Source organism: Squalius cephalus, assembly GCF_949319135.1.
Source record: "Squalius cephalus genome assembly, chromosome: 8".
Classification (NCBI taxonomy): domain Eukaryota; kingdom Metazoa; phylum Chordata; class Actinopteri; order Cypriniformes; family Leuciscidae; genus Squalius; species Squalius cephalus.
This window is the reverse complement of record NC_137129.1, coordinates 34,560,196-34,848,553: the sequence shown is the minus strand read 5'-3', so window position 1 is coordinate 34,848,553 and position 288,358 is coordinate 34,560,196. Positions and strand designations below refer to the sequence as shown.

The 288,358-nt window shown below is 38.9% G+C and overlaps 11 protein-coding genes and 1 long non-coding RNA gene across 32 annotated transcripts in view; 10 read left to right on the top strand and 2 right to left on the bottom strand.

The window, feature by feature from the left end:
* Nucleotides 1–10,613, top strand: part of tuft1b (tuftelin 1b) — a 16,863-nt gene extending 6,250 nt beyond the window's left edge. Inside the window, exons 2-11 of one of the 2 annotated variants that reach the window (XM_079879605.1) lie at nt 1,027–1,103; nt 2,384–2,504; nt 2,581–2,646; nt 2,861–2,950; nt 6,108–6,218; nt 6,318–6,538; nt 6,890–6,995; nt 8,460–8,543; nt 8,632–8,723; nt 9,807–10,613. In XM_079879605.1, the coding sequence (XP_079735731.1) occupies nt 2,472–2,504; nt 2,581–2,646; nt 2,861–2,950; nt 6,108–6,218; nt 6,318–6,538; nt 6,890–6,995; nt 8,460–8,543; nt 8,632–8,723; nt 9,807–9,879 (876 nt within the window). In that variant the 5' untranslated portion in view covers nt 1,027–1,103; nt 2,384–2,471 and the 3' untranslated portion in view covers nt 9,880–10,613. The remainder of the gene's footprint in view (nt 1–1,026; nt 1,104–2,383; nt 2,505–2,580; nt 2,647–2,860; nt 2,951–6,107; nt 6,219–6,317; nt 6,539–6,889; nt 6,996–8,459; nt 8,544–8,631; nt 8,724–9,806) is intronic. The other variant, XM_079879606.1, reaches the window with a different exon arrangement.
* Nucleotides 10,614–11,746: 1,133 nt separating this feature from the next.
* Nucleotides 11,747–39,084, top strand: ubap2l (ubiquitin associated protein 2-like). Of its 10 annotated transcripts, XM_079879584.1 has the most exons (31): nt 11,820–11,992; nt 12,384–12,524; nt 13,546–13,683; nt 15,801–15,878; nt 18,067–18,177; nt 18,556–18,730; nt 19,487–19,582; nt 21,254–21,299; nt 25,702–25,746; nt 26,086–26,192; nt 26,344–26,403; nt 26,491–26,543; nt 26,624–26,709; nt 27,450–27,630; nt 27,916–28,117; nt 28,210–28,532; nt 28,722–28,900; nt 29,002–29,122; nt 29,211–29,250; nt 30,169–30,361; nt 30,441–30,504; nt 30,810–31,128; nt 31,471–31,559; nt 31,674–31,727; nt 31,833–31,914; nt 32,043–32,263; nt 32,696–32,801; nt 33,974–34,120; nt 36,860–36,927; nt 37,032–37,226; nt 37,930–39,084. In XM_079879584.1, exons 3-31 carry the CDS (start codon nt 13,588–13,590, stop codon nt 38,023–38,025), a joined length of 3,633 nt encoding a protein of 1,210 aa, XP_079735710.1. In that variant the 5' UTR covers nt 11,820–11,992; nt 12,384–12,524; nt 13,546–13,587; the 3' UTR covers nt 38,026–39,084. The 10 variants fall into 10 exon arrangements, with proteins under 10 accessions (XP_079735713.1, XP_079735715.1, XP_079735717.1 ...); XM_079879587.1 differs by lacking the exons at nt 11,820–11,992; nt 12,384–12,524 and adding an exon at nt 11,747–11,810; XM_079879593.1 differs by lacking the exons at nt 11,820–11,992; nt 33,974–34,120 and adding an exon at nt 11,781–11,810.
* Nucleotides 39,085–40,467: 1,383 nt separating this feature from the next.
* Nucleotides 40,468–46,047, top strand: hax1 (HCLS1 associated protein X-1). Its single transcript, XM_079879554.1, has 7 exons — nt 40,468–40,644; nt 41,540–41,799; nt 43,420–43,622; nt 44,181–44,244; nt 44,958–45,079; nt 45,244–45,364; nt 45,552–46,047. The coding sequence occupies exons 1-7, from the start codon at nt 40,574–40,576 to the stop codon at nt 45,614–45,616; spliced, it is 906 nt and encodes a 301-aa protein (XP_079735680.1). The 5' UTR covers nt 40,468–40,573; the 3' UTR covers nt 45,617–46,047.
* Nucleotides 46,048–49,010: 2,963 nt separating this feature from the next.
* Nucleotides 49,011–54,421, top strand: aqp10b (aquaporin 10b; the record flags this gene model as incomplete). The annotated part of the gene is made up of 6 exons (XM_079879359.1): nt 49,011–49,097; nt 50,804–50,930; nt 51,004–51,141; nt 51,243–51,361; nt 52,983–53,200; nt 54,178–54,421. 6 exons carry the CDS (start codon nt 49,011–49,013, stop codon nt 54,419–54,421), a joined length of 933 nt encoding a protein of 310 aa, XP_079735485.1.
* Nucleotides 54,422–55,076: 655 nt separating this feature from the next.
* Nucleotides 55,077–64,817, bottom strand: znf687b (zinc finger protein 687b). Of its 2 annotated transcripts, XM_079878057.1 has the most exons (11): nt 64,746–64,817; nt 63,390–63,425; nt 60,988–63,292; nt 60,595–60,896; nt 59,723–59,907; nt 59,412–59,588; nt 59,119–59,281; nt 58,432–58,776; nt 57,090–57,202; nt 56,894–56,996; nt 55,077–56,822 (listed from the first exon to the last, which is right to left on the bottom strand). In XM_079878057.1, exons 3-11 carry the CDS (start codon nt 63,269–63,271, stop codon nt 56,235–56,237), a joined length of 4,260 nt encoding a protein of 1,419 aa, XP_079734183.1. In that variant the 5' UTR covers nt 63,272–63,292; nt 63,390–63,425; nt 64,746–64,817; the 3' UTR covers nt 55,077–56,234. The 2 variants fall into 2 exon arrangements, with proteins under 2 accessions (XP_079734183.1, XP_079734184.1); XM_079878058.1 differs by lacking the exon at nt 63,390–63,425.
* Nucleotides 64,818–66,700: 1,883 nt separating this feature from the next.
* On the top strand, nt 66,701–69,298 carry cks1b (CDC28 protein kinase regulatory subunit 1B). The gene is made up of 3 exons (XM_079879065.1): nt 66,701–66,765; nt 67,064–67,191; nt 67,278–69,298. Exons 1-3 carry the CDS (start codon nt 66,707–66,709, stop codon nt 67,328–67,330), a joined length of 240 nt encoding a protein of 79 aa, XP_079735191.1. The 5' UTR covers nt 66,701–66,706; the 3' UTR covers nt 67,331–69,298.
* Nucleotides 69,299–70,794: 1,496 nt separating this feature from the next.
* LOC307163157 lies at nt 70,795–73,354 on the bottom strand. Its single transcript, XR_013822030.1, has 3 exons — nt 73,101–73,354; nt 72,041–72,075; nt 70,795–71,738 (listed from the first exon to the last, which is right to left on the bottom strand). It is a non-coding gene; the product is annotated as an uncharacterized lncRNA (long non-coding RNA).
* Nucleotides 73,355–76,110: 2,756 nt separating this feature from the next.
* Nucleotides 76,111–101,191, top strand: LOC307163826 (nuclear GTPase SLIP-GC-like). 2 transcript variants are annotated; one of them, XM_079880059.1, is made up of 19 exons: nt 76,111–76,145; nt 89,398–89,431; nt 89,523–89,609; nt 89,708–89,834; nt 89,942–90,164; nt 90,303–90,515; nt 90,677–90,871; nt 91,023–91,201; nt 91,331–91,370; nt 93,756–93,845; nt 93,934–94,024; nt 95,445–95,581; nt 95,675–95,845; nt 95,967–96,127; nt 97,150–97,273; nt 97,588–97,696; nt 98,982–99,115; nt 99,322–99,406; nt 100,211–101,191. In XM_079880059.1, the coding sequence occupies exons 2-19, from the start codon at nt 89,419–89,421 to the stop codon at nt 100,312–100,314; spliced, it is 2,283 nt and encodes a 760-aa protein (XP_079736185.1). In that variant the 5' UTR covers nt 76,111–76,145; nt 89,398–89,418; the 3' UTR covers nt 100,315–101,191. The 2 variants fall into 2 exon arrangements, with proteins under 2 accessions (XP_079736185.1, XP_079736186.1); XM_079880060.1 differs by having other exon boundaries at nt 76,124–76,145; nt 89,726–89,834.
* A 35,768-nt stretch (nt 101,192–136,959) lies between these two features.
* LOC307162793 (nuclear GTPase SLIP-GC-like) lies at nt 136,960–182,487 on the top strand. 2 transcript variants are annotated; one of them, XM_079878419.1, is made up of 19 exons: nt 136,960–137,068; nt 167,587–167,619; nt 167,707–167,766; nt 171,395–171,503; nt 171,575–171,797; nt 171,925–172,116; nt 172,251–172,448; nt 172,626–172,804; nt 172,995–173,028; nt 173,278–173,361; nt 173,443–173,524; nt 173,625–173,743; nt 173,842–174,006; nt 174,101–174,264; nt 174,533–174,644; nt 178,011–178,119; nt 178,215–178,348; nt 178,504–178,588; nt 181,127–182,487. In XM_079878419.1, the coding sequence occupies exons 2-19, from the start codon at nt 167,607–167,609 to the stop codon at nt 181,186–181,188; spliced, it is 2,124 nt and encodes a 707-aa protein (XP_079734545.1). In that variant the 5' UTR covers nt 136,960–137,068; nt 167,587–167,606; the 3' UTR covers nt 181,189–182,487. The 2 variants fall into 2 exon arrangements, with proteins under 2 accessions (XP_079734545.1, XP_079734546.1); XM_079878420.1 differs by lacking the exons at nt 136,960–137,068; nt 167,587–167,619; nt 167,707–167,766 and adding an exon at nt 170,741–170,809.
* A 13,081-nt stretch (nt 182,488–195,568) lies between these two features.
* LOC307162795 (uncharacterized protein) lies at nt 195,569–206,647 on the top strand. The gene is made up of 2 exons (XM_079878422.1): nt 195,569–195,647; nt 204,916–206,647. The coding sequence occupies exon 2, from the start codon at nt 205,369–205,371 to the stop codon at nt 206,560–206,562; it is 1,194 nt and encodes a 397-aa protein (XP_079734548.1). The 5' UTR covers nt 195,569–195,647; nt 204,916–205,368; the 3' UTR covers nt 206,563–206,647.
* A 7,165-nt stretch (nt 206,648–213,812) lies between these two features.
* Nucleotides 213,813–226,514, top strand: LOC307162792 (nuclear GTPase SLIP-GC-like). Of its 6 annotated transcripts, XR_013821976.1 has the most exons (20): nt 213,813–214,035; nt 214,901–215,021; nt 215,415–215,447; nt 215,543–215,602; nt 215,741–216,051; nt 216,168–216,383; nt 217,192–217,386; nt 217,758–217,936; nt 218,524–218,554; nt 218,872–218,955; nt 219,057–219,153; nt 219,267–219,403; nt 219,500–219,673; nt 219,753–219,910; nt 220,805–220,928; nt 221,117–221,225; nt 223,853–223,986; nt 224,078–224,162; nt 224,283–225,164; nt 226,069–226,514. XR_013821976.1 is itself a non-coding variant. In XM_079878414.1 (19 exons), the coding sequence occupies exons 3-19, from the start codon at nt 215,435–215,437 to the stop codon at nt 224,414–224,416; spliced, it is 2,241 nt and encodes a 746-aa protein (XP_079734540.1). In that variant the 5' UTR covers nt 213,813–214,035; nt 214,901–215,021; nt 215,415–215,434; the 3' UTR covers nt 224,417–225,494. The 6 variants fall into 6 exon arrangements, 5 of the variants coding, with proteins under 5 accessions (XP_079734540.1, XP_079734542.1, XP_079734543.1 ...); XM_079878414.1 differs by lacking the exon at nt 226,069–226,514 and having other exon boundaries at nt 224,283–225,494; XM_079878416.1 differs by lacking the exons at nt 224,078–224,162; nt 224,283–225,164 and having other exon boundaries at nt 223,853–223,914.
* Nucleotides 226,515–231,396: 4,882 nt separating this feature from the next.
* Nucleotides 231,397–260,023, top strand: LOC307162791 (nuclear GTPase SLIP-GC-like). Of its 3 annotated transcripts, none has more exons than XM_079878411.1 (20): nt 231,397–231,486; nt 235,397–237,172; nt 237,733–237,845; nt 237,980–238,012; nt 238,087–238,149; nt 243,588–243,853; nt 243,984–244,202; nt 244,306–244,500; nt 244,618–244,796; nt 244,896–244,935; nt 245,210–245,293; nt 245,382–245,475; nt 245,661–245,797; nt 245,898–246,059; nt 246,139–246,296; nt 247,262–247,382; nt 252,953–253,061; nt 258,805–258,938; nt 259,041–259,125; nt 259,230–260,023. In XM_079878411.1, exons 2-20 carry the CDS (start codon nt 235,446–235,448, stop codon nt 259,283–259,285), a joined length of 3,975 nt encoding a protein of 1,324 aa, XP_079734537.1. In that variant the 5' UTR covers nt 231,397–231,486; nt 235,397–235,445; the 3' UTR covers nt 259,286–260,023. The 3 variants fall into 3 exon arrangements, with proteins under 3 accessions (XP_079734537.1, XP_079734539.1, XP_079734538.1); XM_079878412.1 differs by having other exon boundaries at nt 231,417–231,486; nt 235,410–237,172; XM_079878413.1 differs by lacking the exon at nt 235,397–237,172 and having other exon boundaries at nt 231,416–231,486.
* The last annotated feature ends 28,335 nt before the right edge of the window (nt 260,024–288,358 follow it).

The following is a 288,358-nucleotide window of genomic DNA, read 5'->3' as shown; positions in this document are numbered from 1 at the left end:
GAGGATCAAAACCTTTTCTCCTCCTGTTCTCCTGCATAGACATGTTGACATCTCAGTTAGGTGTAATCACTTCCTCTGCTGTATGAAGCGGATGTTACTCTGTTGTCTGCAGGAACAAGTTGATTTATTGTAAACCACAGGTTGAATACGTTAGTAGAACTTTGTTTGCGATTGTAAATGCTTTGTCATGATTTATAATGGTTTTTTTCATTTTGAAAGGAAAACCGGTTTGTCATGTCAGCTTTATTTATTTAGTGCTTCATTACAATACAGATTGCGTCAAAGCAGATTCACAGTGATAAACAAGAAAATAACGATCAGTGATGCAAACTTCATCTAATATTCAGTTTAGAATCAGCTGTGTTTTGTTCTCATCCGATAGTGTCAGTGCAGTCAAATCAATAATATTACTGAATATTAAGTGCCTTATAAACCCCAACTAACCAAGCCAACCCAAGCAATTGTGCATAGAATTGCACAAATGACTATTTTCAAACACTGACTGTTTGGTTGAGCCATTGCCGATGTGTCGGGCTGGTTTGGATGATCCGATTAAATTCATCAACATTTTAATAGCAACACAGAGTCATTGTGTTTACACTTTTTCAGGGAAATCCACCCACTTATAGCGTACTTATACTTGTCTCTACATATTAAGCTAGGATATCATAAAGCGATTTATCACGGAAAACATTACATCATCTTTAAATCTCTAGATTAACTCCTGAATTATGTAGTGTAATGATGTTTTTTTTTCTTTTTTTTTTTGGAGCTTTCACTTCTCCGTCTTTCATTCACATAGCCTTAAAGGATTTTGATTTGTCATAGAAATAAAGGTATACATATGTTCCCATTATGCTCATTAAATTGTACTGTTTTCTGTGGAAATGACATACTTATAATTGGGATTTTATTGTGTCTAATTGCCAGTTTGTTCCAGTGTCTATTGGAAACTTGTCTCGTTTTCTCTAATTATCTATCCTGCACACCTTATGTAATTCTTGTCTCTTTTTTGTTTCCACTTAGAAAGATTGCAAGCGTCACTGGCACTGCAAAACTACATCCAGAATTTGATCACCAAGACTTCGTAGAAAATCTTACAGGTACACTAATTTCCTCTCATATTTAGATAAATATATGTAAACAATGTAATTGTGTGTTGCTTTAACTATAGGGCACTTTATATCCCTATTAAAGAGAATAAAGGGATAGTTCACCCTCATTTTGTTCCAATCCTGCATGAATTTATTTCTTCTGCTGAACACAAAAGAAGATATTGTGTTCAGCAGAAGAAAGAAATGATGACAAAATAAAAAATTTTGGGTGAACTATCCCTTTGATTATTATAGATTTTATTGTTTTACCCTTGTCTCCAGACACAGACCTTCAAACTTAAACTATGTAAATTCACCATAAAAATATTACATTTTTGAAACTAAGATTGAAATAATCTTAAAACATTTCAATAGTCTATAGTACTTTTCTTTTTTTATGAAATTGATCATTTTATTCATCAAGGTTGCATTAAATTGATGAATAAATGCTGTTCTTTTGAACTTTCATCAAAAAAAATCCTGAAGAAAATATAGCACTTTTTCCACAAGAATATTAAGCAGCACAATTGCTTTCAATGTTGATAATAATAAAAAATGTTTCTTATTTCTAGAACACATTAGAATGATCTCTGAAGGAGTAATGATGCTGAAAATTCAGTTTTGCATCATAGGAATAAATTACATTTTAAAATACATTAAAATAGAAAATGGTTATTTCAAATTGTAATAATATTTCACAATATTACTCTTTATGTACTATATTTTTTATCAAATAAATGCAGCTTTGGTGAGCATAAGAGACTTATTTCAAAAGCATAAATCTTACAAACCCCACATTTTTGAACAGCACTATGTATGTGTTGTATGTGCAGCACTGGTTGTATAAAGACAACAATGACAAATCAAGGTAAATATCATCAGTAAACAAAATACTTTTATTGTGCATCATTTTCAATAAATTAGTAATTTTTTTTTAAATTATGTACAAATGTATAATATTATAATACAACATAATTGTTGTTACATACTAAATATGATATTATCCTTAGCAAGACAAAAGTTTCGGCTGTTTTATTCCAAAAAATTCCATCATCATTTCCATCAAAGAATGCATAATGTGAGTACAAAAATTACATTTGATAGTTCAGAAGCAACAAATAAAGGTCCACAGGGTCAAAAGTGCACATTCAAAAAGAAACACCCAATTATACACCTACTCAAAAACATCCTTCAGAACCCTGCCAGACTCCCTGGGTTTAGAAAGCAAGTCTCTGCACAAAGTGACAACTTCAAAACGAATGTGCTGATGTCTGTGTTTGCTGTTCCAGCTATTGTAATTGAAGTGTCAAATAATTCACACCGGACACAATACGCAGCAGAGGATCAGCTGTTGGCAGGAAGCAGAAACGTGTCAAGATGTTGACCGATGAGGTTCCACAGGTGCAAGAGGTCAGTGTTGTCACCGCCCACTCATTAACCATGAAAAACGAGTATGTGTTCATAATCTCTGTGTGTTTGTCTTCAGGTGAGATACTGCTTGAAGACTCTGAGGGAGCAAATGGCAGCCAGACAAAACAATAACAACAATAAGGTACAAAATTGACATTTTTACCTGTTCTGAAGGATCTCACAAAATCAGTATACATGCACAATATTAGATATTTCAAGTAGGTATCCATTATTTCCTTAGTTGCTACACTGTATTGCTGGTGTTTTTTCCCATCGGCTTTGAAATGCTTTGCAGATTTCTTCAAATTACTTGGCTTAGTGGTCTCATTTGTAAAATAATCTGTTTTGTGCCCTAGATTCCATCTAATGGCTTTAAAGTTGACGTGCTTGTTAGCAAAGCCAATGGCTCCAATGGGTTTTTGAACGGATCTCACTCTAAAAGTCAGGTATACAAAGATTATTCATTTGCACCATTATAAATACACACCTATACCGCAAAAATGTATAGGCTCCTTACAAAAGCAAACAGAGACACTCCCATAGACAGAATTGAATGCTGTATTATAGGTAAAAAAATACCCTTTCCTCCATTTAAGGGTATTTATCCTTCAGTCTCGAGTACCTAAAAACTTTCGAACTAAATTGAATAACCTCCCTGTTTGAAATTGGATGGAAAATGGGAGTCCTGTTCTCCTGTACGGACTCCCAAATAATAAAGTTAATGTACACGAAGGAACAGAGACAGTTCAGCCCTTTTAATGAGGATACGATGACGTACATGGATAAATAATTGTTTTCATGTAGATGTGCTGTGAAGTTCTGAGATTTGGGAGCGTACACACTAACTTTTTGCTTCTGCCTGTGAAAAGTCACACCCTTGACATGATGCCTTTGGGAGCAGCAATTGCCAAACTTGTGGCTGCTCAGTAAACAACCTGTCATTCTGCCTTTTACACACCTACAGCGCCTCCCATGCACAGACTAGATTTTTTCCTTATTTTATTTAATGATAATATTTATGATAATAATAATATTATTATCATAAAATATATAATTATGAAACTAATTAGTACTTGTGTTTTCTACAAGGTAGAGAAAGAATTAAAAGAATATATTAAGTATAAAGAACATTCTAAAAGAATATCCCATGTAAGTTATAATATCCACACACCATGCGCACAGAGGATATTTTTACTTATTTTATTTAAAGAGGACCTATTATGCTTTTTTAAAATTCCATCTTTCTTTAGTGTGTTATGTTGCTGTTTGAGCATTAAAAAATGTCTGCAAAGTTACAAAGCACAAAGTATACATCAGTAAGCACTGTCTCTAAACTCCCTGAACCGCCTCGATTGCAGTCTTGAGTTTTCTTCCGGGAACGTACACTTCATAATATTCCCCATTTGCAACCCCATTTCACAGCAAAGTTGGCACATTTTGTAAAATGCAATAAAATCAAGAATCTGTTATTCATTAATTGTCTTTAACCTAGAAGTAAAGATTTCCAATGTTTTCACTAAACAACTTAATTATATTTTGTAAATATAAACAATTTTTTATTTTAATGGCTGCAACACACTCCAAAAAAGTTAGGACAGAGGCATGTTTACACGTGTTACATCCCGCGAAGCAGGATGACCTTTCCTTTTAATTACACTATTAATCATTTGGGAATTGAGCAATTTTTCAAGTGGAATTTTTGCCCAATCTCGCCTGATACAAATACAAGACAGCTGCTCAACAGACCTTGATCATCGTCGTCTGATTGAGTTGTGTTAGTTGAGTGTTGAAACTTCTCAAAGCAGTTGACCAATCACAACACACCAGTCCAGCTGACCAATCAGAGTACATTGCGCTTTTTGTAGTGTTGGGTCAGAGTCCACCTTGTCTAGTCCAAGTCCTTAAAGGGATACTCCACTTTTTTTGGAAATAGGCTCATTTTACAACTCCCCCAGAGTTAAACAGTTGAGTTTTACCGTTTTCGAATCCATTCAGCCGATCTCCGGGTCTGGGGGTCCCACTTTTAGCATAGCTTAGCATAATGAATTGAACCGGACAAGACCATTAGCATCTCTCTCAAAAAAATGAACAAAGAGTTTCGATATTTTTTCTATTTAAAACTTGACTCTTCTGTAGTTACATCGTGTACTAAGACCGACGGAAAATGAAAAGTTGAGATTTTCTAGGCTGATATGGCTAGGAACTATACTCTCATTCCTGCGTAATAATCAAGAAACTTTGCTGCAGTACCATGGGTGAAGCAGGCGTAATGATATGACGCAGCACCTGATAATAGTTCCCAGCTCAGTAGCCTATTATCAGGCAGCATGTGCTGCGTCATATCATTGCGCCTGCTTCACCCATGGTACTGCAGCAAAGTTTCTTGATTATTACGCAGGAATGAGAGTATAGTTCCTAGCCATATCAGCCTAGAAAATCTCAACTTTTCATTTTCCGTCGGTCTTAGTACACGATGTAACTACAGAAGAGTCAAGTTTTAAATAGGAAAAATATCGAAACTCTTTGTTCATTTTTTTGAGAGAGATGCTAATGGTCTTGTCCGGTTCAATTCATTATGCTAAGCTATGCTAAAAGTGGGACCCCCAGACCCGGAGATCGGCTGAATGGATTCGAAAACGTTAAAACTCAACTGTTTAACACTGGGGGAGTTGTAAAATGAGCCTATTTCCAAAAAAAGTGGAGTATCCCTTTAACCAATTGAGTTTGACTGGGAGATGTTTATTAATGTCTTATCTTAATTTTATGTTGTTTCTTATTATCCGAGTCTGTGTCAAGTACGAGTAGTCCACCCAAGTGTGTCTGAGTTTGGTTCGTCCCAATTTGTGTACTTGTGCACTATTCTATGATGTTTTGTAGTATAAATAGTGCGAGTAGTGCGTTCACACTGAAAATTCCAAATGGAAAAAGTGCACTTTAAATACTCGGATGATGTATTAACCGCAAAAACTAAGTGTGGAATGTTGGACACTTCATGCACTCAACTGTCGTAGATTTAATTACGTAGCGGAGGGGGAGGGGCATCAGACTCCGATGTTGAATGACAAAATAACCGTATAAAATTCATACACTACATGGATGAGTACAAAGTGTATAAGTGAATAGTGCGCCATTTGGGATGCAACTAGTGCGTTACTGACAGACTGGGAAGAGAGGTGCTGCAATAATGTAAAATATTTGAAAAATAATGTTTTTTGAACATTCAAGCATGAAAACCTATTCTAGTAGACGCCAGAAAACAAAATCAAGACTTTGTTAAAGGGCATATTTTGCCTTATTTATTATTACTATAATCTAAATAGTATATTAAGCATATAAATAATATACTAAAAGAATATACAAAATATGAAACTGCAAATGATGCTACACTTTTTATCTATTGTATTTGATCACCATATTTATATATTATGGTATTTAATTTTTTTTTTAAGGTAATACAAAGTATTCATTGAATTAAAATTACGATAAAGGTTCCCCTGGTATATTTTACTGTAATAGCATGGTCCTTTTTTGTAAGGTTGACAGTGCAAAATGAATATATTAAATATAGGTGCAATTTTAACTTGATTTCTTATGTTTGCACAGGGTCAGGAGGATGATAAAAACTGTATAGCCTTAAAAGAAGTCACCAAACATATGTACACTCGTCTGCAAGAGATGGAGAAGAGACACCAGGAGGAGAAAGCGAAACTACAGGTCAGAAATATAATCAAATGCCAGGCAAATTAATATAACTGTGATATATTGGTTTGCCTTTCCTAAAGTAAGCACCTTATATTTTGAAATCTACATTAGGCAGAAAACATTGAATTTCAGCGGCAGTTTCTAGAGGATCATAACTCTCACATGCAGAAGGCAGAAACCAAGGCAGAGGAACAGAGCAAAAATGTGGAAGAGATGCAGAAGCGTATGGGTGGTTTGGAGCTGGAAAATGCCACACTACGAGAAAAATTGGCTGCTAGTGAGGCTGAACTCGAGAAACTGCGAGGACTGAAGAAAATGGATAGTGAGGACGGGTGAGCCCTATTTTTTTGGCGACCCAAATGGCTGCTGTTCTTCTATACATAATGCATTGTTCTCATATGTTTAACTGTTTCCTTGGCTACGTTAAATATTCTCCACCTGCAATTTAGTAAGCAATAAATTGGCCTAATTAAAACTATTAGTTGCATTGTGCTGCCATAGAAACCATCCTTCAATGTCACGCCTCTCACATGAAATTCGACTTGCTGTGACTCATTCTTGTGCGTTGAAAGTAGACTCACCCTGTGTTGCAAATGCAGTTATTTCTTTGTTACACACATGTGTTACTAAAAGTGTCATTGTGAGTGTGTACACATGAAACATACAGGTTTTCTGCACTGCAGGTCTGAACAACTGAAGAAGGAGCTGGCAACTCTGAAAAATAAAAACCATAACTTGGATGACATGCTCAAAAGTCAACAAAGGAAAATCAGAAACATGATTGAACAGGTAATAATTTCTGTGCATAGGATATTTGGAGAAACACCCAATCAGAGACAAATCATTAAATGGCATTTGCAAACCATTTTATTTATGTAATCTGATGTATTTTGAAGTGAAACAGATTTTGGGGGAGGACTGGATTTTAAATCAGGGTTTCTGCGGGTCTTAAAAAATCGTATTCACCCTTACACAAATTAAGGCCTTAAAAATCAGAGCAGAAAGTCTTCATTTCATAAAGTCATGGCATGAAATGTTGCATGCACTGCAAAAAAAATAAAAAAATCTTTGTCCTTTTTTCCAGTACAAATATCTAAACATCTTTGATACATTTACTTGAGATGCAAATGTAAATATAGTCTTGAAAAATTTAACAAAATTAAGTGAGTTTGATTAAAACAAGAACAAATATCTGTCAAAATTCCCTTTGATTTCTGAGCCCATTGGCAGATATTTGTACTTGAGATTCAAATGTAAATATAGTCTAGAAAAAGATTTATGATTAAAACAAGTACAAATATTTGGCAATGGGCTCAGAAAAAGCGACTTAATTCAAAGGGAATTTTTCATAACTCATTGACAAATATTTGTTCTTGTTTTAATCATAAACGCACTTCATTTTGTAAAATTTTTAAAGACTATATTTACATTTGCATCTCAAGTAAATGTATCTTGATTTAAGAATCTTTAGACGACTGCACTGGAAAACAAGACAAATTCTGAGAAAGAACCACTTTTTTTGCATTATGATCAAATAACAGTAAGAGTTATTTCAATATTCTATTGGCTGGAAGCGATTCAAGGTGCTTTTTATCTGTGAAATTAATTAAAAAGTAATGGATATATGTTGAAAGTTGTATTTTCAAACTCTGAAGTGTTGCTAATACAACTCATTGTTTCTCCCTATAGACGTTTATGTTTAGACATTACGTTTATGTTTTATCTTTAATTTGTCTTAATGTCTTAACATCTTAAATTCACCTTCATAAAACCTGCAGAAACTCTGTGTGTGTATACTATATACTGTATATATATGTATATATATATTGACTTTTAAAGAAATAAGCTCATAAATATCAAAAAAGGAAGAAGATAAGATGAGATGAAAAAAAAAATAGGAAGATCCTTTTTTGGTGATAAACAGGTTGTGTTTTATATTGTTTGCTCAGAGATGAGAAGTGAAAATCAACCTCAGTCATAAATAAAAGATGCCGTCATTTCCCTGCTGATCAGCCTCGGTGCACTTTAGATCTCATGTTACGCATAATAGCTTCGCCCATGAACAATGAAATAAAAGCAAGAAAAGCATTATGCTTCATAAATCCAGCTCCATTTAATGTCTGTAGATTATACACATTTTATTTCAATAATGACTCCTGATTAACTATATCCTTGAATACATTTAAAATCAGTTTGACTGTGATTAGTGCTTGCATTCATTTATTTATATGTCCATACTGTACATGTTAACAGGTGCAAAATTCACGAACCGTAATGGAGCAAAGAGACCGATTGATCGCCGACCTTAAAGAGAGGGTGTCTTTCCTTGAAGCTGAGGTCAGTGTCTGTGTTCTTTCAGAGAACCTCTTGATTTTTCCCCTGCCTTCTTTCGCTGTGTGACTGTAACATCAAATGTGATCTACAGAACAGAGAGATGCATGACCGGATGGAGTTTTATATGGGCAGTCAAGAGCCTAAACCATATAACTCAGACATGGGGTCCAAGGTTGTCTACAGGTATTTCTTTCTTATAATGTACACATGTAATGAAAAAAAAAAGTGTGTGTAAAGTGGATTAAAATCTAAGATTGAATCAAAGTAAAGCAATTGGAAATGGGAGGGAAATCTCATTATGAAATAAATGTTTACTATAATACTCATTGGCCACAAATAATGGTACCCTTTTATTCAATACTTTTTGCAACCTCATTTCCCAAGATAACAGCTCTTGAGTCTTCTCCTCTAATGCCTGATGAGTTTGGAGAACACCTGACGAGATCAGAGATCATTCCTCCATACAGAATCTCTCCAGATCCTTCAGATTCCCAGATCCATGTTGGTGCTTCTCCTCTTCAGCTTTCTAGGTTCAGGTCAGGGGAATGGGATGGTCATGGCAGAACCTTACTTTCATGCTCAGTGACCCATTTTTGGGTGGATTTTGATGTTTGGTTTGGATCATTGTCCTGATATAAGACCCAAACATGGCCCATTAAACGATTTTTATCAGATGCTGTCAAGAGGATTTTTCTTGAAACCCTTCCAAACAACTTGTGGTGCTGTTTGATATGTTTTAGGCTTTCTGACCCCAAGACTCAACTCATTTCTGATCCTTGGAGAGTCTTTGGCCACTCAAACTATCCTTCTCGCCATGCATTAAGACAATATAGACACACGTCCTCTTCCAGGCAGATTCGTAACATTTCCTGATGATTGGAACTTCTCAATTATCGCCCTGAAACAGGAAGTCATGTCTGGGTAATTTCATTTTTCTAGTCACCTTGGTGTGGTTAAAAACTGTAAATGAATATACCTTAAATATATTTTACTCATAAGAATTTCTAGGGGTACCAACAATTGTGGCCAATGTGTAATAGAGAAAAAACAACAACGTATATTTCAAAATGTGACACACACACTCACATATTTCTTAGTTTTACTTACAATGAAGGGTTAGATTTTGTTTTTTTTAAATGAAAGATTAAAAGGATAAACAATGCAGATTTATTTTCACAGCCTTTTTTATCATATTTACCAAGGATGCCAATCATTTTGACTATGACTGTATATATTCAAAAAAGTATTTACCATTTTGTATTATAGCAAACCTCTGACGCCAACAAGCCCAGGAAACAGGTCACTGCCATTCATCAAAGTGGTCGAGATCAAGTCTTAAACAACATGAGAAAAAGATGAAGATTACTGATGGATGAGAGGGAGACTGTGAGTGAGAGACGCATTGTGGAAATAGCAACAAGCATTCCTTCTCTCCCAACATTTATGCAACATCCATCAGTTTAGTACATATCTAGCAATGATTTTGTAAATAAGTAATACAATACTTTGTATATAGGACTGTTCTGTCTCGCTTTAATTGTAATGTCACATGTTGGATTTGTAGATCATACACTACATTTTCATGCCTCAAGCAACTTTATTAATTGCATTAGATCTTATAAGTGGTGAAATTCATATTTCCTAATGATCTGCCACTGTGTCTGTTTCATCATGTTACAATCTGATAATGCAGCCATTGTATAATATTGTTACTGCCAGCCAATTTGAGTAATCTGATGAAGCCAAAATTTCTCCCATATATAATAAAACACAAACAATATTTCTGTGCTACTTATCTAACTGTGTATGTACATACTATATACTGATATACAGTTCTGAATTAAACTACCTTGCATAGTCTTTTCCCATTGGGAACTGTAATTGTATTGTGTTCTGAAGAACTATTTTGTTTGACTCTCTTCCATCCATCTCTCATTAAATGTGAAAAATTGTGTAAATTTAGATGGAATTGTTCTACTATGAACATTTCTCTGGTATTGTATTTAGCTGGTACATGTATTTATCTTAAGGGCTAATAAATAAAACGTATTTAAGACTGCTTGCAATATGTGTAAGCCTATGTGTGTTACTTTTTACTTTTATAAAAGTAAAATGGAGCGACTCCATTTTGTTTAGTCGGCTTCTTGAAGAAATTTTGTGTATTGTAAATGGAAATTAATTTTTAAAACATACAGTGACATTCTTCGGTAGCAATTACTAATTGTATTAATATTTTTGTTGGCTGAAATTACTGAAGCAGCCCGTTAATAAGAGGTGGGTGTCTGTGGACTTCCTTTTCTGGAGCTCGTGAACATTCAGCGCGGACCAATAGCGACATCTACTGATGGGACTGTGAACTACGGTTACACTGAAACAAATGTCACTGTCTTTCCAATGAAATAAGAAATGAAGCTAAAAATAAACAAAGCTCGTTAACCCTGTAAAGCCACTATGAATACACAATTTTAACATCAAATCTCTGTAGTTTTATTTGAGAGGGTCAATAATGCAATACAATACAATGATGATTAAGAGATGTACAACTAAACATTTTAGACGTACAACAAACACTTTCATGTATACAAAGACTTTATTGCATGGGTAAATAGTATTAGGGCACATTTTAATACAGTAGGCTACCGTTTGATGTCCCATTTTAAAAAGCATTAGTTAGTAAACCATGTATCTAAATGTAACCTAGTGTTACAATTAGCTTGGTTTAAACACATTATGGCCTGGTTTCACAGACAGGGCATAGATTAAGCCTTAGTTAAATTAAGACATTTAAGTAGCTTTTATAAAAAACAATGGCACTGACATATAAACTGCTTCAGGTTAAAACAGTTGGGACTATGCTTAAGCCTTGACTGTAAAACTGGGGGAAATGTTTGTAAGTAAATGGTGACACACTAGTTAACCTACTGACCTACAGTTAAATTTGCAACCATGTACCATTTTAATTTTAAACAAGTGTCTATTAATGTATTTAATGTTTATTTAATAAATAAGGTTCAATGTCTATTGTAGGCTATAACTTATTCATGGAATTTGTATGCCATAGGCCTACATGTATTTGTGGTATAGACTCAAAGACACATAATAACATAACCGACATCAACTAAAGGGTAACAAATTACATAATTGTGTTTAAGTTGTTATATATGCACTCTTACGTAGGCGTCACGTGGTTGTGCTCTGCGAGTGAAGCCGCAGTGGCTGTGATAAACCACGTGACGCGGTGATCCGGGTGTCAGTGTGGAAAAGAAACAGGTAAATTTTGAGTCTTTCGCTTATTGTCTGCGCGAGTCGGTTCGGCCTTGTTGTCGGCATTGGGGAATCGATTTAGGACGCGAAAGAGTTCGTGTTTTGTTTCCTCCTGATTAGGAGGTCGATATTAAAGCCTCCTTCGGTCGGCGTTATCTTCAGATTTCTGACATCCAGCCTGGTCTTTGGTTAGTACCTCGCCTGTTAATTTTTTCATCATTTGGGGCCTGTAGGCCTCGGTGAAGCCTCGGTGTCGAGTGCACATGTGAACTGACGAGAGTGCGCCTCACCCCGGGGGGCGTGTGCCTTCCAGTTAAAACAAACGCAAATTACTATCGTGTCGATTAATCTAACGGACGATTTGCCCAGTCTTTCATTTACGTTGATAAACTAAATAGTTGATTAACCACCGGCAAAGTTTATTTTTGGGCAGCATAATGATGCCCGATAACCGGCCATGAGGTTATTATACGCGGTCAGAGCGGAAGCCACCCATTATGCAGAGCATGTATGTATTATTTGACGTATAAATAACCCTTTAAGACTATTAAAACCGTTTGTATGTGTGTGTTCATATAGGATCGTTGGATCTGCTTGTTTGAGTTTATACCGAGTTGCTATTCCAAGGCCCATCGCCTGGACCAATCATAGCCCTTCATCTCTGAAGATTTTTTTTATTAACTAAGTTTAATAGATTACAATTTGCTTACTCCTTGACCGGTAAGTCAATATAGGATTCCCAGGATGTCGATTTAAGCACCACGGGTAATGTAGGTTAACTTACCTGTTGGATGCCTATTGTACAGCTTGCTTGGCTACTTTTTTTAAATGCACAAGGCGATTTTATGCGCCTTTGAATGGAAACAAATGGCTTTAAGTGCCTTTATTCTTAAGCAATTTCCATGTTATATCTAGCAAATTATGTATTTGATTTTTTTTTATGTACTATATGGTGTATTGTGGAAAAAAAAGAACATCTTTGATGTTGACAATGTGCCTACACCTTTACCCATGGGCTGTGTGATTGTTTTCACGTCTCCAACATACTCTCAGTGTGACAGATATATCCTCGCCCTGTTCAAAGGCCGTTAAGTTTGTTTTTCTTGAGCTTTGTCCGTTCACGCACGTCGTCCGCCTGTTTTCCCGCGGCTGGTCCCGCGTGTTTCTGTCACGCTGGTTGATTCTGTGCGCGTTATAAAGTGCGCAGTTTCTTTCGGCCACCACATGCCCTGCATTTCCTCATGCGCAGAGCTGCTGTGCTGTTTGTTATAACCATACATGTAATATTGCATAACTTGCACCAGGTGGATTGATTTTGGTGTTATTTTGTCGAAATATCTGGCGTGTGGAGTCACCCCCCCCCCCCCTTCGTGGTTTTAAAATATCGATAAAATGAGGATGTTGAGCACCGGAAGCGCGTTCATAATTGACCTGTTGCTGCTTGACTTGTAAACACCGTTTTGTTTTCACGTGTAATAATTGCGCAATATGAAATTCCCGGAATTGAATTTGTGTCGGTGTTTTGGTAAAGTTGTGCCGTCGTTTTATGGGTAGAGCGTCAGGTCAGACATGTGACGTTGTTTACTTCCAGTTTTGGCTAATCAAAATGGCCACACAAGGTGTATCGTGTTTGTTTGCATCCATGTTTTATGTTAAGTTAGACCATGTGATGGTTTTAGGAATGTTGTTTTAATTTTTAGCGAGCTGTTAATAACATCTTCAATCTGTTTCTCTTTTAAAGGCGTTATTCCATTGTAAATACTGTTATTTGTATATACTGTAAATGATGACTTCAGTGGGCGGAAGCCGGGCCCGGGGCAACTGGGAGCAGACGCAGGGTCAGACACAGAGCCAGTCACAGCACAAGCAGAGGCCCCAGGTAAGATTACTTTCTATTGACATTTTCACATTTCTGGGGTTCTCAGAAGCGGAAGTCGTCATTGTTGGGTAAACTTCTTTAGCGATGAACGGGAGACGACCGCAAATATAATTTTTGTGTTTCCATTTGCTCCAATAGCAAAAGAAAAACAAATCTGATCGTGACTTTGATCTTTGATGACTTTTGAAATAGGAAAAATTATCGAGACTGAGATTGATTACAGCATTCAGAAAAGGGAAGGATTTAAAATTTGCCATCACTCCCATAGCTGTTGTATGAGAAACACTCTGGCATCAGCATTAATTCATTTATCTTTCTTGTCATTTACTGCCAAGGTAATATAACACAAAGTATAGCATATATGTGTATTCAATTTTGATCTTAAGGTACTAAAGTAGTTAACACTTGAAGTGGATCAAAAAAGTTCAAAGTTGTCCTAAGACAAGAATGGGTGTTGTTCTAAATTCGTGTATAACTTTAAGGGCTTGGTTGTATATCGAGTTTGTACAGTATATCTATATATTTTTTTTTAAACGATATGGAATGAGGCAATACCATTTATATTGATACAGTAGTTTGATACAAGCACATCTGAAAAATAACTGAGGACGCAGTGTGAGCTGCTGCAGTGAAAGTATATAGTATAATTTGTCCTAAACATGACACAAGCTTATATTAAGGGCTTCAAAATAACTGGTATAGATATAGTTAACAAGTTTTAAGCAGCGTGCCCAATCAGATGCTCTGACAGATATTGTTGCTGACTGACAGATACATACTAGCGCTGTTTAATGTGTTTAAGATGTTGCTTTCCTCAGTGCTTAACATACATTTGACAGGTATATTCTCCATTTGTAAATGTTAGAAAGTCAAACAAATGTCCATTTCACTGTCAGGAGAAGACAAGCCTTCTGCAAGTGAATCTCCACTAAAATTCAAGCTTCCGTGAATGAGCGCCGCTGCAACAGTAGAATAGTAGAACAATAGTAGATAGTAAAATAGTATAATAATAGTATCTATAATAATAGTAGAACAGCACAATAGAATAGTAGTGCAATAATTCTGACTAAAATATACATATTGCTAAAATATTTGTTGTTGGAGAATTTTAAACCTACAAGTATATTTTTATGAAAGCGACCATTATAATGGGGTAATCAAATGCAGGCTAATATAATTATTTTGTGCTTTTGTTTTTATTTTCATTTTCAGTTTAGCCTTTAGTCAATTTAAAAACAAAAGCATTATTTTTGTTTTTACATAGTAATGTGATTTTAACCACCTTTTTGCACATAATATATTGCATAGCCTACATTACATTCACTATATTTGTTTCCATATCCTTCAATATCAACATTGTTTGTAGGATATCATTGGGCAGGATGTGAAATAAATGTTTTTTTGTTATTTTATTTTTTTAAATAAATACAGATTTTCTTTATTCAAATAGAAAAACGTAGAAAGTACCGAGATATTTATTTTGTATCGCCATTTAGTCAAAAAATACCGAGATATGATGTATTTTTTGGCCATATCGCCCAGCCCTAATAACCTAGAAAGGTTTTGATCCACTTCAAATGCTGACTACTGTAAGGGCTCTTGGAATAAATCACAAATCTATGCCCAAGCAAATGCTATGCCTGACCTATTTCTCCTTAGCTGTATTCTATCTCACTTCAAGCATTGGATTGTTAAACAGTTTGACTGTTATGATGTGATTGTAAAAGATTGCCAAATCAATATCCAAAGTATAAAAATTCACCTGCCCAAGAACAGAAGCTGTATTTTCTTTAAAAAACGTCTTTGTTGGCAATATGACACTGAAGCCTAAAGTAACACAGTTTTATGATTGATCATTTTGGAATATATACAAGAAACCAGCTGATTTTAAAGAGATCATATTTGATCTGTAAATGAGTGCAAAAAATACAAGCTAACCAATAACCATTATACACTAATTTTGATGGTATGACATTTTTTTAAAAGTGTTGAGATGAAAGGGAATTATGTATTATTGACAGTTTTAAGTTTGAACTTATAATTATTAATGAATGTTTTGCAATTAGTCATTAAATCATCCATCAGACTAAACTATTTTCTCCTTTTTGTTTCTTCAGGCCACTGCTGAGCAGATCCGACTCGCGCAGATGATCTCGGACCATAATGATGCAGACTTTGAGGAGAAGGTCAAACAGGTGAGTAGGGATTTCAACAGTTTAGCTCACAGGAAAATATTGGCAGGTTCTGCTTTACCCCCATCCCAGTTTCAAATGGTCCCTACAATACACAAAAAGGCCATACATAAGCCTGTCACGATAACAAATTTTGCTGGACGATAAATTGTCCAAGAAATTATCGCGATAAACGATAATATTGTCGTTCTGAGACCATTTTCATTTAATATAATTATAATGGCATAATAATGCAGGTACACCTTTTCAACGATCTATAAACTTTTATTTCTAAAGAATATTAAACATTGAAAACGGAAAACATTTTAAATATCCAAAAAAATGAACAAAACAACCAAAAACAATAAAAGCAATGGACTCTTAGTGTCTGTTAACAAAATAAATGTCTGTTAATAAATAAAATGGATGCAAACAAAATTGCACTTCAAAAAATATTAAACATTAGGCTATAGACATTAGGCATAAATAGTGATACATTCCATAACAGGCAAAACTGCTGGTTAGGACCTTTGTAAACAAATAAAAAAAAGCCTCAACAAGCCATATCACACCATTCTGCACTGTCCTCCTGTTACTTTGTCAAGTGATTGTGTACTGTCGGGAAGACGGAGACGCACTTTATTGCGTGTATGCTACGCACTGAAAATACTTGGTTAGGATTAGGGGTGAGGAGTGCGTGCGTATTACACGCCATAAAGAGCGTATCATATGCACGCAAAAACAATTTTTGGCGTATAAATGGCACGAGAAATAACATTCGTGGTATAGATACGCATTTTCATGTGATCGGGCTCGCTGTCGCAACTCACAACTAGCATCTTCTCTCTCTCCCGGCAGTAGCCGCAAACAGTCCCGCCGGCGCTTTCCCATACGTGACTGACAAGCGCCGCGCGCCGCCTCCCCACACAAAGACCATGCAACTGACAAGAGACGAAGAGAGTTCACTCCTCCTATACGCTAAAGAACCGAGAGTGGTCATCCAGTCTCTTTGGTAGAGAGAGAGAGACAAGGAAAACAAACAAGCATGCAAATGGAATTATTGCGGCCGGAAAAATTATCGAGCTCTTTTTTTTTTTTTATCGTGTGATTAATTGACTTATCGACTATCGCGACAGGCCTAGATACAATATTTTTTTTGGAGGATATGGCTTGACCGTAGCTTCTAATTAGTTTTTCCTTGGGCTATTTCTGATGCGCTTGTACCTGCAGTTGTGTTTTCAGGCACGTGCACTCAAAAGTTCCCTCACTGCTTTCATTATAGCTCTGACGGGGACCATATAGTAAAAGTGCAAAAGTAAAGTTTGAGCTGCTACCGGATACTCTCTCTCAGTCTCACTCTGAGTTGGAGAGCAACATAAGGCTCAGACACTTCATAGTTCACTCAATGTTTCCATCAGTCCTCTCAGACACTTCCTTTTCTTTTTGCCTTCAAAATATATGGGCTAAGTCATACACCCATGTGGAGTTTATTAGGGGTGGGAATCCCCAGAGGCCCCACGCCATGATATATCACCATTCTTAAGCCACAATGCATATTGCGATTTTTAAACGTTTTGCGATATGCTGAGTATTGTAATAACACATTGTGATTTATTAACTTTTTTTAACTGCAAATATCCCCTAAAGGAAAACTTACCAAAAAAGCTTTAACCACATGTTTTCATCTAAGATAAAGTTCTGGCTATTTCACATCTTTATGTTTGTCTGATGGATAATGAACAAGGACAGTCTATATAAAGGCGATGTGTCATTATATAGACAGATTCTAATCATCACAGCATGCAACAACTGGCTGGAAGTGCATATACAGTGTGATGGTATTTGCATGTCGAGTTAACATTTTACTTGGCATTATCCGAGCAGTCCGTGTTCAGAAATATACGAGAAGGTGCTTCGTTTGTACTCGCTGCACGTGTCTAAAAGAGAAAGCACAGATTTACTTGTGCTGTTTGTGAAATTACAGTCTGAATGAAAGATTTCCAAATTATTTCCTGCATTGTAAGTGCAGATCTTTGGGTAAAATGATGCACTATACTCGCAATTCCAAGCCGAAATTCAGTCCTTAAAGTCCTTTTTACTTGGTGTCCATGTATCTATAAAATATCCCCACACTAAATATTGTGATGCTTTTATCTTTTTGCCCATCACTAGAGTTTACATGCTGCTTATTGCTCCTTTTCTTTTTTTCCAGCTGGTTGACATCACAGGAAAGGATCAGGATGAGTCCATGATAGCGCTTCACGACTGCAATGGAGACGTCAACAGAGCCATCAACATCCTGTTGGAGGGCAGCCCTGACACGGTGAGTTTAGGCTTGAGTTTAGAGATTGGAAAGGTTTGTTTGGTTTAAAAAAAAAAGAGACAAAGAAAAAAAATCATCATCTTTGACTAATAAAGTCGTCATCAGCTAAAACGCATGTGCTTTCACATTCACCTGAATCGCGCCACAGTTCCAGTGCTTCTGAACTCAGACCACCTCCTACAGGTTGTCTCTGGTTGGGTTACCCCGGTGTGCTCCTGGGTCTGCATGACAACTTTCACATTAAGCGAGTGTGAAAGGACCCCTTAAACTGTCCATCAAAATGTATTATTTAGACTGGATTCAAAGTGTCACATTTCTCAAATCTCTCTTTTTCATTTCCTCAAGTTTCCCATGTTAAATTTGCCTTTTGCTTTGCAGGACTCTTGGGAGATGGTTGGGAAGAAAAAAGGAGTTTCAGGTCAGAAGGAAAGCACACAGACAGAGGGAGGAGACGAAGGAAAGGAGAATAGAGATAGAGGAGGAGAAAGAGATGTGGCACGTCGCAGAGGAGGGGCCCCGCGGAGGGGCCGTGGAGCCAGTCGCGGACGGGAGTGTGAGTGGAGAGAACGCTTATGCTGCTACTTGGTGACACTCCCTTTTTATTTTTATAAAGTCTGAAAGACTTCATGACACTATTTTCCTATTAAACAAGGCGTTTTGTTAAATGATGCAACATTTACTTTCATTTATTAGTCTGTAGTCAGCCTTTTCTCTGTCTCAGGACAGACAGCAGCACACCACAAACCCATCACTGCTCTCTATAGTGCTGAAGGGATAGTGTGTGCCACAGTAAAGTTTGAGCTGCTACCGGATACTCTCTCTCAGCCTCAGTCTGAGATTAAGAGCAACATAAGGCTCATATACTTGATTGACTCAAGTCTTTTAAAGGCATTTTACAAAACTTGAAAAAAAAAAAAAAAAAATGTAAATCAGACATTTGGGCTGCCCAGTCTCAGCGAGGTAATGATAAAGTAGAATAGATGCTTTTATTCCTAAACACCAGAACTAATCATAAAATGTGTGAAAGTTTGCTAACACTTTGTTGCTCTTAGCTCTGTGCAACAGCAATTTGTCAAACTTGCATGCCAATTAATGCAAGTATTTAAGTGCAATAAAAAAAAAATCAAGGATAAAGTCCAAGCAAAATGGATTTATATGCATTAAGACATTTGGAAAGCTCAAACTTGCAAGTTGTCTTTTTAGGAGTGTGTTTTAAAAACTAATGGAGACTGTAAAGGGACTGTATTTACATTTATTCTCTCTCTTGTATATTTCTGAACTCATTTCAACCTTTGTTCCCTCTCTTTAGTCCGTGGACAGGAAAATGGGTTAGATGGGGCCAAGGCAGGTGGAGTTGCTGGCAGAGGAATGGAGCGAGGCCGTCGGGGAAGGGGCAGAGGAAGAGGCAAGTACTACTATTGGTTGTGATTGGGGCTAAAACGTTAATTATTGCGATACAAATTTTATACAAAACCATATAGCTACATTTTAGCATGGTATTGAGGTGCTATGTGTGGTTTTAACTGGAAGTGGTTTTACTATGGAAGTAGCATCATTTTAATAACTAATTCATTTTACCATATAAAAATGAGGTTGTTACAATTTTTACAGATGTTACTGTTTTTTGTTTTTTTTAACGAAAATAAATTTACTACATCTTAACTCAAGCTACTGTCAAAAGTGCATTTCTAAGAGGCAAAATATGTAATATTATTAATATTGCAGCCTGCCCTGCAAAGATATGTCATCAAAGTCAAGCAACACAAACCTGTTTCATGACTTGAAACAATAGCAACCATTAGCACATCCAGAAATGAAGAAATTTAATTATATTTATTTTAAGGGAAAATGACTGGAAAAGTAAAGAATTCAAAAACGTGAAACGTTTGTCATGTTCTGACTATAAAGAGTAGTTTAAAACAACAATTAATGGTCTGGGGCCGTATTCACAAAGCATTTTATCTTACCACTAGGAGTACTCCTAAATCGCACTAAAAGATTTAGCTAGGAGTTTTCTCTTAAAAGTTATTCACAACGCCTTTCAGACCTACTCTTAGTAAAGAAAAATGACAACTCCTAAACTAAGAGTGAGTCTTCGTTGCTATGGATGACGTCATTACTCATGCACGAGCTTGACTGAAGTGACCACCTTGATTGGCTGATGATTGTAAGGCGGGAATGATTCCAAACCCCTCCCCTACGATGATGAGTGACAGGTGACAGGTCTGAGAATGTGTGCGCTACACAAGTAGTGCGAAGGACGGAAGATGATGAATAACTGAATAAACAGCCTAAATGAATAAAGAGTAAGGCAAAACAAATAGCCTATAGCCTAATGAAACATATGGATTGATGCAATATCTTTGCAAAATTATTGAATTAATCTGTCACTATATGCCTCTGCCTACGTTTGCAAAGAGAAGAGCATTTTAATTTGATTCACAATGAAACGTTACAATTAGTTTACATGCAATGAGTAGCCTAGTTTTGGTTGTTGGTGGCGTTATTGCATTATGCCTACAATGCAAAATTGTTCCCTCGCGATTGGAAGCTCCTGTAGCCGCCGCATACGCATTTCGAACATCGCAATGTGAAATGCCACAAAAAGCGGTTTGTGAATAGGTCTTAGTGAGTTAGGAGTCCTCTCGACTTCTTTTAAGCTGTCCCAGGCTTAGGTGCTACTTTTAGGGCTAAAATGCTTCGTGAATTACTCTTAGTCAAAAAAATTAGGAGTCCTAAAGTTATGAGTGACACGCCCATTATTTTTAGGAGTTGCTCCTAAATTCGCCAGTTAGGAGCTACTTTTAGCTTCAAAAATTCTTTGTGAATACGGCCCCAGGTCTCTACAACTTTCACTTTGGAGCAAAAATCTGCCTTTAAACTTGAAAGAAATGAAGATTTGACTTTTTTATTTTTTTATCTTTTTTTATTTTTATTTATTTTTTTATAATTCTCGTTTTTGACTTATATGAAATTTTTTATTGTGATTATTTTTGGCCATATCGCCCAGCCCTAGTAGTGATTAACAAATAAATAGGGTGATGTGTTTTGGTTTGACTATCTTCCTTTCCTGTAGGTGGAGCTGGAAGACGAGGAGGGAGGTTTTCAGCTCAGGGCATGGGGTAAGTTTGTGTGCCTCCATCCAGGTCATTCCTTTTTTTGCATGAACACTAATGATCCCCCAGAATGACAAGTTCTGGGAAACGCTGATGGTATTCAGCTAGCTAGTAAAATTGATAAACTTTTGCTTCAACTGTTAAAGGTATGGCACAAGTTTTCATCATAAAGTGCTGTTCTGGGTTCAGCATAAAGCCTGCTGGTGTGCTTATCTTGAGACTGTATGTGCATTCATAGTCTGTAAACCTTAAAGTTTTTAATGTGTTTTCCATGCAGAAGTTTAACCAGGTAAGTAAGGCTACGTTCACACTGTCAGTCCAAATCCGATTATATGTGTATTTGATTGGAATCTGATCTAAAATTATTTATTGTCCACGTTTCGGATCCGATGCCACTTTTTAGTTTTATGGAATATCTGCATTGGTTTCTATGGCAATGAGATTGTGTTAGTAGGTATATGCCAAAAACAACAGCTGTAACATAGAGGGATTTGCAATACCGTTGTTGTCTTATTTACATCATGATGATGTGTAGCCGCCGCACTGGACTACTGCGTCTCATGAGGCAGTGGCAGAAACGTTCATTTCTTAAATGCTGTTGTCGCCGCCGGTCTCAAAATGTCTCCATTATATTGTCACTTTCTGCTCGTCCTGCACTTTGCAGTGCAAGTCACGTAAACCATGCAAAATCCAATCAGAGCATTCAGACTGAAGTGGATTTCCAGAATTTTCCAAAAACCACATGAATGTACCTCGAAACCGACTTGTAAAAATCTCATTTCATGTGATTATTCGCCGTTCACACTTGCTAGGTATTTCAATCGGATATGCACAAACTGATTTGGACTGACAGTCTGAATGAGGCTCAAGAGCTATTGTGGGTTTATTTGCTGCTTTTTGGTGCTATGCCCTTTTAGGCTTGTTGATTCACAGCGTTCATTATATGGTTTCATGGCAACTAGGGTGGGCGGTAGAAAGGTCAACCTTTGAAAAATTTTTTATTATCACGTTTATGCAAAACGCCACCTCTGGGTATGGAATGTCTATGGTTTGGAGAGAAAATGGACAAGGTTGTTACATGTGGAAGTGAAGCTCTGCTAAGCCCTCACATTTTCTTATTTTCTCCATCACTTCCATTAAACGTAGCGAAAACCAATTATATTGAGGGAATTACCTTAGGAGTATTACAATTACCGTTCAAAAGTTTGGGGTCAGTAAGATATCATAAAGAAATTAAGACTTTTATTTAGCAAAGGATGCATTAATTTAATTAAGACATTTGTGATGTTAATTTTTTTTTCTTTCTATCCATCAAGGAATCCTGAAAAAATTTAGTTTCCACAAAAATATTGAACACAACTGTTTTCAATATTAAGAAATGTTTCTTGAGCAGCAATTCAGCATCTTAGAATGATTTCTGAATTATCATGTGACGCTGAAGACTGGAGTAATGATGCTGAAAATCAGCTTTGCATCACTAATAAAATTGAAATGCAATTTATTGCAAAGTTAATTTAAAATTTTAATATTTCATAACATTATTGTTTTTACTTAATTTAATCAAATGAATGCAGTCTTGATGAGCATGAGACTTCAAGCTGAAACTAAGGCTACGTTCACACTGCAGGGCTTAATGCTCAATTCCGATTTTTTGAAAAAATTCGATTTTTTTGCAAGGCCGTTCACATTTCCAATTAAATGCGACCTTTTGTGATCTCCTGTGTGAACGTGAAATGACCCAGAAGTGACCCGCATGCGCAGAAGAGTACTCAACGGTCAACGACGTCACTTGTTGTTTGCGGAAGTAGCTAAACTTTAACCAGAGCCCGTCTCTGCTTTAACTAACTGTGATTCTCTCACTCACACACACACACGCACACACACGAGCGCACGCAGCGACCGTTACACAAGAGCCAGACTGCAGCCGCTGACCTATCTAATATCAGATTCATCACAAATAAGTTAACATAACGTATATATAATGGCCGTGGGCTTTTTTTTTTTTTTTTTTTTTTAATTAACGGGCTCGTCGAGGTCGACCCGTTCGGCAGATTTACCTCAGCTCGACGAATATGCAGTCCGTTTTCAAACCGACGACTACTTCAATGCAGAATTATGACGTTTTTCGCGTATCAATGACGTGCGGGTCGGATACATGCGACCTGGCCGTTCAGACTGAAGTCGCATTTCAAAAGATCGGATATGTATCGGATTTGGGACCACATACCCAAGTGGCCTGGGTCGCATTTGAAAAGATCGGATCTGTGTCGTTCAGACTGGCATGAAAAGATCAGATACAGGTCGCATAGGGGCAAAAAAATCGGAATTGGGTCGTTTCAGCCTGCAGTGTGAACGTAGCCAAAATGACAGACCCTATAACAAACTCGTACTTCTTTGGGTAAAAGTTTACTATAAATCTGAAAGTCTTTATGGGAGGGATCTACATACCAACTTATTACAACTAGTTGAGGTCAAGAAAACAATAGACAAGAACTGATTTTCTTAAGAGATATATTATGGAAATAAAAAACAACAACGAAATGCGCAATAATAAACCCAAAGCAAAGTCACATATTGTAAATGTACAAATGACCTAAATCTATCTATCTATAAATACAAATATAAAATTAATGGTTATGATATGAGCCTGAAATGTTGCATGCAATGAATGTTGTGATGCTTATGGACACTGTCCATAGGTGAAAGAAGAAACCTTGTAGACGATGTAGATGTAAATTAGTTCAACACTGGTAAGTGTCCAAACCAGATTCAATAATCCATACAGCAATTCCAGAAACAAGCAGAAAAAAGGCAATAAGATACAATGATTGGCACAGAGTCCATTCTATTTCCACCAAATACCATGCGGTAGCAAATGTTACAACTTTTACCTACAGTAAAAGGAGTCCTTCTACAAACAAAATATTAACAAACATTAGTATAAACTTCAAAAAGAATGAAATACGATTTCTATAGCCACTCTGTGAATATACAAAAAAAGGGACCTTACTTTGAGCACAATACGGTACGTTTCCCAATCAGGACATCAGTAACTGTGCGTTTACGCCGCCAACGATGCCGTTGAAAGATTCGGGGACGCTCTGACGTAGATCGAATGCTTGGTCTTTTTTTAAACTTCATTTAAAGGGGCCGCAAACAAGCATGTTGATCAGTATATGTTAAACTCATGGAATCTTTTAAATGTGAAAGTAAGAAATTGATCGATGGAAAGAACTTAACAATTATAGTGACATGTTTGCAAACGAAATAAACCAATTAAAAGCCATTTATGTGGTGTGTATTTTGTTCGCATTGAAAATGAATGACTTCCGGCCACTTTGACGTTCTCGCCGTTGTGAACGCACAGTAAGGGTACCAGAGGGAAGCCATGCTTTCCTCTTACCAAACAGCTTTTATGTTCTACTACCTACTGTATTTAAACTTAACAAAAAGTAACAATAGTAACTATAGAACAGTAACATTTAACTTTTACAACCCTAAATTTTTGAACGGTAATGTATCTGCATTAGCGACGCATTTGTCAGTTATAGTCACTAAATGGCCACCACACAGTTTTCCCGAATAAAACCCTCATGCTCCATTAAGAAGAGAGGCCTCATTGAACAAATGGTTGAGCAGATATGGTTGATTAATTATAAATAGTTTTAGTATTGATGGTAGTTTTATTGCAATATGTTTAAATAATACATTTACAATTAAGTTATTTTTGTCAGTAGTTTTTCAGTTTTTCTCTATATATGTGAAGTTGCAGGTTTTTTTTTATTTTTTTATGTGTGCCCAGCCCTAAAAGCAAACAAGATGCATTTTAATATCTTAAGTGGCACCGAGTATTGAATGTGTTCAATGTGTCTTTCATGCTTTTTAAAAATCTCTGAATTTCAGTGTCAACTTTAACATCTTAGTTTGGCTATATAATTTTTTTTTTTTTTTTTTTTTACATAGTGAAACTGCAATATCCTGTAGTCTAGAAGTGCTGATATCCCATCTATGCCATGTCATGCCCTGGACTGATTTTCTGATTCTGTCAAGGCCATTTGTGGTCACTCTTTGATGGTTTCCTTCAGGCTTCTTAACTGGCGCCTTTCGCTTGTTTGGTTTGAAGTGTGCGTTTGGAGTTTGCATGTTTGGTTTTCAATTCTGGACCTCCAAGTACAAGTTTAGCCTTGTATGAGTTTGTAAGTCACACCCCACTAGCTTAGGTGTTTCATTCTAAAGCTTTTACGCCTATAGAGCAGGTGTGGTGGTTTGACCGGTAATGGACGCAAGCATGACGGTTGCCATCGCGCTCTCTCGTGCACACACACAAGCACACTGTTCACACCATGCACCCTCGTCTTTCTGCCTGTGTTGAGATGCTTGTAATTCTCCTTGTTGTTTCTCCCTAAAGCCAGATTGATAAGGGCCCCAGATATGATTTGTCAGGAGATGAGAGGTGAGTTAAATAAATTTATTAGCGTGTTGGTTTTTGTTTGTGTAGGATCAAAGGGTTTATTAGCGATTAGTTGGTTACTGAAGAATGCATCTGAATTTGAGCTTCATATGTTTAGCTTCCACCGGGTTGGTTTCAGAGTTTGAGAATGATTGGAAAGCCCATTTGTTTCTTTGGTATAATTACAATCAGCACATTACGACAAAGCAGTGGTTTTTTTTAGGTCATAGTGGAATTGTTGGAGTGATTTTTCACTTTGTTTACTGATGGGCACTGAGTGAATGAGGGAAGCAAGAAATTACTTCAGTGTTTGCTCAAAAACTATTTTAACTTGTTTTTTAGTACGTTCAACCCAGCGGACTACACTGAGCCAGCTCAAACAGAGGAGAGCTACACAAGTGGAAGCACTTGGAGTAACACAGGCAACCTGGAACCTGAGGATGGAAACCGTGAGTAATGCTTTAAGTGTCTCTTGTAAACCCCTCATCCAGTTTCCATCAGTGTTGGCATGCATTCAGGCTGAAGTACACTGAACATTCTATTACAAATGCTTTTTTTAATGGACTGAGTTGCTATTCTGACACAACTTTGTTTCCGCAGGGCTTGAGTTTACAGGTGGAGAGGGAACAAACTATCCTCGCAAGTTTGACTCCGCCCCTGGTGAGTCTTAATGGCTTGCACAGACTATTTTGTAAAGGATTTGTTCACCTGTTGTCATTGTAAGTGAGCTGAGTGTCTGTGTAACAGGTGCTTGGAGAACTGCCACGGAAGAGTGGGGCACGGAGGACTGGAATGAGGATGTGAGTATTTCAACAGAGACCAAAAACCTTCTTTCCATTTTAAGACTGAGTAAATCTAATTCTTTGTCTCTTCTGTCTAGCTGTCAGAGACCAAGATATTCACTGCCTCCAGTGTGGCGTCCATGCCCATTCCACAGGAGAATGTCACCATTACAGCTGGACAGAGGTATGCTGGTGGCTTTAAGGAAACATTAAGGATTTAATTGATCTATCAACGGCATCTGTGAACTTTTCAGTTACCTTATTAAATAATTTTGGCCTGTTATTTATCTGCCTACACTGCTGTTCAAGTTAAGGGACAGTATATTTTTTTAAGTCACTTTTTCTCACAGAGGCTACATTTTTTTATCAAAATACAGTAAAAACAGCAATATTGTGAAATAATTACAATTTAAAATTGAAATATTTTTAAATGTATTTAATTCATGTGACTGGAGTAATGGCTGCTAAAAATACAGCTCAGTCTTCAGTGTCACATGATCTTTCAGAAATCATTTTAAAGTGCTGATTTGGTGCTCAAGAAAAATTTGTTAAATTGTTGTGCTGCTTAATGTTTTTGTGGAAACCGTACAATTTTCAGTTTCTTTGAATAGAAAGTTCAAAAGAACAGCATTTATTTTATCTTTTGTAACAACAATGTAAATGTCTGTTCTGTCACTTCTTGATCAATTAATGGATCCTTGCATTCTAGTCCAAGTATTCATTTCTTTAAACAAAAATACATTAGTGTTCAAAAGTTTGGGGTCCGTAATTTGTCACCATTTGAAAGAGTAAATTTCAGCTTTAAGGAATTCAACACTCAAAACCACACTGATATGCTTTCACAGATGTGTACATTTTCCTGATGATCTGCTGCAGTCATAGCATTATGATAACCTTATTGATGTAAGCATGTTTGACGTTCAGGATTGATTTGGCGGTGTTGCTGGGGAAGACGCCTCCCTCCTCTTCCTCAGAGGCAGAGCCTGCTTCGCTTGAAGGCCCACAGCCGCCATCTCTGTCGCAGTCTCTGGTGTTTAGCAACTCAAAGCAGACAGCATCACTGTCCCAGTCCTCCTCCAGTGCTCCTTACAGCCAGCACAGCATGGTAAGCCAGATGATAAATGCTCTGTCCTGTCTTAGCTGTTAATAAAATGTGCATTTTGCGGCAATTGGTGTCAGTTGTTTTTCCTTTTTTATTAAGGGTCAATTTTCTGATTATTTTTTGGGGGGCATATTTTAAGCTTTTTTTTTTTTTTGGTCAATTTCTGTATTGACCAGTCAGCGTCCAGAATTGGAATTTAGTTTTTTTAATAAACTATATCCTACCTAAAGTAGCTAGAGGCATCCAGAACTTTAGACGCTTTTTAATTGCTCTTTGTCCTTTCCTCAGGTGAGCATGCTTGGTAAGGGTTTCGGTGATGTTGGTGATACAAAAGGCACCACTGGAGGCTCCACGACTGGTTCTCAATTCCTGGAGCAGTTTAAGACGGCCCAGGCTTTGGCCCAGCTTGCGGCCCAGCACTCACAAAGTGGACCGCCCAATGCTGTTCCTTCTACCTGGGATACCAGCCCCACTACACTGGGGCAATACGGTAAGAGTGCCAACATGGTTTGAATTGCTTCTATGATTGTTTAGCCCTCTCTGTGAAGTCTTATTTTTTTTTGTTTTTCTCTGTGCTGTCAGATATAAAACCTCAAACAGAGCCTGTGCACAATCCCTTCACCAAACGGCAGCCCTACCAGCCCACCTCCACTTCCTCCTCCATGATGGATGCCTTCTTGCAGAACAAAGCCACGCCCACTTCTACCACCTCAGCTCTGCTCCCTCAGTCCACCCAGTCATCTTCACTGCCCCAGGCCATCACCACCCCTGTCTCCAAGCCCTCGGGACCTGCCCCAGGTCAGCAGAACTCTTCCAGCCCAGCCGACCTGCAGGCGTCCAGCCCCCTCCCCCTGCAGCAGCACAAACTCAAACAGCAGAAGAAGAGGGCTTCCATCACCACCAAGGTCATGATTCTGCAGTTCTTTCTGGTCTCAGCTAGGACTGTCATGATTATGAAATTTGGCTGTCGATTTATTAAGAAATATATTTGTTTTTGTTTTAATTGCCTTATTCAGTTGGAATAATGACATTGATCAGATTCGCCTTATAGCGTTCATTAGTCCTTTTTACTCAAATGTTGTTGTGATTTACAGATTCCAGCCCAAGCGGTGGAGATGCCAGGATCTGCAGATATATCTGGGCTCAACCTGCAGTTTGGAGCATTACAGTTCGGCTCTGAACCGGTGCTTCCTGAGTATGATACCTCGGCAGCTGTCGCCACGACGACACCAGGCAACCAAGGCCAGAACAGCCTATACACAAGTGCTAGCAAGTGGGTATCTCACATCACTATATCCAACGACTGAGACTCTTGAGTGATGCAGTAACACAATCACAGCCTGACTATTGATTGGTTTTCCGGTTTGTCCACAGTGAGCAAGCAACAGCCCTGTCCAACCCTAATCAGATGGAGCTATATGAGCCAAGAGCCAGCCAGACACGGCGCTACCCTCCTTCTGTGTCCTCCTCACCACAGAAAGACATGCAGGCAAAGGTGAGACAGAGTTGCCTATCAATGTACCACCATAAGTCTTGTGAAAATGATGCTTCATCTAAGCAAACCTTTTTTTTTCTGCCCACAGAATGGGTTCAGTTCGATACAGACGTCACAATCTCTGGAAGGTATGACAAGCTTTAACAAATGGTTTCAAAGTAAAGGGCCATTAACATCAAGGAAGATAATATGCATCGCAAACCCGTAGTTAACATTGTTTTCTACGATAATATTGTAATTGTGGTTTTAACGATCTGACATTATCAAGTATGTCCCTCACTTTACAAAAACATACTTGGAGTGCATACACTGCATGAAGTAGCCTTTTGGTTTACGCTAGACCATCACGTATGCCTATTTAGGCATGCCTGCAGGGCATTATAAAAAAAAAATAAAAAAATAAAAAAAAAAGTATATAGTATATCTGTGGGCATACGTATATATACATATACACGTATGCCCAACAGGCATACTATGCCAACGTATGCCCGTTCACACGAAAATGCGTTTTTCCATTCCATTGCGCTACTCAATAAAAATTCCACTTATTGTAAAAACGTAGATGAAAGTTAAAAAATCAGTTTAAACTTATTGGAGCTTTGGGAGTCAGTTGTCCACGGCAGTCCTAAACCTGCCAAAGTACCAGCACAATAACACACTCAGCAAAATTGTCTGATCATCGTTTATCGACAAAATGGACAAAAAATGACTACTGATATTTTCTGGTATCGTGCACACCCCTAATGTTAACTGTAAAAAAGCGTTACCCTTTATGATTAGTGTCTTAGTTTCACGTTACATGTAATTACTGTAGATTGTGTATAATTTCATGCAACTAACCAAAACCACACCCTAACCCTATAGTAAGTACATGTAGTTAATTACTCGGTACTTCATTATATAATTATAAAAAAAAAAAAACTTTGACAGCCAATCAGAATCCATCCCACCTTAGAGAGCTCCATTTGAAGCAGCTGAAAGCGTAACTGTGAACATTATCATCCATTGGTGTGGATGCTGATAGTTACTGTTATTATCCCTGCCAGCTGCAGCAGGCTCTGCAGTGTCCATGAAACCGGTGTCCGAATCAGTCGTCCCACCATCAGTTTCCAACATAACCTCATTGGCTGACCCCTCATCAGGTCCTCCTTCCCTGCTGACTACATCCAATCAGACGCCTCTCAGTGCTCTCGGGCACGAAGATGCCTCTTCCAGCTCACTGGCCCCTCAACACAATAAGTAAGCCATTTTGTTGTTGTTGATTCAATTTAGTATGTATGGATCAGAGATGCTAATAATACTGCATGTTTCCCATCAGCTCCCACCCTACACAGCAAAACAGTTTGGCACCTTCAGTTCGCACTTCAAACTCAAGTCTGCTGGTGAGTTTGCAACTAAATGCACTTTTTTTTATATACAAGTATAGAGCAAAGTCAATGCGAAGTCCGTATTGTCCCTACAAATTTCCATTTATTTAAATTTCCTTGGGCTTGTTTTTCATGACTCACCTGTGTACTATATCATTTATTTTCCCCTGAAATGAGTGTCATTTAAAATGGAGTTCTGTTGATTTATTCTTTATATTATTTGTTGATTTATTTAACAAATGGCTGTTTGTGAGTCTTTTATTTATTTGTATTAAATTATCTCTTTTGCTCACTGTGATCTTCCTCCAACTTCATCTCAGCACCCAAATGTGGATGCTGATTCCAGCTTGCACTCATCCTTCTCCTCGGTATCTGTGGCCCCATCTTCAGTTCCCCCACCCTCTTCAGCTACTTCAGCAGCCCCCATCTCCCACAGCGTCCCTGTTGCCCCCTCTTCATCTGTCAGTTCGGTCTCGGCGCAGTCCGCCCTGGGCCCCGTCAGCAGTCTGACCATGGGATTGAACAGTGTTGCCGGTGTGGCTTCAATGGTCCCCCCTTTGGCTGCTGCATCTTCATCTGCTGCCTCTGCCACTTTGGCACCTTCATCTGCCTCGTTGTCTCGCAGTACGGCTGCCTCAGGTAAGAATTGCTGTTATTAGTGTTTTGGATCAAAAATGACAAATTGTATAGGCCTATACCATTGCATAAAAGTCCTCTTCCTATGATAATGTTAAGTAAGGATCCTTCAGAAAGACTTATTAGAATTATTTCTCTTTTCTTTTTTTTTTTTCATTCACTTTTGTTTGGATGGAAAAAACATCTTTGATTTCTAGGAATAAATTGATACATGATCATTCATGTCATTTTCGACTTGTACAACATCCCTTTCATTATCTCAGAGATATGTAAATTTGTGAAATGCTTGATGTAACTGGATAAAACATTTCTACATCTTTTAATTGTATGCTGCTGCTTCAACAGGGAAAGCACCTCCAAACCTGCCTCCTGGAGTGCCGCCACTGCTGCCCAACCCTTACATTATGGCTCCTGGCCTGCTTCACCCATACCCAGTGAGTGTTTGGCCTGGTTTTTTGTTTGTTTGTTTGTTTGTTTGTTTTTTGCTGCTGCATGCTTTGACATATGTGGTATCTTGTTTTCGCTCACAAACCTCTTATGTCTTGCAGCCTCAAGTTTATGGCTACGATGACTTGCAGATGTTGCAGACCAGGATACCACTGGTGAGGGCTTGTTCCTGTTTGATAAGCTGAAGTATTTGACATGAAATCAACAGAAATGGGTTTATTTGTGACGCATGAAGTTGTCATTATTTTTGCCTTATGTAGGACTACTACAGCATCCCATTTGCCACTCCAACCACAGCATTGACTGGCAGGGAAGGCGGTTTGACGAGCAACCCTTATTCTGGTAAGATGCAGATTTATTTTCTTTTTAAATTTGGTTTGTGCATTTTGTTCAGCATCTGGACAGGGAACCCAGAGGTTGTGAGCCCAAAGCTTCATTATCTGAAACAGTGTCTGAAATCTTTCTCTTAGCTGGCGACCTGTCAAAGTTCGGCCGTGGTGACGCCTCATCTCCTGCCCCTGCCACAACGCTGGCCCAGCCTCAGCAGACCCAGACACAAACACACCACACTGCCCAACAGCCCTTCCTCAACCCAGCCCTTCCACCAGGATACAGCTACACCAGCCTGCCCTATTACACTGGTGTGCCCGGTCTGCCCAACACCTTCCAGTACGGCCCTGCCATGTTTCCGGTAAAAGCTCTTAAGGCATCTTTACACAGCCAAGTTAAAGCTGCTCTGTGCCTGCTCAAAATTCAGTGTAAAAACACAATGTGTCATATGCCTGCTCTGATCCATCTCAGTCCCTAGTATTAAAGTATATCTTTGTTTTTGGCATAAACACATTTACATTGAAATGTAAATGTTTATGCCACCTCTGATTTATTTGTTTCACTACTATAACTGGATCTTCCAGTGAAAACGACAAATTTCTGTTTATATGCAGGATTTAATTTTACCAATCATTTAGTCTGCTTAAACCCTTGCCCCTCCACAGTTGACTGCAAGCATTTATTTTTGAGTGCACATCTCAATCCAGTCAACAACTTCTGAACTGGTAGAGAAGAGATCTATCTCTTTAGTTTAATTGTGACTTTTAAGGACCGTTCTGAATGTTCCTCCCAGGTGGCTCCTACCTCCTCCAAACAGCATGGTGTGAATGTCGGTGTCAATGCGTCAGCTACAGCCTTCCAGCAGGCTAGCGGTTATGGATCACATGGATATAGCACTGGTAATGCATTTTCTTACTTTCATGCAACATTTAAAATGCAGAAAAACATTCAGATGGAATGATGTTCTTACAACAGTATCTGCAGAGAATTAAGTTTACCAGTTTGCGAAAAACTCTACTGACTAGTAGGTCTCAATACCATCTTGTTCCTCATGGCTGAGTTAAAGCCATGTTTAATTAAACTTTCTCAGTCACTTCTAAACCCTACCTTGGCCAAGTTTGATTCCTGTCTTGTCTGTGAAGTTCAAGCATGAGACAATTTATCTTATTAAAGGTACAATCCATAGTACTGCTTCTTGTTTGGTTTTGCAAAACCAGATGACCTTTGCAATCACAAGTGTTCTGCATGGAGTTTTGTTTTGTGTCGCTAAGCTTTAAACATTGATCCTACTTGTGGGGTAGTTTTAACAATTGAGCATCATACAACTTGACTTGGAGTGTCGTGGACTGAAATCAATCTGCAGCTTCAAGAATATGGCCATTTTTGAACATTTTAAGAGCAATCATCTACTTGAGAATCTGTACAACTAGTGAGTCCCAACTGTGGCATTTAAACTATTCAGGGTTTGCCCACAAATAGTCTTAAGCACTTCAAAGTGCCGCCAGTGGGTGGGTTTCTGTGGAACCAGTGATGTAAGGAGAATGAGGTGGGAGGGAGGTCGCTTGATTTAGGGTGTTGGGTTCACACATGCTTTCCACACGCTGCTTGCTTTTGACCATCCACCACTTTTGAGCACTGTTTTGTTGTACCCTCCCATTCCTTTGCTCTTACGCTCTCCCTCAATCTAACACATCCATCTTTTAAAATAATTTCTCATTGTTTCTTCATTCTTTTCAAGTTCTTCATAATGTCTTTCCTTACATCTTTTCTTGAAATTAACTTTTTCCTTAATGAATATATCTTCCAGCTTCATCTTAGTCATTCCTAATGTTCTCTTTTTTTGCCCCATTCTTATTTCTCCATTTCCATTCCTTTGGTTGTAAATTGTCCATCGCTTTCATATCTCCTCTTAAATGTTCTTAACACCACCAGTACTCCTTTCCGATTAGGCCCCTCCCCCAGCTTGCTGCATCCCTGTGCCCCGTCCCCTTCTCTCCTCCTTCCCTCTGGCCCTGCCTGGTGTGTGTCTAATGCTGTGGGGCTGTGGCTGTGTGTGTCTGACCGTTTGCAGGCTATGAGGATTTGGGCCAGGCTTCGGCAGGGAGCGGGGATTTCTGTAAGGGCGGCTACGGCACTGCCGTTGCCGCAGCCGCTGCTGCCGCCGCCGCTGCTTCTGCGCAAAACAAGCCCGCCAGCTCTGTCACCGGGCCCGGAGTGGGTGAGTGCAGCCTCACGCTAAACCCCCCAATTTCCTTGTTCCTCCTCCCTTTTCTTTCTTAAGCTCTCTCTCTCTCCCCTCATTTGCTCCTAACTTACTCCTGGTCGAGTTTGATGAAGCCGTCACATGCCTCCTCGTCTCCGATGGAAGGAGATCAGGAAACTCTGTTGAACCTAGGAAGTTCTGTACAGGGTGGAGGACACTGAATTCACACTTCCTTTAGGTTGAACATCAGGGTTGTTGCACTCGTGACTTTTAAGACAGTGACAGTCTTTTCTTTAACACTATCAAAAAGGGTTTCGACGCAAGAAGCCAACTGCCCAAAAATGCATTAGATCAGATTAGTGGATTTGTTTGAGCTGCCTTTTTCAGTATTAGAAGATTTATTAAATATCAGCAAGTTGTTTCTCTGAAATGGACTACTGTTTCTTGTTAAACAAGGTAAAATATCAGTTCTAATGAGAGCAGAGGTGGTCTCTATTTATTTTATTTATTTTATTTATTTATCACAGAAAATGCCTTATGCATTATATTTTGTTAATAGGTTTTTTTAATCTTGTGAACATTTTGTCAGCTTGATTGACCTACATTTGTGTTTACACTGGTTGGCAGTGTTCTTTTTCAGGTTGTTTTTTATGAAAGCTGTGTGTGTGCAAGGTTTTTTTTTTTTTTTTTTTTTTAATTGCTTAATGGTCAACAACATGCTTTGGTTAAATTAAACTAGGATAAGTCATTTTGAAACTATTAATGGGAATATTTGTGAATAAAAAAAAATATATATAAAGATGTAACTTTTTTTGTTTTGTTGGTTTTGTTCAAGTACTTTACTACAGAATTGCTCTAAACCATGAGACCAAAGATGAGCTTTACTGTCAAACATTGTTTTCAAATGTACCAAAAATACTGATGTTATTTTATGCTCAAGGGAATTGTTCTCACCGTCCTTAAATGTTTTAGTTAGTCACTGAATTACTGAAGAGTCATTTTATTTTAGTTTGTGTGAAAGCCCCTATTATTTGTCCATTAAAATTAACCCTAATTAACTAGCCACCAGGGTGATCCCCCTAGAACTAAATATTCCCCTAGAACATTTTTTTCTGGTTGTATTCGTTCCACCAGTAGGAACTCTGACAGACTTGTGTCCTGCCGCTCTGGTTGTTGTGCGGGACATTCATTTTGTTGATGGGCAGGCATTTATTTTGACATCGCTGAGCCTGAGCCTGTTTAACAGTCCTAACTTATACGCTATTAGATAGAACTGGTAAACTGTATTCGAAAAAGTATTATTGTGTTGGCTGTGGGGTTGATGCCCAATATCGCTAGCTGAGCAGAAATACATCATGTTTTGCTTGGTCCCTTCAAAGTTGTGCTGGATTTCCACTTGGACTTTGACGCCGGTCCATCTATCGCTGTTTTCCATGTTTGTGAATATAGGTTATAAACTGGTGGGTGCCTGTTTTTTTGCAATCAACGTTCACTTGCGTCACTGGTGGTTCCTGTTGTGCTGGCTTAGACCCTCATCTGAAGTAGGAGATAATTTAGTTCCCCCAAAAGGCAGTTCTCAGTTTCTGCATTGCAAACAAGCCAAAAAGCAGATACTTCCACCATTAGTTATAGGAACTATGAAAAGATTCCTCTGGTGCGAAAGCCCCTAATGTTAGAACCCCTTACAAATTGTAACTTTCAAATCCGTTGCTTCTGCCAGTGTATTTTTCAATGTTTCTTTCTTTTTTGTTCAGAATGTACCAAGATTTGTATGATTGGCGAGTACATGACTTCATCTTCCAAACTGTTTGTCTTAACTGAATACCTACGATATGCCTATTATTGTTTATATTGGGACTATTTTAGACCTGCTGGGATTACAACCACTGTGGAGTAGCCCAGTACCTGTGTGACTTGTCATACACACAGGGTTCGTACAAGGTGCTTGAAGTACTTTTAATTTGACTTTTGAATTTGAATTTTGTGTGATCATGTAAGTCCTGGAAAACAGCCATATTTATGAAAAGGCACTTGAAAAGTGCTTGAAATGTATAAATATATAAATTGTAGTTTTTTTTTTTTTTTTTTTTTTTTTTTTACAGATAAAACACAAATACAATCTTTTAACTCACTATTAAAACTGCAGCCTGATACTGCTCAAACATGTCCACGTATATGATACAGCTTTCATTCTTCAGGTCAATCATTCATGGAAAAAAAATCTGTTGAATGAGAAGTAGTTCCGGCTACAATGTTCTTCCGCAAGATGCATGCGGTTTTGGTTAACCACTAGAGTACCAAAAGTAACAGTGATACCCTTTTAAGTTATTAGTATTTTGATGGTTATGTTGTACCATTTTGTGCCTCATGCACATTACATGACACGTATGTGTGGATTTTCATTTATTTGCAGTTTTGCGACCTCAATCTGTTAGCCTTGAACTGGTACCGATCTATGACAGAATGTGGTTCCACAGATAATGAGCAGTTTTTACACAGCTGTCCACCTATAAGCAGTTAAGAGATATGTTCCTTTTAAATGTCACATTTTAGCATTCCTCACTTGCTGAATTTCTCCAGTCATATGCAAGTCAGAATTATAGTGACTTAGTTAACTATCTCAGGTACAATTCACATTTATTTGTGTAGCGCTTTTCACAATACACATGCATTTTCTATAAAGCTGCTCTGAAACGATGAGTCCTGATGTTCTGCTAGTTTCAGTGATCACCATTTCATGTGTTTTGACTTCAGGAGTTTCGGTGACATCAAGCAACACGGGAGTCCCTGATATTTCAGGGTCTGTTTACACAAAGACACAGGTGAGCACCCTCGTCAGATTTTTTATTTGATTAACTTTTAAACTAAATTGAGGCGCCAAGCATGTGGTTTCACAAATGCTAAAGTGTCTTATTCTGTCCTCCAGTCTTTTGAGAAGCAGGGTTTCCACACAGGAACCCCCAGCGCTTCCTTCAGTTTGCCCTCAGCACTTGGGAGTGGCGGCCCCATCAACCCTCCGGCTGCAGCGGGGTACGCTCCGGCCCCTTACATGCACATCCTGACCCCCCATCAGCAGCCACACTCTCAGATGCTCCACCACCACCTGCAGCAGGACGGACAGGTGAGCTTGAGCCACGCTGCCGTGTGTTTACCCATCAGGCTCAGGAAATAAAAATCCTTTAATGCTTTTTGTTGTTGATTTTATGGTTTTATTTTCCCCTTCCAAATCAAAGCTTTTCATGTTGTTTGAGTTTGAATACTTTTTAAAAATGTTTTATTTTTTATTACTATTATTAGTAGTATTTTTAGATTTATTATACCTATTATTTTCTCCTTCCAAATCAAAGCTTGTCGTGTTTGACTTGGGAGTACTTTTGTTTTTAAAAATGTATTCTTATTTATATTTATATATATATATATTTTTTTTCCCTTGTCTTAGTCTAATTGTATTTATAACTAAAACATTTAAATAAAATGTGTTCCGTATCATAAACACTATTTGATTTAAAAGGGGGAAAATAATAGCTATAATAATAATTTATTATTATTATTAAATATAATACCTTTTATTTAAATGCAATTTATTATTAAATCAATTTAAATAACAAAAGGTATTATATTAAAATTCTATTGTTGTTATAATATATAATATTAGTTGTTATATTTCCCCCACCCCCCAATTCAAACCTTTTTATAATGTTTATGGCTGTTTTTAAATCCTTATGGGTACGAAGTCTATTAAAAGAATGTGTTTTTAAATATAAATGTCTAATTTTTACTATTTGAAATTAATTTGATTTCAATTTGATTGTTTCTTCTTTCAGGGTGGCTCTGGACAGCGCAGTCAGAACGCCTCCATTCAGCAGAAATCGCAGATCAACAAGTCGGCATACAACAGCTACAACTGGGGAGGCAATTAACCCCCCCTGTCCTGTCCCGTCTGGTGTTCCAAAGGCTGGATTAGTGGAACCTTTTTTTTCTCCCCAGATACCTCCCCCTTTTCTTTGTCCTCCACGGCGCTCCCTCTCCTCTCTCCGCACGGTCACCCTGCAGTACCAACCCCATTCCACTGGTGGCACTGTCCCGAGAGAGAGATAGCACTGTAAGGCGCCGCTTGAGGAGGGGGCACGGGGGAGAAGTCTTAACGGGGAGCGTGATATCGCCAATATATGGATAGTTACTTAGGCCTTCATGATCGGAGTATTGAGTATTTGGAGTTTGTATTGTTCAAAATGCATAAAAGCCCAGAATCCCCCCCCTCCCCCCCCCCCCCTCCTTTTTTCTGGAATATGTAACATAGATCTGTTTTCTAAAAGGACAAATGTTTAGTTCTTTTTCCCCTTTCTTTTTCCTTTTACTGATGGATATAATAAAAAGAGAGGGGTTTGATAGAGGGAGAGAAGGCAGGATTGTTTTGTTTTCCTCACATCGTTTGTTATTTCTTTCCTTTTCTGCTGCTTGCTTGATCAGCACCTGCAATCCAGATGTACTTGCACCTCCTCGGTTTCTCCCCCTTCAATGAGTTTTTACCAAATTTTATTTTGGGAAAAAAAGGAAGATATCACTCTAAATCGGCTAGTGCAGTTGTGAAGTTTATTTTTTACCAAATATAAATAGATATATGAAAAAAAAAAATGTATAGGTGAGTTCACAGGCTTTGGTTCTGTACTGCGTGTGTATGTGCATGTGTGTGAGTTTGGCTTTATTTTGTGTGTGTGAATGAATGAATGAATTGCATCATCAGGGTGGCCAGTATATGAATGTTCTACTTATAGAATAGGCTTCAATGTGTATTCCTTTTATTGGAGCCTTATTGTACTCTCCAGATGTGAGAAGTGCACTGGTCACCTTAACTTAAGACTTATTTTCTGCAAACTTGTTTTTTTTTTTGGGTCCTCTTTACCACCCTTCATGTTGCAGGGAGATTGGATTACGTTAAGGCTTGATTTTTGACCTCAGCGTTTTGCCATAAGCGTGAAGTTTCTCATTTATTTTGGGATTGAGGTCTTTTTTTTTTTTTTTTTTTTTGGCCACCCTGTGTCTTTCCACAGCCTTTGTCCTTCTGTCATACCTGCAGTCATTCTCCTCCTGAAATGCCCCACCTTATGTCCCCAAATAAATTCTTTTAGTAATATGATTATTAGGAAAGTGCTGATGGACAGAATTGTACTATGGGTTTTTTTTGTTTGTTTTTTTTGTCAGTGACTTTCTTTTTGTACTGTGCGTTTTAAAAAGATTTAAATGGATAAACTTGTCTTGTACATATATATACATATATATATAAACACAAGTACTGTAGTCTGTTTGATGGCTTCTTTTCTCCCCTCTCGAATCCTTACACAGACTTGTTAGCATTTTTGTTTTGTTTCATAATGTTTTTTATTTTGTAAAAAAATATATAAATATTAAGTAAATAAACAAGAAAAAGACATTTTCATCATTTTTGGATGTGAATGTCTTTTTTAAGAAAACTATGTTTGTGTGCCTTTTAACTGCAGTCTGCTTCTGTGTTCTAGTGTTAAAGTTTAATCAATTGTTGCTTTACAAACAAGATATGTTGGAAAGTAGCCAACAAATGATCTTTTAAACTCAATATGAGGTGTACAGTTGATGCAGCCCATTTTAAAATGTCAAGTTTATAGGTTCTTCAGTTCATTCTTTGCATAGAAAAAGGTTTAGAGAATTTCTAACTTGCATCTTGTGATATTAAAGCCAAATTGTTGCCATACATGAAACCTGTGTCTTGCAAGAGGTATGATTAAAATGCTAGTTGGGGGTTTGATTTTGTGATTTGATTGTAGCAGCTGTTGAGAACTAATTTGTTTAATTCCAAATATTCATAGAGAAATTTGAGGTTGTAGGGTCTCATCTGAAATAAGCAGCTTTTTTTTGCCCTTCAAAAAAAACATGGGTTTATCAGTGGATTACCCATAAAGATTATTGCCACACATTGTAGTCAAGTTAATAAATTTGCTTCACATTTCATGTTTACACACATCAAATTATGTATACATAAACGTCCATGCTAGTGAAGTGGAGGTATTCTTTTATATGCTAGTGAACTTTAATAAAGTTCAGAGTTTTATTTATTAAAGTAACTAGTGGTAAAGATTTATAAAACATTATGAACATGTTTCCCCTCATGAATGTTTAAACTGATGTAAACGATAAAAAGCTGACATGAACTTTGCTCAAGTCATATTTCTCAACACGTTATAATGCTACTGGATATTTATTCTTTATTAAGTGTTATTTTTAGTTAATTTAAAGTTTGAAAAGGTATTACATAGCTTGTTTTATTAGTCGATAATGACGTAGAAGGCATGCGTTAATGCAATGTACGGACTTTTATTTTGAAATCTGTTTTCCGGTGGAAAGATCTCGTAGGATTTCCTCGGTGTCCTGGATCTCTGATGCAACTTTGTTATGGTCCCATTTGTGAAGGATCACTGGATACTTCGCCCTTAAATGAGCGTATTTGATCTGTTTCGTGGGTTTTTCGGGGTTCCCGGTGGTCATTATCGTGGTGATGGCCGCAGGTGAGTCTGCCTAACAGTTCAATGTGGAAATGTACCTGACAGTTGGTTTTTAACAGCTTATGTCGTATATTATTATAACAAACTAATACTAATAAGATATAATCAATAACATTGTGTAGTGTTATAAAGTAACATGCTTCACAATATTTCTTAACTCATATTGCTTTAATGTATGGCTGTTTCTGTAGGGTAACGTTAGGCTAATTGGTGTCAACAGAAATAAACGCTTGGTGAATGTTTTATACAAATAAACTTTATAGAGCATTGTGCTATTTTAAAGTATTTTTCGTTTGTCCGCACAGATATAAATTATTTTATAATACATTTTTGTGCTGTTTTGTCCGTCCGTGACAAATTGCTAAAATACGTGAAGCCATATGGAACATAATACACACACTCTCTTTCAGTTTTACTTTGACACATCAGGACATAAATAACAGTGGGCTGGTGCTAAAACTTAGTAATACACATATGAATACATTTCTTAATTGTATCATAGATTTTTTATTATTATAAAATGTGAAAAATAGTAATAATGAATAATGAGAAATCCAGCCTCAATGACACATTAACAGATTATTTTAATATCCTATTATAAAAATATAAATAAACTGTATCTGGTATCTAATGCACTTTTTTATATATATATAAAATAAGTTTCCTGTCACTTTGAGTTTACACATCTTTCTTTCTTTATTAATTTAATAAACGTTTAATGTTTTATGAAAAATTTAAAGATTTTTTTTTCATATGTATATGAAGTATTAGTTCTAAATGCAAATATAGACCTTGTTGGCCTGGTGTATTTATTTTTCCTGCACTGTTCCTGATTAATACATTACACTGACATTGTTTAGTTCAGATTGGTTTGCTAATTTGAATGTGTTTTAATCAGGGACCCCTTCTTTGATGGGATGATTCATGAAGATGATGATGAAGATGAAGATGAAGACAATGACATTGGATTTCACTACGATGACTTTAATAGGCCACGTAGGGACCCGTTAGATGATGCCTTCAGATTTGGTTTCAGCGTTGGGCCCGGCGGGATGCGCTTCGAGGAACCTCAGCTGTTCGGCCAAATCTTCAGGGACATGGAGGAGATCTTTGCTGGTCTAGGTCGATTTGATGAGCGCCATGGCTTTGGACATAGAGGTACGTTTGCTCTGTTCCTCAAGTTTATGTTTATTTGCAGTGATTTTTTTTCCAGCAAAGTATTTTTCTAGGCATCTGTACATCTTGCATGATTTAATTTAGATTTTATAAGCTGATTAGATGATGGTTGAATACATTTCAAGTAGTCATCTCAGTAAAATCAAATAAGAAAGTAAATAGATATACCTATATACTGTATAAATCACAAAATTAATAAACTCTACACATGTAATACACACAGATAAAACAATGTGTTAGGCAAACATAGTTATACACTCTAAGAGTAGGTTTACACAACAACGATGTACTTAAAACGGAAACGGCTTTCCTTTGCGTTTTTTGCATACGGACAACAACATTCCTCGTTCACAAGGATCTGTGAAAACGACTAAAAATGCTGTATTATGCTTCCAGGCCAGTAGGTGGCGATGTCACTTTGTAAAGAAACACTACACACCTATAGACTGAAGACATAATATGCATGCGTTTGACGTCAACGTTTTCACAAATTCATGTTTTTGTAGTTTACATGGAGACGATAATGGTATCGTTTTCAAATCTCATTTACAAAAGTTTTCGTTTTCAGGCCCCCAAAACGCCATTGTCGTGTAAATGAACGGCTAAAATGCACAAGATTTCCGTTTTTAGTTGTTGGTAAGGATGACGCCAAGATATAATAGTCTACTTAAAGGTGCAGTGTGTGATTTTTAGCGGCATCTAGTGGTGAGGTTACGCATTGCAACCAACAAAAGTTACGGTGGCCAATAGGAAAAGATGTCGTCGCCTGAGACAGCAGAGAGCCAGTTAAGCAATGAGGTTTCTTTATAAAGATAAGTTAAGAAATTATGTTTACTTTATTATTAGGTAAAACGATATGTTATTGCAAATATTATTGTTACTTGTTCATCATTGTGTCAGTGTTTTATTCGCTTGCTTCTTTGCACGAAGAACAACATAGTGACGAAACGAGTTTGTCCGTTTAGGGCCACTGTAGAAACATGTCGGCGCAAAATGGCTATTTCAATGTAATGGGACCCGCGGTGTATGTAGATAGAAATGGCTCATTCTAATGTAATAAAAACATAACAGTTCATTATGTAAGGTATTTATACACCACTGAAAACATAGTTAAGCCTATGATATTGCATTTCTGTCTACAGATCCTCCTAAATATTACACAATGCACCTTTAAAGTGAGGGTTATTATAGTTAACTAAAAGTAAAACCATAAAACAAACATTTTCATTACTTGAAATAAAATGAACATTAACTGAAATCAATAAAATATACCAAATTTATACTTATTTTATTTCAGCTTGTTGCAGAGGGAACATTCCTTTTTTCATTTAGTTTAATTGATGTACTAAAATAACAAAAAATATATATATATTTATAAAATGTAATAGTATTTAAATGATACTAAATAACAATGCTTAAAATATTAAAAGGGCTCCAAATTATAGAGAAGAGCTCAGGCTTCTGTCCCACTGTAACTCGAATCTTTTCCATTTTAAAAGCTTGTAAAAAAAAAAAAAAAAATTCAAAAACCTAATAGTGATAGCAATGCATTTTAAGTATATGTAATTAACTCCTGCTGCTCTCTGTTCCCCTGCCCAACAGATGTCCCATCAATAGAAGCTCCGCCTCCTCAGGAAGGTGTCGAGAAAAGCAGGAGTGGGACAGGAAGTGGTAACCCGTTCAGAGATTTCATGTTGAAGTCTCCTGAGAGCTCACCCTACAATCCACCCCTCCCTCCCCCCTCTGTGGCACCAAAGGACAAGGATTCCTCATCTCCACAAGGTCCCAGCAGCCCCTTCTCAAAGGTGAATCAAAGTGATCCGGTGGACTTTTAGAGCAAGGGTGTCCAATCCAGCTCTGTCCTGCAGAGTTTAGCTTCAACCCCAATTAAACACACCTGAACCAGCCAATCATAGGTTGCGTCCGAAATCGCATAGTCTCTTGAGTAGGTACTCATTTTGTATTAGTAATCACTTCACGACCACTAAAAAGTACATTCTATGTAAATGTGTAGGATGAATGTTATCCGGGCGTACTGCATTTATTGTCATGATGTGACCTCATGGGATAGTAAAGTGTCCATCATATGCACACTTAAGATTATCGCACTTAAGTAGTAGGTCAGCTGGGGACTTTTTGCCTGCTTTTTTTTTTACTTCTTTTGTCACATACTGTTTTTCACCTACTATATAGTAGGGATGTATGCGATTTCGGATGCAGCCAAAGTCTTACTAGGCATACTAGAAACTTCCAGGCCAGTGTCCTGAAGGATAGTGGCCATTCAGGAGCAGGTTTGGACACCGTCACTGTTTCAGAGTCTTCTATACTGTATTCTCATCTGATTGTCTTCATTTAATTATTAGTTTCATGATCTTTGGAAAGATAGTCTATTAAGACCGAAGGAGAACGAGAAAAAAGAGGATGGAGGTAATGATCTTTTTTTAATGATTTTTAAATGCAAGTACAGACAGTAATGTTCTGAAATAAAAAGAATCATCCCCAATTATTCAAGTGAAATAAAAAAAAATTAATTCATGAAGAAGTTTAAATACTTTAATCTGTTGTTCGACATGCAAAACTTCAAATAAAAGAATATTATATGAATATGAAGGAGTTGGAAAACAAGAAAATGCAAAGGGGTTTAAAAGACACTTCATATTCAATAATATTGTTGATTTGACTGCACTGACACTGTCGGATGAATACATAACTGAATTGAGCTGGATGATGACACTAGAGCTGCTTTATTGCTGAATCAACTTAATTTCATAATTGACGAATTGTGCAAATTTGACACTGTTATTGAACTGAATGAATCAACATTAAACTGACTCGAGCTGAATAATGACTAGGCTATTGTTTTCTGTAGAGCAGCTTATAGCCGAATAGAACTCATTTCATAACTGATGAACTTTACACAGTTATTGAACTGAAGCTGAATTACTGTGAAGTGCTAAATAAAAGAAGCTGACTTGACAAAGAAATGTTATTTTCATGTTATACTTTGTTACCCTACTGACATTTCAACCTTTGAATGAATAGGCCTTGATTCCCTAATTTCTTGGCTGATATCATTGATGCAACTCCTATAAATTGTCTTTGGTTTACAATAACCTTTTGTTTTCTGGTTCCACCCTCAGATCTGGACTCGCAGGTGTCTTCAGGCGGGCTTGATCAGATCTTGACTCCAGCACCTTCACAGCCAAAGACGAGGTCATTCTTTAAGTCTATCAGCGTCACCAAGGTGGTCAGACAAGATGGAGTGAGTGTTCCTGTATAATTTGATCCTCAAAAGTATTTCTGATTACAAATATCGTAATAATGTACAGAAAGGCTCAAAATATGCCACACATGTCCAGATGGTGTCTAACAAGTAATAATAGAGATTGTGTGTGTGTGTGTGTGTGTGTGTGTGTGTGTGTGTAGACAGTAGAAGAAAGGCGAACAGTCAGAGACGGTGAAGGTAATGAAGAGACTACAGTGACCATCTCAGGGGGTTCCGGTGTCCAAGATGGGCCGCAAGATCAGTCTGGTCCTCTCATGTCAGGTTAGCCATTTCTAGCTAACACTTTTCCCCATGTGTGGTCACAAAGGTAAAATATAAAAATTGTATTTAATATAAACATTGTAGAATTTAAAACACATTCTGGTTAATATAGTATATTAACAGTGTTAAATTCCTCAAGCTTTTCAATTCTTGAATCACCCAGTAATGCATTTTCTGCATCTTTCAGGCGGTTCTGACATGCAGGATGATTTCTCAGTGTTTTCGAAGTTCTTCAGAGGCTTTCGAGGCTGAAAGGGATCTGGACACAAACCAAAGGACAATCTCTTTCTCAGCAAACCTATCAACTGCAAGCTACAATGATAATTATTCTTATGTCTGATTGAATTCTTCAGTGTATATGTGGAGATCCAGTCTTGATGATATGAGTAAACAACAATTATTTTCTGCCACAAAACGACCCTGATAACTTTGCCTACGTCTCTCTTTTGAATATAATTTCCATTAAGGATGTATAAATAATTATATCAATATCCTGAACTTTGGGGCAGTTGTTGAAGCCACAGTGCTCTGAAAAGGACCGACACACATTTTTTGTTTGTTGGTAAAGAAGATCCATTGTATTTTGTGAGACTGCAGATAATGGGCCACAGTATAATATTTATATATAAATTTTTATTTTTAATGGAGTTATCACTCAGAGTGAAATAAAGGGAAAAAAGTGATGTGCCTTGTTTTTCTTCTTTTGTGTGGAAGGTGGGATGCTTCGCTGTCTCAAGTTGGTCATTTCCTTTAAAATAACACCAATTTAAGAGAACAGGTCAATATTGATAATAATAATCTCTCTAGGCTAACAATAGTTACACTGATGCAAAAGGGTTAAAAAGTAGTGAACAGTTCGTTCAGCTGTATTTTTGCCGCTTGTTAAAATCCTTCAAATGTAATGGTTTCTTGTAGAATGTGAACCTGGATGTAACCTATTCAGAGACTTTACATTTTACTGCAGAACTCAATGTTCTTGTGGTGAAAATCCAGCTTTTAATGTTGTTTATATATCTATGTGGAGTTTTTAATATGCTTTAAGAACAACCATGTGCAAATTCATGTCAACACCATTGCTGAGTATTTTCTCCTTAAAACTGCAGTGATCTAAAGACAGTCTCAAAAACGCGGTTTCAAATCGCTGGTGTTTCTCAACGTCACAAACTACCTGTAACCAATTATGTCAACGAGTGGATCTCTGAGCTGGTGTGAGTGAGTGAGTGGAGGCGGGGCTAATTAGTATATTCTTAGAACAGCATATACTAAATGAGGCAAGGGTGTTGAGTTACATTCAAGCTATTTTAAGAGTTTTAAATATGTCAATTTGGTGATCAGATCTGTGTTTAGCAACACAAGGTGTTTCATTTAGAATCTGGCAGTCTTGTTTCACAACAGGCTCACCCAGTTCTGCCACAGACTTACCAGTCTAGAGATTTAGTAAACTGCCAGTCTGTGGCATTTAGAGCAATGCTGACAGCGTGAGCTAATAAGAAAAGTAAACAATAGTTCACTGAACATTGTTCATTTTTAACAGGTATTTAAAGTGTTTTTTTAACAATGAAGAGAAAAAGTGAAAATCTCACAGATGAACACCAAGCCTGGTACACTACTGGTTAGGGTGCGTATCGCAACCATAATTGTGAGCATTGGTTAGCCTTGCACCCAATTTGATCTTTATCTAGTGACAGATGAAACACGAGTGACATCAGCTTTATGGAGATTGACTTTATACTCAGTTATCTAATGATTATCTCCTCTTAACTAAGCTAAGACAGATATAAGTTTACCTCAAAACTGAGTTTACCTCAAAAAAGCGATTGTTTCAAATCAGCAGAGTAACCAGTCGTGTAGAAAGTGTCCGAATTATGTTTGTAGGCCACTTTTTTTCTTGTCAGAAATGACTTTTTTTTTTTGTCCATTGTCAAGACCACATAGTAGGCTACATATATAATGGGAACACTGAGAACAGCTGCACGGACACATTAACTATTCTGGAGGCGATCATGGACATCAGGGTCAAACATTTACACGTCAGATGTGTAGCTTTGCTTAAAGCTGTAGTCTACGATGTTGAAAATCGGTCGAGAAAGCCTGAGACAGTTGTGAAGTTTTAAAAAACTCATCCCGCCCCTCCACACACACCCCCCTCCCTTCTGTGCTACCTGATCCCTCCCACCGGGAAACGACCTAAACAACGTCACTCAGTCAAGCTGTGATCACCGGTAGTAAACATTGGCGCATCTTGTTCAAATTCCGATCGGCTCGAACAGAAACTGAATATATACTGAAATATATTCAAGCACTTCAAGAAATATAATCACTTTGACCCGTGATAGGCGATGCTAAACGGCTAACATTCCAATGCCGACCGGCAGCATAAGCATGTTGTCAGACTGATAAAAAGCTATTATGTAACACCTCACACCATAAAAGTAAAAAATAAATGCTTACCTGCTCAACAAAAAGTCAGCCGTGTCAGCGTCGTTTTTTTTGGTTTGTTTTTTCTCCATTGCTCAGCTGATGCTACTTTGCTAGCTACCATAGACTGTCAGCTGCTTGCCCGCGAAATTTCATGACGCAGGAGGGGGGCGGGGTGGGGTGCGGTGGGGTGGAGACGCGAGCGTCAAGAGGAGCGGGGGATTGGATGAGAGCAGTTGACCAATGTAAGCTGTCCGGCCGGACAGCTTACATTGGTCAACTTCTCTGCAGCTGTACACCCAATAGAGTGAATGGATTTTTTTCATTCTTTTTTCTCTTCATATTGTTAGGACTGTACTGTAGAACCATAACCAGCATCTAAACGAGGTTATTAATAATGAACAATCTTTGAAATCGTAGACCATAGCTTTAATTGACTAGAAAACATTAAGAAAAACACGGAGGAAATGGGGCCTGAGAACAAATTTACCAAGAGATAAAAAAAAAAAATGTATGTGCTTATGTTATGAGACAACATAAAAAATGGTTAGATATTGGTTAACGGATAAATGCAGGGTTATCCAAACCTGATCCTGGAGGACCAACGTCCTGCAGATTTGAGCCCCAACCCTTATTAAACACCTGAAACCAGCGAATCAAGGTCTTCAGACTCACCAGAAACTTCAAGGCAATGGTGTTGGAGCTAAAATCTATAGGACGACGCTGGTCCTCCAGGAGCAGAATTGGAAACCCCTGCATAAATGCTTCAGCTGAGAACAAGGCATCTTCTGTATTGCCCTATTGCACTCTGACTATAGAAAGGGAGAGGTATTTTGCATGAATTGGCGAACAATAGAACCTTTAATTTTCTTTCAAAATAAACAGAGTAGATGATTTATGCATATATCTGAGTCTTGTATAAGCCAGCAGTGCATCACAGATAAAAGTTAACAATAAACTACTCGTCGTTTTATTACAAAAGGGCAATGTACTACATGTAATTGTCATTCCTTCCCCTGACGCGCACATAAAACACACTAACCACAACAGATAGTCTGAGTTTACCTATGTGGTGTGATAATTATCCAAACAGAAGACCATGCGTTCTCTAAGGCGCTGACTGGGACCTTCTCAATGGAGCCCTGAGAATCATCTGTCTGGAATCCCCAATCTCCCGGCCTGCATTTACTCTTCTTGAAAACGAACAGAAAGTACAGAGGGCAACATAATGGATCGTCTTCTGAGGAGATGCCGAATCAAGAGCAACTTGATCAGAGAATGTCTGGCTGAATTTTTCGGAGTCTATGTTTTGATAGTAAGTCTGTAATCTTCTGTATTTTTAATATGGAAATATGTGCCATTAACCCTGTAAAGATTATTGGAGTACATTTTACAAGAAAATACTATTTCAGTCTTTCAATGGTGTAGAAATGAAGAGATTGCTAGTCAATTTTCACAAATAATTACAGTGAAATTTGATTTTCTTTGGTAATACTTTACAATAAGGTTCCATTAACTAACATTCACTAACAATGACAATTACATTTGCTACATTATTTATTAATCTCTGTTAGTTCTTTTAATTGCTTTGGTGCAATTTTCACAAGCAACTGGTAAATTTTCAAAACTCCTAGTGCTAATATCACAACAGTTCATCAAAAGTGCACCTTTTTCAAACATTTTATTTTCATTTGTGTTAGTACAATCCACAAAATCCCAAAGTATCATTTTCTCACAAAATAAGTTTCATATAAATGTTTCATTCACAGTAACTGCATTTCATAAAGATTTTACTATCAAACTTTTGATTTGCATCTCTTCTCGTTCAGTTTAATACAATAGTCTATTATTTAATCCAACTGAATTTAATGGTTAATCAATGAATCATTTGGTACACCTACAGATATCTGCAATTTCTGATATGGGTAACCAAATGTAATTAATTGTTTTTACATAAGTGATTTTTCTTAGATGATAACCACTGTGTTCGAAGTGTGTGCACGCACATTTATAGATACTATTACAAACATTATGGATTCAATTACATAATGTAATTACATAATGTTATAATGTAAGTGTATTTTCTAATCTGTAGCCGTATTCAGCAATAAGGGTGATTTAAACATGTATCTTGCATTGTTTGTTGCTGAATGGAGTTAAAAGTACTAAATTGAAAGAAGATCATACTGTTGTGTTTCAGTGATTAAACCAAATGTTCTCATTATATATTTGTGTTTTGAAACAATAATTATGTAGAATGAAAATAAGTAAAACTAGAATGAAAGCAAGAGATCAGGTTTTGAAAGAATGACTGTTACAAGTGTGATCAGTTTGGAGTTTTGTACTAAGCGTTTTTACATCTTGTGAAAATAGTACCAAATCGATTATCGAATTAAAAAAACTGTAACATGAACTAACAATGAATAGTTGTATTTTTGTTAACTATTGTTAGCTCAGGCCCAGACAGTAATATAGTGTCGGCCCAGATCCGGCCCACATTGGGCCGTGTGGAATCCACGTATACCAGATGCGGGCCGGATCTGGGCCGACACATGTTACTGTCTGGTCCATTAAATAATATTACCAGATACAACTTTTGATTTTAATAATGTATTAGTACATTGAAATTCATATTAACTGAGATTAATAAATTCAAGGAAAGTGTTTTTCCTTGCTAATTCATGTTAACAGTTTACCAATGAAAGAAATCTTACTGTAAAGTGTTATGTATGGTAAAGCACTTATAAAAAAGGTGCTTATTAATATCCTATTATCTACTGAAATGTCTATACTGCCTTGTGTCCATTACATCTCTTCAGTGGCACATGTGCAAAGAATTTCAGCAATATTCTAGAGGTCAAACTTTGAAGACTTTGAATAATCTTTTGCCTCTTCTCAGGAACTGCAGTCATGGCCAACAATCTCATTGTGCCATAAAGCTTTAAATTATAGACATCATGTCTGAGTACACGTTCACACCAGATAAAAAAATGTCTTGATGTTACTGTCTCTACACTCCAGCTTTTTGGGTGTGGCTCAGTTGCCCAGGTGACGACCTCTCAAAACACTAAGGGCGACTACCTGTCAATCAACCTCGGATTTGCTCTGGGCACCACATTTGGAATCTACATTGCAAAAGGGGTCTCAGGTATAAACTCTCCAGTACAGCTGTGTATATTCATTATGTCCTTGTAAAATAAAATATTTCTCATCCGTTTAAGGAGCTCACCTGAATCCAGCTGTTTCCCTCAGCCTGTGTGTCCTGGGCAGATTCTCCTGGACTCGTTTTCCTTTCTATGTGTGGTCACAGCTTTTAGGAGCATTTCTGGCTGCAGCAACTGTTGCTCTTCAGTACTATGGTGAGTGCATGTTGGCCTATATGTCATCTCTATATAAAAATACTGTACAGTAAGTACATCCAAATGAAGGCACTTATTCATACGGTATGTATTTTGTTTAGATGCCATAATGGATTTCACTGGAGGGCATCTGACAGTTAGTGGTGCCACTGCCACAGCTGGTATCTTCTCCACTTACCCAGCAGACTACCTGAGTCTGTGGGGGGGAGTGGTAGACCAGGTCAGTAACATATAAAACGGAAATCTACAGTTTGAAACGCTAAGACTAAGACAAGACTTTCATAAGATCACCATAACCAAATATTAAAAACTAACTATGAGACACATTAAAGTGCCCCTATTATGCTTTATCGAAGATTACCTTTCATGTGTGTATAGCTGTTTGGGAATCACAACCGACTGGGTCATCTGACCAATCAGAGCAGAGTAGGTTCACGTAAAGGAGGGGTTTAAAGAGACTGAATCCTTGATCGAGCTGTTTCAGACACTGTGAGAAAAGACGGACTGTTTGCACTTTATTTTAGAGCATGTGCACTTTCAATGTGCTTACAGTGTACATTTTTATATTTACAATTTAAGGTTTAAGGGTAGGTTCAGGAAAGGCTGTGTCATTACTACAATAAGTACATATTATGTTCATGCAAAACAGGACTGTAAAATAAAGTGCTACCGACAAACTGCATAAAAAAAGCAAATGTTCCCTCAAACATGATAAAGAATATCAACTTCATGATATTCAAATTTCACTTGTGTAATAAATTTGAAAGGAGACTGAGTAGAGGTCCACAATATTTCACTATGGTCCATTGGAGATTTCTGGCCTTGTAAATGTTCAAAACGCAAGACAAGAATTCATAGGTTTGTAGCTATTCACAACTATATGTAAGCGTTTCGTAATTAGCTACTCCTTTATTCACGCACAATTATATGCCCATGATGCTGACACGGCTAATTATTACTGATATCCTGAGATTTCAGTCCATGGGAGTTTAACATAAATATAGAGGTAATAAGTTCCAATGCCAGTAAATATTAGCAGAACACTAAGTAATGCATTTCTGTACACCTTTTAAAAGGATGATTGTTTTTTTGAAGTAGTTTGAGTAAATAAATGACCTCAGGAGTCACGACACCAGGATCACACTGACCTCCGTTTGACTGAATCAAGAAAAAACTGTTAAGTTCAGTTCATGGAATTCCATTTCTGTTTAAAGCTATTGTGTTGGTGACGGTATTCCAACATGCTTTGTAATTTAATGAGTTCGAACAGGTTTGGGTCCAAAAACTCTGAAGTGGAACGGGTTTGCAAGTGTGTTCCTTGTTACTTGAAAGTACAGAATGTTATCAATGTTATAAAGCTTGTCGTGTATGTGTGTTACCATTGTTGATATTTCTAGTCCCAGGAGTGTAGTGCACTCTTCAACTTAAAGGCTCTATATTGCCATCGATGGTTCCATGTAGAACATTTAGCACTCATGGAACTTTCCATCGCACAAAATGGAACATTCAGATTCTTAAAAGGTTCTTTAACCTGAATGAAAAAAAAAGGTTCTTCTAAGAACTGCTCACTGAAAGGTTCTTTGGGGAACCCAAGATGGTTCTTCTATGGCATTACTGCGAAAACCCACTTTTGCAACCTTTATTTTTAAGAGTGTGGTGACTTGTTGAAAGTAGGGTTTTTATGACATTTTATGCATTTTGTATGTCAATGACAAAATAACACCCACTCTGCTTGAGAAGCTGGTGCATAGTTTCCTTTACAAAATAAAAATATAAGAACATATTAAGTAATTCACAATGCTTTAAAAAGATTTCTTAAAAAACGTGTGCTTGTCCTGCAGATAATTGGCACCGCCGCTCTTCTAGCATGTGTTCTTGCATTGGGAGACCCTCATAACACACCAGCACCTCCTGGTCTGGAGCCTGTCCTGATGGGAGCAGTTGTCCTGGTGATCGGCATTTCAATGGGATCTAACAGTGGTTATGCCATCAACCCGGCACGAGACATCGGACCAAGACTCTTCTCTTACATAGCAGGCTGGGGAGACGAGGTGTTCAGGTCAGTGTAACATACACACAATGTCAAAGGCTTCTGATCAATTAATTATGTACTCAGATAATTCTTGGTTTGTTATTTATACTGTATTTTACACCACTGTTCAAAAATGTGGTGTCGGTAACTTTTGTTAATGTTTTTGAAAGTCTCTTATGCTCACATAGGCTGCATTTATTTGATCAAAAATTCTGTAAAAACAGTAATATTGTGAAATAACTGTTATCTTTTTTAATATGATTTAACATGTAAATAATTCCTGTGATGGCAAATAAAAATTTTCCGCAGCAATTATTCCAGTTTTCAGTCTCACATGATCCTTCAGAAATTATTCCAATATGCTTATTTGGTGCTCAAGAAACATTTCTTATTATTATCAATGTTGAAAACAGTCGTGCAGCTTAATATTTTTGTGGAAACCGTGATACATTATTTTCAGGATTCTTTGATAAATAGAAAGTTCAAAAGAACAGCACTATGATAAGGTATTGACTTGCTAATACATACAAGACATGTTGCTGCTGTACATTATAGCATACATTAATTACCAGTGGCAGATCTATACAGGTGGAGCTGGGGAAGGTGGAGGGTTTCTGAAAGCACGCTGCACTGCTACAGAAAACACCGAATAAGTATTTGAAAGTTGGCTGCCATACAGAAGGAACCAATCAGCCGTTCTCTATAGAGAACGATGTGATTGCAAGCCGACTGAGTTAAGGACCTATCAGTCTGTGCCATCTAGAGTTTCGTGACAGGACTTTGAAAATAGTATTTTATAATATTATAAATGTCTTTACTGTCACTTTTGATCAATTTAATGCATTTTTTTTTGGATAAAAGTAATATTATATAGCTCCTTTTATAAAAAAAATATATATATATTATAGTCCCCAAACTTTTGAACAGTGGTGTATATATATATATTTACAGATAAAAATACAAAAAAACCTTTTGGATACTAACATGAGACTATTTGTTGTCAGGGCCGGGCATGGATGGTGGTGGGTACCGTTGGTCGTACCATGTGTTGGTGCTCTTCTGGGTTCATTACTTTATGAGCTGCTGATTGGAGTACATCATCCAGACTCAGAGCCAATGGATCCCGAAGGCCTGACAGCGAAGGACCAGCAAACTCTGGAGTTAGAGGGTGTGCAGTCCAAGTTTGACACCATTAAAGAAAACAGCAAGGAAAGGATCTTTTCCATAACCTCAGCGGATATAAGATAAAGTGAAAAGAATCTGTCAAACTGTGGAATCTGATTTTTTACTATTTATATGTTAAATGTATTAAATTATAAAAAAAAATTGGAAGCACAATAATTGTCAGGCAAAGTTTTATGAACTACATGACCTTATAGTGGTCTTAAGCATCTTGTCTAGTAATTTTGGATTTTTTTTTGTAGGTTTATAATCAAATATATCAACAATAGCGTTGTAAAAACCTGAAGGCTCGCTGATGTCTTAAAAACTTTACTTTTTAAAACAGTGCAGCACAATATCTATTCAATGCTGAATTGTGGTTCAGTAAAGACTACTTTATATTTTCTTTCGTTAGCAAAAATCGAAATATACTCAATTCCAGTTCTAATAAAAGTTCTAAAGCAGTAAAGCTTTACAATAAAAAAAATGTTTGTTAATGTTAAGATTAATCATTTTAACAATAATCTAACATTAATGCACTGTGAACTAACATGAACAATGATTAATGCATTCAAAATCGAGACCTAGTAAAGTGCTATCTATTAATTTTCTACCTACAAAAATTATTTATTTTTGCATTGCATTCAAAGATTTTGCTAATGTTGATATTAAACTCTGTGCATTTTACTATTATTAGTGTTTCCCAGCATGCACAGGGACATAAATCATTAAGGACACCATCATCTGTACCGTACCAATTTACTGTTTTATTTAGAAATAGAACTGACACAGATGTACGGCAGTGAAACAGGCAGGTCATCACAGAATAAGATGGCTGTCTATAGACTGTCTATGTATGGGATGTATACATCTATTACTGGAGAAAGTCACACTCACACAGATGATTCACACGATCACAATATTATTTTTAAGAAATGTGGTTTTGGACAAGCACAGAACGTTCTGATAGAAAAGACTCTTATCAAAGAAAAAAAAAAATACACAAACAACATTCATATTTGTACATAATTTGCCATAAAACACACAAGCAATCCTTCAAACTCAGTGTCGATTTTTTTCAATCAGATGAAGTTGTAAAAATTACATCAGGTCCCGAACACAAAATTTCACTAGTAGCATTTCAATATCACCTTTCAGCTAAAAAAAGAAAAAAAAGAAAAATACAGACTGAACTTATTCACATTTTCAAATGTAACAACCATATCAAACTGATGTACTGCATTTATACACATGTAAAATGTGCTCAAGTGTATCTGTGGCTGAAATGTTTGCATGTTTACTTATATTGACCTTTTTTGACTATTTAAACTTTACAATTCATCTTTGACCTCATATACGTGTTCTTCTTGCACAAATGAAACTTTTTCCACTCACTTATTTTAAGTTCTCAATGATTATCAAAAGACTGATGAATGCTTCAATATAAATAAATATCGGTACTACAATGTCTGTACAATATCATTACATTTTAAAGTCAGTGTTTTCCTTTATTTGTTAAAAAAAAACCTTCACTAGCACCCTTTTTGCTTTAATGCTTTTGTGGATTGACGCTCGGCTCAGCAAAACCTAGCAGACGCCGAGTTGCTGGAAATGTAAAGTAGTTTTCGAGCAATACAAAGCCTGTCTGAGATGCAATTTGACCTTGTGTGAATTTATTCAAAAGGTTGAGGATGTTACAAACAGGGAGCGATTGGAGGAAAGGGGGAAATAACTTTATATCTTTGTATTTCGGAAGACAGATCACATTACAATCATAACAACAGGTTAAATTTTCCAAATTATATGCATTATTTTTTAAACTCGTCTTATTGGCTGGTTCAAAACCGTGTCCTGTTTTGCAATGGCTTTTCCTTTCTTTTCTTTTTCCGTTTGACTAATTCTACAAGGGCTTGTCGGTCCTGTGTGCCGTGATGAAGGCCATGCCATGCGTGCGGAAGTGTGTGTTAAGGTCCGAGGTTTTGTCGAAGCGCCGGCCGCACACCCTGCAGCTCACCCCTCCCTCCCCCTCCTCGCCCGCTTTAGGCGAGGACGGCGAACCGTCCTGCGGAGACGCGCCAGGCGATGTGTTTCCACCACGACTGTCCTGCTGACCTTGGCGCAAGCGGTGTGTGATGAATTTGTGTCGGCTGAGAGAGCCGGCCGAGGCGAAACAGGCTCCGCATTGCAGGCACTGCTGAGACGCGTTCTCCGCATCACAGTGGACGGGAATGTGGCGCTGGAACTCTTCCCAATCCTGGGTGGTGAAGCCGCAGGGCGTGCAACGGAATGTGCCGTCGTCTTCCTCCTGCTCGACCGGTCGGTTTTCAGACGCTCGAGTTCTCTTCGCTGGACCCGAGGCGTCCTCTCCCGCGACGTCATCCGTATCGGTGCCGCCCCCTCCAGCTGGAGCTCCGCCCTCATTGTCAAGCTCAGATGAACTGCCCGCCCCGTCACCTGGAAGTGAACGCTTTCTGGTGTTTGGAGCGCTCTGAGAGAGGAAATTAAAATGAATGTGTGGATAATTAAATATAATAAACTCTAAAGAGTGTCCAAACTGACCTGTCTGTCTGTTGTCTGTCGCGCTCTAATGCCATGTCTGACCCGAATGTGCTTCTCCAAAATCAGACGACTACTGAATGTACGCTTGCCCTCTGAGCAGTGCCTGAAGAGAACAACATAATAATCAAAAAAGAATCCTTTTAGGAAGGAAAAGAAAGATTCAAATAAATTGGTGGTTGATAAATATTTGACTCACGGGCAATGGAAGACTCTCTTGACGCCCTCATGTATTATTCTGACATGACGACGAAGGCTGTTGGCTGAACTGAACGAACGCTCACACAATCTGCAGGGGAACTTCTTCATTAACTAGAGGAAGAAATTAAAACATAAGGCAGGCATAAAACAAATCTGAAGAATTGTCTTTTTTATTTAAAGTAAACATTGTATATATATATATATATATATATATTAGGGCTGTCAAAAGATTAATCGCGATTAATCGCATCCAAAATAAAAGTTTGTTTTTAATAATATATGTGTGTGTACTGTGTATAATTAAATTTGTGTATATAAATACACACACATGCATGTATATATTTAAGAAAAATGTGTTATTTATATATAAAAAAAAATATATTTATATATAATATAAACTATATAAATATATATACAGTATATGTATGCAAATATTTCTTAAATATATACATGCATGTGTGTGTATTTATATATACAAAATAATTATACACAGTACACACACATATATTATGTAAACACAAACTTTTATTTTGGATGCGATTAATCGCGATTAATCTTTTGACAGCCCTAATATATATATATATATATATATATATACACATATATTTATAGGTCAAAGATGGATTGTAAAGTTTAAATAGTCAATATTGAAAATATGTTTGGGGTCAGCAAGATTTTTTCAAATAAATGTATACTTTTATTCAGCAAGGACGCATTAAATTGATCAAAATGGACAGTAAATTTCAAATAAATGCTGTTTTATATGCCTTCAAATAAATTCTTATGAACTTTCTATTCAAAAAAGAATCCTCCACAGTTAGCATATTAGAAAGATTTCTGTAGGATCATGTGACACTGAAGACTAGAGTAATGATGCTGAAAATTCAGCTGTGCATCACAGGAAAAAATAACAATTAAAAAAATATTGAAATACAAAACAATTATATTTAATTGTACAAATATGTAAACATATTGATGTTTTTACTATATTTGCAGCCTTGGTGAGCACAAGAGACTTCAAAAACATAAAAAAAATCTTACTGACCCAAACTTTTACACTGACATTTTTGTAGAAAAGTAAATTCAAAACTACTGGGGAAAATAATGACATTTAGAATTTTCTTTGTAAATTGAAATTAAATTGATCAAAATAAATAAACTATTTTAAATGCCATCAATTATATTTTTGCATCAATTACAAATGCATGCACAGAAATATATATTAGAATCACTCATTTATTATAGAATATATCTCTTAGCTAAAATATATAATAACTTCTGTGCTTGCGTTTTCTTGTGATTACTTCTTGCTGTGATTGTATGTTTTCAAGAGCACCAACCGTGTCGTGGTCGTTCTTCATGTGGTCGATGTAATCCTCTCTCTCAGCAAAGCGTTTCTTGCACTCCCTGCACCTCCACTCCATATTCCCGCTCTCTGGAGAACTCGGCTGATCTTCCTCCTCATTCTCCTCCTCTTCTTCCTCTTCTCTCTCCTCCCCTTCCTGCTCTCCCTCCTCTTCTTCCCCCTCCTCTTCCTCCTCTCCCTCTCCCTGTCCCTGGCTCAACTCATCTGAATTGTTTTCAGCTGGTTTGGGTTTAGTGGTGGAGTTGTTGGCAGGAGCCGAGACAGGAGATGAGGTGGTGGGCGGAGTCTCTGCTTTGACAGACAGGCCTCTATGAGCCGTCTAAGGGGAAATAATGAAAGGCAGCTCGGGTCAAAAGCATGAGTGAAACAGACAGGAAAATAAGACAATTTACATTGAGGTGGCTTTTGTACTTGGTATGAGCTTTAGACAAGGTGATAGACGGAAATCACTCAGTAAAAGCCAAACCAAGAGTTTTACTGTATGCCTTTGCTGACACCACATACTTTAGGGGAAGTGAAAAGAATGGGTAACACAAAAGGCAAAATGACAATTCATTAATTTAAAACTAAATCAATTAATATACTTAAATGGCTTGTTTAATAATAAACTATATCATAAGCTTATTATTAATATTTGAATTATTATTGTTAAGATAACTACCTTGATGTGTTCCATCATGGAGCCTTTCTGGGCATAAAGTTTAGTGCAGTCTGGGCATTTGAACACATGCACCTTCTGTTTGGCCAGGTGAGTGTCAAAATGCATGTAGAGCAAAGGTTTCTGGGTGAACACAGTGTCACACATGACACACTTGTAGATCATCCTGTAGAATGAGTATATAAGAATATAATGAGGATCAGAGTTCATATCTTTAAGGAATTTATTTTTAATATCAAAATATTGCACATCCATGGCACTATTCATGAAAAGCTGTGGGTGATGGTTCAACCTACTTGGCCTGTGCAGCTGTGAGGGCGGGATGCTGGGAAGTGATGTGCCCCTGGGCGCTCTGCGCAGATTTGAAGGCCATCGGGCAATTGGGGCACTTATGAAACACCTCACAGTGAGCTGTCTGAATGTGGGACTTGATAGAATTCAAACCTCCGAACACAACTTGACAACTGGAGCACCTGGAATAAAGGAAGCAGATTTGAGCATGTGGAAGTGTAAGTAGGTAACTTCTTTTTATTTCTTTGCAGGAAATCTCACAAGGAAACTGCCTGCAATCTAACAAAACACTGATAGGGAACTGAAAGCCAGGAACCTGTAGCCGATGCGCCTGGCAAAGTGCAGGCAGGACTCTTCCAGATGGGTTTGAAACGTGGCCTGGCGGGCAGTGCCACCACACTCTGGGCACACATGGGGTGCGCGGTGCTTATGGATCCGCTGATGGGCCGACACACTGCACCAGTTAGGCAGCATCATGGGGGGAGAGCAAAGCATACAAGTCTGAAATAAAAAAAGAGACAGCAGGGGAAATATAAAGGAGTTAGTAAATAAAGTAATTTTATCTAGTTTATACAACTTACATTCTTATGTAATTCACATTTCATCAAAAATAAACAAAAAATGTATGCAAAAATTTACAGTCAGACTAAATGCAAAAATATGTCAATGATCCTTATTATCATATTACTCTAAATATATTATTCTTTCTTGGTCCTGGTCTTTTATCGAAAGCCATTTGTTTTCTGAAAAAAATGACACCTTGCACTTGCACATTGTTTCACAATTTTACAGTAAAAAAAACTAAATGTGTGAAAACAACCTATTTTAGCTTCAGGTTCTAAAGGGTTAAACACATATTTTAAATTAACTGTCTTGTTGTTTCTATATTATTTTGCAGATTCAATATGAAAGTATTACAGCATAACATATATTAAAAAAACTTTAATGTTAGGTGAGATTACAGAAAAAAAATGCTTTTTTTAATTGATTGACAGCACTAATTTATATATATATATATATATATATATATATATATATATATATTTCTAACAGATACCAAAATATGTTGCAAAATCTTGTGGTGAAGTAGAAATGCTGGTAGAGCATGTAAAAAACACACAGATTTTTTCATACCCATCAGAAAGGAGATCATTGTGTTTACAACATGTTTACAATTTTGCAACTTACCGAGTTAGGAGTAGCTCTGATTTGCTGGAAATGGGTCACTAATTCAGCTTTGCTTGAAAACTGGGCTTGGCATTCAGGACACTTGAAGTTGTGATATTGCAAGGCCTCGCCTTTCTTGCAGGGCAGCGGCATCAGGGCTTGGGGACTCTGGGGTCCGCGACGGGCAGGGCTGGGCTGGGTTGAAGCCGTGCCTGGAGAGGGGGAATCCTTCAATGGACTGGAAGTGGACGGTAGAGGGGTCGCACCTGTTGGGGTGGCGGAGGATGACAGAGGTGGAGAGGACAGCGATGGAGAGAGCATACCTAAAGGAACGAGAACATTTATTGTTCAAAATTAAGCTGAACAAGTCCTATTCAAATCTTGACACAAATTACAGTATTTTTCATAACTTACCAATGGGAGTAGTGTCTTGCTGGCCAATCATCTGCTCCACTGTAACTGGTCTCATGACCAAATGTGAGCACTGCATGACCAGGCCTCGTTCCTTGTGCTCCCGAGCATGTAGCAGCAGACTGCACTTATTGAAGAAAGCCAGCCGCTTCGCGCAGTGATTACATGTCACTTCTATTCTCAAAGAGCGCCGGTCGTAGTGTCGTGCCAGGCTGCGCTCCAAAGCGAAAGAATCTCCGCACTCCAAGCATCGGTAGCCAGCAGCAGGCAAAGGAAGACCCCATTCAGGGGGTGGGGGGGTCGAGAGGTCCGGGCGGTAGCTGGGCAGCAGGTTCTTGCTATTCAGGATCTTGTTGAAAGCCTCAACCAGGCTGGACTGGCTACGGGAAATAACAGCACCGGTGCTGTTGACGATAGATGCTGGTTTACATGGCACGGTACCTCCATTGGCGGTTTTAGCGACTGTAGGGCGCACGCTTATTCCACCGACCGCTGGAGCGACTGGTAAAGTGGTGGCTTTCGTGATGCTCACTGCTGTGGCAGAAACTTTCATTTTATCGGATTGCACTGTCATTTTGTTTTGGACCTTGCTGGCAGCTGCTAACATGGCACTACTGGCTTCTAGAGTGGATACTGGTAAGGTTGAGCTTTTTACCACTTGACCAGCAGTGGTGTCATTTTTTCTGGCGCCTTTCGCAGTGCTGGCTCGATTTCCCGTTTGGGATTTACTTCCATCTTTGCCTGCATTGGCAGCACCTCCCTTACCGGCTACTCGGGTAACTGTGCGGGTGATGCCTCCTGTAGATGTCTTAATGGTCTTGATGCGGACTTTAAGTGGTCTGGAGGGAACATTGCTGCCAGCTACAGCTTTGCCACCGGTGCTTGGTGATGAGCCAGTGTCCGCTGGGAGTGACTGCGCATTATCTACCTCCAATTTCTCTCCATCCCTTTTCCCACTGTCCTTACCATCCACATTAGCCACATCTTTTCCATTCTCTGTAGACCCTTTGTCTACTTCCATCTCCTCTTCTTCTTCCTTGGGTTCTCGAAGGGCAGCAGATGGTGATGAAGATGCCACCGCTGGGCTGCATGATCTTTTGGTAACTGCAGACGTTGGCATGGAGGACTTGGGCATCTCAGGCTCAGGGCTCTCTGGTGAGTCTCGTTCTTCAATCACATGCTCTGGGTTTCGCTCCTCTTGGGGTAAACTCTTTCCAGTTCCTGTTTGGACTGGTGTGGAAAGCCAGTTCTGTTGAGCTCGAGGTGAAGCAGGTGAAGCCAAGGGGATGTCACCTGGTTTGGGGTAAGCGCTAGGTGATATGGACGTCGAGGGAGGGAGAGAAGGAGACTGTGAATTTTCTGGAGGTGACCTCAGCCTGCGTGACAGTTTCGGAGGGGTGGGCGAGTCCGGACTCTCGTGGATGACTAGAGATCCTCCAGAATCAGGATCTGAGTCCTCTTCATCCGAATCTACGCGTCTGAATGCAGACGAACTAAGACGTGGTGTTCCGTTAAACGGCTCTGTTAGAGATGTAGCGAGGGGAGACGATGCCACAGCCCCAGAAACTCTGGAACCAACTGAGGGAGAGGATGATGATGGTGAGGAGGATGAAGCTGTGGAGGGAGTGGAAAGAAGTGGTTTAGGTGGGGGAAAGAAAGGAGATGCTGCTCCACTTGCTCCACTAGGAATTGCAGGGGCTTTTGCCTTGTCTGCACCTTCTATGTTCATCTCCTGCTGCATATGCTGCTGTTGCAGAAGCTGCATTTTCCGGGCCCTTCCAACAGAGTCTCCAGCACCTTGTGCCATTAAGGGCTTCAACTTATTAAAGATGTTGCTGCCCTGTTTGGAACTGCCGGAAGATCCAAGGACAGATCCTGCGGCCTCTGGAATCGTCTTTGAGCTGCATATGGGCCACTGCTCCCCATTCGACTGGCAACGGGTTTGCGACATTTGTACTGACCCACCGGATGACACAAAACCATTATGGTTGAGTGGGTCTGGTACAGAATTGTCACCACCATCAAAGGGCTCAGGGCGAACACGGTTCTTCACAATCACGCTAACAATAGAAGGGTCACTCTGAGAATCTGATGATGGGCTGGGTGATCTTATGGCTGAACTTCCACCTACTGAAGCATCCCCAGACTTTATGAGTGATCCTCCGCCTGCTCCTTGATGCCCCTCCACCTCATCCGGTGCTGACTGGATAGCCTCTTTGGCATCAATGTCAGGAATGTCAAATGCTGCCAATAGGTCATCGAAATCGGGGGTTTTCATGTCCCCCATGCCGGGTCAGTGGACTCAATCCTAGAACACAAATAAAATGTCTGAAAAAAGTGTGTAATAAGAATTGCATTAAAGAGATAGTTAATCAAAAATTACAATTCTGTCATCATTTACTCACCCTCATGTTGTTCCAAACTGTATGACTTTCTGTCTTCTGTGGAACATATAAATAATGGAAGTCAATGGTCACCAAAACAGTTTGGTTGCCAACATTCTGCAAAATATCTACTTTTGTGCTTCACTGAAGAAGGTCATACATGTTTGGAACGACATGAGGGTAAATTATGACATAATATTCATTTTGGGGTGAACTATCCCATTAAGTCTGTGTTGACATTATTGTCTATTTAAAAAGGAAATAAAGACCCTGTATTATTTAATATTGTTCAAATCACAGTGTGATTCAATGGGGTCTTTCATACAGGCAAAGTGTAATGTGTAATATTTTAAACAATATCTCATTGCAAGTCATCTGTTTTCATAAGGTGATTTTCGTATAAAAAGGCTGTTCTGCTCAAACATAGTTTATTAAAACATTTCAAGTATTCCAGCTATTTATAATCCTAATAGAAACGGCTTCGTGTTGAGGCACAACTAAGGTAAAATTGATAATGATTTTAGCCACATGCATTCTTCGGTTATACTAATAGTCCATTATTTACTTATTTACAACAACAACAAATAAATACATCGCGCTACAGCAAAATGACATCGAACGGCTTTTGTTAGCTTTGGCTAACAGCCACATAATGGTTCTGTAGAAACTAAGCATTGATGTCTGAACTGGAAGACATATTCACTTATGTAATATAATATATATATTTTTCTTTGTCTTTTTTTTAATATCATATGATCCAACACTGATTTGTTCTTTGCTTAACAATGGATCATGTTCAGGTAACAGAGCTGTTTAGCACGCTACAGCTGCTATGGTATCAACAAGAGAATCCAAACAAGCCCTCTTATATTAAATAAAAACATTGCATAAATACATACTTGGTCAGTAAAGAAAGACAATGATCCAGTAACCATTAAGCACGTTACAGCGATCAATTTGGTATAAACAAAACAAACACAATTGCCTGAGAACGGCTAAACCCTGCATCTGACCTGGCTAACTACAAATGGGGACCGAAATTGAATCGCTAATGGTACGATTAAAGGGCTTTTGTCACATTTTGTCCCTTAGTTGTGGTTTTGCTGTTGATATATTGATAAATAAAGAGCTCGTGGGATGATAAACAGATATACGAGGTGTATTTTGGGGTTTGTTCTGTCATGACGGCGGGGTCCGTGCTGCCCCGTCGCGAGGGTCATTTAAGCGCAGGCCACTGCATGTGCACTGCAACATTTACCTGTTTATAAATAACCTCACATGGATGCCACAATATATCTTTAGGATCATGCATTTTTATGTACGTGTGTATTATTTTTGTATTGTGTATTTTCATGCACGGACAGTGATTTTGTTTACCTGTTTTTTTGAGATTCCCGACTATCCTCGCTCCAGATGAAGCGCCTTAACTTCCCGTCATCGATCGAGTACGGCCAGGTCTTGGCAGATAACAGTGATAATAATGGACAGGAAAATTATTTTCGGTCTTCTTTGGTTATATTGTTATGTTTGCATGAATAGGACTGGTGAGATTTAGCTTTTTATATTAAACTCAAGGAAAATCATGAGCATTATAATCGCATTTTATTGATGTATAGACGATGTGTATTTACATCCTTCCAGGATCTCATGTTTCACTGTCTTTAGGTTGATTTGGTTTAGGCCTTTATTAGAAGGATTGCGTTTTTTCATCCCCCAAAGCGCAGAGGCTTCATGTTTATCATAGTATCGTATAGTATATTATTGTTGAATAGAAAACAGCCCAGTTTCTTTTCCTAGATGCTTTAGAAATGTTGTTGCCATTTCATACATTATCCATAAATATTATTGCATTTACAGACATCTCAGATAATAATCAACTATTTAATCAATTGATTGGCAACCAATATGAAAGACAGTCAAACTGTTATTGTAATCGTTATTATGAATATGTTTGACTCCTGCGTAAATAGACAGATACAAATTCATGGGTACATTATACATAATAACATAAATCTTTAATTTGTAAATCGCCAGTCCTGTTATTTGGTGAAAAATCTTAAAATCGTATTATTCCCAATCTTGGGACCAAGTGTATTGAAAAGCATAAATATACACAGCAAAAGCAATTACTCGAAAAGCAGCAATAAACAGAGCAACATTTATCTCGTCTGATGTTTTCATAGACTAGGTTTTACTGCCATCTAGAGATCATTGACGGCACGTACAATCACTGGCTAGCTCTTCCAGCATTCTTTAATTCGGAATTTTTTTTGGTTGTCGTTATAACAACAGTATAAAGAAATAGCAAATATGTACGATAAAAAATGGTAATAAATAAATTAAGAGATCAGAATCAGGTCAGAACCATGTGATGAGCCGTGCAGAAAACTGAACGTTTTTTTTAAGGGTTATTATTATTATTTTTATTTGTAGTGAAGAAATATCAAAACAAACAATATTGTATTGTATACACATATAATATATTTCAAATGCTAGGGAGAGGTATAAACAGTATTATATGAATACTTAAGTTTAAAGAGTGTACATACTTGTAAAATTCTAATAGCTTTTTGTTTTTTCGAGGGCAGTATTGACTAAATATAATGCTTCACTTCATTTTTTAAATGAACCCATTGCATTTCATGAATGTGAAATTAAACCATCAAAATTAAAAATATTAAAATAAAATAAGTGCGGGGTTTGTTTATCTTTGGATTTTACAATAATACCTAGTAGAACATCTTTCCACAGTAATTTACCATTTTCATCAACATTTCCAACAATGAAATCAAGTATATTTAGCCAGAAAACTGAAAGTGACCATAGAGACTTTTATTTGCGAAACGTAATCACTGACCGACGTCTTAGTGACGTCTTTACATCTTGACCAATAAGAAATGACTTGTAAAACATTCGAACGCTTATGGGCGGGATTCGAATTCACTGAGAGGGAAGTTCAAGCGCCAGTGAGTGAAACGTAAGTTTGGAAAAAAAATAGCTTTCACGCTCAAACGAAAGTATTATTTGATGAAGTAAACGCCAAAACTATTACATTTTCAAGAAAGAAGAAACAGTAAGTGTTATGAATATAATAGTTCATGATAAATGTTGGATTTGCTGTTGCGTTCATTAGCTAACATGAGCAGCTAGCAGCGGTGCAGCACTGTAGGAAAAATCTGATTCCTGTATGAATAAAATCTCTACATTTATTGAGAAATAAAACTGGTATCTACTTTTGTCCTTTAAATTTAAAAAGTATTAGTTGACTGCACATACACGATGTATAGTTTACGACATGTCAGCTATTCCATCTGTTTATTATCCAGAAACATCACGCCATGTCCCACAAGCAGATTTATTACTCTGACAAATATGACGACGAGAAATTCGAGTACAGGTAGGCAAATATTCAGTCCATCTGTACCGTTTACAATGATTGTTTTCCGCTGTTATGTTTCCAGTGTTCCAGAGACCACAGTGATGTAGGCTACATGTACAAATAATAATAACAATAGTGTTCCAGTGCTTAGCCAAAAATGAGAAGAAATTAAACGTTAAACAGTTGAAATGTAGTTTTCATATGCTTAGTAAAAGTATAAACATGATATGCAAGTACTACTTTTCTGAGCTATTAAAATGACATCTACAGACATAATGAGAGTAAAGTGTAATATGTTGTTTTCCATTCATTTTAGGCATGTCATGCTTCCTAAGGATATTGCTAAAAGAGTTCCCAAGACCCATCTCATGTCGGAGACAGAATGGAGGAACCTGGGTGTTCAGCAGAGTCAAGGATGGGTGCATTACATGATCCATCAGCCTGGTATGTGTGTGTAGTAGGTGTCAAGAACATGCTCGGATATTACTGTTTCACTGTGTGTTCATGATTTTGACTTCTTTTCTTTATAGAACCACATATCTTGCTCTTCAGACGTCCTCTAACCACTGTCCAATCCCACTGACCCCAAAACCACCGGAATTCTGTAGCATGGACACAGTCTGAAGGTCTCTGAGAGATGCACCCCAGATCAGATGGTGTCGATATCATTTGTGCTGCTTCTGCATTCATTGTAGACTATTCTGTGGGTCAGACTATTACTGTGCTTAATCTCTGCTTTAAAGGGTTAGTTCAACAAAAAAAAAAAAAAAAATTCTGTCATCATTTACTCACCTTTGTGTCGTTCCAAACCCGTAAGGTTGTTTTTCATCTTCGGAACTGAAATGAAGATCTTTTTGGTGAAATCTGAGAGCTTTCTGTCCCTCCATTGACAGTCCACACAACTACCACTTCAAAAAGTTTGTAAAGAGGTCATAAAACTAATCCAGATGAATTGAGCAGTTTAGTCCACATTTTCTGAAGAGACACAATCACTTTATATGATGAACAGATTTAATTTAGGCTTTTATTCTCATATAAACTTTCATCAACTCACACATCAGTTATGGTAAACAGAGGCTCAAGCATTTTTTTCGCTTGAAGTGCGAGAATCAATGACACATTTGAGCTTCCACAAGAACCAATGAGGTTTGTTCTCGCACATCAAGCAAGTATGGTTGAGCTTCTGTATATGTTCGCTGATCAGCGTTTAAATGTGAATAAAAGCCTAAATATAATCTATTATTTAAAGCGATCGTCTCTATAGAAAATTTGGACTAAACCACTCAATTCATATGGATTAGTTTTACGATGTCTTTATGAACTTTTTGAAGTGTCAAAGTGGTAGTTATGTAGATGCAAAATGGAGGAACAGAGATCTCTTGGATTTCATTTTAAAATATCTTCATTTGCGTTCCGAAGATGAACGAAAGTCTTATAAGGTTGAGTAAATTACAGAGTTTTCATTTTTGGGTGAATTATTCCTTTAATTGAGAGTTGTGCACAATTTCTTACTGCACATATTTATTCTTACTACTTATCAAGCCTATGTTGTCATGATTCTGCTTTACTTTATGAATTTATTGGTGGCCCTGAAAGGCCAATCAATAGTGAAAAGGTTACTGCTTAGCTAAAATAAATTTCCCTTAAAAATAACTACTGTTTCTGCAAATATCTGTTTCAACATCACTAGGAAGCAGCTGAACCGTTTTTTTTATTTATTCAAAAAACTCCCACAATATGTATAACATTTGGCTGATAATATATTAAAAACAGAAAATTACATGCCCCTCACCTTTAAGATTGTTTCTGTTTAATGACAAGCATTACCTGCTGCAGTTGTAATTTGCATGACTGTGTGTGTGACCACAATGGCCACAAAAGCAAACCTACTTTTCCATTATGCTTGGATATACATTGAGCTGCATAATCCCATTGTAATGTTTAGGGGTGTAACGATACACAAAACTGACGGTTCGGTACGTCCCACGGTTTTGACGTCTCGGTTCGGTTCGGTTCGGTTCATTTAGGTGGGGTGGAGTTTTTTTTTTTAAACAGTGCTTTAATTAACAAATTGTGTCCTTGTCTTTAAATTAATTCAATTACAAGTAAACGTCTCACAAGGATAAAAAAAAATGATCTGCTAATGCTGTAAACATGAGCCCTTACTTTCACATTACTATAACATTAAAGACATTAGAGCCTAGACTTTTAGCCTAAATTCAGTTGCTATTTATTTTTAGATATAATAATAATCAACACTCAAGTAACAAATTGTATGAAAACATGTAAACTGTACATAAGGCAGTTTTTACATTACCATATGTTTTTACTCTAATTTATTATTGAAATATAATCATTTACACAGTTGCTGTCATTTTCATGACAGATATTTTAAAAATACATTAAATAATCAAGATGTCATTAACAGGTTAAGTAAACTATAATATATAGGCTAATACAGTGCATTTATTTAGTGAAAGGGTTCATTTCCTTAGCAAACCAACAAGCTGTGGACACTGAATGACTTGCCTGAGGTAAATAAAGCTATATGAAAAACTAAGTGTTTTATTGACGTATTTCCGCTGTTGAAACACTGACTTAGCGATTACACGAGTTATGATGCCTTTCAGTAAGTATACTGTATCTTTCAACATACCTTCAGGTGTCCATTCATGTTTATTCTGTAACTGAGGAAGAGATGATCGCGTTTACTCGCGCTCCGCGCTGCCGCTTTAAATGAGGAGCCTGTCACGCAAGATCAAAGAGCGCCAAAACGACATTTCATGTTTGAATTTCGTGATCAAATAGACAGAATCTGAAAGATTACACCTTGCTTATTATCGAAACTCGAAAGTAACAAAACACTGAGCTTTTTGCGATTAAATGTGGTTAATGGTGGTTAATGGTGGTTAGGCAACAACGCTGTATTCGTTGTGTACACATAAGACATGAGGTCCAATGGGGGCGGGGCGGGCGTGTTCGGTACGCCATGAGAGTATCGCGATTCGTATCGTTGGTGGTGTATCGCGGTTTTTCGGTTCGGTTCGAATATCGTTACACCCCTAGTAATGTTGGATCCAGACTTGAGTAATTCTTATTATAACTGTAGTTTTTAAATGTGTTTCAGTTGGGACAATTTATTGTTTGTCATTAAAAAATTTAGAGACAAGGGATGTGATTTTCCCGCATTTATAGGGATTTCCGTATTTCCCGACGTAAAATTATGACCCACGTGAATCACGTAAATTTGGGAAATAAAAAACATTTATTTCATTCACGGATTGCTTGAGAGGGCTGCACGAGCTCACGGCGCAATCTGCGGGACAGTTAGCCTGGGTTCAAAGCGCCAAATGCGAGGAAAAATTGGCGCCGAAACGGTGTTACTCGCCTGTAACTTTTTATGAATTGACAATGCATGTTTTTTGAGAATGTTATGGCTTAGTGCGATCATCAAATCCCAATAGTTGTGATGCAATTATATAAATGTATAGTCTGACGAGCTGCATGTTTCGAGTAAAACAGCTTTCGGTTTCGATTCGCAGTAAATAGTTCTCTGCAAGTAGGCTACCCAGATAGCCACTGGACGCTGTAACGGAACAGGGCCGCAATCGCAAAACGATAGAGCCGGGTCTGTCCCGCATCCGCCTCACGGACTCGTTCCTGAGTCCAAACGCACATCGGGCCAAAGCCGTTTCTGATCTGTTTTTAGGGGTTGTTACGGATATGTGCCAGCGCCGATCCAGCACCGCCTGATCATCCCGTTACAGATGCGTAACGGGTGCGTGAAACGATTCCGCCTACCGGAGCTGTGCCGGATGTGTTACGATTCCGCTTAAATCACTACTGGATTGTCCTTTTGCCTTATTTTCGGCATTTTTGTCAGTTAGGGTATCATAGTAACCTATGCTACCTAGGCATACATAAAGTTCTTTTATAATAATGCTCTGTCTATCTACAGTAATTATCTTTTAACACATAGTTTTTCTGTGTAAAATAAGAAGTTATGTATAAAAATGCAATAAGTACATAAATTCAAATACAAAGTTTGTATATTTACAGTTTTAATTTTTGCAGATCGTTTCACAACTTCGACCAATCTCTATTTAAGTACTTAATAATAGCAAATGTACAGTCAATTTCTGTTAAATTAACTAAACGTACAAGTACGGAATACCTGCACATTTACAGTATTACTCATTAAACAACACTGAACATCAAGATACGTGAATGATAGGAAATACAAGCTAAGTATATAATTTAGAACATGTAAAAATATCCACATTAAAAGACAATTGCTGTATACCTTTATACTCTAATATAACTTATTTTAAACATTTACAATTACATTTTATCTAAAGTGACTTAAAATTAAGAGAACAATAGAAGCAACAAGTGCAGTGACAAGTCCCAGTTAGTGTAGCACAGTGCACAATTTTTCTTTTTTTTGTTAAAACAAAGATTTAGTATTATTGTGTGAAGTGTTTATGAAAAGATGGATCTTTAGCAGTTTCTTGAAAATGTGTTGAGTTGGGCAGGTCATCCCACCAGCAGGGAACAGTCCAGGGAAAGGTCAGTGAAAGTGATTTTGTGTCTCTTTGGGATGATGGCACCGCAAGGCGCCGTTCACTTGCAGAACACAAGCTTCTGGAGACACATAGATCTGAAGCAGTGAGTTTAGGTCTTGCTGCAGCATCTGGATCAGTTGCAGAGGTTTGACTGATGCTGGAAGGCCCGCCAGGAGAGCATTACAATAGTTCAGTCTGGATAGAACAAGAGCTTAGACAAGGAGTTGTGTAGCTCCGATAGGAAGGGCCGAATCTTTCTGATGTTGTATAAGGCAAATCAGCAGGATCACACAGCAAGGATGGTTTGGCTGAAACCATAAGCAGTTCTGTCTTGGCAAGGTTGAGTTGAAGGTGAAGGTCATTCATCCAGCAAGAATTTTCCATCAGGTAGGCTGAGATGCGAGCAGCAACCGTCAGATCCTCTGGCTGGAATGAAAGGTAGAGATATGTGTCATTAAGTGATAGGAAAAGTCATGTTTCTAAATGACAGAGCCTAGTTACACTACAAAAAAACAAAATTAAATAGATGGGTGGAATCTAACACAATTGTGGTTTTACTGTAGTAAAACCAAGCCTTGTGCAGCTACAGTGGCCTCACAAGGATCAAATGAATATTCACATGGGAAAATACAGTATAAAACAAATGACATTTTCTGCCACTTTTAGTGCAATCATATGGAATCAGAAGACTCGGCCATTACAATATTTTAAATTACTTCTTCCCATACCTTGTTTGCCATGATCATTCTGCTTTCCACTTGACCTGAAATCATAATAAAAAAAAAAGAAAAAAAAAAGAACCACTCAGTATTACATTTACACATGTAAGAATATGTTCCACTGAGACAATGCAAAACCTGACTATGATCTGGAAGCTGAGCAGGAAAGGCTAACAGTGAAGTTTTGAGCTGAGACGAGACACCTAACGTTAGGGGTGTAAGTTAACTGTCTGTTCATCTGGATCAATGCAATTTTCATAACCAATGATCAAAAGTATCCTATGAAAAAGGCTACTATGATGACCCCAGGCCATCCAAAATGTAGATACGTTAAATTCTTCATCAGAACACAAACATTCTATCAACTTTTATTTTATAAGCCTAATATATGCATTATATAGCTACGTGTTGGCAAGCAGATGCACCCAGAATATGCCATTTATCATGTTGTGTTCATATTCTAGTCTCATGTGCTTTCCTGTATCATCAAGTACAGTATTTACTGAATTCGTTTTCTTACCAGTCTTGAGATAGCCATGTTAACCCTAACGAAAATTAACTATGGTTTAACCACAAAGAAAACAAAACAAAAAACATGATAGGCCTATTTGTATTTGTAGTATAACTGTAGTTATTAAAAATGGTAATAAAAATACGCCAAAAACGTGGTTACTATAATTAAAACCGAGGATATTTTTTAAGAGAAGAGGTTTGAGCTTCCAGACGGTGTTTCAAAATGTCCCGCCATTTAAGAGATTGATTTACTGACAGATACTATCGCGTATTAACAAAGATTTTATTATACACAATTAAACGGACTTTGATATGTATAACAAGTCTACGAAAGCTTGTTTTAGGTCTTTTGAGGTGTGGGTTCAGCTGATCTTTCTTAAAACAGATGGAAAATGTAAAGACGCATGCTACATTTTCAGTGTTTTGCCCTCCAGCTCTCGCCAGTTATGACTGAACATAATTTAAGAATGCTAACGTTAGCTTGAAAACTGTAAACGTAACACAAATGTAATATAAAATATCGTTCACATGTTACTTAGTATAATGAGACTCTTACCTCAGCCGGTGATCGGTTGGCATGATGTCCGCCGTGACGAACAAGGCTCACTGAAAAGGGCGTTATTTCCGAAGAATCCAACAGACTGACTCACAACAGCTCCTGCTCACGGCTGCTCGCCTCTTGACGAATACGATTGCTTTGAACCACTGTTGATCTCACAATCCACTTCACGAGAGTAGACTGAATTCAAATCTCCCGCTTGCCCAAACTCGACTGATCAGCTACAGGCTACAGCTAACGTTAACCGTTGTGGGCGGGAGTAAACAGCGGAAAAGTAATGGCGGCGAATTTGAATCTGCGTCATCGCGCGCTCGCACTCACACACACAAAGCCCTGAATGTGCAGCAACGGAGATTTGGAAAAAATATTCATAAAATATACATGAAATTATGGGAGAATAAGACAATGAAATAATGATCAAAATGAGTATAAAATAAAATGTGAAATAAAAAATAATTCAATACAGGCCTACTGTAGCCTATGTAGGGTACTGTGTGCACAAATACTATTATTTAACCTAAAAAAAAAACTCACTTTAACCCCCACATGCTTAATAATCTGTAAGGAAAACATATTGAATAGATGCTGATTTCCGCAGTTATACCTTTACTTTGTTTTCTAATTTCACAGAAAAAAAATCTGTAAAATATTATAATAATTCCTGTAAAATTACACATAACTCTGTAAAAATACAGACAAGTTCATTTTAAAAAAACGTAAAATTGATGTAAAACCAAAATACAAGCAATTACCTGCAAATTTAACAGTGGACCTTTAAATCACAGCCTTTTATTTTACAGATATTTGCTGTAATAATGACAAAACGGTATAGAAAAAAAAAAATGCAGACAGGTAACCATGTTGTTTTGAAAATGTTTATTCCACGGAGTTCTTCACACAGTTTGAGAAAAGTATTTCGGATGTGGTCCACATCAGGTAGTCTCTGTCAAAACAGTGTTGGCTCAAATCCGTTTTGCAGATATGGGCCAGAGCAGTTTTTAGCCCTTTTTTTAATGCAGTCGGCTCAGATATGTATCACAGATTCGGGCCACACCAGTGTAGCCTATGTGAAAACAGTATCGGCTCAGATTCATATTGCAGATCTGGACCAAATCAGTGTCAGACACAGCTAATGTCTTTCGGTTACCTATGGGAAAAGTGATCTGGGCCAGATCTGTAAAATGATATAAATACTGATCTGATGGCAGTTAGAATGTTTAAGCTGAAACCTCTATCTGGCACGGATCTGGTTCACAATCAGAAAACGTCTCTAAGATAGAAACGGAGGCAAGGGGCTTAAAACGGATCCGGGCCAGATGTAATTGCTATCTGGGTACTGAGTGTTTGAGTCACTTATAATTTGCCTTTGGGAACGCCAACGGTCTTCCCAATTTTGTAAGGAGAAACGTTTGTATGTCTGTTGTTGTCAACAAAGAGAAACGTTAAGGTCTTCTGTGCTTTTATGCCAACATAGACATCCATGAATAGAAGGCTATAGGCTAATATTGTAATTTTGCTGTTTTTCTATTAAACAAAAAAGACTATTATTGTACTATCTCATTTAACTTGTATTGTAACAAATGCATATTGTATAATGATGTATAGGCTAGGCGATTATTAATAGCACAAATACACAATTTTTTTTTTCCGATTAAAAAAACTCAACTAAAAAAACATCCCTTAAGAGAATCTCCATCTAGTAAAGAAGGATTCTGCATCATTCGACTTGTCTTTATATTTATTTATTTATTTATGAACATTTATTAGAGGATCAACCCCATGAGATGAAACATCTCGTTTTCATGGGGGTCCTCAGGATCATGTCCAAACAACATAAAACAGCAGAACAATATGTTAAAGGTTTTTGTGCTATAGTTTAGCATAAAATTAATGCTTAAGCCTACAATAAGTACGGTGTATGTCCTTTATAGGCTGACGTAAACAAGGGCATAAGAAGACAAAGAATGTGCAAAGACTTGTGTTTCCTGATTAACACACTTGCATTACAATAAGTGAAATTAAGTGTTCTCTTCTAAAAACTATAAATAAAGGTCTAAATCATAAAATACAAATTAATTAGGAGAAACTGATGGCCACAATTCACAGATTGTGTAGCACACACACATTCAAGCTGACATACCATGCTGATTCAGGGTGAAAAAGACATTGCTGTCTGTGTGTGTGTGTGTGTGTGTGTGTGTGAGAAACTGCCCAATTAAATTGTAGAGAGTTAATAATGAGATGCATAGAAAGATAGTCAGACATCCGATAAAATGTAGGCCTACAATTAAAAAAAGGAATAATGTATTACCATTGAATTACCTTCGCAAACAGCAAGGGCATTAATAAAAAAAAACTCAGATATGTGCGTAAGATTAGGGCAAGTGCATGTTGGTATCTCACTTACACTGACTGACTGCATGAAGGGAAGCATTCTGTAGCTCTTTGGGTCACTTACTTTAATCCGAGAGAAGAGCACCCAGATCTCAATAAGTAGCAGGAAGCAGCACTTCAGATCCAAGCCTACTTGACGCCTCCACACATACATAGACGAAGATAGAGGGTTGGCGTTATCTGTGATAGTACATTCTGATCCACAGAATTCCCAGATGACATGGCATGAGTGGTGTATTTAGCTTTTTCCTCTACAATAAATAATAAATTGAGAAAGCTGCATGACACTGTCCTGTTCTGTTCAAGGGTATGCCAACTAGTTATGAGAGAAACTTTTCAAAGCTTCGAATCAATTGAACCAATTGCTTCGCAAAATTATGTATTGTTTCGAAGCGTATGCAACCAAAACTCATGGACAACACCTTTTACAAACCCATCGTAAATGTTTTATTGAAAGTAAAATCTATGAAATGAAATTAACTCATCTAATGATTAGTCCTGATTCGAAACAAAAAATTGTAAAGGTTTTGAGACTTCATAAACAGTTTTTGGAACTCGCCCATCACTGTCTCCTCCTCTTTTCATGTTAGGCTCTATAAATGCATGTGTCAGCAGGCAGCAGCATTGAGCCTCTGATTTCTTTGCACAGTAAGTAGCTAAGGTTGCTTATGATGAACTGTTTTGTTTAATTTTGCTTTATGGTTTAGCCTGTATTTATGATCTTGCGAGTATTCGTATGTATTTTTAAGTAAAGTGTGTTTTCCAATCGCGTTTATTAAGCGGTTTAGGCCTATAGGCTACTATTAATATGAAAAGATTTCAATCTGTTCTGTGTATGCGGCCAACTCTTTGAAAGGATTAGCTAGGCTACATAATGTTAAACAATTCTTTGAAATTTTTAAATTAAAACTTTTTTGCAATTGTGTAACCATTAGGCTAGCTACATATCATGTAGCCTAATAGGCATTTTCTCACTATAGGCCTGTGTCTGACAAAAGAACCATAAAATAGGCCTACACCAAAAACGCAACCTAAAATCACAAGTAATCAGTTTTATTTGTGCACTGCAACAATTGTTGCAACAACAGCTGGAGCGCAGGAAGTAGGTGGTTTGACAGGATTGTAAATGCAACGCAAATCTTTGTTCATTTACATTTATTAATTTTTGATAATTTATTTGTAATAAGCACTTTAAGTCGGCTATTAAAAAGTGATATATGTTAAATTATGTTTTTAAAAACATACTCGCAGAGTGTGACGCCATATTGTGTGCGTAGAAAGAATTTTTCCAGAGCGAACTCCAGTCCACAGTCAGTGTTGTGTAAGGTAGCAATAGGCAGGCTTTTTGTGTTCATTTCTATTTCCTGACGCATTGCAGGATCTTTTCTTGTAGGCGTAGCCACAGGTGTGCCAGGGTGTGCCGGTGTTATTATGGCAAGCCCTTTTAACATTTAAAAGCTAATTTCGACTATCCTGAATTAACATTGTAGATATCAACAATGTCTTTCTGACTAGTCGTAATTACATTTTGGATAGGTGGAATTGTCATTCAAGATATCTGTAACGTAATTGTGTCTAGTCGAAACGACAGATAGAGATATCTGTAATTCATATTTGACTAGGCAAAACTGAATTACAGATATCTGCATTGACCATAATTGAAAACGACATTCAATTCGTCACACATCTTAAATGACAATTGCAGATATCTGTAATTCAGTTTTGACTAGGCAGAATGAAAGTTAAAGATATCTCAAATGTCATTATGACTAGTGCAAATTATTGTGCATGACCTTGCTCTGTTTTAGATATCCATTTCCCCTCCCCGCCATAATCAAAGAAGAAGTGGGTTCATTTCCTTATTTCTATGAATGGAAGAAGAAAGAAGCAGTCGTGGCTTTGGCTGTAATCGAAAAAACACCAGAAAATGTTTTTTTATATAAAAAAAAAAAAAAAAGTTGCAATGCTATGTTTATGATCATGCTTAAAATGTTATTGTTGCCGTAAGATTTATGCGTGAAAGAGATTCACACTAATTCACTTTAATAAAGATGCTGACATGCATGCTATTCTTGCCATGGAAGTGCAATAACATTAACTTCCTTAGATGAGAAAAAAAGTTCTTAGTTCAGATTAGTTCTTATTTTTTATTTAATTTTTTCAGTTTGAAACAGTATCTAAGCATTAAAAAGACGATTAAAAACTCTGGTTGCTCCGACATGGTGCTAATCAGTGCAAATTACAAGTTAACAGTTAACAGGTGCTTTGTGATTTGATGATTTGAACAACATGCTCTGCTCCCGCCTAAAGTGTGACTGTGCGTTCACACCGGACGCGAATAGCGCATCAAATTCGCGCCTGCCGCGTCTATTTATACGCTTGACCACTTTGTGTGCATTCGCGCGTCAAGAGTGAAAAATGAATTTAGTGCTATTTGTGCATTCACGCATTTGACGCGAATTCGCGGCTGCCGCCCGAGTTGAAAAATCTGAACTTCTGCGTCAATTCGCGTCGCGTTAACCAATCAGGAGCCTGCTTGCATGCTGCTGTCACGTGGTGAAGTGACAGTTTATAATGTTATTTTATGTTTGGCCTCAATAAATTATTTTGTAATATGACTAAAATGCACAATAAAGCAAATAAAAACATAAAACTCGATTTCAAAATATGAGAGATACTCATTTTGTATTGAATCCTATTTATTCCATATCTATTCTATGAAACATTAATCTAATGTAAAGACAACAAACAAAATTTAGTGTATAAAAAAATCACAGGACAGGTTTCACTTTTGAAGGCTGCAGCTCCATTTATTATCAAAACAAAAATAAATCACAGATTAGGTGCGGGCGAGGGTGAACCTCGCGCCGGGCTGTACAGCGCGGGCTCGTCAGGCAGCGACCACTTGAGGCCGAGGCTTATGCGGCCTGCGCTGTCCTCGTCAGCGTCCTCACCTCCTGGAGCAAATTGTGAAACTCCTGAAACCCTCCGGAGGGTTTGGTGGACCCGAGTACAGCGACGATGTCCCCTACGCAGCTGTTTCTGCTCTCCAGAGCATATACGAGCGGTGATTCTCTCGATTAATGCTAATGCTAATGCTAATGCTCGATAAACATCTAAAAAAAGATGGCCGCCAACAGGTTTCGAAACTTTCGCCTCTGCGCGCGTAAATTTCGCTTCAAACCTTTGATTTTACGCGCGTCAATTTCGCTCTTGACGCGCGAATGCACACAAAGTGGTCAAGCGTATAAATAGACGCGGCAGGCGCGAATTTGACGCGCTATTCGCGTCCGGTGTGAACGCACAGTCACGGTGCGTGTCCACTACAGCGGCAAAAGTCCGCTCAATGCCGCTGGCAACACTATAACGCCTCCGCTTTGGGGTGTGTCTGTTGCGAGTGTGTTTAATCTAAGTTTTTTACAACACACACACAGTATAATCATTAGAGATTCACGCGGTTACATTTAGAAATAGACCTGCTTTGTTTCCAAATGCACCAAGCAAAGATATCCTTTCAATTTTATAAACTTTTATTAACCCAGCCAATATAATCACAATGAACACATCCAAAATAAAATCTTTAACATATATAACAACTGCAAAGCGTCTAATTTGTAAACAAAATGATTTACGCACTAAATCCAGCATAAACTCCAGCACAATTTGCATATTTTTAAACTCTCAAAACAGACGTCACATTTCGAACCTCACAGCAATTGGCTGCCGACCGCGTTTTTCGCTTGATATTTGCATAAAGTCGAGAACTGCCCAACCTTTTGACGCTCTCGGTTGCTCTCAACGCTTCTCCGGTCCGCTGTCACGGTGCGTGTCCACTGGCGCGGAGCGAGCGTTTTCAATTCATTCCTATGGAAGTTGAGCTTCACGCTCGCGCAGTGCATTTTGGGATTGACAGCGGACCGGAGAAAGTGTTGAGAGCGACCGAGAGCGTCAAAAGTTTGGGCAGTTCTCGACTTTATGCAAATATCAAGCGAAAAACGCGGTCGGCAGCCAATTGCTGTGAGGTTCGGGATGTGACCTCTGTCTTGAGATTTAAAAAATATTCAAATTCAAATTGTGACGGAGTATATGCTGCATTTAGTGCGTAAATCATTTTGTTTACAAATTAGACGCTTTGCAGTTGTTATATATGTTAAATATTTCATTTTGGATATGTTAATTGTAATTATATTGGCTGGTTTTATAAAAGTTTATACAATTGAAATATATCTTTGCTTGGTGCATTTGGAAACAAAGCTGGTCTATTTCTAAATGTAACCGCGTGAATCTCTAATGATTATGCTGTGTGTGTGTTGTAAAAAGCTTAGATTAAACACACTCGCAACAGACACACCCCAAAGCGGAGGCGTTATAGCGTTGCCAGCGGCACTGAGCGGAGTTTTGCCGCTGTAGTGGACACGCACGTCAATCCCAAAATGCAATGCGCGAGCGTGAAGCTCGACTTCCATAGGAATGAATTGAAAACGCTCGCTCCGCTCCGCTCGCACCGCGCCAGTGGACACGCACCGTCATTCGCGCCGCAGGAATTTTTTACGCGCGTAAAGCCTTGTTTATACTCGACGCAGCCGCAAGAGCGCGAGTCACCGCAGATCGCGCGCGCACCTTTCCAGACGGACGAGGCGTTTATACTTGACGCGCTCGCCGTTGTACTATTCTTTGAAACGACAGGGGGCGACTATTGGGTAATTGTCCTCTAAACCATCAGGAGTCAGCGGTGAGAAGAAGAAAGCTATACACACGTGACAGTTTATTTTAGTACACCACCACCAATACCACACTACAAAAAGAATTGTGTAAAACCCAGTAAACCCTGAGATTATTACTCGTGACAATAAAAACAAATATATGGAAATGAGAATGTGTAAACAATATAACTAAATTAACAATCTCTTACATATTTTCTAATTTCACTAAACATTTCATTAAGTTTTGTGAACATTTTTATTAAACATGGACCTTTATGTTCATTAAAAATACTTATTATGCTATTGTATGCTCATTTTTTAAATGTAAGGAACTCATTTAGATGTGCAAACTGGGTGCCCGTGTGGTGAGAAGTTCGAGCTCGGCCAGATTCGGCTCGAAGTCGTTCATCTTCGGATGCGGCGCCGCGCGCGTTGTTACAAAAAGTGCCGTGCACACCGCCAGGCGAAATTGGGTCTTGCGAACCCAACGCGCGAGACCGCCCACTCCGCAATGACGTCATTTTTGCCGCGCGCGCCTCGCGATCTTGCGGCTGCGTCGAGTATAAACAAGGCTTAACGCGTCTTTGCATTGACTTACGGTGCGTTTCCACTACAGCGGCAAAAGTCCGCTCAGTGCCGCTGGCAACGCTATAACGCCTCCGCTTTGGGGTGTGTCATTGCGAGTGTGTTTAATCGAAGTTTTTTTCAACACACGGACAGTCACCAGCAATGCACGCGATTACATTTAGAAATAGATAAGCCTTGTTTCCAAATGCACCAAGCAAAGATATCCTTTCAATTTTATAAACTTTTATAAATCCAGTCAATATAATCACAATGAACACATCAAAAATAAAATCTTTAACATATATAACAACTGCAAAGCGTCTAATTTGTAAACAAAATGATTTACGCACTAAATCCAGCATAAACTCCCGCACAATTTGCATATTTTTAAACTCAAAACAGACGTCACATTTCGAACCTCACAGCAATTGGCTGCCGACCGCGTTTTTCGCTTGATATTTGCATAAAGTCGAGAACTGCCCAACCTTTTGACGCTCTCGGTCGCTCTCAATGCTTTCTCCGGTCCGCTGTCAATCCCAAAATGCACTTGCGCGAGCGTGAAGCTCAACTTCCATAGGAATGAATTGAAAACGCTCGCTCAGCTCCGTTCGCTCTGCGCCAGTGTATGGCAAGCCAAAGTGTTCATAAACGCCTGGTCGGGCGTCTGATTGCACACTGACGGTGCGTTTCCACTACAGCGGCAAAAGTCCGCTCAGTGCCGCTGGTAACGCTATAACGCCTCCGCTTTGGGGTGTGTCATTGCGAGTGTGTTTAATCGAAGTTTTTTTCAACACACGGACAGTATAATCACCAGAAATGCACGCGATTACATTTACAAATAGACAAGCTTTGTTTCCAAATGCATCAAGCAAAGATCCTTTCAATTTTATAAACTTTTATAAACCCAGCCAATATAATCACAATGAACACATCCAAAATAAAATCTTTAACATATATATAACAACTGCAAAGCGTCTAATTTGTAAACAAAATGATTTACGCACTAAATCCAGCATAAACTCCAGCAAAATTTGCATAATTTTAAACTCTCAAAACAGATGTCACATCACGAACCTCACAGCAATTGGCTGCCGACCGCGTTTTTCGCTTGATATTTGCATAAAGTCAAAAACTGCCCAACCTTTTTGACGCTCTCGGTCGCTCTCAACGCTTTCTCCGGTCCGCTGGCAATCCCAAAATGCACTGCGCGAGCGTGAAGCTCAACTTCCATAGGAATGAATTGAAAACGCTCGCTTCGCTCCGCTCGCAACGCGCCAGTGGAAACGCACCGTGACACGTCAAAAGCGTGCGTTTCGACCGCCAAACACGCGTCCCTGACGCGCAATTTGCCATAAAAGCGCACGTTCTTAACGCGCGCTTTGTGGTCACGGAAAACGCGCGTCACAAACGCGCGGTTTTTGCATCAAAACGCGCGTCCTCGACGTGCGATCTGCCATTTAAAACGCACGTTTGCAACGTGCGCTTTGGGGTCACCGAAAACGCGCGTTTTTGACGCGCGTTTATAATAACAAAAATGGGCGTTGAAAACGTGTGTTTTAACTAGGACAAAACGCACGCTTTTGACGTGTAAACAGTTAACCCAAACAGGCAGTACAAACGTGTGTGAAGTTTCCAACCAGGCGAAAAGGACACGTGAAATACCAGTTAAAATAATTTTGAAGGGGTCAGTGTCATTGGCTGCTGAAGGCTTGGGTCTAACCATTTTTGTGGGCTTAGGGGGGTTTAGCTACTCTTCATAGACTAGGCTACCACCATTTATGCCATAGATCAGGTTATTCAGCCTATCTATTTTGTCCTTTTTTGTAGAACTTATAGAAATAATATATTTAAATTGCAGTTTTATCAAAATTTAGATAAAAATAAAATTGCCTTGTTTTTCTTCGCTCATGCCTTTGTCCCTATGTGGTTTAGGTCTCTTGTATTATCATTAATCCCAAGCAAAACAGCATGGAATTATCGATGGCAAATTTTACAGAGGGGATTATAATTGGTGAGTTATTATAATCCAATAGTTATCATTTAAGTAAAAAAAAAGAAAGAGAAAAAACACCGTTTTTTTATTTTCCAATTGTAATTTTGGTAACATTTTACAAAAAGGTTTCATACATTATTTAAGTACATTAGTTCACATGAATTAATAATGAACTGCACTTCTACATGTTAATTTCAAATTTCATTTCAACCTTTACTAATATTTATTAAAATCAAAAGTTGTTATTAACATTACTTAATGCACTGCGAACTAACAGGTTACTAAAAGGGTACACTTCTCAGATTAGTAAAGTAAAACAAAGTTGTTAAAGTAGTTTAAGTTTATGAACATTTTAAATGTATACAATACATAATGTTGTATATATATATATATATATATATATATATATATATATATATATATATATAAACCGTTCTGGGCCAGATTTTAGGTTGATGTCTCAATAAATGAGCTTTAGGAAAGATTGTATTGTGCGCAGTACCAAAATTTTCCACTAGATGACATCCAGACTCCACCTATGAGATCTTCGACTTCCATGTATGGTTTTTAGTGATCTGGGGTCTCATTTATAAAACTGTGCGTAGGAACCTTACTAAAAGTGTACGTGCGCCCGAAAGCCAAAAATGGCGTACGCAAAAAAATATTCAGATTTATAAAAGCGTGCGTACGCCAGAACCTGCGCAGAATTCACTTTATAAGTCCCAGTCAGCGGAAGATTGTGCGCACATGCGTCTCCTCCCCGAAATAACCATATATGGAGCTTACAACGCCTAGTTTTACTATGCAGATCCTCATCTGCATATCATTTGCATATGATTATTCATCCACGTGATAACGTTTAACGGTACAAGACACATTAGGCTACATTGATAAAAATCAAGTAGTTGTCTATCCTTGCCTTGTTTTTGAATACATAAATCAAATAGTGTAAAATACATTCCAGAGAAAGTTTTTCTCAATCTTTTCCACTGGCCGAATTGTATTTTTAATTGATTTATATTTTTAATGGAAACAGATAGGCCTTGGGCATTATTTGCACGAAACTATTTTCTCAGACAATCTGGTATTATCATGATAAGCAATTATCTCTGTGGTTAAAACATTAAAGCACGCCACAGGAAAAGTGTTCAAAAACACCGAATCCACAACAAATATTTCTATTGACTGAATTTGAATATAAAAATGTTGTAACTTCTCAGTAATGATTTCATGTTTAAGTGCTTAACTCCATTATTTTGAATGGCATATTTAATCTAAATGTTTATATCAGAAGTAAAACATAGTTTAAATCATTATTTGATTTATTTAAACTGTTATTTGCGTCAGTTTCACCAAACGGCCAACGCGCTCGGTGGCGCGGCCATTTAAGAAGGGATGGAAATTTGCTTCAAGTGACAGGCTTGGTGAGTGAAATTATATTTGTATTATCTTTCTGTATATGTTTAATTTCTTTAGATTTTCTGTCTAAAAGTGACCAAAAAGACACTTAACTCCAGCTCACCATCGGTGTCGCCAATTCCCTTTGTCTCCAGAATGTGCGTACGCACGGCTCAAAGTTTGCTTAAAGGTGCGCACATTCTCCCGTCAAGTTTGTTTTTTATAGATCACAACCTTTGCGTGGGAACTGGCGTACGTACGTTTCCAGCCCCGTTTTGTGCGTACGCACGCTTTATAAATGAGACCCCAGAACCTTATATTTCCATACTATTCCAAACATGTATGAAGTAGACATCCTATTCAGAAATAGTTAGGGCAGTAATGTTAATATTTGATTTGAATTCAATCTCTAAAACACATATAAAAATGTACGGAAAGAATCAAAGCCCGAGTTATAGTTTGCTTCCACATCACAAATGAAGAATCTATTGGTATTTATCTACTGCTGTCATTTCTTTTGATAATTACTTGTTTGGGGTGCTCCATTTTTAATTTAATTTAATTTTAATTCTGTAATGGTAATGTATGTACAGTATTTCAATGTACAGTATGTCATATTACACCTCTTTAGATGCTATCTTCAGTCTAAAAATGTATTTAATCAAGTAAGAATATTCAAATATACAGAAATACAATCCAGATATACATCAAAATAACTTGAAGCTTGCAAAAAGTAATGCAAGAATGATTTAATGTAATTTCAGAACCGTTCTGAGATAGTATTTTTCATGTCGTGTATGTTGACATTTAGTAGGCTACACTATGATTGCCCAAAGAATTCACATTTAACTTTTTAATGTTAACAAATGTATAGGTAATGCAGAGGAGTACTGTGTGCTTTGCAGCATGCTGCAGACGAACCCAACGAATTGAAATGGTATACAACTTACAATACACACACCCAAAAATCATTAGTTTAACTTTATGTGCCATGTTTTTAGGGCCCAAGCCCTGAAAGGGTCGAAGGCCCTATTGTTTTCGGATTGATTATTTTTAGGGCCCAAGCCCTGAAAGGGCGAAGGCCCTATTGTTTTCCTTAGGATTATTTTTTATTATTATTATTATTATTATTATTATTCTTACGACTATTCAGGCACTTTTGGGGCCCTTAACATGCTCAAAAACTCTTGAAACTTTGCACACGGGTCAGAACCCGCGGCCATCAGGGCCGGGCTGAAGCTGGTACCCGGGCGTGGCAGGGGGGCTTGACAGCGCCCCCTGGAACAGGGTCCGAAAACTTGGTCCATAAATCAAACATGCTTGCATGTAATCATCAGTTTGAAAGCGTCACAAATGAGACAAATGAGCTAATTTTCTGTAAAAAAACAAGACATAATAACAGAGCCAGTGTTACTTAATGGTCAAGTAGTTGAAACAGTGGGAATATGTAAGTACTTAGGTACGGTTCTTGATAATCACCTGAGTTTTATAGAAAATACAGATTTTATTTACAAGAAATGCACACAACGTCTAAGTCTGCTCAGAAAATTGAACTGTTTGGCTGTCAGTACTAAGATTATTGAGCTTGTGTATATCACACACATTGAAAGTGTTTTAACTTTTCATCTTTCTGCTTGGTTTGGCCATTTAAACTGTAAGCTTAAGAAAAAGCTTAACAGGATAGTGTTAATGGCTAGTAAGATAGTAGGAAAACCACAAAAACAATTGACTCAAATATACATTGACAGAATGAGTAAAAAAGCAAGAAAGATCACAATAGATACTCACCCCCTCTCTAGTGAGTTTGAACTTTTGAAGTCCGGGAGGCGCTTCAGAGTGCCTCTTGCTAAAAGTACTTTTAAAAAATCCTTTATTCTGAATGCCATTAGTATCCTTAATCAAATTAAGTGACAACAACAAAGGAGTTAACTTTATGTATTTAAGTATATTTATCTTCATCATGATTTTTTATATTGTATCTTTTATTTTTTAGAAATATTCTCTCTTGTACGAGTTGTTGTTTTCATGTCTCCTGTATTTGTCTTTTCAGTCTGGTGAGCCAAAGAAAAATTTCCACTTCGGTGGACAATAAAGATTTATTCTATTCTATTCTATTCTATTCTATTCTATTCTATTCTATCATATGAAACTCGGTACACATACAGATCTCATCGGGCCGAACAACTTACGCACTCTATGTTATTAGCTCCGCCCAACAGGAAGTCGGCTATTTAGGGTTGTTTGGAAAACACATACAGTGGAATGTGAAAGACTCCTCCTAGGGAATTTATCCGATTGCCACCAAACTCGGTGTGAATGAAGTCAAGACATTGAGGATTAATTATTGACAGCAGATTTTTGATATCTTGAACGGGTTGGCCGTGGCGAGGAAACGAATTTATGGCGAATAATGGGACACAGGAAGTGTGTTATAACTTCTGCACACATTAACTTATCTTGATGAAACTTCACCTTCACCAAAGGCACCAGGGTGGCTGTGCTCCCGGCTTGGGCCCACAATCGCTGCCTGCAGCTATATTTAAGATATATATAAAAAATATACACAAAATATACACAAAATATACACAATCTATACACAAAAATATATACACAAAAATATAGCTGCAAGCTACCCTAATCCATTTGTAGAAAATAAAATGGATAAAAAATATAATTGATTGATCCCAGGATGTAAATTAGTTCTGTTACCATTGCTCACATTTAAGAAAAGAAATAAAAAGCATATGTTAAATCTAAAAAATTAGGATGACTTGTGCATGTTTGAAATAACAGGGTGAATAAATGTAGACAGAATGTTTTGAATTTTGAGTGAACTATCGGATGTTTCTGTAATTTGGTCCCTGTAAAGCATCTTGGTGGCACCCTGCTCGCAATAGTGATACATTTTATAGTCATTTTATATATATATATATATATATATATATATATATATATATATATATATATAAAAGGTTATGGTGCTTAACAAATTTTCATTACAACTGCATCGATCAAGAACCACATCTGTACACTTTTCCCCAATCAAATGTTAACTTTTAAAGTTTGAAAACTTGAGGTATAGATATACAGCTAGAATGGTATTAATGTGCAAAAGAAGGCAATCTTATCTTGGTAAAAAAAAATGTTTTCATAAAATTGCAATCTAGATATTTTCTTTGGCCTACACAAGAAAAAGAAAATGGAAAAAATATAGGGACAAATTAAGTTCTTATATATGTCCTGCCCTGAGCACAAGCTCTCATTCTAATCCTGTAAGTCTTAAATACTTCTATAAAGTATAAAATACCCTATTTAAACACTAAGTCTTAAAAAAAATTTAATGGATAATATCACCTCTGTACTTAATTACTGTTTGTCTGTGTTGAGCGCACAATATTTGAACAAAAAGGTTTCAATAAGCACCACCTGCTTGTGATACCTTCAAATGTAAGCACAACAAAAGTCCACATTGTTCTCTAAAGACAGATATTGATTAACCTGCATTAATTGCTTACCTCCACCGTAACTGATTTTCCCACACAAATGTTAATGATTTAATGTTAGAGCTAGAATGACCACTAATGTGTTTATTTACAAAAAGGCATGAGCGAAGAAAAACAAGGGAATTTTATTTTTATCTAAATTTTTATAAAACTGCAATTTAAATATATTATTTCTATAAGTTCTACAAAAAAGGACAAAATAGATAGGCTGAATAACCTGATCTATGGCATGTTAAATGGTGGTAGCCTAGTCTATGAACAGTAGCTAAACCCCCCTAAGCCCACAGAAATGGTTAGACCCAAGCCTTCAGCAGCCAATGACACTGACCCGTTCAAACTGATTTTAACTGGTATTTCACGCGTCCTTTTCGCCTGGTTGGAAACTTCACACACGTTTGTACTGCCTGTTTGGGTTAACTGTTTACACGTCAAAAGCGTGCGTTTTGTCCTAGTCAAAACACATGTTTTCAACGCCCATTTTTGTTATTATAAACGCGCGTCAAAAACGCGCGTTTTCGGTGACCCCAAAGCGCACGTTGCAAACGTGCGTTTTAAATGGCAGATCACACGTCGAGGACGCGCGTTTTGATGCAAAAACCGCGCGTTTGTGACGCGCGTTTTCCGTGACCACAAAGCGCGCGTTAAGAACGTGCGCTTTTATGGCAAATCGCGCGTCAGGGACGCGCGTTTGGTGGTCGAAACGCACGCTTTTGACGTGTCAGTGTGCAATCAGACGCCCGACCAGGCGTTTGTGAACACTTTGGCTTGCCATACCAGTGGACACGCACCGTTAACATTGAAATCACTCGCGCCTGACGCGCTATTCGCGTCCGGTGTGAACGCACCATGATGCATACAGGGCCGAATTAACAATTTCCTGTGCCCTGGGCAACCAGACTCAAGAAAATTTGGATTTCTCTGATCTACATATTTGCAATTTAGGACTTTGAAGGCCAAAAAATTATAAGAAATAGGCTATCTTTAAAACCTTGTCATTAGATTATTTGTCAATACCTGCTCTCTCCTCATCTTCATATTTCTTTTTCTCTCAGTCTTCTTATCCTGGCCTATTTCTTCCCCAAAGAACTTAGTCTTTTCATTTTCGTCTGTGTCAGTGACAAAAGTAACAGCTCAGTTAATTTACTCAAGGCTACCAGGAAAGCTGTAGCCTATAAGTCAGTATTGCCATTAGGAACCTTCTGCAAGCTTTGGAATTTGAAAACGTCTGTTTTTTAATGTTAAAAGTAATTTTAAATAATACAAATTATAGACTATATGTTTACCGCAGTTGGTGGATTTGGCAGACATTCCCTTAAGCATTGTGGGCTGTGGAAACGCGTTGCACATGAATGTCATTAAAAATAATAATATTTAACCTTTTTTTTTATTTTTTTTTTATTTTTTAACGAAGATAGGCTTTAAGAGTTCATCAAATGGAGACCAGGGACAGTTGTAACACTTTTTGCCATTTTTAGCAATACATCAAAAAACATTTATACTGGAATAACCAATTTGTTATATTATAAACTTCAATCTGTCAACTGCTGAAACAATGTATTTAAGTGGTTTTATGAAATATAGTACAGGTTGCAAAATTTATTTTAACAGCCTACAGTCTCTCCACTGTTACTTGTAACATGTCTAAAATATACATAATTAATCAATCATATACTCAAAATGGAAAATATTATTTATCAGTCATGTTATTGTGACTATTTGTTCTTTCTTTCTTCAAGGTTATAACTATTAATTCCACAATGGATAGCCCTGGTATGTAATCTCTTCTATTCAAAACTTCATTGATGTGTCACAGCTTTACATGTTGTTATTCAGTAAGTATTTGTTTTAAATTCTCTAATAGATCCCAAAAGAAGATGTGTTAGACATGCTGAATTATCTCTTTCAAATAACATTGCCTCTGCAAACTCACCACTGACAACAGGTACAGGTAAGTCAATAATAATTCAAAAAGATGTGAAATATAGAACAAACCATTTTTTTATCAAATTTATCATGCAGTTTATTTTAAATATCATCCCTAATTAGCTATTGCATTGGACACAGATATGGACATCATGGTGAAAACAAAGCAGATAATGGAAAATGTAAAAATTAAAATTCAAGCCATAAAGAACAAAGACCATCCCATGACTGAATTAAAATCCTACATAGTGTAAGTGCTTATTAAGACACAGTCTTATGATATGATTATCTATATAACTTGATTATTTTGAGAAGCATGAATCCTCATATCCTCTGTTTTATCTGTACAATACACAGAGATGCAATTTCAGAAATGGATGAAGACAAAAAAAAGGCAACCATAGGGATTTTTGGAAAATCAGGAAATGGAAAGAGCTCCTTATTAAATGCAGTCCTGGGAAAAGAGGATCTACTGCCACTTGGAAGTTCAGGTGCCTGTACAGCGGTTATTACGCAGGTGGAAGCCAATCTGGATGACTCCAACTACAAAGCAGAGATTGAACTCTTATTCTCTAAAGAGGTTTTAGTATTCAGTATTATCTAGTACTTCAGTATTATAATCTAACCATGATTTTATTTTAAGAATTAAACATTCAAAATGATTGGAATTAAGAACATAATGTTTTATTTAATTTTATTGGATGCTTTGTGTTTGCAGGAGTGGGAGAAAGAGCTCCAAGATCTTTTCAGAGTTTTGTCAGATAAAAGTGAGGACAGGGACGATGAAATGTTTCGAGCTGCTAAAGAAAAGATTACTGCACTGTATGGAGATGATGCAGACAAGAAAACATTAGAAACACTTAAAAGTGATGAGAAATTTGCTGAAATCAGCGACTTTTTGTCCAACCCTCACAAAATCTCAAATAGTGAAGTAAGTTTTAATGTTTTAGGCTGAATATTTTTAATACCTCACCTCACATTTGAATATTTTGAAATATTTACTTGTTAATGCGAAATAACTGTAAACATGACATTTAGAATTTTCATTTAATTAAAGCATATTTAACTCAACATTACTTATTCTTTTAACAGAGTTCTGAATTTGCCAATGAAGTTGCTTGTTACATAGAATGTAGTGTGACAAGTCCTGGCGGCTGGTACTGGCCACTTGTGAAGCGTGTAACAATCAAGGTTCCTAATTGTCGTGAACTTTTGGAGCACATTGCCCTTACTGATCTTCCTGGGACTGGGGACATCAATACAAATAGAAATGACATTTGGAAATCTGTAAATAATACACTCTTATTCAACAATTGCATATCCTAATAGTACAATATGTGTGCTTCTTGAAATGTATAGAAACACATAATTTATTATGCTACTTGCAAGTATAAGAGCTATCCTTGTGTAGTGAAATTTTATATTTCTAATCCCATAGGAACTAAGTAAGTGCTTTTCTGTGTGGATTGTAAGTGCTATAAATCGAGCAAGCACTGATAAAGACCCCTGGGGGATTTTAAAGCACTGCATTAAGGACCTGGGACCAGGAGGAGAATGCGAAAGCATCAACTTCATCTGTACAAAGACTGATGATATCAATCCACCAGCCTATATGAGGTTAGAACTATAAATTATTAAACAAAAACAAAACAACAACACATGGTCATACATCCTGTTATTTAATGATAAGTTATTTCAATTTTATGCATCAATTATCTTCATTTAATGTATCTATTTATTTTTTAGATCCTCACGGCTGACTAAAGAACAAATTTCAGGAAGCAAGGTTTGGTCAATTTAAAATAAACTATACTTTTTAGCTAAACTTGTTTAGTTCACAATTTTTTGTTGTTGTTGATGTTCTTGTTTTTTGTCAGTTATTACCATGAATAAACAGCTATATAGGCATGATACCAAGATGTCATGTAACATGTTGTGGCAAAGCCTCTGCATACCATTATGATTCTTGTACACTTTAAATAAATATTTGTTATTATTAGGGGCCAAGCACCGAATGTGCGTAGGCACCTATTGTATCTGTTCCCATTCTTATTATTATTCTTCATTTTTCCGACTGGGAGTCTATGGCAGCCCATAGAACCGATTGCGGGAAAGTTGTTTTGGTTTGACATTCTGATAGAGGACAGTCCCAACATTAAATACACCAATTTTGGTGTTTCTAAGTCATTCCCTCTAGCGCCACCACCTGTCCAAAGTTTCACTTTTATTTTGCTAATAACTTTTGAACCGTAAGGCCAATCAACAAAATTCTTTTTTCCCTCTGATTCCTGAGCTCATTCCGATTCGATTGCACCCTATGACGTCATTTTCCGTCATATAAATATGGCCACCATTTTGAATTTTCCGAAAAAGCTACTTTTTCGAACTCTTCGTAGACGGTTTGTCCGATTTGCACGAAAATTGAACCAGATCATCTTCAGGTAGTGCTGACAAAAAGTTATGGAATTCAAATTGATTTGTCAAACCGTTTTCAATAAACGCACGAATAAATTTTAGCAAAAACTAGCAAAAACAGTTGTAAGGCTGTATCTCCGCAACAGTTTATCGTATTCAGACCAAACTTGGTACATGTACTCACAAGCATGACCTGAGGCTACATGCTGTGTTTCGGCACAGCGCCACCTACTGGTCTGAAGATATGACAAATGGATATTTTTGCTTATAACTTCTGAACAGTTTGTCCAAAAATCATAAAATTGGTCTCGTTAGATTCAGGGCAACATGCCGATTTGACTGATATCCAATTTGACCATATCGGCCATTTTGACTGTCGGCCATTTTGAATTTTGTCCTAAAATGCTGTATTTTAAGAATGCAAGAACGAATTGTTACGAAACTTGGGTCATCAGCACAATGTCCTGAAGGAGCGTGAGAAGTTTCGAAACAGCGCCACCTAGTGGTGAATTTTTTTTCTCAAATGCTTATAACTTTGGGTGTGGTCAACTTATTTTCACGCGACTCATCTCATTAGACTCCTGAATCGTTGCCGAGTCCAACGATACCAAACATGCTAGGTTTCGCCTTACAGTTTGTGTAGCGTTGTGATTTAGCGCTTAAAAAACATTAGGCTATATCTTCGAAACCGTTTGTCCGATCGAGACGAAACCACCGTCAGAAGTTTGGAAACATAGGACGATAGATAAATGCCAATGCTCAAATGCAAAAATATTGATGTTTAGGGGTAGTAATATTCAATCAAAGTCATGTGTCAGTCATTTTTTACGTGTTTTTTCATATAAATATCTGTAACTCCGAAGCGAATTGAGATATTTTCACCAAAATTGACGCACATATGTATGGGCTCACTCTGAGGACACATAAAAAAATTGGTGGGACTGAGCCTCTTGGTGTCGCTATAATAGAACAAAACATGAAATTCCCATTGACTTCAATAGTTTTTTTAAATAAAATGCTATACTAAAGAAATGCATTGGTGCAATTTAATGAAACTCACAACGTGCCATCAACACCATCCCCTGAAACTACCCAACATATTTCGATAACAAAATGTCTAAAAATGCTAATAACTTTTGAATACATCTGCCTATTGAAATGCCACTGGTCTTAATAGATTCCTTGGGTCAAGCCGAGAACATGGATACCAAGTTTTCCTTATTTGGCCGAACTTCCTGTCCACCATCTTAATTTTCATTCAAAACCTACTTTTTCGACCTCCTCCTAAACCGTTTGTCCGATTTTCACCAAAATTGAATCGTATCATCTCCAGACCATGCCGACTAAAAGTTATGGATTTCGTGTCGATTGACAAAACCGTTTTCATATAGCGCAGCAGCAAATTTGAGGCATGATGCTAAAAGAACTATTCAGGCTTTATCTTTGCAATGCCTTGACATATTGACACCAAACTTTGTATGTGTCATTGTCTCTTCACTCTGACCACATCACATCAGTTTTGTAACTGCGCCACCTATTGGTCAAAAGTGATAATCCATTAAATCATATTTTTATTTACTGTTTCTATGATTTTTCAGGCATTTTGCCTAAAATCCTCTTTAATGTCTTTAATTGCTCATTGTCGCAGTTTGTCTGACACTTTAAGCAGTCTTGGCATGTCTTGTCATCTGATTGTGCTTGGCCCCGGTAATTGCTGCTTGCAGCTATATTTATTATTATTATTATTATTTCTCAGGATCCAACAGCAGAGTGCATACTTCACAGAAACGACTCCACTAAGAAAATAATAAAAACAAAGTTGGAAAGTTTGAATCCTGGAACCAAAGTAATACCTTTGATACTGTTATTTGTTGTAATTTATGTTTATTGTGATCCTCACAATTTTCATTATTATTATTACTATTATTTTAAAGAAACTGATGGAGAAATTCAGCACTGATGTTTTTACTGTAAGCTCCAAGGCATTTTTCACACCAAATACAAATTTGGATCATACTGAAACAGGTAATGTATAACCAAAGGAAAGTGAGAAGTGTGGTTGCTTTGCCATTAATGTATTTCAACCCTATTCCTGGAACCCCCCCAACACTGCACATTTTGCATGGGTGCTTCTCAAATGGAAGGTTGCATTTCTTAGCTGCCACATCTTCAAGCACAATCAAAGGCCATTTAAATATGAAGGATCCTTGGAAAGCAGCCTTTGTATTATGTCCTTCATTGAGAGTATTTTGAAGAATGCATCAATATATCCTCCACGTCCTCCAGTCACCCTCAATTATTTGCACACATACCAATTTACAAACGTGCGTGTCCAATTTAATTATGTAAAGCAATACACAAAATGACTTAGGAGATGTTTTCTTTTGTTTTATTGTAAATTAATAACATAATGGTTAACTGTCCATGTAAACCACTGAGAGACATTTACTATTATGCATTAATAGAAAGTCAGATTTTTTTATAAAGCATTTTTCCATAATTTTTTAAAGTCATTTATAATAATATGTTGTGCTATTTTGGTGGCAGAAACCCTTATGGCATAGCTGTGCAGAATTACCTGACTGTCTCATAATATCGTTAAATGCTGAAAAGCACTCTAGTCAAGAAGGACTGGCCTAGGAAGGATGCAACCTTCCATTTAAGAAGCACTGGGTGCTTCTCAATTCTTATTTGTGCATCCTCGTTTCCTTTCCTCGCTTCCTTTCCTCACGTTTCAGCTCCTCCCCCTGTAGGATGCGAGGAAAGGCTGCAAGGAAAAGACGCGAGGACGGAGGAGTCGAATGAAAGCTTTTTTTATACATTGGAATACTTGATCACTAGACCATCACTTCACCGCGTCATCAGCAGTGCTCAGAGGATCTGCCCTTACGTTGTTGAAATTTGTTTATTTAAGAAATTCATAATAAATATTAATAAAGCAAGATACCCTGTTGAAATATGTGAGATGTGTGGTTTATATAAACTGCAAAGGTAAAGTATAAATCAAAATTATTGTGACCAATGTAAAGGGGGAGGAGAATTTATACGTGTGTCACGTTTTAGTCGATAAAACCCTTCCGCATAGGATACACCTTGCTCATGACTCCTCAGGAAGCCTCCTCACTCCTCGATCCTCGCCTCCTCACGGTGCAATTAGAGAATTGAGATGTCCTTCAAGATGGCTGAGCTCGATCGGTTTCCGGGTCATAGGATGGAGGACGGAGGAGAGAGGAGACGAGGAGGGATATTGAGAAGCACCCAGTGTATGTATCCCTGATTAAACACACCTGAATCAGGTCACCAGTTTATTAGTAGAGACTCCAAGACCTGAAAAAGTGTGTCTTCTGAAAAGGAAACATTCAAAATGTGCAGAGTTCAAGATACTTTGAGTTTTCAATATTCTTTATTCTTTGAAAATAAAATACATTTTGGAAATTGTCTATAGAAATACCAAGGCTGCAGGAAGTTCTGAAGAGTATTAACAAGAGCAAAAACCGAGAACTGACCAGAAATTATGTCAATGCTGCAAAGGGAGTGCTGCACTTGATCCAGTTTTTCTCACCGAAAACAAACCAAGAAACGGTACGACTAAGAATTGCTTATATACTTAAAATGCACATGTTCACAGAAAGTAGTCAGCAAGTATTGTCTCATTTTTTATGGATGTATTTTAAGGTTGACACAAAAGTCCTTGAAGATCTGAAGAACAATCTAACAGAGGCACTAAAAGAGATTGATTGTCTGTTTGACAAATTTCATGAGAGTCTGGACAAGTGTCTTTCAGAGGGAGTAGAAAAGTCAGTGAGATTATCTGTTGCTACTGCACAGACAGAACTGATAAAACCTGTAAGCATGATTAAGTTTTTGTCAAAATATTGCATTTATATTTTAATCACATTTGACATTCCTTTTCAATTTCTATCTTTGACGTCATTGCTGCAGTTACTGTTTTTGTGTTTTAACTCAGGATGCAAGAGATAACAATGGATTTCATCAAACGCTCAAAGCTTTATGCAAGAATAGAGGATGCTATAAGTCAAAAAAATGGGGCATCCTAGATCTCAATGAGTGTTTGGCCACACACATGCAGGAAAGCCTGAATGAGGAATTTAATGATATTTTTCCTCCGTAAGTCTTGCTGAAGCTATCTGAGAGTGTGCTTAATATTATTTCCTTTGTACTATATTTCTTATAGATATATATATATTGGAAACATTTTTAATGTTTTTGAAAGAAGTTTCTTTTGCTCATCAAGCCTGGATTTATTTGATCAAAAACACAGAAAAAAAATGAATACTGTGATATATTATTACAATTTAAAATAATTGGTTTTCAATTTATTATACTTTAAATTATCATTTATTTCTGTGATGCAAAGCTGAATTTTCAGGATCATTACTCCAGTCTATCACATGATGCTTTAGAAATCATTCTAATATAGTGATTCATTATCAAAGTTGGAAACAGTTCTGCTGCTTAATATTTTTTTCATAACCTGTGATACTTTTTTAGGATACTTTGATGAATAAAAAGTAAAAAAAAAAAAAAGAAGCAAATTTTTTAAAAATAGAAATCCTTTGTAACAACAATATACACTACTGGTCAGTAATTTTTTTTCTTTCTTTTTTGAAATAAATCAATACTTTTATTCAGCAAGGATGTGTTAAATTGATAAAAAGTGATAGTAAAGAAGATTTATATTATTAGAAAATATTTATTTATTTTGAATAAATGCAGTTCTTTTTAACCTTTTATTCATCAAATATATTAGGCAGCAGAACTGTTTCCAACACTCATAATAAATCTGAATATTAGAATGATTTCTAAAGGATCATGTGATAGACTGGATGTCACATGTGACACTGAAGACTGGAATACTGAAAATTCAGCTTTGCATCACAGGAATAAATTATTTTTTAAAGTATATTCAAATAGAAAACTATTATTTTAAGTTGTAATAATATTTCACAATATTACTGTTTTTTTCAGTATTTTTGATCAAATAAATGCAGCCTTGATAAACTATATATATATATATATATATATAAAATATTATTATTATTATTATTATATTTGTCTAATTCTGGGAATGATCCATGGAAGATGAACATTTACCATTATTTACTCTCTACTTTTTTCTGTTGGTCCAGTGTCAATGCCAAAACAGAGAAATCATTACAAGCACACCTTGATGGAGTCAGTATCATCCAAAGGGACAATACGTCCTGCAGATCTACTGTGTTACATCACATTCAGAACTTCATCATAACACGGGTACGTACCTTCAGTTATTCTGCAAATCGCTTTCAGATTTAATGAATTTAAAACAATCGAAATTGTTGTCTACACATATATATATATATATATATAAGGTGTAAGAATTGGCAAATTAAACAATTTTAAACACAAATATGAGATAATAGTGCAAAAAATACAAAAAGCTGTTTTAATAGAAAAGTTGTAAACCATGTAAAGAGATATTAATGGAAAAGTTACCTCTCAATTGAGCATAACGCATTATATTAACATATCTCCAGCTGTCACAAATTATTTAATGTTCTTTTTTTTATTCTGACCCTCTAAAAAAGGAGAACAAACTGAAAGCCTCACTAAGTAGAAAGGTGGTGGATAAGAAGAAGGAAATGTATTCATCAATCGCAACAATGATTCAGAAAAAAATGTCTGCTGGCTATGAAAGTAAGTCAGCATTTCATTCCAGTCAGAAGGCAATATATGTTGTATGAAATGGAGACCATTATTATTATTATTGTCATTATTATTATTATTGTAATCAACACAAACTGAATGATTATTTCAAAAAAGAAAGAAAATGCTTCAATCTGGGCTTACTGGAAAAAAATATTCACGCTGCAATAGAGTTGTGTAAAGATTTGTTTCATATTTAATAATCTAATTTAATAAAAACATGAATTGTCTTGGCACTGAGAGACATTGTAACTATTCACATATTATTTGCAACAGTATACTGTAAAAAATAGATCAGTTGCTGCATTACATTTTTAAGTATAATCAAATTGGCTGTATATAATTTCAACTTAAATTATATTAAACCGACTTAATCAAGTTTAAATTAACGTTAAATTATTTTGATGAGCTTAAATAATGGAAAAACATGTTACCATGCTTATTAATCATGTCACAACCTGCATACCAAAGAGATTTTTTTATTGTAGCGTTTGCATGTCTCCATGTTAAAGATGAATACTACAGTTTTTCTCAATTGCCAAAACCACTAAACCCTATTCTCTGAACCAAATGCTCAGTTGCCTGAACCCGCTGATAGAATCAAACACTCTTTTGGCAAAACCATAAGCACTTTTCACCTGTTTAGACACAACTTGCCAACACATTTTCATTGTGATGCACCCGTGCTGCATAATGGTGAGCACAGGTGACAAAAGTCAAACACAATTAAAGCACAGGTGTCACCTCTTGAACACAACAACTCAAAATTGATCACACTTGTGGCTAATGATGTGAGGGAACATATACAGTAACTTTATGCTACTGTACACAAGTGGCAAACGCATAAGATTTCTGTTTGTTTTTACAAGTGCAACGTGTAAATGCACAAGATTTCTGTTTTGTCTTTTTGTACAAGTGCTAAATGCACAGGTTTTTTTGTTTTGCAACATGCATTTAGCCTACAGTGAACAACAAACATTTATTTCTCCAGCTTCATGTCCTGAGCATTGTGTTTTCTATTTTCCTACGTAGTGTTTAGTGACTGTTCAGTAGTGTTTATAATTTTGATTAACTCGGGGCACGATTTGACAACATAGTTCAGATTTGAGCACAGATTGAACTGTTTTGAGGTGAAAGTTTGGTTTTGCAAGAATAGTCTGAGGTTTTGTGAATCTAGCTTGAAAATTGGGTTTTGTGTTCACAGTTTAGAGAAAAGGAGAGCAGCTTTCAAGAAATGTGTCTTAGCAATCGAGAAAAACTGTAATACTTATTTCAGAAGCCACAAGAGTAAAAGGAAAAGGAGCCTTGGAGAAAATGCAGAACATTCTGACACGCACAATTGAATCTTTAAAAGATGAAATGTTCAACGATGCCAAAACCGAGTTCCTTGACTTATTCAAGACTTTAAAGGTATTCATTATGCAATTATGTTGCTGCAGATGCTTTCTGAACCAACCAACATTATGCACAAATTACATCAATTACAATTAAAACATCTAAAATATTGAGCACTTTTTGCTCAATTTCCAGTATGAAAACAAAAACATAAAAATATAAAATAAGTAATAAGTTTCTTGCCATATCTTACCCCAAACTTCTCATGTTTCTTTGTAAAGCTATATATAAAGGATGCCTTTGACAATGAGCTGAAAAGATCAATGGAACCCTTTCATTACAAAACTGGCAAAACCACTCTGTTAGGTAAGTAAGCTTTTTTATGAAATCACATTACAAAATATTCAATCAATGATTTAGTAATGTACCAAGCTCATTTTGAATTACATAGGCTATCACACTGAAGCTAAGCAGGATCAAGCCTGGTTACATAAATAAGAGACCTCCTTCACTAAAGCATTGTCTGGTCTGCACATTTTTTATGTCTAACATACTCAGTTCAGTTCATGGAGCTTTCTGTTAATGAGCTGATGATCTGAATCAGGTGGTTTAAATATGGGAGACATACAAAATGTGACCATGCAGGGATGGGTGATCAGGACAATAAGGAACACTGAATATCTCTGTATCACATGTGTCATATTGGTAAATCCTCTGCAACAAACTTCAAAAAAATTGTGACAGAGGCATGTTTACTTCTGTCACATCACCTTTCCTTTAAATATATATATTTTTAAATAGTTTGGGAATTGGCAGCTAATGTCAAAAACAGCAATATCAAATTGATGGGAAGAGAGAATGTCATCCTATTTTACCACAGAAACAAGAGTTTAAACAATCCTATGTGATGTGAAGTCTTGACTAATTAATCTCAACTACCACTCCCTAAACCAGGCGTTCTCAACCCTGGTCCTCGAGGGCCACTTTCCTGCAGAGTTTAGCTCCAACCTTGATCAAACTCACCTGTCTGTAGTTATCTCATAATCCTGAAGAGCTTAATTAGTTGGTTCAGGTGTGTTTGATTAGGGTTGGAGCTAAACTCTGCAGGAAAGTGGCCCTCCAGGACCAGGGTTGAGAACGCCTGCCCTAAACTGTAACATGTGTCTTTAGATGTCTCAAGAGAGATCGAACAGCTGGAGAGATTTGCAGAGCAACTGTCAAAAACTGAGGTCACTGAGCAACAAGGAGCAGAATTAACAGAAGAACATATGTAACACATTTCAGTAAATGTTTTCATTAGTTTTACATTAGATCTTATTGCTTTACTTATATTAATGTGTTGGTATTAGTTTTTTAAATGGTTTACTTTTATCATAATTGTATTTTAGGGTGAAAACTGCACAATACACAAACCATGTATTGAGTTATTGATTTTTTTATTGTGACAGTTTACAGCAAGAAATGGAAATGCCATTTAAAAGCTTGGTGTAGCTGTCCAATTTTCTAGAAAATGTATGGGTGATTTGTTTAGATGGGAATGAAACAAGGGTCTTTTTGTTTTTTTGCAATAGTACAAAACAGATCTGTTTTTTATAGGCCTATTGTTAGTGTAAAGAATTTAGTTTTATTCTTATCTCATGTACATCTTTGAAATTTCTTCATCTTATTTAGCATGAAAGTAAATTAATTTCATTTTTAATACTAAATCTGTTTGCATTTGTGATGAACAACTGTAAGCCATTTCACCTTCCACTGACCTGAGCATGAGAAGAAATGCTGAAACGGCATTCAAAGACAGAGCTCGCCTCATTCTCAGCACTCAATTAAAACAAAAAGAGCTGTGGTGACCAGGTAACAACAGAAAAAGAAACATCCTCTGGAGTTATTTCATTTGAATAAATAAATGTGGCCTTTTTTTTTTTTTTTTGTATTTGTAAAATTGCAAATGTGTTGTTAAATATATAAACAAGGGATGCAAAGAGTGCTGTGTTAAGTAAAATTTACTGATGCTTTTTAGGTTAGGAATGTTCAGTCAGTGTAATCTTTAAGTGCTTTGGACTATAATCTTCTTGTATTAAATCATTAAAAAACATCTAATTGAAATTTCTATTTTGATTTAATTATCAATAAATAATAAAAACATATACTGTTTATTTATAATGATTGCTTACAAATATAAATGTGAAATGTCTTTAATGTTGTTCTCAGAAAGCACAAAATGTACTTAAATATAATATTGATATTTGATCCATCCACCCATAACATTCAAGCAAAAGCTTTGCCATTAATGATATATAAATATCATTGGTCCTCATAACTGTCACTGATCTCTTTAAACATTCATTGTCAAATGGTTAAACTGTTAAAGGGATACTCCACTTTAAAATGAAAATTCTGTCATCATGTACTCACCCTCATGTTGTTTCAAACCTGTATGAATTTCTTTCTTCTGCTGAACAGAAAGGAAGATATTTAGAAGAATATCAGTAACAAGACAGTTTCTGGTCTCATTGACTTCCATAGTAGAAAAAAATATATACTATGGAAGTCAATGAGACCGTCTCGGTTACGGATGTAACCCTCGTTCCCTGAGTGGGAACGGAGACGTTACGTCGGATGACGACGATTGGGGTTTCGCTTAGAAAGCCTATCACCTTCGAGTATATAAAACGAGCCAATGGCAATGAAATGCCATGGGTCTGCAGAATTTGCATAGCGTATCTCCGCCCACCGCAGGGGGTATAAAGGAAGTACGCTGGCATAATGCAGATATGTCTTCGCTGAGGAGCCGAGACTGAACTCAGGCGTTTTTCAGCGGTACAGCGGAAGTGGCAGGAAGACGTAACGTCTCCGTTCCCACTCAGGGAACGAGGGTTACATCCGTAACCGAGACGTTCCCTTTCGTGGTCACTCCGAGTTACGTCGGATGACGACGATTGGGGTTCCAGTCTAATCACGCCACCTCGGCTGTCTTCCAGTGCCCTGCGTAAGTCTGAGCTCCCTGTTGTGAGACTAGCACGAACGAAGGAGTCCTACTTAACACAGGGATACCAAGGTACACTGGGAAGCATATCTCCAGAGAGAAATATGCAATTATGCCCAGCCATTGATGGGGGGGACTTAGAATACACATATGACCCAGAGGGATGCATATGGAATATCACTGGGGTGTCCAGCCGCAGGTGGAATTTTTAAACCCCAGGGGTGGCAAGGTGGCTTGCCAAGGGAAAGACACACGCTCACAAGGAGACTTACAGTGGAATACACATGTGGGGGTCGCCCAGAAGGGGAACCATGCACATGGAGGCACCTAGTCAAGCGCAAAAGCTGCGTTATGGCAGATTGGCATAACTCAGGCGTTGACGTCACCAGTGCTGGAGGAAACTCAGAGCTTATCAGACTCACCTGAGAAGAATATCGCACGTATCCCGTCCGTGGAGAGGAATGGCGAGCAAGCGAAGACACCTGAGCAGAATCTAGCACCGGCTGGTTGAAGCGAGTCCATGAGAAGAAACTGTCTCTACTCGGAGATTATAGAATCTCGCGAATGTGTTGGGTGTCGCCCAGCCTGCAGCTCTACAAATGTCTGTTAGCGAGGCGCCATGCGCTAGAGCCCAAGAGGAAGCCACACTATGAGTGGAGTGGGCTTTCACACCAAGGGGGCACGGACGACCTTGCTGCTGGTATGCCAAAGCAATGGTATCCACTATCCAGTGAGATAGCCTTTGCTTTGAGAGAGCCTTTCCCTTCAGCTTCCCACCATGACAGACAAAGAGCTGGTCTGAGGTCCTGAAACACTGCGTTCTGTCTACGTAAGCACGAAGGGCGCGTACTGGACAGAGCAGTGCCAAGGCTGGGTCTGCCTCCTCCAAGGGCAGCGCTTGCAGGTTCACTACCTGGTCTCGAAAGGGTGTGGTAGGAACCTTGGGCACGTATCCAAGCCGGGGTCTCAGGATCACGTGAGAGTTGGCCGGCCCGAATTCCAGGCACGCTTCGTCAACCGAAAATGCCTGCAGGTCCCCCACCCTCTTGATGGAGGCCAATGCAACCAGGAGCGCTGTCTTCATAAACAGGAACTTAAGCTCCACTGATTGCAAAGGCTCAAATGGAGCACTCTGCAGGGCAGTTAGAACCACTGAGAGGTCCCAAGAGGGTACGAGGGGAGGACGAGAAGGATTTAATCTCCTCGCTCCCCTCAGGAACCTGACGATCAGGTCGTGCTTCCCCAAAGACTTACCATCAACTGCTTCGTGATGTGCGGCAATGGCGGCATGTAAGAACAATGGGTCGTACATTAATATTAATATTAGCTCAAATGATCTATAGGGAATTTTAATAATTAATCATGAATATGATTAATATTTTGTATGTTACCGTTACATTAATTTATCGCAGCTGAACTAGATTGATATATGAACGATTACCGTAACGGGTTATGGTTCGTCATTAATACATCAATTGTTCTTATTTCAGCTCGAAGTTATGGGATAACTTTAATGGAATTAATTTAGTTATCAAACAATCTGTTTGTCCAGCGAACAGATTGTACGTAAGATTAAATTAACTCTCAAGGAAAATTATCCTTCTTACAAACACGAGAAAGAGTATCTTTTCCAGGCCTTGAAAAGACACTCTCGGTGTTTGTAGACTAAAATTAGGTTACTTAAATCGTAGCCTACCAAGATAAAGCATATAGCTAAGATCGAACATTTCAGGGACTAAGTAACATGGGCAATTAAATCAGAGTCAGTCAAGGGCATATGGAATTTAATAATTGGACCAATACATCGAACTAAGGAATATATCAAACTACACAATACACACGGATTATATGTCTATGTACATAAAATACAGTTAAACAATACAAGATAACGAATAACAGTGAGAGAGAATAAAATGATCAGAGTTAGAAAAAGATAGAATGCCAGAAAAGGATTAAGAGAGAGTGGATGAGAGAGAGAGAAGGATGCGGGACGAGATCGGAAGTGAAAGCAAAAATCTGCGATCAGAGATCGCAGTTGGCTATGGCAAAATCACAGACAGTAACCCTTAAGACACAACAAAGAAATCTCATCATAAGTTCAATTCAATAATCGATACTTGCATGGCATATGGTTCTCTTTGTATGAGGTGTGTAGGACCGCAGGGTTCTGCGTGTCTTTAAAAGCAGCGCGAGTCGTCTGAGGGGAGGCGTGCGCGTGCTGTCTTCCGGCGCGCGTGCGAGCGCGGGAGCTTCAAAGATTATCTTTCTTTGTGGTGAAGTTGCAGGGAATGGTTCAGGGCAGGCTAAGTTCATTCAGCTCGTGAATGAACAGAGGCGAAGAGGAAAACGAAACTAGACTATAGAAAAACATAAAAGAAATAAATAAAAAGAAAAGAGAAGCAGGCCGAAGCCGGTCCGGACTTGGGTTTTGGAGGAGGAAGGAGAGAGCGTAGGCATGAGAGATAGATAGATAGAGAGAGATCGGAAGATGCGAGAGATGGAGAGGATGAGCGAGCGAAAGTGAAAGCAACCTGTGCGATCAGAGAAAGCACAGTTTTAGGCAGACTCACAGACAGCAACCTTTTGACAGACAACAAGGAATCAGATCACCTTGAAAAAGGGAAGATACAACCTTAAACAGCATTTAGATTTCGAGACTTGCATGTGGTCTGTTGTGGTGCTGAGGCAGGCGCGCGCGCATGGGCCTTTGTTCTCTCATGCGTCTTCAGGTGAGCGCGGCCGCGGGATTTTCAAAAGAGTCTTTTCTTTGAGTTGAAGTTGCTTGCTGCGTTTGCTTCGCTGAGTCCGAATACGAAAGAATGCTCCCTAAAAGGGAGCCATGGGTCTTCTGAAGAAGAGGGTTCGTAAAAGCAGGAGAGAGAGTGAGAGGATTTTCTGAGTCGGTCTTTTATGGACAATATGGGTTGACGCCTCTGTTCGCGCGAACAACCAATGAACGTCCAAAGGTCTGAAGCGGGAAAAATGTCTTTGTCTCTGGGGCCACGCCCACTCGGATGAGTCATGAGGAGATGAGCTTTGAGCTGTTCGGCTCCCGAAATATGAAAAAGTGTAAAATAATGCACATTACTTCATTCTGCTATCGAAATTCGACTCTGTTAGATTGAGAGAATTTCAACGATATCACACACGTCATATGAAGATTAAGAAAATCAAGTTACATAAGATATGCATATTTACAAGCATTTTAAAGTTCGTTACATGTCTAGAAATAAGATTTACCCAAAATGTGTTGTACCCTATAGGGTACAAATGGATATGAAGCTTGAGGAACTAAACACGGTACACACCTGATTTGTCTAACCTTATTACCAAAGTTTACCAGAATACACAAACTACACCACGTAAAAGAAAAATTATGAGATGGGAAATTACATCCATGTTTACATTTCTTCGGTGGTTATGCATATAGAAAATTTAGGATTTAAGTAGAAAATGTAGGATTTAAGTAGGAGTAAAGATTACCACGTTAATTCTGCTCCACTCCTAAAAACCCAGTTGACATTCCATTAGGCAATAAAACAGCAAAGTGGGGGGAAGGCAATTGCCAGAGAATATTGTTGAACATTCTCTAACTAAAACACTATTGATTAAAGAATACATTTCAAAACCACACCTTTATTATAAAGCCAAACTAAATCACACATGCCTAATGTAATTGTACATAAATTAAAGTATATTCTATCCTAATTTAAACACAAAGGGATGTTTGTGTGTGTGTGTGTGTGTGTGTGTGTAGAAAGTTTCAAGTTTCGTTATCTCTCTGTGGTCCAGAGAGGGAAAGGGGGGGGTTTGGAGTCCAGAACTTATCCTCCAAGGTGCAATTTAGGTCGTAAAAGTCAATTTGTTCCAGTCTTTATGGAGCCTGGCGTATGATTTGTAATTTCGAAGTCAGGAGGTTACAAGCTCTGATAAGCTTAGCAAAGAACGTTTTGGGCAGGAATGTGCTTAGAAAACACAGAGAGTCCGAATTTGTTAATTCAGAATCAAACGAGCGAATGATTCAAATAGCCAATGTTGTTACATATTCCCCCTTTTCGTCTGATGAAGTCCCTGCATGGACATCATCGGACGACAATCATCACAATGGTCACATGGTAGGTGAATCATGACAGTCGTGTAGCAGGTGGATCATGACGGTAGGAAGGCAGGTGGTTCTTGGAGCTGAGGATTCAACTCGATGAGGTTCGGCGTGGTCTCTGACTTGACACCCCCTTTTCCGGGGATTCCGTCTGAAACCTTTGGACACAGCTTTCGTGAGCTTGGCTGTATCGCATCTCGTTGAGTCTTCTGTACAGGATGGAGGCCAACCTAGTGTTAGGGTGTGGCTGATTACCTGCAGAGGTGCACAGCCCAATGTCGGCGGCGGTCCCGGCTTGGACCGCAGATGAAGTGTTCAGAACAGGTCGTCGAGACAGTGCTCGGAGGGCTGTATTGACAGGAGCAATGTCCATGAGTTGGGACCCCCTTTTCTCACTACGGAGTTCCAGTCCTGGATTCAAGGTGACGTTGAAGTTTTTGGAGGATGGTAGTTTCAGTGCTGTCTGGTACTCTTTGCTGGGAAGCTGGTACCATGTCAGGCCATCAAGGTGTAGGATGACACCTTTCAGTACTTGAAGTCCCATTTTCTGGTTGAGCATGTTGACACGGCTGGTTGTGTCATGCTGGTCGTGAGTGACAGTGGCGGTGTGCACAGGTGCGTTAGCACGCCACCTTTCACCTGCTATCTCTGCTTGTGTGTGGGTGACTTTGCTGACCAGGGGGTGCAACCCGCAGATTTCTTCAGCGTTGTCTCTGAGTAAGGGTTTGCTAAGGCAGAGATAACAAATGTCTTTGGTCATAGTACACAGGTGTAGGTTTGGAGCTGAGTACCGTTGTGTGTCGCCATCGTGGTAGGCCACCACGTCTGGAGGGCTTATCTTGAGGTGGGTGTTGTTTTCCCAAAACCTGACCTTGCAAATGTCTGTAAGTCTGTAGACTTGGCTTGACTCGATGATAGGCGGATTTAGGGGAAGGCCCACTTCTCTCTGCTCGGGATCGAAGCAGAGTGAGATGGCGCTACCCAGAGAGTAGGCCAGGTGTTTTTGTAGAAAGTCAGCTGGCATGTTGATGGCGGAAGCCAGCACAGTTAGCATCAGGCTTAGTATCAGGTATGGTGGGATTACACCTGTGGCTATGCTGTCATTGGAGGAGCTAACCTCCCACAGCATGTCTGTCGTTGGCACTGTAACCAGCTGAGTCTGGACAAAGTCACTCTGTAAGACAGTAAACTGCGGCTTCATGGAGTTTGCGGTCTGGTTCGCTGCATTTACACTGGACACACCAATGTTAAACAGAGTTCTGGCGGCAGCTCCGGTTCCGAGCAACGCTCCCAGGAACTGGCTGGAGTGGTGGTTGGTGCTTAGGAGTCCCGATTGTGCAACAGTCACTTTCTCAAGTTGGTTGAACATGTGTTCGACCTTGGCCTCGGCGTGAGAGAGGGAGTCCTCTGTCCGTCGGACACTTGTCCAGATGTATTGGGCTACGGAGCTGGGGTGGTGTGCTCTGTAGACCGGGCGGGGCTGGATGAGTCGAACATGCACTTGCTGGGGGTAGGTCCTGCCGTCCGTGATCTGGGGTCTCGGTCGTTCTCTCGGTGGCAGCTGTCCTCTGGTTGGCTGACAGTACAGCATGGCGAACCACAGCAGCAACCTGGTACAGACAACAGGGAGAGAGAGAGAGAAAGGGGAGGAAGAAACCAGCGAGGGTTGTCTTTGGTTAGACAGGGCAGTCTTTTTACTTCGTGGGCGGCGACTGGGTTTAGTTCGCCTTGGCCCATGTTTTGCCACATCTTGCTGTTGGCTTGTCGCTTGCTCCAGTGTCTCGTCAGTGTCTCTGGTGTTGCGTTGTGCAGCACATGATGCGTTATAGACGAACATTAGCAGTTTATCCCCCTTTGTGCGCCGTGGCAGTACAAGCCTTGGCATTGTGATGTCAATCGGTGCACAACTCATAATGTTGTTCTGTACGCGCAGCATGTGCGTTGTGTTATGCAGTGGTCTGAGGCACTGGTTGTCAGTGAGGTCAGACGGCATGCGAGGGTGGTTGGAGGGTTTTGAGAGGTGGGCATTTAAAGTCTTGATGTGGATGTCAGAAGCCCGCATGTCAGTTATGGTTGTCTTTTCAAATAGCGGAGCCAGCGTAAGCGGCTCTGAAGTAGGCAGTTGAGCTTGTAAAGTTCTTATGGTGTGTGTAAGCTTTTCAACCTCTAGGGTGGGTGGGTGGGTTGAAAGTGACCACAGCTTGTTGTTTAATGCACCAGGCTTGGCAATGGCTTGAATGAGGTCATGTCGCTGCAGGTCAGTCATGACATTGAGGCAGCAAGTGTCAAAGTCTTTGGTGGGCTGTAAGGTGCAGGGTAGCGGATTCAAACCTTCAGTTGGTGCTGAGTCTGTGTCTTTTTGGCTGGCTGTGGGAGTTCCCATGAACTCTGTGACCGTTGTGACCTGACTGTCTGGCTGTGACTGGAGGGGGCAAAGTTCTCGTACTTGAGCCCAGACTTTGAGCTGTTTCAAGTCCAGTAACGGTTCAAAACGATCTAGAAGGTCTCTGCCGATGAGGAACGGAAAAGTGTCCATTTTTGAGATGAACACGGGATGGACTAGACTCAAAGGACCAATCGTCAGGTGAATGTGGGCTACCTGTTCGAGCCGGATGTCATGTTGACTGTATGACTGTACGTTCAGTTCACAAGTTTGAGGTGTAAGAGTTTGATCTCGTCTCTTAGCTTCAAATTGGAGTCTCTTGAAAAGTTGATTTGAGATCACCGTAATGTCTGATCCTGTGTCGATCAGGGCTTCCATGCTCACTTCCTTTTCCAACGTGATGTTCAGGTAGAGTTTTTGGGCCACCCCCTTTTTGATTAGGTTGCCCAGGAATGTTGGCATGGCAGGTGTGACGGTCGTTGGGTGGTTAGGACCGGTCTCGTGTAGCTTGCTGTGGAGGCAGTTAGACAGAACAGCGTTTTCTGGTACCTTGGTATTTTGGTACCTGGTGTGAGGAGGTGTGCTGTTTCGTTCATGGTGTGCAGCTGTCAGCTGTGAAGCTTGTGTGATGCTGTCACGTTGTGATGTGACAGTTAGCTCTGTGGTCTGTGGATGATGAGCAGTGTTCGAGGTGCGTGGCTCAGTCAGATGGCGGACAGACGGTTTGGTTTCAGTTCTTATGCTTAGGCATAAGATGTCTGGCTCGTCCTTCTTGTCTTTCTTGCAACGTTTCTGGTGAAGAAGCTCTTTCAGCACCTTTAGGATCTCTGCTGTCTCAGACGTGGATGCACTGTGGTTATCTGATGTGAGCTCAGGCTTGAGCTTACCAGTGTCGTGTCGAGAGTGGTTCCACTCTCTGTCGGGGCTTGTTGTCCTGGACGGTGGAGATCGGCTCTTCTTGGGTCGCCGGCCGGTTTCCCGGAATCTTTTAGAGCGCTCGCTCTGGTGCTTTGGACGAGCACCACCGCGATTGTGTTGCCCTCTGCTGGTTTGGAACGGTCGTGACTCTCTGTAAAAATGTCTGTGACTGTGGTGTTGTGGGACACCCTCTAAAGTCAGTTTTGAACAGTGTTCAGAGACAGAATAGATTGTGGGGTTTTTCACAGTCTTTTCAGAAATAGTCTTTTGCTTGTTGTAGGCTTTATGGGCTAGTTCTCGCAGCTGTTGTGTAGACATGCTACGTGGGCACACGGCCACGCCCAAATGGTAACTTAAAGTGGGATGTAGGTTTCTGAGGAACAGAGTCTTAAAGTTGATGTCCTGTTCCATCCCGGGCTCATTCCGTGCTCCGAAGAAGACTTGTCGGAGTCGGTTGTAGTAGGTCTGGGGGTGTTCACGCCGACCTTGCTTGAGGTCTACAGCAGCGAAGAAACCTTGATCGGAGTCTGGATCAGAGAATTCACGGATCAAAGCTTGCCGTAATTGTTGGACGTCCGTTTTGACAGTCTGAGGTTGACGGTCTAGGAAGCTACGAACATCACTGCTAGCCGTTATTCTTAACAGATACAAATTGTCCCAAGCTGTCATGTTGGCGACAGTTTGCAAGTGAAAGTCGATGTCTTTTAAATAAGCATGAACGTCATGACCTTCTGCAGAATCTGGATCGAACATAGGAATGTTTCGAGCTAGCTTGTCAAGTTCTCGGGGGGTCGTGCCGTGGTTAGTGGCATGGGTTGTCTGAAGGGGTCCTCCCCCTTTTGCTGCTGACAGGTGTTCTGGAAAGCTGGCTGGTGATGTCTTGAGCCGTGGGCTTACATCTACCTTTTCAGCTCTGGGTTCTTGGCTGAAAGAATTGGAGTGGCGGGCCGGGAGAAACTCTGTGATGTGTGTTTCTCCGTTCCAGCTACTCTGCAGTCTGTAAGAATGTTTCAGCTCTCTGTGAACAATGTCGAGTTCGTCTTTGAGATCGTGTTTCTGCAGAGTAAGCTCATGGATCTCAGCTCGGGCCGCTTGCAAGTGTTTCTCGCAGGCCCTGGCTTTAGCGTCTCTGTCTTTTATTTCAGTCTCTGCTCTTGCAAGGAGAGCTTCACCTTGTTGGAGTTTTTCGTCGAGTTCTCTTCTGGTTTCTTTCGCCGACTGTTCTCTTTGGTCTGTGTCAAGGCGAAGATCTTGCAGGGTATATTGAAGTCTTTCTACTTCTTTCTGTAGCTCGGGATCTGTGGCGTCCTCTTTCTCGCGCTGGTACTGGGTCTCGAGGAGGAGCTGATCTAGACGGCTCTGGGTTCTGGCCTGGTCCTTCCGGGCCTCGTCCGCTTGAAGCTTTAGCGCTGCGGCTTCCTGCTCCAGGTCGATGTTGCTCCTTTCGTTGAGCTGTGCTTGGGCAACGAGATTGTGGGCGACGCTTCCGACGATCCTGGCCCAGTCTTTGTAGTTGTAGCTCTGTGTCGGATCCTGGGTTATCAGCTTCTCTAGCTCGGCGTCCAGTTGCTCTTGGCTCCGGTGCTGCAGGTCCTCGGTACCCTCGGGCAGGAAGGGGGTTGTCATTGCTCTCAGCCATGTCGAGAGGTTGTTCCAGCGAACTACAGGGCTGGATGAGCGGGACATACTGGCTTACTGTAGGCGAGAGAAACACAGCACACACACAGAGACCAATGCAAGTTCGTTCTAAGGCTAACGAGCTATGCTAATACGGCTATGCCGTCTATTAGAATTTGGGCTAACTGATGCAGACAGTTAGACTGTGCCAATTAACTCGGGTCGACAAAGGACCTGAAATGGAGATTTTGGCAGGCAGTAGCCTGGCGTGTCACGTGTTGTGACGCCGGCTCTGGTTGTCGCTCTACTTATTCAGTTTTCTTTGGTGGCTCTCACAGGTTACTGTCTTTAGGTGAACTGAAAGAAACAAATCACAACAAAACAAAGGATAGAAAAGATCAAAGTGAAACAAAACACTAGTGATGACTAGGTCTGGAATTAAATGAAACAGAACAGTAACACGGTACGTGTTAGAGAGGGTAACGAGACCTAAGCTATTACCACTGCTAGGGTTTAGGATAGGGCCAACAGGTGAGTGGGGCTATCGGGGCAGGAAGCCTAGGAAGAGGGTGTGGCTTGGAGAGGAAAGGTGGGTCAAAACACTTAAAATATATCCGGGGGAATATCTAATATTCTGGGGCTTATACTAAGAGAATGGGTTTTATCACATTTAGTTTACCTGATGTGAATTGAGGCCACTCAGGTGGAAACCAGTGGCTCGGTCAACCTCTCCGACAGTTCTCCAACACTTGACCGCAGTGCTCCCGGGCAACCTCGTCTCTCGGTACCACGGTGTGCCCACTCAAACCACTTGCGACTTTAAACACAAAGTGGCAACGCCAAGGTGTCAATCATCAGACGGCACGGAAAGATTGAGTTTTCCTCGGAACTCTCCTTTCGGAGTGGTCCTTTCAGCAGACCCCAGTTCGAGTGATTGTCTCAAAATTGCCTTGTGTGTCGCTGACGTTGACTTAACCTTTTGGCGGGCCAAATTGCTGATGTCGGGGTGGCGTGCCACAACCGGAGGTACGAGATTCGGAAGAGTCCGAGACACACGGCCAGTGTCAGGTAGCGTCGGACAGGTGAGCTCGCTTGCCGGAGACCAAGCAGAGATGGCTGTCAGATCACAAAGGGAGTACTACAATAAATACACAGAAGGATGAACAAGGGAAACTTAAAGTGAATTAAGGCTTGCTTGTTTAAAACCAATTGAGTAGTTATGTATGTAGAAAGGAGAGTCAAAGGTTTTACTAAATAATGATAAAACAATAGGAAGTTATGATAATGTTAATTATCAAAATGACCTAACCCGAAAGAGAGAAGGAAAAGAATAACAGTAGAAATAAAATGATAGAAAATTTTTTTTTTTTAAATAAAATCAAATGAAATGACAGGATGAACCCAGGAGAAGAGGCAGGCCGCAGTAGTGGGTTTTCACCACAAGGGGGCGTGCTCCCTCTCTGTGCTCAACCTGGCAAACAGAAAACTTAATTCAAATCAAAAATTCAAAACTTGTTTAAATTAAAATTTAAAATAAGCATGTAAGGAAATGTAAAAGTCAGAATATCTTATAATAATCCAGATACACTAAAGTATCAGTCTTATTTATAAAAATAATCAGGAGAGAAAGCCGATATAAAAGAGTGAAAGGAGGGAAATAGTAATGCCGACTTAGTATCCACAAGGCCACACGATGGTGCTGTTTCCTCCAAGTGGATATCAGTGGGTGAATACACAACTCAATTTAAATTTAAAATTCAAACTAGTTTAAATCAAATTTGAATGAGCATGTAAAGAACATGTAAAAGGAAAACTCAGAATAATATCCCATAATAATTAATGGTAACAGTGAAGTCTCATCAATAATTATTAAGATAATCAAAAGAGAAAAGTGGAAGTAAACAATTCCCGACAGGATTTGTAAAGAGAGAAAAGAGAGCTGAGTGGACCGACCTAGCGGGAGGCGGCCACTAGGTGCTCGTTGTTTCCTCTAGGGAATGGCTGAGATTTAATCTGAGTTTTAATCCAAATCTTGTTTGAACCAAACTCAGAGTAAATGTATCAGTCCAAAAGCAGGAAAATTGTCTAACACAAAATAATAAACGCACGAGCAAAGCTATAAATGCGAATAGTTATTTAGAGTTTAACATTAATTCACAGGGAAATGAATTCAGCCGTGAAGAGAGCGTTATCTGATAACTGGCCACGCGATGGCGTTGTTGCGCTCATGCAGGCGGAAATCAGGGGGCAAAAGGGGTAATTTGAGGCTGCTAAACACTTACGCCCTCTGGCGTTTAGTAAATGGAATTACACAACTTCAATGTGATTCAAACGCTAAGAGCTTTTCAGCTCGCGTCACGCGCTGATTTCTGCAACACTCACAAATAGGACAGAGGTCTCGGCGGACCTTTTGGTGCTATTAATACTGCACAGGAGAGTATGGCGGGGTTTCTTTGCCGCAAATACTCAAATGTGGGCAACAGGAATTTTCCGTCTGTTGCTAGACTCCCATATTACACATTTATCAAAATAGCACTTTATGATTTGTGCATTTAGGTTTTCGATTGATTAGCTAGGTCAATGTTAACCAGGAGTTTACCGTTTTGTTGAATATCACTGGACTAACCACGAATTCAATAACGATATGGCATGCATGCAAGGCCTATGTTTAATAAGGAATCTCGCTTAGAAAACATATTTATTAATACCGGTAGTACGCACGTGAGAATTCTTCGTTCACAGCGATTTAAAACAAATATTAGAAATGTATCAACTGCAGAGATATTTCTTCATCTCTTAACAGGACATTTGTAATATTAAATACTGCAGTGTACGTAGCATTTAACAGTGCTAAAATCGTCTAGGCATATTTTAGCAACTTGTTAAAGTGTACGTTAGGCCTACTGACTTCGGCTTTTTGCATTGGACAGTTAGGAGTGAGTTCGCGTTAGCGACTTAACTCACAAATTCATAATTTCATAATGCGCAAAAATTATTAATAACCATATAAACAGACTGAAACTGAATATTGCCCATAAACAAAGTTTGAAATGCCCCGCGTTCTCCACCAAAACTGTAAGAACAATGGATCGTACATTAATATTAATATTAGCTCAAATGATCTATAGGGAATTTTAATAATTAATCATGAATATGATTAATATTTTGTATGTTACCGTTACATTAATTTATCGCAGCTGAACTAGATTGATATATGAACGATTACCGTAACGGGTTATGGTTCGTCATTAATACATCAATTGTTCTTATTTCAGCTCGAAGTTATGGGATAACTTTAATGGAATTAATTTAGTTATCAAACAATCTGTTTGTCCAGCGAACAGATTGTACGTAAGATTAAATTAACTCTCAAGGAAAATTATCCTTCTTACAAACACGAGAAAGAGTATCTTTTCCAGGCCTTGAAAAGACACTCTCGGTGTTTGTAGACTAAAATTAGGTTACTTAAATCGTAGCCTACCAAGATAAAGCATATAGCTAAGATCGAACATTTCAGGGACTAAGTAACATGGGCAATTAAATCAGAGTCAGTCAAGGGCATATGGAATTTAATAATTGGACCAATACATCGAACTAAGGAATATATCAAACTACACAATACACACGGATTATATGTCTATGTACATAAAATACAGTTAAACAATACAAGATAACGAATAACAGTGAGAGAGAATAAAATGATCAGAGTTAGAAAAAGATAGAATGCCAGAAAAGGATTAAGAGAGAGTGGATGAGAGAGAGAGAAGGATGCGGGACGAGATCGGAAGTGAAAGCAAAAATCTGCGATCAGAGATCGCAGTTGGCTATGGCAAAATCACAGACAGTAACCCTTAACAGAGTATGTGTTGAGTTTTTTGGTCCAATAATTCAAATCTGTTTTTTTTTTTTTTTTTTAAATAAAGTGATAGGAAATAACTAGTCATCCAGTTTTAATATCAACTGTTTCATCTGGCCTTGAAGAGGTATATCTGAGTATCGTCCGTATAGTTTTGTTGTTGACTCACAGGATGCAAATATTTTAATCAGGAATATAAGATTGGAATATTGTTTGCATTTCTCTTTTGCATATTATCTTTAAAAGCTTTGCGTTTGTCTTTTGCATATTTAAAAGCTTTGCATTTGTCTTTTGTTTGCATATATATCACAATAATTAAATGCACTTTAATCTTAATGTTTTTCTAATATTATAAACCAAGCAGAAATTAAAATCTAAAAATATAATTCGACTGTAAAAGAGAGTATTTTAAAGTCAATTAAATATATAATTTATGCAGAAAATGACATTAGTCATGTCAATTATAAATTGTGTAATATGTTCACAAAAGCTCAATGAATAAAAGATAACAATAAAACTACAATTTAGACATCAATGTTGTATATAGGGTCATATTGATTACTTTTATTAATCCATTAGTTTTGTTTTTTGTCTCATGGTAATATTTTAACATTTTATTTAAAACCCCACCCCAACAGTGTCCAGGTGTGCGGTATTTTTCTAGTGCATTTGTTATCAGGGCAGGGTCCCTTATGTTATTGTGTATTTATAAAAGAGATGGTTATGGTCCTTGATTATGATTTGCCTGGGACGTTGTAAAATACACTTGTGTAAAAACACACCTGTGACCTAATTGCATTGCAGCACAAATTGTGCTGCTTTGTCTGTGTGTTTCTGTATCTGTGTGAGACTTGACATTGACAACCATTCTGCTAAACTACTTTGTTTGGCGGAAGGATTATTATTTGTTGTTAATAAAGTACATTTTTTGTTGCTGTGTGTTTATTTTGCCAGCTATATGTGTCAAAGTCACCAGCTCAGAACCCATGAGCACTACATTTCCCAGCATCCCTCTTGGTCCCAACCTGCACTTAGTCAGCCATCACCACACCTGCTGCAGATCATCAGTAGAATCCTGATTCCCTGCGCCTGCACTCCCTCATCAACACACCATATATGTATACCCGCTTCACCCTCACGTCAGGGTCTGTTCTCGTCAGTTCCCCATAGAGACTACCTACCTGAGATTGTTACGTCAGTATTCCAGATCCAGTTTACCTGCACAGAACCAAACATCAGCTAAGCCACCATTTGCATTTCCCTATTGACATCCACTTGCTGTTGCCTGGTTCCTGCTGTCACCTCCACCCTCTGCTCTCAATAAAGAACCTATTGCACTTACTCATCAATCTGTTTCCTTCTGTTGTGTGACAATATGTAGTAACAATTTTATAAAAGCTGTGGTTTGCAGTGATTTTAGAACGGCTAACCTTAGCTGTTCTAAAATCACTGTAAACCTCAGCTTTTGGGGCTTATTGCTTTAAAATGTTATAGTGTTCTGTCAGGCACTTAATTTATATAAACTTTTAGGGGTTCATTATATGGATTTTGTTTTAATTTTTTTATTTTTAATATTAATTACCTTTTATGTATTAAACAGCTCAAACATTTTATCAATAGAAAAAAAAATGAAAACCTGCTAAAAATTAACATTCAATCAAGACAATTCTCCTTATACTATAGAAGCTTTTGCCATAAAGGGTTCTTTAACCCTAAGGTTTTACATTGAACCTCATTTAACTTTTTCTTTTTTCCTCAGAATGTAGCTCATTGTAGATGTGATTTAAAGGGATACTCCACTTTAAAATGAAAATTCTGTCATCATGTACTCATGTTGTTTCAAACCTGTATGAATTTCTTTCTTCTGCTGAACAGAAAGGAAGATATTTAGAAGAATATCAGTAACTAGACAGTTTCTGTTCCCTTTCGTGGTCACTCCGAGTTACGTCGGATGACGACGATTGGGGTTTCGCTTAGAAAGCCTATCACCTTCAAGTATATAAAACGAGCCAATGGCAATGAAATGCCATGGGTCTGCGGAATTTGCATAGCGTATCTCCGCCCACCGCAGGGGGTATAAAGGAAGTACGCTGGCATAATGCAGATATGTTTTCGCTTCGGAACCAAGAGTTTTCTTCACTCCTGCTACAAGCCATTCTGTATCATCTTCACTCTACGAGACGAGCGGCTCTTCAGTGTGTTTGTGTGATGGCGTATTCCAGCGAGATCGCATTGCCTGCTGCTGATCTGTGCAGTGATCTGCCGACAGTGAGTGTGTTTCTCCCTGGGCGCTTCAGCACACTGCTGAGCTTTTCCTCTCTCTAAAAGAGCTGCACGCGGCACGTCTTTTTCAAGACGGTTCGCCCGTGTATTACTGGATGTGGGCGCGTGACTCATCTGTTTAACGGTCGCGAGCGCTGTTTTGCGTGTTGGGCTTAATCACGCTCGGCAGCGCTCGTGGATGAGTTATGTTTTCATTACGGGAACATGACCATCGCGATGTTTATAGATCTTTGTGTGAGAGTCCCCTCTGCCACACCCCAATCTATCTCTTCCTAAAATGTGAAGGATACTTTGGCTGGTGGCCAGGGTGATCTGAGGGTTATGATGTGGCATAATTCCGACGAGCTTTCCTCGGGCCACGCCCCCCTCCACATCGCAAACTGTGGAGCTTCTGTGTGTGCCTGGTTCCTCTCAGGGACCCAGTGTTTTCCTTCGGGACTCCAGCAGATGGTGTCATGTCACTCACAGCATCATAAGGCGGGCTTGATTCCTCTGGAAATGAGGATTCGACTGCGCTGCCTCCCTCGGGAGTGTCAGCGTTAGTCGAGTCAGATCCAGAACTGATGGCCATGCTTTCCCGGGCAGCTGAAAGCATCGGTTGGAGTGGCATCCTCCCCCCGAGCGCTGTAGGCTTCCCGGATGTGCATCAGGACGCTTCCGGCCTGCGGGAGTCCATGTGACTTTTGCGGCCCGCGGGCGTCCTCCGCCTTCGCTGCCCTTGATCGTGAGGCGATCCTGGTCTGTATGTTCTCTGTCACTATATTGACACAGGCATGCAGTCCTGTGTGTCGCCTTCGCCTTCGAGGCAGTGCTGACTCTGGAGTTCTGTCAGAACCGGCCGCAGTGGAACGCTGGTCCTTCCCTGGCCAACACTGACAGAATGCGGAAACTCGACCACGCCCCCTTGCTGGGACGCTATGCCTCCCATGCCTGGCCTGGTCGTTCCGCCACGCACACTACTGACCTCGCTCTCGGGCGACATCGGTACCTGCGTGTTCCTGGGTCAGGTGGTGTCCACAAGAGTGGTCCAGTTATGGGCTTAGCCAGGTTAATGTGAGGGGGTCTGGGAATTCACTTTCTCAGCTCCCCCATGTCCCAGGCTGGGCTCTTCGGCGGGGTGGCTTCGGCCACCAGAAGCAGACTGAGGCGAGCACATTCTGCCCCGACGCTCCGCTGCTCAGCCGTCGGCACAGAATCCTCAGCCTGCTCGCCGCCGAGGGCGCCCTCCCGCGGCCGCCCCTCCCGCACGGCCCCAGCAGCAACCTTCACCCGGGCCGCGTCGTGGAGGAAGCCGCAGGCAGGCGCCACAGCCCTCTCCAGCCCCGCCGCCCGCTAAACGCCAGGCCAAGCGGCGCTCCTGAGACGGGCTGCTCAGGGTTGGCTTCAATTCTGTCCCAGGAGCTGGTAGCAGGGCCACTCCTTCCCCCGGTGGAGGGCCGGGGGAGAATCTTTTGTTCTCCACTCTCCGCTGCTCGTCCAACGACGAGCAGTACTCTGATGTGGTTGAAGACAGAATTGAATTCCCCAATCCTGAGCCGACAGAGTCCGAGGGCCGCAGTGCGCGCCACCCTCGGGTCCCGCCACTGCCGCCCTCCTCTGTCCCAGAGGTGCGGGATGACAGCACGCGCCGCCCACGGGCCACGCTCCTCTCATCCCCCTCTGTCGCCAGACCCCTGCCAGAGCACGCCCCCGTGGGACGCGCGCCCTCCCCTGGCCTCCTCCGGCAGGACGCGGTTAATGACCGTGCCCCCGCACAGGGCCGCTATGCCACCCTCGCCGGTGCCGGTCATTCCGCCTCGCTGCCCCACCGACGGTACGTCTGTGGTTCGTATGACCCCGCTGGTGCACTTTCTGGAGGCCTGGCTAGAGCTTCCCAGACTGTCCCGCTGGGTCGCGAGAACTATCAGGCTCGGCTACGCGATTCAGTTCGCGAGATCTCCTCCCCGCTTCAGGGGAGTCCGCTTCACTATGGTCGGTGGCAATGCCCCTGTCATGAGAGCGGAGGTCGCCACCCTACTGGCGAAGGGTGCGATCGAGATTGTCCCTCCAGCCGAGATGAAATTGTACCCAAGAAGTCCGGTGGGTTACGGCCAATCCTCGACCTGCGCGTCTTGAACCGCTCCCTTCACAGGCTGCCGTTCAAGATGCTAACGCCCAAACACATCCTCCAGTGTGTGCGGCCGCAGGATTGGTTTGCAGCGATCGACCTGAAGGACGCCTACTTCCATGTCTCCATTTTACCTCGACACAGACCGTTTCTACGGTTTGCTTTCGAGGGGCAGGCATACCAGTACGCGGTTCTCCCTTTCGGGCTAGCCCTGTCTCCTCGCGTCTTTACGAAGGTCGTCGAGGCAGCCCTTGTTCCCCTCCGGGAACACGGGGTTCGCATCCTGAACTATCTCGACAACTGGCTGATCCTAGCTCACTCTCGAGACCAGGTTTGCGAACACAGGAACCTAGTGCTCCGGCACCTAGCTCGTCTGGGCCTTCGGGTCAACTGGGAGAAGAGCAAACTCTGCCCCGTGCAGAGGATCTCTTTTCTCGGTATGGAGATCGACTCGGTCGCCATGTGCGCGCAGCTTACGAGCGAGCGCGCGCAGTCACTGCTGACTTGTCTTCGTCAGTTCGAGGGCAAGAGTGCGGTTCCACTGAAACTTTTTCAGAGGCTCCTGGGGCATATGGCATCCGCAGCCGCAGTAACGCCGCTGGGATTGCTTCATATGAGACCGCTTCAGCTTTGGCTTCGCGATCGAGTCCCGAGGTGGGCATGGCAACACGGCACGCTCCGAGTCCCAGTGACTCCAGCCTGCCGTCAGACCTTCACCCCGTGGACGAACCTCAATTTTCTACGGGCCGGAGTGCCCTTAGAACGAGTTTCCCGGCATGCTGTTGTATCAACAGATGCCTCCACCACGGGCTGGGGCGCCATGTGCAATGGTCATGCTGCCGCGGGCTCCTGGACAGGACCCCAGCGCCTTTGGCATGTCAATTGCCTCGAGTTGCTGGCTGTACGTCTCGCCCTGCACCGCTTCCATGCGCTGCTCAAGGGTCAGCACGTACTAGTCCGATCAGACAATACCGCAACAGTAGCGTACATCAACCATCAGGGTGATCTACGCTCCCGCCGTATGTCGCAACTCGCTCGCCACCTCCTCATATGGAGTCAGAAGCATCTGAGGTCGCTTCGAGCCATTTATATCCCTGGACACCTGAACCAGGCGGCCGACGAGCTGTCTCGAGTTCGGCCTCGCGCTGGAGAATGGCGACTCCGTCCCCAGACGGTCCAGCTGATTTGGGATCAGTTCGGCGACGCACAGGTAGACCTGTTTGCCTCCCACGACTCGTCCCATTGCGACCTGTTTTATTCCCTGACCGAGGGCACGCTCGGCACGGATGCACTGGCGCACAGCTGGCCGCGGGGCCTACGCAAGTATGCGTTTCCCCCAGTGAGCCTCCTTGCGCAGACCTTGCGCAAGATCAGGGAGGACGAGGAGCAGGTCATTTTGGTTGCCCCGTATTGGCCCAACCGGACCTGGTTCTCCGAACTAGTACTCCTCGCGACAGCACCTCCCTGGCCAATTCCTCTGAGGAAGGACCTCCTTTCTCAGGGACGGGGCACCTTATGGCACCCTCGTCCCGATCTTTGGAACCTCCACGTGTGGCCCCTGGACGGGACGAGGCAGGTTTGAGTACCCTACCACCTGCGGTGGTGGCTACCATCACTTCCGCTAGAGCATCGTCCACGTGACATGCCTATGCGTTGAAGTGGAACCTCTTCGTCAACTGGTGTTCTTCTAAACATCAAGAACCCACGAAATGCCCGATCAGTGTCGTGCTTTCCTTCCTGCAAGAAGGGTTGGAGCGAAGGCTGTCTCCCTCCACCCTGAAAGTGTATGTTGCCTGTAACAACATTGGCTATTTGAATCATTCGCTCGTTTGATTCTGAATTAACAAATTCGGACTCTCTGTGTTTTCTAAGCACATTCCTGCCCAAAACGTTCTTTGCTAAGCTTATCAGAGCTTGTAACCTCCTGACTTCGAAATTACAAATCATACGCCAGGCTCCATAAAGACTGGAACAAATTGACTTTTACGACCTAAATTGCACCTTGGAGGATAAGTTCTGGACTCCAAACCCCCCCCTTTCCCTCTCTGGACCACAGAGAGATAACGAAACTTGAAACTTTCTACACACACACACACACACACACACACAAACATCCCTTTGTGTTTAAATTAGGATAGAATATACTTTAATTTATGTACAATTACATTAGGCATGTGTGATTTAGTTTGGCTTTATAATAAAGGTGTGGTTTTGAAATGTATTCTTTAATCAATAGTGTTTTAGTTAGAGAATGTTCAACAATATTCTCTGGCAATTGCCTTCCCCCCACTTTGCTGTTTTATTGCCTAATGGAATGTCAACTGGGTTTTTAGGAGTGGAGCAGAATTAACGTGGTAATCTTTACTCCTACTTAAATCCTACATTTTCTACTTAAATCCTAAATTTTCTATATGCATAACCACCGAAGAAATGTAAACATGGATGTAATTTCCCATCTCATAATTTTTCTTTTACGTGGTGTAGTTTGTGTATTCTGGTAAACTTTGGTAATAAGGTTAGACAAATCAGGTGTGTACCGTGTTTAGTTCCTCAAGCTTCATATCCATTTGTACCCTATAGGGTACAACACATTTTGGGTAAATCTTATTTCTAGACATGTAACGAACTTTAAAATGCTTGTAAATATGCATATCTTATGTAACTTGATTTTCTTAATCTTCATATGACGTGTGTGATATCGTTGAAATTCTCTCAATCTAACAGAGTCGAATTTCGATAGCAGAATGAAGTAATGTGCATTATTTTACACTTTTTCATATTTCGGGAGCCGAACAGCTCAAAGCTCATCTCCTCATGACTCATCCGAGTGGGCGTGGCCCCAGAGACAAAGACATTTTTCCCGCTTCAGACCTTTGGACGTTCATTGGTTGTTCGCGCGAACAGAGGCGTCAACCCATATTGTCCATAAAAGACCGACTCAGAAAATCCTCTCACTCTCTCTCCTGCTTTTACGAACCCTCTTCTTCAGAAGACCCATGGCTCCCTTTTAGGGAGCATTCTTTCGTATTCGGACTCAGCGAAGCAAACGCAGCAAGCAACTTCAACTCAAAGAAAAGACTCTTTTGAAAATCCCGCGGCCGCGCTCACCTGAAGACGCATGAGAGAACAAAGGCCCATGCGCGCGCGCCTGCCTCAGCACCACAACAGACCACATGCAAGTCTCGAAATCTAAATGCTGTTTAAGGTTGTATCTTCCCTTTTTCAAGGTGATCTGATTCCTTGTTGTCTGTCAAAAGGTTGCTGTCTGTGAGTCTGCCTAAAACTGTGCTTTCTCTGATCGCACAGGTTGCTTTCACTTTCGCTCGCTCATCCTCTCCATCTCTCGCATCTTCCGATCTCTCTCTATCTATCTATCTCTCATGCCTACGCTCTCTCCTTCCTCCTCCAAAACCCAAGTCCGGACCGGCTTCGGCCTGCTTCTCTTTTCTTTTTATTTATTTCTTTTATGTTTTTCTATAGTCTAGTTTCGTTTTCCTCTTCGCCTCTGTTCATTCACGAGCTGAATGAACTTAGCCTGCCCTGAACCATTCCCTGCAACTTCACCACAAAGAAAGATAATCTTTGAAGCTCCCGCGCTCGCACGCGCGCCGGAAGACAGCACGCGCACGCCTCCCCTCAGACGACTCGCGCTGCTTTTAAAGACACGCAGAACCCTGCGGTCCTACACACCTCATACAAAGAGAACCATATGCCATGCAAGTATCGATTATTGAATTGAACTTATGATGAGATTTCTTTGTTGTGTCTTAACCTGGGTGTGCTATTTGATAATCTGTCACTGAAAGCCACATTCCCAGCATTTGTAAAACCCATGTTAAACAATGTTTTTCCATCTTAAATTATCTCTAAAACACATGATCAAACAATTTTCCTATTTTGCACCCAAACTCTGAAACAGTCTTCAGCCTTGTTCGGAAGGCAGACACACTGTTAATTTAAATCCAGATTAAAGACCCATCTCTTAACCTAGCATAACACGCTGTCACATTTTTATAATTCAAATCCCTTAAGAGATTGTTAGACTGTATTGATTAGGTCAACTGGAATTCAGGAACACTTACCATAACATCCATCGCGTGTTGCATTAAAAGAGGAATGGCATCTACTTCTATTAGTTTATCTGTCTCATCCTTATCCTGAGGTTACCGTAGTCAGCCAGATCCTGTCCATATCCAGATGGTGGACCCAGAAACCACCACAACACAGCCCTTAAATGTCAGTTAAAACCATGACAATTAGATGAGCCCTATGGACAGATCTGCAGCGAAGACCTCGACAACCAAACAAGTGCTCTACAGACCCCTAAGGCCAGCTATGAATGTGCCATGCCATCCATTATAGTTTCATCATGCTTACAGTCATTGAAAAGCCACTCATCTACTACTGGCTAAACGACAGTTCCACCTTCATGTTTCAAACTACTGAACAGACTACAACTCTTCCATTCCCACCTAATGTTCGCGTTACATCCTGATCATCGTGCAGAAGGAGCAGAATGCAACATTTTTGAAAATCAGTCAAAATTTGAAATATGTTGCTGCCTGGAATCATAAATCACACCATATTCATTAATTTGGCCAAAAGAGAACTGGCCTCCCGATTGAGCCTGGTTTCTCGCCAAGTTTTTTTTATCTCCTTTTCTGTCACATGATGGAAACTGGGTTCCTTGGCACTGTCGCTTTTTGCTTGCTTAGCTGGGGTTAAAAAGACACTTGATATTCAGTAATATACTGCATTATCGATTTGACTGCACTTGACACTATTGGATGAGTAATCCATAAGTAGTCCATATGATATGACTCATGTCATGATTTGCATTCAAGTTCAAACACAGAGCTTCAAAAGAGATGCAAAAGAGAGATGCAAATAATAGGCAAATTCATGTGTTTCTTTGTTAACACGTGTTAGGTGCATCTTAAACTTCTTGACATGTGCTTTCACTTTTTCCCTATACATATTTTTTTTGGCAGACTAAAGCTCAGGATTTAGTAATTAAAGAGATAATAATTCAGTAAAACAAAATTCACTAAAGACAAATTTTCTCTGAGTGTTTAATTTGATATCGTAATGTTTTAAGTCCGTTTAATCGTAAGTCCGAACTCAAAAGCTAAGTCTGTACAGACGGACATTCCCAATTTAAATCTAGATCTAAAATGCAGCATTCGCATAATGCACCTCATAACCTTGTACTCCAGTTATATCAGATCAAATGCACATGATTATCTTTGCTTAATGTTATGAAAAGAAGATATGCTAAATACTAACCAGGTAGTAGAATAAAAGGCCTTACATATACATACATTTTACACTACACACACCAACTTGCGAAGGAAACAGGAGGACTTTTGGACACTTTATTTTTTTGGTTTCTTGGACCTGTCATGCACAACCTGGGGTGCTTCTCAATATCCCTCCTCGTCTCCTCTCTCCTCCGTCCTCCATCCTATGACCCGGAAACTGATCGAGCTCAGACATCTTGAAGGACATCTCAATTCTCTAATTGCACCGCGAGGAGGCGAGGACCGAGGAGTGAGGAGGCTTTCTGAGGAGTTATGATATAGAGGATACACAGGTGTATCCTATGCGGACGAGTTTTATCGACTAAATATGACGCACGTATTCTTCTCCGATCACAATCATTTTAATTTATACTTTACCTTTGCAGTTTATATAAACCACACATCTCACATATTACAACAGGGTATCTTGTGTTATTATTATTTATTATGAATTTCTTAAATTAACAAACTTCAACAACATAAGGGCAGATGCTTTGAGCGCTGCTGATGATGCTATGAAGTGATGCTCGAGTGATCAAGTTTTCCAATGTATAAAAAGCTTTCATTCGATTCCTCCGTCCTCATTTTCTTTCCTTGCAGCCTTCCCTCGTATCTTACAGGAGGTGGAGCTGAGACGCAAAGAAAAGTAACGAGGATGCACAAATAAGAAATGAGAAACACCGTTGACTACATATTGATATTCTCCATTTCAGTTAGTGTTGTGTTGGGACAAGACATTATAGGGTTATGATTTACTCACCCTCAAGTCATCCTAGGTTTATATGACAATCTTCTTTCAGACAAATACAATCTGAGTTATATTAAAAAATGTCCTGGCTCTTCCAAGCTTTCTGTTTTTAAGTCCATAAAAGTGCATCTATCCATCATAAAAGTGCTCCACACAGTTTTTTGGCTTTGATACTTAAGATGCACCAGCTTTGACATTTATTATCAAACATCCCCATGTGTGTCATGATTTCTTCAGTTCAAACATTCATTGTTAAGTGTTGAATGCATCAACAAACATTTTTGCTGTACATTTGCTAAACAACCAAACTCACTAGAGTGCTCACTATTAGGAATCTGTGTTGCAGATTTGGCACATTTTTCAGAAGTGCATGTAATGCATGACAAATGTAACAATGAAAAAATGTGCAAATAAAACGATTTAATTAATTAAATATTTAAATACTTCAGTCATTTATTTTTGTTGAATCCTCTGTTGACCTGTTATGATTAAATGTACAATACAATGAACTTTATTTGAGTTCTACTTTTGTTGAGTATAAAAATAGTATAGAAAAAAAGATTACAGAATGTGCTTTGAGTTGCAAAATAATAATAATTCATAATCAAAAAATAAGTTTTAATTATGACCTATACATTGTCAATAATTTAACCACACTTTGAAAATCAGATATTGTTTTTATTCAATTCAATTTTATTTCTATAGCACTTTTCACAGTTTTGCATGGTTGCAAAGCATAGTTTTATATACATATAAAGTAGTTACAAAAGTAAAGATATGCCATTATGACAAATAAAAAAAGCAAAATATAGTCAGTTTGAAATGGTGAAAGAAATTCACGTACCTGATCAGAAGTTTAATTACTTAAGTGTTTTCCAAACACACTCCAATGCAACTACTGTACAAATCAAATCAATGGTACTTTAATGGCCTGTTGCACTTTGAAATGTGGACTGCAGCCCCTTGGGCTGTAAAAATATTAAGAATTATTTAATGCATTTTTAAAATGATCCGACTAGTCCTCAAAAATTACACAAAAGTTAAAATGTCAAATAAATTCAAAAACTTTAAAGGTGCTGTATGTAACTTTTCTACTAAAATGAATCCTTTTTTATTGCCTGTGTGTGAAGGGGTTGTAATCTCACATTAAAATGATCCACTTTGCGGATTTTGCTATTACCTCGGAAAGCAAGTATTCTTATTTTTATGTGAAGGTGCCGGGTCGGATTTACCGCGAAATCCAGTGACGTGACCTGCACTGCACGTGCGCTCCCGAGCCTCTCCTCGTCTAGCCTACTGACTTTGCAACTTATGACATGGACTTATGACATGTCTGATAACACTAAGAAACGACCTGCTCCCAGCACAACACAGACTCCACACAAACTCCACATATTGATAAAAAAAAAAAAAGAAAATTTTTTTTCTGCTGAAGCTCGTATAAGGCCAGACGTGAATCGGAGGAACTTCGGGTGAAAAAACACGGCTCAACATCAGCAGGGCATTTGAATCATGGAGAAACCTTATCTACAAACCTAGAATGTACATTTCCTGAAGAAAATGTGAAGTGGTGCTTGCAGTGGCAAAATTCGGCATGGTTGATAGGGTTACATACTTATCATGGTACGAGCATGGAGCATTAGTTCAACGTCAAGCTGATAAAAGTAGCCTATTATTGTACATGTTGTGTGATGCTTTCTCCTGTGTGTTGCGTCTCAGTCTGGAAGGTACCCACAGTGCCGTTTATATACTGTCTATGCACTGTGCTCGCTCATAAATTCGAGCACGCGCAAGAGCACGCTCTTGTAAACTTATTGGTTGCAATCTGAAACATCACCGCTAGAGGTTGCTGAAAACTACATACAGCACCTTTAACTGCATGAAAAGTAACAACGTAAAATATATTAAAATAATTGAAATTCATGCATCACATTTAAATCCGCAACATACTGAAATCCCAAATAATTTCATTGTGTTTTACATCAGGAGCAGTTGTGCAGTACATTGAGAGCAGAGAATCGGAAGAGAAATGTTACGGATGGTTTTATTCCATTCGCACGCACTGAAACACAAGCAGTTCCCCTTCGTCAGCTCACTATTACATGAGTCAGAAGTGATTCTGATGAATGGGGATCGCTTGTGAGAGCCTATCTACTTAGCTTGAAACTAAATGAGCCAATGAATATTGGCATGCGATAATTGCACCAGCTGCCATGCATCGCGGCGCGAGCATATAGCGAGCAACAGGTGCGTTTGCATCCTTGTCTTTCGCTTCAGAGCCAGACGGTGTTTGCTGTTCTTATCTCCTGCAAGATTTACTGAGTGTCTTCGAGTCTCTGCCAAGAAGAAAATGTGATTCGTGGTGTTGGTGTGACGGCTATGACAGCAAGGGTCGCGATCTCTCTGCGTCTCTCTCAGCATTAACAGCTGTTTTCACAGCTTTGTCGGTTTGGTGGGCGTGACGTTTGAGAGTGAGTGCTCACACTGGGTTGCATTCCTACTGTGTAGCCACGGCTATCTCCCTGTGCGTTTCAGCACCTCAAAGCACTTCTAAAAGTGCTAACACGATCTGTCTGTGTCTTTTTCAAGATGTCATTCAGATTGTGTGTTTCTGGATGCGGACAATGTTTGACTCTGGCTGACGGGCATGATCGCTGTATCATGTGCTTGGGCTATAGGCACACTGAAATGGCGCTCATTGATGACTCATGTTCTCATTGGGGGAACATGACCATCGCCACTTTACGGTCGAGACTCTGTTACCTCGAAAGAGGTGGAGCCCCTTCACTTATTCCTCGATCTAGCCTTGCCACTTCTTTCCCCCTCTTCCATTGCCAGTGGGCAACAGTGTGCGGCTCGGGGACGCCACCAAGCCTCCCCACGCACCCTCTGCCCCACCCTGGAACCAGGTAAGAGTGGCACAAAACACTGAGACTCCGCTTCGTGCCGCCTCAGTCCCTCCCGAGCCGAGTCCCTGTGTTCCACCTGGCTGCCCTACCCCGGGTACGTCTGTGGTCCCGTTGGTCGCACTTGCATGGTGTCTGGGAGCCTGGCTAGTGCTTCCCAGCCCGTCTCGCTGGCTCATCCGTACCATCAGACTCAGCTATGCGAATCAGTTTGCCCGGCACCCTCCCAAGTTCAGGGGCATCCACTTCACCTCTGTGCGGAGTTGCAGAGATCGATGTCCTACCAGCGAAGGACGCGATTGAGCCAATTCCTCCAGCCGATATGAAGACAGGGTTCTACAGCCCCTACTTCATTGTATCCAAGAAAGGCGCTGGGTTACGGCCAATCTTGGACCTGCGTATCTTGAATCGGGCCCTGCACAAGCTCTCGTTCAAGATACTCACGCAGAAACGCATTTTTGAATGCATTCGTCCCAGAGATTGGTTCACAGTGATCGACCAGAAGGACACATACTTTCATGTCTCGATTCTTCCTCGACATAGACCGTTCCTGCGGTTTGCGTTCGAGGGTTGGGCATATCAGTACAAAGTCCTGCCCTTCCCAAAGGCTGTCCCTGTCGCCCTGTGGGACAGATGAAATCAATGACGCTGTTACACTGCACAACAAAGCTCTTACTGTACTTACCTCATGTTTTGCATTGGTGAAATCATTAGTGAGAGTGCAGAAACTGCGTTGCAATGATAAGATCTTCATTCACGCGATCAACAGGCTGTCATCTGCTCAGTGCTCATCACTGCAACCTTTTATGTGATGGGAATAGATCTAAATACTTAAAAAACTTCTCACGATTCGTTAGTCCCGACAGCTGTAATAGTAAAAACGTATAATAGCTGTAATAGTAAAAGTTTTCAAGAGAGTTCCACATGTAATGCTAGATATTTCATATGCAAGCATGTCAGCCAATCACAGCAGTGGGCATTTAACTGAAGTCTCACAGCTGACACGCCCCTTCAAACAGAGCGTTCAAATCAGAGGCTAAAATCAGGCTAGGAAATATGCCTTTCATTTCTAAATTATAACAACTTTTGATCTAAAAAAACATACTAACATTATAAGGGCACCCCAGGAAACATTCTAAAATAATAAAATAATCCATGCAATGGGACCTTTAATGAAAGATCATGTCCCGTAAAGGGGAAGCAAAACATTCTGCAGATGATGTTTAATGTTGTGTCTGCTGGCTTTATTTAATCAACAACTTCAAGTTTAATGCACTTTCATGTTCTATACCCGTTTTGCATTTATATTTAACCACTGCTTACTGTATCTATATTGAGACTTTTCATGGCGATTCACAGTCTTTAAATCCATATAATATGTGCTGTCATTGATTGAACAATCTGTTAGCTTATAGTAGTAGGCTACTTGTAACAGTAAAGAAAGAACACAAAGTAAGTTAACCCCAGTTTACTTTACCTGATGCCAATCTGCGTGGTGGTGCAACTGGTAAAGCGAGTGCGCTTGTGTCGCAGTGACCTGGGTTCAAATCCAATCCATAGTGGTTCCAACATTCAATGAACATGTAGACTTATCTGTCCCCAATGTCTCACTGATGGTCTCTGGATAAGTTATTTACTGGTATACTGGGATGTCAGTAATTGTAAAATTCTTAAGCTGTGCCATTATTTATAAAGATTACTTTTTTGTATTTGAAGCATGCAATAATGATACCATTAGCACACTTCAAGTTTACTTGGAATGCCATTGCAATGTGTTTTAAAATCACAAAAGTAAAGGATAGAATGACCAGTTTGTTATCAGTATACTGTATATTAATGTATGTTCAACATTCCTACAGTGTAATTGAATTGCAATTGTAATGTCACCAAAATACATTTGAAGTTTATGCTAAGTGAATTCTGCATTTCAAAACTTAAATACAAAAGTAGATATTTAAAGTCTACTTAAGAATACTTAGAATAGTTCCACTTTAGCGAGTTTATTTAAAGTATAAAGTATACAAAAAGTATATTTAATACAACTTTAGTTGAACTTCATCACTGCTTTTAGACAACTAAAATGCATTTAGTACAAAATCAGTTGTTCCAATTTAACAGACCAAATTAATTTGTCTTTTTTTGTAAAATGTAAACTTTAAGGCTACAGACGGGTGAGGTTTTTTTTTTCATGGATGGGGCTAATTTACAACTTCGTTTTATTAACCTTTATATTAATATTTATATTAATCTTTGCAAATCGCTAGCACGCTTCACGATGAATGCAGTTTACAGGGTACATTATGGCATGTTTTCTATGTACGACGTTCTCAATATAATTCATAATCCCATATTTATAATGAACAACACGTTATGGATATAGGGGTTATGCGGAGCGCCCAGCATTCGAAAAACAGATCTAAGCATTTCCGCTTTTCACTTCCGTACACATCTGCAGCGGTAGGTGATCTCTGAGGTAACTGTTAATTTTCGCTTATTATAATAAAATTCTTATTTCTGATCAAACTTCAGTGTATTTGTTTTAATTAAAATGTCATGAATGTTGAAATATCAGAAAAGGGAACATCCGAACAGCAAATTTTGTTGTGTGCTGATCTGCTCTGTGTCGGGGAAAATTAAGAGAGTCATAGTTAACGTTACTCCTGCCGTTTATCTGCGCTTCATTGAATTTCTTCACTTTGACATTAAGAGCACTGGGCAGAAATCACATTGCGTCAAAACCCGCCGCGTGCCTTCGCGATGCTTTGTTTTACTTAAACAGTCGGATTCTCCTGGTCCCCGGAGAGCCCGCCTCGGTGCCGGCGAGTCCGGGGACCCGGCCCCCCGGCCCCCCCGAGGGAGCCCACCGGACGGCGGGGGAGAGGGACCGAGCAAACCCCGCCACACAGAGACCTCAGATGGGAATGGGAAGGGGTGCCGCGGGTCAATAATACATAATTGAAGGTTTGACCAGCATAAACACACAGGGCATCATAGTAATTATACTGTTGGTACTATAACCTGTTACGTTATAACTAAAGAAAACTGTGTGAGGACTCAAATGCGTAAAGAATAAAGATTTATTTAATAAAAGAAACATAAAGTAAAACAAAAACCCACAAGGGGGAAAAACATAATATAAAACAAAACAACAACTTCAAAAACAAACATACCGGAGGATTACGGGAAAACAGGAGACGTATACAAGACAACGATCCGACAAAGACTGCAAACACAAAGGAGCTTATAAAGGGACAAACCAGGCAGATAATGGGGGAACAACAGGTGGGACAAATGAAACCAATAATGAGATAACAAGGAGGGTGGGGTCAAGACAGAGACAGGAACACAAACACCACATGTGCTACATGAGACAGGACAGGCATGTGACATAACCCCATTGCTAAAATGCATTCTTCATTTGATTGTTTGTTTTAAAATTAAATAGATTGTTTTAAAAAATAAAAGCCTAAACTACTAAACTAAGTCTAAACTAAACTAAGTCTAAACTAACTAACTGTTTACTGATAGTTACCTAAAGCTATATCAGGTCCCATTAGCAAAAGCTACATATACTATATAGCCTACCTTCAAAATTATAAATAAATGATGAGGCGTAAAACTTAAATCCAATGTCTAGCAGAGTACTCGGGGCTCTGGACATCCGTTTGACAATTTAAATTAGGGGCAGCTCCTGTAAACACCGGCTATAGAAGGTCGCCATTACTATGCTGTGTTTACCTCAGTAGCTGATGGCCGGAAGTAGTTATGCCCGTTTTGAAGAACCCGGAAGAATGTTGCGCATAACCCCTATTGTGTAATTATTTCAAACGGTGTACGCACAGAACAGCGGGGCGGGGTGAGCAAAGCTCATTATCATTTAAAGACACATGCACTTAAACGGTGTGCTGAAAACAGAGCTGTTTTTGACCAGGTAAAATGAGCGTTTTCTTACAATACTAATGAGAATTTTTAATGAAAGTATTACAAACTTTTAATTTAGAGCCTAAAGAATCATATTAGCTTGTACAAAAATTACATTATATGACCCCTTTAAAGTCCCATCTATAGGCCAATAATCTTAAATGGTCTTTAAACAAATATTAATTATCAATAGTTAAATTGTAATGATCACCAGTGAGAGTGCCCAGGATTACCATTAGAGGGCACTCCAATCCGGACAATCATACATCCACATACTTCATTCCCATACTTTACCCAGATTAATCAGCCATGATAACATTCACCTGTGTCTCACTCTTGTTTAGTGTTTGTACTGCAATTCTGAGCATTCTCGCTGTTTATCCCGTGTTCTCAGCAGTTTGTAACAGAAGACTTCGCCTCTATGGATCCAGCAGTATGTCTCATCCACCTTTGTCAAGGAACTTGTTCGCTTGAGGACCACATTCAGGACTTTTTAGGTATTGCCAATTTCACTAACCTCCCTGACTATGCTCTCATTGACTTCTTTTATTATGGACTCAACAACACTTTACAATCCACACTAATCTGTGATGGTCCTCGAGGATCACTGAGCGAGTTCCTAGGTTATGCCCTTCATTTGAATGGTTCCTCCTCCACTGTTGAGACGTTTTTTGGGGGAGGGGCACCCCACGCTGAGATCCAGTGGCCATGGAGCTTGGCCCACCACAGTCACCAGCATATCCTATCGGGATCCCTAACGCCTGCAGAGACTGCAGTATGTTCAGAATAGTGCTGTAAGGATCCTGATGATAGTGCGAAAATACGACCACATCACACCCATTCTCCATTCACTTCACTGGTTTCCTGTTTCTGCCAGGATTGAATATAAGGTCTCCCTTTTTACCCACCAGTGCATCTATGCAATTGGTAAACTCTCCAAGTCCTGCCAAGCCTGAGCTTCTTCACGTCATGCCTGCCGAGCCTGAGCTTTTTCTGGTCAAGGTCGCCCTTCCAGAGCCTCAGCCCGTCATGGCTGCCCTTCCAGAGTCCTCAAACAAGATGATGAGACACAGGTGAATGTGATCTTGGCTGATTAGTCTGGGTAAAGGATTATGGGGAATGAAGTATGTGGATGTGTGGTGATTGTCCGGGTTGGAGTGATGGTAATCCCGGTGATGGTAATCCCTCTGATGGTAATCCCGGGCACTGTCACGTCGGAGAGTGATTTTGAAGAAATTAAATTTTTTAATAAAGTCAAATAAAGTTTTTTTTTTTACAAAAAGCTATTAAATGGCCTTTGAAGACTTACAAATCATAATGTGAGTTGTGGACTCATATGATACTTTTTTGGATTGTAATCAAAACAATCAACCTTAATCAAAATGACCTAGACATCAAAAAACCTTCCCCCTCTCCCCTGTTGTCATCAACCCTAAAACCAGTTATCTTCAAAGGCTGTTATCACTTCAGCCCCACTGAACGATCTCAGCAAGAGACTGTGTCTACAAGCCTCAAAGACAGCACAGGAGACACTGGCCATTTGGTCAAAGACTATAGAGACAAACTCCAATGCACAAAGGACATTTACTCCATTCTTATCCACAAACTTTTCCCAAATGTTTATAGTATTTCTCCTGTGTTTTATGCATGTCGCTATGTTTTATTAGCATTATCATGTTAGATTAACTTCCGATGTTGATATCCAAAGATGATGTACTGCTCTTTGAGACAACCTTCTCCTGTCTTCTTCCGGCAACTTCATCAAGTCAACTTGTTCTTTTAAAATTCTTAAAAAAGAACAAACAAATCCTGTAAATTGCAGGATTAAATCTAAAATAGAATTTGAACAATGTCTTTAAAAATGGACAATGAGCATAAATAAACAGCATACACAATTATTTTATTATTTTTTGAACATTTTGAGTATCACTCTGATTAGGAATTTGTCTTGGGCTCAAAATATAACCACTGTATCACATAAATCATAACAACACATATAAATCATAACAACAAACAACATTTAAAACAATACATATCCAAACACAATAAAAAGCAAGCAACTGTAAACACATTTAATAGACCACTTACTATTTACTATACTGCAATTTCTGAACTTAATTGATCACGCCACTAATTTACATCTGCCTAGATAATTTTGTTATCATTATGAAGGGGAAAATCATTATGAATGTTGAATCCATATCTCTTCTCAACATCTAGCCGGCAGCCATATCACCCTGTAGCCCAAGACTGGTTGCCCACTGAAGCTAAGCAGGACTGAGCCTGGTTAGTATCTGGATGGGAGACCTCCAGGGAAAAACCAGGTTGCTGCTGGAAGAGGTGTTAGAAAGGCCAGCAGGGGGTGCTCACCCTGTGGTCTGTGTGGGTCCTAGCGCCCCAGTATAGCGATGGGAACACTATACTTTCAAAGAGCACTGTCCTTCAGATGAGACGTAAAACCGAGGTCCTGACTCTCTGTGGTCATTAAAAATCCCATGGCATTTTTCGTAAAGAGTAGGGGTGTAACCCCGGTGTCCTGGCCACATTCCACCCATTGGCCCTTACCAATCATGACCTCCTAATAATCCCCTTACATTGAATTGGCTCTATCACTCTCTCTCCTCTCTCCACCTATAGCTGGTGTGTGGTGAGCGTACTGGCGCCGTTGTACTGTGGCTGCCGTCGTATCATCCAAGTGGATGCTGCACACTGGTGGTGGTTGAGTAGAGATCCCCTGATATGATTGTAAAGCGCTTTGGATGTACAGTAGTACATATGAAAGCGCTATATAAATGCCTCATTCTATTTTATTCTATTCTATTCTATTCTATTCTATTCTATTCTATCTAACAGTCTATCTAACAGTCTGTCCAGCTGTTCATAACATGTTAAATATGAATATTTTTCTTACACAAATGCATCACTTTGCATCAGAAGGCCTTTATTAACCTCCGGGAGCCGTGTGGAGCACTTTATGATGGATAGATGCACTTTTATGGACTTCAAAACAGAAACGGCCCTCACTGCCATTATAAAGCTTGGAAGAGCCATCTTAGACATTTTTTACTCCAATTGTATTCGTCTAAAAGAAGAATGTCCTATAAAACCTTGGATGACTTGAGGGTGAGTAAATCCTGGGGTAATTTTAATTTTTGGGTGAACTATCCCTTTAACTCACAATAAAATACACAGATATGCTGGCTGTTGGATTATTGATACATGCACATAGAAGGACTGAGTCACATATGCTGCTATCCCAATGTGCAATATGCACTATATCCACTGTGTAGGCTATAGTAATTATATAATTTTTGTATATTTTCAGTATTTAGTTTTGATTGTCTTATATGTTGATTTATTTGGTCTATCTTTAGTGTATGTTATATACACCTGTTGTTGTCCTAATTGTACTACCCTTATTATCTTTTCTTATTTATGCTTGTACTTTGCCCATTTGAGCTTGGAGAAACACAATTTCGTTCTGCTGTACACTATTGTTGTATGGTTGTAATGACAATAAAGCACTTTGAACTTAAACTATTCAACTTACTGCCAAAAAAAGATCCAGAATATTACACAAACCTCAAATAATTAAATTTATTAAATAAAACAAATATTTTTATGCTTAATCTCAATTTATTTACCAATGTACTTGCTGCTGACAATCGATGATTTAAATAAACCATAAGGAAAAATTACTTTAGATTTTTTGTTTTTATTGGTGAAGTAGCCTAAGATTAAAACTCTGGCTGCATCCAAAATCGCTATATAGTAGTCTTTATGGGCAAATATTAATCCAAACATAGACCATATGCACTAAATTAATAATAAATTATAAATGTGTTCAGCATTCTGCAACAAATATTTTTCAGATTTTGTAGACTATTTTAAGTTGTAACATGAGCAGGATATATTAACAGCAGTTCATTGAAAGATAACAGACCTGAAGCCTTTACATGCATGATGATGTTTGATTGTTTGATCATCTCCACTTCGTACAGGGCAAAATTTGCTTTCACTTCATGTGCTTTCACCTTAATTTCCCCCTAAACCTGTTCCTATTCTTTTCTGTTAGGAAATGAATGTGAAAATTATAGGAATAATGTGTATGCTACGGATTTTTAAATTATTCTGTGCAATATGAATTCAAATAAAATTTACAAAGGAGAAAATGTCTCTTTCCATTTGCTTAACACACCAATAAGTCTACACCTGTAACTTGTGGCTGTTGTATAACAGAGCGCATAACAAAGGAGACGGGGAAGGCGGGAGCTCCAGAGGAGGATGTGGAACAGGTTATATGTGGTGTATATATATGAGGCCTGGTAGATACTATTACAGGGAACAGGAACAAAATATAATCCTGACAACACCCAAAGGTGAATCAGATACCTAAATATAAAAGGTAACATGCAAAGGAGAAATGTTAACGATATGCAAACTCTCGTATTTCCTTATCAATATTTCCATAATATGCAAGTCAATAACATGTTTCATCACACAGAGCCGAGAGGTTTGGTGAATTAACAATCCTCAACTCCACGTGTGGCTGTTGTATAAAGAGCGCATAACAAAGGAGACAGGTAAGGCTGGGGCTCTGGAGGAGGGTATAGAACAGGAGTGGGATGAAAACAGTCCATGGGGGAGTGGAGAGAGGGAGGAGACAAGAGCAGAAGGAGCCAGGCAGGGACCCAGGACACAGCCAGCGAGATGTTGCATGGCAGAGTTGCAGGAGGGAGGAGCCATGGTGGAGGACTGGTAGATACTATCACAGGGAACAGAAACAAAACATAATCCTGACAACACCCAAAGGTGAATCAGATACAAGGTCATAAATCTTACTCTGCTAAACTTGACAGCTGAATCGACGACAGACTACTGTCCTACACATTATCCTGAGATAAAAGGTAAAATTTATAATATATATATAATAAATGATAATTATTATGATGCTTAAAGTTAATTAAAAGTTTTATTTGTGCGCTGTATTCCAAATCTTTAGAATCCACGCATGCTCAAATGTTCATTACTTCATCACCTATTGCACCATACGGTGATTTAGGTAATGTTATGTATGCATTTGAATAAGATATCCCTCACGCATTGAGCGTGAGACTCACGCAATTGACACTTTTCACACGCTCTCACGCCACATTTTCTTACGCACAGAAAAATTGCCGAGCAAAGAGGTACTTTTAATATTAAACTAATTCCCAGCTCTTAGATTCCGTCAATTTTATTACGAAATTCAGACAAAAATACGTTTGGCGCTTGTAAATGAGACATGACAGATCTCTGAGCGCCTCAGTTCAAGTGCACGTGAACCGATCATCTGTTACTTTTTTATTTAAAGATGCAGTACAACTTACCGAAAGTATACATAACATCGACCAATTAGTGTTTTTCAACCACGGAAAGAGGTCAATATAACAGCAGGAGAACAATTATGTCACATAACGTTACCTTTACCTCAGGAAAGCCATTTAATGACCATAGCATGTTAATTGAATAGAAAAAATAGAGGAGATTTTGCTGAGCACTATATTACATATTTATTATATTTTTACTTATGTCATTAAATAATTGTTATTATAACAAAAACTGCATTATATTTAATTTAATTTGTTATTTTTAACCTTTAATAATACCAGCAGATTGGGCCCTCTATGTTTACAGCATTAGGTGAGATTATTTTTTTAAATAAAATTTAAAATAAACATGTATCCAAATTAGTCAATATTGAATCAAAATCGGAATCAAATCACAAGAATGGAATTGAAATCTTGAAATTTTTGTCAAGCAATAAAAACTCTATCCTCACTGTAAAAAAGGATTTGAGGCTTTTGCTACCTCAACTCATTTTCATAAGTCAGTTCAACTAAAATGTTGAGTGTACTTAAGATATCAAGTTTCCCTGTGCCCAACTACTCCGTTTAATCAGAGTAGTTCAGGCAACATATATTTCTTAGTTGTATGAGCGGCCCCTGCATAAATATGTGGGAAACCCCACAGAGCGCCCCCCTACAACGCGTGCGACGGCGACCTACGAGAAACTTCCATTTTGGATGGATCAAGAGTTCCTGAGGTAAGCTTGAACTTCTATCTTACTTGTGTTAATAAAAATACTTGTTAAATTAAGTGTAAACTAGATACATGTTACACAGGGTTGTCAGTGGCCACGATAAAAATATTTTTGTCCGCATTCCATGTGCGGGTGTTCATAAAACACTGCTGCTGCACCTGCACATGACATGCGGTCAAAAATATATTTATCGTGGCCACTGACAACAACCCTGTGTAATATGTATATTGTAATGTCATTTATCGTGGCCACAAATTTGTTCCTTGTTTTACGAATTCGTTCCCTCTTTATAGTTAAGTCTTGACGACGAATTATAAGGATTCATTAACTTCGCGCGCGGCGCACTGGGTTTTTGCTCTGGCACTTTTTAAACTGCGTCTGACGAAGGAATTCATATTTCTGAAGCGAGTCTTACACTTCACAACGAATAAATAGCTTTTATAAAAATGTATAAAACAAAGTATTTAAGTTACTTGAACTCTGGAAAGAGGCTAAAACCTTTTTTTTATTATTATGTAGGCTATAATGCTGGTGGCTGACCGTTGAGTTGCCATGGTAACGTTAACCGGGAACATATTCAAGCTGCTGAAGAGGACGTCGTAACGTTATTTTACAATAAATCATGGATATTTTGAGAATTATGTATGGTATAATTATTCTTAATAGACATTTGGATAACAATTTAGATAATTTAATATTGAACTATACAGTAAATAAGTTAGACAGCACAAATCCCTAATTAGAACTCATCCTGCCCTATTGTAAGTGGGAACAAAAACATTTAATTAATAAAACCATCACAAAGTTTTGTGATTGTAACGTTAAGTGACATATCAGCAGCCCCAGTGTTATCAGAAATAAGTATTATAAGCATGCTTGGTCCTACAGTTGTCACAGTTTCTCAAAAGTTCCTGTTTTTTTGTGTGTGTTGAGACTTCAAACCAGAAGAGAAGAGCAGCTGCTTTGCTCGGACTTCCATATTACCTAAAGGAGCAGGATCCAAACAGTTCCATCCGTGTCTGTGAGGTGAGTTGATTTCAATATGTCATGGGTAACTGTTGTCACAGTAAAAAACATTTATTAAAGGTATAGTTCATCCAAAAATAAAAATTTGCTGTTAATTTACTCACCCTCAGGCCATCCAATATGTAGTTTTTTTTTTAACAGTGGTCAATATATTATTTGTTGTAAATATACTGACAAATATATGAAATAATATATTGCGTTAACATATTGTAAGTACACTCAACTAATTACATTTTACAGTGTAGCCTAAATATATTGTAAATACAATTTTCAATATATGAAAAGCGGCAATTCCTTATGTACATTGTAATATATAACACAATATATTAATGCAATATATTATTTCATATATTTTTCAGTGCATTTACACCATATATTGGTCATAAATATATGGAAATATATATATGGAAATATATTTCGTTCCGTAAGGGTTATCACGCCCCCGTCGCCACACTGTTCTACTGAAGGATAAGTCACCTACATCTTAGATGGCCTGAGGGTGTGTAAAATAACAGCAAATTTTAATTTTGGGGTGAACTATCCCTTTAATGTAAGACAAAGCTAAATGACTGTCTTTGTTTTAAACATGTTTTTTGTATGTCAGTGTAAGTGCACTATAAATACTGCCCACTAAATTCACATAGTCACTGCAATAATTTATGGCCATAATTACAGTTTTATCCTTTATAGCTTAGTACAAAACCAGGCACGTTTTTCATTGCATATTCTGGTTTTGGGAAAATGGATACATTCTAGTGCTAGACAAACTAAAAACTACATTGAAATATCTATTGTGTAATTACTATGTAGGTTTTTTTTTTTTTTTTTTTTTTACATAGGGTAGTACATTAAAGGGTTAGTTCACCCATAAATGAAAATTCTTTCATTAATTACTCACCTTAATGTCGTTCCTAACCCGTAAGACCGTTATTCATCTTTGGAACACAAATGAAGATATTTTTTATGAAATCTGAGAGCTTTCTGACCCCTCCATAGACAGCAACGTTATTACCACTTTTCAAGGCCCAGAATGGCAGTAAAAGACATCGTTAAAATAATCCATGTGACTCATGTGGTTCAACCTTAATGTTATGAAGCCACGAGAATACTTTTGTGTAAAAAAAAATAAAAATAACGAACTTATTCAACAATGTCTTCTCAGCGTCGGAGAGTGACACGGAAGAGAATAAATTGTTGAATAAAATCGTTATTTTGGGGTTTTTTTTGTGCATAAAGTATTCTCATGATGCTTCATAACATTAAGGTTGAACCACATGAGTCACATGGACTATTTTAACAATGTCTTTACTGCCTTTCTGGGCCTTGAAAAGTGGTAATAACGTTGCTGTCTATGGAGGGGTCAGAAAGCTCTCGGATTTCATCAAAAATATCTTCATTTGTGTTCCAAAGATGAACGAAGGTCTTACGGGTTTGTAACGAAACGAGTGAGAAATTAATGACTGAATTTTCATTTTTGGGTGAACTAACCCTTTCAAGTTTGGTATTGTAACAGTACATGCTTAATTACTAAATACTTCATTATGTTCTTTAGACTACCAGTTCCAAACAAGAGGCTACAAAAGAAGTTGACGTTGGCCTTGGCTTCTCATTGTAATACTGAAGACGGCGGAAGGAGCCAAGCACTTCTAGCTAAGGAGATAGTCGTTATTGCAGTTGTGCTGGAAGAGAACATCATCATACGTGAGCTAGGAGATGTTGGAAATGCCTTTTCCTCACTCATGGGTCTTCTTTACTGTCTTGACATAGACTATCCCAAGTGACTGAACTTGTACACATTCGCGATGATACAAAAAGTTTTCATGGACATCGGCAGTGGTATCGGCATCGATTTTATTTCTATATTTACAGTTTTATGTACCAGAGTTTACATTTTTTTAGATAAATGTTTATGTTTACAGAAACATTAATATGAAATGTCAATGTTTAGCTATGTGTTTTAATGGTAAGGTGTTTTAACATTAAGTACATTAAAAGATGTTGTCTGTTTTGAAATCAAATAAAATAGCATTCTGTATGTTCTTCTTTGCAAATGAATCATTTTTATGTAGTACTATTAGAAAACAGAAACTTAAGTTGTGTGGGCAAATTACGCAGTTCAGTTTGTTGAATGAACTTAACATTCCAACTAAAATGAACTATTCTTGAAAAAGTAACCTGGCTGCCTTAAAAAAATAAGTTAATTCAACAAAATTAATAGTTGAGACAATTTTTATTTTGTTTGCACAACTAATAATTATAAATTGACTCAACAAGATGCTTAGTGTAAACAACTCAAGATAGCAGAAAAGTTTGTTGGTGTCACTCATTTTATGTTGTCTCAACTGGGATTCAGGTTTACACAACTTTTAATGTCTTGTTGGTGTAACTAAAAAACTAGTTCATTAAACTTAAATTAAAGTTGATCAGACTATTTTGTTGCCTTTACCTTTGTTACCCCAACGATTAATTCTAGGTTTAAGGAACTCCAATATATGTACAAACAACTGAATTTTCTTAGCTTACTTAACACAACATTTTAAGGCAGCCAGGTTACAAATTATTTTAAGTTGAATGAACTTGTTCGTTTTTACAGTACAATGTAAACATTGTAACATGTTGTCACTAAACTTCATAAAATTCTATTTAGTTACCAAATGTTTTGACAATCACAAATACACTTATTGTGATGCAATATTTGTTTTTACATAAGGTTTGAACATAAATATTCACATTTTTAGTGCATGTCTGTGTAAGGTAAAAGGACACAAGCTGTTGTAGCTGCTCATTTGCATTTAAAGGAACAGACACAAAAACGATGCTTTTTTGCTCACCCTCAAAAAGTGACAAATTTAACATGCTATATAAAAATATCTGTGGGATATTTTGAGCTAAGACTTCACATACACACTCTGGGGACATCAAAGACTTATTTTACACCTTGTGAAAAGGGCATTATACCACCCCTTTAAATATCCCTGGCTGTTACTAGTAGTAATTTAGTTTTGACTAGTCAAAATTCAAATTCCAGATAACTTAATTCCAAATTTGACTCGCTGAATTGGAATTAAGATATCTACAATGTGACAATGACTAGTCATAATATACATTCGAGATATCTACAATGCTATTTTGACTAGTCATATTCTTTCATTTGAAAATATTTCTGGATATCTTCAAATGCAGACATCCCAAGTCTCCCGGAAGTTCCGGGAGTCTCCCGCATGTCGATAGCGGCTCCCTGATGCCCGCAAATCAGTTAAAATCTCCCGGAACCTAGAGCGAGCAAGAGCGCGCGCACGGCAGAGAAAGGGAGCGAGATACCTTGCGTGTGTGTGCTAGTGTGCCCCACGAAGCGCATGTAAGGACCCAACCAATCAATTGTCAGTGCGGGGGGCGCTTTTATCTATACTACCGAATCGAATTAATCCAATCGACCCCCCCCCCCCCCCCCCCCCTGGAGATTTCTTGACTCCCTTCAAATCAAGTATATTTGTATAGCGCTTTTCACAATACAGATTGTATCAAAGCAGCTTCACAGTATTAAAATAAAAAAGTTTGTTTCTAGTGGAATTTATTGATTGATAGAATAAAATTAAATATCCCCAAAATATCCCCAACTGAGCAAGCCAAAGGCAACAGTGGCAAGGAACCGAAAAACTCCATCAAGTGACCTAATGGTGTCCTAAAACTCCATCAGGTGACCTAATGGAGAAAAAAAAACCTTGGGAGAACCCAGGCTCAGTCGGGGCCAGTTCTCCTCTGGCATTTATGAACTAGAGGCCGGATTGTAGTTTGAAACTGTGAAATTAACACTATTATATGAATGCCTGGCTGAAAAGATGCGTCTTTAATCTAGTTTTAAACTGGGAGAGTGAGTCCGAGTACTTATTCATTAGATACTAGTTCTTATTTATTAGATATACCTCTTAAAAAGACACTTAGTACTTAATCATTAGATTATAGTGCCTATTAAATTGGTATTAGTACTTATTCATTAGATACTACTTACTCATTAGATACAATGGCAAGCTGTTTTAACATTTCATCCTTAAAAACTACTAGTATCTATTTTCATGCTACTAGTACTCATTTTTTTAGATAGTATCTTTTCCATTAAGTACTAGTACTTATTCATTAGCTACTAGTGCTTATTCTTTGGGTACTAGTGCCTATTTGTTAGATACTAGTGCTTATTCTTTGGGTACTAGTACCTTTTTAAAGATACTAGTACTTATTCATTAGATACTAGTTCTTTTTTATTAGATAATAGTACCTCTTAAAAAGACACTAGTACTTATTCATTAGATTCTAGTTCCTATTAAATTGGTACTAGTACTTATTCATTAGTTACTAGTATTTATTATTAGATACTAGCACTTATTAATTAGATACTATTACCTATTATAGATACTATAGTACTTATTCATTAGATACTAGTACTTATTTCAAAAGTGACTAGTAACTATTCTTTTGTTAGTAACAAATAATTTTTTTTTGGCCATTGACTTCTATGAGGATCTGTCATTCAGATATCAACTATTCAGTTCTGACTAGTATGTATTCCATTTGTGACTAGTACATATTTATTAGATACTAGTAGTTATTTATTAGGTAGGCAACTAGTACTTATTTTTTAGATACTAGTACCTATTACTAGATACTATACACTGTAAAAAGTCATCATTCTGTGGGTTTGTAGATTTCATGAAATTTAATATGTAAACTTTATTTAACACAATTAATTTCTTGTTTTTTTCAACAGTTTTTTGCGTTAAATTTATTTAAAAATTACTGTAATACAATCTACTAAGTTTTGTTGTTTAGGATTTAGCTATTCTTTTTGAATAATTCCAAATAGAGAGAATATTGAATTAATCCAACGTGATGCAAATAAGCTGTTTTCAATTTACAAGCATTTCCTGTTCAAACGCGCGCTTGAAGCAGCTCAACACGAGCACACACATGCGCACGGAGTTTCCTCGCTGCAGACAAGTGATATTTTGCACACTTTTTTAATATTTGCTTAGTTCTATCTTTGTAATATCAATAAAGGACACCGATTAACGTTAAAAAGGCAGCTGTAAAACTATTCACCTCTGAAGTTGATGCTCACTAGGCCTGTCCTGGGCCGGGTTTCCCGATAACGATGTATCTTAGCTCTTAAGAGCGCTTTCACGTGCAAGGTTACGAATGCTCGCAGCAATTCCACGAGCGTTTCCCAAAAATGCACTTAACATGAACGCGCGAGAACGCGCTCTACGTGCTACTTAAGAGTCGCTGTCCATTCGTGAAGTGCTGAAATAACCTTATATGGAATCGTATTCTGAACGTTTAACCTAATAATTGTCATCTGTTGTGGATTAGCAATCAAGACAAGTCTATATAAAGCACCTACAGGCGGAGGCACTGATAAAATGGCTGAACAAAGATAAAAAAAAATAAAAAAACGAAAAGATACCTTTCAAAGAGATGAAAATAATGTCCTTTTAGAGGAGATCGAGTGATTTAAAGGATTTTTTAAATTTATTTTTATGTTCATTACATTAATTTTGATTAAAATTATTAGATTAAATTATTTATATTTTTTTGTTTTGTTTTCTGACCTTTTTAATTATTTAATTTATACATTAATTTAACCAAAAAAAAAAAAAAAAAGAGTAATAAAGTGTACAATAAAGTACAATCAAAACCTTATATTATAATCACATTGCATTTGAATAAAGTTAAAGGTGTTATCTGCCGGTTGTCCTGCAGGTGTCCTCATAAATCTGTCTTCTTACGATGCACTTGGGGATGTACGATTACTCCAGAGCACTCGTAGATCTACGAAGATTTTAAAGTGCTACGTAAGCTACGATGCTTTTGAGAAACAGACCTGGGCCCGGTTTCCCAAAGCGTTCTTATCTCTAAGTAGTTCTTAACCTCTTCCTTAACCTCTCTCTTAACCTTATGGGACGGTTCCCGAAACGTTCGTACGCTAAGTATATCTTTTGTAAGTCACACTTTCGTAAGGTTGGTCTGGACCACTCTTAGCTTTACCTTATCACTGTTGCAGGTCTAAATGAATATAATTCTGAAGTTTTAATACACCCAGACAGTATTAAATTAGGCTAATTCAAGTGTTTTCATGCAAAGAATAAAATTGTCATTACACTGATTGTTGTTAGATTTTTAATTATATTATTATACAATATTATTAATTGAATTAAAACGCTCTTTTAAAGGCCAGTGAAAGCATAGGCTACTGTCAGTTAAGTCCTATTCGGACGCTAATATTGTTTCTCATGGGCTCGTCCGGTATTTTAAACATTTACAGGGGTAAGTCGGTGATTTTAGTGCCGTCCGAATCCATAATATCAGTGTTTTTCTCACCCAATCCGCGTAAAAATCCCTGGCCAAATTAGTACCTTCTGTTTTTTGACAAAAAGGCATGTGGTAATTTAATTGCCGTCTGAATCCACATCTCCGAGTTTACAAGAGATTCAAAATTCAAGGTTTAAATCCTTTTTTGATCACTGCCGAGCACCGTACGCAAGAAGTAAACTTTTATTACTGAAATGCTGGAAAGTATTTACACAAGAACAATATTTCATCGCAGCTCCACCTCAGCGAACAAAAATGGGAAAGAAAAGGCAGCACGTAAATTTTTGAAAAGGTTATTGTGGCAGCAATAGGCTATATGTTACAATTTTAAAATATGTAGGCTAGGCTATTATAGGCTATTATAGTTTGGATTATTTTTTTTATAATATCCAATAATCATAATAAATTGCAATTTCAACTATTTCTTAAGTGCTTCATTTATAAAGATGACCGCTTTTTCAAATAAACAGCCCCTGCACGAGAGAATAATTGATTCTCGAGCCATCGATTTCAAACAATTCAGCACCATCGCCACGGACAGCGCCGGGTCACGTCGCACGTAAGAAGGTATATCTTAAGCAGCTTTCTAAGGTAGGGGAGCGCGGGGCACAACCTAACGCGGGGTTAGTTGTAACACGCTTGTTTTAAATACTTCCGCACATGCTTGGATGACGGAACTTTGTTTATTTACTAGTTGCCATATCAACACTATATAGAAAAAAAAAAATCCGCCAAAATTATTTTCTTTTTGGAAGATATCCATAGACATTTATTAAACCATAGCAAAAGTAAATTTCTTACTTAAGTTAATTTTTCATCTCTATTTTTTGTGTTTATTTAAAATAAGACAAATCTGATATTATTTTACTCTCCAAGATGTTATTTAACAGTTGAGATAGTTCTTTAATGCTTCGCTAGCTAGCAGAAGACACTAGCAGGGTTTAAATCCCAGTTGTGCAGGCGGGGGCATGTTGTAACACTGCGTTACAATGTGCCCCTATTAGAAATATGCTATTATATTCTATACTTTTATTAATTTTATTGAGAAAACGTGAGAAAAAGGTGAATAAAGACTGAGAGTCAATGTCCAGAAATTACTAATTATTTATTTGTTTTGAACTATGTTGTATAGCTGTGTTTTCATGTGTCCGTAGTCAAAACTCAAAAATGAGTTTATATTTAATTATTAAAAATTGCCATTATTTTATATGACAAAGTTTTTTAATTGTATTTTATTTAGAAAATATTTTAGTTTGTTTTGTATATTTTTTTTTATTAGATCAGATAACATTTTAAGCTGCCATATGTCATGTTACAATGTGCCCCACACATGTTACAATGTACCCCACCTATGGGGCATGTTGTCACATTTCACTTCCATTCTTTCGGGGTATATCAAGAAAAAAGTATATACTGTATTAATAAAACAAAAACACATAATTGTACTAGACATGTGGGAAATTAATGTGGGGAAAAAATAAATACTCTGAACCATAAGTAGATTTGCACAAACTGAGAAAGTCAAAAAGCGTTAGGTTGTGCCCCGCTCTCCCCTATAGTTTGGGGAACACACTTAGGAAAATAAACAAATTTGGTAAGATATATCTTTCGAGTCTTCTTAGCAGGCTAAGAGTGAGCGTTATCGGGAAACCGGGCCCATAATATTAAGATCAGTCGTACGATCAGTTTTTACGATCAACTTAGGCTTATGATGCTTTTGGGAAACGCAGCCCTGGAGTTTCCCGATGACAATCTGGAGGCAAAGCTTGGCACTCTTTTTAAAAATAATTCCTGTTCACAAAGTCAAACAGTAAATTTTTTACAGGTTCTTCTCAGGGCTTGCTTCGTCCTCTTTGGTTTGATCTACCATATGCACTGAATTCAGAGTGAACAGTCTCCAGTCGCACAGAGTTTACACTGCTGTTTTAATACGAGATTATTAGATGCACTGTGTTTAAAGTGAGATTGTTATTAGTTTAACAGAGTTCAGTTATTAAAATCTACACTCTTTTAAAATAAAATTGTTATTAGTGTAATCTGTTAAAACATCGGTTTCTTTTGTTTTCAGAAAATGTGGAAACCTTGTTTTTTATATCTATTGTATTTTAAACAATGCAGCTCTGTTGTGTATTTTGAACAATTTGTGACTTCACAAGCTGTTTTAAAACTGTTTTCAACCTGTATGAATTAATATGCCTTAAAAGGTAATTGGAAAAAAGATGCATTTAGTTCTGTTGATAAAGAGTAGTGAATATTCACTCGGAGTACTAACAGATGCCATTTCTGTGACTGTTGTTGGCAATAATAAAAGAGTTTGTAATTCATCTTCATCAATTCGTCTGTTATTCATACTTGAAATTTTAACCCGATTTAATTAAATTATTTGAATTAATACATTCATTAAAAATAATAAAACCAACTTATTTGTGTTGAATGAAAACAAATCTATTAAGTAGTATTTATAAGCATAGTGGGGTTTTTTGTCCAAAGGAAACCAATATTTTTGTTTAAATTTTACTTAAATTTGTTTTGTGCTAATTGCAGTTACTCATTTTGAATGGTTAATTTGTAAGAATCTCATATGATTAATTTTAACTCAATTCTTAAGTCTTGTTGAATTTAATTAATAGTATTGCTTGTAATCTGTTGCCACAATTTTATTGAGTAGATATAGTGTATTATTTTTTACAGTGTAGGCCTACTTATTCATTAGCTACTAGTACTTATTCAATAGATACTAGTACTTATTCATTAGATACTAGTACTTATTCATTAGATACTAGTACTTATTCATTATATACTAGTACCTATTAATTAGATACTAGTACTTATTAATTAGCTACCAGTACTTATTCAATAGATATTACCTATTTATTAGATAATCGTTTACTTGATTGTTTGAGTTAAACATACCCAAATAATTGACTAAAAATCCACCAGTTAATTTTATCTAAAATTTACAGTTATATTTACAGTAAGTTTTTTTCACTAAAAGAATTTAGTATTTGACTAACCAATTATTTATTTATAATATACTTAATATATTTGTGAAATCAAAATATTTGAGAATGGAGAATTAAACTGATCTGTTTCATGAAACAAAAATATTACTTAATTCAAATCAATATTATTAATATATTTAACACACTCTTAAAATTGAGTAAGTTTACTCAATTAAAACATTGCACCCTCCCCCACCCTCTGACGTGAGGACAACTCAGCGGTTAAGTGAGCGCGGGCTGTTTGAATTCTCTCCAGTCCAGAACAGTTCTTCTCTTCTCGTTGTTGCAGAATTGTTGCATTTCTGTGAAATTCAGGTTCCCTTTCGTCAGCAGGGAACTCCGACGCCTCGTCGGGGGAGTTCCCCTGACGAATTGGGATCACGCCAGGGATCCAACCACCTTCGAGAGAGTTAACAACGAGCCAATGAAAGAGAAACTGAATTGGCATGCAAAATTTGCATTCCGCATCCCGCCTACCAGCGCGGGTATAAAAGGCGGAAGTAAACATTGCATCATTGCTTATCGCCTCGGAGCCGAACAGATTGCTTTGTGCTGCTGTTTTCCGCCTGAGAAGTGAAGTTTTTTCAACGAGTCTCTTCGGGAAGAGTCCTCTCTGGTGCCGGTGTGACAGCCTCGTCAGTGATCGCCGCTTCTGCCAGCTGTGAAAAAAAAAAAAAAAGCCGTTTTCACGGCTGGTATTTGAGTGCCCACACGGGCTTGCAGTTTCCCCGTGTGTGGCCGCGGTGGGTCCCTGAGTGCTTCGGCACTGAAAGAGAGGTTCTCTCTCTTTCCTAAAAGAGTTTTGGGCGACCTGCTTCTTTGTCTACGTGACAAAGATGTCATCTCGCCCGTGTGTTTCTGGATGCGGTAGACTTCTGTCTCAGGGTGATGGTCACAGACACTGCGTCTCGTGCTTGGGCTTAGCGCACGCAGAGGCAGCGTTTGTGAACGAGTCATGTTCTCATTGTGGGAACATGACTCTGGCGACGCTCCGCTCGAGACTTCGAATCCTTCAGCAGAAAATTGCTGAGGGTGTCCCTTCAGTCTACACCCGATCTAGTTCGTCGGCTGGTTCAGTTCAGCAGGCGACTACTTCGGCTGTGGCTGTTGGTGAGCGTATGAGGGTTACAGTGCGGACTACCTCGCCAGGTGAAAGATCCTCACGAGGCTCCCACTCCTCTGTAGCGCCGTTGCCATCGGTGCCCCCGTTGGAGCCACTGGTGCCGCCCCGTGCGGTTCCGGTTGTTTCCTTCGGGGCGCCACCTGAAGATGCGATGTCTATCGCTGCATCGGAGGGAGAGCGGTCATCCTCAGGTGACGACTCGGCGGGTCTACCCCCTTCGGGTGTGGTGGCTGCGGCCGAGCCGGATCCTGAGCTGGCCGCTATGCTTGCCCGGGCGGCCGCGAATGTCGGGCTCGTGTGGAACCCCCCACCGTGTCCCGAGCCTTCGCGGCTTGATGATTGGTGTATCGGGGCGGGTCGCGCTGGTTCTCAGCGTCCCGCTCCGGTCCCTTTCTTCCCGGAGGTGCATGAAGAGGTGACGAGGTCATGGATGGCACCCCTGACTGCCAGACATAGATCAACTCACCCCTCCTCCCTCACCACTTTGGATGGTGGAGCGGTTAAGGGATACGAGGGAATCCCCCCGGTGGAGCGGTCAGTAGCGATGCAGCTGTGTCCGAAAGCCGCTTCCACTTGGCGGGGTGCCCCTTCACTCCCCTCCCGCGCCTGTAGGTTCTCCTCTGGTCTAACCGAGAAGGCCTACACGGCGTGTGGAGAAGCCGCTTCCGCCCTGCATGCCATGGCGTTGCTTCAGGTCCACCAGGCCAAGGCGCTTCATGACATGCAGCAAGGTGGTCCCGACCCAGGGGTGCTGCAGGAGCTGCGTGTGGCGACGGACTTCGCCCTCCGGGCGACGAAAGTCACCGCACGTTCTCTGGGACGGGCGATGTCCACTTTGGTGGTCCAGGAGCGCCACCTCTGGCTTACCCTCGCGGATATGCGGGATTCAGAGAAATCCAGATTTCTGAATGCTCCCATATCCCGAGGGGGCCTTTTCGGCGACTCGGTGGGGGACTTCGCCCAAGAGTTCTCCGCCGCCCAAAAGCAGTCTGAGGCGCTTCGGCATGTCCTGCCCAGGAAACGGACTGCTGCTGGTCCGTCTCCTGTGGCCGAAGAACCTCGGGCTGCTCGTCGCCGAGGGCGCCCTCCTGCGGCCGCCTCTGCTCCTCCTTCTGGACAGCAGTCCAACTCCAGGAGGCGGGGCGCCGGTCGTAGGGGGGCTCCCCCGCCCGCTCAGCCGCCTCCACCCCCCAAGAAGGCGAAAGGAAAGAGGCGTTCCTGAGACGGGCGACCCAGAGGACCGAGGAACTGCTCTACGGGAGGGGGCCTCTGCTCCCCTCCTTCCCCCGGAGGAGGGCCGGGTGGAAAATCTTTTGTTTGTGTCTGTTTCTGTTCCGCCACCGACCACCCGGTCGGTGGTACCCACAATTTCAATAAAAGAGCAGTTTCTTCCTCCTCTGGGTCATTCACGGATGAGGCTGCTGAACAAGCAGTCTCGTCCGTTAGAGAGTGGGACGACAGTGTGCGCCACCCTCGGGTCTCGCCACTCTCAGTCCCCTCTCCCCAGCTCTCAGATAGCAGTGGCGCCACCTCGGTCACGCCACTCCTCTCTGTCGCTGGGCGGGAAGGCTCGGAGACCAGCAGCCGCCCGTGGGCCTCGCTCCTCGTCTCCTCCCCTTCCCTCGCCAGGCGACAGCCCGCAGCAGAACACTCTCGGGTCTTCTCTGCCGTCTGTCCCCCGGTGGAGGCAGGTAGGTGTTGTCCAATTACACACCCAGACCCCGCTCTCGGCCGCTACGATGCCACCAGAGCCGTGTCCCTGCCCTCCACCTCGCTGCCCCTCCGCGGGTACGCCGGTCGTGCGGGTGGGCTCGTTGCGGCGGTTTCTCGGAGCCTGGTTAGAGCTCCCGAGTCCGTCGCGCTGGCTCATCCGCACCATCCGGCTCGGCTATGCAATTCAGTTTGCACGCCGGCCTCCCAAGTTCAGGGGCATCCACTTCACCCGTGTGCGTCTAGTGGATGCTCCGGTCTTGCGGAAAGAGATCGACGTCCTGCTGGCGAAGGACGCGATCGAGCCGGTCCCTCCAGCCGATATGAGGTCAGGGTTTTACAGCCCTTACTTCATTGTACCCAAGAAAGGCGGTGGGTTACGGCCAATCCTGGATCTGCGAGTATTGAATCGGGCCCTGCACAAGCTCCCGTTCAAGATGCTCACACAGAAACGCATTTTCGAGTGCATCCGTCCCCAGGATTGGTTTGCAGCGATCGACCTGAAGGACGCGTACTTTCATGTCTCGATTCTTCCTCGACACAGACCATTTCTTCGGTTTGCTTTCGAGGGTCGAGCATATCAGTACAAGGTCCTACCCTTCGGGCTGGCCCTGTCGCCCCGTGTCTTCACGAAAGTCGCGGAGGCGGCCATTGTTCCCATGAGAGAACAAGGCGTTCGCATTCTCAACTATCTCGACGACTGGCTCATTCTGGCTCACTCGCGAGATGTGTTGTGCGATCACAGGGACATGGTGCTCCGTCACCTCAGTCAGTTGGGGCTTCAGGTCAACTGGGAGAAGAGCAAACTCTGCCCCGTGCAGAGGATCTCTTATCTCGGTATGGAACTGGACTCAGTCGCTCAGACTGCGCGCCTCACAGAGGAGCGCGTCCAGTCAGTGCTCACCTGTCTCAAGTCCTTTCGAGGCAGGACAGCGGTCCCACTGAAACAGTTTCAGAGGCTCCTGGGGCATATGGCAGCCGCAGCCGCAGTAACGCCGCTCGGCTTGTTGCATATGAGACCGCTCCAGCACTGGCTTCACGACCGAGTCCCGAGGTGGGCGTGGCAGAGCGGCACGTTCCGGGTCAAAGTCACCCCGCACTGTCGCCAAACCTTCTCCCCTTGGTCGGATCCTGCATTTCTACGGGCCGGAGTGCCCCTAGTCCAGGTTTCCAGGCATGCTGTGGTGTTCACAGATGCTTCTGCCAAGGGTTGGGGGGCCACGTACAAAGGGCATGCAGTCTCGGGTCTGTGGACGGGGCCCCAGCTGCATTGGCACATCAATTGCCTAGAGTTGCAAGCAGTACGCTTGGCCTTGTGTCGCCTCAAGGGGTTTCTCAGACACAAGCATGTACTGGTCCGTACGGACAGCACTGCGACCGTTGCGTACATCAACCGACAAGGTGGTCTGCGCTCCCGTCGTATGTCGCGACTCGCCTCCCACCTCCTCCTATGGAGTCAGAAGCATCTGAGGTCGCTTCGTGCCATTCATGTCCCAGGGGAGTTCAATTATGTGGCCGACGAGCTTTCACGTCAGCCTCCCCTTCCGGGAGAGTGGCGACTCCATCCCCAGGCGGTCCAGCTGATTTGGCGAATCTTCGGAGCCGCACAGGTAGACCTGTTTGCCTCTCCGGACACGACCCATTGCCAGTGGTATTACTCCCTGACCGAGGGAACTCTCGGCACGGATGCCCTGGCACACAGCTGGCCCCGGGACTTACGCAAATATGCGTTCCCCCCAGTGAGCCTTCTTGCACAGACACTGTGCAAGGTCAGGGAGGACGAGGAGCAGGTCCTTTTGGTAGCCCCGTATTGGCCAACCCGGACTTGGTTCCCAGAACTCATGCTCCTCGCGACAGCCCCTCCTTGGCCGATTCCTCTGAGGAACGACCTTCTTTCTCAGAGACGGGGCACTCTATGGCACCCGCGTCCAGACCTCTGGAAACTCCATGTCTGGTCCCTGGACGGGACGCGGAGGTTCTAGATGGCCTGCCACAGGCAGTGGTAGATACCATCTCTTCAGCTAGAGCCCCCTCTACGAGGCGCCTCTATGCTCTGAAGTGGAACCTGTTCGTCGGCTGGTGTTCTTCCCACGGGGAGAACCCACGAACTTGCCCGATCAGAGTCGTGCTCTCCTTCCTACAACAAGGGTTGGAGCGAAGGCTGTCTCCCTCCACCCTTAAAGTGTATGCTGCCGCAATAGCCGCATATCACGATGTAGTTGAAGGTAAGTCCGTGGGGAAGCACGACCTGGTCATCAGATTCCTCAAGGGTGCTAGGAGGCTAAATCCACCTCGCAACTTGCACCCTGTACCCTCTTGGGACTTAACTCTGGTGCTTAAGGCACTTCAAAGTCCTCCTTTTGAGCCTTTGCTGTCAGTCGAGCTTAATATCCTGTCCATTAAGACAGCGCTCCTGTTAGCATTGGCTTCCTTCAAGAGGGTAGGGGATCTGCAGGCATTTTCGGTCGACGAATCGTGCCTAGAGTTCGGGCCTGGCCTTTCTCAGGTCATATTGAGACCCAGGCTCGGATATGTGCCCAAGGTTCCTACCACTCCCTTCGCGGACCAGGTAGTGAACCTGCAAGCGCTGCCCCAGGAGGAGGCAGACCCAGCCCTAGCTTTTCTCTGTCCCGTCCGGGCCCTCCGGGTTTATATAGACAGAACGCAAAGCTTTAGGACCTCAGATCAGCTCTTTGTTTGTTACGGAGGCCAGCAGAAGGGGAAGGCTGTCTCCAAGCAGAGGTTAGCCCACTGGCTAGTGGATGCTATCACCAGGGCTTATGAGTCCCAGGGTGAGCCCTGCCCACCTAGGTTGCGGGCTCACTCCACTAGGAGTGTTGCCGCTTCCTGGGCTCTGGCACAAGGCGCCTCGCTAACAGACATTTGTAGAGCTGCGGGCTGGGCGACACCGAACACGTTCGCTAGGTTTTATAGCCTACGTGTGGAACCGGTTTCCTCCCGAGTACTCGCTACGGCCAGTAACTAGAGGGAATAGGTGTGTCGGCTTGCGACGCCATTCCGTGAGCGGATACGTGCGTCTTTGTGCTCCGTTGGTTACCCAACAAACGGCTAACCTCGTGAGTTCCTCCATCACCCCTCCGGTGCCAGGCGTTGCGGACCGCCCGGCACCAGGTCTGCTACCTTCAGTAAGGAGTTGCTAGTAGACTGGGTGTTCTTTCCAGTGGTCCCTGCGGCGACCCATGATTGCCACGTGCAGTTCAGCCGTGTCTTCCCCTTGACAGACTCATTCTGTCGTCCCTGTTGAGTACGCTCCTCACTCCTCTGGACTGGGACTACCTTCAAGGACTGCCATATGTTTCACTACCCTACGTGGTTAGTACATGTGTGTATATGAGGGCCTTCCTCTAGGCTGCCTCAGCTTCCGCAGCGTTCCTTCCCCCCTATTATATCCTTGGGGTCGGGCACGCTTTCCCAGTGTTATCCAATATCCACTGATTGGGTCTTGCGGAACAGCAGTGTGATTCCCTAGCTAGCTCCCGCAAAATTTTCTGGAAACTGCTGCAGGGTAGCTTAGCTGGGCGCTGGAAGGGGCCAGCACTATGGCGTTTTGGTAGGGATCCCAATTCGTCAGGGGAACTCCCCCGACGAGGCGTCGGAGTTCCCTGCTGACGAAAGGGAACGTCTCGGTTACGTATGGTAACCCTCGTTCCCTGAGTCCAGGGAACGGAGACGCCTCGTCCCGTCGCCATACTGCTGTACCTTCGCGGAGGACTGGACACTGTTCGGCTCCTCAGCGAGAAGCAATGATGCAATGTTTACTTCCGCCTTTTATACCCGCGCTGGTAGGCGGGATGCGGAATGCAAATTTTGCATGCCAATTCAGTTTCTCTTTCATTGGCTCGTTGTTAACTCTCTCGAAGGTGGTTGGATCCCTGGCGTGATCCCAATTCGTCAGGGGAACTCCCCCGACGAGGCGTCTCCGTTCCCTGGACTCAGGGAACGAGGGTTACCATACGTAACCGAGACGTTTGTGTATGTTTTGTTTTATCTATAAATCATTACTGTGCTTTAAATCATTTTATTTAATACAAAACAACATACAGAGGCATAATGTGACACGTAAATGAGAGTCGGGTATGTTTTTTCGCGTGATTGAAACGCCTTGCATAAAACACAAGACTTTATTCCTAATGATGATGAATATAATTAATTTGGATGATAAAATGTCCTCAGAATTGTCACTGTTTGTTTATTGGAAGGTTATGGACTGGAGTCAGTCGCTCGCATTATCTTTCAGCTATGAGTGAAGTTCTCAGTTTTGAAGTTCGAAGTTCACCCGTAGAGCGCGAGTCCGTCTCCGGCACAAGAACCAGCACTGATCCGGTGGAAACTGGAAAACAGACTGGTTGATTACACTTGAATTAGGCTACCTGAATGTTTAAATGTTTCATTTGTACTTCTAAAATGTTTGTTAATTGAGTTTAAATGTAGGCAATATTGTATACATGTTAAAACAGTGTAAAATATACTGTATTGCTGTACTCGACAATAAAGGCCAATGTCATGTATACTGGTGGTTGTATGGAATACTATTTTACAAAGGTTTAGAGGAAATAAAAAAAGTTTATATTACTCATAAATAAAACAGTTATTATTAATAATACAGCGGGGGAAATAAGTATTGAACACGTCATCATTTTTCTCAGTAAATATATTTCCAAAGGTGCTATTGACATGAAATTTTCACCAGATGTTAGTAACAACCCAAGTAAGCCATACATACAAAAAAAAAAAAAAAAAAAAAAAAAAATTTCAGAAATTAAGTTATTGTCACATGTCTGTCTTGTCTTGTTCTGCACTTGGGTGTTTGTTATGTTGTGCCTTGTGCTTGTGTCATTGTTAGCCCCGCCCTACTTGTTATCTGATTATTGTTTGAGTTCTCCCACCTGTTCCCCCTGATTAGTTTCCCTTTATTAGTTCCCTCTTGTTTGCAGTCTGTGTGGATCGTTGTCTCTGTTTCCCCCTGTGTTATGTTTTGAGTATTTGCCTGCCTTGTTTTTTCCCCCACGAGGGAGTTTTGGTTTTTGGTCTGTTTTGTTGTTTATTCATTAAAATTCCTTTCTGCACTTGAATCCTCGCCTCACCTTTTGACTTCCCGTGACAGAACGATCCACCAACTATGAGGATTCAGCAAAAGGATTCCTGCCCTCACCTGGAGCGAATCCTGAAACTTAACGGGTTGGTCTCCCTCCGACAGCAGGGGACCAGGGTGAAGGATTTCGCCCGGAAATTCAGCTCGGCTGCAGAGGGACTCGGGCTTGGGGATATAGTCCTCAAAGAGGTATTTAATCTTTGTTTGGATGTTCCCTTGCCTCAGTGGGAGATGAAGGGGTTGGAAATTTTAGACTTCCCGGGTTTCGCTATGTATCTCCACCATCGTGCTCGGTGGGATACATCGGACCCGCCTGCATCCCCGCTGCCCAGCCCAGAGAATGCATCGCCGCTGCCCAGCCCAGAGAATGCATCGCCGCTGCCCAGCCCAGAGAATGCATCGCCGCTGCCCAGCCCAGAGAATGCATCGCCGCTGCCCAGCCCAGAGAATGCATCGCCGCTGCCCAGCCCAGAGAATGCATCGCCGCTGCCCAGCCCAGAGAATGCATCGCCGCTGCCCAGCCCAGAGAATGCATCGCCGCTGCCCAGCCCAGAGAACGCATCGCTGCTGCCCAGCCCAGAGTTCCATCCACCATTAACTCCGTCCAGACCTGAACCTGCACCTCACCATCGAAGACGGCGGAGGAGGAGGAAGACCTCCGGCCTCCCCAATGTCCCGGAGGATTCCGTTGCGGAGGAGCCAGAGACTGTTCACGTCACGTCTGCCCAGCCAGAGACTGTTCACGTCACGTCTGCCCAGCCAGAGACTGTTCGCGTCACGTCTGCCCAGCCAGAGACTGTTCACGTCACGTCTGCCCAGCCAGAGACGGTTCACGTCACGTCTGCCCAGCCAGAGACGGTTCACGTCACGTCTGCCCAGCCGGAGACTGTTCACGTCACGTCTGCCCAGTCGGAGACTGTTCACGTCACGTCTGCCCAGTCAGAGACTGTTCCAGTCACGTCTGCCCAGTCAGAGACTATTCATGTCAAGTCTGCCGAGCCGGTGTCTTCGGACAGGATGGCCGCCGCCGAGGGTGTTCCCGTCACATCTGCTGAGCCTATGTCTTCGGACAAGATGGCCACCGCTGAACCTGTTCACGTTGCGCCTGTCGAGCCTGTGTCTTCGGACAAGATGGCCGCCGCCGAGAGTGTTCCCGTCACGTCTGCCAAGCCTATGTCTTCGGACAAGATGGCCACCACTGAACCTGTTCACGTTACGCCTGTCGAGCCTGTGTCTTCGGACAAGAAGGTCACTACCAAGACTGGGTCTTCGGACAAGATGGCCGCCGTCGAGCCTGTGTCTGAGCCGGTGGTGTCTGTTCCTGAGCCGGTGATGTCTGTTCCTGTTCCTGAGTCGGAGCCAGTGTCTGTTCCTGAGCCAGAGCCAGTGTATGTCCCGGAGCCCGTGTCTGTCCCTGAGTCGGAGCCCGTGTCTGTTCCTGAGCCTGAGCCCTCAGTGACCGCGACACTGGCCATTATGGCCACAGCCATGTGGTGTGTGTGGGCTACACACACACTTGAGCCGGTGGTGTCTGTTCCTGAGCCGGTGGTGTCTGTTCCTGAGCCGGTGATGTCTGTTCCTGTTCCTGAGTCGGAGCCAGTGTCTGTTCCTGAGCCAGAGCCAGTGTATGTCCCGGAGCCCGTGTCAGTCCCTGAGTCGGAGCCCGTGTCTGTTCCTGAGCCAGAGCCAGTGTCTGTCCCTGAGCCGGAGCCCGTGTCTGTCCCTGAGCCGGAGCCCGTGTCTGTCCCTGAGCCGGAGCCCGTGTCTGTCCCTGAGCCGGAGCCCGTGTCTGTCCCTGAGCCGGAGCCCGTGTCTGTCCCTGAGCCGGAGCCCGTGTCTGTCCCTGAGCCGGAGCCCGTGTCTGTCCCTGAGCCGGAGCCCGTGTCGGTCCCTGAACCGGAGCCCGTGTCGGTCCCCGAGCCGGAGCCCGTGTCGGTCCCTGAGCCGGGGCCAGTGTCTGTTCCTGAACAGGAGCCAGTGTCTGTTCCAGTGTCTGTTCCAGTGTCTGTTCCAGTGTCTGTTCCAGTGTCTGTTCCAGTGTCTGTTCCAGTGTTTGTTCCAGTGTTTGTTCCAGTGTTTGTTCCAGTGTCTGTTCCAGTGTCTGTTCCAGTGTCTGTTCCAGTGTCTGTTCCAGTGTCTGTTCCAGTGTCTGTTCCTGAGTCGGTGGGGCCTATTCCAGTGTCTGAGCCGGTGGTGCCTATTCCAGTGCCTGAGCCGGTGGTGCCAGTTCCAGGGCCTGAGCCGGTGGTGCCAGTCCCAGTGCCTGAGCCGGTGGTGTTTGTTCCAGTTCCTGCGCCCTGGTCGCCCGAGGGGTCTTCACCGCCCTGGCCGCCCGAGGGGTCTTCACCGCCTTGGCCGCCCGAGGGGTCTTCTCCGCCCTGGCCGCCCGAGGGGTCTTCACCGCCCTGGCCGCCCGAGGGGTCTTCACCGCCTTGGCCGCCCGAGGGGTCTTCTCCGCCCTGGCCGCCCGAGGGGTCTTCACCGCCCTGGCCGCCCGAGGGGTCTTCACCGCCGTGGCCGCCCGAGGGCTCTTCACCACCGTGGCCGCCCGAGGGGTCTTCTCCACCCTGGCCGCCCGAGGGAAAGTCTCCGCACTGGCCACCCGAGGGGAAATCTCCGCCCTGGCCGCCTGATGGACTGTTTGTGTCTTCCGTCCCGCCCTGTTCTGTCCCTCCCGTCCCGCCCTGGTCTGTTCCTCCCGTCCCGCCCTGGTCGGTTCCTCCAGTCCTGCCCTGTTCTGTCCCTCCCGTCCCGCCCTGGCCTGTCCCTCCGTCCCGCCCTGGTCTGTCCCCCCCGTTCTAGTGGAGTGTCTGGAAGCCACTCCTTTAGGAGGGGGTTATGTCACATGTCTGTCTTGTCTTGTTCTGCACTTGGGTGTTTGTTATGTTGTGCCTTGTGCTTGTGTCATTGTTAGCCCCGCCCTACTTGTTATCTGATTATTGTTTGAGTTCTCCCACCTGTTCCCCCTGATTAGTTTCCCTTTATTAGTTCCCTCTTGTTTGCAGTCTGTGTGGATCGTTGTCTCTGTTTCCCCCTGTGTTATGTTTTGAGTATTTGCCTGCCTTGTTTTTTCCCCCACGAGGGAGTTTTGGTTTTTGGTCTGTTTTGTTGTTTATTCATTAAAATTCCTTTCTGCACTTGAATCCTCGCCTCACCTTTTGACTTCCCGTGACAGTTATGTGTAATAATATGAAATGACACAGGGAAAAAGTATTGAACACATGAAGAAAGGGAGGCGCAAAAAGGCATGGAAAGCCAAGACAACTGCTGAAAACTTACAGTAATTAAAAAGCAATCCAGCCCCCTGTCAGTGGAGGTTCTGGAGGAGTGAAAAGAATAATCAGAAGAGTTGTCCAAGAGCCAAGGATCACTTGTGGAGAGCTTCAAAAAGACCTGCAGATAGCAGGTACTGTTGTCTCAAAGAAAACAGTAAGTAATGCACTCCACCGCCATGGCCTGTATGCACGCTCACCACGTTTGAAAGTTTGCTGCACAACATTTGGAAAAGCCAGTGAAATACTGGGAGAATATAGTGTGGTCACATGAGAGGAAAATTGAACTGTTTGGATGCCATAATACACACCATATTTGGAGGAGAAATGGCAGTGCACATTACCCTAAAAACACCATACAACTTGGTGTTGGCTCTTGGACAACTCTTTTGATTATTCTTTTCACTCCTCTATCAGAAATCTTGCGAGGAGCACTGGTCGAGGCAAATTTATGGTGAAATTATTGTCTTTCCACTTCCGTATTATGGCCCCAACAGTGCTCACTGGACCATTCAGAAGCTTAGAATGGTGCCTATAACCAATGCCATCATTATGTTTTGCAACAATTAGGTTGCAAAGGTCTTGAGACAGCTCTTTGCTTTTACCCATCATGAGATGTGTCTTGTGTGACACCTTGGCAATGAGACCTTTTTGTAGGCCATCATTTGGGACTGAACCAGCTGTTATTAATTTGCACGGACAGGGGGCTGGGTTGCTTTTTAATTACTGTAAGTTTTCAGCAGTTGTCTTGGCTTTCCATGCCTTTTTGCGCCTCCCTTTCTTCATGTGTTCAATACTTTTTCCCTGTGTCATTTCGCATTATTACACATAACTTAATTTCTGAACTAATTTTTTGTTTGTTTCTTTGTATGTATGGCTTACTTGGGTTGTTACCAACATCTGGTGAAAATGTCATGTCAATAGCACCTTTGGAAATATATTTACTGAGAAAAATGATGATGTGTTCAATACTTCAATACCCCCGCTGTATTTACTCATAAATATAGTTTTTTTTTAAAATGTTTAAATGTTAAATTATTTCTACTTAATTTTATTTGTTAATGTACCAGATGCAGTTACTCAGATTTACTTAAAGCTACACTGTGTAGGATTTTCTCCCATCTAGCGGTGAAATTGTAAATGACTACCAACTGAATATTACTTTCTAGCCCCTCCCATTGCGAGGGTGTTTTAACTCCTACGGTGGCCGTATTATTTCAAATCTGCCGGCAGTCGCGAGTAATCTCCCCCTCGCATTCGCAACGGTGCCACTGAGTGTAAAAACGCGAAAGGCGAAGCTTGAATTTTCTTTGGCTAAGGTATTTTCAAGATGGAGGCGCAACATGCCTGCTGCCATTCGAGCGGCTCGCTCGTATGTATTCTAAATGGCAGATTCTACGTCATACATGGGCAACATACGGCCCGGGGGCCGGATCCGGCCCGCATATTGCTTCAATCCGGCCCCCGCGATGCGCTCGATGCACTCGCAATTTGGACATTCATTATTTATATGAAAACCCCAAATCGCACGAAAATCACACACAAAACACATAATCGTACAGATACTTAAATCGTGCATTTATTAGCTAATTGTTTCAGTGAAGAAATGTCACTTTAGCATAGTTATCACGCATGTCCAAAATGAGGAAGTAGTGTATACAGGACGCGTCATGAACCACGTGACGTGAGATGATTGACAGGTCAAATCTGACGCAAAAGGAAGAGGACACACATCTAGCTCAGTCCGTTTGCTGTTTGAACTCTTCAGAACGCATAATTCAGTGGAAATGAATAGAAATGTTTTTCTGTATGACGAAATATTTTACTAACATGTGATAATTAATCATTATTTCTCCAAATATGCGCACCATTGGACTAATAGGCCTGGCGGATGCTGTATTTTTTATGTATTTTGAACACAAATAAACCGGAGAAGACGAGAATAAAGGTTGTGTGAGTAATGATTTCTATTCAAAATAACGATCGTTACAGATTAATTATTTTGCACTCCTGTCATAAATTAAGAAATTAATGTCACTGCAAGTTTAATCATAGTGGTCAAATATCGAAGCTGGAGTCTTAAACCTTTCTGAAGTTTCTAAAATGATGCTCAGATTGTCCAGAAGTAATAGTGTGATGTTTTGACGAGTAATGAATTTTGAACAACAATAATCTGATCTTTGACGCGTAAGGGGTTAAAAACAATCCAACAGATGTCGCTGTGTGAAATTACAATTTGCGCCTTTACTTCTCTTCTTCACTCTTCAAAGTAACAAATTCTAAACGGCCGGCGGCATAAAAAAATTGTCAAAATGAGTGCAGTAAAAAAGAGAAAAGTTGACTCTGAATGTCGAGCATTCAATAAAGAATGGACGTCAAAATATTTCGTCACGAACGTCGGCTCAAAGGTGATTTGTCTGATATGTCAAGAGAGCATCGCTGTCTTTAAAGAATATAATATTAGCAGGCACTTCAATGCTAAACATGCTAATTATGCCGTGAATTTCTCCGCAAAGGAGAGGGAAGAAAAAGCCACGAGATTGTCCTCCAACTTAACTGCCAGGCAGAATATTTTTACCAAGCAGTCTAATGCACAGGAGTCAGCAACAAAAGTGAGCTATATGGTGTCACACAAAATCGCCAAACACAGCAAACCATTTTCAGATGGTGAGTTTGTAAAAGACTGTATGGTAGAGGCAGCTAGCGTGCTGTGCCCTGACAGCAAAAGTCAGTTCGAAAATGTGAGCCTGTCTCGCCGTACAGTTACTCGTCGCATCGAGGTAATTGATGATGAGCTGACATCTGCATTGCTAAAAAGGGCCACCGATTTCACATACTTTTCAATAGCGCTGGATGAGAGCACTGATATTAAAGACACTGCCCAGCTGCTTATATTCATCAGAGGTATTACTGACACATTTGAAATAGTGGAGGAGTTTCTTGCGATGGAATCAATGAAGGGGACGACAAGGGGTTCAGACCTCTATGATGCGGTGTCAGGATGCATGCAGAGAATGAACCTACCGTGGGCGAAGTTACTGAACGTGACCACCGATGGCTGTCCAAACCTCACCGGGAAGAACACTGGGCTATTGCGTAGGATACAGGACAGGGTGAGAGAGGATGACCCCAACTCAACTCTGATTTTCTTACACTGCATCATTCATCAGGAGGCCTTGTCTAAGTCGGTGTTAAAGCTTGATCACGTCACCAAAACTGTGGTGAAACTTGTCAATTTCATCAGGGCCCGGGCGCTTAACCACCGCCAGTTTATCCAGTTGTTGGAGGAGAGTGAGGCAGAACACACTGATGTCCCATACCACTCAAACGTCCGCTGGCTGAGCCTGGGCACAGTGCTACGCCGTGTGTGGGACCTGAGAGATCAGATAGGGGTGTTTCTGGAGAATGTCGGGAAGGCTGGTGACTTTCCAGAACTTCAAGATTCTGATTGGATGCTTGACTTTGCATTTGCTGTGGATTTAATGGGCCATTTGAATGACCTCAATCGGAAGCTGCAGGGGAAGGATGTGTTTGTGCACGAACTGTATTCCTACGTGCAAGCATTCAGAGCAAAGCTGACCCTGTTTTCCCGACAAATGACAAACAAGAGCTTTACACATTTCCCAACTCTCGCCACAATGAAGCATGTGCCATCCCGACTCACTGTCAAATACACCACTACACTCGAGGATCTGCACACTGAATTCAACAGGCGTTTCTCTGATTTCGGAAAAATTGAAAAAGAGATGGAGCTGGTGTCCGCCCCCTTTTCCTTTGACAGCGACCAAGCGCCTCCGGAAGCTCAGCTTGAGTTGATTGACATGCAGTGCGATCCCACTCTCAAGGAGAAATTCACCTCGTCATCATTGGACAGGTTTTATGGTGCATTGAACGAGGGCAAGTTTCCTAACATGCGGAGGCATGCGCAAAGGATGCTCGTTTTATTCGGGTCCACGTATGTATGCGAGCAGACTTTCTCTGTAATGAACTTCAACAAGTCACGCTACAGATCACGACTAACCGACACACACCTGTCGTCCGTGTTGCGCATCTCAACGTCGAACACGACCCCAGATTTCGATGACTTAGTAAAGAAAGGCGACCGTCTCAATTGTTCACATTGAGTTACAGAACACCGAAAAAAAGCTCTTCATCTCAGTTCAGTTGCATAGGCCGAAATACATTTTTCTAAAGTAGGCCTAGCCAAAGTTCCATTAAGTTAACCTTGATTGATGATGTTATTTTTACAACATTGTTCAGTTTCATGTTGCCATTTCTTATGCATGTCCCGTAGATAGTGATGATACAGCTAAATCAAATTTTAAATCAAAATTTTGTGAGATGCATAGGCCTATATCTTTCAAGCAAACATACGTGTGATGAAGTTGATCTGCACTTAAATTGTGTTCTATTTTATAAAAGATTTTAACAAAATATGTGAAAGAAATTACAAAAAAATTAATAATCACAACTGAAAACTGAATATGTTTTTCATTCAGTGATGAAGGTCTACCTCTGGTATATAGCCTCAATTAAATTTGATAATTCCAAGCCAGATTGCCTGCCGTCTGTATGTTAATGTTACTTGCACACATACATTTGCAGTTTTGTTAAGTTTTCTATCTTGAATAGCTACAGCTGGTATGAATGACAGTTGAACAATATGCAGGGTAGTGTAGAAAATGAATCCTTGAAAGTAAATCCAGTTATTGTAACCTTAGAGTAGCCTAGGTCAGACAGGCCTAGCAAAAATAAGTATCAGGCCTTGAAATAGGCTGTCAAAGTAAATGTAGAGTAGCCTTATACATATTTGCATTTCATTAATTTGTACCATTTAATCATGTAACTGTTTAATTGCAATTGTCCAAAGTGTGGCCCTCCGTTTACTTTGCCAAAGTAACTGTGGCCCTCAGACTAAAACTGTTGCCCACCCCTGTTCTACGTCTACGAGAATACTTGATTAGTTTGTAGAAGTAATTACACATTAATGAGCACATATCATTTTGAAAGAACAAAGTGTTTTTTTTGCTAAGAATCAACTTAAAAATTACACAGTGTAGCTTTAATTTTTTACTTGCATTTATTCAATTCATACAGTATATTTCATTGATTTCACAGCTTTAAAATTTTACATTTTTAAGTGTAAAAATGTTTCACCAAAACAATTGTGCAAATAATCGTTAAACTTTTTAGAGTGTAGTATCTAAAGAATAAGCACTAGTATCTAACAAATAGGCACTAGTACCTAAAAAATAAGCACTAATGAATAAGTACTAGTACTTAATGGAAAAAATACTAGTATCTAAAAAATAAGTACTAGTAGCATGAAAATAGATACTAGTAGGTTTTAAGGATAAAATGTTAAAATGGCTTGCCATACTAATAGTCAAATTTAATTATGGATATCTAAATCTGATTTTTGACTAGGAAGACCTTTCTTTGGAGATATCTGCATTTAGCTTTGTGACTAGGAAAAACTTCAAATTAGAGATCTTGAATTAACATTCTGACTAGTCAAAACTCATTTTTATATATCTCACACATAGATGCAAATCATGATGCAAATACACCTTTGCTAAGCCTTAAACATTTTATTAACCAATCCTAACTTGTTGTCTTCCACCATTTTGTCTAGGAATTGTATAATATAGGTCTGTCCTGCGTCTTTGGGTCATTTAAATTTGCTTTATACAGAAGTAATTCAAAAGTATGAAAATAAAAAGTATCTGGGGCACGTGTAGGGTGACATATAATATGCAGAGAAGACTCAAGAAGGTTTTTGTCCAATTCTAAGAATAATGATGTTGAGATGTGCATGCTGTGGATTAAATTGTGTTAGCCTTTATTCCCAAATGAGGGAATATGTGTGTGTGTGTGTGTGTGTGTGTGTGTGTGTGTGTGTGTGTGTGTGTGTGTATATACATATACATATACATATATATACATACTTAGGCCTACATATATATGAAGAGTTCAGATGCAAAAGCCTCTAAGTGCCTCTAACTGAAATATATACATACATACATATATATATATATATATATATATATATACATATACATACATATATATGTATGTGTATATATATATATATATATATATATATATATATATATATATATATATATATATATGAAGAGTTCAGATGCAAAAGCCTCTAAGTGCCATCTGAAATTTTCTTCTAGAATGATCATTTTTATCAAGCTCGTATATTTTATCAAGCTCGAGGTCACTTCCGTGATTTGGGAAAAGCACGTAAAAGTCCTGCCAGAAAGCAATGCATGAGGATGTAGTGTAACAACGAATTATTCTTTTTTCCGAAGTGTTGACAACTTAGTGTTAACTAATAATTGTTGCAAACTGGTATACACTACATTCCTATGCATCGCTTTCTGCCAGGACTTTTACGTGCTTTTCCCAAATCACAGAAGTGACCTCGACGTCCGGGTTAGCGGTAGCATTAGCCGTCAGGCAAGTGTTATTTAAATAAACTCCTGGGGGGTGCAAAGGACCCTAGGTTGATTTTACTCCGAACCATCCCTTTAAGAACATTTTATTTAACTTGCAACTTTGGCATTCAGTAGTGTACCACAAAAAAGTATGAATGTAAACAAGCCCTTGACAAAATATAAAGCTAAAAGAGAAAAAAATTGTAAACAAACATACCAATAAAATAATAATAATAATAATAATAACAAAAGTCTGATAAAGTCAGTGTGTTCTGAATGTCAATATATCCACATGTACTGGGCTCCTGTTCATTACAGCTATATGAAAAATATAAACAGAGGACTTCAGTAGTGAAACTCCAAATAAAATCCAAAGTTCTATGAAATCCTTTTTTAAAGCAAAAGTAAAGTAGGGCTGCAGCTATCGAATATTTTAGTAGTATAGTATTCTACCAATTATTCCATCGATAAATTGAGTAATCGGATATAAAGATAGAGCCAAGTGAACAACAGCCTTTAAAATACAAATATAATAACAAGCATTAACTGGTTCAAATAAAGTATCAAGTCATCAAATGGGTTTTATTGAACAGCACTGTTAAAAAACACCATGTAAAAAATTATATAATATAAAAATAACTTATAAAACGTAAAAAATAACATTGTATAATGCTATACAATGTATAACAGATGCCTGCAGAGGACATGCAACCACCGCTGTAATTTCTTTAAAAAAGAACATGTGCACATGCAAACTCAGAGCGAGTTTAAACTTTCATTTTGAAATCGTGATGAACAACAATCCGCATATTTAGAAATATATTTATTCTCCTGTTCTGGCGTGGATTTACAAATGAGTTACGTTACAAATATTGTGAAATGGCACACACTGCGTTCCCAGATGAACGTTAAGCAACCCAACTCACAGCATGAGAAACCCGAGACGCGCTCTATGCATACAAATGATAAGTCTATACTACATATTTGAGACATTAAGTTCACTGTGAATTCTTTTGTCAACAATGTGACTTCCAAATTCTAAATAATTTACAATACTCAAATTTCCTTTTATCTATGCAGGCGACTTTCACATCAAGTAGATCATATTAATGTTTCTTATCATAGGCCTAAATCGCATTATGCGTCCTCAACCATGCATTAAAATGCCAGCTCGACATTACAGAATTTGTGTTACATCCTACAGTAACAATGGGATACATAAAAATGGTTAAAAAATCTAGACCTTTATTCTAATTGTTTTTTGTTGTTGTTTTTATCCCACCAGGACTTCCCATTCATCCCACGATGGCTAGCCAAGGTATAAAAGTTGCTAAAATATTTATATCAGTGTGTTAAATTTACAGTCTGTTTATGAAGAAAATGAGTGGAATTAATTCTCTGATAGGTACTAAAAGGAAGCATTATCATGTATTATCTGACTCAAGTAAAGAGCCACCACTGACAGGCAAGTAAATTCTGAATCTTTCCATTTTAATCTGATAGTCTACTATTAGAATATCTAAACATTGGTCTGCAGAGTTTAGACTCAAAATAGCTACAGTACAGCACACATTTAAAGGATCACATCACATATTTAATTGGGCTGTGTTTCCCGATAACGTTGTCTCTTAGCGCGCTACGAAGACTGGCAGTGGTTCTTAAACTTTTTACACCAAGTACCACCTCAGAAAATATTTGGCTCTCCAAGTACCACCATTATGGCCAATATGAAAATACAGCGTAGTAGGTCTATTCAGCTACAGTTATGCACAGCTCAAAAATGAGGCAGTTTTTATTTCTAATAAGAATATTTATTATTGTCACCCACTTTAAACATTGTAAAAACACAGTTTGAATATTAACACTGCACTGTGCTGCTTAGGTAAATAAAAAACTTAAATAATGATTAAATTCAAATGTATTGCACCTAAAAGTGAAATAAAAACTGTACTATACTTAAAATATTAAGTAAAAAAAAAGTACTGTACTTAATAAAAAAAATTAACATTCATATTTAACCTTTTTACATGTAAATTTAAAATATTCTGGCTGACCCCCGTCAATTTTTTAAGGCAACCGTATCACTTTATTGTTTCCATGTACGCGTCATTGCTTATCACATGACACCGCAGCCAAAATAGCGCTGAATGATCTGCTTTTACTTACCTTTTTTATTCAAAACATTCACAAATTTGTTAGCTATGGCATGAAATATCTGATACAGTATTCCGATTCTCAATGTGCAAGTGGAAGTGTTTTGTTGTTTAAACACCTTTATAACGATCGCGTTATTTGAGCTAACGTTATATGCGCCGCCATGTTAGTTTGTGCCACTGTTCAGAGAATCAGATCTGTTGTATTTACTCCCGAAATACATGAAAGTAAGTGGCTGATGAACTGGGAGAAGAATAGAGTTAACTTTAAAGTTACTTACAAAATGTGTATCTGATATGAATAAAACGTGTTGTAATTATAATGGAAATTGGAAATAATGGAATCCATAATTTGAATGGAATCCATTTATGAGAAATGGATGATCATCACCCTCAACAGCAGTCTAGGCAACGGTTGATGTGCGCATCTCTAATGGTACAATGATGAATGAGCGCTGCTTTTAAATGAACATTTCTTTAAAACAAAATTTGTTTGACAGAATTTTATTTTCTTAATGGCATGAACAGGCTTTACTCCCTTGAAACTTAAACTGGACTGTCACTGTTTCTGTCCCGAACAGGCGGACACACGCGCAGCGCACGCACACACAACCAACCACTTCACAGCCATTGCGTGTTACATACCCAGAACTTGATTCATCCTCATTAACCACTTCGCTAAAACGCTCCCACACGGTACACTTCTTTCTTTTGTTTTGTTTTGAATTCTTCTTTTTTACTTCACTCTCGGACCTGCTCCATTTCTGCGTGTAACTTAAAGGCCTCATTATACTTCTGCGTCGGACCTACGCCAGAGACTCTACGCTGTAGGCAATGCGTTGGTTTTCATTTATACTTCTGCGTCGTTGTCCGCGTTGACGTGCAATTACACTTGCAGAGGGAGCGGTCCTAGCAGACCAATCACAGCGCTTGCGTCCGCGTAGAGTTGACGCGTTGTTACATTTTTGGAGAGGTGCACGTCAGGGTACGCCGAAGGGTACGCGCGCTACACACAGCCTACGACGTAGCTACGGCGTAAGTTCGACGCAGAAGTATAAATAGGCCTTAAGAACAACAAAAGGTTAAGACGGTTTCGTGAAACGCAGCCCAGGACGCTACCATCTTTCCTTTTTTGAGCAAATCATCTGAACTGTAATTTCCATATGACTCATCACTCTGAATCAGATGTCTTTGGAGGGAAAATCATAAGTTTATTTCAAACTGTTAATAGCAATAGGTTAGATAATGATAGTGTGATCAAACTGTGAAATTTAATGAAGATATATAATGTGTTCATATGTTAATGTATAGGTTAATGTATATAATAATTTGAATAATTCTCATTGTGATTCTCTTTATTGTGAATAGATATGGAGATCATTGAGAAGAAAAAAAAATACATTGAAAAAGTCACGAGACCTTAAGCCAATCAATTAAAATTTATGGAGACATAATTTCTAAAATAAATAAAATGGATAGCAGAAAGAAGATAACTATAGGGATTTTTGGAACGACAGGAGAAGGAAAAAATCCCCCTTTTAAATGCAATCCATGGGGAAAAAGGATCTTCTGCCATCTATTTTTGGTGCCTGTACAGCCGTTGTTACTCAGGTCGAAGCCAATCTGGCTGACTCCAAATACACAGCAGAGATTGAAATCCTCTCTCAAAAGGTTTACTTATTGATCTTACCATGACTTTAAGTTTTTTTTTTTTATAAATATGCAAAATGCAAATAAATCAGACTGGAGGGAAGGAAATAAAGCCATATTTTCCATATTGTGTGCTGTGTATCTCTGCAGGAGTGGGAGAAAGAGCTCAAAGATCTCCTTCAGACCTCTTTAGTCAGCTGCGGCCAAGAACCTGTCACTTAAGGTGGCCTGTCTCCTTGCTATCACCTCTCTTAAGAGCGTAGGGGATCTCTAGGTGCTCTCCATATCTCTGCAGTACCTGGAGTTTGCTCACGGGGGAATTAAGGCCATCTCGCACCCTAGTCCGGGCTATGTGCCTAAGGTGCCTTCGAATGTGGCAAAGTCTACGGTTGTGCAGGTTTTTCATCATCCACCTCATGTGACTGCGGAAGATGAGAGACTTCATCTGCTCTGCCCTGTCAGAGCACTTAATATCTATATTCAGAGGTCTTCTCAGTGGAGGAATTCGGACCAGTTACTGGTGTGTTTCGGGTCACCCAAGAAGGGGCTCCCCGCTTCTAAACAGACCATCATCATCTAGATAGTTCAGGCTATTTCCCTGGCCTATTAGGTGCGCAGTTTACCTTCACCTTTGGTCATGAGGGCTCACTCAACCAAGGCATGGCATCCTCTAGAGCCCTCCTTTCAGGGTCACCTATCCATGAGGTATGTGATGTGGCTGGCTGGGCCACTCCGCACACATTCATGAGATTTGATAATCTGAACCTCCCCTCTACACCCGGCGCATGAGTGCTCTCATCCTAAATTGTGCCTGAGACAGCTTTACACTAGGACAGACAGGCAGGCTTTGTTGTGGCATAGTGGGCATTTCGTTCCCCATTGTGTCTTCCCCTGCCTGGGAGCGACTTGCTTCATCTCGAAGCTAACGCTGTTGTGTGCCGCCATCCCTTTGTAGCTTCTGTGTGCCGTCACACGCTACGTCATCACGCAACACCAATAGGATTGGATTAGTTTCATTCGTACTTCAGACGCGCTATGCTAAGAGGCATTCCCCAGTGTCGTCATCAACACAGTGTCTCGTTTCCTAATTAGGGAACAAGGGTTAAAGTCGTAACCCAAGACAATTTATTGCCACTCATGTGAGACCACTCATGTAATGTTATGAGGAACAGTTCCTGTAAACAGTGTACTAGAGTCACTTTGGATAATTTTTTTTTTTTTTTTTTTACAAGTAGTCTAACACATTATTTGTTTGTTTGTTTGAACAATTTTCCTTTTCTTTAAAAACAGAAAATACCATAATTGAGCAAACGAAGGACATCATGACAAGGGTTGATGAAAAAATTCAAGGCATAAAAAATGAAGACGAAACCAAAAATGAGCTACACAGTTACATTGTGTAAGTGATATTAAAAAATTATATTGCAAGTTAAATAACATTTAATTGTATCATTGCATTATCATGTGTAGAGAAGCTATTTCCAAGATGAACAAAAACAACAGTAACAAGAAAATCATTGGGATTTTGGGAGAGTCAGGACAAGGAAAGTCATCGCTATTAAATGCAATCCTGGAAAAGAGAAATTTGCTGCCATCTGGTTGTTTTGGTGCCTGTACAGCTGTTCTTACTCAAATTGAGGCGAATCTGACTGACTCAAACTACACAGCAGACATTGAAGTCATACCTAAAGAGGTTTCACTTTTTACTTCACTACTTTTTTCACTTCACTTTTTACTTTTTCTTTCTTTCTAAAGGACCAACTGGAATGAAGGGAATAAAGTCTTATTTTTCCTCTATTGTTTGTTGTACATTTCTACAGAATTGGGAGAGTCACCTCAAAAATCTTTTTGCTTTAAGCACAGAGAGTGATGAAGAGAATAAAAACTTAACTAATGATACTAGAGAAAAGATCACTGCGCTGTATGGAGAAAATGCAGAAAAGAGAACATTTGAGGACCTTAAGAATGATGACAAATTCGCAGAAATTACCAACCATTTGTCCTCCAGTAATGTAAGTTTTAGGAGACCTATGCATAATGTTACATTTGATTATTTAAACAGGCAAGTAATGAATGTAAACATTACACTTTCTGAATTTGATTTTAGTGAATGCATAACTTAATCAGTAATATCCTTCTTTATCAGGCTTCTGACTTTGCCAGACAGTTACAACATTACATACAATATAGTCCGGGGGCAGTTTCTGGTGGCTGGTACTGGCCACTTGTGAAGTGTGTGACAATCAAAATTCCAGATTGTCATGAGCTTCTGGAGCATATTACCCTTGTTGATCTTCCTGGGACTGGAGACTGCAACAAGATTAGAGATGAAATGTGGAAATCTGTAAATATGACAATGCACTCTTTTTAAATGCTTTTATTAAAACAACAATAACATTTATAAACTATTTTAAACATTATTTAAACAGTGGAATACATCTAAAGCAGTTATACTCTACTACATGCATTTTAACTCTTGTTTATTTCAATTTGATTACTGTATATATTTTTTATTCCACAGAAACTAAGAGACTGCTCTTCAGTGTGGATTTTAAGTGATATGAGTCGTGCTGTCACCAGCAAAGATACCTGGGAGATATTAAAGTATTGCACTAAAGACATAATGCAAGCAGGGGAATGCAGAGATATTCATTTTATCTGCACCAAGAGCGACAATATTGAGCCAGAAGAATATAATAGGTCAGAATTAGAAGATCTGTGTCACAAACTGCTTGGGCAAAAGCATTAACTTTAAAAAAAAAAAAAAAAGGAAAACAAGAAAAAAGTGCAAAAAGTGTACTAAAAAGTGGTTGGTTGTATTGTCATGAAAAAAAAAAAAAAAAAAAAAAAAAAAACCCTTCTCAACTCATTTATATTTTTTGTGTTTTAGTGTTCTGGGAGACAAAATACCAGAGGATGATGAGGTATATTTTTTTTCCCCTCGAATTTCTTTATAAACAAATGAACTCTATAGTCTAATATATATAATGGTGATTGACATGATTTTTTTTACCAATTTTTTGTTTATTGTAGAAACTGTTGCAACTTTGAGATTGTTGGTTTAATTGTGAGATTGCAACTTAAATCTAGTATATTTTGATCTAGTATTTTAACTAGTTTCATTTTATCCAAACAGTTACTAACAAATAGCACTTTTGTTGATTCTTATTCAGGATCTGACAACAAAGTGCATACTTCACAGAAATGATCAGGCTAAGAAAACAATATTGAAAACGTTTGAAAATTCCCACATCAAGGTATTTTAATTTTGCATTGATATAATTTTTGCATTTAACCTACTATATTGACTTGTGTAATTTCGTTATTATTTGTCATAGAAAGAAATGGATATAAAGGTTTTTACTGTAAGCTCCAAGGCATTTTTTCAACACAAGTTAGGCTTGAAAGCTGATGACACAGGTAAAGTATCAACACGAGAAATGTCATATTTGCTTAGATTTTATTTGCCAAATAAAAACCAAATTACATACTTGTTTAAAATTCTCCAAATGGTCCATAGAAATCCCAAAGTTGCGAGACGTTCTGAAGAATATGAACAAGAGAATTAACAAAGACCTAAACAGAGGTTGTGTTGCTGAGGCAGAGGCAGTTATATCCTTGATCCAAAGCAAAACAATAGTAAGAGTCAATATTATTATCAATCCACATGATTGTGTTATTGCAAGCTGTTAATAACCATTTTTGAGTAATTAAGAGATTGTATGTGTGTGTCCTAGGCTGAGACAGAGGTCCACAATGTGTTGGAGAGGAGTCTAGAGAAGGCACTGGAAAAGCTAGATTGTCAGTTCGACATGCTTCGCCGTATGCTCTCTCAGAGACTCTCAAATGGAGTAGAAAAATCTAAATTGTCATGTCGAGATGCAGAAGAGATAATATCACCTGTGAGTGTGATTCAGTTGTTGTAAAAGTGTACTTTAACAATTTTATTTACCATTATCTGAACGGTTTAAATGTAGTTTTCTCTTATGTATTAAGTATTTGCCTCATGGTCACGGGGGATTCCATAAAATCCTTCAAGCATTATGCATAAATGGAGGACGGCACAGATCAAAAGCATGGAATACAGTTCTAGATCTAAATGAGTGTTTGACCAAGCACATGTATGAAAACATTGATGTGGTATTCAGCTCAATATTTCCGTAAGTTCCACACTGTAATTCCATTCATAGCAATATGCAGTTGTGATTATAAGTTTACATCACCTGATTGAATCTGCAAAATGTTAATAACAAGTATCACTGAAGAGAAAATTATGAATAATCTAGGTAACAACACACAGCATTAACAATCAAGCCCGGGTAAACGTCGGGTGGTAAACATTTGCATTAAGCACTAAAGGAAATATTACAATGTTGGCCAGTAGTTTGACTCCTCAAAATATTTTCTCTTGATTTCTCTCATCTCCAGTACCAGTGCCAAAACAGGGTTATCAGTGCAAGAACTGATCGATAAGTTTACTATCATTAGTAGTGACAGTGCTCACTCCTTATCTCCCATGCTAAACTTCATCAAAGCACAGGTGAGTGGCCTGTATGTGTACTGTATTGTGATACCTACCCAGTAAATAAAATATGGTGAATTATTTTTGAAGCTGTTTGCATCATCATAGTAACAACACACACACACACACACACACACACACACACACACACACACACACACACACACACACACACACACACACACACACACACACACACACACTGTATACAGTGCATTCAGAAAGTATTCAAAGTGCTTCACTTTTTCCACAATTTGTTATGTTACAGCCTTATTCCAAAATGGATTAAATTCATTATTTTCCTCAAAATTCTACAAACAATACCCCATAATGACAAACTGAAAGAAGTTTGTTTAAAATTGTTCCAAAAAAATCACATATACATAAGTATTCATGCCTTTGCCATGACACTGAAAATTGAGCTCATGTGCATCCTGTTTCAACTGATCATCCTTGAGATGTTTCTACAACTTGATTGAGTCCACCTGTGGTAAATTCAGTTGATTGGACATAATTTGGAAAGGCACATGCCTGTCTATATAAGGTCCCACAGTTAACAGTGCATGCTAGTTAAAAAAAAAAAAGACTATTGTAACCAGATTAAGAACAGGGCATTCTAAATTAAATAGCATTCTTCATATAATGGGGGTGAACAAGGAATGAAATATTTAATTTGCTTTCTGACTAAAACGGGACTAATGACAAAAATATGATGACTAAACTTTATGGGATATAACTAGAACCAGAAGATTGCAGTAATGCAATGTCAAGGATGCAAGTTGCTGTTAAAACCCAAAAAAGAAGGAGAAGAAGTGCATGTTAGAGCACAAACCAAGCCATGACGTCTAAGGAGTTGTCTGTAGACCTCCAAGAGGATTGTATCGAGGCACAGACATGGGGAAGGGTGCAGAAACATTTCTGCAGCATTGAAGTTCCCAATTAGCACAGTGGCCTCCATCATCCATAAATGGAAGAAGTTTGGAACCATACAAAAGACTCTTCCTAGAGCTGGCCACCCGACCAAACTGAGCGATCGAGTAGAAGGGCCTTGGTCATAGACGTGACCAAGAACCTGATGATCACTCTGACAGAGCTCCAGCGTTTCTCTGTGGAGAGAGGAGAACCTTCCAGAAGAACAACCATCTCTGCAGAACTCCACCAATCAGCCCTGTAGAATGGCCAGAGGGAAGCCACTACTCAGTAGAAGGCACATAACAGCCCTCCTGGAGTTTGCCAAAAGGCACCTGAAGGACTCTCAGACCATGATGAAAAAGAGATTGAACTCTTTGGCTTGAATGGCAAGCGTCATGTCTGGAGGAAACCAGGCACTGCTCATCACCTGACCAATACCATCCCTACAGTGAAGCATGGTGGTGGCAGCATCATGCATAGGGATGTTATTCAGCGGCAGGAACGGGGAGACTAGTCAGGATCGAGGGCAAGATGAATGCAGCAATGCACAGAAACATCCTTGATGAAAACCTGCTCCAGAGCACTCTGGACCTCAGACTGGGGCGACAGTTCATCTTCCAACAGGACAACGACCCTAAGCACACAGCCAAGATAGCAAAGGAGTGGCTACGGGACAACACTCTGAATATCCTTGAGTGGTCCAGCCAGACCCCAGACTTGAACCCGATTGAACATCTCTGGAGAGATCTGAAAATGGCTGTGCACCGACGCTCTCCATCCAACCTAATGGAGCTTGAGAGGTTCTTCAAAGAAGAATGGGAGAAACTGCCCAAAAATAGGTGTGGCAAGCTTGTAGCATCATACTCAAAAAGTATTGAGACTGTAATTGGTGACAAAGGTGCTGATACAAAGTATTGAGCAAAGGCTATGAATACATGTGATTTTTTTCATTTTTTATTTGTAATAAATTTGCAAAGATTTCGAACAAACTTCTTTCACATTGTCATTATGATGTATTGTTTGTAGAAGATTGAGGAAAATGAATTGAATCCATTTTGGAATAAGGCTGTAACATAACAAAATGTGGAAAAAGTAAAGCGCTGTGTGAATACTTTCCGGATGCACTTATATATGTATGTATGTATGTGAAGGGTTCCGGTGCATAAAAGCCTCTACTTTCACCTCAAACCCGCTAAATCCCAGCCTCAGTCAAATCAGAAGTACTGGTACTTAGGTAGAAAATTATACATAGGAGCCTAACAAAAATGCTACTTTTAAAAGAAAAACTGTAAACGAGCTATAATATTGATGTAAATGAGCTATAATATTTCAAAATGAATTCCAACTCAAATAGATTCATTAGCGGAATCTATTACTCCATCATCTGTGAAATCTGAAACAAGATGCAACATGTAGCAATAGAGAGGTGCAAGCATGACATCAGAGCCTGGAAGACTAATTCGCCACTGATTACTTCAAGATTTTCCTATGGGGTTTTATAATGAAGTTTTTCAATTTATGAGTGAAATAAAACTTGTGGTAACATTTTGTTCTACAGCGTAAACTGCACACACTCACACCTCAAACTGTCAAGTTAATTATTAGAAAAATACATTTTCAAAAATAAACACTGCTTCAGAGTTTGAATTTTCAGTATGGGTGTCTACAGAAGTACAAATAGGTTCTGTACTCATAAAACGATGCATTGGAAAGTTTGTAAGTTCATCAGGAGTTCATTTAAATAACACTTGCCTGACGGCTCATGCTACTGTATTATTACTGTATGTTACACTACATCCTTATGCATCGCTTTCTGCCATGACTTTTACGTGCTTTTCCCAAATCACTGAAGTGACGTTGACGTCCGGGTTAGCGGTAGCATGAGCCGTCAGGCAAGTGTTATTTAAATAAACTCCTGATGTACTTGCAAACTTTCCAATGCCTCGTTTTATGAGTACAGAACCTATTTGTACTACTGTAGAAGTTTGGTACCATTCTGGGCATTATTAGTGGGGTAATTTACGAGATACATCATAGGATCCATTAGCGCCTGCACTAAGCCATTCGGCTGATATTTCTAAATAATCTCTAACTTTAATAATGTTTGATCAAGGGAAAAAAGGCTTCTGGGGAGGTGTTTTGCTCGAGGTCATGGTGCAAAGGACCCTAGGTTGATTTTACTCCGAACCATCCCTTTAATTACAAATCAGATGCATTTTGTTTTATGCAGAGACCATTTTAATATGGCACAGGTTGTCAATTGATCAAATACCAGTGCAACTTAGATCGTGAACATCAGGTCATCTGGTGATGGTGTAGCCTCCAGCTAACAGCCTGCATATGTCCCAGGAAATGTACACTATTTATCTACCTTGAGAAGGCTGAAGCATGATATTTCCATTGTGAAACTGTGCTGACATTTTAATACTGAACCATAATTATTACATGATGAATTTATTACCCTTTATAAAGGAAGAAAAACAGAAAAAAACACTCAAAGAAGAAGTTGTTAATAGAAAGAAGAAAATCTACACATCAATCCAAGAAACCATTAAGACTGCAATGGCCCCACACTATGAAGGTGAGTCAATGTGTAAAAAAAATACATAACCACGAACTAAGTTTGATAAATAAGTCAGATTCTATTTTATTTTAATGGAATATTGTTCATTTTAGAAGCTGCCCAGGAAACAGGAGAAGGATCCATGAAGAGGAGGCAGACAAAGCTACTGGATGCTATTGACACATTGAAAAGTTTAATGTTTGAAAATGCAAAACAGGAAGTGCTTAAGCAGTCAGATGAATTGATGGTATTTTGCGCGCACGCGCACATGCATACACACACACACACACACACACACACACACACACACACACACACACACACACGCATATACACATACATTGTTTACATGTGTACTGTTTTTTTCTAAAACATATTTTGTCTTTGATGTTTCTTGTAAAGGACTACATAAAGAAAAACCTTGAAGATGTGTTAAAGACATCAATCCAACATTCATTTGCACAAAGAAGAAAAATCACCCTTTTGGGTAAGTTGGAACTATTTCTTGTTATATTTATTGAGTGAAATGCAGTGCTTAATCTTTTGCAATAGTTGGCCCTAAAAAGTATTTGGATACTTAGAATGAAAAATTCTGAATGAAAATCAAAATTAAACCTTCTTTAAAAACTTTAAACCAAGTAGCTTTTATTTTACAGAACATAAAACATATCACTTAAAATGTAACCGATATAACAAATACATTTGAAATTAATTAGCAAATTCTAAAGCAACAGAATCACATTCAACATAGTTAGTAATGATTTCAAACTGTTTTTGTAACACAGAGTAAATGTTCTTACTATGTGTGATATTATTACTGACTGGATCAATAGACCTTATGTAGCTCCGCCCATTTTCAGCGCTGCGCTCGTTGTCTTTTGACTTCCGGTCTGTATTTTCACAGCGATTCTGCGTTTATTAATGAACGGCTCGTTTTAAAATATTTCCGGTCGACTGACATTTGTTAAGTCATCTGCTTTAAACATCACAGTCCTCATGATAACTTTTGTTAACTTTACATCAAGTAAATCCACTTCAAAAGCTATACTCCTGGACAGCAATGCCATAGAAATATACAGCGTGACCACAAAAACGGAAGTTAAAAGACAATATTCTAAAGATGGCGGCGCCCTTGTTTCTCTGGCGCATAAGGTCTATACAACATGTGTCTGTTACGGATATGGACTCAGGAGAGGAAGAATGATGGTGAATAGTGATATTTATTGATAACAAAGGACGTGATTAGATGAGCAGGGTAGTGGAGTTCAAAGGTTGATCGAGGAAGGAGCTGGAGACAGGGAGATCGCAGGAGACAGGGAGATCGGTGGAGACTGAAGACAGGGAGATGAGTCCACATCACACAAACGAACAAACAAGGAAGGACAAGGAACTGTGGTGAGGAGTGTGTCTTTATAGAGGAGGTAATGAGGGTGATGATGAGGTGCAGGTGTGATTGATGGTGGCTAGGGTGATCTGTGACAGAAGCCCCCCATCCCAGAAGGCGCGTCCTCGCGCCATATAACATCTCTGGGGTGGGAGAGGGGACCGCCCTGGTCCGGTGCTGGTTCAGGCGGCCAGGGCGGAGACGGCCCTTCAGGCATCCAGGACGGAGCCGGCATTGAGGGTATATGCCCTCTTAGACGAGGGCTCTGGCACGGCGGCTATCTTGAGACAAGGCTCTGGAATGGCGGTGGCCATATTGGGACGAGGCTCTGGAATGGCGGTCTTGGTGGGATGAGGCTCCAGAAGGGTGGTCTCAATGGAACAAGGCTCTGGAATGGCAGTGAGTTCACCATTGCTGGGATTGCCGATGGTGAACAGTGACTCACAGCTGGCCAACACCCACTCCACATAAGCCTCAAAATATTTTTGAGGTCCTATACCGGGCAGGTGTGCCTTCGTATCCTCATTGAGGCTTGTGTGGTAGATATTTATTGATGACAAAGGTTGTGATGAGGTGAGCAGGGTAATGGAGTTCAAAGGGTGATTGAGGAAGGTGCTGGAAACAGGGAGATCGCAGGAGACAGGGATATCGCTGTAGACAGGGAGATCGCTAGGGACAGGAGACAAGGAGATCGCTGGAGACAGGGAGATCGCTAGGGACAGGAGACAGGGAGATAGCTGAAGACAGGGAGATGATTCCACATCACGCAAACGAACAAACAAGGTTGCGACAAGGAACTGTGGTGAGGAGTGTGTCTTTATAGAGGAGGCAATGAAGGTGATGATGAGGTGCAGGTGTGATTGATTGTAGATGATGTGCAGGTGGAGCTCAAGAGGGATGCTGAGGATAGTGGCTAGGGTGATCTGTGACAGAAGCCCCCCATGACATGACGTGTTTTTAACCCAGAGTTAAAAGAAGTGCTAACCACAAGTTAAAGTTCAAGTTGCTTAACTAGTACCTATAGGGTTGTGAAAGGCCCTTGTGGTTGTCAAACTGAACACAGTTAAATATGCCAAAGACCTTGGTACCAGATGATTTAATTTAATTGGAATTTTTTTCCATGTAACCTCAACATGAACATTTTTAACATTATTCTCAAACCAAGCCGCATGCTCTAAAATCAACATTAACAGAAATTCTTCTAAATTAGCATAACAAAACATTAGTCACTAATCTCCCACTTAACAATAATCTTGCACAAAAAAACAAACAAACATGTTATTACACTTAATTTTAACATTTAATCTCCCTTTCGAGTGTCATCGGCAAAGCATGCTGGGAAACAAAAATCCCAGCCCAGTTTCAGTTAATCTTAAGTTTGTCTAAATTAAAATAAATAATTCCATAAAACTCAAAACAACGAGTTTACTTAAAATATCAGTTCTGTGAACTTGAAAGCAAAAGAAAGAGTTTATACTCATTAAAGTTAATTTGACTGAACTAATTAGTTTAATTTAAGTTTGTCCTACTCAAACCAATTAATTATTTTAAGCATTAGGGTTTACAGTGTACAAAAACTTTTTGGGGCCACTGCAAACCAATGTAAACTATACATCAGCTAAAATGTGTCATCCCCCCCAGATGTCTCTAGTGAGGTTGAAATGTTGAAAAGACTGTCAGTGCAACTCTCAGATCAAGACTGAACACTTCAGAGAAGTGACATGGGTCACTTAGCAGTCTTTTTTTTAAATTTTTTTTTTAAGGTCAGTAAAGGTTAAATAGGTTATAATAAATGGTTACAAATATTAGCATCAGACTTCATATCATTTATGGACATAATTTTTCAATTGCTTGATGATGAAATAATTGTATGCATCACTTATTCAGTCAAAACTGATAATCTTGCTTTAAATTGCGGTGTAATAGTCTTCTTTTTCATATCATATTTGTTTGTTGGAGGTGTTATTTTGGGTTTATCCATGGTTGCATGATTTTAATTATATTCACATTTATGATGATTCTGAAACTTTAATACAAAACCAAAGCAAAAAAAAAAAAAAATGTTTTTTTCGTTCTATCTTTAGCATTTAAAGCCAACGTTTGCATTATTGATATTTGGTACAACTAGAGAAAGAGAATGCCTCACATTTTGAAAATGGTAATTTTTTTTTTTTTTTTTTTTAATACATCTGTTTTGTTTCTTTATATCAAAAAGTATATTTGGTGTATTTTATCTACACTTAGAAGAAAATGAAAAGGATCTAAATGGTTCTAGCAGACAGTTAATCTGTAACACTTTATATTAAGGGTCCAGAATAATGCATTAGTTAAGCATTAATTCATGAATAACTTGTTCACAATTAAGCATTAGTTAAGCATGAACACACTCGTATTTAACTATTAACTTACATTAAGGGTCATTAATTATGCGCAAGTTAAGCATAAATAAACTAGTAATTAATGATTTACTTGTTCATAATTATATATTAGTTAAGCACAGACACAATAGTAATTAATGATTAATCTAACATAGTAAGGGCATATTAGCCATTATTTAAAAATGTTTAAACATTTGAAAGATACACATTGATATAACAAAAATAACTTAGTAAATAATGATTAATTGAATGTACAGTAAACGCCTTTTAGCCATTATTTATTATTTACAACTTAATAAGCCATGTATTATTTTTGTGTAGTGATGTAATTATATTTCTGTGCCATTCTATTAAGTTAACTGAACAATAAGCTAGTAATTATGTTTAATTACTGCTGGTTTTGCAGTTATAAATTGCTAAAATACTGTAATAAAGACAATTTGACCCCCTATTCTAAAGTGAAAGTTATATCCTCATTATGGCACTTATTGAGTGATATTTAAGTTTATTGACCAGAATTAACCAATAATTAATGCTAAACTGCCATTAAAACAGTACTTATAAAGCCAATTTGAATAATCCTAATCTAAAGTGAAAGTTATATCCTCAATTCTTATTGAGTGGCAAAAAAAAAAAAAAAAAAAAAAAAAAAACCGGACAGAAAAGTGTAATCACAAAAATTTCAATATGGTGATATATAATAGTTTTGGTAGGTAGGCTACAGAACAGAATTTAAGTTATTAATCCATGAAAATGGTATCCTGCTTCACTTCACTGTAGCCTACGTCGCAATCTGTGACGAAGCAGGTGGGAGCCAATGAGCATTTGATAAATAATAAATAATGGTTAAAGGATTATACAGAAATATAATTACATACATAATATAATTACAGAAATGTAAATTTTAAGGTTTTAAAGTGCAGTTTTGTTTAACATAGTCCTTTGAAACGAATCTGCAGCGGAAGTTACAGACAGAGCACAATGTTTGTATGAAAACGTAAGTAAATGCATGTGTTGTAGAACCACACTTTACGTAAAATACACATTCTCGTGAGATCAAGTTGCGGAATAACTAAAACCAGTAGTGTAAATAAGAACCTATCTTTAGAACAAAGGGTAACATTGTCTTTATTAGTACTGTGGCAGTTTAGCATTAATTATTTGCTTATTCTGGTCAATAAACTTAAATATCACTCAATAAATGCCATAACTAATAAGGATATAACTTTCACTTTAGAATACGTTGTCAAATTGTCTTTATTAGTGTAGCGCCCCCTATCCTCTTCTTTGATGGACGGAGCACCGGGCTCCATATACGGCCCGCCGAACACTTTCATCTGGCCCGCGAGGGAGTTTTAAAAAATATTACACTTGAGTAAATGAGTACACTTGAGTTTTGGTTCAGAATAATTTCTAATTTGATGCAATACAAGCGAACTCCAATAGATGGCAGTATAGCACGCAGTGCTATTATGGTTAGGTGGGCCTACTACTGTAGAATTAGGCGGCGTTCACATATCGCGCCTAAAAACGCATAGAAAACGCTAGGAGCGCCGCGTTCTCCTTTTTCCAAAGTGCTCGGGTGGTTGCGCTCCGGAGGCGTCTGTCGTTGCTAAGCTTGGTTCTGGTCACGTGACCTGCGGTGCGCTTGCGGCATTCTGAAAAGTTGAGATGTTTTTATCTCGATGCGGCGCGGACGCGCTTGGAAAAAACGAGCGCGTCGCAGTGCGACCGCGTCGCTTCCATTATGAGCGCGCATACCGCGCGCCTACATTTGAAATAACGAACTTGCGCGCGCAAAAGACGCGATATGTGAACAGGCCCTTAGAATGCACTTGTTAACTCGGTCGTTAACGCTTTCACGCGTAAATTTAAAATATTCTAACTGAACCCCCAGAGCGAGTTTTTTTTCCAAGGCGACCATTATTTTAGAACGTTGCCCCAAGTCTTTGTACTGCGCTTGTGGGCGTTCGTAGTGCTCACTCTAATGTTTTAGATTAACGATCGATCAATCAACAAATTAAACTCACTCATACTGTCATAAATCACTAAAAAGTAATTCGAATTTGACAAATAATACAATTTCTTGTCCCTAATAGTCAACATAATGCAGGGGAACTGAATTTTACAGAGACTCAATAGGCCTACTATTCATATTCAGTAAAATACTATACTTGCAGTAACATGTAGCCTATATACTTGCATACAGTAATATGTTCATCTTATCAGTTGCAATTACTAGACTTTTTATGTAATTGCTAAAATGGTTTACTATATACAATATTATTATTTTCTGTAACGTTCTGGATGCTGTACTCCATTTTTTGATGTAGTGTCTAATAGATGATCTGTAATGCTTATTTTATTGATTAATGTGTATATGAAAGAATTGTTTGATTTTGAGTACAGCAATTGTTGACAAGAGTCAATGATTTTAAGAGTTTAGTTTGAAAATTTGGATTTGTGTTTAATGTTGTGAGGAAATGGGTGAAGGTTTCAAGAAATGTGTCTTAGCAATTGTGAAAAACTGTAAAGAAAGGTCAATGTCTGTGATGTAGACAAAGTCCTCAGGCCAGACCCAACATGACTGATGCTTTGATTTTGATTTTGACTTTGATTTTACAGTTGCACAACTCTTCTGAGTGTACTATAACATGCTTTTCATGTAGAGTTTTTTGTAACCTTTTTAGCTTTTGGAGTTGGGCTACTGTATTTTTACAGTATGTAAGTGCTGAATATACATACATTCATTATGTATACAATGTTCAGTATAATACTATACTTGCAGTACATACAGTGTACAATTTATTAGTTGCAATTACTATAGCCTACTTTTTTAACGTAAAATTGCTAAATTTATTTACTTTTTACAATACTTTTTTTCTGTAACTGCATACTTTGGATGCTGTGTTCTCCATTTTTTGATGTAGTGACTAACGAATGATCTGTAGTGTTTATAATATTGACTCACTGTGTGTATGATCTAAAAGTATTGTTTGATTTTGATCACAGATAAAAATGGTTTTGAGTCGTTTTGCTTTTGCCAGAAGAGTCAGATGTTCTCTGAATGTAGTTTGAAGATTTGGTTTTGTTTAAGGTTTTGAGAAAGTGGGTGATGGTTCAGAGAAATCTGTTTTAGGAATTCAGACTGTAATATAGATTAAAACATGTATAAAAAATTAATACATAATATCAAACAAAATAACAAACTAATAAAAAGTGGATAAAATCAAATCACGCATGATCTTTTATTTCAAGAACTTAGAGATCTCAACATTGAATCAATCTTAATAAAATTAATAAATTATCATAATTTTTCACAAATAAACATAAATGTTAAAGTGGAAAGGTTTATTTAAAACTTTCAGTAACAATATTCATATTACAGTAAAGTGTAGTAGCTTTTTTTAAAGTTTCTGGAATATCCTATTATTGGAGCACAGGAGGTGCTCATTTTCATATATAAATATAGGCCTATGTATAAATAAATAAATAAATAAATAAATATATATAAAATATCCATTTATATATATATATATATATATATATATATATATATATATATATATATATATATATATATGTGTGTGTATATATATATATATATATATATATATATATATATATATATATATCCATTTATATATATTATTATATATATATTTCCAAAGATATAAATCTAATATTTATATTTATGAAAACCACCTAGATCTGAATCTGTTTTTTAAATGAAAGATTATTGCAAAAAGTAAAACATAACAATACTACATTTATTAATTTGGAGTGTTTTTTTTTTATGGACTGTGTGAACATTGTACATTGGGCAATAAAACTAACAATAAAACTATCAATAACAAAACTTTTATATATATATATATATATACAGTATACACTCACCTAAAGGATTATTAGGAACACCATACTAATACTGTGTTTGACCCCCTTTCGCCTTCAGAACTGCCTTAATTCTACGTGGCATTGATTCAACAAGGTGCTGAAAGCATTCTTTAGAAATGTTGGCCCATATTGATAGGATAGCATCTTGCAGTTGATGGAGATTTGTGGGATGCACATCCAGGGCACGAAGCTCCCGTTCCACCACATCCCAAAGATGCTCTAATGGGTTGAGATCTGGTGACTGTGGGGGCCATTTTAGTACATTGAACTCATTGTCATGTTCAAGAAACCAATTTGAAATGATTTGAGCTTTGTGACATGGTGCATTATCCTGCTGGAAGTAGCCATCAGAGGATGGGTACATGGTGGTCATAAAGGGATGGACATGGTCAGAAACAATGCTCAGGTAGGCCGTGGCATTTAAACGATGCCCAATTGGCACTAAGGGGCCTAAAGTGTGCCAAGAAAACATCCCCCACACCATTACACCACCACCACCAGCCTGCACAGTGCTAACAAGGCATGATGGATCCATGTTCTCATTCTGTTTACGCCAAATTCTGACTCTACCATCTGAATGCCTCAACAGAAATCGAGACTCATCAGACCAGGCAACATTTTTCCAGTCTTCAACTGTCCAATTTTGGTAAGCTCGTGCAAATTGTAGCCTCTTTTTCCTATTTGTAGTGGAGATGAGTGGTACCCGGTGGGGTCTTCTGCTATTGTAGCCCATCCGCCTCAAGGTTGTGCGTGTTGTGGCTTCACAAATGCTTTGCTGCATACCTCGGTTGTAACGAGTGGTTATTTAAGTCAAAGTTGCTCTTCTATCAGCTTGAATCAGTCGGCCCATTCTCCTCTGACCTCTAGCATCAACAAGGCATTTTCGCCCACAAGACTGCCGCATACTGGATGTTTTTCCCTTTTCACACCATTCTTTGTAAACCAGAAATGGTTGTGCGTGAAAATCCCAGTAACTGAGCAGATTGTGAAATACTCAGACCGGCCCGTCTGGCACCAACAACCATGCCACGCTCAAAATTGCTTAAATCACCTTTCTTTCCCATTCTGACATTCAGTTTGGAGTTCAGTAGATTGTCTTGACCAGGACCACACCCCTAAATGCATTGAAGCAACTGCCATGCGATTGGTTGATTAGATAATTGCATTAATGAGAAATTGAACAGGTGTTCCTAATAATCCTTTAGGTGAGTGTATATACACAGTATATATATAGTTATATAAACTATATATATATATATATATATATATATATATATATATATATATATATATAGTTATATTTTATATATATATATTTATGTTACTTTATGTTCTAAAATAACAAATTAACAAAACAAAAATAAAAGCTATTAAAACGAATATATTGGTCAAATTAAGACTATTGAATGTCTGTATGTAGGCTACAGTATGTCTGCTCTTTGAAAGTAAGCACAGGATTCAGGAAAAAATGTTTTAGTGTTGTTTTAGGTGTACAATATTGAAGGGTTGGGGTCGGAATCCCTTGCCTCTTCAGATTTACATTTACATTATATGCTTTTGAATGATTAATCAACAATAATCAATAAACAAGTATATGCATGTTATCCTAATCATTTCTATATTCATTTAATGAATCATACATATATATTTCTGTGAGTGTTTAACCATTCTTTTGTAGGTGCATTCCAAAGTATGTCCTTGGGTTGTGTTCACAGGGGCCTTTGAGGATAACTCTCTTGAGATTCAGAGAGTGATTTAAAGGACTCAGCACCCCGGTGTTGTGTATTCCCCTTTCTTAGTCGACCTGCTTAAGTTAAAGGTCAACCTATACGTAGAATAACATGATGTTTGTTAAGTATATTTCCTCATGTGCATTGCTCCAGAGAATAAAAAGGATGACTGTCGTTCCTGGTTCCCTAAGGAGTGAAATGTGTTATCAGTTTGTTATGGTGTGCTGCTTTTTAGATAATGAACACAGGCCTTCCTTAGCCTTGACGAGGACTGTTGTTCGTTATTGTTGTGTGTGTGCGTTTGGCATTCTTTGCAGGTGCTGGACTCTGTGATGTGCGATTTATGGATTCAAAGATACCACTCTCAGGACCGGAGAGGTCACTGTGGACGTATATCTCGGAGTTGGGGGACAACAGTCCTGATTAACGACGATATGCCCACTTATCTATCTGTTGCTGATTATTGTTAGACGTAATGATCTCTTGACCAATCAGAAGTGAATGTTTATGGAATGCATGTCCTTGGAAATGGTATAATTGGTGTACGATTTTTGTGTAAGGTAGAGTTAGCTTGCGACCTCCTCGTGAGACTTTGACGCTGGCTCTACCAATTTAACTGCAAACTATTCTTCAGTAAAATTCTACTTATTTGATTGAACTCCACGACTCCTGGTCTTCTTTCTTCATATCTGGTCCTGGGTCTGAAAACTGTACCCCCCTTACAATATCTATATGTATTGCCTTTAATGTCCATTTATAGTCTTGTGAAAAAAAGGTGATGTCCGCAACACTGCTCTTTGCTCACATATTTAATTAAAAAATGCAACGTTTCGACCCTACTGGGTCTTCTTCAGGCAAATGGTGGACACATTTGATGAAGGGATATATATAGGTCTTACAATCAACTGACCCACCCTGTGATATCAATTAGTTTAATTAGCTAATAGCCCCACACATTACTCAATTAAGAGAACACTAACATACATATTCTCCACAAACCCACACATCTCAAAAAAGGGGCCCTTCAAATCTCAATATCCCCAAAAGAGTACATAACATAGCTATCCACAGAAGAAAAATAATAATAATAAAAAAAAAACAAAAAAAAAAAACAATTCCATACAAGTCAACCCCAAATAATTAGAGGACAATACCCCACATATTCACAAGATCTACTGAAATGTAGTCAGCAAACAATTTATTACAAAAATGTCTTTTTTATTTTTTATATAAGAATGTTTTTTTAAGAATGTTTTTTTTTTTATTTTTTTTATCAAATTCTTCATTAAGACCATGAGGAGACATTGTATTTAAAAAGTGAATCCAAAAAGTTTCCCGTTGGAGAAGTCTTTTATCATAATCACCTCCTCTAGATGGTTTGTTGACCCACTCCACCCCAATATATCTGAGGGCGCTGACATTATGCCCAGCTAGTTTAAAATGAGCGGCCACTGGACTACACTCATCCCCAGTTCTAATGGTACTTCTATGCTCACTAATTTTGGTTCGTAGTGCTCTCGTTGTTTTGCCCACATATGCTAAGCCACATGGGCAATGAATTACAAAAATAAAATGTGTAGTGCTGCATGTAATGACACCGCGAATGGATAATGTCCTACCAGTGTGCGGATGATTAAAATGTTTGCATTTATGCGTGTACGAACACTGGGCACAACTACCACATAGTTACCGTCTGAAAACAGAAAAAGTTATTGGTCAGAACTATATTAGCCAAGTCTAATATACACTCAGTGCTGGGTTTTGGCTCAACCTGATTTAAAAAGAGAAAATGCTGGAGTGCTTCAAGGCCACCGTCATGTGGAATATTTGTATATAAACTCTGAACATCAAACGTGGCCAACAACAAGTTGTCAGAGATAACATTAAAAGTTTTCAACGAATTAATAAAATCGATAGAGTCACATATATAAGAAGGGAGGGTAACCACTTCTGATTTAATAAAAAAGTCAACGAAAGCAGATATATTTTCCGTTAGGCTACCAATCCCACTTGACAATAGGTCTTCCCTTCAGAGGGATATCTAAGCCCTTGTGTATTTTAGGGAGTGTGAAAATTACAGGGATCAACCTTAAGAAACTCAAAGGCATTTTTGTCAAACTCGCCCTTGGTGAAATGATGTTCTAATTGGGAATGTACCCAGATCTTTAACCTATTAGTGGGATCAGAGGATAATTTCTCATAGAATGTCAAATCACTTAATTGTCTTTTAATTTCATATTCATAATCCACCACATTTTGCAAAACAACAGCTCCCCCCTTATCAGCAGGCCGTACCACAATCCTATTGTCCTTACTCAAATCCATTACAGCTTCTCTTTCCTCTTTAGACAGATTGTTGTACACTTTATATATTTTTTCTTTTCTTTTATATTCTTTTTCTTTTTTATGAAATTAAAAGACAATTAAGTGATTAAACTAGCTGGGCATAATGTCAGCGCCCTCAGATATATTGGGGTGGAGTTGGTCAACAAACCATCTAGAGGAGGTGATTATGATAAAAGACTTCTCCAACGGGAAACATTTTTAATGCAAATATGACATTGTTTGAGATTACTTTGTTATGAACACTTGACATAAACCGATATATCATAACCTGTCAGTGTCTTGGTAATGATAACTTGACATTACCAAGACAACATAACCTGTCATAAATGTGTCATAAACATGACATAGCAGATTAATTATCAATTATCAATAATTAATTATCAAACTTGATAAATTAATTATCTTACTTAAGGTACACTGTGTAGTTTAAGTATTGTATTAGCTAAAATCAATGTCTTTATTCATATTCATTTATCTTCGTAAGCAAAGAATTTCTTATCTTTATTTACATGGGACGGGTAAGTCCATGGAGGCTTCCATGTCGTTCTGCCATCTTGAAAAACTATAATAGCAGAGAGGGACAAAAAGCACTAGGCAACCTCAACGTGTTTCCACAACGCTTTTTCGTTCAGAGCCAGCGTCACGTGACTGAAACCAGCTGAAACCTATAAGTACATAACGGCTACCGTAGTTGCAACACGCATTTGAAAAAGCGAGGCGCTAGAGAGCACTATTCGTTTGAATGCAAAATACAATTTCACCGCTAGATGGGAGAAATTCCTACACAGTATTTAAGAAACTACTTAGCTTCAGTAGTTAAGAAAATACTTAATGTCATTAAATGACATTTTAATGACAAATTCAATTTGTACCACTGTAGTTGAGGTCAAGAAAAATATTCATGACACAGTTATAATGGCCTCAAGACAGCCAATGTCAAAACCAACCACATGGCAGTTTAATGTAATGTTAACCCATAAAGCTAAGTGGTTTCTCAAGTTTGATAATTAATCTGATATGTCATGTTTATGACATATTTATGACAATTTATGTTGTCTTGGTAATGTCAAGTTGTCATTACCAAGACACTTACAGGTTATGATATATTGGTTTATGTCAAGTTGTCATAACAAAGACATCTCAAACAATGTCATATTTGCACACTGAAAAAAAATGATTTATTGACTTAGTTGAATTTACTAAAAAAATTATGTTAATTGGTTCCACATAATTCATTTTAGCTACATTTAAACAAATGCATTACGTTGAACTAAGTTCAGCTTAAAGGGGGGGTACAATGGTGTTTCATGTATTCAGAGTTGTTTACAGTGTTAAAGAGATGGATTCTCATGCTTAACATGGCCAAAGTTTTTTAAAAATATTTTGGACGAATAACGGAGAATTTCTGTGCCGAAAATCTTACTTCCGGGTTGGTACAAGTTTCGGCTGTTTTTTTTTTGACCGTGGATCTAATGGCGTAGACCAGAGTGGAACTCCTTATATGAGCATTTCTCCCGGAAAAGCGCGACCGCGCACCTCAACGCGCTTCAACAGGAAATCATCGGCAGCGCTGCATAGTGTCTCCAAAGTGTTTTTGGTGAGGGAAAGCTTACCAAAGAACCCAGCGTTAGGAACAGTGGATGCAGAAACGAGTTGTGTAGACTGTTTGTTCCCTGCATTTCGACGATGAATGTTTTATAAACAAAGCCCAGATCGACGGATTCTCTCTATGGCTCTGGCTTCGCCCACACGGCCCGCCTCCAGACGCTCGTTTTTTTCCGGAAAGACTCGGTACAGCCTATCTTTCTTTTATAAATATAATAAAACTAAAGACTTTTTGGAGATATGAAGGATGCAATACTACTCTATAGGTACTCAAGATTAACAGGAGATTGAGTGAAAATGAGCATTTCACCCCCCCTTTAATGCATTTGTTTAAATGTAGCTAAAATCAATTATGTGGATCCAATTAACATAATTTCTTTTAGTAAATTCAACTAGTCAATGAATCATTTTTTTCAGTGCATTAAAAATGTCATAATTGAGCAAATGACACTTAATGATACGTAAACATGCATAAAACCTCCTTCATATTCATGACATGTGTCATGTCATGATTATGAAGGTGTCATGTCAGTCTTATGCACACCCCTTCAAGTAAAGTGTTGCCAACATTGGTACTTCCAAAAACAATTTGCCATGGGTCTTCTTTAAAATGAGACCAAACTTAAGTCTGTGCTCTCATGACAGTTTTTTGACACTGACATTTTTGTCCACTATGGATATGTGTAACTTTTTTTAATTGATGCACAAGGTTTAATTGTCAATTGTCCATTGTTAATAGTGTCATGATGTAATGTAGCCTATTAAACTCACACAAGTCACTTTGAAGCAGCCTTCTGTTGGTCAAGCCAGCAAATTTGAAATTCCAGATTGTTTGGATTTCTATTGAAATGACTAGAGTTCAACTGTGAAAATCTGCCAGACAACAGTAACAGACGCGTGGAGCACTTTAATCATGATCATGAATGGATACAATTTGATGGACTTCCAAATACATACAGCCATTCACTCCCATTATAAAGCTTGGAAGAGCCAGGATATTTTTTAATATAACTCTGATTGTATTCGTCTGAAAGAAGAATGTCATATACACCTAGGATAACTTCAGGGTGAGTAAATCATGAGTAAATCATTTTTGGGTGAACTCCTTTAAATCGTGATGTAAGGGATACTGTTTCTGGGTCCAAGCCTCTACTTGTTTCTAGTGAGAATACTCAACAGCCGTTTATGAGCACTGTTGATGCTTTCTGTTTAACACATTTGCATGCTATGAGTCAACAAAATGATTCTGTTCATATTGTTCCTCAAACAGAGATGAGAGGTTTGTTGAAGTAACCAAAAATCTGAACATATTTAACAAGCAATCAAGTTTTATTTAAACATTTATAAGCACACCAACATAAAAACAAAAAAACAAAAACTGGAGGTGCACATAGGCTACACAAAACAAAATGTAACATTCCTTTCTTGAATGATCACAGATCTGAAGCCTGTTGTTACATCGCAAGATGTATATTGTTACTGATGTTTGTCTCTCTCACTCTTTCTCTCCCTCTGTCTGTCATTCTCGCAGGTTGCCCCGCCTATATGAACGGACCAGGGTGCACCGTGGTTGGCTGAGATTGAACTCTGCGTCTTTTAAAAGTGACAGAGATGCTAATTTCCGTGTGGGAAGCTGAAGAGAGTGTAGTTGACTGTGATTATTGTTGTTGCTAATGTAATAAATTCAGTGTACTTCTGTAAAAGTTTTCTTTTTTTGTTTGTTATTTTGGCCTTGATCCAACCCCAAAGCCAATTTGCTGCTTCTTTGATTTGTAGTGATGGTGGTTTTAAATATATATATAAAAGAGAATACAAGCAGTTTTGATGTATAGAACACTTTAGGCTATTTTTGTTATTTTCCCTGACCCTAGACTGGGGACTTAACACTTTATCTATACAATAATGAAGATCTAATGAAGATATACTGATATCCAACTCTGTGTTTATAGCTTCTTCATGTGATTTCACTTAATTTTCTCTGTTACATTAAACTAATCAGTAACACTTTAGAATACTGTTCCATCATTAATAAACACAGGAACAAATGAGTAACACATTATTAACACTAGCAACTACTATTAACTAACAAGAAACTCTGGATAATGAATTAGTAAGTAATAGTGCTCAGTTGAATGTGGTAGTTCACTATTAGCTAATCAGTAACTACTAATTTTTTCAAACCTCCCAGAGGACTACTACGAACTACTGTATACTGGTACATAATTAATGTGAATAATTCATAATGTATAGTATAAGGTAATGGTAACCCACTAGTAATGACTCAAGTATTCCCAAATCCTTCAGAAGGAACTTATTTGGAACAGTAAAGTTAAAAGCATGATAACTCCCTAAAGTTTAACGGTTTTTAAGAATGTTGGGGTCCAAACAATGATGACAGAATGTAAACTATCCCTTTAAAACACAGAATGTTCAATTGGTACTGCGATTTAATAAGTCCACACCCAAGAGTGAGTCTATTAAGCAAATCTAACGTCAGACGTCTTACTCACTGTTCAACCAGACAGCTGAACTGACGGCAGTGTTTTATCCTGAGAGATACAAGGTAACTCTTCCCTCCAATTATTCTGCTGCTTAAAGTTATCTGAATTCTACAACTTAATATTAAGAGTTAATTAAGTTGTGTTAAAATGTTGTGTCTGTAGTAATAAAGTCTTGAATTGATTTTCTTTCTTTCTTTCTTTCTTTCTTTCTTTCTTTCTTTCTTTCTTTCTTTCTTTCTTTCTTTCTTTCTTTCTTTCTTTCTTTCCCGAAACAAACCACACAAAAAAAATCTCTATAAAAAAAAAAAAAAAAAAAAAACATTTGGCAAATTTAAAGGAGCTATGTGGAGGTTTTTACTTAAAAAAATCTTTAAGATAGAGTTTTCATTTGTACATGTATGGGCCAACCATGATGTAATAAAAAGAATGACACCTTGACTGTCCACCACGGTTGCCTCTAACAGCCTGTAGGCTCAATTGTGTGTGGAGGAGTCGGGCCCGAATCGGCGCGAAAATTCACAAAATGTGACGTCATGCGCGTTCTTGTCTACTTGGGCTTACATCCGTACGGCACGGCAGCCATTATTAGTAAGCAGCGGCAATCGGTAGTGTTTTCAAATGGTGTTTTCTTACCTCAAACATTATGCTGGTGAATCTCTATGAGCCGTCAGTGGTTGCTGCGGCAACCCTGGTTGATGTGGTCATGCTCGTATGAGCGACGCGTGTGCGCACGGAGAACGAGCATGAGACTGGCTGCAGTTCCTCTAACGGCCACTGGTGTCAGTAACCGTTAGAAATTTCAGAACCTACGCAATGCTCCTTTAACCCTACCTTCATAATTATTTAGAGTAAACATTTTTCTAAAGCAAGAAACTCAAGTAGGCTATGACTGATTTTTTTTTTTTTTTTTTTTTTTTTTTTTTTGCTATAATGTGTTACTTTTGGTTATTAAAGTAAATGTTTATGTTTGTTATAAAAACTGTTTATGTTTTATAAAAAAAAAAAATTTTTGTTGCCATTAAGGTAAGTTTATACCAAAGATTTATGACGAGGCAAGCTGAAACTTGCAAAAGAATGTGGCCTGCAATATTCTAACACTGTCTCTATTGGGTGCATCCGAGGACACATCAAAGGGAATATTTCAAATTAATTTGTCCTGTTGTCAGAGCTGGAGCAACCGCATGGAGTAATGAACAGGGCATCTGCATCAAGTGTAGACAGTATCTCTGATTATAATGGACTGCTTTGCCTTTTAGTGAGAATGATAATATTAATGATGATTATATAAATAATAAAAGGTTTTGGTGGGGGCCGGTAAGGGACAGGGGTGCTGTCCCAAAAAAGACTGAGAACCACTGATCTAGAGGAATCCAACACATGGTTTAGAAGCACACAGCAGTTGTAGTAGAAACAAATACATAACCTGTCGAACAAGTGTCAGACAACATTGGTGTCAAACACATACACTGAAATCTGAAAGACTGAAAGGAAAGCAATATTTTTGTAGTTCTAAATTTTGTGATTTCCAGAAATATTGCTTTCCTTGAGCTCTGCACTTAATTTTGTATTCTTGGATGTGTCATGAAATAAAGTTCCTATACCTTCCATCACTCTTTGTTTTGACAGGGAACTAAGCTGAAGATTTCTCGCTGGTCTGTGAGAGCAGATCTGTCAATGGCTACTCAGTCCATAAGTTTCATTACATGTACTGTAAAAACTAAAGGAGCCTCAAATATCCTGTCGGATACTCAAGGAACTTCAAAATGTAATTTAGGTGCCTCAAAGCTCTTTCTCCTATAGTAGGGTTACTGGAGGAGCACTGACAATCTTTGAGGTTCTTGCTGGAACTTATGGGATCCTTTAAGCACTTTGTATTTAGTTCAGAGGTTCTGGAGTCACCTTTTCATTACTATGAGACCTCAAAGTGCTTTGGGAGAAAATAGAGGAACTTGAATGCGATAAAAGGGTTACTGGAAGATCTTTTAACATTTAAGTGGTTCCTGGAAGATCTCTTATGTTAAAGCCAGCATCTGGAGGAACCCAATGGTTCAGTGAGGCCAGAATAAGATTATTATTATCCTATTATTATTATTATAGGCTACTTAAGTTTGATTCAGTATACATACCCAGGTGAAAAAGACGTACAATTAAATGCATTAAAAATGTACTTGAGTGTTTTTAGTAGACCTACAATACAAATATACTTTAATGCATTTTAATATATTTAACAGTAGCCAACGTCTTTTTCACTTGGGTAGCTTACATTTATTTAGTATAGGCCTAGTTTATTAAGTAATTTAAACCTTAAACAACAACACTAAATAATAATAATATTAATAATATGAAGAAGAAGAACCAGGAGGAGAGAAGTTTTATTCTGTCACGAAACTGCTGCCTGCTATGGACTAGTTGCACGGGTTGACGTAATTCTATTTCCGCTTTACTGAGTGTACGCTTGTAAACTTCCGGTCCCGAGATATAACAGCAGGATGGCGCTGTTTTACTCAAGATGCCTTCAAGACCTACCGAAGATTACCATCAGCGATGTACACCGGCTAGTACAAGCGGCAAGCTCAGCCCCGAGGAGCAAACGGGAAAAGGGATTCAAAATGTATATATCGAGTTACATCGACAACTACGAAGGTAAGTTATACAACAGCTAGCTAACAGACTGGCAAGCTAGCTAACGTTAGCTCAGTTAGTTAACGTTAGTGTGTAACTTTGACAACTTGACAGGCTATTTGATACAGTGTAGTGTTTTGATGATGTACGATTAATGCATAACATGAATGATGTTCAATTCCCCACAGTTTCAAACAAAGATTCGTCAGGGAGAGTGAGCGTCAGGGCTGCCTGTTACAGGTCGATGAGAAAGAGCGAGAAGCCTCACGACCTCAGAGTAGGGAGTAGAAATAAGAAATGTTTATCAGTTCAAAGCCTCAATCAGGTTAATGTTCTGTGGTTTTGATGTGGCTAATGGAGGTAACCTGTGATTTTAGGATTCAAATAAGTCTAGCTAGCTGACGTGAAAGGGCTGAGTTAAATCTTTCTTTTCGTTTTGCAACTCTGTGTTGAAAAATGATAAATTAATGAGATAAACCTACACCTAGCTTTCATGGAAACCACAGAAACTGGTTTTGACGGCTGCGGTTCTTTACTGTATGTTCAATGTTCACTGTTTTAATAACACTATATGAAAGTGAGTAAATTGAGAATAGCGATAAAGGCTTATCTATTTGGATGTCCTTAGATTACAGAATTGTATATGATGCCATTGATAACCTGACATGATTGAGCCTATTCCCATACCTACTGCTTACCTGATCAGCCTGCTCTCAGTTTTCTCATTTTCTGTGTTGTTCTGAAGTAGTGTCCTAAATGTGAAATGACTGACATGCATTTGTTTCAATGTGTAGATTGTCTTTGAGGACTGCTCGCCAGTGGACATTTCATTGGCAGAGTGTTCCTGTGTAGCTGGAACAGCACTCTGCAACCACAATGTTGCACTGCTGTTCCAGAGTGCGCACTACTCCACACTGAACCTGGCTGCCGTACCCCCTGTCCTCAGCTGCACTGAAACAGAGCAGCGCTGGCACAAGCCAAGAACCATGGTAAGTATGCACAACCACATGAAAAAATACTATAGTATTTACTATAGTAAATTGTATTATACTGTATATATTAGTTTTTACAACACTTTGTTAATGAATGCTACAACATACTGTAGTGTTAATTATAGTGAATTGATAAACTAATAAATACTGTATTATACTTTAGTTTTTACTACAGTAAACTTTAGTGTATTGTAGTATAAATATACCCTATAGCTGTAGAAAACTAAACTGTGGGTAAAGTAAATTGTTTATATTACTATATTTGTTATTACTACAACAAATTAATTCAAGTACTTTACTATTGTAGTTTTTCATGTGTGAAAAGCTGATCTAGTATATTGCATCAACAACAATTCAAATCAATTTGGTAATTCTTTTGTGTACTTAATAGGGTGTGAAACCAGGCAGAGTGAGTGACATGGTGTTCATTTCCACTAAGCCGAAGCAGTTCACGATTGCTGACGGTGTTAGGTAATATCTATTGTCCTATGCAATTGTACAGCCTACTATACAGTATATCTTTGTGATTTGAGTGTAAAATTGTTCTTAAAGTCCTAATTGTTAAATGAAATTATTCAAAGGAGTACACGTTACAAGGCAGTGCGTGGGGAGCTGCCAGATCCAGATGTCCTCAAAGTTGACGAGGTGTACGATGACTTTTTGCCAGACATTGCTCCACTCATCACCACCATGGCGATAAATGCGGACGTCTCACTGGTTGACTCCGCTTTGGGAAAAGTCCAGGAAGGTAGTCCCATATCCTACCAGCATCCATTGCCAGTGAGCCGGGTAATAGTACGCCACCCAGATGCCCCTCCACCACCACCTCTACCTGTAGATGGCTATAGGCTGGAGCCTACCAGCTGCCAGTTTGTCTGCAGTCACCAACAACACCTCCATCTACAGTCACTTGTCGTTACAGTTGACATGGCAAGGAAAATAGAGGTTGCCACCAGGGAGCAGAGCAACACTGTGGAGTGGCACCATGTCAGGAGGCCAAGAATAACTTCTTCACGATTCAGGGAAATATGCCATGTCAGAGGTCAGAGTTCTGCTGAAAACTTGGCACAAAGAATTAAAAAGGGAGTGGCTCAAACGGCTGCAATGAAGAGGGGACTGGCACTGGAACCGGTTGCCATCCAGGAGTACTGCAGAGTAAAAAACACTAATTACTGGCCTTGTGGGTTCATCATCCAACCAGACGCCCCCTGGTTAGGGTCATCTCCTGACGGTCTGGTGTTTGACCCAACTGAGAGCCCACCCTTCGGACTGCTGGAAATTAAATGTCCCAACGCTAAGAGTTATGTGGACTGTTGCTACTTGAAAATGCAGAGTGGCACATTGACATTGAAGCAGACTCACAGCTACTACTGGCAGGTGCAAGGCCAGCTCCTACTTACAGGGATGGAGTGGTGTGATTTTGTAGTGTTTGCAGAGGAGGATATTCTAATACAACGCATCTACAGAGACGGCGAGGTGGCTAAAACCATCAGGGAGAAGGGAGATTATTTTTATTTTTATTTTTACATGGTAGTTTGAACAGGGTTCTCTACCACTTTTTTTGCATTTAGAGTTGCCTTTGATTGATATGCACTTTTTTTTTTTTTTTTTTTGAAAAACATTATTTAAGAATCACTGCTGTTATGTATAATAAATATTACTTTAAATATGCTTCTATGTGTGGTCTCCTCTTAATGCTATAATCTTACTTTGAGCTAGGTGTGTAAAACGATACAGGACTCTAAACTTTCCTTAGTTGTAACCTGTAACTGCCCATCTCATCACCAGTTGTAGAAGAGGGGGTTTAAAGAGTTCATAAATATACGTGTATACAATTATTTTTAATTATCTTTTTAATAATGTAAAAGCTGTGTCAACAAAAGGCTGTTTAATAAATCAATTCTGGTAAGTAAATGTTTAACAAAACTATAGAACATTCATTAGAAACTTTACAAGAAACTGAAATTAGAATTACTTTAGGATTAGAAATACATACATTAGAAATACATTCATTAGAAAACTATTAATAAGCAAAAAGTGAAGTGTCATTAAAGGGATACTCCACTTTAAATACAAATTCTGTCATCATATACTCACCCTCATGTTGTTTCAAACCTGTATGAATTACTTTCTTCTGCTGAACACAAAAATAGTTTTTAGTAGGAAAAAATGTATACTATGGAAGGCAATGAGACCATAAACTGTCTGGTTACTGACATTCTTCTAAATATCTTCCTTTGTGTTCAGCAGAAGAAAGAAATTCATACAGGTTTGAAACAACATGAGGGTGAGTATATGATGACAGAATTTTCATTTTAAAGTGGAGTATCCCTTTAATACATGAGTCCAGAGTGATTCATTGAGTTGCCCATGCCTTTACCAGTGGTCCATACTGGTAGTTGACCAGGAAGCAAGCCACACTGACTAACTCCTCAATGCTTCCACACACAGAAAGGGGTATTTCTCTGTCAAAAAGTTTGTTCTCTTTAACCCTCCTGATGCACCTCTCCACATGGACTCTCAGACGTGCAATGGATTGAGTCTGCATGACATCCTCTCTACTCATTTGGGTGTTTCTTGAGAGAAAGGCAGGCCGGTAAACCTTGCACGGTGCTAGATTGTCCACAAGGAACCCTTTGTCAACCATAATTGCCATGTCTGGTGTGAGTAGGTTTGCAATGCCAGACAACTTGAAGATCTCACGGTCACTCATGGATCCTGCATACAGACCAGACACGAATGTAATGGCACCATGGGGCGCCATGCCGATCATGGCCTTGAATGTAGCATGCGATTTGTACGTGGAAAACACCTCACTTTGCAACAGGAGAGATGATGGAGTCTGACAATATATTTCAGTGCAGTCAAGCACCACTTGTGTGTCAGGGAAAGCTGAAAACTCTGGCGGAAGATGAGCTCTGACAGTTTCACGTGGTATCCACAGACGTTGGCTTCCAAGCAGGTAGTAAAGGAAGTGCGTCCAGGTGGCAATAATCCTGCTGGCTGTGGTGCGGTGAATGTCAAACCGTTCTGCTAGATCCATGAGAGGCAGGCCCACTGACAGATGCATGAGGAACAGCAGCAGCTCATCAATGGGCTGAAGTTTCTGTGAAAATAAACAAGTGTTAATCCGAGAAACTGTGGTGGAATGTAACTCGGAACATTTATTCAAGTACAATTTCATGGTTAACTATTTTACAGTGTAGTATTATTACTTTTACTTAAATAAAGGATCTGAATACTTCCCTCCACCACTGATGTTTTTACACTCTAGTATTACTACTTTTATTAAAGCTCCACTAGTTTCCAAAAGGCCTGGAAATGTTTGTATGAGGCAAATCTAAGAATGTAATGTTGTTCATGTTAGGTTTTGTTTTATTTTTTAAATTAGATTCCTCAAAATTAAACAGAACTCATACATGGGTCAAAGACGAGACATGTAAATTTGGTGTCCAAAGGCCATTCATTTAACATAAAAAGATAAATGTGTAAATATAATATTAAATCACTTAACTCTTATCCTTCTTTTGAACCAGAAATATGTGTTGCAAACTATTAAATTAAGGGAGTTACTGAGCTCAAAAGTGACAACTTGTCATATCAAATCATTATAAAAAATATAAAAATATAATTGGTTTTATTCTCGAATATAAATATATGACTAATATATAATATATAATATTATAATATTATATAATATATTATAACTAATATATGAGCATAAGTGACACTCCAATGAACATAAAAAATCCTTTTAGGGACATTAATTGCCGGTTTATTTTTTGCTGCTTTGAAAACATTATACGTCTTTGACCCACATAACACATTGATTAACAAGTTATAAACCAACCTGGTGTAAAAACGAATGCGCTCGTCCGACCCTGCGAAGCGTTGTATGCCAAAACGGGTTTGCAGCTGTAACACTTCCAGTTGGTGTTGGAGATACCTAATTTTCTGATGCAAGGCTTCATTCTCGCTGGTCATCTCATTTGCCATCTCATTTGCCATCACTGCCGTCACTGGAGTCACACAGTAATCATGATCAGGAGTTGCTGTTTCCATCTCGGACTCTGACTCTGAGTCTGCAGTCAAGAACGGGGTAGGGCTCTCTGCCCTCGGCTTACGCTCCCAAACACTAGGTCTTGGTGTGGGTAGAGCGTACTCATTCCAAGAAAAGAGAACCGGTGTAGCGCCTTTTTGTAATCTCCTTAACCCCCCAACAGTCACTACTAAGTCTCCCGGCTGAAAATGCCTGCTACACACACGACTGGTTTTCGTAGGGCTGAAGCTGTCCCTACGGATCTTGATTAGCCACTGAGCCCATACCGCAGTATCTACAGGAAACGAGTGAAAACTTATCTCTGAGTTATAGCGTGACGAATTATTACAAAGAGGTACACAACAATGTAATGCCGCCTTTTTCACCCGTTGGAAGGCCAATCGCCTTTCTTTAATCTTGAATCCACTCATTATTACTTCTAGTTTGATCTTAGTGTCGATGTCAAAACTCTTAGCACAGCACTGCGGGATAGCTAGAACCGGAAGTACTGACGCACACACTCATATACCGGAAGCTGATAGGCGCCATCTTGTGCACGGAGCGAATTCCTCTGCTGTCATCGCTTCAGTGATCCTCGCGCTGCTCGCGCGCATCAAAGCTCAGCTGATCGACGTCATCGGGTTTGAAAGTAACGGCTCCAGTCCTCTCATCAAAGCTTCCGCCGTTTGTTCGGCTCTCCATTACAAGGTTTGTAAACTCGCCAAATAAATATAAATACAGAGTCTACTCACTATATATTCAAACACACACATATATAAACTCAATTTATTATACATTACTACGTTTTTACAGTGTTTACCACTTGTTTATTGCACAGTATCTGGTATGAAGGTTTTAGCCGCGATGCTAACTACGTTGATCTAATGAACAAATGGAAATTATTGATTTAGTCATTCAATTCAACATATTCTGTACAACGGTGTCTTCAAATTGCTGATATAGCCTAACTAATTTATTTCATCATTGGCGTTTGTTATGAATAACAAAAGCAGGTTAATATAGTTTGGTCTGTTTTTGTTTAGCCTAACTTTACTGAACGTTACTAACGTTACTGCTACAGGTGCACTCATTCTCTCAAATACCATTTTAAAGCCATTTACTGGTCAATAAATATTATGTTGTGAATAATCAGCTTTGTTATTTTGTTTCCCCAGAACAACTAGTACATTTCTAAAATAATCTGAACATTTCAGTGGCAACATTGAATTACAGTAAGTTACCTGCACATGCAAGTACTTTATTACTATGAACTTTCTCTGTGTGAAATTGTATTGTTTGACTGTGTGTGTACTTGTGTTTTTTAATCAGTTATTCTCTGAAAATCTTCCCTCATGCTCTCAAATCTCATTCATGTTACTCAGAAAAATAATATCACAGGTTTGGTTCACAAATAATGCTATGCATTTTGTCTTATATCTTTATCATTTGCATTTGAATATAAGACATTTTAACTCTGAATTATAACTTCAAGTTTAGTTTTTTTCGACAAAAAAAAAAAAAAAAAAAAAAAAGGAAAAAGCTAGGATATTATATGGCTACAGAAGACTTACAACACAACCCATAACACGTGAGTTGTGAACTCGTTGATTATTTTTAGGATCTTTTCTGGGACATTTTTGGAGCTTAACCATTTTTACATAAATTGTTGCATTGAATTGAACTAGACAAGTGTACATAAGAATGGTTTCATGAATGATTTACACAGTGAATGGTGACTGGGGTTGCATTATGCCTGAGATCTACTTTTGGGTTCCACAGACAGAAAGTCAAACAGGTTTGAAATGTCACAAGGCTGAGGAAATTATTTAAATTTCACAACTATCACTTTAATAACCTTACTAACAGTAAATGTTGTACTTTGCAGGGACCTCGGTAAATACAAGTTTGAACAAGAATAAAAATCCTCCTGTAGACCTGAAAATCACTGAAGTGCCTGGATCATCCACCAGAAAAGAGGGAAACCAAACGGAAAACGAATCTGCTGTACCTTTTCACTTTTCTAACTCTTTAAAGGGGCATTGCGCAACATTTCATGTTAAAAATACCCGTTTTTCTAACCCATACATGCTTAAACAATTGCCTGATGGGCTGAATGAGCCCTTCTCTGATCACTGCGATTACCTCTATAATCCTGTACAGTAAAATAAATAAGAGGGATTCGGGTCGGAATTTGAGTTGCAGTGTTGCAGTTTCGCTTGTCGCCAGAGGGGGCATAGTTCTGCAAAAACTCGGAGACTTGCGCAATGCACCTTTAAGCAGGCTACCTCACACCAACTTGGTCCCATAGTGACATTTTTGACCACAAACGAAATTGCTGATCGTGTGGATTCTTATTGAAATGACTGGAATTCACCAGTGAACATTCACAGAACAACAGATAATTTTACTGCACCTTAATACTGTTTCCGGGTCGAAGCCTCTACTTCCTCTATCTTGTTTCATGAGAATACTCAACAACCATTTATGAACACTGTTGATTCAAGTCACACATTTAAGCTTTTCAAAAGCCATAGTGTACATTACAGTCTCCAGTCTAACGGCATCCCAGACTTTTTATGATTCAAAACAGCTGAATAACTAACCATCAGAGATTTCGGTATAGAGATAAAGGTTAGGATCATCATTTTCAGGAATATTACAGAACAATGAGTGCATATTAGCACTATTTGTTTGTTTTTGTCATCTGATAGAGCTTTTGGACTTGGAAACAGTGATGTCAGACTTACTATCGGACTGAAACACAAATGTTTTAAAGTTAAGTAAAGATGGACATTTTTAATTAGTCAAAATGTAATTTTTTTACATTGATTTATTTCGTGGAACATATGTGTTTCCATGCATTTTGTTGAGATGTCTTTTATTGTTTATCTATTGTATATACATGGTTGATTATTCATGTTGCTTATGTATTATACTATTTTTTGTGTATTCATAGATATTAATCTATAGTTAGCTTTTTTTCCCATGTGCATGGAAGTGTATGTATAAAAATGAATATCAAATATGTAATAAACAATTCTTATTTTGTATTTGGTTCAATTTGTTTCTTATAATAGAAGTCAAAGGTAACCATAGTAACAACATGAAATTAAATATAAAAAAAAATGAAATTTGGTTCCTGGAGGCACTCAAAGTGGTTCCACACAGTGCCTAATATAAGATTTCCTCAGGAAACTTGTGTGGTTCTTCAGAGAACCGCCCCTTTTTAAAGGGTGCCTAGAGGATCTACAGACGGTTCCGCCGGTGTGGCAAAGTGAAGAACCCCAAAAGGTTCCTCCAGGCACCTTTTATTTTTACAGTGTGGAATGTTAATGGACTTAAAGAAAAAAAAGATCACAAATTTCAAGAACTACAAAATGCTGATGTTGTTTTTTTACAAGAGACGCACATTTGAGAAGGAGATGAACATATTATAGAAGACCTAAAAAAGGAGTGGCATGTTTTCTACACAAAGTTTACCTCCACTACAAAGGGAACAGCCATACTAGTCAGGAAAAGACTAGATTTTGAATGTATAAGTGATGAAAAAGATAACTGTGATGGAGCATATGTTGTGTTGAAATGTAAACTGGAAGGTCAGCTGTACACTCTGGTTAGTGTTTATAACCATCACACTGATGTAAAAATCCTTGAAAAACGTTCACATTACCTGCAGTCAATGACCACAGGGCTGCTGGTGATTGGTGGAGATTTCAAAAGGGGTGACAGACAGCTCAAACCACAGAAAGCTGCGCAGTTGTGTGAATAAGTTCATGAAATCTCTTCAGCTAGTTGATGTCTGGAGAAGAACAAACCCTGTAAAGCAGGAGTATACATTCCACAGTCAAGTTGCGTCCAGGCTGGATTACTTTTTTGTTCCAGAAGAATGTATGTGGCGAGTCAGAAGTTGTGAAATCAGAGACTCAGAGAAGCGCGACCATCGTTCTCTGTCCTTAGAGATCAACAATGTTTCCACAACCCTTTTTCAGAAAGATCACCGGATACAATTAATGCTGAATCTAAAAATCAAAGATCTTTTGACAGATGAGACGGGTTCATCGCTGGGTGAAGAAAGCTCACATGCTGTCAGTGAGGTGGACATTGTGTCAGCTGTACAATCTCTTCAAGTGTCAGACACACCGAGACCAGACGGCATCCCAGTTTCCTTCTATAAAGACAACATTCAGGATCTAATTCCATACATTAAGATGCTCTATGATAGAATCCACAGAGGTGCATTTAACTGCTCTGAGACACACTTTAATGAAACTGTGAAAAGTCCACATGATGATATTCAACACTTTTTTAATGTTGACTACCTCATCATTGCAACTATTCTAGCAAGACGTCTAGATGATTTCTTGGAGTCCCAGTCAAAGGGTCGAGTACCAAAAAATTCAGTTTCTGTCATGATCACTTCTAAAACACTCTGCACTCAGATACATTTGTCTTGTATTAAGGATGAGATAGAAGAGCAAAAACGGTCAAACCCAACTCTGTATCAAGATTTCCTCATTGTGAAAAACCTTCTCAGAGATGCACCAGAAACTGAATCTGTAGAAGCTTCAATTGAGAGAGACAAACTGCTGGATCAGGGCTGCCCTTTGACCCCAGTTCTCATTACACTGGCTCTGAAATGCTTTGCCTCCGCAATGTCCGCATTAACTGGATGTTTAAAACAGAATGATATTCTCGTTTTTAAACAAAGTGTGATACTTTGCATCCAACCTGAGGACCTTGAGAAAGTAATTACAGCTGTGAAGAGCAGAGATAAAGAAGTATATGACACTGTGGAATTATACAGAGGAAATGTTAATGATGAACAATTAAAGTGCTTGGAAAATGAGTCTGAGGAAGAAGCATCAGACAAATGCTTAAAAACGGGTGAAGGCTATTTTGATGAGTGTGATTTTTTGTCTATAATAAATGAGGAAGAAGACATTTCATTGGAGAGTGATGGAAGGTGAGGCTCATGAAGATGACCAAGATTTAATTAGCTGATTTTACTGCATTCAGTACAGAAATCTAGCTTGTGCCTAAATTTGTGCCAGTGTGGCAATTACAGTTTTTACCAATTGCTTACACACGTTTTCAAAACTAAGTCTCCTTTTTTCAAAACTCTACACACAGTTCTCAAAACTGCACACACAAAATGCAAAATGCCTCACATCTTCTTCAAAATGCAACACTGCATTCAAAATGCCATAAACACATGTCAGAATGAAGCATTTGCATCAAATGGCAAACACTTCTTTCATAATAGTACATTTTTGGATATACCATGTAAACACTGCTGTTCTAAATATAAAGCTCTTTGGTCTTTCATAGGCTTATATCTACATTTCAATATAATGCTACAGTGAAAGTAATCTGATGTAACAAGTACACTGTAAACACCAATGCAATGTAGAAATAGAAAATATTTACAGTTTTTCTCAATTGTTTACACACAAATTCTGGTACTTGAGACACAATGACCACAACATGTAACTCATTCACCAAGTAACTCATTCACCAACCCCCTGAACCAATTCTGCTAAACTACAAGCACAATTCCTGCTTTACACTCAAATTGTACTTCTAAAACTCACTTTTTTCAAAACACTACACACAATTCTCTGCTTTTGGCACAATTTTCATGCAGAAAATCTCTTGTTTTCACAAGGAACACACTGCCATTCAGATACACACACTGACTCATCACATGGGCAAACACCCGTCTCACAGTTTTACAATAAGCAATCAGAGCTTTAGCATAAAAGGGCAACAGGTCAGCACTTCAATGGAGCAATGGATGACAACATTGGATTTTTTTAATTTTTTTACTGTAACTGTATACAGTCAATTCTTCTGTTGTTTTGTATATAGACCACTGTATGTCCAACTTTGTGTTGGTTAGGATGTACACTGTGTACATTGTTTTTGTGGGGAAAATAAAATATATCTGTTACCGTGTTTTTGTGTGTTCTGAGTATAAAAACAATATTCTCAAATATTTTACCACACACTTATGTATGTAATGTCTGTAGTAAGTGTAACACTGAACAAAAAAAAGGCCTAAGTCATTATGATGAATGGAGAAGAAGTGTTTTCCATTCAATTTTTTATTCATTGTATTTTTATTCATTCATTTTTATTCATTTTTCATTTTTCATTCATCATAGTGTTTTACACTGAGCTAGCACATTAGTGTTCAACTGGTTCTTCATATGATGGTTTGTATGTGTCATTTGAAAACAAAATAGTCCCGGGGGGTCCCAGGAATCCATTGTTCAAAACAGATCATCTGACCTTTGACCTATTTAGGCCTATACTACAGTAAAGCAGTGATTGGTTAGTGATCAGTTACAGTATTTCACAATTGCTAAAACACTAAACCCCATTCTCTGAACCCAATGCTCAGTGGCCTAAACCCATTTGTCGAATCAGTCACTCTGTAGGCAAAACCTTAAACAAGTTCAGGTAGTTAAGACACTGTTTGCAAATCTCATCCACTCTTTTTGCAAAACTCTAAACACATTCTCACTCACTAAAACACATTTTGCACTGTGTTGCAAAATGGTAAATACATGTGGCAAAAGTTAAACACAACTACAACACAACTGTCATCGTTTACACACAACAACTCAAAATTGTTCACACTTGTTTCTAATGATGTGATCAAATCAGTTATATATAATATAAGCCAGTTCAGAGTACACAGGGGGCCCAGGTACGGTGAATGTTGATTCCAACAATGGATGGAAACAATGTGAGAGGCAGAGGAGGACGAGTTCGTGTAAGAGGTGGTGGACGAGGAGGAAGAGTACAAGGACAACGAAGAGCAAGACCAACAATAGTCATTTCAGATCAAATTCGGGCAACTGTGATAGACCATGTTCTTGTTCATGGAATGACGATGAGGGAAGCAGGACAAAGAGTACAACCCAATTTGAGCAGATTCTCTGTGGCCACAATAATCAGGACATTCAGAGAAGAGAACAGGTAAATGTATTGTTTTTCTAATTTGTGCGACTGAAAGTTTACTGTATACATTTGATACAGTACATCAGTTTGTCAAGGGACTGGGGAAAAAAGAAAAAAAGATTTACAATACATTTTACATATGAATGTGATGTCCATTACTATTGTTACTGTATGTATACATTTGTAAGAGCATTTTCCCTTTTGTAGAATTGCAAGACACCAAATGAGGGTGGAAGGACTCCTTTCTTCTCCCATTAGCAAGAGGCTCTCATTGACTTTGATTTTGCAATTGCACAATATTTTGTGCTTTTCATTTAGAGTTGTCTTTCTTCTTTGGGCTTACTTTATTTTTATACTGAAAAGACAGACATTCAATACTGTATTACTTGCAGTACTTACAGTATGCAATATATTTGCTGTACTGAGTTGTGAATTATTTACTTTTATTTATGGCAAAATTATTTTCTATATGCAATAAACATTTTTTTTCTATGTAACTACATGCCCTGGATGCTGTGTTCTCAATTTTTTGATGTAGTGTCTAATGAATGCTGATGAGTGTTTATATATTGACTGGCTGTGTTTATGTTTTGAAAGCATTATTTGATTTTGAGCACAGATAAAATAGTTTTGAGGCAAGTGTTTGCAGAAGAGTCAGGGGTTTTGTGAATGTAGTTTAAAGACTGGGTTTTGTGTTTAAAGTTTTGAGAATATGGGTGAAGGTTTCAAGAAATGTGTCTTAGCAATTGTGAAATACTGTAAGCAATTAGTGTTTGCACATGTGAAGAGAGTGTCTGTGTGACCTGGTGAATAAGTGTAGCATTTTGATTGGTTGTGTTTGGAAAAGGAAAGCAAGTCACATCCTGATAGATTTTTGTGTTTTAGGTAGAGAATTGTGTGTAGTGTTTTGAAAAAAGTGTTTTATGCAATTGAAAACTGAGTCAAAGGCTGAGAAATAGCTTATGGTTTTGAAGATTTGGTATGTAGTTTTGCACTTTGAGTGAGAGGTTTCAAAAATCGTGTGACATGAAAAGATTTTGTGTGTAAGCAGTTGGTAAAAACTGTAACATAAATTATTAAATGTATATGTTTAGACATCTACTGATTTAATAACACAAGGCTAGACCAGTTAATGGGACAATCATTTCTGTGTATTTTTTCAAGAAAGAAATCCTTTCACAACTTTACAGTTTATCTCGATTGCTTAAACACATTTCTTGAAACTATGCCTCGTATTCTCAAAACTATAAACACAAATCCATAACGTCTCACCCAATTCCCCAAACATCCTATTTTCAGGTCAAAATGAAGCTCTAGACTCAAAACCATTCACTCTTGCTGAAAAACCAAACTTTGCCCTCAGACAGGACACACAAGCCCTCAAAATCACACACACTACAACATAGTCTAACACACTGGTGCAATAAATTCAAAACAACATTTCCAAAACTGGTAAGTTATGTTGCTTGTGGTTCCCCCATCACAAACCTTTTTCACATGATGAACACAAAAGACACAACCAGTGGCACATTTTTATTCATACACAGAAAACACACACACACCAAAACATTTTTTTTCCTGTTTTATTCTTTTTTTTTTTTACTCCTTTTTTTTTACTCGCTCCTCTAAGTAAATAAAAAAAAAAAAATTACAGTAAGATGTGTGTGACCAACAAATGACAGTAAAAGAGCACACACAAACCTTATTCTAATATTCGAATTGTATTGGAATGGTAAAGAGTGTTGGGACGTGACAGGAGGGCCTCCACTCAAGGATACAATATGATGAACTCGTCTAAGAATGTTCCACATATGGTTGAAATACCATCATTGGCCTAGAAAGATAACATTCTGGGAGTCAAGACTATAAAGGAGAAAGGATGCCCTCCCTTCACTGTCACACTCTGTGTCACTCTGTGTGACTGTACGACTGCTGGCCTTTTCTTGCAAGAAAATAAACCTCATCAAAGACTATTGGAAATGTTTGTCTCTTATTCAGTGATAGAATTTTGTTTGCCACCACACCTCCATGAAGGTTCTCGAGGCGACGGTAAAGCGACTCAAATTTGGCCTTACTCGTATCCGAGCCTCCCTCATAGTCATATCATTGACAAAGACATGGGCAACTAGAGAAGCTTGAATTTCATTTGAGACTGCTTGTCTTCTTGTCCTTGCCCTTCCTCCTCCTCATTCTTATCCCTCTTCCTTCATGTCTTTCTGGATCCATTGTTCCAAAACTCAATAAACTGATTTGGGCCCTTTTATCTATCTATTGAAGGATCTGATTGATGTGTGTTAAATTTTGACTCTTAGTGTTTCCACCTGGGTAATTGTGTGCTAAATGAGCTGAAGCTGTTCTGACTTGAGTGAACAATATTGAATGCTAGTGCTTTCTAAATGACAACATGGTGTAGGCAATGAGAAATGAAGGGATTTGTGTGTAGAGTTTTGCAGTGACAGTTCAACAAATCTGACTCATGTGTCAAAACAGGGAATAGTGTTTATAGTTTGGTGAAATGGGTGTGCTTTTAGATAAATGGCGTTATGGTTTTGAAATTTTAGTTCAAAAGCCTGGTTATAGTGTTTAAGCAATCGAGAAAAACTGTAACTTGAATAGCTCGAATGAGGACAAGTTATTTTTTACATCTATTGCTTGAACTGCTTACAAGGTAAATAGCCGGTGTAATGTTCCACTCATAACAGGACTGCCCTTTTGAGATTGGATAAGCTGAAGTATTATAACCTGTAACCTTTTGATATTTTGCTACAAATATTAATCATTGTGTAACCAGTATTTTTATGTTTTGCTCAAATAAATTTTTATTTTATAAAGACAAATACTGTTCAGTTTTACTTCAGCTTACAAAGACAGTTCTATTAGTAATAGAAAGAGCATTATAGTATATCTTGCAAGACCAAGGACAACGAAGGATCAAGGAAAGATTCTGCTGGAGGGTAAGCATGAATTTGATCAATAGGTCTAGTTGTCAATGATTATTATTGCTTCACGAAGGTGTAGGGACACACCTAGATTTACTGGTATAGGCTAAACAAGCTAGTGAGGATTTAATCCTATTCTGATCATCGGCCAGTCGTTGATTCTCAACAGTGTTGGGGGATGGTGTTTTGTAGCTGGTGATGGCTTTCAGGCCTTTCCACACTGATGCAGGGTCGTTAGCTGAAAACTGGCTTTTCAGCTTTTCAGAGAAGCTCCTCTTAGCTTCTCTGATCTCCTTTGTCAGTGTGTATTTGGCCTGTTTGTACAAGGCTCTGTCCCCACTCCTGTAGGCATCCTCTTTGGCCTGACGAAGATGTTTTAGTTTTGCAGTGAACCATGGCTTATCGTTGTTATATGTTAAAAAAGTCCTAGTGGGGACACACATGTCCTCACAGAAGCTGATGTAAGATGTCACAGTGTCAGTGAGCTCATCCAGATCAGTGGCTGCAGCCTCAAAAACACTCCAATCAGCGCAGTCAAAACAACCTTAATTTTCCAACACTAATTTTCAAAATACAATAATAAAAAAACACAATACACCATGTCTTCCAAAACATTAACAAATGTTCTCTTCCAACAGGAACATTTAGTCAATCATAGCACAATGTCATAAAAAACACTAACATCAGATGGAATTACAGAAACTGCATTATTTTATATGTGTCAGGTCAGCCCTTATAAAACAGACAGTATATTGTATTGATCATAGATTGTGTTTTGCACTGCATGTTTCTTTTGAAGCCTCTCTACATTTTGTTTTGTTTGTAATGTAAATGCATGCATGCATGCATTTATTTATTTATTTATATTTTTTTGCAGCATCAGAAATTCAATACAATAAAATAAATTACCCTTCTTGGAGTAGCTTTATAGAATGTATGGTTTATGAAAAAAAGAAGACAGAGACAGAATTGCTGCAGTAACGGTTTTAGTTGCAACAGGACATTTCTGCAAGATAACAAAAATATGCAATATAGCTGCCATTTACAGTATTACTGTATGTGAAAATACAAAATATACAAACAGAAAAGGCCATCTTCTAATCTGCCCGGTCTTCTGCATTTGTCCACATGTTCTCATCCACATCACACCTGATATCTTCCCTGGCAAGGCATCTTGGGAAGAATCTTTTACAGTAACATGCCTTATCCACCCCTGGAAGTGTTCAGCTGTGTTGTCTTGGTATGCAGCATCTTTTGCATACAGGAGGGACATTTGGTCCTGTGGATGATGGTCAAAAACCTTTCATCTCCAGGCTGAGAAAACTCCTCAATGGGGTTGAGGAAAGGGAAGGAAAATGGGGCAAGGAAAATGGACATCATCCTCTGATGGGCGTCAAACTAGGCTGTGACTAGACGGGAATGGTGGAATGCCACATTGTCCCATATTTGCATAACTTCAATGAGCTGTTTCTCACTAGCAATGGAATAATGTGAAACTACAAAATATACAGACAGAAAAAGCACCAGAAGAATAAAAAAGAGTCGTCTTCTAATGATCTATTTGCATAATTCAATCAGCTGTTTCTCAGTAAGAATAGAATAAAATACAGGGGATATATTTGTGTTTCAATTCACAATATAAACAGCTGTTTACCTTGACTTTACTGTAAGGTTAGGTTTAGAACATGGTGTTATCTGTTCTGACATACAGTGTTAAAGCATTGGTAAATTTGGCAGTAAAAATCCATTGTTTTGGTCTTGTTTGAGCTTGTGTGTAAAAGAAGTTCAAGCATTTTAAATTTGTGTTAATTGTATGCATTTTGTGTTAAAGCAACAAGAAATGTGTTAATAGTATAGTTTACACAGACGGATGTAGTGCTAACTGTGTTAAGAGTTTTGGAAAATTGTTAAAAGTATTGAAAAATCTGTCATAGCAATCGTAAAAAACTGTAACACACATACATTTATGTCTCCAACAAGAGAAATTAAGTGTTCTCCTCTGAACAATTAAATAAAGGTTTAAATTATAAAAAAAAGAAAAATAAAAAAAATAAAAAAGAAAAGAAAAGAATTGTCAGGAAACAATTTGGAGAAACTGGCGGTCAGATGCACACATCCTGTGTGAAAATATAACTTCAGGTTCAGGGTGAAAAAGACATTATTGTGTGTGTGAACTGCCAAATGAAATTATGTAGAGAGTTAGTAATGAGATGCATAGAAAGATAGTCAGAAATCTGATCAAATGTACAATTTTAAAAAAAAAAAAAAGGAAAAACGTAAGTATTACAAAGTATTACATTGCTACAGGAAACAGGAAATGCAGATATTTGCGTAAGATTAGGGCGAGTGCAAGCTGGCACCTCACTTACACTGACTGCATAAGAAGAAGCATTACTGTATGTAGCTCTTTTAGGCACTTCCTGTAATCTGAGAGCAGAGCACACACATCTCAACAAGCAGGAAGAGGAAAGCGGTGCTTCAGAACCACAATACACTTTCCGTTTCCTAGACTCGTCTGCAAAGACGAAGGATAGGGTAAGCTTTACCTTTGATTGTACATTCTGATCAACAGAATTCCAAGATTATATTGTAGAGAGTAATGTATTTAGTGTTTTTTTTCTCTGCAAGAAATAGTAAAATTAGAAAACAGTCCCGTACTGTTCATTGCTGTCAAGTAAAAATAGGGGGTACCAGGATGCCAACCAGTCACCATAGAGTGGGCCGTGATGGAGCATAGCAAGCACGGATGCGGTGCACTGAATTTGAGAATAACTCACCCCACCCGGGTAGGCATGGTGATTATCTGCACCATAGGATTAGGGAAGTACGATAGTGACCAGAATAAGTTAGCCCTGAGATAATATATTCCCCTATTTGAGGGGAATCAAATCAGTTGAGTGACCTAGACAGAGTTACATGTTTGAGGTCGAAAACACCCAGAGGGGTGATGCAGCACACATGACTCTTGAAGTTTGATAAAGCAACTCAAAAAAATGTGAACATGTACAGAAAACATGCAATCAAGCTTAAATTAAATGTATTATTTCTACACACTTAAATAAACAGAGAATCTGGAGATGCACATAGACGAAACAAGAGGTCATATTGTGTCACAGTACATTCTCATTTACCTAGACATGTTCTGAATCCTTTACCTTTGTCTTTGAAGCCTAGTCTTTAGATTTTCATCTCCACAAATAGAACTTTGTGCCCATTTGCTTTCACTTCTTGTGCTTTTTACTTTCATTATTCCTGAAATCTGTATTTTGGTGGACTAAAGCTCAGTATAAATAAAAATATAATAATAATTATGATGAATTTTTAGTACAATTTGAGGTCAAATAAAACTTCAGACTCAGATGATTATTATTTTTTTTTAAATCTTTTCCTTGCTAAACAGCAAGAAGTCCACAGCCAAAAGTCTGAACAGGCAGATCTAACGTTCAGAGTTCAGAGCTCAACTGTATCGCTGAATCGACAGCAGTGTCTTGTTCCACAGACATTAACCTGAGAAATAAAAGGTAACATTTTTCTCAAATTATTTTATGGTTCTTAAATTTTGCTAAAATTTGAAAACCTTGCTGTTAGTTACTGCATTTTTTGGGGGTTAATTTAGGGTTAAGTTTCGTTAACTATGGTGCGTCTGTAATAAAATAAATAGATAAATAAATATAAGCTAAAAAAATGACATTGATAATGAAACAATGTTGAAGCAAAACGTTTTACAGTCATCAGGTCTCCCTTTTAGTTGTAAGTTGAATAAAGAATCCTTGTAGTATGATTGGATAAAATCTATAAATGTGGACTAAATAATGTTCCATTTCTGCTATAAAAAGAAGCATAACAATGGGGTACATAAAGTTGGTTAATACGTCTAGACCATGTGCTTGATCCCAGTGTTTTTTCCCCTCCAGGTCTTTCCATCGACCTCACAATGGCTAGCCAAGGTATAAAAGTTTCTCAAATAAATTAAAAAAATTGTGTATTTGCTTTACAGTCAGTGATTGAGGAAATATAATGATTGAAATTAATTATCTCGTAGGTACTAAAAGAAAGCGTGATCAAGAATCGTCTGACTCAAGCATAGAGTCACCGCTGACAGGCAAGTAAAATCTGAATCTGTTTACACTTAATCTGGAACTGCCAGAGTAACAAATCACTTGGTTGCCTAGATGGTCTGCCCAATTTTTCTTTTTTGCTTTAAATAATCTGTATTGTGCTTCTCTTCTTCATTGTACAGATATGGAGATCATGTTGAAGGCAAAGCAAATCATGAAAACAGTCACTGATAACTTAGTCCACACAATCATAATGCACAGAGACATCATGTCAAAGATAAATAAAATGAATAATGTCAGCAGTAAAAAGGCAACCATTGGGATTTTTGGAAAATCAGGTGAAGGGAAGAGCTCCCTATTAAGTGCAGTCCTGGGGAAAAAGGATCTACTGCCATCTGGTTGTTTTGGTGCCTGTACAGCCGTTGTTACTCAGGTGGAAGCCAATGTGACTGACTCAAACTACATAGCAGAGATTGAACTCTACTCTAAAGAGGTTTCCTTATTTGTTTTCATTTTACTATGCTTTACGATGATAGTTCTTTATAAATATGTAAATAAATCAGACAGGAAGAAAAAAAAAGCCTTATTTTCTATATTGCCCCTCTGCAGGAGTGGGAGAAAGAGCTTGGAGATCTTTTCAGAGTTTTGTCGGATGAAAGTGAGGACAGGAATGATGACTTGTTTGAAATTGCTGTAGAAAAGATCACTGCGCTGTATGGAGATGATGCAGAAAAGAAAACATTAGAAGAGCTCAAGAACAATGACAAATTTGCTGAGATTGAAACCTTTTTGTCTATCAATAAGAAAACCATCTCAAACAATGATGTAAGTTAGTAAACTAAATATGTTAAAGGGTTAGGTCACCCAAAAATGAAAATTCTGTCAGTATTACTCACTCTCATGTTGTTCCAACCCGCAAGACTTTCGTTCATCTTCGGAACACAAATTAAGATATTTTTGATGAAATATGAGAGCAGGCTCACTCCTCCATAGGCTTCTATGTAATCGATATCTGCCATCCCAGAAAAGTTAGTAAAGACATCATTAAAATAGTCCAAGTGACTACAGTGGCTCAATCTTAAGTTTATCGATTGATTATTGAAATTATTGATTGATTTATCAAGCGACGAGAATACTTTTTGTGCACAAAAAAACTTTATTCACTATTAATTTTCTTCTGTGTGAGCCTACATTCTGACGTACAACCCAGAAGCGCAGCGCTGTTACACCAACTCACTCAGAGGCCCACACAGAAGAAAATGAATAGTTAAATAAAGTTTTTTTGCGCACAAAAAGTATTCTCGTCGCTTGATAAACTTAAGGTTGAGCCACTGTAGTCACTTGGACTATTTTAACAATTTGTTTTCTAACTTTTCTGGGATGGCAGACAACGATTACCTAGCAGAAGGAGTGAGCCAGCTCTCAGATTTCATCAAAAATATCTTAATTTGTGATCTGAAGATAAACAAAAGTCTTACAGGGTTGGAACAACATGAGGGTGAGTAATTACTGACAGAATTTTCATTTTTGGGTGAACTAACCCTTTAATGCCTGATGGTTAATAACACTGAAAGTAGGCTACTGTATTATGGATTTGTAAATTAATATCCAACATTACTTATTTTCTCAACAGGTCTCCAAATTTGCCAATGATGTTGCATCTTACATTCTACACAGTGAGGCCAGTCCTGGTGGCTGGTACTGGCCACTTGTGAAGAGTGTGACCTTTAAGGTTCCAGATCATCATGGACTCCTGGAAAACATTGTGCTTGTTGATATTCCTGGCACTGGAGACTGCAACAAGTTAAGAGATGACAAGTGGAAATCTGTACGTATATTACTGCACTCTTTTCCAGTGAACGTTTGGAATAATATATACACAGTATTGTGGAAAGTTATTTTTAAAGGGGTCACAAGTGTCTGAAAAAAGTGGATGGTTTATTTTAATGTTGTCCTGGAGCGAATTATATGGAGCATTTTGTTTCGTAAATGAGGCACAGAGTAATTAAGAGTTTGCAAAGAAACTTTTGTTAAAAGATGAAGCTGCCAACTGTAATTGGATCTCACAGCAGCTGCATCACAAACTGCAAGTAAATGATTTCATAATGCTTTGTCTGTACTGTAAAAAAGTTGTTGAATGGATGTTTCCAAAACACTACTAAAAGCATGTCATCTAACTCACTATTTCCTATCTTGTAGAAACTGACAGAGTGCTCTTTTGTGTGGATTGTGAGTGCTATAAATCGAGCAAGCACTGACAAAGACCCCTGGGGGATTTTAAAGCATTGCATTGAGGAACTGGGACCAGGAGGAGAATGCAAAAGCATCAACTTCATCTGTACAAAGACTGATGATATCAATCCACCAGCCTATATAAGGTTAGAATTAGTATCTCTTTGCCCTTAAGGTGCACTAATTTTTAATGGCAGATGTCACTGAAGTAGGTTTCAAAGATGAATCAACTTGTCTCTGTGTGTCAACAGCGTAGAGAGAACCATAGTGTGGGCCATTTTTGAGCCAGTCAGGAATTGTGTTAATCATTTAGCTTGTTCAGTTTTCTTGACATGTTTTGGAGCAGAGGTGTCGAATTCTGCCCCAGGAGGGCCACTGTCCTGAAGAGTTTAGCTCCAACCCCAATAAAACACACCTGAACCAGCTGATCAAGATGTTACTAGGCATACTAGAAACTTCCAGGCCAGTATGTTGAGACAAGTTGAAGCTAAACCCTGCAGGATAGTGGCCCACAGGACAGAGTTTGGACACTCCTGTTTTGGAGAATGGTTGAGTGGCTGGATGGTGGACTAATTCAGTATGTCAAGAGTTAGCAAAATGTTACAAACAGCACCCCTTATACAACTTCTTTTTGTCACAGCTATTTTATACAAAAAAAAAAAAACAAAAAAAAAAAACAACTACCAGATTTTCAATAAAAACCACTTTGTGTCTTTTCAATTTTTCTTTTTAGATCTACACGGCTTCTTATCTCAGAAGACGAGGTTTGGAAAATCTTAAACTCTATAGCATATATTTCTTCTTTATAAAAGTTGAAATATATTATTTATATCAAGTAAAACAAATACCTTTAGAAAGTTCTGAAAATAAGCTAATTTTTTAAATTGCCATTTCATAGTCAACCTTGAGTGTAAGTACAGTGTTCCAGCTCAAGCTGATGTAAAAAGTTGTTTTTACATATACAGCTAGTTTGAGTACATTAAGTAATGATATACAGCTTGTATAATCAACCATTGTATTAAATTTCACACTGGTATTATACATTACATTAATATATTATTGTTTTTATCATTCTCATAAGGATAAGAAAAAAGTGTGCATACTTCATAGAAATAAAAATGCCAAGACAAGAGTTAAAGAAAAGTTTGAAAATTCTGAAATCAAGGTAGTTTCTTAAATTTTACATTTTTTAATAAGTTCTAGTAATATGTGATATAATATTATTTATTTATTATTGTTATTTTTTGTATTTTTTTTTTTTCATAGAAAAGATTCAGCACTGATGATAATTTTCTTAATGTCTTCACTGTAAGTTCCAATGCCTTCTTTGAGCATAATTTAAGTCTGGAACGTAGTGAAACAGGTAAACTATCCTGTTTACCAAACTACTACATTATTCATGTTAAAAAAAATCCATAAATGAACTAAACGTCAAATTGTAGTTAAAGGACTGATCAAAGTCATACCCTTCTGTAGAAATCCCAAAGCTACAGGATGATCTGAGGATTCTTAACAAGAACATAAACAGAGATCTGACCAGTGATTATGTCAATAAAGCAAAGGGAGTTTTGTCCTTGATCCAAAGTGTCCAGCAGGATAGAGACAAGAAAACGGTACGAGTCTGAACTGCTGATATACATGTGTGTCTTCAGAATGCAGCCAATATACATTATCCTGTAATTCACTGCTGTTGTGTGAATGTGTTTCAGGATGATACAAAAGTCAAAGTCTACAACGAATTAGAGAAGAACCTAAAGAAGGCACTGAATGAAATGGACAGTCGTTTTGACACCATTTATAGAGATCTGGCGCAGTTTCTCTCAAAGGGAGTGGACGAATCAGTGCAATTATGCGTTGCTTCCACAAAAGCAATTATATCCCCTGTAAGTGTGATTGTAATGTGCAAAGTGAATCAGAATTTTCTTGCCCTTTTAACGGCTTTGTTATTTTTGTTTTTGTCAGAATATGGATAAAAGAGGATTCCATAAAATCCTTCAAGCTTTGTGCAAGAACGACGGATGCTACTGGTCAAAAAATTGGGATGTAATCATAGATCTGAACAGGCAATTGGCCAAACACTTGCAAGAATATATTAATGAATATTTCAATCTGATTTTCCCGTAAGTTCTATTTTTTTTTTTTTTTCATTTAACCTGGTAACTGTCACCCCCCATTTTGAGCACCGATGTGAAAATTCTGAACTTAAATGGTTATAAGTCATGAATGCATTGGAATACAGACCTAGCTCACCTTTAAAGGTGCATTGTGTAATATTTAGGAGGATCTGTTGACAGAAATGCAATATCATATACATAATTATGTTTTCAGTGGTGTATAAAGACCTTACATAATGAACCGTTATGTTTTTATTACCTTAGAATGAGCCATTTCTATCTACACCGCAGTCCCCTTACATTGAAACCATGTTTCTACAGTGGCCCTAAACGGAGAAACGCATTTCATTACTATGTTGTTCTTTGTGCAAAGAAGCAAGCTAAAGTCAGCGAATAAAACACTGACACAATGATGAACAAGTAACAATAATATTTGCAATAATAGTTTTACTGAATAATTAAGTAAACCTAATTTCTTAATTTATCTTTGTAAAGAAACCTCATTGCTTAACTGGCTACTTTCTGCTGTCTCAGATGACAACATATTTTCCTGTCGCCCACTGTAACTTCTTTTGGTTGCAATTCACAACCTCACCGCTAAAAATTACACAGTGCACCTTTAAGAAGACACTCAGCAGATTATTGGGGAAGTGAAGAGCATTGAAGAGCATTGTTTTTTCCTGATTGCAAATGTGACACTGATTTATACAACAGTTGAATAAACAAGAAGTTAATATGGAGGTTTAAACACAAATTTATAAATATTGTTCTTTTTGTTCCATTTTGCTAATGAGCCACAGCAGGGTTTATACTGGTTATCCTTGTATTAGATTATATCATTACAACAATATTCTGTAAACAGTTTTTAAATGAAACTATTTTGTTTTCTCTTGGCTTCAGTCTGACTGGAACAACAGGGAAGTCAGTGCAAGAACAGATTGACAAGTTCAGTATCATCCAGAGTGACTCTGCTTCTCCTGGATCTCCCATATTACATCACATTCAGAACTTCATCAAAACAGAGGTGAGTTCATTTGTCCTCCTGTGGTCACTCAAGGGTCTTAATGCGACCCTGGGTTAGTCTTTACTCCCTCTGAAGTCAATTTCCTCAATCCTCATTACTGAAGTAAGAAGGGACATAAAAAAAAACCTTTATAGTTTTATGGTGTTTTGACACTCTTCTGACTTTGTGTTTTCCCCCTATTTTAAAAGGAAACAAATCTGAAGGCATCGCTCAAAAGAGACATTGTTGATACAAAGAAGCACATCTACTCATCAATCCAAACAACCATTGAGAAGGAAATGTCTTCTTGCTATGAACGTAAGCGAGCTTTAAAAGTTACATTAAATCTGTCACGTTAGATACAAACAAAACCGAGGACTCAATTGCAGCCAAAACAAGAAGAACTTTAATAAAAAACACAATAACAAAAATACCCACGAGGGGGAAAAATACAAGAAACTCTGAAACAGAACTGGGACTGGAAACAGAACACCAAACATAGACAACGTAACCACACAAGACTACAGACACAAGGAGACTAAATAGGGGAGCAAACAAAGGAGGGTAACGAACACAACAGGTGGGGCAAATTAACCAATAACTAGCTAACAAGACGGGCGGGACTAATGGTGCCTTCACGTGCTATGGTAATTATGGTAAATACCAAAAGCCGACATGGAAAATGCACATGAACACCCCCTCATGTGGTATTTTCCACTGGGCAACTCGTAGAATATTTTGATGCACGAGTTGCCGAGATGAGATAACCTTTGACCTTTTCAAAATGGCGGAGAGCAACGCAAGAGTCGTGAATACTGTTAGCGGATAGTTTTTGTAGCCTATACAATGTTGTGTCATTAACGATTGTAATATAATGCGTTAACACTCAATTTTCAACTTCGCCGCAATTTCCTTGGTTCATATTTAATCATTTTATGTCATGTTTTATTTTTTTTTAATTATTAATTATGTTTTAATAATCAGAATTAGAGCACCACATTTACGTTTTTTTTTGTTTTTGTTTTTTTTGTAAAGATAAAAAAGATACTCTACTGAGACCTTGCGGGTACTACATTACGACAACAAAAGCACTTGAACACAACACACTGGTAAATACCAGTTCACAAGTGGAAAATATCATCTTTTCCAGAGCACGTGAAGGCAGCATAACAATGAACATGAGCACCTGACTTAACATAACCAACACCCAAGTGCAAAACAAGACAGGACAGACATGTGACAAAAGCACTGCAAAACAATTATTCTAATCACTAGGTCATTGTATATACAGTAAAAGGGAGCATTTGGAAACAATCACTACTAGAAACACAAAGCCATGATAAAAAAGAGAAACAAACGGTAACAAAAGATGTGACTAGTTGGAACACATCAACATTTCCACTTTCCCCATCACAAAAAAGATACATTTTATTATTATCACTATATTTTAATGTTAAAGACATTTTTTTTAATTAAATAGTTTTTTTTTTTACATTAAAACTTTCAGTACTGATCTGTTGAATAACTGACTGATCACCAGGCTACTTGCATATGAATGTAACCTGCAGAAATTGTCACTGAAAAAGTCTGTCTGGAACACGTAAATACAGACAAGTGGAGTGACAGTGCAGGTGCAGGGACCAACAACTGAACTGACAAAGAGGAAGAATCGCTGAAGAGCAAAGATAGGGTGGATAGCCCGCGGGATGCCTCTACCTCCCAAATCACCTGTGGTGGTGGGAAGACATTTTGGCAAGACAGATCTATTTATCCCTGCATTAGTGGCTGCAATGAGCCTGTTTTGCATTGCACAATTTATTTATTGCCCACACTAGCCTGCTACCCATCGGTGCGAAACATAGATACAGCTACACATATATCTATGGGCGCGAAAGTTTGTTCCGCTAATATTAATATGCCTTTATAGTCACACAAACACACACACATGCGCGCGCAGTCACTCTCAAAATCTCATTTGCGGGCGTCAAGGAGCCGCTATCAATATGTGGGAGACTCTCGGAACTTCCGGGACAGTTGTGATGTCTGGATAAAGATATAAAAAGGCATAAAAAGGAAAATTTCCTCCCGTTTGGCGTGCCCCACCTGTCACGTCTCTATTCCCCACCAGTGGGGCACGCCCCACACTTTGAGAACCACTGCTCTAGAGGGATCACTCACAGGGACCAGGGCAGAGTGGCGTCTGTGTTTATTTTTCTCTGCTGCCCTCGAGGCGATCACCTCTCTCAACTCCGATCTCCCCTAGGCAGCCGTGATTAAGGGAACAATCCTTTTTTTAATGACGGGCTTGAGTGGCCACACTCACTTTTTGTTCCTCTCTCTAATACCTACCTGTCGGGCCTGGCTAATTTACGCCGTGGACACCTGGACAAGGGATCAGCTCCTTGAACGCTGCTGACTGATGCACTGTACTTTAGTCCTGATTTGTTTTTTTCTAAATCATGACTAAAGACTTCAACACACAAACCGGAACAGAGACATGCTGAACAAACATGTGGCTTCTGAAGACAAAGAAGGTGACGATGCACATTTCTGATTAATGGTCTTGGTGTATCACCATGTTCATATGTTCGGCCAATCAGATTGCCGTGTTTAGACACCGGCTCATGCAGGAGTGTTCCCATAATGTCAAGACATTACCCAGCGTCAAAGATCCACTTCTTGGGGAACCAAATATTTAAGTTTGCAAGGCATAAAACCGTGTACTTGATCAATAAATTCAAGAATGGAGACTATCCAGCACTGACCCAGTGTTGGCGGGCCATCCTCGATGTTGAGCTCTGATTTACTAAATCATTTAATAAACACATTCATAAGCCACCAATGCAAAATGGTACAATATTAGCAGTGTTAACAGTTTTATTGTAAACACATTTTCTTGTTCTAATGTGTCTTCATAAGAAAGACAACCATGTTTCTTATTTTAGAAGCCGCAGCAGTGACTGGAATCGGATCCATGAAGAAAAGGCAAGAACTGCTAATAACCACAGTCGATAAGATAAAACATGACATGTTCAACAAGGCAAAAATTCAAATGCTTCAAAATTTCGACAATTTAAAGGTACTGATATCATATTTATTAAGAAAATCATATATCTATAGTTGTACAGTGACTAAAGTCAAGCATAATCTTCTCTTGTTTCTGTGTAAAGCTGCACATAAAGGATACTCTTGAATCAGGACTAAAGAGATCAATGAAACTCTCACTGTCAAAAACCAGCAATATCAAATTGATGGGTAAAAAAGAATGTCATCCTATTTTACCACATAAACAAGAGTTTAAAGTAAACAAATAATATTTTGCGATGTGAAGTGTTGACTAATTAATCTTGATCACTCTCTGATATGTGTCTTTAGATGTCTCAAGAGAGATCGAACAGCTGGAGAGACTTGCAGAGCAACTGTCAAACTTAGGTCATCAAGAAACAAGAGGCCCAAAAGGTCAAGAATTAACAGATGAACACATGAACACATGTAACACATTTCAGTAAATGTTTTCATTAGTTTTACATTATATAGATCTTATTGCTTTACTCACATTAATGTGTTGGTATTGGTAGTGGTTTTAAAATGGTTCACTTTCATCAAATTTCTCTGAACCTTGGGCTTTATTTTAGGTGAAAACTGCATGATACACAAACTGTGTATTGATTTATTGTCCTTGTTTATTACCACTTTTTTTTATTATTGTGGCAGCTTACAACAAGAAATGGAAATGCCATTTAAATGCTTAGTGCAGCTGTCCCATTTTCTAGAACCTTTATTGGTGATGCATTTAGATTGGAATGAAGCAAGGGTCTTGAAGGGGGTGGATTGGAATCCACTTCTGCTTCAATGTATATGTAATGAGTGATTATAATCAAGATATTAATCAATATGTTTCCTTCTAAATATCAAAATGACTTCTCTGGAGATTTTACTTTGCTATAGAATGAAATGTGAAATGTTCTTTTCATGTATTCTTTAATTTCATGTATTCAGATATGTATTTGATATCTGAATGCAGTAAAAGTGCTTGCTTATTTAGCCTGGCTTCCAGAAATGAAATAGGGACTTGTTTTGTATTTGAGAAAGGTCTTCAACGTGTTAAAAACATATAGGGGTCATTGAAGCCAATAGTTTAAGGGACCATTTCTTTGTTAAAGCCTTACTTTCCAGTTAGACTAAAGTGTAGCTCTCCTTGAGAGAAAGAACGCATTATCTTGATGTTTTGAGAGGACTCTCCTGTTTATAGTTAGAGCCTGGCCAAATCCAACCTTGGAAAAGCTGTGTCGGTGTGTGTGTTAGTCCTTTTGCTTACAGGTCAAAGGACAATTCCGGCGCAAAATGAAGCTAGGGGTTAATAACACATGGGTAACGAGTCGACCGTTCTCTGGGATGTGTTTTCATGCTAATCGAATGCACCCAGTTTTATCTCGAACCACAGATTAGCTTATAACGCTAGTATATAAGGCATAGAGTATGTAAAAAATCGCTAGTTAATACCACTAACAAGGCTCAAAATAGCCCCACACTAACACGGTAGCATAATGAGGGTCCCTACATGCAAACCGAAGAATTGAGAACTTTGTAAGTGAACAGACAGTTTAATAAGAAGATACTTTATAAAGACAGCACTTCAGGTATAGAGGCAGGAGCCATCTTTGGAAAACAGTCTCGACCAGTCGAACCACGAACGCCGTGCTAAGTGAGCTGGTCAATAGGAATTACGTTTGTGAAATCTAATTACATGGAAATGCATGAATTATATCTGTTTATTAAAATATATGGGTGACTAACTAAGGGAAGAAGGGGCCCCATACTTTCAATATTTTTACCAAAAACATAGCTCAAGCATTTTCTTGGTTCGACTGGTTGAGACTGTTTTCCAAAGATGGCTCCTGCCTGTATAAGCGAAGTGTAACAGGCAAAGTATCTTCTTATTAAACTGTCTGTACACTTACAAAGTTCTCAATGCTTCGGTTTGCATGTAGGGACCCTCATTATGCTACCGTGTTAGTGTGGGGCTATTTTGAGCCTTGTTAGTAGTATTAACTAGTGATTTCTTTTTACTTACTCTATGCCCTATACACTAGCGTTATAAGCTAATCAGTGGTTCGAGATAAAACTGGGTACATTCGATAAGCATGAAAACACATCCCAGAGAACGGTCGACTCGGTACCCATGTGTTATTAACCCCTAGGTTCATTTTGCGCTGGAATTGTCCTTTAAGAAACCACTGGCATTATTGGAGATTGACTGAGTTGTTGTTCGGGACATGCTGGCGCCCAGCAACCCAAATCTGCGACCTGGAAGGTCACGACGTACGTAACTTCAGGGTCCGAGTGTCAGCTGCATAATCGATGGAGATATGCTTCAGTCTATCTGTATATGTGTGGATAATTACTATGTTTATCTATTTCTTAGCCAATCAGAAACTGCACCTCTAAGCAAGGACGTATCTTAGACCTTGGTGAAGGGTAAAATTGCTGTGATCTTTGTAACTGTAAGTGGGGCGGCCTACGAACTCCTGTGTGAGTTTTGAAGCTGACTTCTGCTGATGAAACTGCAAACTATCTTCAGTAAAACTTTTCTTCAGTTTATTATAATTCTGACTCTGGGTCTTCATTCATCATATCTGGTTCTGGGTCTTTGACTGTTACCCCCTAACAGTCTTCTTTCAAATTTGTTTTTTCAATTAAAATTTCTTTATCTTATTTAGCATAAAAGTAAATGCATTTCATCTACTGGTGCTTTTTAGGTTAGGAATGTTCATTTAAGTGCTTTGGAATACTCTTCTTGTATTAAATCATTAAAATCTTTTATTTAATTGAAATTTAGATTTTGATTTAATTCGTCAATAAATAATAAAAACAGATATCTACTTTGCAGATTATTTATTCATAATGACTGCTTACAAATATAAATGTGAAATGTCTTTAATCATATTTTTTTTGCTTCGAAAGCACACAAAATGTGTACATGAATATAATTTTGTACTTAAAGGTAGGGTAGGTAGGATTTTTGTAAAAAAAAAATTTTCAAATTTGTTTAAACTGTCTTTATATACCAATACATAATTAAAATGTAAGTGCTCTGAAAAAAAGAGTATACAAATCGAGTGACTGTAGACCTTTTAATCTGCAATAAACACAGCTCATTATTTCCATTCGGGACGAAACAATTGATTGGTTTGGCCGACTGTCACTCACTCTCGCAACCATGGCTACCACCACTGTTGCTACAAGATCTGCCCATATGCGCGCGCACCCGTTTGATTTGAGGAGTGCAAGAGGCGCGGAACCTACGAAGAGTACAATTATGGCAGAGAAAGAGCATTCAAAATTCAAAGCACCTGCATATGCAGTCAGCGAAGGCAAACAAGGCAAAAACTACTTCCTCGGACCCTGGTTGCCCGCACTCTTGAACGGCCTCCTCTGCTTCGTCCTCGACCCCGGACCTGTCCTCGAACCGACGATGCGGTACTTGTCTCCGGAGTGTAGTCCTCATTAGAGTCAACAATGTTTTCATCATGGAAACTCTTACATGCAAAACACCGTATATGTTATGAATCTTACACGAAGTTCACCTTCATCACAGTTTAACTGATGGTAATGGAAAAACGTGTATCAATGCAACCTGTTTTTAGCTTTGCCTTATAAATATAGCTCGTTACCTATAGCCTAAATATAGCTCGTTACCGAATCAAACAAAATATATTTTAAACTTTACCAGTATCGATATGCTAGCTTGATAGTGAGTACTAAAAGCCATCTTATTTGTTTATATTCATAGTGATAAAGTTAGGTATTTTATTACATGTGATTCTGACATGATGTCACTGCATGCACTGCGCTCCTTCCTCTCCACTCGTCTCAGGTAAATAATGCGTCTTCCAGCTGAGCCTGAGCGTTTGGCGTTGCGCGTTCATGTGTTTTGAGGGCGTGGCTTTGGAAGGAGCCAAGAAGGGAGGGGGTGGGGTGAATGGAAATAATGAGCTGTGTTTACAACAGTCGTGAGAGGTCTACAGACACTCGATTTTTATACTTTCTTTTTCAGAGTACTTACATTTTAATTATGTATTGGTATATAAAGACAGTTTAAACAAATTTGGAATGTTTTTTTTTTAGAAAAATCCTACCTACCCTGCCTTTAAATCATTGGGGCCCTATTTTAACGATCTGAAACGCAAGTATCAAAAGCGAAACGCAAGTAACTTTGTGGGCGGATCTCAGGCGCTGTTGCTATTATACCGGCGGGATAAATGACTCTTGTGCCCAACGCAAATCTAAAATGGGTTGGTCTGAAGCTACATTAGTCATAGGTGTGGTTTTGGCGTAACGTGAAATAAACCAATCAGAGCGACATCTCACATTCCCTTTAAGAGCAGGCGCGCTTGTTCCATGGCAGATTGCTATTATAACGGCAGATTTGCCAGGCGCCCGCAAGGAGCGGTTCACAGCCGAGGAGACCGACATTCTCGTCAGGTCCGTAAAAGACAGAGAAGTGACATTGTATGGGTATGGGAGAAACCCACCCGAATTAGCTTCGGTTAAACAGGCGTTTAATAATTTGGGTAAATGTGTAAGCTAGATTTATGCATATTTTCTCACATCTTCGGACACCACAATGATTTCCCTTGTGTGGAATATTTTTCCTTGTAATTATGTATGTTTTGCAAAAATGGCAACTGCTGCGTCTGTGATAGATGAGATCTTTACATGAGAGAAGTGTATGCGCGTTGTGCACACGCTACATTATGGTCAAGCATGCACCCTTAAAACAGCATCTAAAAATCCACTGACTTTAGACTAGGTTTTTCCTGGTCTGTGGCGGAATTGTTTTCTGGAACTGCAAAATAGCACCAGGGAAAGTTTGCGCTGGAACACGCCTCCTCTTTTCGCCTAACCGCCCCTGGAGCACAAGTTCATTCCCTAATTTACCGACGTGCGTCTGTGGAGGGAAAAGTCCGCTGTGCGTCGGGTGCAAAATAGGAATGATAAATGCGTCGGTGTACAAAGTCAATTGCGCTGGGTGCAAAATAGGGCCCTTAGCGTTATTACAGCGATATTGGCTTCAATACTTATATCATCCACCCATAACATTAAAGCACACCAGCTTTGCATTAATGATGTCGAAAATCATCTTGTCCTCACAGTCACAACTGTCATGATTGATCTCTTCAAGCATTCATTATTTGTTGAATGGTTAAACTATAGTGTTAAATTACATCCACAATGAGCAAATAAGGCTACATACTTCAATAAATAGGGTTCAGTGTAGAACTATCACGTTTTGAGTTCTGTGCATGTTTAAGTTTCTCAGTTAGTCTTCTAATCTGTTAATTACTTCAGTTCCCTTTTGAAAGGGAACTCGCACTGGGACTATATGGGGGAATGCCCTCCACGTGAACCCGTGTCTGAAAAGCTATCCAATCACGGCAATCGAATTTGACCGGTGACAGCCTATGACGTCACTCCTAGTGCGACTTGGAAGTATAAGTAGAACATGTCATCCTCTTTTCGTCTTCAGGGACTATTTTTTCTGATTTGCAATCACCTGAAAAAGGTAAGAACAATTATGGCAAGTGATAAGCGTTTCAAGAAGTGTGTGGATCCGTATCTCAGGTATCTGACACCAGATGACACACAACTTGTGCGTTTATTGTTTGGGCGAAGAGCACGCACGATCAGCTCTTCTTCTCAAGGGAAGAGGGACAGGAATATGGGCCCAGTGGTTCGGGTCCCGCTCATGCTGAGGCACTGCGGAGACTCGGATCATGGGGTTCCCAGATGGAGCTCGCTGATGAGTTTGAGAGAGGTGTTTCTCTTTCACGCCCATCAGAAGCTTGCAAGGGTGAGCTGCTGAACGAGGATGTGTTATGTCTTACATCCTCTGATCCAGCAGCAAGTGCTCTGCTGGCACCTAGCCCAAGAGAGCAGAAGATGGCTGATGAGGGTGAAGAAGAGGTACAACCTGAACCCTCACAGCCTCCCTGCCCCGCGTATGATGAGCTGTTGGGTGTTATGGAGTGCGGTTTAGCGAAGGAAGGAGCCGTTCGCGGCAGGCTGGATCAGCGTTTCCTTTCTGGCCATAACTCCCCAGTTCCCGTGAGCCTTCCATTCCTTCCTAATCTGCATACTGCGATCAAGAAGGCATGGAAGAACCCATATTCTGCACGCATCCATAGTCAGCAGCTAGCAAACTACGCTGATGTTGTGGGGATGCGTGAACATGGGTATGTGTTGATGCCCCCAATCGACAAGACGTTCGCGAACTATTTCGCTGCTGGAGAGGCATCACCACTAAAAGCTCCGGCCCTGCCTTCCAAGCCACTCAAGATGACATCTTGCTTGAATGGCAGGGCATACGCAGCAGCATGTTACACAATGTTTTACAGGCATACCAAGTTGACCTGCTGAAGGATTTGGATCGGGGCAGGGTCTCTCAGTGAAGGATCCCCTTCCTCATGTTCATGTACAGAGACTCATGTGAATGTTTAAGTCAGCAGGACTCATCAGTGGCATCTGGTCCCTGTAAAAAAACCAGAAACAACTGTGAACATGCTGATATCAAGAGAAACTATAGGGCTGCACCATTTTGGGAATACATTTTAGATTTTTCTGGTTAAAATTGCGTTAAAAAAATCAAAAATCAAAATAAAAATTATATATATATATATATATATATATATATATATATATACGTTTGAGCAGATATCCACAAACACAGTATTTAACAGTAAACACGGGTCTAAACATTATAATTCACACCATGTTAGAGTAAACACTCATACTATCTTATCTTAGCATATTATCGAACATAAAAACATCCTTTTGTATATAAATTTAGAATTGAAATGTTGCCTACCTGTCTATAGTTCACATTTCAACATGTTTCTTTTTGAATAATTTTTTTTCATATTGTTATTGTTGCATATATATATATATATATATATATTATGCAACAATAACAATATGCAAGCTGTAGTGAGTCAACAACAAAACTACAGCTGATGATGCTCATTATGTTCCTCAAAGAGTGCTGAGAGGTTGTGAAGTAACCTCTTACAAAAAAAAAAAAAAAAAAAAAGCACTTGATAAGGAATCAAGTTTAAAAAAAAAAACATATTACACATTAAAAACAAAAACCTAGAGGTTGCACACAACAAAATGGACTACTGCCAGTGACTCTTGTGCATAAAAACTTTACCCAAACGTCATAATGCTTACAATTCAGTAAATGCAAATATATTATTCACTGATAAATTGGCTTAAAGGTAAAAACTCTCAATCTTTAAGATATTAGTTTCAGTTAGAGGTCACAATCTTTCACAGTACATTTAGCAATCAAAACAAGTAAATATATTCCACTGATTTTACAAGTATTCGGTGCAATATAAAGTGAAATAAAAGGAGAAAGGTGTCCCTCTCTCATTATCTTTCTCTTTTCCTTTATCACAACAAGACACACCCACAGTTGAATCAGATCTCACGTCAGAATTCTTACTCAGACATTCGACAGCTGAATCGACTGCAGTGTTCTGTTCTGCCCCACAGACATTATCCCGAGAGATAAAAGGTACATTTTCCTTCAAAATATTATGGTGCATTAGTTTAGCTATAATTCTAAAACTTAGTTTATGTCAGACCGTATTTGATCTTATTCAGGTAAGTTTTTTTTTAAAACAATCCACAGAAATACATATTACTATTCCTGTCTGATTTATCAAATAAGCATTTGACATCATCTATAACAATGTTTCTCAACCAGTGGGTCGCGACATCATAGGGGGTCGCGAGACTTTCTTTGTTTTCTCGTTGTTACAACGGCACACCCAATAAGTGCGCATCACAAAAGGCTCATAATTGCAACAGGATACCTTTACATGCAACCAGATAATTCGTTAGTAAACGCATTGACGGCTCAATCGGACTGAAAAGCCTTCATATTTACACCTTAATCGATCCTAATGAGCTCGATCTGAATGAAATTTTGATCAGATTGAAAGGGGTGGTTTATTCCTTTTCTAATCCAACCGAGAGGACACACTTGATCGGATTGAAAACCGAAACTGAAAGGACTGCGCATAGTATAAAGATGTATGTCGCGCTGAACGAGCATTTCTTCCTGTTGAATAAAGTGTCATATAAATGAGTGTCCAGGACAACGTCCCACCAGTCCTTGTTTCAGACTCTCATCCACAGACGACTGGTTTTGGGCATTTTTACTGCGTAGCCTAATAAATATAAGCAGCACGGCACAAAGGTTCATATGCTCATTGTCTCCAAATTATGACCAGAAATGGATAAATATTAAGTCTGCTGTATAAAACAAATAAAGAACCAATGTAAGAGAATAGTTAGTGTGCGCAAAAACAGCGGGAAACTGTAGCCTATATTCGTGCAGTGTGCGCATGTCAAAAAGTATAGGGGAGAGCGGGGCACAAAGTAACGCTTTTTGACTTTCTCAGTTTGTGTAAATCTACTTATGGTTCAGAATATTATTATTATTATTATTCCCACATTAATTTCCCACATGTCTAGTACAATTATGTGGTTTTGTTTTATTAATACAGTGTATACTTTTTTTCTGGATATACCCACGAAAGAATGGAAGTGAAATGTGACAACATGCCCCATAGGTGGGGTACATTGTAACATGTGAGGGGCACATTGTAACATGACATATGCCAGCTTAAAATGTTATCTGATCTAATAAAAGAAAATATACAAGACAAACTAAAATATTTTCTAAATAAAATACAATTAAAAAACCTTTTCATATAAAAGAATGGCAATTTTTAATAATTAAATATGAACTCATTTTTGAGTTTTGACTAAGAACACAGGAAAACTATACAACATAGTTCAAAACAAATAAATAATTAGTAATTTCTGAACATTGACTCTCAGTCTTTATTCACCTTTTTCTCACGTTTTCTCAATAAAATTAATAAAACTATAGAATATAATAGCATATTTCTAATAGGGGCACATTGTAACGCGGTGTTACAACATGCCCCCGCCTGCACAACTGGGATTTAAACCCTGCTAGTGTCTTCTGCTAGTTAGCGAAGCATTAAAGAACTATCTCAACTGTTAAATAACATATTGGAGATTAAAATAATATCAGATTTGTCTAATTTTAAATAAACACAAAAAATAGAGATGAAAAATTAACTTAAGTAAGAAATTTACTTTTGCTATGGTTTAATAAATGTCTATGGATATCTTCCAAAAAAAAGAATAATTTTGGCACAATTTTTTCTCTATATAGTGTTGATATGGCAACTAGTAAATACACCAAGTTTTGTCATCCTAGCAGGTGTGGAAGTATTTAAAACAAGTGTGTTACAACTAGCCCCGTGTTACGTTGTGCCCCGCGCTCCCCTATACCCATTTGAAGCTTGTGACATATAAAAACTCAAATCATTACTGCCGTAACTTTCTAACGCTGTTTTTCAACTGTCCTATTACAATACTTTATTATTGCCGCGAACGGCTCTTATTGGGCAAGGTCCTAGCCTACTCTCTTTACATAATGTTACACTAGCCCCATTGCTATGCCAGACCTTATTATACTGTAAGCAGCCACGAAAACCAAAAACAATTATAGGCTGACAACAGCTAGTTTGTGTGCGACACTATGAGTCTTGATATGATCATTTCAGAGTGGCAGTCTCAAGTGTCACATTAATTTGAGTAAAAAAAATCTATTTGCCTCATAGTCTGCCTAATTATTTAAAATATTTGTTTTTTTGTGTGAAATGAATTATAGCCTAATAAGCTATAGGCTAGGCCTAAGGTGTGGCCTAGGTCTAAAGAGGCATTTCGGTTAGGCTATTGATTTATTTCCCGCCTTAGTGGGTCGTATGACTGGCATACAAAAAAAGTGGATCGCAATAGGCAAAAGGTTGAGAAACCCTGATCTATAATTTGATGTTTGTATGAAGATTGGATGTATTTGTACGAAGCAAGAAATTCAAGGAACTCATGTGGGTGTTAAGTGTTAAAATCTCCTATTCCTTAGTTGTTTTAGATCGGTTTAGGCTTTTAAATCATGACAAGAGACAGAGAAAGCTTGACCAGTTTTAAACAAACTTTATTTATGTTTTCTTGATGTTTTAGGAAGACACTTGATTTTCAACAAGTAACACTGGTTTCCCTGCCTGTTACCTGATTCTTGAGTGTTTGTCTGCTATTAAAGTGTTGTTTGGATTTCATCTTCTGAGTCTTCAGCCTGTTCCTGAGTACACCACAGCGTTACAGGTTTATTGATATTATGTAGTGATGGTGAAATGAAGCTTTGTGAAGCACCGGGGCTTTTCCCCTCGACTGTATTGTAAAATCAATGGTATTACTCGAAGCTTTTCAACACGACGTTGCAAACGGTTGCAAACTACAACATCTTGTGGTCAAAAGGTGGAAAAGCTGTCTTTCTGTCCCAGAAGACCCATCCATTTTTTTATTGTTTCATGTAATAAAACACTTTGTGCTCTGTAAACCGCAAAGCAATAAAATAATCCTCATAATTCATGTGTTAGTGTTGATGTAGTTCATACACAATGTATGAACAAACATAAAAAAAAAAATAATAATAAATGGGACAAATTAACGTGTACAGAAACAATTCTTATGAATCTGCTTTGATTAACAAAAACTTATTCACATAAACTTTAGCCTCAGTCCTATATATATATATATATATATATATATATATATATATATATATATATATAAAATCAAAATAAAATAAAATTATTGTGGAATGGTGAAGTGCTTGTGAACTGGGGAGCTGACATTTTATTTTGTGGGTAATTTAAGAAATTTAAGATTTTTATTAAGGAACAGGACTTGTTCAACAGTGTGAGGGTTAAGTCTATTTCTTTTTTTATTTACTACTTCCGAAGGGCATGACACTCGAAACCTGCTCAAAGGGTTTGCACTATTTTCTAATCTGATTCTGAATATTAAGCAGTCACATGACTGTGTGTACAAACGAAGCTTCGGACATCACAGATCACGTGGTTATGGAAAAACGAATCAAGCTCCGATACACTGCTTCAATGTGAGATGTTTCGTTTTTTTTGATACAAGCTTCGAAGCCTCGGTGCCGAACGTCACATCACTACTATACTCTGCTCTGTAAGAATCTAAACTTGTTAAGCAGGAAGTGGCATTTGGGGGAGATGCAGATATATGATATCATGTCTAACACAACACTGCTGCCAAACCAAGTAATGAAATTAAGAATGCAACAAGAAAGTAATATTTGTTGACACCACAATGTTTAGAACCGAAAGGAGAGGAAAATAAAACTGGGCATGATACTTGCAGCCAAGGTCATGAGTTCCCAGGCCTGATAAAATGTAAACTTTGAATGCAAAGCATTGAAATCAATTTGGATAAAATGTCTACCATGAAAGTCGCAGAAATTCAATCAGAATACAAAACAAAATGTTCCAACCCTCCACTTTTTGTTTTGACAGGGAACTTACTGAGCTGAGGACCTTTGGTCATGTGAGAACAGATCAGTAAATGGCTTCAAATACCATAAACTTCATCACTTGGAATGTTAATGGACTTAAGCGACACAGAGATCAGAAATTTCAAGAACTACAAAATGTGGATGTTATTTTATTTCAAGAGACGCACATTGGAGAAGGAGATGAAAATACTGTAGAAGACTTTAAAGATGAGTGGCATATTTTCTACACAAAGTTTACCTCTTCCAGCAAGGGATCAGCCATACTAGTGAGGAAAACACTAGATTTCAAATACATAAGTGATGAAAAAGATAACAGTGGAGCTTATGTTGTGTTGAAATGTAAACTGGAAGGTCAGTCGTACACTCTTGTTAGTGTTTATAATCATCACACAGACACAAAAACCCTTGAAAAACTTTCAAGGTACCTGCAGTCAATGACCACAGGGCTGCTGGTGATTGGTGGAGATTTCAACACAGTTCTCAATAGATTTATCGACAAAAAATGGAACAATTTGACAATCAATAGTTCTCGTAGTAAACTGCTGTTATTTGTAGAGAAGTTCATGAAATCTCTTCAGCTGGTTGATGTCTGGAGAAGAAAGAACCCCATAAAGCAAGATTATACGTTCTACATTAAAGACTCTCCTGTGTCCAGGCTGGATTACTTCTTTGTTCCAGAAGAATGTATGTGGCGTGTCGGAGTTTGTGAAATAAGAGACTCAGAGAAAAGTGAAAACAAAGACCACCGGCCTGTGTCTTTAGAGATCAACATCCCTGAGATGCCTATTCAGAAAGATCCACAGATACAAACAATCTTCCAATGGCTGAATATAAAAAAGGATCTTTTGACAGATAAGACTGGTTCATCAATGGGTGAAGAGAGCTCACATGCAGTCAGTGAGGTTGACATTGTGTCAGCTGTACATTCTCTTCAAGTGTCAGACACACCGAGACCAGACGGCACCCCAGCATCCTCCTATAAAGACAAAATTCAGGATCTAATTTTATATATAAAGATGCTCTATGACAGAATCCACAGCGGTGCATTTAACTGCTCTGAGGCACACTTTAATGAAACTGTGAAAAGTCCACATGATGATAGTCAACACTTTTTTAATGTTGACTACCTCATCATTGCAACTATTCTGGCAAGACGCCTAGATGACGTCATTGAGTCCCTTCCAAAGGGGCGGGTACAAAGAGAGTCAGCTGCAGTCATGATCACTCCCAAAACACATCATGCTTTAATAAGTTGGAGTCATGTTAAGGATGAGCTAGAACAGCAAAAACGGTCAAACCCGACTCTGAACCAGGATCTTCTCATGATAGAAAATCTCCTCAGTGATGCAAAAGAAGATTTTTCAGTTGAGAAATACAAACTGCTACATCAGGGCAGCCCTTTGACCCCAGGACTCATAATGTTGGCTCTAAAAAGCTATGCCTCACAGTTATTTGGACATTTAGAAAAGTCTGGGGTTTTTATTTTCAAACAAAGTGTGATAGTTTGCTTTCAACCTGAGGACCTAGAAATGGTCAAAGCTACTGTGGAGAACAATACTACTGAAGTATATGAAATAGAGATATTATCCAAAGGAAATGGTGAACTGCTACAATTAAACTGCCTAGGAATTGATGCTAAGGATGAGGACTGGGACAAAGAATCAGAAGAAAACTGCTCTCAAGCAGATGGAAGGGATGATGGGAGTAAGGTGTATGAAGAGAGTGAATATGAGTCTAAAATCTCTGAGGAAGACGAATCAATGGAAGTCGATGTAAGGTGAGGATAATGAATAAAAGGGCATGGGCATTTGGACAAAGAAACCTGAAGTACTCTGAGCACATGGTTTAAAATCCTTCCTAAATTCTGACTTTACCCAATATAAACAATATGCTTTAAACATACTTTAATAAAGATTAGGAGATACTGTCATTCCAAAGTGACTCACAGTTGTTGGGTTTTGCTCAGGAGCAAAAGTGGTGAGCTGGAGCAGAGAAATGTTCCCAACTCAATTATTAAAGTGGCTCATTCATTGTACCATGAGCCATTTAGGCTATAACTACTATCAACCAGTTAGCAAAAAAAAAAAGTTCACATAATTTGGTCTACTATTTTCCTGTTGATCTCTGTGAAGCCGCTTTGACAATCTGTATTGTATAAAAGCACTATCGAAAAAAGGTGACTTAATTGAATTAACTGGAAATACAATATGCAGTATCTGTTGATTTGGGACAGTAGTTCTGTACATATTTTGAGGACATCATAATTAGTAAAGTTGTACATTTTATAATTAGCAAAGCTGTACTTTTTTTTTCTTTTTTTTTTTTTACTATAATTAGTAGATCAGCCATTTCTGGACCACTGAAAGAAGAGATGGAAACATTTCGTGGGATGAAGAAGAATATACCTCCACTTCTTCCTGTACCATCACAATCTTCATCTTCCTCTGATGGTGAGCAAATAAATTAATTATAATAACAAATATAATTATTAGTTGTAATTAGAACTAAATAGTTGGAAAAAAAATTTGGTTGGTAAGAAAAAAAAAAAGGATCTTTAATAAGAATGTATGTTCTTCCCCTCCAGGACTTTCCATCCATCCCACAATGACTAGACAAGGTATACAAATTAAAGATCATTGTACATTCTTTGATTGAGGCAAAATAATGAGTTAAATGAATTCTCTGATATAGGTACTAAAAGAAAGCGTGATCATAAATCATCCGACTTGAGTATGGATTCACCGCTGACAATAGGCAAGTAAAAACTGAATCTGTCCACCTCTTACCTGCCACTTGTAACTAATCACTTGGTTGCCTAATAGTCATACAGGTATCACATTCATCCATCATTCATCCAAACTGTTTGTCCTATATAGCGTCACAGGGATGCTGGAGCCTATCCCAGCATCTCAGGCCGTAGTCAAAGAAACACCCTGGACAGATGGCCTGTCCATCACAGGGATAATTCACACAGACATACAATTTAGAGTCTCCAGTTCACCTGTCCTGCAATTATTATGATTGTGGGGGAAACCGGAGTGCCCGGAGGAAACCCACAGCAACACAGAACAGGGAAATGGTTATGACTAAGGCTATGACTGTAACCTTGATTCCCTGAAGAGGGTATGAGACGCTGTGTCGATTAAAGCTGTGGGAACGCTCTGCATGATTACGTCTTGAAGCACATGTGAAATCAGTCCAATGGTGTGGCAGAACGTCAGAGGCGGTTGACGACATGAACCAGGAAACTATAAAGCCTGCCCTAACAAAGCAACGCTAGCTTCTGATAGGCTGAAGTAAGTCGCTGACAGGCATGTAGGAGGCATGTAACCGAGGTTATAGTTGATTGACGCTGTGGAAACGTCTATACTAACGTCACCATAGCAAGAAGTGTCTGTCCTGTGTGAAATTGTGAAGAGCAGCACTAGGATGAGAGCACCTGGGAACCTGGTGTGGAGTCCAGATTCAGAGAGTAGAACCTCCCGGATGTATGTGGCCTGCCACATCACAAACGTTGTGAAGAGAAACTACTGACACAAGTGATTTACGGACAGCCATACTCCAAGTAGAGTGGGAACGGACTGACATAGCCAATGTCTGGCCTACTCAAGCGAGTTGAAACTGCATGTTATAAAGTAATAATTTGATTATTCAATAATTAAAGAAAATTTGGTTATTGTTGTTTAAACAAACGCTACATAAATATCTCTGCTTGTAGGCTATCTGTTTATTTAAAAAAAAAAACACAGCACAAGGTCTTGTAAAAAAAACTTTTTTGGAAAGTTTGAGACTGATTACATGTAATCATTACATGTAAGAAAAGAAACAAACAAAACAGAATAGAACAAACTTTTAGAACAAAAAAATACATAAAAAAAGCCTATTAGGCTACAAGAGAATTGGTTAAATTTAACGAAAGCAAAATTAAATATGTAAAAGTACATTTTAAAAAGAATAGATCAAACTTTTAGAACAGAAAAATAGAATCAAAAGTTAAAAATAGAGACGACAATAATATAGCCTATATTTCATATTGTAGATGTCGGTGGGCAACAGAAGCCCATTCTTCTGGGGCAGAGCAATAACAGACAAACAAACAAACAAAAAAAAAATACACCAAAAGATCATTATAGGCATATCTCGCAGTCAGTGAAAATAAATTAGGTGCAATTATGTGAATTATTTTTACTATTCTATTGAAGAATGAGACGAATGAAGAGCGCTTCTCTCTTGTGTGAGTGAACACTTGAACTGCTTATTAACCGAACTCGAGTGGTGTAAATTAGGGTTCAATAATTGAGATGACACAGGTTCAAATCCCGAACAAACATGGGCTACTGTAATTTTTTTTATTATTATTAATGGAGAACTCTATTCTTATTCTTATTCTTATTCACCAATAGACCATATAAAATATCTAAAATAAAGATATGCAACACGCACGTTTAAACAACAAACAATAAAATCAGAACCAGCGTTTCTGCTCCTGTATTGAGAGATAGCACGCAGCGCGTTTCAGTTACGATCCTTGCATGCACGGCTTTTCAAAATGTCACAAGTCGTATTGGGATTGTTTTGAATGAAATATTGACGTTTATAATTAAGTATTTTGGCACACCAGGCCAAGTGGCGCTACGCATTGTTCTAAAATCTGGTTTTATTCTGACATGTTGAATTAGTGTTCGACAGACATGGTGGCTCAACTAAAACAACTTAATACTCTGCCATTTTTTGGTCTTACAGATAAGAGTACATCATTCAAAACTGTAAACTTTTATTTATGTACACTCACAATAGGTGAAAACAAAACGTTCTAAATGACAAAACGTTTTCTGTGGTCTCTGTCTCCGGGAACTGCGCATCACAAAAATGAACTGAAAGCCTTGCACTTGCCTCAGCTCATTCACAAAAAGAAATATGTCTAAAGCTTTAAAGCTTCTAAATATTTAAAGAATGTTATATGATTATGTAATCCATATGAAACCGAGAGGCACAGTGGATCTACTCAAATATGTTTATCATGTGTATGAGTGTGTCGCAATGAGGAAAGGACAACGCAAGAGTGAAAATCTCTCTCTAATTAAATGTAAATCGCCCTGAATTAAAATGTAAAAACAGATCAAATCATTTCTTTTTCGAAATTTTGCGATCTTGTTTCGTTTAAGTTCATAATTATTCTATACATGTTATTTAGTTTAACAGCAGCACGAAATACACACTGTGGTTTGAGATTTATTTGAATAAGTAAAAAATAACCGCCCTCTAATTAATTCACAAATCGCACCCTGGTTTTAAGGATCCAAAGATCCAACCCGACTGAAAGATGAACATGAGTTTGAAGTTTGTATTTTGTTTTGCTTGGAAAAAGCTGGCCTAAACCGAAGTAGCATTCTAATTCTTCAATTAGCCTATTGAAATAATGAAATCTTTAGTTAATAAACTTTTTTATGACAGAAATATTACTACATAGCCTAAATGATTTAATTCCTTCATTATCAACACTTTAATAATGCTAATGTCTAGAATAACGAGTTAAGTCTGAATTGTCTTAATGTCTGAAAAGCTCCTCTCAGAGCCTGTGGGGGGTTTGGAAAGGCAGTTCAGTGACTTTATCGTAGGGGTGCAGGACAATAGCCTATAGGTGTTAATGTCCCGTCTTTCAAATGGAGAGTGTTGGATAGCCAGCCTGATGATACAAAACAAGCAAAATTCCTTTCAGGATAAATCTCTCGATGTTTCCAAATAGGCACCATCTTAATTAAATTATAAATATTGTAGCTAATAATGTATTTAAAGGTTTTTCATAAAAAATAAAAATAAAAAAATAAATCAATTGAAGTGTTCAATTCAGTTGTTTCAACTGGTTTTGTAGTTTTAGAATGTTTGAGCACACTGTATGATTGTCAACAACCTGGCCTTAGCTAAACATGAACTGTTGACGAAACGTGTTCATGCCAACTAGATACGAATGTGAGTGAGCAGCAGATGCTGAGCGCTTTAATTCGCGATCAAGCTCGTTTTATTGTAGTCCTAAGGTGAATTCAAAAAGGCATTCTTTTTCCTTGAAGCAACAATGGCTAAATTATGTGTTACAGTTGTTTTTTTGTAATTGGTGTTTGGATGACAGTGTGATGATTAGTTGTAATTTCATAGTGTAACAGAGGGGGTCAGTAGTGGTGATTGTTAACCTACCAGCAGGAGAGAATAAAAGCAGAGAAATGTTCATGAAAAGATGCAGTTTATTTCATGCACAACAATAAACTAAACAACACGCAGCGAAATAAACAGTAGGCCTATTATCAGCTGTATGATGTGAAAAATTTAATTTCAATCGAGACCCAGTGCGTGCATTGAGGGAGACAAAAGAAACGTCTTATTCTCAGTGAGGGAGGATAAGAAAGCTGTGTTTACAACTGTGACAATGAGCGCTTACCAGGATCAACTAAATGCTGTTTTTTCAAAAGTATGTTAAGTTTGTGGCTCTGTTCTTGCAGTAAACTTGCACAATGTTCTTGAATGAATAATTGATTAGATGCACGCCCCTCTGTTATTGTAGGGACATCAACATTATATTGTCACACCCCTAAACATGATGTGGAACAAAACGAACTATGATTGGTTGCGTTACATGTCAGTCAAACGTCCTCTTGGGCGGTCCTTGGCCAAGAAAAGCTGCGATAGAGTCTGAAGGGCTGGCTACGCAAGACTTCAGGTGTGCTTTATAGTTTCCTGGTCGATGACGTCACATGACGTTCCGTCACACCATTGGACTTATTTCATACGTGCTTCATGACGCAATCAAGCAGAGGTGTTCCCACAGCGTTTTGACACAGCTCGAGTTCCCTTGAAAGGAAAAACAGATTGTGTGGGACTCCACCCGTGATGTAACGTGATCAATATTATATTTTCACACCCCTTAAAGGAGAACTTGGTAACTTTTTTAACTTAATAAAACTGTCTAGAAATCATCTGGATGGTTAAACAACCTGTTCTAGTGATATTGGTGACTTTCCCCGCTCCCCCCAGCGTTCCCAGGCGGAAAACCAACCTTGCAACTTGGGGACTACCGTCCCGGCAAGATAGAAATTGGAAGTCTCGTGAGAAGCAAGAACGAGAATGAGAACGAGAATGAGCGCAAAACACGAATTGCTTTACGGCAATTCGACATAAACACACACGCATGTATGATATATTACCAGATTACCCACCTCGGTAGACATAGCTCCACATGATACAGTTGGCTTGCTCCGATCATAACAAACGCACATGAGCAGCGGTAGAGAGGGGGAGGAGGCCGCCGCAAGTGAGTTTTTTACGACCGTGTCGTGAAATATACGCCCCACAGTTGTAGGGGGAGCTCGTGGGGAAAACATGCGACAAGAAAAGGGAAAATCAGCGAAGAAGTGACTAGAGTTCGCTAGAGTTACCGAGTTCTCCTTTAACATGACGCGGAACAAAACGAACTGTGATTGGTTGTGTTACGTCAGTCTGAAGGGCTGGCTACGCGAGACTAGGTTTAGGTGTGCTTTATAGTTTCCTGGTCGATGACGTCACATGACGTTCCGTCACGCCATTGGACTTATTTCATATGTGCTTCATGGCGCAATCATGCAGAGGCGTTCCCACAGCGTTTTGACGCCGCTCAAGTTCCCTTGAAAGGGAAAAAAGATTGTGTGCAACCCCACCCGTGATGTAACGTGGGCAAGGATGAACACACAGTCTGAACTTCTGCTTGCTCGCCATTCTTATAATATATTGAAGGTAGACAGATAAAACCAAATATGACAACGTCACAGAGGCCGCTTACTGAAGAGACACACTAACGCTGCTTTATTTGGGCAGGCTTTATAGTTTCCTGGTTTGTGATGTCACCCGCCTCTTGACGTTTGCCACACCATTGGATTGATTTCACGTGTGCTTCAATACATTATCATGCAGAGCGTTCACACTGCGTCACTCGACACAGCACGAGTTTCCTTGAAAGGGAACTACATATTTAACATTTTGAGTCAAGCACTTGTGCCGTAAATGCCACTTGACTGAACAATATGTATTAGAATTACACACTATGCACTAGTAAAACATGTAAACAATATAAAACAATATAATTAAGCATCTATCACTAATGTTGAGTATAAAAATATTATTAAAGCAGAAACACGGCTGCTCTTTGTCTTCTTTGTTTCACACAGATGAGATCATGGAGAAGGCGAGGCAAATTATGAAAAAATTTCCCAAAACCTCAGATCAAATAGATAAAGGCAGAAGGAAGAAAGCAACCATTGGGATTTTTGGAACATCAGGAGAAGGGAAGAGCTCCCTATTAAGTGCAATATTGGGGATAAAGTATCTACTGCCATCTGGTTGTTTTGGTGCCTGTACAGCCGTTGTTACTCAGGTGGAAGCCAATGTGACTGACTCAAACTACACAGCAGAGTTTGAACTCTTCTCTAAAGAGGTTTCTTCATTTGTATTCATCTTACTATGCTTTTAATCAGAGTTCTTTATACATATGTAAATAGATCCGACTGTAGGGAATGGAACAATGCCATATCTTTCACTATATTGTGTTTTGTGTGCCTCTGCAGGAGTGGGAGAAAGAGCTGGAAGATCTTTTCAGAGTTTTGTCAGATGGAAGTGAGGACAGGAATGATGACTTGTTGGAAATTGCTGTAGAAAAGATCACTGCGCTGTATGGAGCTGATGCAGACAAGAAAACATTAGAAGAGCTCAAGAACAATGACAAATTTGCTGAGATTGAAAATTTCACTAATAAGGAAAGATCAAACAGTTTCTCAAAAAGTGATGTAAGTTTTAGGAGACTGTTTAATATTTATCATATTAAATGTATAATGCATTCTTAATTTGCTTTACAGCACGGTTAAACAAACCAATTTGTTATCTCAACAGGTCTCTGAATTTATCAATGATGTTGCAAGTTACATACAACACAGCGAGTCAAGTTTCGGTGACTGGTACTGGCCGCTTGTGAAGAGTATGACGATCAAGATTCCAAATTGTTGTGAACTTCTGGAGCATATTGTGCTTGTTGATATTCCAGGATCTGGAGACTGCAACAAGATTAGAGATGATCTGTGGAAATCTGTAAATATATTACTATGCTTCTTTAAAAGAACAGTTTGCCAGATTAACCACACAATTAATATATTATAATACCAAGAACAAGTCCCCTAACTCGCTGTTATATTTGAAATCCTGTAGAAACTGACAGAATGCTCTTCTGTGTGGATTGTAAGTGCTATTAATCGAGCAAGCACTGACAGTGGCCCTTGGGGGATGGTAAAGCACTGCACTGAAGAACTGGGACCAGGAGGAGAATGCAAAAGCATCAACTTCATCTGTACAAAGACTGATGAGATCGATCCAGTAGCCTATATGAGGTATTTTGTGAATATTACATATAGGTATTAAATGGCTGGGAAGTGGTATAATTCTATGTCTAATAATCATGTATCTTTTGTTTAAATATTTCTTTTTAGATGTACACGGCTTCATGGAGACCAAATCCCAGAAGACAAGGTGTGCAAAATGCACAGAAATGTAGCCTACTAGCTGTATTTGTGTAGTATTGCTCCTTTGTTTTCATAGACTAGTTGTAAGCTTGTACTGCTGGTTGTGAGTAAATTTGCTGTTTTTACTTGTGTCGGTGAGAGCTAATATCATCGTGACTGCAATTCCATGAATGTAATAATTTACTGAGAGGAAAAAGAGATTGTGTACTATCAACCACTGAATCAGATTTGACTATAAACCTGTTTACAGCTTATGTGTGTGTGTTCTGTTAATCATTTAGGATAAGAAAAAAGTATGCATACTTCATAGAAATGAACATGCCAAGATGAAGGTCAAAGAAAAGTTTGAAAAATCTAAAGTTCAGGTAACTAATTTTTATTGTTACATTACTTATACAATATATATGGTTTTCTTGTAATTTTATTCATATTGCTTTTCTTTTTTCTTTTTAGAAAATTTTCAGCACTGACAATCAGTTTAAAGTTTTAACTGTAAGTTCCAATGCATTCTTTGACCACAATTTAAATCTGGAATCTAGTGAAACAGGTAAACTATCTTCTGTCTATTGCTTTCATTTTACCACATTATCCATGACAAAAAATAATAATGTCAAACTGTTGCTTGTTTTTTTATATATATATTTTTTATTCATTTGAAGTTAAAATATTTTATTAATTGATATAAAGCACTGACCAAATGAGTCCAAATCACATCATTGTCTTTATTTCTAGAAATCCCTAAGCTGCAGGATGAACTGAGGAGTCTTAACAAGAGCATTCATAAAGAACTGGTCAGAGATTATGTCAATAAAGCAAAGGGGACTTTGCTCTTAATCCAAAGGGACCAGCTAGAAACAGACAAGAAAATGGTACGAGTCAGAATTAGAATGACAAGAATTAGAGTGTATTTATAATCCTGCCAATATGTTTTATTCTGTAATTTACTCCTTTTGTATGGATGTGTTTTAGATGGAAATGAAAGTCATGGAATTTGAGAAGAACCTAATGACGTCACTAAATGAACTGGGCAAATATTTTGACGGCATTTATAGTGATTTGGACCTGTGTCTCTCAAAGGGAGTGGAAGAATCAGTGAAATCATGTGTTGCTTCCACAAACAAAATGATAGCAGTGAGTTTGATTCACATGTTTTGCATAATCACTATTTTCTTGTCCTTTTAACATTTTTTTTTTTTTTTTTAAACCTCAGAATAAAGATGGAAGTGGGTTCCATAGAATCCTTGGAGCTTTGTGCAAGAACTATGGATACTATTGGTCGAAAAATTGGGCTAAAGTTTTTGACCTGAACAAGACATTGGCCGGACATTTGCATGAATGGATTCTTAAAGATTTCAATAAGATATTTCCGTAAGTTTGGTTTCATCATTCCATTTCCAGTCTTAGAATAAAATGTAATGAAAGCTTTTTACAATGCTTGTTGTTGATTTTTAGGGCATTAGCATGATCAAGTTAATTTTTATTTTACTTTTAATTAGCATTGCTGTTATTTATATTGTTGGCATTTTTGTTTACAAATTATTAACATTAGAGCAGTAAACCAGCAAATGAGACTGATGCCCTGGAAGATACAGATTGGATTTACTTTTTGTTTGTGATGATTCATTTGAGGCCAAATGTTTTGTTAAGGGTCCTTATGTTTGTTTCACACTACATCTGTGCAGGACCCAAAATATGAGTGGATTTGTATTGATACTCCTTCTAGTTATGGGTCATTTAGACCAGCCACATACACTCTGTACAGGAAAAAAGAAATTATTTACTTACCTCCCAAGTCCCCTCTGAATTATAAAGCAAACATTGCATGCTTTGGGGATTTGGCCATTCCCTTCACTATTTCCTTCCAGTAAAGGCAGGCGTACACGGTTGCAGATGATTTTTTTTTCACTCAGGAGAAATCACGTGGAAATAGTTGATGCTTGCATGGTCACGGCTCGCAGCGTGTGAGAGGAATTACGAGTCGAGCTGAGCACGTTACGAGCACCTACCGACCTCCCGATTAGTTATTTATGATGAAAGAAATGGCTACTGTTTTCTGCTTTTCAACAAATCATTTGCACACACATTTTGGTAATTTTTCCATCTGAAGCTATAGCTGCCTGCAACATTGAAAGCTCCGTTCTCTGCAAGCGCAAAAGCTCATGTGATTGCTGCCGGCTCGGGATAAAATTTGTGCAGGACAGTTGTGCCGTGTATCAGCTGCTTTGACGAGATTATCAAGTTAACTGACTTGTAACTTCCTGAGTGTATACGAACTCGCAACGTGTACGCCTGCCTTAATTCTTTTATATATATATTTTTTTTTTTGGCTTTAGTGTGACTGGAAAAACAGGGATGTCAGCGCAGGAACAGATTGAGAAGTTCAGTATCATCCAAAATGACTCCGCTAACCCCACACCTCTCATAATTAACATTCAGAACTTCATTCAAATTGAGGTGAGTTCAGTTGTTTTCTTATTCCTTTTCAGTCGGTCTCTTGACGTAACATTGGGGCGACGAATAGGAATCTCGCTTAGAGAGCCAATCTACTTTGAGTGTAACTAAAAGAGCCAATGGACATTGGCATGCAATTATTTGTAGCAGCTGCTCTTCCACTCAGTGTCGGTATATAATGAGTAGAAGGTGCAGAGTAGAGCGTTTGTTGTTCTTGCTTCTGAAGAGTTTATTTGTGAAAGAACATCCACAGGAAGAATCCTGATTGCGGTGTTGTCGATACGGTGCTAGCAGCGGTTGTCACACTTAGTGCAAATTACAACAGCTGTTTTTACAGCTATTCTGTTGAGCTCTGTGCTCTGCAGTGACAGTGTGTGCACACAACAGACTGTAACAGGCTCTGTTTGTGTTGCCGCATCTCTGTTACCCCTTTTCCACCAAGGCAGTGCTGGTGCCGGTTCGGAGCCGGTGCCTACTCGCGAACCAGTTCTTTGTGTTTCGACAGCCAAAGAACCAGTTCTCGGCCAGGAAAATTGGTTCCAAAGCGGCACCAACTCTTTGCTGGACTAGAACCGTTCTTTTACCACGTCATGCTTACGTTGGGGGCTGGGGGCGGGGTTATTGTCGAACTTCTTCTCGAACGTAACCTCCGTCTATAGTAATCCAGACGAGCAGCACAAATGTGTTCTAAACGTCTTTTTCTGACCCCAATATAGGATCGCAAAGCCAGGAGAAACATTTGCAGAAAGACGATGTAGTCCGCCATTGTAATTGTTATGCTTGAATTTGGCGCAAGCGTTTCTAGGAAAGCTAAGACGTAGCCTATGGCAACGTACACAGTGATGTAATGACGTCATTCGCTGGGCTCTCTAGTCAGTGGAAAAACAAACAGGTTCTGAGAAGGTTCGCAAGTTGAACCAACTTTGAACCAGCACCAGTTCCGAACCAGTTCTACCAGAAAGACTCAGGAGATAAATTGATATAACAAGCGTATATTTATTAACAGCCCAGCAAGCATAAATTTATAAAGTTCTTTGGCGTAGGCCCTGTCCTTAGTGCGCAATGCGAGAGTAGCGGAAGCTGCATATCCTGCTTGAAGATGAAGGCAGGGGCGCAGCCGACCCCCTGGAGGTAAAGGAAGGGACCATACTGGTGGTGGTGGGGAGGATGAAGGGGAAGGTACCATCTTGGTGGTGGTTGGGGAGGATGGAGGTAATTGGCAGCGTCAGCATCTGCGAACTCAGACAAATGTAAGTACCGAGTGTTAACACATGATTGGTTAGAAGTGAGGTAATACATGACGCGCTGATTGAGTAATTGGCAGCGTCAGCATCTGCGAACTCAAACAAATGTAAGTACCGAGTGTTAACACATGATTGATTAGAAGTGAGGTAATACATGACGCGCTGATTGAGTTTTCCTAGCAGAACTTACGCTAAAGCTTTCATTTCTTTTTTGGTGGAAAAGGGGTATGTGAACTGCAAGAATCAGGGCTGCACTAAATCCCTGTCTGTTCTGACAGGGGCGGTTCTAAAGTCAGTGGATATTCAGATTTTTATTTAAAGGAATTAATTAATTATAAAAGTGATTTAAGGGAATAAAGAACCCATACACAAAAGAAATATATTTTCAGGATATATTTTGGAATATATGCAAATATTTGAAATTGGCCCAATAAATATATTTCATACTTATATTTCATATATTTTTGTTATATTTCAGAATATATTTCAATGTATTTTTTTCTGTATGGGTCCCCAAAAGTGTCAAAAATATATGTGGCATATATTCCAAATACATTGAAATATATTCTGAAATATAACAAAAATATATGAAATATAAGTATGAAATATATTTATTGGGCCAATTTCAAATATTTGCATATATTCCAAAATATATCCTGAAAATATATTTCCAATATATTTCTTTTGTGTATGGGAAAGAAAGGCTTATTGTATTAGTGAAATAATTTTAACTATTTGCAAATAATTTTTTATTTTTAATTATGCATGCATTCTCTCTAAATGAATCAAGGAAACTATAGCATATTTTCAATTCAAAAAGGCATAATTTAATAAATAAATAAAAAAAGTAATTTGCATCACTGGATACTGTCGGTAGTTGAACATTTCTATTGTAAAACAGTCAATATTAAATGTTTATCTACTTACATTTTGACATTGATGAGCTAGACCACTGACCTTTTAGTCATCCTAACAACAAACAGAGCGGTGCGTAATGGAGTGCATCAGAGCAGCATCAAGAATATCAAATATATTGCAGTGAATCTCTTATTTGCATCTTAAGTTTATTGCCAGTAATAATGACAGGTTTGCGAAAGTGTAGAACTCGGTGAACTCGCGACATAACACATTTTCATCACAACGTCTCTGATTGGCCGATGCGTTCAACAGACATGTCTGTGGTTGGCTACAATGCTCAACGCTGCAAAAGCACGTCGTAAGTACCTTTAATGCAAAGGGAAAAATATAAATAAAACTGTAATATGCACTTTTCATGATTAGGTAATCGCGGCTGCTGTAATCTTATTCACATTTGTTTTTTTCTGATTGTTTTGCTCCATGAGAAAGACAAGGTAACAAAATTATTAAAAATATTCAGGGCTTAAGCCCCCTTATCCCAGCCCTAGCACCACCCCTGCGTTCTGAGGTGGCCACTCCCCTCTGTGCTTCAGCACCAAAGGGCGTTTTTCCTAAAAGAGCTTGCACGGCTGAGATCTCGTCTTTTTCAAGATGTCAGATTTCAAGATGTGTGTTTCTGGATGTGGTTGGCTGAGGTTGCGTTTGTGGATGTGACATGTACTCACAGTAGGAACATGTCCATCACGGTGTTGAGATCTAGACTCCAATACCTCAAGAGAGTTATACCTTAATTCTTGTAGTGGCGCCCTCCCTGATCACAGGTGCCAGGAGAGGTCCACTGCACCGGGTAGCTGGGGTAACTCAGGATAACGGTGAAGGGATCTTCGGGAAACCCCTTAAAGGTGGTATCAGTGATTTCAGGCCCAAAAATATTTGTATTTTTTTTCCTAACGATCCGCTAGCTGCCCGCCCCATAAGCATGCCGTCAAAAAAAACGCGTCTCTGTAGGCAGCTTAGGCTCTGATATCTGCACACAAAAACAAATGGTTTAGCCAAACAATCAAAACCAAAACAAATAGTGTTCCAACCAATCACCGACAGGGGGAGGGTGTTGTGAGGTTTTGTGCTCGTGCACGGCTGCACGCGAAGTCAGAGCTGAAGAAAAAGCTGGCTCAAAACCTCACAACACCCTCCCCCTGTTGGTGATTGGTTGGAACACTATTTGTTTTGGTTTTGATTGTTTGGCTAAACCATTTGTATTTGTGTGCAGATCTCAGAGCCTAGGCTGCCTACAGAGACGCGTTTTTTTTGACGGCATGCTTATGGGGCGGGCAGCTAGCGGATCATTAGGAAAGATTAGATGAATGTGATAAAAATATTTTTGGGCCTGAAATCACTGATACCACCTTTAACATAACGTAACATAACGTAACGAAGGTTATGGTGCAGTCTCTATGTCGTGCAATGTCCACGCTGGTGGTCCAGGAACACCTCCTGTGGCTGTGCCTGGCTGAAATGCGGGATGCCGACAAGATGTGGTTTCTAAATTCCCATCTCCCAGGCCGGCCCCTTCAGCGACGTGGTCGAGAGCTAGGCCCAGCAGTTGTATGAGACAGTTGTGCGCCTTGAAGTGGAACCTTTTCACAGAATGGTGTTCTTCTCAACAAGAAGACCCCCAAACTTGCTTAATCAGAGCAGTGCTTTCCTTCTTTCTCCACCCTGAAAGTCTATGCTGCCACCATCTCAGCCCACCAAGACTTGTTGGAGGGTAAATCATTTGAGAAGCATGACCTTGTCATCAGGTTCCTTAAGGGGGCGATGAGATTAAATCCACCCAGCCCTCCTTCTTTATCCTCTTGGGATTTGTCTCTGTTGCTCAGAGCACTCCGGAATGCACCATTTGAGCCCTTGCAATCAGTAGACTTGAAAATCTTGTCTCTAAAGACGTTGCCACTGGTTGCACTGGCCTCCATTAAGAGTGTAGGGGACCTGCAGGCTTTTTTGGTTGACGAACCATGCCTAGAGTTCGGGCCATTCTCAACCCAATCCGGTATTGTGCACAAGCTTTAGGACCTCAGACCAGCTCTACTTCTGTTACAGAGGCCAGCAAAAGGGAAAGGCTTTCTCCAATCAGAGGATGGCCCACTGGTTGGTGGATGCCAACGCCTTGGCTTATCAAGCATAAGGCTCGCCTTGCCTGCTCAGGTTGCAAGCTCACTCTACTAGGAGTATTGCATCCTCCTGGGCGCTGGTGCGTGGCACCTCTCTGACAGATATATCTGTTATCTGTGAGCTGAGGGCTGGGCGACACCCAACATATTCGCTAGATTCTATAGCCTACAAATAGAGTTGGTATCCTCTTGAGTTCTCACCTAAAACGGGTAGAAGACACAGAGTGGACCGGGCTTGTGTTGACTTGCTGTGCCAAGGTACACGCTATTGCTCCAGAGAGTTCCTACGGGTAAACCCTGCGAGTCCTCCATCACCCTCGGCTGCCGGACGTGGCAGATCGGCCGGCACCAGGCCTATATTTCCGCTGAATCCTTGAGAACCGGGTTTAGGCTAGGTGCCATATGTGTGATCCTATGGGGATCCCATATGTGTAATATTCCATGGCTACTCATAAACAGAAGCTTGTGTCTATCCCTTGGGGGTACACATCTTGGGGGATGAAGTCAACCCTATGGGGCTGGTCCATATGTCATCTCTACATAACTCCTTCAGGGTAGAATTTGGTTCCGCAGCATTCCTTTCCCAGTGGGAAGGGCACATTTTCCCAGTGTTATCCAATAGTCACTGAGCGGGTAATGCGGAACAGCAGTGATTGGCTTTTCTGCGTAAGCCCGATCCTGTCTTATAAGAATGGTCGTAGGCTCTTGCTGGACGCTGGAAGGGACAACAACAGTGGCACTTTGGTATGGAGTCCTATTCGTCGCTCCGACACAATGTAGAGACCTACTGAAAGGGAATGTCTCTGTTTCATATGTAACCCTCGTTACATCCCGTCACCATGGTTGCTGTACCACCGCTGGGCAGCTGGGTTACGGCTCTGCTCCTCAGCGAAAACCTAAAGATGCAATTGCAACTTCTGCTCATTATATACCCACACTGAGTGGCAGAGAAGCTGCTGCAAATCATTGCATGCCAATGTCCATTGCCTCATATAGTCACACTCGAAGTAGATTGGCTCTCTAAGCGAGATTCCTATTCGTCGGTCCGACGTAATGTCTCCGTTCCCTCCTTCAAGGAATGAGGGTTACATACGTAACCGATATGTTCTCTTCTGACACTAATGTGTAATACTCACACATGGTCCTCTATGCCTTTCTTTACTTCTGTTGAAGTGTGTGTGAATCCTCATCTTTACAATTAAGCAGGATTTTTTTTATAATTCAGCAAATACAAAAAAAAAAAAAAAAAAAAAAAAAGAAGCCCTTTCTGACTTTTCTTGTGTTTTTCCTCATGTGGAAGGAAACCCAACTGAAGAAATTGCTCATTGGAGACATTGTTACCATGAAGAAGCTGATCTACTCATCAATACAAAAAACCATTGAGAGTGAAATGGCCTCTTGCTATGAAGGTAATCAAGCATTAAGAGTTAAAATTCATCACAAAATATTTTGATATAAAGTGTACTTTTTATTTAGTGCATAACAAAAACATATTTCCTTTACAAAAAGAAGTTTATTCAAGTGTGCTATTGGTATAGTTATTTTAAACAAAAAAATAAAAATAAGAAACCATATTTTCAGTCTACTTATTACTTCTCAGAAATATAATTAGAAATTCACTTAAAGCTGCAGTCCGTAGCTTTTTTGGGTTAAAAATTATCCAAAATAAATTTGAGCAAGTACATAACCAGCCAGTGTTCAAAACTATCTGCTTGCCTTGATTCAAAATGGTAAGCTTGTAATAATGTATTTAATTCCAGTGGTACTGGTGGATTTCTGCAGGAAAGTCTTTGCGTCATTACGTCACATCTGTACCCATAAAGAAGGAGTCTCGGCTAGTAGGCTATATTGCGTGTGATGATGTTGGAGGTGGAGATTTATAGCCTTTTCTCACAGCACTTGATATAATTAAACTTATCAATTTGATGGTGGACCAGAAAGGTTCAAGCGACAATCACCAATGACAACTGGAGATTCACCCGTTGTAAAACGCGAAAGACTTCGGAGAAAAAAAGAGACTACAACCGGCCCATACGAAAACAAGGATAAATATATAAATAGGATAAGGATAAATAGCTGGATCTAAATGCAGCAGCTTTTTTTCTTAGGCCACGTACACACTGTAAAGTTTCAGGGGCAACAACTACATTTAAATGTGTGAGAGTGTCCCCTAAAGTATCATTCTATGCGTGTGCGGGACGCGACTCACTCCCGAAACAGAGTATCATAGCAATGTTTTGGTGTCTCGTACGTTTGGTATCTACTATTCTGACAAAAGAAATATTACAGCGAAAAGGACTTGTTGTGTTCAATTTGAACTAAAGCACAGTGGACGGAGGCATCATGTTGTCGTATGAAATGTCGACCGAGGATGAGGTATAGGACTGTGGAGCTTTGTGGAATTTGATGGGAGGCGATTTACTCCATCTATGTTTTGATCATTGTTCTGAATCCCACCTGGACGTCTTTGATAATAATAAAAAATATAAATAATAAATATCTTTTTAATTTTACATTAAATTTAACCACATTCAAGTGTTGATTCAAAACTGAATGAAGCTAGACTAAAAAAAAAATTCTTTGCAGATGCTTTTTTTTTGTTGCAAATGTAGAAGTAAAACAAATTAAAGTGTGTGTGTGCATGCGTGTGTTTGAATGAAAGATTCGCATTATGAAATAATGTTTTTCTCTAAAACCCATTTTTTGTACCCCTTTTATTGGTCACATTTATTGGTACCCCTACGAAATATTTATGAGTACAATCTCTGAAGATCTCTGAAGTATATTCCCATCCATATTAACAATTTTTAGCACACCAGGGTGAAATTGTTGGCTTACTGTTTCACAGGACTATTAATATGAGGGAACAAAAAGGTCAAATTGCCTTAATCATCCATCACAATGAGTAAAACCAAAGAATATATTTCTGATGTGCAGCAAAAGATTGTTGAGCTTGACAAATTAGAAAGTTAAGAAAATAGCACAAAATAGAAAGTAAAATAAGTACAAAAATAGCGTGTAATGTTATGAATCTGCCTGGAACAGGATATGCGTCTATATTGTCTAAAATTAATGAACGGCAAAATAATATAGGGACAACATAACGACAGTATATTTTAAATACTTGTTTAATGGCATCTTTTTATGAATAAAGGCCAGTATAATTGATACTAATACAGCAATTGATGTCTGAAAAAAAAATAAAAAATAATTCCCCCAGTTTTAAACATTAATTATAGCCATTCAACATTACAGTATAATTTTTTTAGGCTTCAAAAAATATAACAACTTTTCATTTAAGTGAACTTCAAATAAGCCTCACTTAAACCCATAATAAATGTCATATTTACCTATGCCCTTCCTGTCTAACAGAAGCAAAAGCCTCGGATCCGTCTAACGTTTTTCTTTAATATTAACATTTTTATCAGGATCCTATGTACAGGTTCCTACCTAAGTACCGACATTTCTGAATGGGCTGAGGCTGGGATTTAGTGAGTTTGAAGTGAAAGTATTTGATGAACGTATACTATGTGCGGCGGTCTTAATATACAGAAATTGAATAAAGTTAACAAACAGTCTGCACTGCATAAATTATAGATTAAATACAGACTAATCCTTATTAAAGCTACAAAAGTTCTTTAGTCAAGAGCAGTGAGTACTTTTCTCTGTTCCCTTTGTTCCCTGTTCCCTGACATTTTGGCATATGGTTCAAGAGAACTGTATTCTGGCACGCTGTCTGTGCGCACGATACTGTCGGGCGTCTTTCTGTGCGTTCTGTGTGCGCTGGTACATTCACAGACAGCGCCGTCTCTTTTGTCTTGTACTCTAATGGTTTAAAAGCATTTGCATGAATAAGAGCGGGATCATATAATGCAACGCTAGCCAAATGATGACAAAAATAAATGGATGCTGTGTTAATTGCGTTAACCAGCCCTATGTTGCATCTATGTATGTAGCACCTACATCACCACAATTTGTTTGGGATTGTTTGTTTGGGAAGAGAAAAATCCTCGGCTCTTATCCAAAAACAAACTCCAGCATTTTCAGTTACCAGACACTACATATTAGGTTCAATCCAAAGTCATAATATACATTTTTTTAAATTCAATTTTACCCAGCAAACACTCAAGATTGGTTTGGTGCACACAGGGATAAACAATATCCCTATGTCTACAATAAAATATACTCCTGATCTTTATTGTTGTGGGCCTATTTTTTTCTGCAGGAGGTTGTGGACATTTTGTTCTGATAAATTGCATCATGGAATCAAATAGCAACAGATAAAAAAATACAAATAAAAAATTAAACTTGTCAGCATCTGCAATAAATCGTATAATTTGGATCTTCCATCAGGACAATGATCCATAACAAACATAAAAAAAGGGTTACTCATAAAAATATGGTTCTGGTTCTGCCATGACCATCCAATTCCCCTGACCTGAATCCTATAGAAAACTGAAGAGGAAAGTGTATCAACATGGACCTGGGAATATGAAGGATCTGGAGAGATTCTGTATGGAGGAATGATCTCTGATCTCTTGCCAAGTGTTCTCCAAACTCATCAGGCATTAGGAGAAGACCAAGCGTGCCACACAAGTCCTAAAAGGTGAAGCCAAAACGTTTCGATCGCCCCTATGTTGGTCCAGAGACACATTGGGATAAGTTAAAGGAATCAACTAAATTAAAAAAAAATTCTTTGGTCATGGGTTTACCAGGGCTGCGTTCAGCCCCGACAAAACGTTGCACAACGTTTTTTAAACAGAAACAGTGATGCGTTGAACACACTGTTCTGATGACGCAAGAGTTCCAACTATGGCAGCTGAGAAGGCCATTCTTTGTATTCTTTGTGAAGAATTTTCGGAGCCTGATGAAGTCGGTATAAATATGTGTTTAATAGTACAAAATATGCCCGATGTTACAGTTACTGCACTTGCCGCCCAGAACAAAAGAGAACATCCCAATCGAGTGAAGGGATTTGTGGAAACTGAAATGGAAGCACACATCTTACCTAATTCAGACTAAAACACATCTATTTAGCCTCACATACTGACTTTATTTGTAGTTCATACTGTTTTAATACTCTGTATTTTCTTTCTCATTTTTAGGAAAAGCACTTAATTACCATTGTTTATTTCTATACCAAATGTCATACACTTGCAGTGAAGCTAAAAATATAAACAACTACATCATTATGTTGATATCCTTTATTTTTACAATAAAACTTACGACAAACATGTCTTCTAATATCCTCAGTTGTTGCGTATACGAGCTGCATCGAACACATTTGTAAATTACTTTCCTTGAACCCACTGTGCGGGTTCACTTTAATACAGCGTGCTTTATATACATGTTGCTGCTGATTGGACTGCAGTTCTGACACACCCACCAAACAAGAGAAAACATATCTCAAACCCCGTTGCACACCGGTGCACGCCGTTTCCAGGAAACATGACGTTCAACCCGGAAACCGTAGCAAAACGTTGCGCACCGTTTTGAACTTGAACGTGCCCCAGGACTACTGAAGAATGAACAAGGGTGGCTGGCCGGCCGCACACTGATCCACTCAAGACTGAAAGTCTACAAAAACATTTTTTATTTTAAAAGTTGCATCGTGCAAAAAGTGCATGTGAGTTTAAAAACAGAATAGACACCAGCAAGCAACAGCACATTGCTATCTTCCGTGCTCACTTAGCAAACAACATTCACCCTTTTTAAGCAGGTCAGCAATTAAGGACAATCAGCTGAATACAATTATCTCAAATAGACCTCAATTATCACAAGTAGAATTCCAAGCAAATTCCATCTTACACACATATAGCAGAATGTTTCAGATATACAACTTCAAAGGATGATACAGCATTACAGACACATTTTAAAAAAAAAATAATAATATTTTTTTTTACAAAAAACAAGAAAATTCAAGTTCTTCATTCATAACCTCAGGAAATATGATTTAAGTTCAAAGATCCAAAAAGCCTTCCTTTGCAATAATTTTCTATCTCTATCTCCACCTCTCCTATGAGGTAGAATCCTCTCGATGCCCAGGAACTTGTCAGACAGAGAGTGGTTGGCAGACTTAAAATGACGAGAAATTGAAGATGTATCATCCTGTCTCCTAATGGCACTTGTGTGTTCAATCATTCTTGTGCGTAATGCACGTGTAGTTTTGCCAACATATAGTTGTGAACATGGACAAATGATAATGTAAATAACATATGTACTCTTACACATAATCAGTTGTCTAATCTTATACGTTTTTAGTGTACGAGGATGTGTAAATGATTTACTTTTAACATACATGGAAAATTACCCTGGGCATCGACAAGAGTAGTTGGAGAAGAGATGTAGGTGTCAGCATGAACAAGCTTGTACGTCAAATTAGAGCTCCTGGAAGAGACAAAAAGTGGTTGATCACTAAATATATTCAATTGCTGGGGATCACTTTGAATAATGTGCCAATGATTCTTGATGGTTTTAATATCATTACTCAGTGGACTATACGTGGATTTAAAAATGCATGAAAAATTATTTTCTTTTTTTCATAGTCAAATTTCTCTCCTCCTGTTTTTGTAAGATAGAAACCTTCTCAAGTGCAGGCTTAGCAATGGAAGGCGATCATAGATCAACTGTGAGTCATCCAAATGATTTATAAAACATAAAAGTAAAACAAACAATAGACAGACAGACATCCTTAAATCCTGGACATGGGAGCAACGGCAAGCCAACACACAACCTGGCGCCATCTTGTACATTCTTGTTCAACAAAGATGGACTAATTTATTCCCAAGCATTATTGAAATACTACACTTAAAAGTATACTATTAGTTCACTAATATTAGTATTCTTACATAAAGTAGGCCTATACTTAAAAATGTACCCCCGGTTTCAAGGCTGAAGCCTATTCCCAGATGAAAATGCATGTTTGAGCTGTTTTACCTGAAAGCAACTTGCACTGGCATATCTTAAAACGTGTCAGTGCAAGTTTTTAAAACTTATTCTTTTTTTTTTTTTTCAAAGGCATGTTTAAAGCCACTTAAAAATCCTAATTGAACTAATAATTGAAACTTATAATAATAAAAATATAAAAAATCATTTATGAAACACAGACAATAATTGATTTATTTCAATTGTTCTAATGTGTTCTTATTTTAGAAGCTGCAGCAATGACTGGAATCGGATCCATGAGGAGAAGGCAAGAACTGTTAAGAAACAGGGTTGATGAGATAAAACAAGAAATGTTCAACAAATCCAAAATGGAAGTGCTTAAAAATTGTAATAATTTAAAGGTATTGATCTCATATTCATAAAAGACAATCATTTATTTAGTTGTACAATATAATACTTTATTTGTACAATCAAATATAATCTTCTCTTGTTTCTTTATAAAGCTGCACATAATGGATGCTCTTGAAAAAAAAATAAAGCAAGCAATTGAACGCTCACAATCACAAACCGTCAAAATCCCCAGAGAAGGTAAGAGAGAACGTCATCCTATTAAACCACAGAAGCAAGAGTTTGAAAAAACAATCTTTTGCAATGTCAAGTGACTGATTATTCTTAATCGTTGTCATTTCTAGATGTCTCCGGGGATATTGAACAGCTGGACAGACTGTTGGATCAACTGTCTGACTGATGGAGATCAAGCAATAAGAAGCCAAGAGAAACAGCACAAATCAGAAAAAAAAAAAAAAAAAAAACATAAAAATAAAGTGTTTTCTTTAGTTTTATAACAAATATTTTATTTCTTTACTCAAAATAATTTGTCCATGTAGTTTTATTATTTTCTATATGTTTGTTTGGTGGAAGATGTATTTTATCTTAAGTTGTTAACTTAACACATTTCTTGGAACTCTGTGATTTATTTTAGGATTGCATGAAACATATACATTGTATATTGATTTGTTTCACTGTTTTCATTGTAACTGTTTTACAACAAAACTTGGAAATGACATTTAAAAACTAACTGCAAGAATAAATAAATCAGCTTGCAGGAATTTTAAGGTTACATGATGTAAACTCCCTCTCACTTCTCTATTCTATTTTACTGTGTTATTTTAAGATTAGGACAGGATGAGGAGCATAAAAAAGTGTCCTTATTATTTCCCATTCAGGAAATATCTGTTGTTTTTAGAAAAGTGTGTAACAAAAGTTATTCACTTTGCCTTATCTGGTATATTAAGAAACTATGGCCTTGAAACTGGTAAAAACATTTACATTTATGGTAAAAACAGATAGGAGGCCTTGATGATAATCTGTCCATTTGTTTATCCAATCACCTTTGTAAGTCTTTGTTCCATGATGCATGAATATGCATTGAACGAACAATATAAAACGGAATATGACAATAAACTTTGAAAAAGTTTGACCACAGAACTTTGTGTCTGCGATCATTTCTTCCAGCAGCTGTGCATTCCTGACTGGAAGGATTAAAGGCACCAAGATACAGAAAATAATACAGAAAATGAAGATGTCCTATTTTCAAGAAACTTTTAAATACATTTAATGTCTGTATAGACTGGATTATTAATTTCAAGCGTCTGTTTTTTGTTTTGTTTCTGAAAAATATAGTGCCAAAGCAAAATATCTGTTAATAAATAATAACAGCTATCTGCTACTATAGTTTATTTATAATGATTGCTCACAAATATAAATGTTAAATCTATTTAATAACCAATTTTATTCTCATAAAGCACAAAAAATGTATACTGTGCATGAGTCATTGTATCAATTATATTGGTTTTGATACTTAATATTAGATGAAAAGAAAAAAAGTAATATCACCCGTCCCTAATATTCAAGCACAAGGGCACCATAGTTCCAATGAACATTTGCAAGCTGCATCGCACAGTTGTGTAGTTGGAACGACAGCTCTCCCCCTGTGGTTAGAAGCAGTTTCTTGTTTGCATGTCATGTGGACTCAATAGGCTCTATGCACGATCGCTTCCGCGTTTTGTCTCAGCCCGCCCAGTTACATCCGGTGCTGCGTCGGAAGCCGTTTTTGCATTAGGTGGAGATAATGGCAAATTACACTTGCTGTTTACAAGAACTTCCAGCGGTTAACGTGAATGATGTTAATAATATTGTGAGGCAGTTAGCTGTCACACATAAGAGTAAGAAAGAGAGGGGCTTTAAATTATAAATTTCGAGCTACATCGAGAACTTTGAGGGTGAGTATTCTCTCACGATCGCGCGAAATCCGACTAGCGAACCAGTTTCTAAAATCGTTGTCTCCGTTTCTGAGAAAATGACTTTTATTAAAGGTTTGCCGCTATACACTTCGCTATAGAACGCGCTATGCGGAAGTAAAGATGCTGGTTGAGATCCTACCGGAAATAAGTCAGCAGCATTCGTGCATAGAGCCTATAAATCCTCATCTTGAGCAAAATAAGCAAGCTGACAACGGGCTGGACATTCAGTACTATCTGTATCTTTTATTTAGAATACATACAAATGTCATTTAAGTCTTTTAGTTTGCCAAAAGATTTAAAGCGTAGTTTTTCTAGTTCTAGTGCGTAAGAACAAGCCTAGATTGATTCTGGAAATAAAGCAAAAGAAAAATTAGAAAAAGTCCTCAGATGCCATGTCCGTAATTTATAGCAAAACATCTAGCATTAACCCTCTGAGGTCTGGGGTGTTTTTGGGGTCCTTGAGATGTTCTGATATGCCCTGACATTTGTGCTTTTTTCAGTTGCTTATAAACATATCAATGGCAAAAAAAAAATACACTCTATTTAGCACAAACAGGACTACCATGATATGTGAGCCACATGTATGTAAAAACTAAAAATGAAAGTTTCTGAAATAAGGCCACAAAACACATACTAAATATATGTCAATAAGACATTTGACTAATGGATGTCGTCGCCTAGAGTTTTTTCCTCAAAATGATGTGAAAATCATCCTGCCTAATCATTCACATAAAACGATACATTGATTTAAGTTTTGTGAAACACTTTTAGTTTGGAAAGGCAATATGCGGATGGGGCGTAAACGATCATGCATATTTAGTAGTTCACACTTGATTAGACAATACCCCTGCATACTTAATGAGCCATTCATTCAGGTGTGTCACCTATAACTAACTTAAATATACAAGCTTCATAAAAATGATCATTCTAGAAGAAAATTTCAGATGGCATTTAGAGGCTTTTGCATCTGAACTCTTCATATATACACACACACACACACACACACACACACACACACATATATATATATATATATATACATACACATATATATATTTGCATACACACACACACACATATATATATATATATATATATATATATATATATGTGTATATATTTATACACAAATATAAATTTTATTTATATTTTTTATATAATTTTTTTTTTTTCACAAATTGTGCTTGCAAATTGTATAATATCCAAGGTAAACATGTCTAGTAATTGTGCAGTTAATTCTCATACTGTATTTTCTGTATCCTCTCCCCAAATTTGTTACTAATAAAACACAATACAAATTATTAAAAGAAAAAAAATTATATTTAGCTTTTAATAGTTTGTTTACATCTACCTTGTAAATATATTTTTTTTATTAAAAAGGTTACAATTACAACAACAATTCAAGTGTAATATTACAGTATATTCTACAGTAAAAACTGTACCCAAATCTAGTCAACAAAATGTTGTCTTTCATATTTCGCCTGACTGTAATGTTGTTTTTATGAAATATTAGGGCATATAAATGTTAATTTGCAGTTTAATACATTGCTTATACAAATAGCCTACATTTTATTTCAACATATTTCAGTCGATTTTTACTCATCTCAGTATAGCAATACAGTTTGCTAAAACATCATCATTCATTCACAAACGCGATTTAAATTTAAACTGTCTTTTTGCCAGCTGTGTTTAACAGCGCGCATCTCTGCCGTTCATTCATTCATAAACAGAAACCCGATTCACGTGAGAAGGAAAAAAAAACTTACTACTGTATTCCTCAGCTCAGTCTGATGATCCTTGCTCCTCGAAATACCCGCACTTCTGAGGTATTTTCCATTATTATTATTCCTCACAGCGCTGCGAGACGGTGTAAACAAGTAATGATCTGAATAAACTTGTGTTTTCTCGAGCTGATATGGGGGCGTTCACAGGTTTGCGTGGATTGCCTCAGTCATTTGCGTTTGAATAGCGCGCGCTCTCCGTGGGCATGTCACATTACATTTGAATCAGCTGTAATGAGCTCGACTGGAATCGCTCTCTTTTAATACAGATTTCACAAGATGAGAATATTTGTTTTTTATATAAATTACTTTATTTAAAAGAAGAGAATTCAAGCTTCATGCCTGTGTGTCTGTATGTCTGTTTGACTGAGTATTCGCTGAGTTATTGTTCATTTTCGGACGCGTTTCACAATGGACTACACTGACAGAGAGAAGGCAGAACTCGCTTCGTGTTTATTTTTCTTTATTTGGCAAAAAGCACAACACTTTGTTTTTATTGTGAGTATACACAAAAATAATACACATTTAACAGAATCGATTGATGTATGAAACTTGTTTGTAAAATCAAAGTCAAAAGAGTATTTCGGGTCTCAATTCAACTGATAAGGAAAAAAGCGAGCAGATCACGCCGCGTGATTGTCGACCTCAGAGGGTTAAGTCAATCTCAAACTGATTCAATAAAAGTAGCTATTACTCCACCATGTTTGTGACATCATTAACCAATGTGGTTGAGCGACCAATTTGCGACAATATGGTTTCAGGAAACAGTTGTGACTAGCTAGCCTGACTACGTCAGTCTTCGTACTTCCGCTCAATTTCATTTCGCTTCTGTACTCAGTCTGAGACCGCGTCATAGCTTTCTGTTTTCCTCCGGCCTGAAAACAGCCGGCCACTCAACGAACAGAGGGCGGGCTGAGAGCCGTGACGACGTAGACACTGATTGTACCGTGGATGCGTAGATTTACTTCACATAATCTGCAAAAGTCGCGCACAGCCATGTTCACTCCGGTATTTCGCTCGATGGTTTTGTTTTCGCATCATACACGTGTTTACAGTGGAAGTTAGATGCGGCTGAGCATGCGCATAACACAGGCCATAACCAAACGTTATGTGATTGGCTTACGGGTAACCAATGATTTTAAACTTCAGACAAGCGCCCCCCCCGCGAGAAAGAAAACGCTTATCTATTATGCCATGCCAGACTCTGTCTACGAAGCAAAGCGAAGTAGCAGAGTCTGGTATTACCAGGCTAGTGACTAGCTAGTTGTTTTCTTCAATGATGCATCGTACTATGGTAGTTAAGTAACGAGTTATGCTGCTGTACAGGAAACACACCCCAGCTCTTTCAAAGACAACAGTCAAAAGACAGACTGAATGGACAAAAAATGTATGGATTATAATAAAAGTAAGAATTACCATAAAATTGCCAGAATGACTTTACCGGTAAATACACAAATATGCTGTGCACACAAGCAACAGCGTTCTGGCTTTTTATCGGTAAGAGACCATTCACACATCAGCTCCAAAATTCCAGTAAATTATGTGATGTCAGTCATTTTAAATGCTACACTGTTGTCTTCATCCGCCCGCACGAGGAAAAGCACTTTAGTTTCACTATCTGTTCAATTTGACAACATTTTTTGACATCTGAGTGAAAGGCATAAGGGGATGATTAAACAGAATGCGTTTTTGCTCTTAAAAACACAAGACACGCATTATAGTGTCCAACTGCAGAGCCGCAACTCTGATGAATAGAAAATGCAAAACTTGGGGCAACGGTCAAAGATGATCATCTAGCACATATTTAAATAGAAAAAAAACAAAAAAAAACATTAAAGAGCTTCCTGTTAACAGTTCGGAGTAATCATGTCATCTCCATAAGAACTTTATGATTGGCCCAAAGTAGACTTCTTGTGTCAGCATGTTTTGATGTTGAATGTGATCATACCGGTAATCTTCATTCCATGTTCACACAGAGCACATTACCGCTAATTTACTAGTATTGTTACAATTCCCTTATTCACGGTATTTTTGAAAAGGTCTTGTTCACACAGGATCTCCTACCGGTAATTTACTGGTAATTTAACTGTATTGGCGCATGGTCTAAAAGGGTTGTCCCTATACTATTAATTTGTAATGGGTGTGTTTTGGGTGTAACGGTGCAATATACCAATCAGAGTCTTATCTGCCATTCCCTTTAAAAGCCAGTTGCGCTCGCTGCATGGCGGATTTGCTATTTACATGGCGGAATTTGCAAACGGGTCTGCTCGTGTGTGAGGTTAAATCGCTTAAGCAGACCATCTATGGGACAAGCCAGATTCCACCATATCTTTATGTACACAATAATAATCTTTAACATTGTAATCCTTTTATTTGTAATATTTGGCATGTTTGTGTGCTGCTGCACGTCCCTGTGTGTGTAATAAGCAGAGTGTACACGCATTGTGCACCCGCCTACAGGTGCATATTACTAATGCGCCCTTTAAATAATAAAAAAAACTATACGCCATTGACTTTAGATCAGGTTTTTGTTGGTCAATGGTCTTTAGTCTATTTCAGTTGCCTCAAAATAGCAACGCACCAACAATGCGCCTGAACACACCTCATTTCAGACCAGCATATGGGCGCAAATGCATTTTCTATTTAAACAACGTGGCGCAGGAAGTGAAAATGATAACTGCGTCAGGCTGAAACTGGCAAAACACACTTGTGTCGCGCTTGGTGTGCCAGGTGTATGTCACTACCACTTTTTGACAAGCTTAATATTGTCCCCACTACTTTTTGAAGCATCACACGGTACAGCTGTAGCTAAAACAAATCAAACATCTCTAGGTGACTATCAGTGTATTAATCTCGATTTGTGTTAAGTAAGGGGCTATTTACACAACACTATTTGCAACTAAAAACGTAAAACATTTTATGCTTTTTGGCCGTTCATTTACATGACAGCATTGTTTTGGCGGCCTGATTGGTTTTTGAAAACGATACCTTTATTGTCTTAATGTAAACTACATAAACTGTGATGTCATGCACATAATTATGTGTCAATCTATAGGCGCACAGTGTTTCTATACAAAGTGATATCGGCAACTACTGGCCTGGCATGCATAATACAATAGTTGTTTTTGTGGATCCTTGTGAGCGGGGATCATTTTGACAAAGTTGTTGTCTGTACACGAAAAAAGGAAAAACTTTTCCATAATTAATACACTGCTGTCGTATAAACACCCTAAGAGGGGATCTTGCGCTGGAATGTGTTGTTATTGAAATCATGCTGAGTGCTTGTTGTCGCAGTTATCAGTGGCAGTGGCTCATTCACAATGCTCATTCGCAGACTCCCTATTTGTTCTGTTGAAATCACAATTGATATACAAATCACTCTTGATATACAATCGCTGATAAACATCTTTGGCTTTAATGAGAAAAAAATAAACAAACTATTCGAGGGTGGATTAGAACCCACTACCTCTGGCACGCTTAACAAAAGTTTTACTGCCAGACCATTAGAACTCACTCTAACAGCGGCGTGAAGAATCTCGGGACTGACAACATATTGCATTATAGTAGATGTGAGGATGAAACTATAACATTAAACATTAAGTGTTCTACTGATATTGATTTCTGGACATCGTAATGTTATTTTTTTACCCCCCCCCCCTCCCCTCCCCTCCCCTCCCCTCCCAACACACTCCTGTCCCACCCACTTTATGCCAATGCTTACATTTATATGATTACATGATTTAGTTTTTATCCAAGTGATACATGTGTGCTGAGTGACATCCTTCTCTGATATTCATTCTGCTCTCTGTTTGCTCTGTTGTCGGTGTTTCTTTGTCATAAGCAGCACTGTACTGTACACGCTGCAAGGTATCGGTTTTTGGTATTGGAGCATTTTAATGACTACAAGTACACTGTAAAAAAATTCTAACCTCTCCAAGTCAAAATTTTCTAGTGACTGGTAACATCTAAATTTTTAAATTGGCCCAAGTGCAATTCTTGTTGCAATAGTCTGTTAACATTGGCTCAATGAGAAATAATACGTCAGACTAATTAAAAAATTTAGATGTGACCAGTCACTACTTTTTTACAGTGTATGAGTACACGAGCGCAGTATTAGGGCCGATACCGATATCGGTTTGCTATTTTGGATGCAGCCTCTGACAATTTTTTTAACATCAGTAACATCACTATTAAGGGGACAGTGCATCCCCAAATTTATATTTTTGTAATCATTAACTCACCTTCATGGTTTTGCCTGGATGACTTTCTTTTGTGGAACACAAAAGAAGATATTTTGAAAAATGTTTTTGTCAATAAAGGTCAATTAAGTTCAGCTACTAAAATATAGGCTACATCTCTGTAAAGCTGTTTTGAAACTAAAAGTACTGTGAAAAGTTCTTTTTAAACAAACAAACATGACTTAACTTGACAATCATTTTAATTACTACATCCTTTGTAGAACCGTTTGCCCCGTAGGCCAAATGGAGATGATCCAAACTGAACTGGGATGAGTTTCCCAAAAGCATCTTTAGCCAATTATGGTCACAAGTTCCGTCATTATCTGCTCAGTTCAACGAGTTTGTTTTTCCCAAAACCATAGTTCCACGAACATTCACAAGCAGCATCACAAATTTGTGTGGTTGGAACGACAGCTCTCGACCTGTGGTTAGAAGCTTAGTTTCTTGTTTGCACGCCATTTGGACTCAATAAATCCCTGAGCAAAATAAGCAAACTGTTATTTTTATTTGGAATACATTCAAATGTAATTTCCGTATTTTAGTTTGTCAAGACATTTAAAGATGCTCTAAGTGATGTTGGGTGACGTCACTTCTTGTTGACGTACGAAGTATTGTCAAACAAAACGGAGGCTAGCTCGACATGTTAATACTTGCTGTATCCAACTCAGCCAAGGGTGCGTGCTCATGATCATTTTGGCACACTGAACTATCAATGTGATATGTGATGTGATATTTTGCAATACAGGCATGTATGAACCAGCACAAAATACCAAAGTGAACAACTCAGACACTGTATGAAAAACATCTATTAGGCTATAGCTGTCGGGGTCCCACCACTGTTTAATGTCACTGTTAACTGTTTTTGTCACTGTTTAATGTTTCCTTGTTTGTCTTGTGCCTGCCCTGAGTACATGGCTCTGTATTTGTTTGTTTTGGCCATGTGCTCCTCTTGTCCCGATTCCTGCATTGCTATTTTGAGCGGATCAGGGAAGAAGGATGCTCAGTGCTACTCGTAGCCCTGTTCTGGAAAAACCAACCTTGGTTCCCAGTTGTGATGCAGCTAGCAAGCACTGCCCCATGGCCAGTGCCAGTGAGGAGAGACCTCCTCTCAAGTGGGATTGCCTCTGGGCCTCCCCGTCTACATTTATAAGGTTTTACAACCTAGAGGTTCCCGCCCTGCAGGCCAGGCTGCTGTCGGTCTAAATGACCAGTGTTGTCTGTACTGATGCTATCGGTCCAGAATACTGTGTCTGCTGAGCATAGCTCACTAATCGACAGAAGAAGAAAAAAAAATAAAAATGCTTGGGCAAATTGTATAAGTCCCGCATTTTACCATCAGTTCAGGCCGTAACCCGCCCTGTCTGTATGTTGTACTCTGCGTCCATGTGGCGCTGTTATATGTGGAAGAGCGTTTTCCTATGGGTGTATTGATGAATGATTTGAGGTCAACAGGTATTGTCCGTGTATTTTTACTCCTGCAGATATTTCCAGTAAAGAACATCAGCAGAAAAGGGCTCATCTGTAATCTTATCCAGGATCTGAGCAGCTTTGACACTAAATGATGAATATACATCACCATCTGAGACCTTTAATATGGACACGAAAACCAACTGTGCTAAATTTAAATGAAAGCATGTGTATACTTTACACAGTTTTATTATCAGACCGGAAGGCTGTTTAACAGTAATCTAGCTGCCATCTTTACCATGAAGCTCTTTAGAGATCAGATGGTGGACTAAAGTATTACTGCTTCATGTCCAGAAACATAGTGGTTTCATGATACATAACCTCGTTATGGAATGTATTTCTTTCAAAGAAGATTTTCTAGTGAACTGTTGTTATCCAAAGGAAGAGTTTTGTTTTTATAGAAAAAACAAAAAACAAAAAAAAAAACAACTATAGAATAAGATAAATGACAAAATGTCAAAAAAAGGAACAAGTTTGTGTTATTTAAAGGAGACATATCATGCTTTTAAATCGTTCCTTTTTACATATAAATCATACATTTGTAGTCTATATAAAGCGGAACTGCAATGCTTGGGTCTGAATTCCTCATTATTTTAGCTCCACAGGCCCCTTTTCTACCCCTTTTCTGATGTGCGTCTGAGAGCAACTCGTTTTGGTGCGGTCTCTTTAAATACAATTGAGACACTTCATACCCCGCCCCCTCTCCAGGTTGTAGCGGTGACACTCGGTTCAACTCCACCCCGTTCGGCCATTTTTGTAGTTTGATAGCAGATATTATCTAGCGGTTTATCTAGCGGCACAGAAACTTTTTATTCACACGTTATTAACAAAATGTCAACAATGGAAGACTTGTCCAGCCAGCCTTACATGTTCGAGCCAGAGTCGGAGCCGGAGCGAGATGAAAATGAAGACGACGAACCTGCAGAACAACGTCTTCATATGGATGTATCGCAATGGTGTGTTACTGTATTTACACATGAAACTTTGGTCTTCCGACCTTTTACCACCGTGTCGATTTATTTTGATTAATATGTGCGAGGGAGAGAGAGCAAGACAGTGCCTAGTTTGGAGACGGTGAAGTCTTGTTTACACTTTCGCCTGGCTCCGAAGAGAGAGAGTGCGCTCGTTCTTTCAGTTAAACATGCGCCCTGTCACAAGCGCGGCAGTTCATCTACATTAGACGGTGTAATGAAGCGTGTGAGTTACTACATCCAACTAGTGTTGTCACGATACTAGAATTTCTAACTTCGATACGATACCTTGAAAAATATCGATATTCGATACCATTTTCGATACCACAGAGAAAAAAACTGCCACAATATTAAGGGGGTATTTTTTTTATTTAAAGCTAAATATAACAAGTCTAGAACCTGACAATGAGGTGTATTTTACATGAACAAAAATGTCCTGAGGTAGTGCACTTGTTCAAAAGCAAAACCTTTAGTTATATAGTGCCTTTAACAATACAGATTGTGTCAAATCACTTAACAGTATCACATTGGAGGATAGAGTGTCAGTAATGTATAATAATAAGATTAAACATTCAATTTTCAGTTAAAGGCATTTCATTATTGAATTCAGAGATGTCATTGTCTAGCTCAGTTTAGTTTAATTAGTATCTGTGTAATCAAATTGATGATAATCGCTAATGAAGGCAAACTGCAGAATTACATTATATTTTGATTAAAGTTAAATAAGCATAAGTTCATTTACATTTGACCACAATTAAAAATATTTACTTGTCTAAGATTCCTCAGTCAGATTATATTAACTTTAAGAATTACGGTGAAAAAACGAGACGACACACACTCATATCAACAACAAAGACCATCTTGGGTAGGCTAATGCTTCAGAAATGTTAAAATGAGAAGAATTATCATTACCAACCTCTCGAAATGAATTAGATCCGGGTGTCGGTCTTTCAGGTGCTTTGCTATACATACAACCGGCGTAGCGTCATAGAACGTCTCTGAAAAGGTTCACGCCCACTTTTAGGGGAAAACAAACCGCCGACCGCCATACACAGTATCGGATTCAGGATGTGTACTAGCCCTTACAAACATGCCAAAGAGTTGTTGTGTGGTTGGGTGCACCAATAATATCGGTAAAAACCCCAAATTGAAATTTATTCCTTTACCATGTAAAACTAAATATCCGGAAAGAAGGCAATTATGGCTGCAGGCGATACGCCGAGAAGACAGCAACAGGAGGCTGTGGGATCCTGTATCTCCACACACTTATGTTTGCGGACAACATTTCATATCAGGTAAGTTAGGCCTAAGCTATCTAAAATACCTTATTATGTCTTTTTAATAATTATGCTGTTATGCGTTAACTGAAATATCAGCGTATTTGAATTTGCCTACTGAAAACTCATCGTTACTTTATGTTAGCCTAGCTAGCCTACTGTTACGGTCTCGTTTGATTCATCACTGTTACGGGGGAGGTGGTGAAGTGTAAGTCAAATGTGAACTAAGGCTACGTTCACACTGCAGGGCTTAATGCTCAATTCCGATTTTTTGAAAAAATTCGATTTTTTTGCAAGGCCGTTCACATTTCCAATTAAATGCGACCTTTTGTGATCTCCTGTGTGAACGTGAAATGACCCAGAAGTGACCCGCATGCGCAGAAGAGTACTCAACGGTCAACGACGTCACTTGTTGTTTGCGGAAGTAGCTAAACTTGAACTAACTGTGATTCTCTCACACACACACACACACACGAGCGCGCGCAGCGACCGTTACACAAAAGCCAGACAGCAGCCGCTGACCTATCTAATATCAGATTCAGCACAAATAAGTTAACATAACGTATATATAATGGCCGTGGGCTTTTTTTTTTTTTTTTTTTTTAATTAACGGGCTCGTCGAGGTCGACCCGTTCGGCAGATTTACCTCTGCTCGACGAATATGCAGTCCGTTTTCAAACCGACGACTACAGAATTATGACGTTTTTCGCGTATTAATGACGTGCGGGTCGGATACATGCGACCTGGCCGTTCAGACTGAAGTCGCATTTCAAAAGATCGGATATGTATCGGATTTGGGACCACATACCCAAGTGGCCTGGGTCGCATTTGAAAAGATCGGATCTGTGTCGTTCAGACTGTCATGAAAAGATCAGATACAGGTCGCATAGGGGCAAACAAATCGGAATTGGGTCGTTTCAGCCTGCAGTGTGAACGTAGCCTAAGTTTGATCCTCTTGAGATCCCTACTTCACTCCAATCATTGCATTTGTTCATATCGGTGAACTAGCATTCTACAGAAAATGTTGGGGAGAAAACTCAACGAACTAACATTAACAAAACGTTCGTAATTCTTGTGCTCCATTCAGTTTTGTACACGCATCGGCCGTCCTTGTTAGTAGCCTACAGAAATTAATATTCAGTGACATGTAATTGGGCGATAACAGGGGATGGAAATAGGTAAGTATTATACTTTTATTGGCATAATCATAACTAACGTCAGCTTCTTGTGATTACAGGCAGCCAAATAAACGACAGACTTCATCCGGATTTTGTTCCGTCAATTTTCCCCCACCGAAGACAGGCCGTGTCTGTTACAACACAATCGAGTCGTTTTCATAGCGCAATAAAACGAGCATCACATTCGACAAAGGGCGATACAAAAAGCAAGAAAACCAAGAAGACGTCGGTGAGTGATTGTCCTCCTGCTGCTCTGTGTGATGTGCCTACGGCAGTATGTGAACAGTCTAGCGGTGAAGGTGGAGAGACCTCTGCAGGTCAGCCTGATGCCTTGGCGGTTGGATTTGAAAGACCCTTGGGAGAGAGTGAAAGGGCTCAGATGATGGCAGAGATTGATATGTTAAGGAGAGAGAGAGACGAGGCTAGACAGCAGAGAGACACTGCTCAGGAAAACTTGTCAAGACAATGCCTTAGTGTCAAATCAGTAGAAGGAGATGACTCAAAGTGCAAAAACATGACAGGGCTTAGTTGGGCAGTGTTTTCATGCTTGCATGAATACTTAGTCCAGTTCTGTCCAGGGAGGCTGTTTAAATTGCCCACGCAGGACCAGCTCTTTCTGACCCTTCTGAAACTGAGGTTGAATCCATCTGTTGCCCTCCTTAGCCAAATTCTGCACATAGGACACTCTACTCTCCAGGACATGTTTGTGAGATGGATAAACATCATGTATGCCAAAATTACATTCCTTATCCATTGGCCGGACAGAGAATGTCTCTTCACTACAACCCCACCACACATGAGTGCAAAATTTAACCATCTAACCTCAATAGTTGACTGTTTCGAAATTCGCATCGAATACTCCAGAAAACTAAAGGCAAGGTAAGTAGGGCCTACAAAGAAAAACAGAACAGTGAAAAATGCATTATATTTATTATTATTATTATTTATGAAACAATTCATACTTTTTTTAACACAGGCCCTAAGACCATGTCAGACAAGATGGCAACTTATACAGTCCATCATTTAACTGATTGATTTATATTAAAACAATGTAACACTTTTTTGCTTAACACGGGGCAAAGACTTACTCGCACTACAAGAAGTGGACAACTGTGAAGTACTTCATTGCCTGCAGCCCAGCTGGAAGTATCACATTCCTATCAAAGGGTTGGGGTGGCAGAGCATCTGATGTAAAGATTGTCAGACAATCAGGATTTATATCCCCACTGTACCACCAACCTGGAGATCAGGTAATGTAGACTATTTGATTTAAACCTTTCATAAATGTTGGGAAATGAGGCTAGGTAGTGGTGCTCTGGAATGTATAACAAATAGTTTGGATTTTTCTATACATGTGTTACAGATCTTGGCTGATCGGGGATTTACCCTCCAAGAGGACTTTGCACTGTTAGGTGCCAGCCTAATTACACCAGCGTTCACAAAAGGGAGGAAACAGCTGTCAGGGAGAGAAGTTGAGGAATCCAGAGTGAAGTCCAATGTTCGAATACATATTGGTAAGTTTATCAGAAGAAGGAATCATGTATGATTTCGTTAAATGTTTATTAACTATACTGTATATAAGGAACAACATTTTAGTAAACAGTGCAATATTATATGGCAACCAAAAAAATATATAACAAGTATAAAGATTTTCTTCCCAGCCCTGGTTCTGTTAATTTCACAAACAAGCAGATGGTGTTATCTCTGTGCTTTTGCTTGTAGAGCGTGTGATCGGCGTCTTGAAGAACAGGTATCACATCCTCAATGGCCCACTTCCGGTGCAGTTCGTCAAGTCCCTGAAGGATGAAATTGAAGACAAAGAGGTGGCAACAATGGACAAAATTGTGCATATCTGTGCTGCTTTAGTTAATATGTCATCAAGTGTTGTATTTAACCATGACAGAGTGGGGGATGAGAAATAATCAATATAAAGGCTATAACATCTTAATGATGTAGTTTCTTGGTTTATACACTGTATCCCTTATCTACCTGCATCCACCTCAACATAAAGCTGTCCCTGCACTGTCTGTAGCTTCTGCCTCCATCATCTGAAAACATGCATTTAGCATTTGAACACTTAAAATACATTATTGTTCTTTGGTAATATTATTATAATATGTAATTTGTAATGTATTATTTATTATATTAAATATATGTATGCACAATATCCACTGTCTCTCTGATTAGTGTTTAACAGTGATTTAAATCAGTTGGTTTACCTCCTGGTCCATCCTGGTGAATGAGGCTCCTGTCAGACGCGGGTATATCTGCCTTGCCCAGAACCTGCTAATTGTATCTAGACTTTTAAAAATAAAATCCTCATCTCTTGAAACGCGGAAGATGGTGCTTTGCTGTGGGGTCCAAGTTATGAAGTCAGCATAGCTGGCATGACAGGTAAACATCTGCATCTGCACCTATAAAACATGTTTATTTTAGTTATAGTGTCTTCTCAGATTGACGTGTATACCAAGGTTTATATATATATATATATATATAGTAATCATAATGTACCTGTGTGTGTGGTGGTTACAAAAGTATATAAGCATTTGTAAATAAATAAGTAAATAGTAGTAAATATGTTATATGTAAGATAGATGGCTGACAAGAGAATTTATTCCTTAAATGTGTTTATTTCATTGATTAATGTTCCCTGCTCAATCGTTCTATGATTTGATTGCTTTCACCTTTTGGGAGTGTTCGCCTGCTTGGGGAGGGGGTGGGGCACGCGCGCGCTGCTCAAACAATACAGACTCTGATAAGTGAAGCAGCAGCAGCTCCGTGTCCTGTATTAATTTATACATATATCTCCCCTCATCAGGTATGAATTACATAAAAGCGATGAGAGTATGTTTTTTGACATGTAAGAGTTTAAGAAATGTTAACTACGTTGTTTAAAGTGTTTAAGTTTACTGTTATGACGGACATGTAAAAGTTCGCTTCAAGTCATGTCTGTGTGCTGCGTCACGCGTGCTAGTTACACATTTTCATGCTAGTGATGGAGACCATGCGGTCTCAGAGAAAATACGCAATATTAGAGTAAAGTCCACAAATAACATGTGTTTTGGTGAAATAATACAATGAGTAAGTTGTAAGTGCCAAATAACTGTGAAAATGAGTGTCTGTACTAAAAAGTGTATCAGAAAGAATAATTCTGGCAAACATGAACACATTTTTAGGATTTATTCACATGGAAAATGTCATAAATGTTATCAGTGAATATTTCATAGTACATAATGCTTAACCCTCTGGGGTCCTTCGGGTCCAAATGGACCCGAAGCGTTTAAATAAAAAAAATTAAAAAATCATAGCTTAATCGGAATGATCCGAAATTTGGTGACTTTGTTGGTACTTGGTATATGAACACCCAAAAAAATTGGGGACAGGATTTGAATAGTCTAAGTGGTTGTAAAAAAAATAGTCACACTCAGGACCTTCGGGTCCAAATGGACCCGCCATAGGAAATGAATGGGAAATTGGCAAAAATGTGACAATGCAGAGTTTTTTTGTGCGTACAATCTACAAATCAGCCACGATCCAGAAAAAAAGGACTCAACAGTGAAGGGGTGAATCTCTAAAACATCAAGAGTGCAAAACAGACACATCCACACACACACACACACACACACACACACACACACACACACACAAACACACTTTTATACACATACACACTAATAAATTCAGATTACAAAAATCTGTTTTGAATTTTTAAAAATCACAGCTTCATCGGAATGTTACGAAACTAGGTGACTTTTATGGTATTAGGTATGTGAACACACAAAAAATATTGAGGTCATGATCCAAGCATGCTAAGTGGTCATCACACTTCTGCTCTTTGGTCAAAAATGGCCCCCATAGGAAATGAATGGGAAATTGTCAAAAATATGAAAACACAGAGGTTTTTTTGCGCATACAATCTACAAATCAGCCAGGATGCAGAAAAAAAGGACTCAACAGTGAAGGGGTGAATCTCTAAAACATCAAGAGTGCAAAACAGACACATCCACACACACACACACACACACACACACACACACACACAAACACACTTTTATACACATACACACTAATAAATTCAGATTACAAAAATCTGTTTTGAATTTTTAAAAATCACAGCTTCATCGGAATGTTACGAAACTAGGTGACTTTTATGGTATTAGGTATGTGAACACACAAAAAATATTGAGGTCATGATCCAAGCATGCTAAGTGGTCATCACACTTCTGCTCTTTGGTCAAAAATGACTCCCATAGGAAATGAATGGGAAATTGTCAAAAATATGAAAACACAGAGTTTTTTTGTGCATACAATCTACAAATCAGCCAGGATGCAGAAAAAAAGGACTTAACAGTGAAGGGGTGAATCTCTAAAACATCAAGAGTGCAAAACAGACTAAATCTGTTCAGGCAAAAATCACTAGAATTCGCAAGCCTTTCTACAGAGAGCTGTAAATCCACTAGTGGTAAAAATGTGCTATTGCGTGATAAAAATGCTCAGTGTGTCCACCAGTTGGCGCCCATCTCATTTCAAAAATTGCTTTCATGAGGCCTAGGCTTGACTCTAAAATGAAATACAGCTTTAATAAAAATAAAATAAAAATTATATATATATAAAAAAATTCTATTATATTCAATGGGAAAAAATGGGTCATAATTATTGCATAAATATTAATTATAAATCATAAAATTATCTCAAAACACCAAAAAAGAAAAGAAAAAATATTATAAAAAACAAGTAAAAAAAAAAATATTAAGATTTTTTTATATATATATTAATCCCGCCCTCCGGGTCCATTTGGACCCGAAGGTCCCAAGTGTGACTGTTAAACGAAGGACCCCAGAGGGTTAATCTGTAGACAGCAGTAAAGGGAAAATACTGTATGTACTGTATATGTAATTCTGTTCTATATTTTGTGATTACTATTGAAGTGATGCACTGTCATTGATTGAGAAAGAATAATTCTATTCTATAAGAGTGATTGAACTGTTTTACATTGTATAAAAAAACAATACAGACTCTGATAAGTGAAGCAGCAGCAGCTCCGTGTCCTGTATTAATTTATACATATATCTCCCCTCATCAGGCGGTGAGGGTACTACATGTGTAGTATGAGTGGTTCTTCTTCAAGGAGAACAAAGTGTCCAGATGTCCTGTACCATCTTCTGTCCAGTTGATGGTGGGATCGTTTGCCCATTTAAAGGGACACTTGGCTTCAAGTACTCCTTTACCACAGCATGTGCATGAAACATACCCATCACAAGATAGGGTTGGGCGATATCCCCTAAATTGGCAGTTGACGATGTTTACAGTAAAGGGGGGGGGGGGGGGGGGGCAGGGGGTGCTGACGATCACGAAGAGACAGGGATAGTGCACATTGTAGCTACTTACATCTACTGTGTTTACGCCACGGGAATACTCGGCTTGGCATTTTGAAATATTTCTATGTTTATTTGGCCGTTCAGGCGCGCAACCGAAGACAAAGACTACTTGACCATGTTGCGCTCGGAGCGCGCGCGCGCACCATCCTGTCAGTAGAATTCAGTTCTCTTTCGCGACTTATCGTGCTTTTAATATTTCTTTTCAATAGCACATCCTGCTCTTTTCTTTCTCATTAATGTTTTGTTATGAACTTTACATAATCGTCAACTGAAATCTGTGCGGATTATCAACAATACGATACATTTATGACATAAAGGTCTCTGCGGCAAAAGTGAAAGTACCAGCGGCCAACGGGTGAAATGTTTCTCTTTGCACAGCAAAGCACCCGTTTCAATAAAAGGATATATTAAAGTTTATAAAGCCTACTTTTACATTTTCATCGCTGTTTTAAAATGAATTTCGCCATCACCTTAAACAAGCTGTTCTGCTTGAATCCCAGTGCAGGAGCTGTAACAGAAACGTAAGCGTTTGGTTGATTACTGTGGTGACTCGTGACACTCGCGAACAGCACTGAACACACACGTCTTCATTTTTTTTATCGTTTGTTGGTAAAGGGTGAGAGACCTTGCGAGCCACACGAGCCATAGGCTCCCAACCACTGGTGTACACACGAAAACGAACTGCCGTGAGACTGGGCTGGTCTGACAGGGTGGGGGGCGTGGCATCACGATGGTGGCTCTCCATCGTGATGTCGGTCAGCCATCACGATGGACGATGATATCGTCCATCGGCACAACCCTATCACAAGACACTCCAATGTATGGCCTCTCTTTAGAAATTCTAAAGCCTGCTATAGCCACCTTTAGGTTGATGTGGGTCTTGAAAATGTCCTCGGTCACCATTACGGAAGCTGAGGTGTTGGATGTAGCGCTGCACAGGCAGAGAGCATATTTATAGGTGTCTATGGCATCCACCTCGTGGTCCTTGCCCCACTGCAAAGACGGCACTCTCAGTGTGACCGATGAGTGACTACAGATTGCGTTAATTAAAGTTGTTTGTGATGGTGTTTCCAGAGATGTGTGCAGGACTCTGTGTGCAGTAGAGCCTGTGATCCGCCCCACCCGATGTTGATGCCAAGCCTTGCAGGCAGCTTGGCCTTTAGTTTCCTCTTCCACTTGGAAGCACTGCTCTTCTGTAAAGCCTTCTAAGTTCTTGTACCAGGGTTTGGGGGTGAAAACATTAGCATGGCTCTTAAAAGTGCTGAGCCCAATGGGAAGCTCCTTAGTGTTAGAGAGCATTTGCAGTAGCTGATTTTGTTGTGAGACCGAAGCTTTTGGAATGGGTCTCTGGTTCCTGACACTTCTTTTTTTGGCATGCTTACTATAGAACTCAATGTCTTTAATCATTGCTGGCTCAATGGTTTTGGTTGAAACACCATTCCAGGCACAGGCGACGCTGGTGCATGCAACTTTGTTGTAACCCAGGCGGACACAGGCTTCCAGCTTAAACAGTACTGCCCCAACATGTGAACAGCTTTCACCAAGTCTGAAAAAAAAAAAAAAAACAATCGCAGTTTACTGGCCAAGTACATGATTCACACATATTTAGTTTGGTGCTTATTCACACAAATGAGACAGAGCAGAAGAACGACAGTGTTACAAGGAGCATACATTTGTTTTGTTTCTATAAGTTCAGTCTTACCCTGCCATGCAGTCACAATGGGCTGCCAGGATATTTCCATCACTTTTGACAGCAACCCAGGTGTTGTGAGGCTTCTCTGTGACCCTATAGGATGGCTTAACTTGGGTCTTAAAAATGGTATTGTCAGATTCTTCAGGTTTAAAATGATGGATTGTCTGCACCCATCCATCTATATAAAATTTGTGCGCTTCTAATGATTTGAAGTTTTTCATTTTGCTTACCGTGTAAATTCCTATAAAAGAAACAACACCATCATTTAAAAAATGTTTGATACTCTTCACTGTACAAACAGGCTAAACATTATTGAACAATATTATCTCAATAAAAATGTATTGACATAAGCTTGATTAGAAAGAAAGCAAGACAATAGCTGCCTTAAGCATACAGTTTAAGTTATGTAAGCTTCCCACAATTCCAATATTCTACACTATATCATGATCATCGTGTTATATTAGATAACTGCTGGGCTGTCTTTAGTGTATGTCTGTTATCATCTACCCCAGGCTACCTGTCAAGGATGGGCAGTATTTCAGAAACATGTATGTAAAATATGTATTTAAATACAAAATACTATTTTGTATTTTAAACCCTTTGGAAAAAAACAAATGTAATTTGTATTTAAACATTTTTCACACAGTAGGCTACCCCTATTATGTATTTGTATTTAAATACATTTTCCCACACAGTATTTTGTATTTTTATTTTAAATACATTTCCATGTATTTATGCCCATCTCTGCCTAACATCATCATCCATATCTTCAGTAGCAGTTTTAACATTATGTCACTGGCCTCACTGTTTTACTTCCTACTTCCTCTTTAAAACAGGAAACCATTGGAAAACTAAGGAAAACCCCAAAATAAGTATCAAAATAAAAGTCCTTGTTGAAACCGAAGTTTAAAGTCCAGCACACTCCCCGCCTGGGGTATGTAAAGACCTCACTTTGGGTTTTTTTTGTACTCCAATATCTTAGGGGGAGTAAAGCAGAACCACTTCTGATATAGGGCGAATAAAGTTTTTCTGCATGCCTTCTCTGATAAATTTCAGCTCCACTTTCCTCACAAGACTATCTTTACTAGGTAGTGTTTTTGCAATGATAGCCATAGGCCACTGATTTCTCTCTGCTTGGCCATCTTTCATCAACACAATGTCTCCTTCCTTGAGACAAGACTTCTTGTCTTGCCACTTCTGCCTACTCTGTCGAGTGGTAAGATACTCACGGCGCCATCTTGTCCAAAATGTTTCTGCAAGATTTTGAACTCTTTTCCACTCAGCTTTGAAAAGATCTTTATCTGTAAACTCACCAAGAGGCGGAGGGATCGAACAGGTTTTCTGGGTCAACAGAATAGCAGGGGTGAGTATTAAAGGAACTTCAGAATCTGAAGATACTGGCACAAGAGGGTGTGCATTAATGATAGCAGAAACTTCAGCCATGAGGGTTACAAGAACGTCGTGTGTGAGATGCAGGGACTTTCTTTCAAGCAACATACAGTCAAGAATACGTCGGGCTATACCCACCATCCTTTCCCAAGCACCTCCCATATGTGACGCATGGGGAGGGTTGAATATCCATGTACAAGCATGTTGTTGTAGATACCTCTGAAGATCAGAGCCTGAAGTTTCCTTATTCATCTTGAGCTCCTGCACTGCTCCAATAAAGTTTGTGCCACAATCAGAGCGTATCTGCTTAGCAGGTCCCCTTATTGCAAAAAAACGTCTCAGAGCATTAATGAATCCGCTTGAGCTCAATGTCTCTACAACTTCAATGTGCACTGCTCTTGTGCACATACAAGAGAAAATGACTGCCCATCTTTTGGAATTGGAGCAGCCTCCTCTGGTGCGGCGAGAAACAACCTGCCATGGTCCAAAAACATCGACTCCTACATATGTGAAAGGTGGAGCCACTTGAAGTCTTTCTGCGGGCAAATCTGCCATCTGTTGGAGCTCTGTAGGACGACGAAGCTTTCTACATGTCACACACTTGTTAAGTAGACTTCCAATGCATCTTTTGGCACTCATCAGCCAATACCCTGCTGCTCGTATTGCTCCCTCAGTAAAATGCCTTCCTTGATGCTTGACTGCTTGATGGTAGTGTCGAACAAGCAAAGTTGCTACGTGATGTTTCCCAGGAATGATCACAGGATTGCACTCTTCCTTCTCAAGACCTGCCTGAGCAATACGGCCTCCAACACGCAGAATACCTTTGTCATCCAGAATAGGATGAAGTTTCCGTATACTACTTTTAGGTGAGAGATTGCATCCTGCTTTTATATCACTTAGCTCTTCTGGATAGGCTACATTTTGAACGCTCTTTAGGATAACAATCCTGGCTTTTTCCAACTCTTCATTTGTAGGACTGTTACTACAGAGATGCCATCCACTACATCTTGGCTCCTTTGTTGAATGGGAGAATGACTTGGAGATGTGGCTTAAACGAGCGATCGTTCTGATTAGCTTACTCAAGCTGGAGAAGCGTTCAAAACGCTCAGGAGTCAGGAACTGATTAGACACTGCAGTTAGACATGAAATCACTTGTGGTCGGATTTCTGGATCTACTTCAAGATCAACAAGGTCATAATCCTCTTGAAGCAAGAGGGAGATTTAAGATTGGATTGGCGTTTAAGATTGGAGATTTCAAAAGGAAATCTGGCCCTGTAAGCCAAGTTGTACTACTGAGACAATCAGCTGATACAGATCTAGACCCATGGTCTGCAGGATTGACATCTGATGGAACATAGTTCCATTGGCTAGGAGTAGATGACTGAAGAATTCGTTGGATTCTGTTGTTCACATACACATAAAAGCGTTTTGTTCGATTATGAATATACCCAAGAACAACCTTACTATCTGTGTAGAACTGGATACTATTGAACTGCAAGTCTATTTCTTCTACAACCATGTCTGCGATCTCAACTGCTAGAACTGCTGCCCAGAGTTCTAATCTCGGAACAGTCAGATCTGGCTGTGGTGCCAGCTTTGTCTTTCCAAACACAAAGCCAGTATCTGCTTGGCCATTTCGAGATGTGGATCGCAGATAAGCTACAGCTGCAACAGCTTTCACGGATGCATCTGCAAATATACACAATTCCCTTGTCTGAACCTCAGAAGTAGGAAAAGATGAGTAAGTTCGTGGTATCTTTAGATCTTGCAAACTTTGTAAGGAGTTCCTCCATCTGATCCATTCTGGCTTTATGTCATCTGGTAATGGAGAATCCCAGTCTTCAGCCTGAATTGAGAGTTCCCGAAGCAACAGCCTGCCTTTGATGGTAACAGGAGCAATGAAACCACATGGATCATATAAGCTGTTTACGGTTGACAGTACACCTCGCCTTGTGAATGGCTTCTTATCGTCAATAGCTTGGAAAGTAAATGTATCTGATGCTAAGTTCCATGACACTCCTAGGCTACGCTGGACTGGAGTATCTTCAAAGAAGAGGTCAACATCTTTGATATCCACAGCCCGATCTTCAGGGTGAAATGCCTCAATCACCGCAGGTCGATTAGAGATTATTTTATGTAGCCTAAGGTTTGCTACTGCAAGCATGTCTTGAGTTTGCTTCAGAGCACTAATTGCTGTGGTTTCATTGGGGAAGGATTTCAGAGCATCATCAACATAGAACTAGAATTTAACTTCACTGTCAAAGTTCTTTTCTTCCTCTTTGGCCGCTCTATGCAAACCATATATGGCAACAGCAGGAGAGGGACGATTGCCGAACACATGTACACACATTCTGTATTCCACTATTTCTTTACCAAGGTCATTGTCTTGATACCAGAGAAAGCGCAGGAAATCTCTGTGATCCTTTCTGACTAAAAAACAGTGGAACATATGCTGAATGTCAGCGGTAATTGCCACCGGCTCCTTATGAAATCTTAGCAACACTCCCAGGAGGGTATTGTTGAGATCTGGCCCCTTAAGTAGGATATCATTCAATGAGACTCCATTATAAGGTGCACTGGAGTCGAAGACCACACGGATCTTGTTTGGCTTCTTCGGATGATAAACACCAAACAAAGGCAGATACCAGCACTCTTGGTCTTTCCTGAGTGGGGGAGCAATTTCTGCATGTCCGTTAGAGAACATGTTGTCCATAAACTCAAGAAAGTGAGCTTTCATCTGAGGACGTTTGTCCAAAGTATGACGAAGTGAGGATAGACGGTTGTAAGCATACTCTCTGTTATTTGGAAGCCTTCTTCTGGGAACTTGAAATGGCAAAGGAGCCACCCAGCCATTGGATTCATCCTGATAGAACTCTGTCCATTAAGCGTAGAAACCTGTCATCGTCCGCTGACAGTGCAAGCTTGTGATCTCTGGATGTACAAACAAAGATTGTTTGACCTAGCTTCTCGCTTGCACATGTTGCTAAAGCACTGACACCTTTTGATGCAAGATGATCTTGAAACTGAAGCTTGGTGCCATACTGCTCTTTTATATGGAACTGACTTTCACAGGGCCAGAAGAAGCTGGGGCGGCCACTTTCAAGTATGGAGGTCTTAAAAACATCAACATGAGCAGGTCGATGAGCACCTCCAAGACACACGTCTCCAATAACTACCCATCCAAGATCTAACTTTTGAGCAAATGGAGCGTTGTGTGGACCATTAATCTGTTGACGGACTTTGTGGACCCTAATAAGGTCCCTACCAAAGAGGAGGAGGATGTTAGCATCTGGATCTAGGGCTGGTATTTCATCAGCAATATCCCTGAGGTGACTGAAATGACGTGCTGCATCTGGGGTAGGAATTTCAGAACGAATGTTAGGAATCTGATTGCACTCTAGCAGTGTAGGAAGATGAAGGCTTACACTCTTATCCAATGATTCCACAATGTAGCCACTTGCTCTCCTTCCTGTTGTCTCTTTTAATCCAGCACATGTCTTGAGTGAATATGGAAAAGAAGATCCTTCGATTTGAAACTCTTCAAAGAATTCTGTTCTTGCCAATGAGCGGTTGCTCTGTTCATCCAGAATTGCATACATTCTTCTGGATTCTGATTTGTTACCCACAGGATAGATATTAACCAAACAAATCTTGGAACATGCTCTAGCACTCATTCCAGCTCCACACACTTCAGTACACTTTGATGTTACCTCTTGATTGATTAATTCACTTTCCTCCCCGCCATCTTCTAAGACAGGAGAGACGGTTTTCCTCCAGGGTGCTGGACCAGGATGTAAAGCGGACACATGACGATCACTATCACACTCAGTGCAGTGGATTTCAGCTTTGCAGTTTTTTGCCATATGTTCTATAGAAGAGCAGCACCTGAAGCATACTGAATGTTCTTTAAGAAACTGTTTGCGATCTTCAAGACTTTTCGCTCTAAAGCCTCTGCATCTTTTTAATGGATGTGGCTTGTCATGGATGAGACAATATCGTTGAGGATCAACAGTCCATATCCTGTCCGTAGCATTTCTTGTTTCAGACATGTTGACTTGGGTTTTATGAACAGCTATAGAAGCTTGCCTGAATTTATCTGATCTTTCTCGATTTTCTGGCGCCGAAGGAAAAATGGCAAAGCTGGGATCCGTTCTTGTTTTAGCTTCTGAACGAATAAAGTCAGCAAACACAGAAAATGGTGGGAAGGCCACAGAATGTTCTCTCTTGTACTTCGATCCATACGATATCCATTTTTCTTGGATATTATAAGGGAGTTTTCCTGCAATCGGGCTCACTCCATGAGCGGTGTCAAGGTAAGACAAACCAGGAAGATAGCCATCCAGCTTGGCTGCCTCCAGCTCTGCAAGCAGGTCTCCAAGATCACGCAGCCTGTACAGATATTTACCTGATATCTTAGGGAAGCTTTCCAATTTAGAAAAGAGAGCTCTTTCAATAGCCTCTGATGAACCATACATTTCCTCTAGCCTCTCCCAAGCCATTTGTAGACCTTCAAAAGGGTGCCTAATATTAACTGATTTTAGTCTTCGTACCTGTTCAGATGATTCTCTTCCGAGATATTTGATGAGCAAATCCATCTCTTCCTCTGGCTTAAGGTCAAGGTCTGCAATAGTACTTTTGAAAGATGATCGCCAAGCCCAATAATTTACAGGTTTATCATCAAAAGAATTCAGTCCAGAAGTTACCAACTGACTGCGTGCAATGAATTTGGCCAGGCTGTAAGTGTCTGACATATGCTCAGGACTACGTTGTAAGTTACGGCTAGAAGCTTGGTCTCTTGCATATTCTGCAGTGCGTTGGAGGCTGATCTCTTTGGAAAACTCTGATGCTGATACATGGTCTACTTCCGTGAAGGCTGCTGCTAAAATTTCTGCTTCTGCTATGGCCGCATCTCTTTCTTTCTCTTCCTGCAGTGCCTCTAGTGTTGCTTGAAGTCGGGCTTGTTCCACTTTAATCTCAATTTCTTTCTTTGCATGAGCCGCTCTTGCCTTGGCTGCCTCTGCCCTCGCACGAGCTTTCGTGACGGCTAAACTGGCCGTTGAACTTCTTGATGAGGTGGAAGCTTGAGAATTTGAGCAAGCATCATCACTTTCTTTGTGCATGCGATGGCGCAGTGATGATTTAGATTCACTTGAAGACATGATCTTTGTGCAGGCTAACAAACAGAGATATTCCTTTATCTCTCTGATAGATGCAGTTGTTAGACAGGCATCCCCTCCATCTTTCCAATTTGCTGCTTATCTTTTCACTGTCACTGGCCTCACTGTTTTAATGGATCCAGTTATCCAGCCGCTAAACACTTCCACAATAAACTCCACGAAGGTGCAATTTATGAAGTTTAATCATGAAAAGTGTGAAACTACAAAGAGAAAAATACACAAACATGAATTTCACAAAATAGATAGATCATTAAATAAATGAGCATTCTCAAGCACACAAGGCAAAGAACCAACAACAATACAGTTGAATCAACAGCATAGATTAATACTTTGCAAACTTGAGTAGAAAAAAATGTAACAAACATGCTGAATTAAGTGCTACATTACATAACACAACAATAAAGAACTAAATGCTCACTTAACAAAATCAAACAGTCACTTACAGATATTGCATTTCAAAGGGCTTTGATAAGCAAGATGAAGATGGATGTCTGCAACCACATGGAGTACCTTGCACAACTAAACCACTGAAGGAATATGGCCTACTTCCTCTTTAAAACAGGAAACCATTGGAAAACTAAGGAAAACCCCAAAATAAGTATCAAAATAAAAGTCCTTGTTGAAACCGAAGTTTAAAGTCCAGCACACATTAAGTGACATGGCATCTGACGCACAGAAGCCAATGGCACATGTCACTATGCGTATTGGCACATCCGGTGGCACATCCGGTTTTCATTGGCATGTGCCAGTGGATAGTGGCATGTGTCACTGACATTATTGGCATGTGCCAGTGGTGGATAGTGGCATGTGTCACTGCACTGACATCGCAACACACTGACACTGACATGACACCTGACTGACACGAGTCGCGGAACATGTCACCGTGTTGCGACACCTCCAGTAGTGACTAAAAGATTAATCAAACACCTATAGCCTACTGACGTAATTGTGGCACAAAATCCTAAATAAATAGTCTAATTTTGTGATTTTTAAAATATCAATTAAATGAATTAAAGTGCATTAATATTTTTTCAAACGTGTTATTTGTGTCACGTCTTTATTTGATTGGTATGTGCCACTGAATGTTTTGTAATACCAGAGCTACTTTATGATGTTTATCTCGCAAAGTCACAAACTGCCCATTCTAGGAAAGACACGAAAAAAATCTATCATTTTTTTTGGATTTTGTGCCACAATTACGTCAGTAGGCTATAGGTGTTTGATTAATCTTTTAGTCACTACTGGAGGTGTCGCAACACGGTGACATGTTCCGCGACTCGGTGTCAGTCAGGTGTCATGTCAGTGTCAGTGTGTTGCGATGTCAGTGCAGTGACACATGCCACTATCCACCACTGGCACATGCCAATAATGTCAGTGACACATGCCACTATCCACTGACACATGCCAATGAAGACCGGATGTGCCAATACGCATAGTGACATGTGCCATTGGCTTCTGTGCGTCAGATGCCATGTCACTTAATGTTAATACCGCCTCTCCATATCTTGCTGTTATGGAAATATCATGAATTACGGATGATGCTATCGAAAGCTAAATCAGGCTAGTTGTATGGCTGGACAGAAAAGTGCACTCAGTTCTAAATATAAAGACATAATATATACATTTTAAGATGTTTACTTCTTAAAACCTAAGTAAAATCATTCACTCGCTACCTGGTGACTCGATTAGGTACGAGTAAATGTCCGGGTAAGACACTTCTGGCCACTGGGTGGGGTTGTTAGACCAATTTGACGCGGGTAGAATGAAGGGACATGTTTTTAAGTTGCTCAAATTAAGCTTATAAATGTAGCGTTCACGCTCTATGGAAGGCAGGGTGGACATATAATTACTCGACATATTTTATCTAAGTGATTTCTAAAGTTATACACGTCTGCCGGCTGTGTGCGAACGTTGTTTTGTGCCGCTATTTTGTATTGAAGTCTATGGAAAATCTTGTTTGTTTTCCCCTAAAAAGGGGCGGTAACGAAATTGACAGTTAAGTTCCCGGATGTGCCGGTTGTATGTATATTAGGCAGCGATCACACGCGACACGCGAGGCACACAGCATTACATTAACACAGAACGAGCAGTGCGCTGCGTTTGTTACTGTATGTTGCTAGGCAACCACTGAAACCGCTGTCCTATCAGTCAAGTAACCGTCAAATCAGCCTTTTATTAACTTTATTTACTTTCTGTTAACATTGTGGTAGTTACGGTTCGTGAAGTCGTTAAGCTCCTGGTAACCCGCGAGAGCACCACAAGTTTATTATCCTCCATCATCGCACTCTCCGGGCCGGGCGTTCAAGCAACTGTAGCTTTTCATCACTAAAAAGGAAGGCTCGCGAGGCGCATAATTAGCTAACTTAGCGCGCAGAGCGCTCGCTGGAAACCAATTGAAAATGGATGCCTCTCACTGCAAAAAACACGTCAGGTGTGATCGGACCCATTCACTTCACTTTTGCTATTTAACCAGAGCGAATCATGAGACAAGTGTGCGTGTGGTGTTTGTTTGGAGAGAAGTGAAAGTGACAGTTCGGCTAATATCGATACTTCGGGAAATTAGTATTGGTACCGTTCAGAAATTTCAGTATTGATATTTATCGAAATATCGATATTTTTGACAACACTACATCCAACAACCGAACATTTTAACTTACCCTCTCGTAACTTCTGCATCCTTTAGCTTGGACTACAAAATTGCAGCGAGAAATAAAAATGGCGGATTGCTCGAAGTGTTGGGCCGGAAGTCAATGTCCTTTGGCAGTTCCACTGCAAATACTGTGACGTATTAGTTCAAAAAACGTCATAGATAACAGAAAAATCTGAACCGGTTGAAAAATATGACCAAAACAGAATATAAAGATATCAACGAAGCACCTGAAGAGAATAATTTCAACTTTTCTGTACTTCTAAACACTCCAAATATACAACAAAATGCATTTAAGGGCTAAAAAAGTGGATTTAGCATG

Coding starts and splice junctions, on each gene's coding strand:
- ubap2l (XM_079879587.1), top strand. CDS start 13,588: ATGATGACTTCAGTGGGCGGAAGCCGGGCCCGGGGCAACTGGGAGCAG. Junction 25,747..26,085: donor GATTTGTCAGGAGATGAGAG/GTGAGTTAAATA, acceptor CTTGTTTTTTAG/TACGTTCAACCCAGCGGACT. Junction 29,123..29,210: donor AGAAAGACATGCAGGCAAAG/GTGAGACAGAGT, acceptor TTCTGCCCACAG/AATGGGTTCAGTTCGATACA.
- LOC307162793 (XM_079878419.1), top strand. Junction 172,117..172,250: donor ACCATTTGTCCTCCAGTAAT/GTAAGTTTTAGG, acceptor CTTCTTTATCAG/GCTTCTGACTTTGCCAGACA. Junction 178,589..181,126: donor AAGAAAAATCACCCTTTTGG/GTAAGTTGGAAC, acceptor CATCCCCCCCAG/ATGTCTCTAGTGAGGTTGAA.
- LOC307162791 (XM_079878411.1), top strand. CDS start 235,446: ATGGCTTCAAATACCATAAACTTCATCACTTGGAATGTTAATGGACTT. Junction 237,173..237,732: donor TCAATGGAAGTCGATGTAAG/GTGAGGATAATG, acceptor TACTATAATTAG/TAGATCAGCCATTTCTGGAC. Junction 258,939..259,040: donor AAAATTGTAATAATTTAAAG/GTATTGATCTCA, acceptor TTCTTTATAAAG/CTGCACATAATGGATGCTCT.
- LOC307162795 (XM_079878422.1), top strand. CDS start 205,369: ATGAAATCTCTTCAGCTAGTTGATGTCTGGAGAAGAACAAACCCTGTA.
- LOC307163826 (XM_079880059.1), top strand. Junction 94,025..95,444: donor TTTGGATCATACTGAAACAG/GTAATGTATAAC, acceptor AATTGTCTATAG/AAATACCAAGGCTGCAGGAA. Junction 99,407..100,210: donor TGGCAAAACCACTCTGTTAG/GTAAGTAAGCTT, acceptor ATGTGTCTTTAG/ATGTCTCAAGAGAGATCGAA.
- LOC307162792 (XM_079878414.1), top strand. Junction 219,911..220,804: donor TATTTCAATCTGATTTTCCC/GTAAGTTCTATT, acceptor TCTTGGCTTCAG/TCTGACTGGAACAACAGGGA. Junction 221,226..223,852: donor AATGTCTTCTTGCTATGAAC/GTAAGCGAGCTT, acceptor TTCTTATTTTAG/AAGCCGCAGCAGTGACTGGA.
- cks1b (XM_079879065.1), top strand. CDS start 66,707: ATGTCCCACAAGCAGATTTATTACTCTGACAAATATGACGACGAGAAA. Junction 66,766..67,063: donor GACGAGAAATTCGAGTACAG/GTAGGCAAATAT, acceptor CATTCATTTTAG/GCATGTCATGCTTCCTAAGG. Junction 67,192..67,277: donor TTACATGATCCATCAGCCTG/GTATGTGTGTGT, acceptor TTTTCTTTATAG/AACCACATATCTTGCTCTTC.
- znf687b (XM_079878057.1), bottom strand. CDS start 63,271: ATGGGGGACATGAAAACCCCCGATTTCGATGACCTATTGGCAGCATTT. Junction 59,589..59,722: donor GCCAGGCGCATCGGCTACAG/GTTCCTGGCTTT, acceptor CCTTTATTCCAG/GTGCTCCAGTTGTCAAGTTG. Junction 57,203..58,431: donor TGAAGAACGACCACGACACG/GTTGGTGCTCTT, acceptor TTCTTCCTCTAG/TTAATGAAGAAGTTCCCCTG.
- hax1 (XM_079879554.1), top strand. CDS start 40,574: ATGAGCGTATTTGATCTGTTTCGTGGGTTTTTCGGGGTTCCCGGTGGT. Junction 44,245..44,957: donor CGAGAAAAAAGAGGATGGAG/GTAATGATCTTT, acceptor TTCCACCCTCAG/ATCTGGACTCGCAGGTGTCT. Junction 45,080..45,243: donor AGGTGGTCAGACAAGATGGA/GTGAGTGTTCCT, acceptor GTGTGTGTGTAG/ACAGTAGAAGAAAGGCGAAC.